The sequence below is a fragment of the Cordyceps javanica genome, chromosome 3, assembly GCF_051103115.1.
Source record: "Cordyceps javanica chromosome 3, complete sequence".
Taxonomy (NCBI): Eukaryota; Fungi; Ascomycota; class Sordariomycetes; order Hypocreales; family Cordycipitaceae; genus Cordyceps; species Cordyceps javanica.
Genome location: NC_139297.1, coordinates 463,932 through 734,352, shown reverse-complemented (window position 1 = coordinate 734,352; position 270,421 = coordinate 463,932). Strand labels below are relative to the sequence as shown.

At 53.0% G+C, this 270,421-nt stretch overlaps 78 protein-coding genes and 1 non-coding gene across 79 annotated transcripts; 40 read left to right on the top strand and 39 right to left on the bottom strand.

Annotated features, from left to right (window-relative positions):
* Positions 1-551: 551 nt before the first annotated feature.
* Positions 552-1,572, bottom strand: V2A60_004450 (mitochondrial carrier domain-containing protein; the record flags this gene model as incomplete). Its single annotated transcript, XM_083255769.1, has 2 exons — positions 552-1,387; positions 1,449-1,572. The coding sequence occupies 2 exons, from the start codon at positions 1,570-1,572 to the stop codon at positions 552-554; spliced, it is 960 nt and encodes a 319-aa protein (XP_083111895.1).
* A 459-nt stretch (positions 1,573-2,031) lies between these two features.
* V2A60_004449 lies at positions 2,032-2,112 on the top strand. Its single transcript has one exon. It is a non-coding gene; the product is annotated as a tRNA-Ser (tRNA).
* Positions 2,113-2,607: 495 nt separating this feature from the next.
* On the bottom strand, positions 2,608-3,018 carry V2A60_004448 (TOM7 family-domain-containing protein; the record flags this gene model as incomplete). The annotated part of the gene is made up of 5 exons (XM_083255768.1): positions 2,608-2,629; positions 2,693-2,729; positions 2,780-2,808; positions 2,873-2,919; positions 2,992-3,018. The coding sequence occupies 5 exons, from the start codon at positions 3,016-3,018 to the stop codon at positions 2,608-2,610; spliced, it is 162 nt and encodes a 53-aa protein (XP_083111894.1).
* A 353-nt stretch (positions 3,019-3,371) lies between these two features.
* V2A60_004447 (uncharacterized protein) lies at positions 3,372-4,662 on the top strand (the record flags this gene model as incomplete). The annotated part of the gene is made up of 2 exons (XM_083255767.1): positions 3,372-3,391; positions 3,471-4,662. The coding sequence occupies 2 exons, from the start codon at positions 3,372-3,374 to the stop codon at positions 4,660-4,662; spliced, it is 1,212 nt and encodes a 403-aa protein (XP_083111893.1).
* A 479-nt stretch (positions 4,663-5,141) lies between these two features.
* Positions 5,142-8,955, bottom strand: V2A60_004446 (uncharacterized protein; the record flags this gene model as incomplete). Its single annotated transcript, XM_083255766.1, has 2 exons — positions 5,142-6,066; positions 6,116-8,955. The coding sequence occupies 2 exons, from the start codon at positions 8,953-8,955 to the stop codon at positions 5,142-5,144; spliced, it is 3,765 nt and encodes a 1,254-aa protein (XP_083111892.1).
* Positions 8,956-10,181: 1,226 nt separating this feature from the next.
* V2A60_004445 (uncharacterized protein) lies at positions 10,182-13,853 on the bottom strand (the record flags this gene model as incomplete). Its single annotated transcript, XM_083255765.1, has 2 exons — positions 10,182-13,727; positions 13,779-13,853. The coding sequence occupies 2 exons, from the start codon at positions 13,851-13,853 to the stop codon at positions 10,182-10,184; spliced, it is 3,621 nt and encodes a 1,206-aa protein (XP_083111891.1).
* Positions 13,854-15,111: 1,258 nt separating this feature from the next.
* V2A60_004444 (kinase-like domain-containing protein) lies at positions 15,112-17,206 on the top strand (the record flags this gene model as incomplete). Its single annotated transcript, XM_083255764.1, has 4 exons — positions 15,112-15,163; positions 15,222-15,289; positions 15,353-15,520; positions 15,575-17,206. The coding sequence occupies 4 exons, from the start codon at positions 15,112-15,114 to the stop codon at positions 17,204-17,206; spliced, it is 1,920 nt and encodes a 639-aa protein (XP_083111890.1).
* Positions 17,207-17,944: 738 nt separating this feature from the next.
* V2A60_004443 (decapping nuclease) lies at positions 17,945-19,220 on the bottom strand (the record flags this gene model as incomplete). Its single annotated transcript, XM_083255763.1, has 3 exons — positions 17,945-18,120; positions 18,210-19,092; positions 19,149-19,220. 3 exons carry the CDS (start codon positions 19,218-19,220, stop codon positions 17,945-17,947), a joined length of 1,131 nt encoding a protein of 376 aa, XP_083111889.1.
* Positions 19,221-19,918: 698 nt separating this feature from the next.
* V2A60_004442 (uncharacterized protein) lies at positions 19,919-23,806 on the top strand (the record flags this gene model as incomplete). The annotated part of the gene is made up of 2 exons (XM_083255762.1): positions 19,919-20,101; positions 20,156-23,806. The coding sequence occupies 2 exons, from the start codon at positions 19,919-19,921 to the stop codon at positions 23,804-23,806; spliced, it is 3,834 nt and encodes a 1,277-aa protein (XP_083111888.1).
* Positions 23,807-24,579: 773 nt separating this feature from the next.
* Positions 24,580-25,572, bottom strand: V2A60_004441 (cytochrome c oxidase subunit VI; the record flags this gene model as incomplete). Its single annotated transcript, XM_083255761.1, has 4 exons — positions 24,580-24,698; positions 24,808-24,925; positions 24,991-25,036; positions 25,388-25,572. The coding sequence occupies 4 exons, from the start codon at positions 25,570-25,572 to the stop codon at positions 24,580-24,582; spliced, it is 468 nt and encodes a 155-aa protein (XP_083111887.1).
* Positions 25,573-27,588: 2,016 nt separating this feature from the next.
* Positions 27,589-28,748, top strand: V2A60_004440 (GNS1/SUR4 family-domain-containing protein; the record flags this gene model as incomplete). Its single annotated transcript, XM_083255760.1, has 3 exons — positions 27,589-27,996; positions 28,060-28,129; positions 28,198-28,748. 3 exons carry the CDS (start codon positions 27,589-27,591, stop codon positions 28,746-28,748), a joined length of 1,029 nt encoding a protein of 342 aa, XP_083111886.1.
* A 3,690-nt stretch (positions 28,749-32,438) lies between these two features.
* V2A60_004439 (uncharacterized protein) lies at positions 32,439-34,539 on the top strand (the record flags this gene model as incomplete). The annotated part of the gene is made up of 2 exons (XM_083255759.1): positions 32,439-32,752; positions 32,865-34,539. The coding sequence occupies 2 exons, from the start codon at positions 32,439-32,441 to the stop codon at positions 34,537-34,539; spliced, it is 1,989 nt and encodes a 662-aa protein (XP_083111885.1).
* Positions 34,540-35,921: 1,382 nt separating this feature from the next.
* V2A60_004438 (Clr5 domain-containing protein) lies at positions 35,922-38,496 on the bottom strand (the record flags this gene model as incomplete). Its single annotated transcript, XM_083255758.1, has 3 exons — positions 35,922-37,765; positions 37,877-38,088; positions 38,165-38,496. The coding sequence occupies 3 exons, from the start codon at positions 38,494-38,496 to the stop codon at positions 35,922-35,924; spliced, it is 2,388 nt and encodes a 795-aa protein (XP_083111884.1).
* A 3,686-nt stretch (positions 38,497-42,182) lies between these two features.
* V2A60_004437 (kinase-like domain-containing protein) lies at positions 42,183-43,289 on the top strand (the record flags this gene model as incomplete). Its single annotated transcript, XM_083255757.1, has 1 exon — positions 42,183-43,289. One exon carries the CDS (start codon positions 42,183-42,185, stop codon positions 43,287-43,289), a length of 1,107 nt encoding a protein of 368 aa, XP_083111883.1.
* Positions 43,290-43,902: 613 nt separating this feature from the next.
* On the bottom strand, positions 43,903-44,392 carry V2A60_004436 (uncharacterized protein; the record flags this gene model as incomplete). Its single annotated transcript, XM_083255756.1, has 2 exons — positions 43,903-43,984; positions 44,064-44,392. The coding sequence occupies 2 exons, from the start codon at positions 44,390-44,392 to the stop codon at positions 43,903-43,905; spliced, it is 411 nt and encodes a 136-aa protein (XP_083111882.1).
* A 1,523-nt stretch (positions 44,393-45,915) lies between these two features.
* On the top strand, positions 45,916-47,157 carry V2A60_004435 (saccharopine dehydrogenase (NAD+, L-lysine-forming); the record flags this gene model as incomplete). Its single annotated transcript, XM_083255755.1, has 3 exons — positions 45,916-45,973; positions 46,034-46,222; positions 46,292-47,157. The coding sequence occupies 3 exons, from the start codon at positions 45,916-45,918 to the stop codon at positions 47,155-47,157; spliced, it is 1,113 nt and encodes a 370-aa protein (XP_083111881.1).
* A 1,912-nt stretch (positions 47,158-49,069) lies between these two features.
* On the bottom strand, positions 49,070-51,066 carry V2A60_004434 (uncharacterized protein; the record flags this gene model as incomplete). The annotated part of the gene is made up of 5 exons (XM_083255754.1): positions 49,070-49,120; positions 49,172-49,285; positions 49,352-49,846; positions 49,906-50,127; positions 50,821-51,066. 5 exons carry the CDS (start codon positions 51,064-51,066, stop codon positions 49,070-49,072), a joined length of 1,128 nt encoding a protein of 375 aa, XP_083111880.1.
* A 7,981-nt stretch (positions 51,067-59,047) lies between these two features.
* Positions 59,048-60,178, top strand: V2A60_004433 (uncharacterized protein; the record flags this gene model as incomplete). The annotated part of the gene is made up of 1 exon (XM_083255753.1): positions 59,048-60,178. One exon carries the CDS (start codon positions 59,048-59,050, stop codon positions 60,176-60,178), a length of 1,131 nt encoding a protein of 376 aa, XP_083111879.1.
* Positions 60,179-67,372: 7,194 nt separating this feature from the next.
* Positions 67,373-69,770, top strand: V2A60_004432 (glycogen synthase; the record flags this gene model as incomplete). The annotated part of the gene is made up of 5 exons (XM_083255752.1): positions 67,373-67,454; positions 67,543-67,640; positions 67,693-67,968; positions 68,022-69,583; positions 69,656-69,770. 5 exons carry the CDS (start codon positions 67,373-67,375, stop codon positions 69,768-69,770), a joined length of 2,133 nt encoding a protein of 710 aa, XP_083111878.1.
* Positions 69,771-70,403: 633 nt separating this feature from the next.
* Positions 70,404-73,007, bottom strand: V2A60_004431 (ferric reductase like transmembrane component-domain-containing protein; the record flags this gene model as incomplete). Its single annotated transcript, XM_083255751.1, has 1 exon — positions 70,404-73,007. One exon carries the CDS (start codon positions 73,005-73,007, stop codon positions 70,404-70,406), a length of 2,604 nt encoding a protein of 867 aa, XP_083111877.1.
* A 2,740-nt stretch (positions 73,008-75,747) lies between these two features.
* V2A60_004430 (ribosomal protein S5 domain 2-type protein) lies at positions 75,748-76,758 on the top strand (the record flags this gene model as incomplete). Its single annotated transcript, XM_083255750.1, has 1 exon — positions 75,748-76,758. The coding sequence occupies one exon, from the start codon at positions 75,748-75,750 to the stop codon at positions 76,756-76,758; it is 1,011 nt and encodes a 336-aa protein (XP_083111876.1).
* Positions 76,759-77,269: 511 nt separating this feature from the next.
* Positions 77,270-79,077, top strand: V2A60_004429 (GTPase-activating protein MRS6; the record flags this gene model as incomplete). Its single annotated transcript, XM_083255749.1, has 3 exons — positions 77,270-77,343; positions 77,437-78,521; positions 78,722-79,077. The coding sequence occupies 3 exons, from the start codon at positions 77,270-77,272 to the stop codon at positions 79,075-79,077; spliced, it is 1,515 nt and encodes a 504-aa protein (XP_083111875.1).
* Positions 79,078-79,538: 461 nt separating this feature from the next.
* Positions 79,539-82,015, bottom strand: V2A60_004428 (Rec8 like protein-domain-containing protein; the record flags this gene model as incomplete). Its single annotated transcript, XM_083255748.1, has 4 exons — positions 79,539-81,285; positions 81,370-81,642; positions 81,696-81,715; positions 81,890-82,015. 4 exons carry the CDS (start codon positions 82,013-82,015, stop codon positions 79,539-79,541), a joined length of 2,166 nt encoding a protein of 721 aa, XP_083111874.1.
* A 739-nt stretch (positions 82,016-82,754) lies between these two features.
* On the top strand, positions 82,755-84,251 carry V2A60_004427 (pyridoxal phosphate-dependent transferase; the record flags this gene model as incomplete). The annotated part of the gene is made up of 5 exons (XM_083255747.1): positions 82,755-82,889; positions 82,973-83,014; positions 83,068-83,458; positions 83,512-84,172; positions 84,224-84,251. 5 exons carry the CDS (start codon positions 82,755-82,757, stop codon positions 84,249-84,251), a joined length of 1,257 nt encoding a protein of 418 aa, XP_083111873.1.
* Positions 84,252-84,604: 353 nt separating this feature from the next.
* Positions 84,605-86,824, bottom strand: V2A60_004426 (uncharacterized protein; the record flags this gene model as incomplete). Its single annotated transcript, XM_083255746.1, has 3 exons — positions 84,605-85,251; positions 86,025-86,259; positions 86,366-86,824. 3 exons carry the CDS (start codon positions 86,822-86,824, stop codon positions 84,605-84,607), a joined length of 1,341 nt encoding a protein of 446 aa, XP_083111872.1.
* Positions 86,825-87,295: 471 nt separating this feature from the next.
* Positions 87,296-87,945, top strand: V2A60_004425 (uncharacterized protein; the record flags this gene model as incomplete). The annotated part of the gene is made up of 2 exons (XM_083255745.1): positions 87,296-87,452; positions 87,566-87,945. The coding sequence occupies 2 exons, from the start codon at positions 87,296-87,298 to the stop codon at positions 87,943-87,945; spliced, it is 537 nt and encodes a 178-aa protein (XP_083111871.1).
* Positions 87,946-88,545: 600 nt separating this feature from the next.
* Positions 88,546-89,328, bottom strand: V2A60_004424 (uncharacterized protein; the record flags this gene model as incomplete). Its single annotated transcript, XM_083255744.1, has 1 exon — positions 88,546-89,328. The coding sequence occupies one exon, from the start codon at positions 89,326-89,328 to the stop codon at positions 88,546-88,548; it is 783 nt and encodes a 260-aa protein (XP_083111870.1).
* Positions 89,329-90,066: 738 nt separating this feature from the next.
* Positions 90,067-90,751, top strand: V2A60_004423 (uncharacterized protein; the record flags this gene model as incomplete). The annotated part of the gene is made up of 2 exons (XM_083255743.1): positions 90,067-90,205; positions 90,267-90,751. 2 exons carry the CDS (start codon positions 90,067-90,069, stop codon positions 90,749-90,751), a joined length of 624 nt encoding a protein of 207 aa, XP_083111869.1.
* Positions 90,752-90,990: 239 nt separating this feature from the next.
* On the bottom strand, positions 90,991-92,350 carry V2A60_004422 (tyrosinase family protein; the record flags this gene model as incomplete). Its single annotated transcript, XM_083255742.1, has 4 exons — positions 90,991-91,194; positions 91,321-91,919; positions 91,984-92,131; positions 92,192-92,350. The coding sequence occupies 4 exons, from the start codon at positions 92,348-92,350 to the stop codon at positions 90,991-90,993; spliced, it is 1,110 nt and encodes a 369-aa protein (XP_083111868.1).
* Positions 92,351-94,134: 1,784 nt separating this feature from the next.
* Positions 94,135-94,680, top strand: V2A60_004421 (GNAT family N-acetyltransferase; the record flags this gene model as incomplete). Its single annotated transcript, XM_083255741.1, has 1 exon — positions 94,135-94,680. One exon carries the CDS (start codon positions 94,135-94,137, stop codon positions 94,678-94,680), a length of 546 nt encoding a protein of 181 aa, XP_083111867.1.
* Positions 94,681-95,774: 1,094 nt separating this feature from the next.
* Positions 95,775-98,613, top strand: V2A60_004420 (fungal specific transcription factor domain-containing protein; the record flags this gene model as incomplete). The annotated part of the gene is made up of 4 exons (XM_083255740.1): positions 95,775-95,956; positions 96,062-96,154; positions 96,287-96,761; positions 96,814-98,613. The coding sequence occupies 4 exons, from the start codon at positions 95,775-95,777 to the stop codon at positions 98,611-98,613; spliced, it is 2,550 nt and encodes an 849-aa protein (XP_083111866.1).
* A 2,819-nt stretch (positions 98,614-101,432) lies between these two features.
* Positions 101,433-101,948, top strand: V2A60_004419 (uncharacterized protein; the record flags this gene model as incomplete). The annotated part of the gene is made up of 2 exons (XM_083255739.1): positions 101,433-101,588; positions 101,658-101,948. 2 exons carry the CDS (start codon positions 101,433-101,435, stop codon positions 101,946-101,948), a joined length of 447 nt encoding a protein of 148 aa, XP_083111865.1.
* Positions 101,949-102,061: 113 nt separating this feature from the next.
* V2A60_004418 (uncharacterized protein) lies at positions 102,062-102,907 on the bottom strand (the record flags this gene model as incomplete). The annotated part of the gene is made up of 1 exon (XM_083255738.1): positions 102,062-102,907. The coding sequence occupies one exon, from the start codon at positions 102,905-102,907 to the stop codon at positions 102,062-102,064; it is 846 nt and encodes a 281-aa protein (XP_083111864.1).
* Positions 102,908-104,319: 1,412 nt separating this feature from the next.
* Positions 104,320-104,616, top strand: V2A60_004417 (uncharacterized protein; the record flags this gene model as incomplete). The annotated part of the gene is made up of 1 exon (XM_083255737.1): positions 104,320-104,616. One exon carries the CDS (start codon positions 104,320-104,322, stop codon positions 104,614-104,616), a length of 297 nt encoding a protein of 98 aa, XP_083111863.1.
* Positions 104,617-109,268: 4,652 nt separating this feature from the next.
* Positions 109,269-109,808, bottom strand: V2A60_004416 (uncharacterized protein; the record flags this gene model as incomplete). Its single annotated transcript, XM_083255736.1, has 1 exon — positions 109,269-109,808. The coding sequence occupies one exon, from the start codon at positions 109,806-109,808 to the stop codon at positions 109,269-109,271; it is 540 nt and encodes a 179-aa protein (XP_083111862.1).
* A 1,390-nt stretch (positions 109,809-111,198) lies between these two features.
* On the top strand, positions 111,199-112,624 carry V2A60_004415 (uncharacterized protein; the record flags this gene model as incomplete). Its single annotated transcript, XM_083255735.1, has 2 exons — positions 111,199-111,705; positions 111,755-112,624. The coding sequence occupies 2 exons, from the start codon at positions 111,199-111,201 to the stop codon at positions 112,622-112,624; spliced, it is 1,377 nt and encodes a 458-aa protein (XP_083111861.1).
* Positions 112,625-113,812: 1,188 nt separating this feature from the next.
* On the bottom strand, positions 113,813-114,545 carry V2A60_004414 (sugar O-acetyltransferase; the record flags this gene model as incomplete). The annotated part of the gene is made up of 2 exons (XM_083255734.1): positions 113,813-114,287; positions 114,358-114,545. 2 exons carry the CDS (start codon positions 114,543-114,545, stop codon positions 113,813-113,815), a joined length of 663 nt encoding a protein of 220 aa, XP_083111860.1.
* Positions 114,546-115,092: 547 nt separating this feature from the next.
* On the top strand, positions 115,093-117,159 carry V2A60_004413 (uncharacterized protein; the record flags this gene model as incomplete). Its single annotated transcript, XM_083255733.1, has 1 exon — positions 115,093-117,159. One exon carries the CDS (start codon positions 115,093-115,095, stop codon positions 117,157-117,159), a length of 2,067 nt encoding a protein of 688 aa, XP_083111859.1.
* Positions 117,160-117,345: 186 nt separating this feature from the next.
* Positions 117,346-118,756, bottom strand: V2A60_004412 (uncharacterized protein; the record flags this gene model as incomplete). The annotated part of the gene is made up of 2 exons (XM_083255732.1): positions 117,346-117,377; positions 117,427-118,756. The coding sequence occupies 2 exons, from the start codon at positions 118,754-118,756 to the stop codon at positions 117,346-117,348; spliced, it is 1,362 nt and encodes a 453-aa protein (XP_083111858.1).
* Positions 118,757-118,855: 99 nt separating this feature from the next.
* On the bottom strand, positions 118,856-119,458 carry V2A60_004411 (uncharacterized protein; the record flags this gene model as incomplete). Its single annotated transcript, XM_083255731.1, has 1 exon — positions 118,856-119,458. One exon carries the CDS (start codon positions 119,456-119,458, stop codon positions 118,856-118,858), a length of 603 nt encoding a protein of 200 aa, XP_083111857.1.
* A 2,948-nt stretch (positions 119,459-122,406) lies between these two features.
* On the top strand, positions 122,407-123,679 carry V2A60_004410 (agmatinase; the record flags this gene model as incomplete). The annotated part of the gene is made up of 3 exons (XM_083255730.1): positions 122,407-122,532; positions 122,586-122,712; positions 122,760-123,679. The coding sequence occupies 3 exons, from the start codon at positions 122,407-122,409 to the stop codon at positions 123,677-123,679; spliced, it is 1,173 nt and encodes a 390-aa protein (XP_083111856.1).
* A 575-nt stretch (positions 123,680-124,254) lies between these two features.
* On the bottom strand, positions 124,255-125,597 carry V2A60_004409 (uncharacterized protein; the record flags this gene model as incomplete). The annotated part of the gene is made up of 2 exons (XM_083255729.1): positions 124,255-125,244; positions 125,313-125,597. The coding sequence occupies 2 exons, from the start codon at positions 125,595-125,597 to the stop codon at positions 124,255-124,257; spliced, it is 1,275 nt and encodes a 424-aa protein (XP_083111855.1).
* A 494-nt stretch (positions 125,598-126,091) lies between these two features.
* V2A60_004408 (uncharacterized protein) lies at positions 126,092-127,571 on the top strand (the record flags this gene model as incomplete). Its single annotated transcript, XM_083255728.1, has 3 exons — positions 126,092-126,306; positions 126,365-126,498; positions 126,568-127,571. The coding sequence occupies 3 exons, from the start codon at positions 126,092-126,094 to the stop codon at positions 127,569-127,571; spliced, it is 1,353 nt and encodes a 450-aa protein (XP_083111854.1).
* A 403-nt stretch (positions 127,572-127,974) lies between these two features.
* Positions 127,975-129,604, bottom strand: V2A60_004407 (uncharacterized protein; the record flags this gene model as incomplete). The annotated part of the gene is made up of 3 exons (XM_083255727.1): positions 127,975-129,149; positions 129,207-129,406; positions 129,459-129,604. 3 exons carry the CDS (start codon positions 129,602-129,604, stop codon positions 127,975-127,977), a joined length of 1,521 nt encoding a protein of 506 aa, XP_083111853.1.
* A 561-nt stretch (positions 129,605-130,165) lies between these two features.
* Positions 130,166-133,657, top strand: V2A60_004406 (uncharacterized protein; the record flags this gene model as incomplete). Its single annotated transcript, XM_083255726.1, has 1 exon — positions 130,166-133,657. One exon carries the CDS (start codon positions 130,166-130,168, stop codon positions 133,655-133,657), a length of 3,492 nt encoding a protein of 1,163 aa, XP_083111852.1.
* A 1,914-nt stretch (positions 133,658-135,571) lies between these two features.
* On the bottom strand, positions 135,572-138,572 carry V2A60_004405 (karyopherin beta; the record flags this gene model as incomplete). Its single annotated transcript, XM_083255725.1, has 6 exons — positions 135,572-135,758; positions 135,809-135,917; positions 135,972-136,215; positions 136,267-138,246; positions 138,341-138,399; positions 138,524-138,572. 6 exons carry the CDS (start codon positions 138,570-138,572, stop codon positions 135,572-135,574), a joined length of 2,628 nt encoding a protein of 875 aa, XP_083111851.1.
* A 2,611-nt stretch (positions 138,573-141,183) lies between these two features.
* Positions 141,184-142,047, top strand: V2A60_004404 (uncharacterized protein; the record flags this gene model as incomplete). Its single annotated transcript, XM_083255724.1, has 1 exon — positions 141,184-142,047. One exon carries the CDS (start codon positions 141,184-141,186, stop codon positions 142,045-142,047), a length of 864 nt encoding a protein of 287 aa, XP_083111850.1.
* Positions 142,048-142,875: 828 nt separating this feature from the next.
* V2A60_004403 (uncharacterized protein) lies at positions 142,876-143,553 on the bottom strand (the record flags this gene model as incomplete). Its single annotated transcript, XM_083255723.1, has 1 exon — positions 142,876-143,553. The coding sequence occupies one exon, from the start codon at positions 143,551-143,553 to the stop codon at positions 142,876-142,878; it is 678 nt and encodes a 225-aa protein (XP_083111849.1).
* Positions 143,554-148,180: 4,627 nt separating this feature from the next.
* Positions 148,181-149,051, bottom strand: V2A60_004402 (uncharacterized protein; the record flags this gene model as incomplete). Its single annotated transcript, XM_083255722.1, has 2 exons — positions 148,181-148,242; positions 148,298-149,051. The coding sequence occupies 2 exons, from the start codon at positions 149,049-149,051 to the stop codon at positions 148,181-148,183; spliced, it is 816 nt and encodes a 271-aa protein (XP_083111848.1).
* Positions 149,052-150,906: 1,855 nt separating this feature from the next.
* V2A60_004401 (uncharacterized protein) lies at positions 150,907-152,059 on the top strand (the record flags this gene model as incomplete). The annotated part of the gene is made up of 3 exons (XM_083255721.1): positions 150,907-151,244; positions 151,306-151,645; positions 151,700-152,059. The coding sequence occupies 3 exons, from the start codon at positions 150,907-150,909 to the stop codon at positions 152,057-152,059; spliced, it is 1,038 nt and encodes a 345-aa protein (XP_083111847.1).
* Positions 152,060-152,430: 371 nt separating this feature from the next.
* Positions 152,431-154,181, bottom strand: V2A60_004400 (RCC1 domain-containing protein; the record flags this gene model as incomplete). Its single annotated transcript, XM_083255720.1, has 3 exons — positions 152,431-153,312; positions 153,374-154,035; positions 154,106-154,181. 3 exons carry the CDS (start codon positions 154,179-154,181, stop codon positions 152,431-152,433), a joined length of 1,620 nt encoding a protein of 539 aa, XP_083111846.1.
* A 541-nt stretch (positions 154,182-154,722) lies between these two features.
* V2A60_004399 (uncharacterized protein) lies at positions 154,723-156,642 on the bottom strand (the record flags this gene model as incomplete). The annotated part of the gene is made up of 3 exons (XM_083255719.1): positions 154,723-154,959; positions 155,101-155,891; positions 156,030-156,642. 3 exons carry the CDS (start codon positions 156,640-156,642, stop codon positions 154,723-154,725), a joined length of 1,641 nt encoding a protein of 546 aa, XP_083111845.1.
* A 921-nt stretch (positions 156,643-157,563) lies between these two features.
* On the bottom strand, positions 157,564-159,918 carry V2A60_004398 (phosphofructokinase-domain-containing protein; the record flags this gene model as incomplete). Its single annotated transcript, XM_083255718.1, has 1 exon — positions 157,564-159,918. The coding sequence occupies one exon, from the start codon at positions 159,916-159,918 to the stop codon at positions 157,564-157,566; it is 2,355 nt and encodes a 784-aa protein (XP_083111844.1).
* Positions 159,919-161,490: 1,572 nt separating this feature from the next.
* V2A60_004397 (subunit 17 of mediator complex-domain-containing protein) lies at positions 161,491-163,623 on the top strand (the record flags this gene model as incomplete). Its single annotated transcript, XM_083255717.1, has 2 exons — positions 161,491-161,825; positions 161,898-163,623. The coding sequence occupies 2 exons, from the start codon at positions 161,491-161,493 to the stop codon at positions 163,621-163,623; spliced, it is 2,061 nt and encodes a 686-aa protein (XP_083111843.1).
* A 416-nt stretch (positions 163,624-164,039) lies between these two features.
* On the bottom strand, positions 164,040-167,890 carry V2A60_004396 (SNF2 family N-terminal domain-containing protein; the record flags this gene model as incomplete). Its single annotated transcript, XM_083255716.1, has 4 exons — positions 164,040-167,268; positions 167,316-167,541; positions 167,607-167,648; positions 167,722-167,890. The coding sequence occupies 4 exons, from the start codon at positions 167,888-167,890 to the stop codon at positions 164,040-164,042; spliced, it is 3,666 nt and encodes a 1,221-aa protein (XP_083111842.1).
* A 1,002-nt stretch (positions 167,891-168,892) lies between these two features.
* Positions 168,893-171,214, bottom strand: V2A60_004395 (alkaline-phosphatase-like protein; the record flags this gene model as incomplete). Its single annotated transcript, XM_083255715.1, has 2 exons — positions 168,893-169,317; positions 169,372-171,214. The coding sequence occupies 2 exons, from the start codon at positions 171,212-171,214 to the stop codon at positions 168,893-168,895; spliced, it is 2,268 nt and encodes a 755-aa protein (XP_083111841.1).
* Positions 171,215-172,263: 1,049 nt separating this feature from the next.
* V2A60_004394 (uncharacterized protein) lies at positions 172,264-173,585 on the bottom strand (the record flags this gene model as incomplete). Its single annotated transcript, XM_083255714.1, has 3 exons — positions 172,264-172,606; positions 172,713-172,935; positions 173,126-173,585. The coding sequence occupies 3 exons, from the start codon at positions 173,583-173,585 to the stop codon at positions 172,264-172,266; spliced, it is 1,026 nt and encodes a 341-aa protein (XP_083111840.1).
* Positions 173,586-176,074: 2,489 nt separating this feature from the next.
* On the bottom strand, positions 176,075-178,043 carry V2A60_004393 (glycosyl hydrolase family 76-domain-containing protein; the record flags this gene model as incomplete). The annotated part of the gene is made up of 4 exons (XM_083255713.1): positions 176,075-177,286; positions 177,360-177,712; positions 177,768-177,872; positions 177,929-178,043. The coding sequence occupies 4 exons, from the start codon at positions 178,041-178,043 to the stop codon at positions 176,075-176,077; spliced, it is 1,785 nt and encodes a 594-aa protein (XP_083111839.1).
* Positions 178,044-182,860: 4,817 nt separating this feature from the next.
* V2A60_004392 (synaptobrevin-domain-containing protein) lies at positions 182,861-183,820 on the top strand (the record flags this gene model as incomplete). The annotated part of the gene is made up of 3 exons (XM_083255712.1): positions 182,861-182,974; positions 183,510-183,738; positions 183,795-183,820. 3 exons carry the CDS (start codon positions 182,861-182,863, stop codon positions 183,818-183,820), a joined length of 369 nt encoding a protein of 122 aa, XP_083111838.1.
* Positions 183,821-187,713: 3,893 nt separating this feature from the next.
* On the top strand, positions 187,714-190,484 carry V2A60_004391 (bifunctional acetylglutamate kinase/N-acetyl-gamma-glutamyl-phosphate reductase; the record flags this gene model as incomplete). Its single annotated transcript, XM_083255711.1, has 2 exons — positions 187,714-190,357; positions 190,429-190,484. The coding sequence occupies 2 exons, from the start codon at positions 187,714-187,716 to the stop codon at positions 190,482-190,484; spliced, it is 2,700 nt and encodes an 899-aa protein (XP_083111837.1).
* Positions 190,485-191,559: 1,075 nt separating this feature from the next.
* Positions 191,560-193,498, top strand: V2A60_004390 (translation initiation factor eIF2 subunit beta; the record flags this gene model as incomplete). The annotated part of the gene is made up of 3 exons (XM_083255710.1): positions 191,560-191,571; positions 192,281-193,157; positions 193,329-193,498. The coding sequence occupies 3 exons, from the start codon at positions 191,560-191,562 to the stop codon at positions 193,496-193,498; spliced, it is 1,059 nt and encodes a 352-aa protein (XP_083111836.1).
* Positions 193,499-194,855: 1,357 nt separating this feature from the next.
* On the bottom strand, positions 194,856-199,084 carry V2A60_004389 (Nup133 N terminal like-domain-containing protein; the record flags this gene model as incomplete). Its single annotated transcript, XM_083255709.1, has 3 exons — positions 194,856-198,583; positions 198,633-198,702; positions 198,755-199,084. The coding sequence occupies 3 exons, from the start codon at positions 199,082-199,084 to the stop codon at positions 194,856-194,858; spliced, it is 4,128 nt and encodes a 1,375-aa protein (XP_083111835.1).
* Positions 199,085-200,085: 1,001 nt separating this feature from the next.
* Positions 200,086-202,026, top strand: V2A60_004388 (AFG1-like ATPase-domain-containing protein; the record flags this gene model as incomplete). The annotated part of the gene is made up of 1 exon (XM_083255708.1): positions 200,086-202,026. The coding sequence occupies one exon, from the start codon at positions 200,086-200,088 to the stop codon at positions 202,024-202,026; it is 1,941 nt and encodes a 646-aa protein (XP_083111834.1).
* A 252-nt stretch (positions 202,027-202,278) lies between these two features.
* V2A60_004387 (uncharacterized protein) lies at positions 202,279-203,089 on the bottom strand (the record flags this gene model as incomplete). Its single annotated transcript, XM_083255707.1, has 2 exons — positions 202,279-202,938; positions 203,039-203,089. The coding sequence occupies 2 exons, from the start codon at positions 203,087-203,089 to the stop codon at positions 202,279-202,281; spliced, it is 711 nt and encodes a 236-aa protein (XP_083111833.1).
* Positions 203,090-203,584: 495 nt separating this feature from the next.
* Positions 203,585-204,754, bottom strand: V2A60_004386 (ACP S-malonyltransferase; the record flags this gene model as incomplete). The annotated part of the gene is made up of 1 exon (XM_083255706.1): positions 203,585-204,754. The coding sequence occupies one exon, from the start codon at positions 204,752-204,754 to the stop codon at positions 203,585-203,587; it is 1,170 nt and encodes a 389-aa protein (XP_083111832.1).
* Positions 204,755-206,090: 1,336 nt separating this feature from the next.
* V2A60_004385 (Adaptor complexes medium subunit family-domain-containing protein) lies at positions 206,091-207,840 on the bottom strand (the record flags this gene model as incomplete). The annotated part of the gene is made up of 3 exons (XM_083255705.1): positions 206,091-207,261; positions 207,322-207,741; positions 207,797-207,840. 3 exons carry the CDS (start codon positions 207,838-207,840, stop codon positions 206,091-206,093), a joined length of 1,635 nt encoding a protein of 544 aa, XP_083111831.1.
* Positions 207,841-208,083: 243 nt separating this feature from the next.
* Positions 208,084-208,441, top strand: V2A60_004384 (uncharacterized protein; the record flags this gene model as incomplete). Its single annotated transcript, XM_083255704.1, has 2 exons — positions 208,084-208,192; positions 208,260-208,441. The coding sequence occupies 2 exons, from the start codon at positions 208,084-208,086 to the stop codon at positions 208,439-208,441; spliced, it is 291 nt and encodes a 96-aa protein (XP_083111830.1).
* Positions 208,442-209,079: 638 nt separating this feature from the next.
* V2A60_004383 (exosome non-catalytic core subunit RRP4) lies at positions 209,080-210,274 on the top strand (the record flags this gene model as incomplete). The annotated part of the gene is made up of 2 exons (XM_083255703.1): positions 209,080-209,306; positions 209,401-210,274. 2 exons carry the CDS (start codon positions 209,080-209,082, stop codon positions 210,272-210,274), a joined length of 1,101 nt encoding a protein of 366 aa, XP_083111829.1.
* Positions 210,275-210,720: 446 nt separating this feature from the next.
* Positions 210,721-212,378, bottom strand: V2A60_004382 (Aldehyde/histidinol dehydrogenase; the record flags this gene model as incomplete). Its single annotated transcript, XM_083255702.1, has 2 exons — positions 210,721-211,136; positions 211,208-212,378. 2 exons carry the CDS (start codon positions 212,376-212,378, stop codon positions 210,721-210,723), a joined length of 1,587 nt encoding a protein of 528 aa, XP_083111828.1.
* Positions 212,379-218,679: 6,301 nt separating this feature from the next.
* On the top strand, positions 218,680-219,716 carry V2A60_004381 (uncharacterized protein; the record flags this gene model as incomplete). Its single annotated transcript, XM_083255701.1, has 2 exons — positions 218,680-219,184; positions 219,313-219,716. 2 exons carry the CDS (start codon positions 218,680-218,682, stop codon positions 219,714-219,716), a joined length of 909 nt encoding a protein of 302 aa, XP_083111827.1.
* Positions 219,717-221,118: 1,402 nt separating this feature from the next.
* Positions 221,119-221,936, bottom strand: V2A60_004380 (uncharacterized protein; the record flags this gene model as incomplete). The annotated part of the gene is made up of 2 exons (XM_083255700.1): positions 221,119-221,658; positions 221,733-221,936. The coding sequence occupies 2 exons, from the start codon at positions 221,934-221,936 to the stop codon at positions 221,119-221,121; spliced, it is 744 nt and encodes a 247-aa protein (XP_083111826.1).
* A 2,894-nt stretch (positions 221,937-224,830) lies between these two features.
* Positions 224,831-226,569, top strand: V2A60_004379 (DNA primase subunit PRI2; the record flags this gene model as incomplete). Its single annotated transcript, XM_083255699.1, has 4 exons — positions 224,831-225,020; positions 225,101-225,654; positions 225,735-226,342; positions 226,407-226,569. 4 exons carry the CDS (start codon positions 224,831-224,833, stop codon positions 226,567-226,569), a joined length of 1,515 nt encoding a protein of 504 aa, XP_083111825.1.
* A 6,583-nt stretch (positions 226,570-233,152) lies between these two features.
* V2A60_004378 (uncharacterized protein) lies at positions 233,153-233,530 on the bottom strand (the record flags this gene model as incomplete). Its single annotated transcript, XM_083255698.1, has 1 exon — positions 233,153-233,530. The coding sequence occupies one exon, from the start codon at positions 233,528-233,530 to the stop codon at positions 233,153-233,155; it is 378 nt and encodes a 125-aa protein (XP_083111824.1).
* Positions 233,531-240,519: 6,989 nt separating this feature from the next.
* Positions 240,520-241,340, top strand: V2A60_004377 (uncharacterized protein; the record flags this gene model as incomplete). Its single annotated transcript, XM_083255697.1, has 2 exons — positions 240,520-240,574; positions 241,159-241,340. 2 exons carry the CDS (start codon positions 240,520-240,522, stop codon positions 241,338-241,340), a joined length of 237 nt encoding a protein of 78 aa, XP_083111823.1.
* A 7,411-nt stretch (positions 241,341-248,751) lies between these two features.
* V2A60_004376 (uncharacterized protein) lies at positions 248,752-250,410 on the top strand (the record flags this gene model as incomplete). The annotated part of the gene is made up of 1 exon (XM_083255696.1): positions 248,752-250,410. One exon carries the CDS (start codon positions 248,752-248,754, stop codon positions 250,408-250,410), a length of 1,659 nt encoding a protein of 552 aa, XP_083111822.1.
* Positions 250,411-252,172: 1,762 nt separating this feature from the next.
* Positions 252,173-255,502, top strand: V2A60_004375 (Zn(II)2Cys6 transcription factor; the record flags this gene model as incomplete). The annotated part of the gene is made up of 8 exons (XM_083255695.1): positions 252,173-252,248; positions 252,403-252,844; positions 252,931-253,560; positions 253,627-254,151; positions 254,205-254,343; positions 254,407-254,486; positions 254,542-254,615; positions 254,676-255,502. 8 exons carry the CDS (start codon positions 252,173-252,175, stop codon positions 255,500-255,502), a joined length of 2,793 nt encoding a protein of 930 aa, XP_083111821.1.
* A 737-nt stretch (positions 255,503-256,239) lies between these two features.
* On the top strand, positions 256,240-257,339 carry V2A60_004374 (uncharacterized protein; the record flags this gene model as incomplete). The annotated part of the gene is made up of 2 exons (XM_083255694.1): positions 256,240-256,479; positions 256,584-257,339. The coding sequence occupies 2 exons, from the start codon at positions 256,240-256,242 to the stop codon at positions 257,337-257,339; spliced, it is 996 nt and encodes a 331-aa protein (XP_083111820.1).
* A 259-nt stretch (positions 257,340-257,598) lies between these two features.
* On the bottom strand, positions 257,599-259,639 carry V2A60_004373 (3-oxoacid CoA-transferase; the record flags this gene model as incomplete). The annotated part of the gene is made up of 7 exons (XM_083255693.1): positions 257,599-257,733; positions 257,839-258,060; positions 258,147-258,264; positions 258,319-258,741; positions 258,799-258,985; positions 259,036-259,320; positions 259,375-259,639. 7 exons carry the CDS (start codon positions 259,637-259,639, stop codon positions 257,599-257,601), a joined length of 1,635 nt encoding a protein of 544 aa, XP_083111819.1.
* Positions 259,640-262,426: 2,787 nt separating this feature from the next.
* On the top strand, positions 262,427-264,358 carry V2A60_004372 (kinase-like domain-containing protein; the record flags this gene model as incomplete). The annotated part of the gene is made up of 1 exon (XM_083255692.1): positions 262,427-264,358. One exon carries the CDS (start codon positions 262,427-262,429, stop codon positions 264,356-264,358), a length of 1,932 nt encoding a protein of 643 aa, XP_083111818.1.
* Between the last annotated feature and the right edge of the window lie 6,063 nt (positions 264,359-270,421).

Genomic DNA, 270,421 nt, shown 5'->3' with positions numbered 1-270,421 from the left:
TGACACAAATTGAGAATTAACATATAACTCTGTGATTATACAATAATTCATTCGTTACTACCCAGTGCAACACCCCGAGCTCCCTGACTTGTAAAGTGAGTGGCACAAGAAACCACTTTGCTGTCGAGAGAGAAAACCGAAGAAACTCCCGTGCCATGTCAGAGAGCTGAAAGACAACGCTTTTGTTCTTTGCGAAAGCAGACTGACTGGAATTGAGTCTGGCGAGTGGTACCGTAACGAGTACCGAGGGATGAGACGCTGCCACCAAAATTTAGTGAAATAGGGGTGTTATGAATGCGAGAAGAATGTTATTAAACGCCGAGACTGCAGAGCTGTGTCTATGATTTCGTATAACGAACTAATATTTTACAATGCTTTTCACCTCTACCGATGCCGCATTTCCATGCTCATGATTGCTGTGTATGATGTCCAAGTTTGGAAGGGTATAAATCTGCGCCAGTTCAGTATCAAAACCTCGAAATGTTTCCCAGACTGCCCGCCATGATAATGCCATGATACCTCGCCCCTGTGGGCTCTCAGCTGTCCGCACATTACAAATGGTCTGCTACCCAGCGAGGCAGACGAAACTTGACGTTCTCGTAGACCAAAAACGTCACCCACGTCGCCGGCATGACACGCACCACGCCTGGCACCAAGCCCCTGTAGAAGCCTCGCAAGCCCTCCTCGCGCCAGATGCGCGCCATGACGCCGCTCGCGCCGCGGCCGAAGCGCTCGTCGGCCTGGTAGTTTTGCAGGCGGCTGCGCACCACCTGGTACGGATAGGTGACGGCGCCCGCGACGAGCTTGGCGCAGCTCGAGATGGCGACGGTGGCCTCGGGGCTCATGGGGGAGGTCTCGCTGGCCACGCCGCGCCGCCGCAGCCGGCGCCCGTAGTACGCGCGCTTGAGCGGCTCGTAGACGGCGAACTGCACGGCGCCGTGCGAGACGCCGACGAGCGAGACGCCGAGCCCGCGGTAGAAGCCCTGCAGGCCCTCGGTGCGCAAGATGGTGCGGGCGCCGGCCAGCATGGACGGGTACGCGCCGTGGGCGCCGTGATCCGAGGACAGCATGCGCGTCTTGAGCACCCATACGGGGTTGGTGAGGGCCGCGGTGGCCGCGCCGGCGAGGGCGCTGGCGACGAAGTAGTCGCCGGCCGAGGGGCGAGCGTCGTCCCCGTCGGCGCCGCCGCCATGGCGCTGCTGTGCGAGGAACCGCTCGAAACGCGACTTGAAGAAGAAGAACGAGGCCCAGCTGGTGGCGTTGCCGACGAGGTTCGGTGTTAGGCCCCGGTACAAGGAGGCAATCGGCCGCGGGTTCGCCGTGAGGGAGCGCAGCAGGCGGACGGTCGTGGGCGGCTTCGAGAGGGGATCGCTCACGCTGCGGTAGACTTGGGGGAGAAATTAGCTGACACACTTCTGCAATGGCCTGGGTAAGAAGGGCATTCGTACTCTGCATACGCGTCTTGACAATGTCGAGAGGATGCACAACCAAGGTCGCGATGGTGCCGGCGCTGAGGCCGGCGATGGACTCGACGACTGCGGGAGGAAGGCCCGCATAGCTAGAGTCGGACATGTACGGCCGAGCTTGCTCTCGATTTGCTGGAGATGAACTAGGGGAGAAAGCTCCTTGGCTTCAACTCATGGTGGAAATTGGGGGTATTATGAGACCAGCGTGGTGAGCGAAGGGGGAAAAGCGTTGCGCAAGGTATCGAAAGTCATAAATGTTGTAATAAATTTTTGGGGCGGCGCCATTGTCGGAGCTTTCGGCCGCGGCTGGATGCGGCTTCATCAGGACCACCACAACCCGTCAAAGCACCCAATAGCAAAAAGAAAAATGAGTCAACGCGACAGATTATGGGAAAGAAGAGTAGCATGCCACTCTATTCTGTCATGTTTCAAACTATGCAAGTCCAGAATAGCCTCAAGAGTCAATGGGGAATGACACGCCGACCTCAGATGACATGTCGCAAGGTTGCAAACGTGGAGACGAAGAGATCATATAGACAAATTAGTGGTAGTTGCTTATCAATAAGACACTTTGGCCGAGTGGTTAAGGCGGTGCCCTGCTAAGGCATTACGTTCGCGTGCGTAGGTTCGAATCCTGCAGGTGTCGTTTTTTGCTCCTTTTTTGCTCCTTTCTTGCTCCTTTTTTTGTTCCTTCCGTAAAAGATGGAACAACAACTAGACAATCGTCTTTTTTGCAAAGCTATCTTGCCGAATGACATATGCGCCTTCATCACCGCTGTTCTCAACGCATGCAATAGTTGAGCCAGTTGATAAGCGGTAGGCTACTCAATAGCCTGAGCTCGAAAAAAGGAACAGGTATGGGAATTTTCAATTATAGAATGTTGATACAGAACACAGAGGTGGCAACGCACCCTGGTTTTTTTACATGACGGATATCTCTTTTCTGTTGTAGAGACCTCACAAACATCCCAACGTCGGAAAATGCCCGATTTGATTGTGACCGTATTCTCCAACTCCAGGTCCTTTCTATCATCATTGCTTTTGTCGACGTCGTCAGGAAGCTTTTTGTTTGTTTTTGCGGTGTTGTGTAATATTATACAAGGGCAATGCTGCTGCGCATTACGGAAGCTCGATTCGTTGCTCAAGAGAGGGGAGAGATGAGACTGCGCGGCTGTTAGTCGTGTGTCGCAATAGAAGCGGCATATGCGCAAGGTTCTAGCTCGTACCGGATCAAAGAGGGCTTGGGGTCGCTGCGGGTGTAGCCTGTAATTGTCAGTCGGGCGTTCGTGCTGCCGTACGCGAGCCGATCGTACCAAGGTAGAGAATCAAGGGGAGGTAGCCACTGAAAGACATGTTAGCGACAAAATCAGATAGTTGATGAGGGAACGCAAGTGAGCGCAACATACTAGTGAACAGCGACGCGGGAAATATCGATGAGCTTGCCAATGCGCTCCTAAAGCAGGTAGAAAAGGGTTAGCTATCATGGCAGCTCGCAGCACCGCAATTTGCGGTTGTGGTAACAAACCTTGGACTCTTCAGACAGGGCGAACATCTTGGAGACTGTGTATCAAATGCCGAAAAAGACGAGAGATTAAAAATATCAGAGTCGAATCGGGCGGTGAGATGGGGGTCCGTTGAGACGTGGATGATGGATCTGCTGGAAATTTTGGCGTAGAGTGATGGCTCTACTTTTCTTGGGTCGGATCAACTCCGGCAGAACCTAGCACACTTATCTCAAGAGCTTCAACCTCGAAATTTGGATTCCCCCGATATCTGCTTTTATGATACCACCCAAACGGCAATTCACGACAATCACAACCTGCCTATATCTCAATCAGCCAGTCTTACAAACAGCAGTCCGTTACGTAGAGAGAGACGCCACTCCCTCCCAGGCGCAAAATCAAGATGGCGCAAAACAGGCACTGGTACGCCGTTCCCAGCAAACACGCCCACCACTCTCCTCCAACCCGCAAGCTAACCTCCCATCCCCGTCCTCTCTTCCAGGGAGCAAGACAAGGATGCCACCATCTACATGGGCAACATTGACGAGCGCGCCACGCCGGCCATGATGTACGAGATCATGCTGCAGATGGGCCCCATCCACAACATCCACATGCCGCGCGACCGCGTCACGCAGTCGCACCAGGGCTTCGGCTTCGTCGAGTTCCGCACGCCCTCGGACGCCGAGTACGCCGCCGCCGTCATGAACGGCATCAAGCTGTTCGGCAAGTCGCTGCGCGTCAACAAGGCCTCGGCCGACCGCCAGCGCGCCGCCACCGACATTGGCGCCGAGCTCTTCGTCGGCAGCCTCGACCCGGCCGCCGACGAGAAGATGCTCTACGACACCTTCTCGCGCTTCGGGCCGCTGCTCTCGCTGCCCAAGATTGCGCGCGACGACGCCGGCGCCTCCAGGGGCTTCGGCTTCATCAGCTTCGCCGACTTTGAGAGCGCCGACGCCGCCATCGAGAACCTCGGCGGCCAGTACCTCCTCGGCAACCAGGTCACGGTCCAGTACGCCTTCAAGAAGGACGGCAAGGGCGAGCGCCACGGCGACGAGGCCGAGAGGGAGCTCGCCGCACAGGCCAAGAAGCGCAACGTCGTCCCCGAGGCGCAGCCCGTGCCCGCCGCCTTCCTCAACCCCCCGCCCGCGTCGTCCGCGCCCCCCGTCGGGGCGCCCCCTCCCGCGGCGTCCGCGACGCCGCAGCCGCCCGCCGGTTTCGCTCCGCCTCCCAACATGCCGCCTGGGATGCACATGGGCGGGCCCCCGCCTCACATGGGCGCTCCTCCCGGGTTTGCGCCGCCGCCGCATTCGCACCAGCGCGGCCCTTCGCCGTACAATGCGCCTCCCGGCCAGGGACCGCCCCCTGCCGTCGGTGGCCGCGGCGGCGTTCCCCCGCCCGGCAGCATGCCTCTGCCTCCCGCACCGTCCGGGCTGCCCGCGCGTCCGCCCCAGAGCCAGGGCGGCTACACCAACCCTGCCGACTACCACCCCAACGGAGGCAGCTATCGCGGGAGCGGTGCCTCACCCGCGCCGCCACCCGGTTTCCCTGGTGCTCCGCAACAGCAGCAGCAGCCGCCGCAGCAGCAACCGCCTCCCGGATTCGGTGCGCCCGGTGGCGCCCCTGCTCCTCCGCCGGGATTCATGCCGCCCCCCGGCTTCCCACAGCAGCCTCCTCCGGGCTATCCCCGTCGATAGAGGGAAAGGAGCGATTCTACTTGAAGCGATACAACAGCTCGTTACCATAATACCAAGCAAGGGAGAACTCAACATCACGGCGTTCAAGCTTTTCGGATTAGTGGGCGAGGATCAGGCTTGCCCTTCATCATGCATAGGACAACGGGAGGCGTTTAGCGGCTGTTTTTGGAAACTGTAAAAGTGATATCAGAATTTGCTTATTTCGCCCATGTAGGGAATTTGTAACACAAATATGGAATAAAAAAAGGACTAATGTTTTCAAGGTATATAAATTTTGTCCCATCATCATCGTGCTATACAACTCTCTCTTTCCGTCTCGTCCTTCAAAAGTCCCACCGTATAAATTCTTGACACCAACACCTTGGAACGCCAGCGATGAATTCTTCCCCATGTGCTCCTCCAAAACATATGAAAACTAGCATGTAAATAGTACACAGATGCTGAAAGGAAATTTGGGGATTGCCACCTCTCTTCCCCACTCAACTTCGTCTGAACGCATTTCTCGCTTCCGTTGTCGCCTTTTCCCACTCCTGTCTAGACTCTTCCCTCTGGCCCTGCACGTCGTATGAGTGTGCCAGCATGCCGTCCGCGACACTCTGCCAGAGGACGTTACCGCTCCGCTGAGCTTGCTTAGCCGCAGCGCGTGCGCTCTTCAGTGCTTGGTCACCTATGACGTTTTCAAAGAAGCGGCTGCGCATGATGCATAAAGTGACAGCGGCGCCAATAATGTTGTTCGTAACCTTGGAGCCGCCCATGGCCGCTTGGATATGCTGCTTCTGCTGGTTCAACTGCTGCGGCGGGTCCGTGACCAGAGCGGCCATGACATTGTGCCACGCGGTGCGCAAGTCGATGTTCCAGTGGCTGTTACAAAGGGGCTGTAGTTGTTCAATCAGATCGACCGTGTCCTCGTCGTTACGACATGAGTCATGCTGCATGATCCAGAGCCGATTCAGTCCAGCCAACATCGCAACCTCCTGTTCGCCGACCTTTAGGCCGTGGCTTTTGCTGAGAGGCATCGTAAAGCTCTCGCCTTGAAACATTTCCAAAGCAGTTTGCAGCTCTCCCAGGCCCTGATGATAGACACCCGATAGGTAGAGCGCCAGTAACTTCAAAGTCGGCTGTGACTCATCTGATAGTAAATCTTCCAATCTATCGATGTGTCCCTTGACCGTCGCCCACCGGCAGTGAGTGGCCTCTAGCAGTCCAAGCATGACTGCTATATATGCCTGGCCCTCAGTCCGCCATTGCCGTTGTCTGATCGCCGTGTGTAGTGACACTGGTGGCCCGTATGGGATGCCAAAGGTTGATTCATCCCACGCCTCTAAGATTTTGGAGCCCTCGAGCCAGAAATCTGTTGATTTGGATGACGGTTTGTGCAGAGAAGAAAGCCCGCTAAACATGAATCTGAACCGTGTTAATGAAAGACGCCGAATAATGAATAGATATAACTCACATGAGGGACCGTAGCTCAATTTTAGTCATGAAAGTGATGACCAAATTGTCGGATTCTTCGGTACCGTTGCCGGGATCAATAATAGACGCCGTATCTTGGCCAACTATGTTAGAGCTGACTGCCTGCTTTTTGATCGGCACCATGAAATCTGCTTTGACATTGTTCCAATTCTCGCAGTCATCAATCTTTTTTTGTAGGTCTCGCAGCTTTGCAGCTGTGGCATCAGGGTTCTGGTGTTGTAAACTGGCGGCAAAGTCTAGGAGAAGTACCAGAATGTCCAGCTGCGTAATACGGATAGAGGGGTCGAATTGAAACTTGGCAGCCTGCGCAATGCAGCTTTGCACCTTCTCAATGCTACCTTCCTTGGCAGTCTTTAGCAGCGCAAGGCCCTCGAGGACAGAGGCAAAGATGCTGAGGGCATTATCGCCGCGCGTGGAAGCCACGTTCTGTATGGCTCGGATGTTTTCTAGGGCAGACGCATCGGAAGCACTGCCCATTTCCATATAGAAAGTGGCCTTGAGGAGGCGGAAAGCGTAATACCAGGGCACATGCTTGAAGGCCTCGCAATTCGAAATATGCCCATCAACAGCTTTAAGGGCTGCTTTGTGGTTCCTTTGAAAAAGAAGCTTCAGCATGGAGTATTGCATGCAGTACTTGAGATCCATCATGCGGTGTTTGTCGCACAGCGCGATGCCCTTAGTCAGAGCAGTCTCCGCCTCCATGATATTTTCTGTCTCTTCATGCAAAACAGTGGCATAGCGCAAACGGATTCGTGCCTCTTCCCGTGGTGCCAGGCGTGTGCTCTGTAACATGCCCTCAAAGCAGGACAGGCCCGTCGAGATGAGTCTTTGGTACTCTGTCACATCTTGTGGATCCAGAAACATGGCTACGTCGTGCGCCTGGGAGCGAGCCTTGCCAATGCATTCCTCCGCTACCGCTGCCATGATCGGGCCTGTATTGACCGGCCGCTGCTTGTGCTGTAATGAGGGGGAGCGCTTAGTTATGCTAGGCGAACGCGCTACTGAGGGAGATTTTGGCGGCGGAGGCTTTGGGCTTGATTTGAGCCAGGGTTTTGGTGGCTCTACCTTTGTTTCTTTCCGGGGTTTCGGCTTTGGCGGCTCAGGTTTCGGTTCCGAGATAGGTTCTTCCTTCACCGATGTGATGGGCCCTTGTTTGGTCCCCGGTACAGGCTCTGACTTCGGTTCTGGTTCTGGTTCCTTTTTTGGTTCCGGTGCGTTTGGCATTGGCGTATCCTTTTCCTCTGGTTCCAGGTCCTTCTTCGCTGGGAGGGGTTCAAGAAGGGGCTTCGAGAAACCCAGAGTCAGATCTCGAGGATCAATGCTCTGCAACTCCATTGGCGGTAATGGTGGAGGGGGGATATTTTGGATGTCCTGCAGATTGACAAAGTGAAATTGTTCTCCCTGCAATTGCTGTTCAATCTGTAATTCATCCTGCGCTGAGTCTTGAGTGATGCTGGCCAAAGTGTCGATGTTGTTCAGCTCATCAGGGATAGGTATAGGTTGGGATTGTGACACAGGTTCGGGATCGAGTTCTGGCTCGGGTTCGACTTCAGATTCGGGTTCAGGCTCAGGCTCAGGCTCAGGCTCAGGTTCAGGTTCAGGCTCGGGCTCGGCTTCAGGTTCGGGCTCCGGGGGCAAATACATTTGTTGCGGTTGTACATGTAACTGGTGATGTGATTGCGTTTGCTGCGGCAGTTGTTGTTGGACTTGGGGTTGTGGAGTCGTCGGTGTTTGCGGTGTCAGCGACTGCGGTTGTTTCTGTATCTGCTGATGGCTTATTATGTGCGGAGACTGCTGCAGTTGGGGTGATTGGACGATTTGCGGCGACTGCATATGCGGTGATTGCAGGTGCTGATGATACGGCTGCTGCGGTTGCGGTTGGTGGTATTGTTGGTGTTGGTGTTGCATCTGGCCCTGGTGGTGCGTCTGGGGAGTCAGAGGCGCTTGTCGCGGCGTCATCTGTCGTGGTTGTGGTGATGAGTGCGGAATGGGAGACTGGGAGATTCGTCGCTGGTACTCATGTATGTGTTGGGCCTGTATCGATGGCTGTCGGGAGCGGGGAGAAGGTCGCGACTGGTTGTGTAATTGCGGGGAGGCGATGGAACTGTTGTAGAGTTGAGGGGATGGTTGCTGCGCATGCTGCATCTGCTGAAGCTGCTGGAGGTGCTGTTGCTGCGAGCGCTGCTGCTGCATCACCGTGGACTGTAGTTGCGAGGGTGGCATCGCGTTTTGAACTGAGGGTGATTGGGATTGCCGCCAAACATCGTTTGATTGCGCGAATTGCCGCACATCATGCTGCTGCGGTGTTTGCTGCTGCTGCTGCTGCTGCTGCTGCTGCTGCTGCTGCTGCTGGGGATGCTGGTGATGCTGGGGAAAGCTTTGCTGGAAGGTGGCTTGGTACACGTTGCCACCGATCGCGCCACCCCCGCCAGCGCCGAACTGCTGCATCTGCGCGGCATGATGATGTTGCTGTTGTTGGTAGTGCTGTTGTTGCTGAAACTGATGATGGTTCTGTTGCGGCTGATGCTGCTGGCCGTACTGCCCCTGCTGCGGCTGGTAGAACTGAGCCTGGCCCATGCCGTTGGCGTACAAGCCGTTGGCGTTGTGGTGCGAGCCGTTTTGCTGGGCGAACTGATGCTGATGCTGATGCTGATGGTGTTGCTGTTGCTGCTGCATCTGGTGATGCTGGGCGTGATATTGCTGCGGCTGCTGATAGGCATATCCAGCCTGCTGGCCGGCCGCGCCTCCACCTCCGCCGGAATAGACGTCCCCTTGGCCAGGATAGCCCTGGCCGGGCGGGAGCGCGCCTTGGTATGTCATGATGACCGCAACATGAGCCGGGGAGGTTCAATTCGTCGGGCGACTCGGGTCGGACTGTCGTGGTACGCGCTCTCTCTTGTCTCGTCGCTTCAAGCCCCTGGCTGCATCGCTGTCGATCGCGGAAGACGGGGGGCGACGACACTCGACGACGACGGACGGGGGGGGGGAGTTGCCGCCGCAAAACGAGGAACACCCGAAGATCCTTTTTCCTTCTTTTTTGTCGCGTCGCTGAGGGCGGCCAGCGAGGAAATAATTTTAAGCCAGTTGGCTGCTTTCCGGTTCTCTGTCGCGCCGCGCCCCTTTTGTCGCTGGCTCGGGCTGTCGTTGGATTTTGTGGATGGGATTGGGCGAAAAGAAGTAGCACCGCTACGTAGTAGGATGGAGCGGAAAGGAATGAGGTGGCGCTCGCCGCTTGGCTCTTTGGGCATGTGCAGGTGCAGGTGCAGGGACGTGGTAGTGTCGCGGATTTTGGCACGGCAAAGGATGAAATAGGTTTCTTCTTAGCTACAACGCCCGCTGGTTCATCTATTCACCGAAACTTTTAACCGAATGTGTGTATTTTTTTTTTAAAAACCTTCCAGCCACGGGCAGCACATTCTGCGCCCGGTACAACGCGCAAGTCTCATCTTCACGCTTTGTTCGGCGGCCGCGTGACGGGGCTGTACCAAAAAATACATCGCGTCGTACATTGAATTGCCTGCAAAGCGCCGCCCATATTCTTTGCATTTGGTACATCTACGCCGCTAACCTCCACTATTTCATCTCAGGTGGCCCGCGATGCGAGTCAAGTGCTATAATAGAGTTTCATGCTGCCGACCCCAGCTGACTTCATTGGTCGCAGCATAAATGTACCACTCCAAGACATTACAACGTTAACTCGGTCTGAAAAGGACTGGCTGTCTCTGAAAATAAAGTAGGCATTAATAAAAACTTATTTCGTAACAAACCATACCGGCCCATACTCCGCAACTATTGTTACAAGATTCATCCAAAGCATTCTAAATACAAGCTTCATTCATCGCGTCTTCATCTCTTTTCAAAATTGCCGAGTACTTCATGACGAGCTTATTTCTTGGGGTATGTACCGCAACGCCGGGATGATGCAGGTCCTGTTCAACATGGCAAGAAAGGGAAAATGAAATGAAAATTAAAAAGAAAAGAAAAGAAAAGAAAACAGACGTGGATTTCAAGCAAAAGCCTCGTTGGATTTGTTTGTGCCTGCGTCCTCAGCCGACACAGTGCCATTCAGCAAACACACACCAACGAGCTGTTCGGTCGGCCAGGACAAGACCTCTCCAGATACCCGTCTCGGAGCATTTGATGATTGTCTCCCACGTGCCGCCATCGCTCATCTCGTCATCGTCGCGACCGGTAACCGTGATACCCTTACGGTCCTCCTTCCTCATGAGACGGAGAATCTTGCCGCCGGGCGTCTGGATGGCCAACTTGGCTGGCTTGTGGCCCGCCACTGTGCCGCTCGCCGAGCTGGGATTGGAGCCGTTGACACTAGATGCCGTCATGCTCATCGCTGAGCTTGGACGGGCAAAGGGGTTCGGGCTGGTTCGGCCAGGGTTCGAGGACGGCGTCAGGCTTGACTGGAATCCGCCGGGTGACAGGCATGGGTGCTGGCGAATGGCAAATACAAATGTGTTGTTGAGCGCCAGCCGCTGACACTGCGGCTGCACGATATAAATGTCGTTGCGTTGCGCGTGAGGCGTCGGGTGCCGCGTCACAAATTGATACGGGGGATTCTCCCCGGTATGGATGATGGGTAGCGCAAGGGCCAGCGGGTGTGGTACATCCTTGATGCTATGCATCAGTCCTCGTGTACCCGCGTATACTTTGAGCACACCTTGCCCCTCGTCACCAGGTAGCAGTGCTTTCACGGTATATCTTTTGACGCCTCCATACCACTCTGCCTGTGCCAATGCTTTCGTTTTGATCATATCACCGCTCTCAAACACATCTCCATCATGATCTTGTGAATAAGCGCGAGTTTCGACCTCCGCTACCACCTCAATGTCGGCCGGAACGTTCATCTTTAGGTGAACCATTTCCAAATTCTCGATCCTTGTCGATGAAGTATTGTAGTCGACCATCTCGACTCCATCTTTGAAGAAGGTCGGGCAGACACAGGGGAGGTTAAGTAGAATCTCATGCGCCACAGCCGGTACAATGTGTTGTTGTTCGTGATGCTCTGGCACATGTGTCCAGCAGAGTTCCGAAGGTCTGGTGAGGAACCACCAAGGTTCCGCCACATTGCTGTTCAGGGTCGAGTATTGGCCTCGTTTCGGGTTTGACGGGCTGGCCAGGCAACAATCCATCATGCGCCACTCGCTGTCCACAAGCACCGCATTCCACCAGTGATTTGGCCGTGGCATCATGGTGCCGTCCAATATCTCCCCAGGTGCCTTCAGATATCCTCGAACCACTTCACATGTAATGCCAACAGCCAAACACATTTCCATAACAAGCACTGCATACTCTTCCGAACAGCCGCGTCGGGATTGAATGACCTCGCGTGTATTGATCTCACCTTCGAAATCTTCTTCCCAGACAATCTTCTCGCTCACCCATGTAAAGATGGCACGCAGGCGCTGCACATCGCTGCGGTAGGGCCGGCAAACATAGGTCGTTGCTAACGAAATTGCCGTGGTCATGGGAGAGGCTTCGTTGATGAATCGAGAGTTCTTGTCCACTTGCGTCAGGTTGATAGATTGATAGTTGAGTGAGTCCAAAACGGGATTTCCATCTGCGGCTTCGTCGCCCTCAATGCTTTCGTAGAGCTCATCAACGGGGTTCAGAGCGGGGTGATCCTGAATCTGGCAACGGTCTCGTCGTTCTGCTCTCTCAATCTTACTCAGAGAGTTCGATCTATTAATATCACGCCGCACTTGCACCCAATCGATGGGGCCCGTGCTGACTCCCCGCGAAGCGTCCAGATTCGAACGCAATCCTGTCATACGGGCAGCCCCCATCGCTCCGCCGCCATAGGAGCGGTTGAAAGGAGACGCACTTCCGATTTCTTGGCCGGGCCCACCTGCGAGACTTCCGCGATTATTGGCTACGCCCGTTTTGGCGGATTCGAAAATCTTCTTGAAGATATTGCGTTTAGGAGCTTTTGGTTGCACCAATCCACCCAATCCTGCGGATGGGTCCTCGTAGACAGCTTGTGACATAGGTCTCGCAGCGGCACTCGCATTCGTAGCATGGCTGCTATGATATGAAACGCCCGTAAACGGCGAGTCTGGTCGTTCGTTATCAATATCCCGCACGGCCAAGGTGCTGTGGGCTCGGTGGTGGTGGTTTCTAGCCATGCTCCCCGCGCTCGTTGAGCTAAAGCCACTTGCCGATGCACCACTCCACAGTGTTCTACCACTGCTTTGGGTCGCATAGCTAGTATTACTCTGATTGCCGGAAGACGAATTCGTTGTATTTGTTTTTGTTGTGTACGTGCGCCCGATGGCGTCCTTGTTTCTCATATCATAGGCTGACTTTTGCGATTGCAATGCCCTTGCAGGCATAGGGCGGTCTCCGGCCGACGAGCTAGGTCGTGTATAATGCTGATTCTTGGGCGGCGGAGGCGGCGGTGGTGCATCAGATTCCACAACAGGCATACTGCTGCTGTGCTGGTGCATCTTCTGGAAGCGCTTCTCCATTCTTTCAACGTAGTTGCTAAGCTGTGGCAGTTCTTGTGCCTCGTTGTTTCGGCCACGCTTGTATCCATCGACCTGAGAAGATTCACCACTCCATGTCTCGTAACCCTCATCAGATTGAGCGATTCCCATTGAAGTGCGAGGTCTGCCAAGCTCAGGCTCATACGCGCGTGGCGCACGAGACTCTAGCCCAAATGACTCGGGAGCCCAGGGATCAGCCTCAACCTCTGGGGACTCCCCTGATCTGCTCCCGAGTCCTTCTAGCTCATCGAGCTGCTCCATAACACCATCCATGGCCTCTCGAAGCGGTGAGGGTGTCATCCCGTTGCTGCCACCAGGGGAATGCTCCACATATGAGCCGACTTGCCGTGGAGTGCTATACTGATCACCATGGCCATCATAGCGATTCTCGTGGTAAGAAGTGCTTGATGCGTGTCTTTGGAAGTCATCTGGTCCATGATACGAAACTTGCGATGCATGGCGTGACACTTGTGGAGGCTGTGGTTTGTAGGTGGTCGCTGAGCCTTGCCTAGAGAGAGTAAGCGGAGGCTCAACATCAGCAGAGCCAGCTCTTGCGACGTGTTTGTGTGGCGGTGGTGGCGGAGGGGGTGATTGCCGCTGGGTGTATGCATGCGCCGCAGCAGGCTCAGGTCTGCGGAACGAAGGAGCAGGCGATACTGTTCTGGGGTCGTAGGGTTTTATGCGTGGCGGTGAGGGAGTATGCTCCTGTCTGAGCGCCGTGGTGCCGCTCTTAGCCCTGGCTACAGCAGGTGACGAAATTGTTGCTTTGACGGGTGTCGCGGGCTTGGCGGCGGGCTCTTCTCGAAATGTGATGGGCGTCTTTGCGCTCGTGTAATGAGGAGCTTTGGCGTATGCTTCGAACGGGCGTCGGAAAGGTTTTGATCTTGACGGACTCGGGGCGATACTAGGTGGCACAGGGCTGACGGAGCGGTTCGCCGACGGTCGGAATTCTTCTGGTAGAACCTTGACAAAATTGGAGGGAAAGGAGCCGACAGTTCGGCGGTCACGATACAGACGTCCCGTCCACCATGAGCCATCGCCGGCGTTGAGACATTCGATCAAATCTCCTTCGATGAAGCCAAGATCGCGTTTCCCCTAGATATTCGTCAGCATCGGAGGAGCACGCACTGTCAGGACGGAACGGACCTCTCCCCCCCAAGAGTAAACAGCTCTACACCAGCAGGGAAACTGCGTGGGTAGGGGCGGCGGCGCTGGCACCATTGTAACAATGCTATGAATGTATGTCGTATGAATATTCGTGAGTAAGTTTATGATGGTTTGGCGGTTGAAGTTGAGCAAGGGGGGATAGACAATGCTGTATCACACGTCGTTTGCGGATATAGCAGCTCTACTGTCGGGCAGCTGTTGAAAAGGCGGTTCGTCACACAGTGGGTGTACACAGAGGCTCAACCAGGCATGTTGATCGAGAAATCCTCGTCGTCGCACAGGAGAAAACAGTATGGAATATTGAGGCAGTGATCAAGGATAGGAATGAACACCGACTGGCGCTGGTGGTAAGGAGAAGCTCATTTACTCCGGGATCCAGAATCGTCAGGCTCCAGTAATTGGCTGGCGGGACGAACCAACGGCGCCAAGTCAGGCGTTGACAATTGATTCAGACTGCCAAACAACAGAGGGGCAACGAGCTGTGTTGCCAGGGCGACGCAGTTGCTTGACGGTGCCGCAGCGCCTGGCAGAGAAGTCGCTCCACTATAAGCCCGCTAGGACAGCCAAGGAGGCCCCCGAAACGGCCCTAGAAACGGCGGTGCAGCAGCGCTCTTGCTCTGGGAGGTCCCCAAAGCCGCTAATTTCAGCCCTTGGCCAGTTCCTTTCTAGCGTACCATCTGCTGCAAGCTGGCCAGCCAGAACTGGAGTGTCGGCCGCCTAGCTCTGACGCGGGCGGTACCTGGTGACCTCACTGATGCGCACCACTGCATACCAGAGCCTCCTGTCACCTTATGTTACCAAGCGACTCCGACAAAGTGCAGAACCCAAAAAGGCATGCGTCGTACCTCTCATTCATCCAATATTTTAATCCGTTTTGTCAACACCACGTTTTACATCTCGCGATATCAAAAAATAAGAGAAAGTCGCCCTGCTCTGCCCTGGTCGTATCCCTTCCAAATTGAACCCCGCTGACGGACGTCACAGCTGTCCTAAAGCGGAAAACTGTAAACAAAGGCCCAAGCTTCACCCTTGCACCCTGTCCCGGACAACCATCACCCTGTGTGCTGGTCAGCCTAGATAACCATTGCGGTTCCCAAGGGCGCAACACAGCCTCTCCTGTCTTTTCTTTCCATCGACAGCCACTCTTTACTCCTTCTCGACGGTTGCTGCGCGCGCATCGATTTCCGGCCGCTCACCTCTCGATTTTTGCCGCCAAGCTCAACAGCCGTCGAGCGCCTCACCAGCGCCGTTGGCGTCTGTTGCCCGGGACAGCCTGAACAAGGTCAAGCGTTGACTACAAGCGCTGGCAAAAATGGCCGACGAAGGACTTGCAGAGCACTATCAGGTGTTGGAGGAGCTGGGCCGTAAGTTGACAATGGCAGCGAGTCACGCGAGCGATGCACGCTAACAATTCTTTTCTAGGCGGCAGTTTTGGTGTCGTATACAAAGGCATCGAAAAGGCAACCGGCGAGACTGTCGCCATCAAGCATGCAAGTTAAAACACCAAGCTAGACGTCACAGCTACCATAATACTAACCACGTGCGTGCTGTAGATTGACCTCGAGTCCAACGACGATGATATCCAGGATATTCAGGCTGAGATTGCTGTGTTGAGCACGTGCGCCAGCCCATACGTTACGCAATACAAAGGTTGCTTTCTGCGAGGGCACAAGCTATGGATAGTCATGGAATATCTTGGCGGCGGCTCCTGTTTGGACCTGGTGAGTATACCTTGCATGGACATGATGAGTGAACCGACTAACAGTGCGACACAGCTCAAACCCGCCAACTTTAGTGAGACACACATTGCCATCATTTGCCGAGAACTGCTGCTGGGCATTCAGTATCTGCACGATGAGGGGAAGATTCATAGAGATATCAAAGCTGCCAATGTTCTCCTCTCAGAGAGCGGCAAGGTCAAGCTCGCCGATTTCGGTGTTGCCGCACAACTCACCAATATCAAGTCACAGCGCAACACCTTTGTTGGTACGCCCTTCTGGATGGCCCCAGAGGTTATTCAGCAAGACGGTTATAGCTTCAAAGCAGACATTTGGTCGCTTGGCATCACAGCGATGGAAATGGCCAACGGTGAGCCGCCACTATGCCATATCCACCCTATGAAGGTTCTCTTCCACATTCCCAAAAATTCGGCCCCAAAGCTCGAGGGCAACTTTAGCAGGGACTTCAAAGACTTTGTCGCCCAGTGCCTGACCAAAGACTACGACCGCCGACCAACCGCCCGCGAACTTCTTCGCCACCGATTTATCAGGGCTGCCGGCAAAATTGAAGCTCTCCAGGAATTGGTCGCCGCGCGCCAGATGTGGGATGCTAATCAAAACCGCCAGAGGCACCCGATATACTACCAGGAGACGTTACAGACCATGTCACCCAAATGTGGTGATCAGGAATGGACCTTTGACACTGTCAAGTCCGTTGCCATTGCTCCTCCGAGAAGACAAACAATCAAGATCAGACGACCGTCGGCCATGCTCGGCGTCGACGAGGGTTTTCGCAAGCTGGACCTCAACGACGGTCCTCTTGGGCCTTCTTCTCCTGCTCCTGGTACCGTCCGAAAAGCGACCGCTCGACGAACCCCCTCGCTTGCGCAGGTCTCAGCGATGCACTCTGGTGGCTCTGTCAAGAGCAGTGTGCCTCCAAAGAAGCCCCTCCAGCCTGACATGTCGTTTGGAAATTCCGGTTCTACTATGAGACTCTTCCGTCGCGTTCCATCAGATAGCTCCACTGGAGGCCAAATTGGTCGCCCTACTTCGCCGGACGACGTTTTCTGCGACGAAAACCAACTGCCGTCAGCTACTGCTCCTGTCGTGCCGTTTGGAAAAGAAGCTGTCCTCGGTCGCCGGCTGTATACCAAGGCCATTGAACCCACTATGGCTGAGCTCCACGCTCAAACCTCTGCTATGCAGAAGCGGGAGGCGCTTGGCAAGGTCTCCGACGCCCTTGCCGCCCTTGATGCGATTGATCCTGAAGGTGCCTATCACCTCATGGCGAGCCTGATTACCTCCATGGCCAAAGACAACAAACTAGACGCCGCATTCCTTCGTCAAGCCAATGTCAAGGTGGTCCCCGACGACGGTACTCCGCAAGGCACAGTTGTGATTAAGAATAGCACGCCAGCGAGCAACGGCACCACAAACACAGCATGCAGTCCCACCAAACTTGTCCTAAGCTCCAACAATCCCCATCTCAGAAGCCATCGACGCCGTCAGGCCGACTCTCCTACTCCTTCCAAGCTCAACGAGAAGAGCTTCGAAAAGGAGAGGTCCATACTTGAAGAGAAATATCCTGGTGGGGAGGTCCGCCCGGGCATGGAGCACTGCAAACAGCTTGCTGATGTTTTGTATAATCGCTGGTCTGACGGGCTTCGTATCCGATGGCCTCAGGTTTGAGCATGAGGTAAGACTCAACGAAACAAACGAAAAACGGAAAAACGGAAAATCACAAAAAAGACACCTGGATATCATTTTCTTGCTTCGGCTAGCGATGTACCAACACCTCATAGCATCGTTTCCTCTTGCACTACAGAGGTAACCAAACTAGAACAGCGACGATGTTGATTGCTTTACCCATGTCATCAAGCGTCTTGTGGAGTCATTTCTTCTCTTTTATTCTTTTTCTTTTTTTTTCTTTTTTTTCTTTACCATGTCTTCTATCGAAGAATGTACGACTTGGATGTATGAGAATATGTACTATGGGACTTTTTTTTATTTTTTTTTCTTTTTTTTTGCATACCGAGCGGAGGAGTACAACTACCAGAGACTAGCCAGGTAGATTGAGGCGGAATATAACGAGGTCAGCACCGACAAAGGCGCGGGCAAAAGTCCATCATATACGAGAAAGGTCTGCGTTGAGGTTGAGACGGTGAGAATTGAGCCGTGTGGATATCTAAGCGATATCTCATCTTGAATTGACTTTTCTGGGGAGAATTTGCCGACTCTACTTGAACATTTGGCGTTTTGAAGGAAGAACTTTGGGATTTCCTTTTTTTAACCGTCTCGGCAGATAGATATATATATAGTGTACCACTCAGTGGTAAAGACTCGAATTGGTCAATTAATAAACATGATTACCAAATATAACAGTATCCAATGACGTTTCAGTATCGTGATGGCCGGACAATGGTACTCCTATCCAGGTTGGGTAGTTTCTGCTCCAAGCGACAGTTTGATGCGCCAATTTTTAAAGTCGTCGGACAGTATATCGCCATGACCAGTTTCCTCCACCTTGAACACCTCGATCATAGGTGACTTGGGCTGTCGCCTGATCCGCCAGACGCCTTCGTCATTGATGGTGTGCATGAGGACTGCTGAGCATTAGTAGCCGACTTTTGAATCGTCACTTCTATTCGGTCCTCGAAAAGCCAGAATAAAGGGAACACCCAGGTTCACTCACACTCTAAGAACGCCGCCGCAAAGTTGACGCACATGTCGGCGTTCCACGACGGGTTCGGCTTCCCGTTGACCGTCTCGGGGATGCGCTGCGTCTCAATCTCCTGCACGTCGAGGAGGATGCCGTCGCGCGAGCGGAAGCCGACAATGATCTTGGGCACGCCCAGGAGGAACGACTGGATCCAGTATTTCATGAGCTTGCGGTGAAAGTTCTCCACGTCGCCCGGGCCGCGGATCTCGGCGCTCGTCTTGAGCTCGACCCAGTTGATGGGGCTGCCCTTTTGCGCGGGTTTGGAGTCCCAGATGGCATCGACCTCGCCACCGAGGCACAGAATGGCCTTGCCGATGCCGGTACGCACGACAGAGCAGTACTGCGCCTTGTTGTTGACCACCTCGCTCTCGCGGTTCTCGATGAGTGCGCGCTCCGTGTCGCCCCACGGCGCGGGCATCGTCGCCAGCGTCTCGAACTTGTAGCCCCAAAACTGCATGACCTCTAGAGGTGGGCCATGCCTCCGGCGGTTCTGGCCCTCGTTGCGCCGGGAAGCCACCTTGTACGCGTTGTTCTCTTCGATGAAGATGCAGTCCTGGTACAGGGTGGCGTTCATCTCGAAGCCGTCCTGGTTGTCAAATGGCGTCGCCATGATCTTGGTCATCATGCCCCTCCATGTTACGAAGTGGGCGTCTATGCGCTTGCCGGTTTCCTTTTCGTGCGATACAATGGTTGTCAATAGGCTGTCCAGATGCTCGTCTTTGGAGTCGTCGAGCTTCTGAAAGGTGTCGAAGCCTCTGGAGAGGTCTGCGCCCAGCTGGGGTGTGTAGTACCACTTCATGGAAGAGTCCCCGATAGAGAACTCATGATTCTCGTTGTATGAGAAGCATGCGATTTCCTTGCAGCTTGCGATCAGCAACCCAGTCGCGTCTGCAGGTCGTTGACACTACTAACCTTGGGTCGCCGGACAGGTTGGCTTGCGCCGGCGAAGCGACCAATTGGCTGCACTGGAAACTGTGCAGACATAACCTATGAGATTTTTCTCATCAGGCAAAGACTGCGCAATTTTACTACATGAATGTACCAGTCACCGAGTTTGAAAGAGAGTTGGAGACGGGAAGTTTCAGTGACGCAAGGCCCACAGAAGAACTACCGTAGTTGCTCGCGGCGCAGTACCAACCCTATACCGCGGCAGCGGCACATTGTAAGATGCGATAACCTTCACCTGTCTGGCATTACGGAGTAAAATACCATGCAGATTTTTCGTTTCATATTCGAATTTCGAAATTACTCGTTTTCACAATCAAACAAATGTTGTGCAATAAAAGCTCGACCACATGAAGCAAACACTGCACCGTTTGCTTAGACGTCGCCGGGCGACTGGCTACGGCTCTCGTCCGGTATAAATAACGGCTAGAAGGCTCCCAACCTCTTGCCTAGGTAGTTTATTCCCTCGCTATTGCACATCGAATTTAAGAAAATAATCCATTGAATGACCCCCCTCCCTTTCTTCTACTGCTCTTTACCCTCAAATTTTGCAGTTGGTGACATGACCAGTCAGTAAAGTTGCCAAATGCAGCCACGTGATAGCGCTTCACCTCCGCGCCCACTAGGACTCTTTTGGCTCCCTTGCTTCCTGCATCCACGCTTCTGCATCGCGCCACAGCCCGTCTTATACCCAGCGTCCTTGGCTGCGCACAACGACGATAAAGGCCCTCAGCCTAATGCCAAGGTCAAAAAAGTCAACGCGCACCGGGAAGAACCCAGCAGAGCAGCCCGCCCCAACGGAGTGGTTCACCATCCGCCGAATCTTGGACGAGCGGCGCAGCGCAAACAGAGTCCAGTACCTTGTTGACTGGGAGGACGACACCACCACCGGCGCATCTTTCGAGCCTACGTGGGCTGAGGTAGGTTTTTGTTATGATGTGACATTCTGGTCTCTTGTACTGATGAGTCGTCAGAGTCGCGACGTAACTACCCTGGCCAAGACCGAGTGGAGGAAAAGAAAAGCGTCAAGCATCTCCAAACCACTGCCTGACGTGACATCGGAAGCCTCTGCCACCGTGAACAGCCAGGCCGACCAGTCCCCACGCCCTGCAAACTTTCGTCAGCTAGAGCGAGCGAGATCAAAAACACGCGCCAGATCCTCTTCCACTGCCTCTAGCATCGATGCTGGTCCCGCTAGGAAGCGTCTGCGATACAGTCCCAGTCCTTCCACAGAGCCAGTCCCTTCTATTGTCTCGGCGCCTTCTCCCAGCCCTACGACTGATGCACCTGAAACCCAGGCTCCAGCTGACGTTCCGACCGAACTCATCATTGGTATTTCCAACGCGCCAAACTTTGACCCCGCCGAATATCTGAGTGTCTGTGGATCGCAGTCCACCGCCTACCAGTCGCAATCCCTGAGTGAGCTCGAAGAGCAGGACCGGCGACTTGCGCTTTCTAGTCAAATAAGCCTGCGAACCGTTCCTGACTCTCAAGACTACTCTGGACTGTCGCTCTCTACTGCCTCTCAGCACAAGACTGCTGAGAGCGTTGTCTCGTCTCTTCCGAAGCCTTCCAACGCCGTGATTCCGGACTCGCTGGAACGAGAAGGGAATCGCATCACCGTAGCAAGCGACGCAGGAAACCCTCAAGAACACATTTCGGAATCTAGTATCCCGAGTGAATCGCAAACCAATCCTGCCATCACTTCCCACCAACAAGACGCAAAGGAGCCGTTATATTCCAACGCCCCTAGATTCAACAGTACCTCAAACAGTTCGAACCAGCCTTCAAACTCGCCACGAAACCCAATCAGCGGCTCCCCTCCAGCAAGCTTGATCGAGGCGCCTGGATTCCTTACCCAAGTAGAAATAGACGAACCAGCTACATTTCTGTCTAGCTCACCCCGTTGCGAACAATCACCGCCACTGCCGAGCCAGGCCACCACAAGTCCGGCTGCGCAGCTCCGACACCGAGCATCGCAAGACGCGCAGGTGGTTCGTAGTTTCTTCGATACCGTACTAGAGCAAGCCTACGACACCAACGATACCAGCGCTACCTTCGGGAAGCAGCCCGTCAGGGATTCACGCAATACCTCTGTTTTCAACCAACTATACATCGCCGAGTGTCACATTCAGCATCTCGCCAATATGGAAGACAGCATAAACGAAAACCTAGGCACCCAACGGTCTGCCGTGGATGAGCTGCACGAACTCTTTACAATAACCCCATCAAGTCATTCTCAGGCCCAACTCCCAGATGAAGGAAACGACCAACCCATCAGCACAGCAGATGGCGTCCCTGAGCGGGCCGAGGCACATAAGGAAGTGCAGATACACCCATCAGCGACGGCGGGTACCCTCGACCCGAGCCACTGGCACCCACCTTCTGTTGAAGCTGTGGACGAATCACACCCGTCTGTCTCAACTAGCGGGATCGCTTTCAATACGCAGCCGGAAACAAACGCGCAGATGCTAATGCCTATGCATACCCATGAAGAACTCCCCAACACCATTTCACCATCAGACATTCTAGAATCTGCTGACGGAACGCTCGATGCACATGCAAACCCAATGCTCGAGACGGGAGTTAGCCCGGCTGCCATCTTTGGGAGCTCTGCAGGACTTGTTACCGCAGGACAGCAGTCGCCAGGCTCACCATCTTCATCTGCGACTAGCGACGATCCCGTGCTGATGCAGCATACTATTACATTGCCGTTTCAAGCGAGTTTGCGACCGCAGTATGACGACATCCTGCTCGCACACAGAAAGCAGGTCAAAGAGTTTTCGGAAGTTTTTAGCAACGAAGAGTACGTTGAACCCGATGCCAATCTCGTAGCGCAGATTGATGATTTGTTTGTTGCTCTCCGCAACTTGTGCGATTACCCACAAGACATTATCGGAACATCACTCGAGAAACTGTCGCCGCATGAGCAGGTGAAATATTCCCGCGACGCCAATCCAAAATTTTGCTTCGTTTTTGAACTCTTACAAGGCATAGAGACGAACATTCGTGTTCTCATTGTTGCACAATCTGCCGAGCTTCTGCAGCTTTTAGCACATGTCGCGACCACCCTGGACATAGATTGTTCTGCCCGAGCGCTTGGATCATTTAGCAACAATTCAAACGACTCTGCGTGTACCGTAACACTAGCATTGCCAGATGAAAAGTTTGATATTGATGAGTTTGAGGTTGTCATTGGCTTCGATCACTCATTCGGTGGCTCGTCAGTAGCCCAAGCTTTGTCCCCGGAGGGACAAGCTGTACGTCCGCCAATGGTGCTCTCACTTGTCACTACCCATTCGATCGAGCACATTGACCGGCACTTGCCCGAAGAACTGGGGCCTCTGGAAAGACGGAATGCTCTACTGGCAAGTATTGTTAATGCCAGGAAGCTTACCAGCGACCCGGACCGTGGCTATCTGGAACCCCCAGAGATTGCGAACATGTTTTGCGACTTTCTCAACGGAGCCGTCGAGGGAGTGCTGTGGGAGCCTATTCCACTGCCCGAGGATGTTCTCGACGTCTACATGAGCTCACAGTCGCAGTCACAACAGCACACGATGGCTGAGACAGAAGGCAACCATAAGCGCAAACTTGATGACGACAATGAAGAAGGCGCAAAGAGGGCTCGTACGATTGTCAAGGAATCTACAATGAGCAAAGAAGAAGTGCCTCTACCTGACGATGTGCGCTGGCTTCTTGATTCTGCAGCAGCAGCGGGCCAAACGCTATACGGCTCGGGTGTAACTATTCAAGTTTCGTTGTCAGCACTGCAGGCAGTTGCTGAGAGGGTATCGGAGCTCGAGCGACGAGCTGCGGCAAGTGACATGGAAGCCCAATACAAGGGTGTTATTGAGAGCCTAGAGGCTCGCGTCAAGGATTTTGAGCGAACGTCGAGCAAAATCTATCAAGCATATCGCGCAGCAGTGGAGGAGCGAACCAAGTTTGAGAGGGAAAAGAAGAAAACAGACGCAGCACTCCAATCGACGCAAGAGACAGCTCAAAAAGAAAGCAAAAAGTTACAGGCCAAGATTGATGAGCTGGAAGCCACCGTTTCGCGACTGACGTCCAACAAAGAGGGCGAGGGAGAAAATCCGTTAGCAGCGTCTGAGAAACTGCTCAAGGAAGCTCAGGAAACGACCAAGAAGCTCGAGAAGCGTCTTGAGAATGCTACACAAGATGGTGAATACGCCAAGAACGCATACCAAGAAGCATCTAACGCGGCAACGATTCTGCAAACGGAGAACAAGGAGCTTAAGGAGCAGAACGCAAGACTGCTCGAGCGCAGCTCCGATAACGTAACGAGGATCCATGAAATTCAAAACGAGTCAATGGCCAAGGCATACCTCAAGCAGATGGAAGAGCTCAAGATTCAGTTGCGCGAGCGTGAGATGGAGCTGGATCGTGTACGAGAGGAACTGCGGCAGGCAAGAACACGGCGAGAGACGCGGCAGGCTAGCGTACCTCGAAGTCCTCGCATGGGTCTTATGAGCCCTCGCACGGGACGCCCATATGCGAACCCGGCGAGTCGAGGAACAAGCCCTACGGCCACGACAGAGGGGACCATGATCGGGGCGTTGCCAGCTGGAAATGGGAACGGACGGTGGAACCATCTGAGAGAATAATGATTAATATCGCATATTATAACAGGATTGATAGGGCGCAGGAGTCTGATAATTTATGAGTTGAGGTTGAGCGGCAGAGTTAGTTCCGCATTATGACAAATGGCTGGGGTTTCCCTACCCAACTTGACAAGGGTGGACATTTGCATCGAATGTGGCGTGTGTTGTTTTCCTCGTCGTCATTCAAGCAAAGCATGATGACATGGTAGTGCCTGAGAAAACAGCAACTTTGCCCGTAGTATTTGTGTCATCATCATCAGCGTGCTATTCGAATCCAAGTATTGACATGCCTGGTATGAAGATGGTACGAAAAAACGGACGTCATTTTTTTTCTCTCTCAAAACATCTCTTTTCTTGACAGCCGACTGGAAAAACGCCTGCGGGAAGGAGGATATTTGTGGCAGCTTCTGAAAGGTTGAAAAAGTTTCTATTTTTCTCTCTCCGCCCATGCTCTCCCGGCCGCAAGGAAAAAAAAAAGTACAATAAACAAGGAGACAAGAGACAAATAGTAAAATGAGTAAAGTTTCCTCGTTCCGCCCTGTGTGAACACATGCCCACACTTCCCCGTTCTAGTATCATATACAATTGGAGAGCTCTACGTCTCTCCAAGACTTGAAAAACCCGCATGCTCCGTCCTCTGCGGGAGGAATGAATATCGAGCCATTACATGTAGTCCTTCGTTTTTTTGCTGGTCCAGAATCTGGGCGAAGGCTTTTTTTCTTCTTTTCGTTATTTGGGTGTTGTTCGCTCGGAAAAAGTGGTTGGGTTTCTGTTTTTTATTTCTGCTCGGGGTAAAGGTCCTCCTTCAGAGGGATGCCGAGTTCCTCGCGGAGGGGCTTGAGCTCCTGGAGGTATTGTTCGTACTGGCCCTTGGAGTCGACCTTGGCCTTGATGCCTGTATTATCAGGTAGTTAGCATGTGGTTCGGGCTTGTGTCAGGATTGCGGCACAATGGTCAAGAATCTCAACAATTGTCTGCTGGAAATGAAATGCGTGTCGACGTACCCTCGAAGATGCGGACGGCAGTGGCAAAGTCGTTGACGCGGCGGGCGGCCTTGAGGGCGGCGGCAATGACGGAGGGCGAGGGGACGAGATCGTAGGCGAAAGCATTGTTCAGGTTGCGCTGCAAAAAATCAAGCTCGTTAGCATGCAATGGGCATCGACGTTTCATTAATGGATGGCAAGTACCTGAAGTTCGAAAACATCCTGGACACCGTCAAACTCCTTCTCGAACCTGAGGCACGCCGGCGTTAGTCAAAAATTCCGCAGTGCATGTAAGCTTTCGGTTCATCAATGGCCACCGCGCAGCAATCAATAATCATGGGATCCGGCGTCAATTGAATTCGAGCTTCAACATAGAGACAGAAGTATGCATCGCGAAACCAATTGAAGCAGGTGGGCGTGTTTTGTTGCGCCAGACATCATTCGGCAAAAATAACACGCCATCAGCTCCGAATTGCCGCGACGCAAGAACCCAAAGAATCCCCCCCACACTGTTCCGATTCCCATCCAAAAAAAATTGAATTGCCCGCCAGACGGACACGCAGAAGAAGAAAAATTCTCAAGGCAAAGGGGGAGGGCTCACCGGGCAGTAAACTCCTCAAACGTCTCCTCGGCGTGCTCGCTGCGGCGGGGGACCGAGGTGCTGAAGCTGGCGACGGCGGCGGAGCGAGCCATCAGGGGCGCGGCTACGACGGGACGGGCGACGGAGGCGCGGACAAAGGTCGCAGAGCCGCGGGCGGCGAGACGGAGGAAAGCAGCGGAAGGCATTGCGAGCTCGGAAGGGAGGGCGGGGAGGTGGTTTAGGATGGCGAGTGCTGTGAGGGCGTAGAGAAGGGTTGGGAAAAAAAGCTGGAGAAATTGTCGCTCAGTTAGCAAATTGGACACAAACGTGTGACTAGGTAGGAGGTGTTTTTTTGCGGCTAGCATGACTAAGCCGGGCAGGGAATGGGTGTCATGACTGTGCGAATTGGGCGACGGGACTGTATGAATGTGGTGGAATCCAGCTGGAGAGAGATACAGTGCGGAAGAGACACGATACTGTGGTGATGACCTACTGTTTGGGGGAGCTTGTCATTAGCCCGGTTCCAATTCGTCGCCGGGGTGCCAGGTGAGCTTCGCGGCTGGTCTGACTGGCTGCTGGCCGACCCGGGCGCTGGCCTAGAAAAAGCAGGCCACTTTGCAACAAGCATGGGTTCATTCCTTTTTGCGCGCAGCCGAGGAAGGGAGGGATCCAGTGAGCTTGCCGCGTCGAGTTGAACAAGACGCATTGGCAGCGACATATTTCGAGCTGTTCCGCTTTGTTTTGCCTACACTGTTTTTTTTCCCTCCAGTCAATCAATTCCAAGTTTTCCTTTTCTTTTTTTCCTCATCATTTTCATTTTCATTTTTATCTTGACATCACCCTTCAGCAATCAATTGCACGTGTCATCAACCCAGCCCAAACATTGTTAGCAAGACTCAACCGAGCCAACATCACGGCTCAAATAGCATACAAATATTGACTCCCGTCAATCTATACACTTATAGTCGTCTGAACAGCCGCCTCGTACTATAAACCTGCGCCGCACTAACAACTGGTGCGGCTCCCTACGTCACCGCAACCCATTGGGTGGTGACAGCCAGCGTCAGGACAGCACTGGGAAAATCCCTCCCGAGAGTCCCCGTTTTTCGGGCAGACCAGGCCAATGTTTGACACGCAAGATTGCGGGCTCCTCCCTTGATGAATACAACAGCCGTTCTCGACGACTCAAGCGAGCGCTGAAATTAACAGGACCGGCTGCGCCGGCTATCACGGTGGACTCGCGGGCTGCAAATTTCCAGCGCAGGCCCGTTTTCGACGCGGGCACGTGATCCGTACAGTGTCGTTGGCGGGCTGCCATTGGCTCTGAATATGCTAACCCCAGCGAATCACATGCTGGCGATGGATGAGATGCAACAGCCCGACAGAGGTGATGGATAAGTAGCTTAGTACCTGTAAGTGGGCACGGTTAACAGAGGCAGCGGGGGGTGTCATCCGTGATGAACCGCCAAAAAATCCCCCGTAGCCAGTACCTGAATCAGTGTTCTAGCACCCGAGGCTTGGACGGCAATCTGGTGCTAATTTTTTTTTAAAAAAAAAATCTAATCTTTTTTTTATTTTGTTAATTTAGCGAACAGAGGCCCGCCACACAGAGTAGTCGTCATAGGCAAAGAGGTATCTACTTACCTAGCCAACCTTGGCAAGCCAGAGGTACCTATTCACCCAAAGAAATAGGCAAAGATACCTTACAGGTAGCCTTGTCGGTTAGTATCTTTATTGATCCCAGCTCTCCGCACTCTTGCATGCATGCCAAATTTCCCCTTTTCGATGGGCCGCCCAATGCCACATCACAGGCGGCGCACTCCAACTTTTTTTTTTCTCCGCCGCTTCCCCCCTTTGGAAGAGCCCTTTTCCTCCCTCTTCCCTTTTCCCCCCTTCCTCCCCCATCCTAACCATCCATCCTTTTCCCTTCCTTCACTTGGGTTCGTACGGAACAGAAAAAAGAGTATTTTGGTGATTGGTCCGGTTACAATTTTTAATTTGTAACCGCTTGGCTTTCTTTCTTCTTCTTCTCGTCATTCCTTCCTCTACGATTTACGGCTACACAACTAGACTACCTCGCAAAGACTCGTCAGCCATCGTCGCGTCGCGTCTCCCCATAATCAACGCCCGACACGCAGTCCGCTTGTTCCTTTCTCGAGCTTTGGAAGAACAGCCCAACTCTTGACGGTCCCCCAAATCAATAATACAACACCACGCTCGCAATGGCTTCGATCCTCGAACATATACCTCTACCCACCGTGGACCGCCCCTTCGGCGTCCACCTGTGGCCCATCTTCGACAAGGCTTGGACCGCCGTCGTCGGCTACCCTGTCGCCGACTTTGAGTTCGTGCCCTTCGAGACGCCCATGTCGACCCTCAAGTCGACCTCCATCTTCATCGTCGTCTACTATGCCATCATCTTTGGTGGCCGCGCCCTCATGCGCAACCGCGAGCCGTTCCAGCTCAAGACGCTCTTCCTCATCCACAACTTCTACCTGACCGCCATCAGCGGTATTCTCCTGGCTCTCTTCATTGAGCAGCTCGTCCCCACGGTTGTCCGCGGCGGCGTCTTCCATGCCATCTGCGACCACTCTGGAGGCTGGACCCAACCTCTGGTGGTCCTCTACTACGTAAGTCGAACAGGGCGGCAACGGGTCCTCGGCACAGCCGGCTAACGTGTTTCTGCGCCGCAGTTGAACTACCTCACCAAGTACCTGGAGCTCCTCGACACCGTCTTCCTGTTCCTCAAGAAGAAGCCTCTCAGTGAGTCAGCTCGACGCGCCTCGGCATGCGCATGCTGTCATCCATACACTCTTGCTAACGGCATATAGCCTTCCTCCACTGCTACCACCACGGCGCCACTGCTCTTCTTTGCTACACCCAGCTCATCGGCTCGACGGCCGTCTCGTGGGTCCCCATCACCCTCAACCTGACAGTCCACGTTGTCATGTACTGGTACTACTTCCAGAGCGCCCGTGGCATCCGTATCTGGTGGAAGGAGTGGGTCACGCGCCTCCAGATCATCCAATTCATCATTGACCTCGGTTTCGTCTACTTTGCCTCGTACACGTACTTCACCTCGACTTACTTCCCCTTCATGCCTAACGCTGGCAGCTGTGCGGGCGAGGAGTTTGCCGCTTTCGCTGGCATCGGTATCCTGTCGTCGTACCTGGTGCTCTTCATCTCGTTCTACTTTGCCACGTACAAGAAGGGTAGCAAGTCGACCACGCGCAAGTCGCTGCGCCGCATGTCGCAGGCCCCTCTTCCCGACCCTCTGGCGGTCGCTGCTGCCACCAACGGACATGCCAACGGCAAAACGAACGGCGCTACCTCGACCGGGGCCAAGACCAACGGCACTGCCACCCGCTCCCGCAAGGCTTAGATCTCTTGACGAGTGGGTAGTCTGCCGCGCGTCAAGGAGGCGATTCTCTATCTTATAGATGGAGAGTAGTGTCTAGCTTGGAAGTCATCCTGCCTTGGTTGTGAAAATGGTCAAATCAGGTTGATGGTCCGAGCAAAGAATATGATGATTTTCTAATTTTGGACACGACGGTGGTGCTGAACATTTATCTTTTACAAAATATGAGACAGGAGTTGGGTGGTCAGGTCAATATCGCCAGGGCTTGGCGAGGTTAACAAATATTGGTAAACAATGTTTTAATGGAAACTTGAGAGGAAAAACAGAAGAACAAGAAGGAAACGCGACAAGATGATTCTTTTTTCGAAAGAAGAACAAAAAAAAAGCAAGAAAAAGAGGAGGGCCAAGGAGAGTGCGAGGGGGCCAAGAGGCGCTGATTACTACATTGTGTAATACTTTTTTTAGGACTTTCTGTGTACAATTCATCTACGCGGCGCCTTTTGGCCCTGGAGGGATGGTGGAGATGGACAGGCAAACTGAAAATGTAATTGATGGATTTCTGCATGCTTTGATGTGTCTTTGGGTGTGTGTGTGTGAGTTTGTGAGAGTGTGTTGGTTCAGGCCGGGCTGGTATAAGCCTGCATGACGAGGGCTACAGAGTATTAGTAGATCAGACGGAGATGGTGGCACAGGGGTGGGCATTCGGAAACAGATGGCCCGTAGCTCCGTCTGTGTATGTAGCCGTGAGGTGAGGTGAGGGGGCATAATCTTCCGTGTCGGCTATTTATGAAGGAAACATTATCAGAAACAAAACCACCCTCCTCACACCCCCGGGAGCAGGGATGACGGGATGGTACCAAGTCTCTGCGCTAGTCAGTGGGTGCTGCGAGCCTGTGACGGTGTTGCATGACGGCGTGTACCTTGACATGTGAGGTGTGTTTTATTATTGTGGTTATGAATGTGGTTTTGCCCGAGGTTGAGTAATTTCTAATGCACGTTTTGTTTATCAAGAAAGAAAAAGAAACAAGAAGAAAAAAAGAGAAGGGGAAAAGAAGAGGTCAGAGTATCAGGTCCTCGTATTCAAAGAGACTCCATACCTAAGTATCTTAGTAGTAGGGAAGAAGGCCCAACTCCCAAGTACCAGTAGTTGAGCGGCCACCTACTTGCCTTGCCTGCCTTGGTTTTACTTATTGTGGCCCGGGGGGAGGAGCCCTGTAAGCGTCGATCAGGGGACTTGGCCGCCAGATTATGCTTGCGCCAGATGGACCCCGTTGAGAAACAAGAATTGAAAAGAATAAAGGTGACAGAGTAGAATCTTGGAATGGGTGGCAGGCGTGACTTGCACATCTGGATTGAAATAATGATAGGAGGCTTGATATTTTTCCTATTTTTTTTTTATTTAGAAAAACATGTTGGCGTGAATGGCCGGCGCGTAGAAGAGACGAATACTGATAAAATGCCCGCGAACCTTGGACCCCGGGGGAGCCACTAACTACCTAGCTGCTAGGTTGTTATGGGCGGGCCCAGACGGCGCCACCCACAGTGGAGGGCAGACTCGAAAATGCTTAGCTCCAGGGGTAAAAAAAAAGTAGGCTATCATAAAGGTAAAATAAAAAAATTTACTGAATAATAATAATAGTGAGTCGCTTGCTTATGAGATGAGCGAAAAGGGCATATGCGTTGGTTGAGAGCCAAGTCAAGTCATTGAAAAGAGTGTTTTGAAAAGATGAAAAGGGGAGTGGAGGATGGAAAAAAGAAGGATTTTTTTTTCCAAAAGAGTAAATTGGTGAAACAATGAAGATAGAACTGAAAAGAGATAAATGAGGCGCATCTTACTCTATCCTCTCGTTCCTCTCATCCAGATGGTGGCAGTGTTTATTACCTGTTGCCTGCCCACACCCACTCAACTGCCCCCCCCCCAAACAAAAAGCCCAGAATAGCAACAAAACAGCTGGGAGATTGCGAGCGCCACGCGGCAGCCCCAAACGAGAAAGCAACACCAGAGCCAGAGCCAGAGGGAGGGTTTGAAGGCTCGCTCCATGGGAATGAATGGTAAGGGAGTGAGTGATTCGCAAATACTTTTTTTGCTACGTAGGTGGATGGATGTATTACTTACCAGTAGATGCAATGTGAGCATGCATGGCCTCCCCCCCCTTCCCTTGCAGGGCTGTTACCACGCCTCATACTTACCCCGAGGTAAGGCGCTTATACTCAGTACTTGGGTATCATGCTCAAATTTTGTACTACCTGGCCTGGTCCAGCCCAACCCAACCGAAAAATGGCCCGTCGTCATTGGGCCTCTCTTTATACTCGTCTCATTTTCCTTGGAAAGACGACGTCACTGACCCGGGGGGACTGCCCGCCCCCCGTGTCCAATCCTTTATATCTACATCTATCAAGCACAAGCCGGGGAAGGAAGCCTGGATGAGAAACTGTCTCGTTTTGAAGAATGAAAATAAAATAATATCCAGAAACCGTTTATAAGCACATCTAGGCCTCGTCATTGTCTCTCTCTCTTTTCCTATTTTGCCGCTACCGGTATATAGACGCTTTTTCCATTCTCCTCCTTCTTCAAACAGTATCGATTCACTCGACATTGTCAATTATCTCTCTCTCTCTCTCTCTCTTCCTTATTTCTTGCTCGTGTTTCCGGCCAAACACCTGTTTTCCGTTCCTTCCCCTTCCTCCTCCTTTTCTTCTTCTTCTCTCTCTCTCTCTCTCTCTCTCTCTTCACCCAAAATATCTCGTCATTGTTTCGTTTTTTTTTTCGTTTCCGTGTCACGGCGTGTCACCAATTTACAACTTGGATATAACCTACGCGAAACAAACATCCACCCCCGTTTCTTGGTCGACAGTATTATCCACACGGCCGGGGGGGCAAGGAAAAATAAATAAGAAACAAGAAAAGAACAGTCCTAAAACCCTCATCTTGTCCGAGTTTATGAAGCAATCCCCCCCTTTTTGGGCATTGTTTGCGCTTCCTCCAAGACCACCCCGCGCCCCCTCTATAACCCTGGTTTGGTATAACCGCGCCGCTACTACCATCCACCATCCTCCACCAACCACTACCAACTGGGCACCGCCACCCAACACCAGAAAACCCCCTCCCCAAGCAAGCAAAGACTCACTACAGATTATTGACTACGCCATAAACTCGCTCGATTCGTGCCACCCGTGGTGCCTCTTCCCTCTCTTTTTACTTTTTTTTTTTAATCTCTCTCCTTCCCACCCCGCATTCTCTTTTTCCCTTCATAATAAGCTCCTACTCTGCCCTGCCTCTCTTCCCTCCCTCATCTCACTCTCTCTTCTCGTCTCTCTCTTTTCCCTCTTCTTCCTCTCTCTCTCTCTCTCACGCCCTGTCCCGTCCATCCAGCACTCACACATCGATTGCACTCGAATAGACCGACCTTTCCCTCCCGACAGCAACGAACAGACGACCATCAAGACGCATTTCCTTGCCCACTCCAAACTCAGATACCCCATCCGCACCCTCAGCTTCATCAGCATCGCATCGGCGCAATCCGTCCAATCCATCCAATCCGTCCCACTCAACCCGCCAAGCGCCGGTCCGCTTTCTCCATCCCAACTCTCAACCTGATCTGCCACACAACGGCAAAAGGTCCCGGCTAGCCAGATACACGGTTTCTTGGCCGCCATTTACGCGCCCTCGCCGTCCTCGCAGCCAAGCCCTACTCAAAACCACCAGTCGCCATCATGAGGCTTCCCTTTCGCAAAAAGGAAAAAAAGACCAGCGTTCAGCTCAATGTTCCCGCCGAGTTTCGCCCCGCCGGCGCCGGCCTGCAGCCTCGATTCCCGCCCACCACAGAGTCCGCCTCCAGACTCGCCCGCCTCCCCCCCTCCGTCCTCCACCGTATCCTTACCTGCGTCTGCCCGCACGCCCGCGACGAGTCCTTTGAGACCTGCGAGGAAAGCGGCCGCGATGACAACTGCGTTCTCTGCGACCTGCGCGACCTGTCACACTGCGCCCAGGTCAGCCGTGCCTGGCGGGCCGTCGCCATTCAAGTTCTGTGAGTGCCCCGCGTCCTTGCGCGCATCAGGCCTGGCCAAGACGTGCTCGACCTGCCTGGCCTCTTTCGCCTAGCCCCTCGCCTTCCAGCAGCGCGCTAACATCCCCCAAAGCTACCACAGCATTCGTATCGAGCCCGTACACTACTGTAAGATGGAGGCCTGGCTGGCCGAGCGCCGCAAGAAGACGGGCCGCTTCGACCGCAACGGTGTTCCCGAAGATACTGCCCAGACCCGTCTCCGCCTCTTGCGCCGAACCGTCCGCGACGATCCCACCAGGATCGGCAAGCTGGTCCAGTATCTCAAGATACCCTACATGGTCCGCGAGTACTGCCACGTCGAGCTCGCCCAGACCATTGCCGTCCTGCCCGATCTGCACTACGTCGACCTCCCCGAGGGCATGTTCGCCGACGACCCTGCCTACGCCACCCTGCGCCTCGAGGTCCAGGCCCGCTGCCCCAAGTTGCGCAAGATGTCCTACGTCGCCGGTGCCGAGAGTAGCTTCGCCATGCTAGCCACGGGCCAGGTCTGGCCTCGCCTTCAGGTCCTCGAGCTGACCGGCCTCAACGTCGACCCCACCACTATGCGCAACGTTCTCGGCTGCCTGGTGAATCTGCGCGCTCTCAAAGTTAGCAAGACCGACAGTCTATCAGATGAAGTGTTACTCTCCACAGAGGGCCTTCCCAGCCTTCCTCCCATCGAGGAGCTCGTTCTCAAAGATACTCCGCGCGTCACCGCTGCCGGTCTAATCGAGTACCTCGCCTGGCTCGAGACACAGCAAGCGCTCAAGGTCCTGACACTCAAGGACACTGGCGTGCAGCCCTCCGACCTGGCCGACGTCCTGACCATGGCTACCTCATTGCGTACCCTGGCCCTGCAAACCAAAGTTTCCGAGCCTCTACACTACAATGCCGGCATTGCCCCGCTCTCGTCCCGGTCCCTGCGCACGCTGCGCTTTGAGCTCTCTGGACGCACCTCGTCGGCGCAGGACGCTAGCGCGGCCAACACATACTATACCTACGTCGCCAACTCGATCCTCTCCAGCAATCTGCCTCGGCTTCGTAGGCTCTTTGTCCACGACGAATCCTTCCCCGACAAGCTGCAGACCGCCATGCCCGCGCCGGGAGGCGCATTCAGCGGCGGCTCGCGCCACCATCACCAGAGCTCCTCCATGTCCTCGACCCGCGGTGTGCCGGCCTTGCGCATCTCACCGAGCGGCAGCCCCCCGGGCGGCAACGGCATGGCGAGCCCCAGGTACAACACTCCTATGGGCAGCCCCATGGCCAGCCCCCGTGCCGTTCCCCGGTCCCTCGCCAGCCTGTCCGCCAGCCCCGGCCAAGCCGCCCAAAACCGACTCAGCTCCAACAATCCGTTTGCGCCGCAGCAACCGCAAGCAGGAGGAGCATCCCGCGCCGCTCCCATCCAGACCCTCGAGATTTTTACCAAGAGCGACGAGGTTGGCCAGTGGAATTTTGCCCGCGTCGATGCCCACCACTCGATCTCGGCGTCCCCATCTCAGCGAGAGCAGCAGCAGCAGCAGCTTTCGACCGCCAACCGTCGCGAGAGCCAGTACGGCCTCGCGGCCGACGTCGAAGGCCAGGATTGGGATCACCGCGCCGCCCGCCGCAGTGTCATGGTCGGCAACGCCGCCGGCGGCTTCCTCACGCTTCCCGGGTCCGCGCCGTTTGCGCCCCCACCGGACCTGCCCCCGGTCACTCCGGGCTTCGCCAGCGACGACTACCGACCGCGCAGCAGCGGCAGCACGTCTCCCTCGCGTTTTCGCCGCTAAATAATCACATGGCCGTTGTTTTCGCCACTTTTTTCTTTTTCTTTTTGTTTTCATATCTTGCGAAGCATTTCATTTGAGCATATGGGAGAGACAACCAACTGTTTGGGGCCTATAGGAGTGAAAATTAAAAGTGCCATGTTTTACTGTTTTACTTTTAGTCATCTACATATATGCATGTATGTGTGTCTTGTATGCGAGATGCCTCTTTTTGGGGGGGGATGTGTCTCAGAGCAGGACGAAAGCCGTCTGCAAAATCCCCCAACAGCGTTGAATTCTTTCATTTTGGCAAAACAAGCATGGAAAGCAAGGGGGCAAGGATTGTCCAGATACCAACGGGATGCGTTGTCAAGGGAAAATATTGGTAAACTTGGGGGCATGGGCAGATGATAGGTGCTTTCCAGAGCGTGTCGAGGGGGAAGACGGACCCTCTAATGGCGGGGCTGGGCCAGAATCTCAGCTCAGAGTTTGATCATCGTATAATCACAGCGTGCATTATTTTCTCCTGATCAAAGTTAATGTGTGTGTGTGTGTGCGTGCGTGCGTGTGTATGTGTGGCCTGTGATGCTCGTGTCGTTGGAATCATGGCGTAAACAGTTGTTTTCCTTAGTCGGTCAAGAATGTAACAAAAAAAGTCGCAGTTGTAGTATTTCTGTCAATACTATACGGAGTACTTGGCTGCCTAAATGTCCTTGTAGATCAACAAAAAATGTCTTGAACCTTTGGCCATCAGTGCGAGCCGAAAAGAAGCAAGAGAGACTGATGCTCTCCTTGCTCATTTGAAAATATATATCTGCATATCTATGTTTGTGCAGAATTCTGTTGTTGGCGACGATTTCTGTTCCGTGATCATCATAATACATGCCGGCGTTGCTGCTGGGTGAATCTTACATGTGCAAAAAAACAAAAAAAAGAAAAGAAGAGAGGAGAAGGGGGGAAAGAAGAAAACAGAAGAGGCCGTGCCATCGGCCTCTCACCACTCCTGGTTTGCTGTCCGTCCGAAAGCCCAGAGCCGAATAATAAGCCCTTGCCCACAAGCATTATTATACCAAAACTCCCCCTGCAGGTGTCACTGCATCGCATCTGCAGGTGGCAGTGACACAACGCTGGCGCAGAAAATAGAAGAGGAATTAGAAAGGAAGAGACGAATAAAAAGAAGTAGGAGAAAGATGAGATAAGAGGAAGATAGAAAGGAAGAGACGAATAAAAAGAAGTAGGAGAAAGTAGGAGGAGGAAGGATAAAGTAGGAGGAAGAAGGATAAAGCAGGATAAAGTAGAAGAAATAAGGAGAAAATAGGAGAAAGTAGGAGGAAGAAGGAAGATGAAAGATAGCAGATAGAAGACAAGGGAGCCCCCCCCCCCCCCCCTTCCCGCCATCCTTCATCTTAGATATCCATAAAGTCCTGCACCTGGCTCTGTATGAGCTCAACCCGCGGGCCCATCTCCTGGAAGCTGTCCGCCGGGTACGCGACCGTGTTCCAGGGCTGCTCCAAGCGCGCTCCCGTCTGCCAGGCGGCGAGCTGGATGCTGGGGGCCGCGGGTGGCGGTGGCGGTGGCGGCGGCTGCGGCCGCGGGAGCAGCTCGAGGTAGGCGTCGGCGGTGTTGCCGTCGCGGTCGACCGCCGTGCGGCAGCAGCCCGCCCGTTGCCCGAGCCAGTCGGTGACGCGGCGGTCGCTGGCGGCCGTGGCGGTGGCCGCGGCCGCGGCCGCGATGAGCGGCGTCTCGCCGCGGTGATTGGCGGCGTTGATCATGTCGGCGCGCCTCGCCAGGAGCAGCTGCGCGAGCACCCTGCCGCCGCCGCCGCGGTCCCAGCCTCGGTGGTGCCGCACCACCTTGTGCAGCGCCGTGTCGCCGACCACGTCGGCGGCGTGCACGGACGCGCCGCCCTCGATGAGGACCAGGGCCACGCGGACCATGTCTTCTTCATCCGACGACGACGACGACGACGATAGCGACGACGTCGGCTTCGCGAGCACGTGCAGCGCCGTCTCGCCGCCAGTCGTCGTCGCCCTGTCGACCTCGGCCGCGCACCTGAGCAGCCGCTGCACCTCCCCGACGAGCAGCAGGCTCGCGGCCAGGTGCAGCGCCGTCGCGCCGCTCGGCGACGCGGCGCCGCCCGACTTTTCCGCCGCGGCCACCAGCACCGCGCCGATCGTCTCCGCGTTGGCCCCCTCGCCCCCCTCGCCTCCCTGCTCCTCCTCCGCCGGCACAGGCATCCGGGTGATTTGCCGAATCTCGGCCGCCTCGGCCATCAGCCCGTCGACGTCAAGCTCCGCGCCCGTGGCCGGGTCGAGCAGCGCGCGGAGCACGGCCGCTCTCCGGTACCGCAGCGCCGTCCACAGCACCGTCGTGCCCCTCCACGACAGCACCGTGCCCCTCCACAGCTCCGGCGTCAGCACCCCCGCGCGGTACATGAGTGCCATGCCGCGCGCGGTGCTGTCGCGGTCGCCGCCGTGCTGCACGTGCCGTTTGATGAACGTGTGCAGCGTCCATCGCGCCTGTGCCAGCAGGTTCGCATCCGCGTTGCTGCCGCCACCGTCAATGTCCAGCTGCACCCCGAGGCCGTGTAACAGGAGCAGGCAGAAAGTTTCGACCTGGTTCTTGTGCAACGCGGTGCACAGCAGATGTGGGTGCAGGCGCTGCGCGAACCTTACCCGCTGGCAGCGGCGCACAATGTGCCGCACGACGTGGTGCAGGTCGTGCTCGATGGCGAGACGCACGAGTTCCACGACATGGACGTTTGTCATGTCCAGATCTGCATCCATGCCGCCAAGTACTATCCCTACAGTCTCCTCGTTAATAGGTATAGGTATCTTCCACGGCAGAAAGTCGCAGAAGAGGCACTGGGAGACCACACGCCTCTCGCGCTCGCTGTCGCTCCAGCTTGTGATTAACTGCATCTGGTGTGACTCCGACCAATATCGCTGGGCATCCTCCGGACCGGGCGACTGAAGATGGGCCAGACTCTCCAGGTCAGCCGAGGTCAGCTTCAGCGCTTCTCTCCGTCCGTCGTTGAGAGCACTGCCGGGCAGCGACTGGTTCGCCGTGTTGGTGAGCGCAGTGCCCCCCATGTAGACATCGACGGTGCTCCCCCCCGTCGGCACCGATGATGGCCCAAACGTGCAGTTCGTCGTGGACGATGAACCGTAAAGATACTTCTCCCCTCCAGATGTGCTGTTAGCTTCCGGCCGGTCAGGGGTGCGGCATCGTATGTGATACGGCAACGGCTCTGTTGTGTCCTTGTTAGAAACGCTCACGAGGTCCCGTCGGCTCTCCGTAGCCTCCGACGTCGCCCATTAAGAATTTAAACGACGCAAGCCACATGACAAGATCGACTTACTAGAGCTTAAAGGTTCCGCCGTGGTGCGCTCGCTTCTCATGAACCTTTTGATCTTGTAGTCGGGCACCGACCGACCCCGAATCTCAAAGACAGACTTTCTGTTGAGAACCCTCTTGCGCCAGAGTCGATGCCGGATGATTATCCGCATATCCCTCGTGGCAATGTTTTTCTGGATCTTTTGCCTCTTAAAAAAGTTTCTGTACTGTTTTTTACTGGGGAATACAGAGTCAATGTTAGGAAAAGAGATAATCCAAGCAAGCCGTCCGGATCTGTGCCGTGTTTGCTTACGTTGCATGAAAGTTGTGCACCTCCCCCATGATCTTTATGACTTGCTCCAGTTTCTTCCTTTGATCCACGTACAGAGCCTCAATCGTGGCCCGGTGGCTCTCCCACTGTTCGGGCTGCGGCCGAGCCACGCCATCGTCGGCGCTGTGATGGGGCGGCCCAGAGGCGTCTGACGCCACCAGTTCCATGTGCTCTTCTGGAACATCTGGCTCCTCGAAAGTGGTCTCAAAAACGACATTGCGGTTGTCCGAGTGATATTGCGCCCACTCGGAGAGAAAATCGTCGTCGTCTGGAGGATGGGTGCCCAGGTAGAGCGACTGGTGCGGCTGGCTCATTACAATGTGCTTATGAGTATGTATGATTGATGAAATCTGTCAGGACTTTTCTTCTTCAGTATTACCAGTTGCTTCTTTTATTTATATTTGCAGGTCAAGCTTTCCAAAGCACTTGTCGGCGGGCCACCAGGGGGTTTATATTGATCTAACCACGATGCCCAAACCTGAATATGCAAGATTGGGCGAAGCCCAATCTTGCTTCTCCGCCCGTCAAACTTCCGACAAAACATCCCTGTCATTCTCAAAGGCGCCCTGCTTGGGCTTGGACGACTGCCACGTAGAGAAGGTGTATCTTAAAGGTGGCTTTGCTAGCGTCATGCATCTAGGTCACTGAGCTGTTGCAGTCCTGCATTAGCTCGTTACTTTGATTCCACTGGGACGGCCTTCCTTTGGGGAGTACCTCGTGGGATGTAGGTATTCCAATGACTTGTTCTAATCATCAGGAGAACCCGGCGCCTTTCAAAAATGCAAACAGTCTCTGGTCCTGCTAATATCATGGCCGGCGACCTCGGATGCCTTGGCCGACCACGTACCGACAAGGCATTGCTTGACAATTCCAACTTGCAGCAAGTACTGTTCATCAGGTCCCGCAAGGCCCTGTCGATAAGTTCGTTATGCATTGCAAGTTCGTTATGCATTGCATGTAACTATGTTCGGCTTCTTTGGGGTTTGCGGGGACGGTCTTTCTGTGGCCAGACTATGGCTCAGCCACGCAGGGGTGCTTTAAGACAGAGGATATGTCAGGCTGCAACTCCGTGTCCGAGTTGTCCAACGAGAGGTGCAATTTTTTTTTTTTCAGAGCTGCAGGCTGAATGAGCCTCTCTGCCATCAACCAATGGCCGCGTCCCGCAAAGTCGTGTCGCGGCGCGGAGCCCTCCGCCTGACAGCAGCCACGACATCACACATCCCAGTTACCTTGTTTTTTTTCGGGATGCAGCGGCTCCGGGAACCCGCACACGTTCGATCGTTCGTCTGCTTCGCTGTGCCATCTGGTCTAGACAAAACTTACTCGCCCACTCTAATCCCACTCCACCGCATGCGTGCGCGGCCCTGTCAAGTTTCCTACTTGGGCAGGCTCATTTTGACTTTCACTGACGATCTTGGTCTGGGTCGCATAATGGCCGGCTTCTTTGCTCTGGAATGCCGACATTCTGCTGGGCTACGATATCTGGCCCAAGCTTTTTCGACTGACGTGGCGCCGCTTGGCCCCGACGCACATCCTGCTGGATTACCGCGGCAAGTCTGCTTCTAGCACTCACAGTCCACCACTTTGATGGGCTTCCATCAAAACTAGAAATACCTATGAGCGAGAACTGCCTTCCCTGGGAAGATGAAGATGAAAAAATGCGCGGTTGCATGAAAACACCGTTTTGGGTTGCAGCGAATTATGGCAGGGCCACGAGAGAAGACGGCCGAGGTTTCTTCCTTGTTCTTTTTCCTTTTTTTCTGTTCGGCAGTGGTTCGTTGCACATAGAGTTCTACCCCTGTAAAGATTTTACACTTGCGTTTCACCGCTATTCCTGTGCAACATAGCTATACAGTTGTGGCTGCAGGTCGGGTAATCTCGATGTGATTTCCACGGCTATCGAAAATCTCCGCCGAGGAAACCGCACGTCTGCGCTGGTCATTGCCGTAAGCTCCCCGGACGGAATCCTGCGTTTCATTGTTCTTGATGTATGAAGAAATGTGCCGGAGGGACTTGGCCGCGACCTTGTTTGATCGAGGTCTCAGTGACAAAGAGCGCCACAGATGTCACGCCTGCTCGACGCACATCTTGCATAGTCAAGGCAGGGGTTGTAATGGTATGCATTTCTTCAGACGCCAGGCCTTCCGTATTTGAGAAATTTTCTACCGTAGTCGCTCGCAGCGCGGGGATTGCGCTAACCCAAATATTGCAAAAGTCCAATGCCGCACTGGACTTTTTCAATACTTGGGTTAGCGCTCGTTGACTGAGGATGTGTCACGTTGAAGGTAGGCTTGAGCATACCAATATAGAGAGATATACTCAATTACGTATATAAATTAGAGAAATATAATAAGATAATGGGATATAATTTGATTTCTTAAGCTATTGTATGAAAATTCCAATAAGGAGAAAGTAATACTCATTTATATACATAGGCCTTGGCTAATTTAATATATCCTTCCCTTATTATACCATCTCGATGTCGCGGCCTTCCCCTCCGGCACCCGCCCAGCCCCTACTAGCGTATCGCTGCTTTGCGCGCCAGCTATAAAGAACTCCCTCCTGCCCGTGTCGCCGGCTTGCCGTCCACGAGCAGCTGTCGCAACCCTCCAGCGCTGTTTTCTCGCCGAAATTTACCGTGTTACTTTGCTGGCGCTTCCTGGAGGCAGATTGCCGCAGGCAGTCTCTGTTTTGAGCTGCTTACAGAACTCCATCCTCGCCCTCGCAATTAGACGCCAGCCCTCGCCAATGAGACGCGGGCTTGACAACAGCGATGAAGGATTGAGAGCGTTCAGAAGGCTCGGAGGCCTCTGACATGGTTGACGATCAAATCTGTACCGGGACAAGCCCACCAGACAAGCCCACCAGACAAGACTGCCAACAATTCGAACGCAGGAGAGGATACATGTGACGAGCAGCCGCCCATGAGCCAGATGCCCCGACAGATCAAGAGGCCAAGGGCGTCATCGGTGAACCGCCATACCGAGCAGTCTGATGCGGATGGCCTGCGTAGTGCACCGGACGATCCGGAATACTACCCATCACCAAGGTATGAATCAGAAGACGATAAGTGACAGCCCATTTAGTGATGAAGAATAGGTATCCCGTAAGTGCTGCAAATTCTACGTCAAGTCGATCAAAATTAAATCGCGAGGTTAATAACGTAGTCATTCTATATCTGTGGGCCTAGACTAGGCATTAGAGTTAATCTCCGTAACCTAATTAAGAGGATTCGCTTGTACGGAGTAGTAGCGGAGCCGATAGATGTGGTGTTTGATAAATAGCTCCTGGGCCAGAAACCCATCCCGATCCATAAGATCATGACCGCAGCAGAACGCAAACCTGTGCTGTAATCGGCTATTCCGAACAATTTGTGCCATTTCTTCCTGGCCGTTTTCTTAAAACAGGGAACCAAAAAAAAGTAATTTTTGCCGTGGTAAAAATCTGCATCAGGCAACAACGCAACTGGCGAATTGAAAAGCATGTGGCAGCGCAAGCCCACTCCCCATCAACGATCCCTGCAACGATCCCTGCAACGTCACCACAGCTCTGTGCGCTCTCGAGTGCGTCGAAATTTTCAGAGGCGATTATCTTTGCCCATATGCCCCCTCCTGTCGAGGTTCGGGGTAACGTGTGGTTGACAGGAGCTTGGGACTTTAATAGTGCTTCCTTGGCCCACCAAAGCTCCTCCTCTAGCCGACCACGAAAATGTAGATGATACTCCTGTGGTTTGGCCTTTTCATATGCTAGAAACGTTATTATTAATCCTAATGCCCTAACAGCCCTTGTCGAGTTCTTGAGCTCTTTGCCTATTAAGAGTCCTTCGATACACCTCGTATAATATGGGAAAGGAGGTCTGAGGAGTGACCGCCTTGAATACATGGGTACTTGGTTTGCTTTTAGGCAACCATCTTGCATATTAAATGGGACCGCTCCGTGAATGCCTTCCCAACTCTCCTCTCAACTCATGCTGCTATCAAACAGAGCAACAGTAAAAACCATGGTCGATTTCCGCGATGAACCAGTGCCAGACGGGCTGTACTTTGTCAATGCACCAAATGCTCAAACTCGGCGCCAAGCAACAGCCGACTACCTAGCCAAGGCCAAGTTCCCCGAACTACGTCCTTCTACTGATGGAGTGGTCAAGGTGCTACGTCAAATAGCGCATCCATTCTCAGACGGGAGCATTATTAACCGAGAGACCTCTGTCCAAGAAGATCAGACGATTCGAAAATCTGTGCGACATGGCCGATCTGATCTCCTTGCAGAACGGCGGAACCTCGAGCTCATCGCAGAACAAACAAACGTACCAGTACCCCGTGTCTACGACTTCTATACGACGAGCGGATTCGAGCACCTTATCATGGAAAAGGTGCCCGGAGTCACACTCGAATATGCCTGGCCTAGCCTGTCCTCTCCGGAGAGGGAAGACTTGGCAGACCAGGTGGTTGGACTTATCGGCCAGTTTCGCCGTTTACAATCTCCCTCCATAAAAGCTGCCCTTTTAGACCGGCAGCCTCTTCGACCAGGCCTACGGGATAGCTTTGACTTCACTATGGAGCGAATAAAGGAATATACTTGGTGTGATGGCGCCGTAGACTATGTTCGGCTTAGGTGTGAGGCATTGCACGGCATGCCGAACGTGTTCACCCACGGTGACTTGGATTGGAGTAACATAATGGTTTTAGATAAGCAAGTTTCTGGTATTATTGACATGGAGACCAGTGGCTTCTTCCCTCCTTACTGGGAGTTGTTTTCTGTTAAGAGGATGGCTCACGGTCTACCAGAAGGGTCCTGGTTCCGCCTTCTGGAGGAGCGCTTGGCCGACGAGCACGGTTCTGAGTACGCTGGCATGTGGGAAGCGGAGAGGCTCATTCAAGCACTGAACCATCATTCACGGCGGGCTTTGACACCTGATGAGCGGTTCGCACATCGTTCAAATGGCTGGGCCGAAGTCAGCCGTATTCTTGGTGTGGATGTTGGCCCCGCCCCTCAAGTCACGTACGCGCCATGGTCCGAGAACCCTTGGTGGCTCGATTATTACCCTGAGAGAGAAGATGATGCAAGATCGAGCACTCCCAAACCGGACAAGGCCGCTAGGAGTTGAAGCGGGTCTCTTGAATATGAACGCAACTCTGCATGAGCCGACGGCTGAGGTCGAAATGGCCAGGAAGGGAGCCCTGGCAGAAAATCACGGCTGCCCACGTTTTGACAAATTTCCGCTACGGCTGCTGGTAGATGTCCACTGTGCGGACATGCACAAGCAGCGATAGCAATGCCAGATGCCCTTCCCCAGACACAGCAGCCTCCCCAGGTCAGCGCCTATCGAGGCCATCCGCCTTCGTAGCGTTAGCCTCAGCGCTATCCATCACTGCTCAAGGTGGAAGCCATAGGGAGACGGACGTTACTGATCTAGTTGAGCGGATGTTGGGTGGTGGCACGGGTAGTTGAGGGTAGTTGAATCGGATCCCATAGCAAGCCAGGTCGATAGCCCAGCATCGATTTCCAGGTAACAAGTCCTCGATGATTGATCGTGACTGCGCAACAGGCTGCCTGGCCAGTATTTCCAAACTCCCAAAGATCCCTCAAATGTGAACAGCACAAAGTTGGCTAGCTCCGGAAGGGGTTGTCGCACGTATTGAACGAACGAAGACATCTAAACGCTCCAAGAGTTCCTTTGCTGATGGCCCTTCCTCGCTGCATCTGCATCGGCAGATGGGCTAAAACTTTCCCCAGGCATACATGTTATCCGTGAACTGCCGCGCCTGCAGCAACCACGTATCAGGCAATCGGGACACGGTGCTATCACGAATTTCAGCGCTCTGCGTCCACAATAAAAAATCCCATCGGCCGCGCCTGAACTGGGTCACAGACAACGTACAGCGTTCCATCTGTTCCGCGGCGAACACGGTATATCTCGTGCGGCAGTTTGTTCATGTCTGGCTCTCTAATCGCGTGCACCTCCATGTCTAGCGTGACGTGGAACGAGGCTCTAGGATTGTTCTCCATGTACTCTTGACGCATCTCCACGTGCGGAAAGTGTCGTCCCAGAGGTCCGCATTCATCCATCCCTCTCCCGATTGCTTTCAAGTACGCCTCTATAGCATCGGTGTGGGAGCTGTCATCATCCTCAAATTCGTTGTATCGCAGACGCAAGATGACACGCTTCGGTTCACCGTCATTTACAGGTGCAGGGTCGTTGAGCGACATCGTTGAATCGAGTCTTCGGATGATGGCAACAATGACGGCCTGAGAATGGGTCCGTGAAGGTGCGATCGTTATCTTCCTATTAGCCCGGTTAAAGGTGGAGTATGCCTCCGCTGTTGCCGAGATATAACTAGGGTTAGTAATTAGTACGTACTAAAGTAGTTACTAAAAGTACTAAATTAGTTGCTAAGAATACTAAATTAGTTACTAAAAGTACTAAATTTCGTGGTACTGGCTTTCGCTTATTGTTGATGATCCTGTCAGTCGTTCCAAATACCAAGGGAGTATCCGTAGCCGTTCCGGAAATCGTTCCGGAAATCGTTACGGCTCCTACTTAACATCGACGCATGACGCAAATCAGGGGCCGATACATGGCAACGGCCATCGCATCTGAATCGCGAGCTCTACGGAGAGCCGACGCTATTAACCAGTCTCAACGGCGGCCACACACAACACATACTCCTCCCCATCAAGACATCTAGGTTCTGGGCTTCTCCAACCCTTGTCCATGTCAGACCAAAGCAAAGCGCCGCAACACCAGATACTACCAGTAGTCACAGACACGGACCACCACCCCAGAGAGGCTTGCCGCAGATGGCCCTAATCTTGTGTTATGATCGTGGGGGCCTCTACCCTTGAGGGGCGTGCCAGCAGGAGCTGAGGGAAGGGGGGCGTCGCTGTCGTCGTCGCGACCCCAACAACTGGCCCCGAAAATACGCAGGCACATCTTTTTGTAAACCCTTTGAACTCTCTTTTGCTTGTCAGGAGCAACAGCCAGTTGTTCCCTACTTCTCCCACCTTGAGTAGTAGAGGATCATTGGATTAATCAACTCCCCAGTTGCTAGAGTCTGTGTTGTGGCGTGCTTGACATGCTGTGCACTGATCTGGCTCTCCTTGCAACGTGCCTTGATGGAAGGAATGGTGATTGAATCGTTGGTTAAAAATCCGGAACCAGAATTGCCAGGGCTCTCTTGTTCTTGAAAATCATTTCACACCTAACAATGCCACAAAACTCCATAGCAGAAAAACTTGTAAGCGACAGATTCCCTGCTCAAGAACGCTTTCGGGCAAAAAGATAATGGCACTGTAGACTTCCCAAAAAATAATAGAGATACTCGCTAAATTGCACACCATCTATCGATTTAAATCGTACTGTGCGATTATCGTCGCGGTCAGTATGGAAGGTAACATCTAGGGTAGCTGGGACGCGGAAATAAACTCGCGATGTAGTCATCTCCGCCACATCACACCATCAGTGTTCATAATGGACAAATAAAGATCCCAATTCTTCTCTCACTATAGGATAGAGTCTCAGTATTCCAAAATCAAAGTCTTACGCTACATCTGCAGTGCTGTCTAGCTCTCAAGTAGCTACCGGCATCAGCACCGACTTGTCATCACGTGACATCGGTGGGAAGACCGAATGTACCGATGCCGGGATGCTGAGTCACTTACATCACTTACAAGCAAAGCTTTTCAATCGACATTCTCACGACTCGATCATTTCCACTCATCGCATCACCATCATGGCAACTGTCATTCACCTCAGATCCGAGACCAAGCCTTTCGAGAGGCGATCTCCTTGTATGTAGGCTCAAAATCGCCCACCCAGAAGCTCACAGCTGACAAAAACCGCCCTACTAGTGTCGCCTCAGACCGCCAAGGCTCTCATCGACGCCGGCTACGTCTTGCGCGTAGAAGAGTCGGCGGACCGCATCTACAAGGATGAAGAGTTCAAGGCCGTCGGCGCTGAGATGATCCCTGCCGGCTCATGGGTCAAGGCGCCCCTGGACCACATCATCCTGGGCTTGAAGGAGCTTCCCACGGACGGCTGTACGTGAACGAGGACCCTTGGCGGGGGAGGGGGGGTCGACCCGTCCCTTGACTAACACCGTTGACCAGCACCTCTGCCGCACAACTTTATTCACTTCCACCACTGCTTCAAGAAGCAGGACGGCTGGGCCACCGAGCTCGCGCGCTTCGCCAAGGGCAACGGCATCCTGTACGACCTCGAGTTCCTCGTCAACGACAAGGGCCAGCGAGTCGCCGCGTTCGGCTGGAGCGCGGGCTACGCCGGCACGGCGCTCGCCCTGTTGTCCTGGTCGCACCAGCTGCTGCACCCCGGCGTGCCGCAGCCTGCCGTCCCCGCGTTCGACTCGGCGGCCGACCTGATGGCGCTCGTCCGCTCGTCCATTGCCCAGGCCCTGCCGCTCAACAAGGGCGAGTACCCGCGCCTCATGATCATCGGCGCGCTGGGCCGGTGCGGCAACGGCGCCGCCGCCGCCTGCGACGCCGCCGGCGTCCCCGCGGCCTCCCTCGTCAAGTGGGATCTGCCCGAGACGGCCAAGGGCGGGCCCTTTGAGGAGATTACGGCCGCCGACATCCTCGTCAACTGCGTGTACCTGGGCGCGCACCGCGTCCCGCCCTTCACCACGCTCGAGACGCTGTCCACGCCCGACCGCCGCCTCCGCGTCATCTGCGACGTCAGCTGCGACCCCAACAGCGAGAACAACCCCATCCCCGTCTACGCCGGCTACAGCTCCTTTGACAGCCCCACGGTCGCGCCCTCGGGCGAGCTCGAGGGGCCCGAGCTGCGCATCATCGCCATCGACCACCTGCCCACCATGATTGCGCGCGAGGCCAGCGACGAGTACTCCGGCCTGCTCCTCCCCAGCCTCCTCGAGCTCAAGGACCGCCAAACGGCTGGCGTCTGGACACGGGCGGAAAAGACATTCCGAGACCGCGTGGCGGAGCTGCCGTCCGCCTGATAAGCACCCGAGACTTCGGGCATTGCCTCTGATGAGCGTAGCTACGAAAATAAAAGCATGATGAAATATAGAAGCACCATTGGCGCAGTACTATTCTGCTCACCACCCTCATTATTGTGATGTGTTTGCCGCCTACAAATTGAACAACTCTTCGACGCTGAGCTCCCTGTAGAAACGCAGTGGTCCTTGGCCACACAGCACTTGGTATGCAACGTCACAACACGCCGGACGCTCTTGACGAGTTCCAAGAAACCTTTATCGACATGACTTGGAGATAGTCGGAGATCACTCCCAAATTGACCACCCCATCTCCCCAGACCTGAATACATGTAAGTATTATTTCCGACTTCCGGGTAGTGTCTGAATTTACGAAAAGCCCATAAAAACCGGTGATTGTTGTACCATCGGCAATGTCGATTGTTTTCATCCGTAGGTTGTTTTCTTTGTCGCCATGGATTGTCGTTCTGCCAAAATTAGTGCTCACCTGCTCGAGCATGGGCTATATTAGCATATTCCTCGTTTCTGTAGAGGCTTTGAAATCTGTAGTTCTCGCTGTCAGGTACCGAATAATGCCATGACGGAGGTGATTTGGGAGATTGTTGTCCTCGTAGAACATGTAAGCCTACAGAAACAGATGGAGATTCGTTCACCCCCGGCCCCGTCAATAGGAGAGAAGACCGCCTCTTCCATCATCCTGCGGCCAGACCAGCTGAGTCGCTCAGAAGTAGAGTTTTCAGTTTCTGGAACATCGCAATCTCGTACACAAACTGCAAGCCATCTAGACGGTCGTCGAATGCCACCTGCACACCTTGAACGAGAGCTAGACTTTTGTCTTGTCGCCCGCCACATTTGATCCACGAGAGCGGCTGGTACATGGTAGACTCAGGGAAAGGAATTGGCATTGAGCATCAAGTTCTCAGGCGGTACTTCGGGATTTCGCATTGCTACATGACGCAAGCAAATGTCCCTGGCCGGTACACGTCATTTTCATCAGCTTTTTCGTAATGTATTGACAAAGCAGTAATCTTGTATCCCCATGGTAAAAGTCAGATAGTGAAACACGTTACCATTCTAGGAGAATTCGACTGACATCGACTGCAACGCGCACGCGATCAACTCTTTTGTCTGATATGAGGCGTTCAGATATTGGCACTTCTCCGGTACGTCCTACCCAAGAACATGTCTCTCTAGATGGACCAACAGCTTGCAGGGCCCGTACTCCTCTTGGGCCCATCGCCACCCGAAAGCCATGCAATGTCACGACATCGAACTGCAACGGAGAACTGTCTTTTCTTCTTCTCAGTGAATCTGAATCTTGTCGCATGGCAGAGCATAAGTAACCTGAGAATGTTTCCTCTCTGCCGTTACTGGTGATAATTCGAATGCCTGTGATACAGTGCCGAATGCTGGTATTGACCATTGCGATGCCAATAACGGATGGGGCCAGAGGGAATCTTCATCTCCATTGTTGTGGCCAAGCATGGCCGGAATTGACGCCAACTCTGCAGAAGATGCTGAGTTTTGCCAAGTATACATTGCTAGAGAGGGAAGTCCACTCTTCTGAGCCGCTAGTGCTGGCCTGATGAGTGTCAGTAGTTGTCGTGCTAAACTCCATACACGCCCGCCGATTTAAGAGCTCCAGGGATGATACTTGACTTCTCGAAAAGCGGTAAAGGCACAACAGTGCATTGATGCAGCTCGAAACTGCCCTCCTCTCGATCTGAACTCAAGACTGGTCATTTACAGGAGCAAACTCATTCCATGTGTATTGTATATAACTAGTGGAAGCTGCAGTTCCCTATGCTTGTATGCCTGACATCTTAACGCATCGGGTGGTGACCAAAGGTGTAGCATTTACAGCTGATCAGTTTATACCAGATAAACTCTCACAACATTCGAGCATAGCAAGGTCCTAAAGACGTTCCGAAATCACGCCGATATTAACCATGCCGCATTCCAGGTCCTGTACAGTATTAGTATAGGTAGCATATCTGAGTACACTCTAGTAACCCACAAAATGGCCGTACAGGCCAGTGATGGTTGTTCCAGAGGCAACCGTTATTTCGTGCATCTTCATCATCTCAGTTCGCTTGCCAATCTTTTTGATTCTTCCTTTATTAGTCGTAATCTATCGTTGGTGGCCATCGTGTCAGTATCTTGATCACTTGTTTCGAAGTGGCGATGAAATTCTTACAGCAAAATGCTCTGGATGCCCATGGCGCAAAAGCCCCGGGCGTGCATCATATTCAAGAGATGCGAGGCCTATAGAGAGCGAACAGATGCGCTCTCCGCGTGCGCCCTTAATGGAGAGCAGCGGCGCACTGAACGGCGGCTGGCGATCCTCGAAGTGGCCCAGTCTCACCGGGCTAGCGTCGCGGCACGTCTCGTCGGCAGTGTCATCGTATTCAAACTGCAAGCCCCGGAGGCCGTCGACGTGAGTATAGAGTAAGCCCCGCACAAAAGGGAGTTTATCGCCTCGATCACCGCCAAAAAGGATCCAGGAAAGGGGCTCGTAGACGGTGCTCGGAGTGTCGGAGCCGATGAAGGAGTCTTCATTGAGCAGCAAGTTCTCCGGGGGAATATCGGGGTACCATATTTCTGTATGCCTCAGAGATGCAGCCTGTGCAGCCATGTTTTCTCCTTCATCGGGCTGCTTCGCATGGACAGCTATCGCTGTGATCTTGTACCCCTGCCGAATTCATGTCAGAAAAGCAGCCGCTACGCATGAAGCGAGGACTTCTTACTTACGTCGAGTGTCACTCTTAGATTCGTGATTTGCCTGTTGACCACGAGACGCTCAGATATCGGCACTTCTTCCGTGCGACCTGCCCACCGGCTTGTATGCTGCTCGGGACCAACGAGTTGTAACGCTCTCAACCCGTTCCGGCCCATCGCCACTCTCAATCCGTGGAGAGCCACTACATCAAAGAACTGTTCGTTTTCCTCAAATAGATAGCCTGCGAATTCAGACTTTCCGGATTGGTCAATCAGTCGAATTCCGGTTACATAATCCCATACGCCAGTGTCAACTACGGCGATGCCGACCCTGACAGCTCCCGACGGCACTTTGATCTCAATGGTCGTGGTTGGATAACGCGGAATGTCTCGTATTATGCCCCCTCTCGAGGAGTCCCCCATCCTTACCATGCTACAAATCGAGTGCCATCCTTGCGGATCCAGGTCATCTGCTTGTGTTCCTGATATGTTACATATCAATGGTGGCTTTGTCAGAACCAGTAACCTCTGTGCCAAATGCCACACTCGCTCTCGATTCAGAATATCCGGGGCCGCAACTGATCGTCGGGTAAGGCGATAGAGGTTCACCAGTTTACCAAGGTTATTGTAGATGCTTTTATCACGAGCTTCGAATAAAAATCCCCTCTCGCCATCTGGAAGAAAGCGTGACTGCCAAAAGGCAATGATGGAAAATAGAGGTAGAAAAACTCGAGAGGCCAAACGAAGATTCAGAGCGTCGTTTGTGGGAAGCAGAAGGAGAATGATTTGACAGAGTTCCCATGGAAGGCGAGAAAAGCAGTCTGTACTGAATAACGGCCGACCCGGGTTCTTAAGACTTGGAGCTTTTGCCACAATACTGGATAGTGTGGCCCCAATCCCTGGTCCGTTGAAGGGGTTGGCGAGTGCTCCTAATATTACTCCGTTCACATCTGGGCCTGTAACTCGGAATTGCTCGAGCCAGGGGTAAAAGCCTTCTGGCCAATACCTGAACAGGCCTTCGTAGTTGTGACCCCAGCCCAGCCCATTGAGCCAGAGCAGGAATGGCAAGGACTCGCATACGCTGAGCAGACGCTCCAGCGAGAGGTCGCTGGCCCCAGGGAATCGCTGCAGAAGGTTCCAGCAGGCGTCGTGAAGAACAAAACCGTGAAGTCCGTGGACGGCAGGAGCCTTCATGACTGGAACTTTCAGCAAACCGTTTTCATCCTGCACTGCGTCCCATCGAAGAGCCGGGTCTTTTGGCACGCGCCATACTGGATCGCCGTCATATCGCGCAACGCCACTGACGAAAGTGCGGCCGTCGTTTCGATAGACTGGTCGTGTGAGTGCGAAGTGGAATGCGCAGACGGTGTACACTTACCTGTCCGATATTCATGGGTCCAACCTTCTAGATGAGAACTGGTGTAATCTTCAATACTCAAACCACACAGGAGGCAGCTGCATTTCGCAGGCATTGAAGTCGGTGTTTTGCAGGGCCTTGATGTCGTCGCTCAATCCCCCCACACTACCAAAGCAGGAAAACTAATCACCGGGGATGCTCTTTGGGGTATGATATAGTGCATTCAAAATTGGCATTGTGCCATCAAGAGCACGAGTTGGCAAGCCCGTTGGTTGTACAATGCCCCGTGATTGCGGGGCTGCTGCCTGTACTACATATTCACGGTCACTTCCAAGACGTGCAGTTTTGCCATGCTTCAAAATCTGTGCAAAAAATATTTCGACTTTTCTCGCACTTTTACTAGTGAGAATCATTCACACCCTAAGCCCAGAGGATTTTTACCAAGGCTGTTGCTTACCCCTTGTCGAGTATTGACGTCCAGACTGTATACCGGACCCCCATCTGACTGGAAGCCAGGGAAAAGGGAGGAAGCATTGCCACCTTGAAAAAAGAATGTGAGAGATCTTTTACGATGTCTCGGTTATGACATGAATTTGTGCAAAAGGGGTGACCGCGTCGCGCCTGGTGACTGGTTCTGTCCCTGTCACGAACCAGTCCTTTGGAGAAGTCACATTTGGAGCCAACGTCAAGACAGTACAACTGCGGTTACATTAGTGAGCCTTTGCGTGTTCTCTCCGCAATAAAGAAGGCTTGAGAATGTGGCCCAATTAGCGAGATGCTTGAGTGCCATCCTGAACCGACCCAGGCTACACGGCGTCACGAGCGAGACCTTTTTCTCTGCCAAACCTTCGCTGCGCCTTGTCTTTCGGTAAAAGAAACGAAAAAAGGGCGTGGCGGGCGCGCGTCAAGTTATGCAACGTGGATATATTGGTCGCGAAACTGAAAAAGAATGTCTTGGACCGTACCGATGGGTGAGCCACAAAGTCGCAGGTTAAAACAAAGGAAAAAGCCTGAATAGGGAAAAAAAAAAGCAGGCCCCCGGTCAAAGACCAAGACACGCCAGATCAGTCCAGGATTAGCTCGTTGCTTTGCGAGACAGGTTTTTAAGAATGGTTTCCCTTTTTTTTTTTTCTTTATTTCTTTCTTTCTGTGGATTGGCGTTTCTATTTGCATGGTTGTTGGTACATATGGGCGGTTAACAGTGAAGGGGACATGGACGGGCGGCTACAGATGTCTTTGCTCAACAGTCAACGAAGGCGACGCGAAAACGAAATAAAAAAGCACGGAAAAATGAGAATAAAAGAAGAGAAAAAACTTTCTCGATAAAGATGGAGTGGTGATGGCGTGACGCTTGTACAGCTTTACACGGACAGAGTAAAAGTGTAAGTATTAAAGTACGACGTGTCATGGCTCGACTCAGGGGAGGTCGTATTTGGCAGGAAGGCGTCAGGTTGGAATGATATTGGTACGACGAGCATTCCAGACTCGGCGCGTTGAGTGCAAGTACACAGTGCTGAAGTGGTTGGGGAATACATGCAGGCACAAAGGTCAAGGGAGAGCGAGAAGCTCTTGATCCTGTTTGAATAAAAAAACCGGAAAACCGCCCAACCTCATGATCGTCGCGTGGCGAAGAAACGAGTGGTTGCGGACTGTTAGTACGTTTGCCTGCTTGCATCGTCATGCACTATGCAGATGCATCAATGGTTGGCTGGGAAGAAGCCCGGGTGCAAAGTGATGTGGCTGGGAGGGGAGGAAGCCAGGGATGGCAAGAGCATTAGCCACAGAAGGCAAGCCACAGGTGCAGTACCTTGCTCGTCAAGGTCCACGTGCGGCTCGAGTGGAGAATTGGGGATCTCCCCTGGCGCTGTGGTGGGGGGTTCGAAAGCTGTGGCTGGTGCCCCCTCCATCAATCGTGGGGGACTAACTACTTAGCGAGAGGAAGGGCCAGTTGCTGTGGCTTGTGCGTGCAACTGGGGGAGGCCGCAAACGTGTCACGTGTGGCTTGACAGCCTTTTCCTCCCTCGCCGACCCAAAGGTATGACGCCATGGTCGGGGCGGCACTTGCAACACTGTGGCGCTAGCCTTTCGGGCGCTGCCTTTTTTTCTTTTTTTGGGTATTATTAGTAGTGGCCGATCAGGCATACTTTCTGACGCTGTCTGACTGTGTATACAGTACGAGGCTGGAAGGATGAGCAGTAGTTTCGAGTTGCAAAAAAAAAAGAGAAAAGAAGACCGGCATAATCCCCGCGTGAGAAATGCAAATCCCATCGTCATGTATTCCAAATTGAGAAGCAAAAAAATTGCCGATTATTTGGAAGAAAAAACGAAAAAAAGAAAAAAAAAAAGAAACAAGCCAAGCCTGGGAACGGGCAGAAACAGCGGCGAGCTTTGGCGCCCACGCTCACTGGATAGCACCTGTAACCCTTTCCGACATTTGCGACACCACACGCAACGATAGACTTACCTGCTAGTTAGTACTGGTGGTCGTGCACTGTGCGCTTGTTTTACAACTGGCAACACCGAGTGTATTAGACAAAGATGGTTGCTACATGCAGGAACACAGCACATTATGCCCTTTTTGTTCCCTTTTTTTTCTTTTTCTTTTCTCGCACTGATGAGTAGAGTGCAAGTGCACCACTCCAAGAACCAACGAGCCAAAGACAAAGTGAGCAAAGAAAAAAAAAAAGAAAGAAAAAAGGCCGCCGAGATGGTGGGCATTTTGAAATTACAGTCTGATAAGAAAAAAAAAGCGTAGTTTCTATAGCGACGCACATGGTAACTTTAGATCCGAGCGTCGAGGCCTCAATCTCTACTTCCTTACTGAGAAGGATTTGTTCGGACGAACTCTACACACGCCGAGTGACAGATATGGTTTCGTCCAGCTCCGCAAGTAGGCCCGTTCGGCTCCGTACTGATACGGAGTATCCGTACTTACATAGGCTGCCACAGCTTGGAGCCCAAATTCGCTGCCGCCCACGCGACGGCACTGCTGCGCAAGGGGGGGGGGGGGGGGGGGGTAGGGAGGGCTTAACGGTTGGCGCCCCCTTCTTCTCCCTCCTTCTAACCCGCCTCCTCTGTATTGCAACCGCCCTCTGACACAGCCGCCCTCTGACACGAAAAAAGAAAAAAGAAAAAAAGAAAAGACCCGCGCAAAGGGTTGCCGCTATATAGGAACAAAGGAAGAAGGAAAACTAAGAATCCCCCCCTCACGAAAAAAAAAAGCCAATGGAAAAAGGATGATCCAAAGGGATGCACGCACACTAAGAGCCAGCCAAGGGGGTAAAGTAAACGTGTGAAACCTGAGCTCCTGCAGGTGCAGAAACAGAAACTCGAGGCAAGGAAGAAGAAGAAGAACCATGATGGAGGAGCTTGCCACTCTGTAAAACAAAGTCTTGCACGTTGGCTGCAAAGGTACGGCCTCCGCCCTGTAAGAGCCTGATAACCATGATGGACGGATGGATGGAGAGTCGTCCTTGGTTCAGCCCTCGAGCCCGTCCTTTGTTTCAAGCCCGTCTCGCGCATACCAAAGCCCCAAGGTCAGCGGTTCTTATCAAGTAGTGTTCCTCTCTCTTTCTTTTTTTTCTTGGCCACTGTCCGATACGGAATTGGAAAAAAAAAAGAGAAAGTGGTCAGCAAATTTATTGGGGAAATAGTTGATAGGGTTACCGTTACAAGGACCTCTTTTTTTTTGTAGATGCTCATGGCGGGAACGTGACTGTCCCCCCTCCCTTTGCAAGCGGGATGATTCGAGTAGGGGTTCATGGGAAGGAGGGCGACAGAACCTGGCATTTATTAAGAAGCACACTGTGACAGTTACAATAATGGTGTATCCCGGTGGTGATGAGTGAGCCGCCGCCGACGCCGACGCTGCCCGCCCTGCCGCCACGACCTAGCTTGGAAAGGGCTCTGACTGGCTTCAAGAATACGATGCCGCGAATAGAAAATGGGCTACTTACCTACTTTACTTACGAGTAAGTTTGTACGGGTTTGCGCTAGTGAGAGGGAACGAATTTGTTTCCAAGAAATTTTTACTTTCTCTTCTTTGTCATGGAACTCGTTTTTTTTTCTTTGCATGGAACCATTTTGCATGCCTTATCGCAATGCACTGTGCGAACCATTCCGAGTTTCATCGCGACAATGAACCCGCAAGGCCCCCCCCTCCTCCAACAAGCACAACGAGTACGGGACAGCGCTGCCGACTCATATGTTCCTTTAATTCAATGCGCCCACTTGGCTCAGCTCTTATTGACTTGCGTTTTATTTTATCGTATTTCCTTTCCTTTTTAGCTTTCGTTCTTGTTTTTTTTTGCCTTCTATTCGAAACACTGAATCATATGTGCGATGCTAAGGAAAGACGGCGCTTGTGGGCTTATCACTCGTTAGTGATACTTGATGTGGATGCTGGGCACGAGATGTTCCAGTTGTTCCAAAGCTGTTCCTCCTTTCTGCTCGCCGAAAAAAGCAACCCCAAGTTCCCAGGGCGGCTGAAAACCTGTCTAGACTATAGTGTTGTAGAAATGCTCAATGAATCCAAGGGGGGAGTCGGGGGAAGATCTGAGGCAATTCGAGTCCACTCAATTACCGCGTACAAGGTAAGGTAAGGCAAGGCAAGGCAAGGCAAGGCAAGGCGGAAAGTGGACAGAGAAGACAGAGAAGAGACCAATACTTGGTACTAGCACTGTAGACCACAAGCAAGGTAGTATCGGCCGGTGTAGGAGGATTTTGGCTTCCGTCATGTACGGTTGTACCTGGCCTAGGCGAACTTTAGCGTCAGGGATCATATACTCAAGCCAGCGCAGAACGCCGCTCGGCGGCATTCCAGCTAAGAACTAGAGGAGTACGCGAGAGTCAGGCGAGCTGCTCATCGTGGCAGTGTACTCCGTTTATAGCATGAACAGAAACCAAGTGGACAGCGCAAATTTTTTTTCTTCTTACTTTTTTCGTCATGCAAGATGTAGGCGATTACCGGGAAACACGAGAACGGGTAGTAAGAGAAAAAAAAGTTCAAAAAAGGCGATAACTGACAACGTTGGGAAGCGCCTTGGTAGGCTGCTGCGCGGCGGGGGAGGGCGTTGAGCGAAGCCAGGCATACCTCCAATGAGAAGCGTGGACTGGTCCGCCATCGTGAAGAAGGTGCAGCGACGATCTCCCCACCCCTCTCTTTCGCTGACAAGCGTTTGCTTCCCGACGACTCTTTAGTAGTAGAGCTACCACCACGGATTTCTTCGCCCTTTGGTGTTGAGACTACTTAGTTACCGAGTAGTTAGTGTCGGCGTTGGACCCCCCCCTCCTCCTAGCCTCCTAGGTCAGGCGGGAACACGTTCAGCAGCAAGGGGGAGCTGTGACAGTTCTTGATTGGCAGGCTGGTGTGCCCCCAAGCCAAGGAGAGAGGGACAAGGAGGGGGAGTCGAGTCGATGGCTGCGTTCCATTGGTGAAGAGGCTTTGGTAACTATGACGCCCTTTGGCCAAGCTGATGGGAAGAGAGGGCGGGTAGAGAAGAGCACGAACGATGCCACTCAATCAAGAATAGCACGCTGACACACTGGGTACAAGGCAGAGATGCCCGGAGCACTTTACGGCTACCAGAAAATTGAGCGAAAAGAGGCGGTAAAGGGAAAACGTGTTGGCGGGTGGCGGCTTGGGAAAATCATGATTGTCGGAGCGAGTGGGTTTCGATGGCACGCTGCAATGTAGCATGGCAGTCCCATCTTGGAGTGGGCGTCCTGCCGGTTGTTGCTAGCATTGGCTGGATATAGGTAATATCCCTCTCTATATATTATATTCGAGGCATTCTTGTGTCGGCACGTTGCGGCGAGATCTTCTTGTCTGCATTGATTGGTGTGACACCAAAAGAGATTGAAAGAAAAGAGAGACATTGCTCGCTCGGTTGACGTGCCTTTACTGTTCCTCACGTGAATCATCCTCGATCTCGTTCATACAGGCTGAAAAGTGTGTGTGTGTGTGTGACGAGAGCATGTCGTAGATCCTATCCAGGCAACTCGCCGAAGCTTGGATGCAGGCACAGTAACGCCCATGAGAACAAGGCTGCGCTGAGATCTTGTTCCCAGAGTGGCCTTTTTTTCCAATAAAAAAAAACTACTGAAAAACTAAAAGGACCTCGTGCCCTGCAAGTAGCCCCTCCCCTTTCGATAGGATCGGAAAAGAAAGACTGTTGGAAAAAAAAAAGGAAGCATGGCCTGATCTGACAACGTCTGTTCTTTGCGGGGGAAAAAAGGAAAAATTAGCAGGATAAACTGCAACGGAGAATTTTCTTTTTTTCTTTTCAGTGAATCTAAATCTTGTCGCATGGCAAAAAAGCAAGCAAGTTCGTGTTTGAGGTCAACATTTTACTTTTTTTTATTTCTCTCCTTTTTTTTGCTTTTCCTCCCGCAGGTGGCTGTGGCTGCAACATGGCGCTTCAGCAGCGGCACCACTACGCCCTGGGGAAAACGGATTGATGGAGGAGGAGGAGGAGGAGGAGGAGGAGGCGAGGGCAGTTGAAACAGCGAGGCAGTTGCCAAAAAAAAAAGAGACGAATCATCTGGGGCAGCAAGAAGAGATATTTGGTGGCGTTGGTGATGAAGCAAGTCTGCGACGGGTAAAGCGACGGATTCGCTACAAGGAATGCTACCAGTATAGAGGTCTGTTGAGGTGTTGTCTGCTGTTACAGAGTCTGCGACAGATGAGTTGTTGTAAAGAAAAAAAGAAAAGATGAGATGATGGCCTTGTTGGCCCGAGTCTTGCTCGTTGGCAACATTGATTTGACCAGTCATGGGCAAAAGAGCAGCCACACTGTGGCAACTGGTGTTTGGTGATGGGTTGATGGGAGGCGAAGAGAGAACCCCCCCCTTGTTCTCTTGGCTGAGGTCCACAGCAATCACATCACTTGATTTTCTCTTTCCCATATTAATTAATCTGCTACTCAGTACTTACTTGGATTTTATTCCCAAGAGATACCAAAAAAAAAGAATAAAAAAAAATCCCCCCCACCACACCAATGCTCCCAAGCTCCCTAGCGCAACTCCTTGCTCTTCCCGACCAGGGTCCCCCTCTCTCTCTCTCTCTCTATCCATCCCCCCCCTACCGACCCAGAAAAAAAGTGCCCCGCAAGTACACAGTGCGTGGCCGTTTCTTTCTGGCACGGTTTCTTGCACCACCAAACCGCACCCGCACCGCATACCAGCCGGTGGGACTGCATATCTAACCAGCGCACCCAGCGTTGATATACAGCCCACCCCTCCAGTCTGCCTGCCTGCCTGCCACCTTTTTCCCAGCCCTCGATCTTTCGCGTCCTGGTATTTCTTCTCTTCAAACATTTTGCATTCCTCGCAAGGGCCCTCTCTTTTCATTTCTCTGCTTGGCAGGCTTCACTGCCTTGTTCTCTATTCAGACTTGCATTCCTTTCCTTCTCTCTTCCTTTCTCTCTCTCTCTCGTACTACTTACTACACGCCCTTTCTCTCGACCGTTCGACTCGCTCCTACCGCCCACAAACAAGAATACACCCCGAAATCAGCTCATTCGCCATTCTAAACAAGTCTCTTCGTCTCCAACCAGGACGAGGGTTGCTTACAGAGGGTCATAACATACGCAAACAAAGGGGGGACTTGGATCATTGACATACTCGACTTGTTCGCGTCTCGCCAGCGGCGCCTACCCGTTTACACCTGGATGTACCCGCATCACCTCCAGGTGTGCTAGGACCCGTCACACAATACACTTGTGTCTGGCTTCATCTCGACCACACTACACCATCGTCCGGCGGCACTAGTCTCGTTTAATCTTTTTTGTTCCCGCCGGCGAGCTCCTCAACGTCAACATGTCTCTCGTCGACCTACCACACCCTGCCACGCTCCCCGCCGCTTGCATTCCAGATCACCACACCGCGACGGAGCTCGACTCGACTTATAACTCGTCTACGTGCAGCTCACCTCGTCCTCACTCACTCTCCTTGTCCATTGAACAATCAACCACGTCCACCTCTACTTCCACCACCAACAGCCCCGTCATTGACGACAACGCCGACGACATGCTCACGACACACCAAAGCAAGAGCGAGTCCTGCGTGCCCGCCGCCGTCGACGCGCCGGCTCTACCCCAGAAGAGCGCCATGCGAGCCTCGAGACTCCTCGCCACGCTCCCGCAGAAGCTGCCCGAGGATCGCCTCGTCCTCACGCACGCCGCGCCTCACATCATATACCTCTCGTCCGAGGAGGATGGATCGTCCTCGGCTGACGACCTCTCTGACCTCGACTCGTTTGATTCGGACAGCGAGGAGTCGCTCGACGGCTACTCGGTCCAAGCCGAGTTTGCCCGTGCCGTGTCCGTCATTTTTTCTGGCAAGCCCTCGGTCGTCAACCTGAGCAGCCGCAGCTCCTCCCTCACCTCACTCCGTCGCCGCCCCTCGCATGACTCTGTGCTGCGCACCGCTTCGACGGAGCCCGCCCTCGGCCGCATGCGCTCTACATCTTCCAACGCGTCTTCCACCACGCACAGCCTCAACCACCCGCCCCGCTCCAGCAGCATGACGACGGAGCTGGAGAAGCGCCGCCCCAAGTTCCTACAGGTCGACCCCTTTGCCTCGAATAAGGACGACACGGAAAGCGTCAAGACACCCAGGACGCCCACCGCCATGTTCTCTCGCGCCTTTAGCAGCCTGGTCAAGAAGCGCAGCCGGCCTACTCTGAGCCCAGCCACCCGCGAGAACGACATTGTCCACATGGAGCAAGTCGGCGAAGAGTCGACGGAGCATTTGCCCGAGGACGAGTCTGCTTCGCCCACCTCGACATGTGCCAGTCCAGTCAAGTACCAAGACATCATGACCGCCGCCAAGAAGAATACTCAGCAGAGCGGACCTGAACCCACACCCGTGACGCCCACGTCCCCCAGCAGTGCAAAGAACGGCCTGCGTGGCTTCTCCCTGGGCAGACGGATGAGCATTCGCGCATAAGCGTTTGCTCTGAAATCACTATATGATAACGAGTCGTCCTTTTTCTGTGTTTCTTCATGGCGGTCATTTTTTTGCGGCGCTGGTTGGTATTTTCTTTCTTTATACTCTAATCGACATGATACTTTTTCTTTTCTTCATTGGCGTTCAGGGCACACAGGACAGGACAGTGCAGTGGGAACACGGGATATGAGCACGGATATGTGCAAGGTTTCGGATTTGAGCTACGGCTACGGGCTCTCGAAGGCGTTTATTTTTTATTTTATAATTCTTATGGCTTGGTTTTTTTTTGTCGGACAAGAATGACTACTGGGTAACAATGCCTCGAGACAGGCCAGGCGTTTTGTTCAGGTGACCCGGTTTGGGCGCCTACGAATTGGTAGATTCGAATTGACTCGCAGCCGCGACCTTTACTCTTTGACTTGGTTTTGTAAGACTTGTTTGTTTTCCCTTGTGCTGTACTTGGTGCATCCTATCTACTTGTACTGAGTGCATGCTATTCTTGGTACATGGCGTGTCGATTCTCCGTCACGCGGCTGTAGAAACGTGGTGGGTATATCGGCTAATCCGTGTGGCTTGCTTACCTCCTAACAATAGAACAGATCTCTCTGCCCCCCCTCCTCCCCCCCCCTTCCAGAACAGGAGAAGCGCAAAAAGAAGGAAAAAGGTAGAAAAGCTACTGCGCGTATTGTGTGTATGTGTGTGTGGGTGCGTGTGATTTCTCTTTACTCGCTCCCACCAGGGCATGATGGGAAAAAAAGCTTAATAGAAAGGACAGTATGCCCGATGACGTCTGCGGAGCCCTTGGCCAGCTGTGCAAGGAGGGGGGGGGGGTGGAGGTCAGCTTCTCGGCCGTAGTCGCGCTACAAGCGGTTTTGGAGAATTACATGTGCTTTGGAAGGAAAGAGGTTGAGAAAGAAAAACTGCTGAATTGGTAAATCCATCTCCTTGTCCATCTCCTTTTCTCTCTTGCGCTGCCTTTTTTTCTTTCTTTTTTCTTTTTTCTTGTGGTGTTGACGACAACCTTTTACTTATTAGTATACAGGCGGCCATGGGCGATTGCCAAGTGCAAAAAGCCCACATTACAAGGCTTGCCTATTTATCGGTACTCGACAATGTTTCTCTTGTTTCAGGAAAATCCAATCAAATATGATGTTCAAGTCGAGGCAAAACTGACGCAGAGCAACATTGTCGAGATGCAGACATCAAGTACAAAACACAGTGTGTAATTGTTAGGCATTCTCTCTTTTTTTTTCTTTTTTTTTTCTTAGTCGTGTCTGGTCGTTCCAAGTTATCGGCAACTGGTTTGGGTTTGGGCTGGTTGTAAGAATTCGTATTCATGCAGCCCTTTTTTTTTCAGCGGCCAACCTCCTGTCTGCCCAAGCTGCCCCCCCCCGTATATGCAAGCCCTCTTCTTTGATGGAGACACACACACACTTGGCATGATTTGGCGCGCGCGGCACGCATGCATGCATGATACGATGATGGGGGATTTTTGTCTCTCAAAAAAAAAATTGCTTGAGATTTAAAAAAAGGATCGACTTGATTTTCTTGCTTTTTCAGATGCAATACACACAATAACCTTTTTTTTTTCTTCAATTCGTTAGTACATGGACAAATTCGACTTGGTTCTCGTTGGGGACGAGGCAATGTGAACAAAAGAAAAAGCTTGAACCCCACACCTTTGATCCAGGAACCAAACTGTAAAGAAAAAAAAGGAAAAAAAGATGACAATGGGCTATGGATTACTCCGTACAGATTACGGAGTACACACTTGAGTATTCTTGTACGACGAAAGTGGAGAGAAAGGGCCAGTTTACCCGTAATCCATGGAAATGACCTCGAACAGCGGGCGCGAAACAAGCGCCCAGGTATTCCAAACGCAAAACAGCCGGTAGATGATGAGGTCATGAGAAATTTTCTTTTCAACTCTGCCGTCCGTCCGTCCGTCCCTCTCTCTCTATCTCTGTCTTTTCCGGCCTTGTTTCTTTTTGGTAGGTCTGTTCGCCCCGAGTTTACGCTCTGTATTTCCCACGTGCTTCGCCCCGTCAAAGCGCCGCCTTGGTGACGGCAACGGCGAGGCGGCGACGGCGGCGGCGGAGATCAACGGCACACGAAGAGGTCCGTGGTGTGTTCATCCTGCTTTAGCCCATCTGTCTGCCGGGCTGTCTTTTTTCTTTCCACTCTGAAAAAAAAAGAGTTTGGGTTCTCGCCTTGGCCTCTCTCTCACTCTCACGCACTCCATCACACACACACACTCTCTCTGTTGTCAAAACTCACCGGTTACACTGTGTACATGCAATGGAAAGGTGGTTCCGACCGATTTGGCCCTGCTCATCTTCTTTTTTGGTGATGTCATCCTTCTTTGACCCGTATTTCCTTCCTTCCTTCTTTTTTTTTTCTTTTGGTGCCGTTTCTTTCTTCCTTTCTTTCTTGTTACCCATGTTTGCTCGCGCGGCTAGGTAGCTATTTAGTCAGTGACCTGCCCCCCTTACTCGGCTAGTTGGCGTCGGTACGCCGAGGACACCCGGCCGGCGGCGGCCTTTCCCTTTTCGGTGCCGAGCGTTTGACGTTTTTTTCTTCTTTTTTTTCTTACGAGGAGCATGTGAGAAAGAGAAGAAGAAGGAATATGATTTTTGATCTTTTTATTTGGCAGCGTCTTGAGTTGGACCGAAAAAAAAAAGAACCTTGAGCGGGCGGTTCGCCCTTTGTTACATTGCACCACGTTACGTATTATTACCAAGTGCATTGCCGCTCTGTAACAGTCAAAAAAGAAAAAAAAGTAAAAAAAAAAAAAACGAGGATATAGAAAATAAGCAGACAACGTTATAGTCAAGCCCCCATGAAATGACAAGAATGACTTGCGCGCGCGGTCGCTGTACACAGTATACTCATGGAGCCTCTGTAGAAAGTCGCGCCCGACGCCTTTTGTCATTGCGTATCAGTATACGGTTATAGGAGATTGCCCGAGACGCTCCCCAAGTCAATCAATACGCGATCCCCTCGAGGAAGCTCTGGAATATTACCAGTATGTATCAGTAAACGGTGACAGGAGATTACCATGTCCAGAAACAATGTCTCAAGTCATTCATTGTACTCCGTATGGGTCCCTGCCAATAGCTGACTTGTTCTTCCATTACCCGGTTGAAACAACACATGGGCGAAAATGGGTTATTAAGCAGCAATTGTCTCATCAAGGAGAAAAAAAAAAGGTGGCGAGAGAAGACTCATGGAATGTCCTTCTTTTTACACGGTGCGCAGCTGTCATTACAAGTATTGGCCGACTTTCCATTTTTCTTGCTTGCGGTTCCCACATCCCTTCCTTCATCGTTATTGACCTCCTGGCATTTTATCACGAACAGGGACATGCTGATGCGTCAGGTTACTATACCATCCGTTCGGTCGTTGGGGACCCCCCCCCCGAACCATCCCAGGAATGGCATGTTATCAGGAACAACAGCCAACTGGCCAACGATGCGTTGCTGGGGTTGCTGTCACACACTCTCTCTCTTCCAACATGGATGAGTGTCAGCCGTGTCAGGCGTGGCGTCTGCTCAGCTGTACGAAATTTGTATAAAACAATACTGAGTACCACCGGACAAGGGACCCCCCCCTCTCCTTATTAACCGTCCTCACGAGCTACCCTTGCAAAAACGGGCGAGATTTTATGGGTTCTCTGCGAAATTACTGACCAGCACCCCTAGTCGACAACGAGATGGGCTTTTTTCCCAAAATGCGCCAAGCCCTGATCATGGGATTAGTTCGTCCTCCCTCCCCCCGGTCGCCCCCCCCTCTCGGCAGAGCAAGTCAATGATGTGCATGCGGATAGTCAGGGGTAACACAATTGAGCAACAATAACGCCCATGGGCTGGGCAGGGGAGGGGACGTTGGTTCCTGGGCGGCCAAACTGGTCTAGGTAATACTGGGTAAGGGGCCGTGCGGTGGCAGGTGGTTACCCTGCCACCTGGATTAGACCCCGGGGGCAAGTTGGAAGCCTCGTTATTAGTACGCTCTTCTTGTCACACAGTGTGATGCGGAAGAACGGTACCTGACCACTTTCTCGAGGAGCCGGGGCAGGGGCAGGAGGAAGATTGCAATCTTAGAACCCGGCATCGTGGCAACGTGGCTCTCTTGAACCTGGGGTTTTTTGGCGGTTTGATAACCTCTACTAATATTATGCTGGCCGGTGATGGTCTCTGCCCCTGTGCGGGGAAGAAAGAAAAGAAAAAAGATTACCAAACGCTGTCGATCAGGAAGATGCGAAAACAATGCCAGATGGGAATTGAAATCTTGTGCGTCCGCGGTGGAATTGGGAGTTGCTTCTCGGAGGGCTCTTTTGCGGACGCAGCCTTCTGTTGTCAGCCGTGCCTTTTTCTTTTTTTTTCTTTTCTTGCGCTCGTCACCGTGCAGAATTAGGGAGGCTGAGAGATTGCAGTTGCGGGGCGCCCGACGTCAAACGCCTACTGGAGGAGATGGCTGGTTGCACCAAACCCGTCATTACTGGTTAACAATCTTTGATTTTTATTTTATCCGATGCAGTGCAACGCCATGTGTATCCGATGCACGGCCGATGGGAAGGGGGGGAGTCATGCGGGCTTTCTCCTGGTCAAAAAAAAAAGCACACTGTGTTGGTGGCGGTCCCGGCGCCCGGGATGGAGGGGTGGGTGGATGGTCCGGGCAAAAACAGGTCGCTGATGGCTCGAACCGGGCTGAAAGTTGACTAGATAAAGTGTGCATGAATGAGACCAATACGCCCCAGGAGTTCTCGCCTGCTGATACGATGACCGCTGGTGTAAAAAAAAAAGGTAGAGAACAGTTCCAGCTGACTGTAAGTGGACGCGCGCGGGGGAGGCGAGAGAGAGGGACTGAACTGTGTTTCATGTCTGACACTGGCAGTGTTTGCGCTAGCCGATGATAAAACAAAAGTGTGATATGGGAACAAAAGTCGATGATGCGATTCGTTTTGTAGTATGTGTTCCTTCGGTGAGATTATTAAGTCATAGTGGTGTGAAGACGGATAATGGGCGCCCGCGCTCTCCGGAGAGAAGTGCCTGACCACATGATACGCCCGAGGGCGAGTTGTACTATTGATGACTTGTCTCTGGGACTGAGTTGACGGTGTCTTGGAGAGTCTAAGTATGTAATAAACACGATAAGACGAGATGGAGAAACAGGTGAGAGAGGGCATGGTAGTGAAAGTAGGTGATGGCCCTTCTATGATGGTTCAGCGCCTTGCTCGATATTCTGCATCGCCTTCGCACGGTGTTGGCCGAGTGTTGGTTTTTGATCGATCTGTGTAGCTGATAAGATACATGACCTGCCCGCGCTTTTGATTGGCTGGCCTAATAGTCATCGCAGGCTGGCGAAGAAAGCATGCCACATCCGAGAGGCAGATACAGACTACCTTGACTTGCAAAGATGCGCCCTGGGTTCGCGGCAACGCACAAACTCATGTGTGGCACGCCTCGAGATACGACCACGGAGAGTGAGGGCCTGGCTATAGGGGGGCTCCTAGGCCGTTGAAGAACGGGGTTTGTCTCTCTCAAAAGTCATCTTCTTTCTGGAATTACCACATTTCTCCGCCATCAGCCCGAGAAGGGCAATTACTTGTCTGCACGGTTGGCAAGGAACCAAAAGCCCTGGCCAAAGCAAAGTGTTCGACCTCGCCGAGAAGTGAAAAAAAAAAAAAAACACTACCCCCAGAATACGATATTCACTTTATTCATGTAGGCCACCAAGGTGCACGATGGAATCAAGGGAAACAATCTGTCGAGACGAAACCCCTCCAACCCCGATGCGCCGGAGCCGGGTCGGAGAAGCTGGCGCTAGGAGCACCGGGCGGGGGAGGCGGCCGCGTCCGGCGATCAGTCGTGCTTCGGGGGGATGACTGCCAGAGAAATGAGGGTATGATGGTAATGTGGTCAAGGCAGGAGTAGAGATCAGTGGATAGATGGCTGGTATTGAATGAAGAGCAGTTTTGTATTCAAACCGAAGAAGAACGAATTGGTGATTGGATGGCAGGAATCGAGGCTTGTTCTTGCTGTGCCGAAACTGGACAAGCGAGATTGAAGCTGAGAGGAAGCGAGAAGAATGTACCAAGTCAAGTAGCGCTTACTGCCATGGAAAAAGCAGAGATTCTCCCCGCAAAGTAAATACTTTGCCACGACCGTGACGAGACGATTGCTCGCCGCGCCTTGCTGCGCGAGACGGACGACGACGATGCTCCAGTAATAGCAACGGGGGAAAGATGACGAGAACTGCGGAGAAATGCAGAGCAAGTATTCGTACTCCGTACATTGACTAAATCAATCTACGGATTAGCTTCGGGCTTTCTATAGTTGCTATACTGCCTTGGGGGAAGTTGTCAAGGTAATCTACCAAGGTAGGCAGGTATTCAAAGACCAAGGACTGTAAGCTCAAAGTACAGATACAAGCAAAAACATCAGACCAGCAGCCAAGTCACGAGGTTTCTCGGGCAAGGTACTGAGCAAATGCCGTCTCCAAAAAGGTACCGGTACAACGAGCTGCAAAGCGCTAAAATACCCCAGACCCGCCCTCCAGGTCTCCGCTAAAAGTTGTAGCTTCCAGGCGCTGTGGTTCGCTGAATTGGGGGAGCTCGAACGTCATAAAGTGGTTCGTGGGCTGGTGGAGAGCTTCTCCCATTGGCTCGTCTTGCCCTCTTTTTTTTTTTTGCCTGCCACTTTGCTGCCAGCCTCCGTCCAGCTTCAACAAGCCCAGCCACGACAGCTACCCCCAGCACCGCGCCGTCGCCTCCCCCCCTCAATTCTCTACTGCGTTTGTCAAGCTCTCTGCTCTCTTTTCCCTCTTGTCCTTACTTCACATCAGGCCTGCAATCCTTTCTTTCCTTCCTTCTTTTTTTTTTGCCTCGTTCTGGTTTCCATTGTGTCTCATTGCCTAATCCGCCAATTGCTCCACCTGTTGCCGAGAAGCATTGTTCCGCATCCGCACATAGAGCTCCTCCTCCCACTGCAAAAGCCGGAACCAGAACACTTTTTGCGTCCCGTCAGCTTCCCCCTCATCTCGACTCGACTCCAACCCGCCGACCCGACCCGACACGAGACCGGACCGGCTTAGGCTTCGGCTTTCTCTCAACTTCGACCTCAAGCATCAGCTACGCAATCAACATATCGTACTCGAATAGCGCGCTCGTCGGCTTGCTCCCCTCATATCGTCGCCATGGCCTCCAAGGGTGACAAGCCAGCCCGTGACGTCAAGAACCACCTCCTCTTTGAGATCGCCACCGAGGTTGCTCACAGAGGTAACTGCTTCTCTCTCTCCCCCTCCCCAGTCTTCAGCGCCCGTCTGGCCCCGGCTGCCCTGCTAACCCTGCTTGCCTCGCTCCCTAGTCGGCGGCATCTACTCCGTCATCAAGTCAAAGGCTCCCGTCACCACCGCGGAGTATGGCGACCGCTATACCCTCCTCGGCCCCCTCAACCACCAATCGGTAAGACGCGGCCTCCAGATTGATCGTCGCGCGTCCGCTAACCCTGCCGCAGGCTGCTGTCGAGGTGGAAGAGATGGAGCCCAACACCCCCGAGCTCGCTGCCACCCTCCAGGCAATGAAGGACCGTGGCATTGGCTACATGTACGGCCGCTGGCTGATCGAGGGCGCGCCTCGCGTCCTGCTCTTCGACACCAAGACGGCCTACGGTTACTTGGACGAGTGGAAGGGCGATCTCTGGAACGTTGCCAGCATCCCCTCGCCACCCAACGACGACGAGACCAACGAAGCTATCGTCTTTGGCTATCTAGTAGCCTGGTTCCTCGGAGAGGTATGCTACTGCACTATCCTACCCACCAAAAATTGATTTGCTAACATGCCCAGTTTGTGTGCCACGAGAAATCCACGGCCGTCATTGCCCACTTCCACGAGTGGTTGGCCGGCGTCGCCCTGCCTCTGACCAAGAAGCGCCGCATCGATGTCACCACCATCTTCACTACCCACGCCACCCTTCTCGGCCGATACCTCTGCGCCGGCTCCGTAGACTTTTACAACAACCTTCAAAACTTTGACGTCGACGCCGAAGCCGGCAAGCGCGGCATCTATCATCGCTACTGCATCGAGCGTGCTGCCGCCCACTCGTGCGACGTTTTCACCACCGTCTCCCACATCACCGCTTTCGAGTCGGAGCATCTGCTCAAGCGCAAGCCTGACGGTGTCCTGCCCAACGGTCTCAACGTCACAAAATTCTCCGCCGTCCACGAGTTCCAGAACCTGCACCAAGTCTACAAGGAAAAGATTCACGACTTTGTCCGCGGACACTTTTACGGCCACTACGACTTCGAGCCCGATAACACCATCTACGTCTTCACTGCCGGCCGCTATGAGTTTAGAAACAAGGGTGTCGACATGTTCATTGAGTCGCTCGCCCGCCTCAACCATCGCCTCAAATCCGCCGGCAGCAAGATCACTGTCGTTGCCTTCATCATCATGCCCGCCAAGACCACCTCACTTACCGTCGAGGCCCTCAAGGGCCAGGCTGTCATCAAGTCGCTGCGCGACACCACGCACGTCATTGAGCAGAGCATCGGCCGCCGCATATTCGAGCGTTCACTCAAGTGGCACGAGGGAGATCCCATGCCCGACGAGAAGGAGCTCATCTCCAGCCAGGACCGCGTCCTTCTCCGTCGCCGTCTGTTCGCCATGAAGAGGCACGGTCTCCCCCCGATCGTCACCCATAACATGCTCAACGATCACGAGGACCCTGTACTCAACCAGATCCGCCGCGTGCAGCTATTCAACCATCCCACCGATCGCGTCAAGGTCGTCTTCCACCCCGAGTTCCTCAACTCGGCCAATCCTGTGCTGCCACTCGACTATGATGACTTTGTTCGCGGATGCCACCTCGGCGTCTTCGCGTCCTACTACGAGCCCTGGGGCTACACCCCCGCCGAGTGCACCGTCATGGGCGTCCCCAGCATCACCACCAACCTCTCGGGCTTTGGCTGCTACATGGAGGAGCTCATCGAGAACTCGAGCGACTATGGCATCTACATTGTCGACCGCCGCACAAAGGGCGTCGACGATTCGGTCAATGAGCTCACTGGCCACATGTTTGACTTTTGCGGCAAGTCGCGCCGCCAACGCATCAACCAGCGCAACCGCACCGAGCGCCTTTCCGACCTGCTCGATTGGAAGCGCATGGGAATGGAGTACGTCAAGGCTCGCCAGCTCGCGCTGCGCCGCGCCTACCCGGACTCCTTTGGCGCCGAGGAGGACGCTGAGGAGGACTACATCCCCGGCGTCGAGCAAAAGATTTCCCGCCCCTTTTCCGTACCAGGCTCTCCCAAGGACCGTGCGGGCATGATGACCCCGGGTGACTTTGCGAGCCTGCAAGAGGGCCGCGAAGGATTAAGCACCGAAGACTATGTCGCCTGGAAGCTACCGTACGTACCATTGCATATATGATTGTATTCATACGTTGAACTTGTACTGACCGTCTTTTCCCCCCCAAACAGTTCCGAGGAAGACCCCGACGAGTACCCTTTCCCCCTTACCCTACGTACCAAGCAGCCTTCCGGTACGGGTGCGCTCAGCCCCGCGGCGCCTGCGACCATCCAGGACAATGCCTAGTAGCATCAAAGACCAAATGAACGAGGAGCCATGACGAACGGATATCATCATGATGGACAACACGTTAGGGGGGCGCCATACGCCTTTGACAGGTAGAATCGGCGAATGGCTTGAATTGTATCATGACGGAGATTGGGGATGTTTTTTTTGTATGTCTTGTTTTTGTATCAGGTACTTTTTTTTTGGTTTACTTACTTTTGTATCAAATTAAGCGACATTGCATATCAAGCATGTTTCAATCAATTTTACAAAAAAAGAAAAAAAGAGGCCTTGCTCTCCGAGTTTATGCAACGTTCTCGCCCGAGCAAAGAGTCTTGGTGAGACCAAAAAAACAAGGCGCATGTTAATAATGGTTAGGTTTTGACGCATATATTCTTTTTTTTCTCGTGTCATAAAAGGAGTGGTATATATACTGAGATGAAAGACAAACAAAGCGGAAAAGGACTGTCCCACGCTTATTCTTCTTCCTTCTTTTTGGCAACATTCCCGTTCCAAGGGGAAAAAAACATCGAGGGGTAAATACAACGGGACAGAATATATACATGTACGTGAGATGGGAAGAAAAAAAAAGGTGGACAAGGGTCGAGCACCTCTTTTTATTCAAAAGTTGTTTTCCGTCTTTGGTAGAATGGTCTACAGGGCATAATTCTCCGTGTGCAGGAATATCTCCTCGAGCTCGTCGTCGCCCCAAATCTCGGCCTGCAGCTGGGCGACCGTGTTGGCGACGCCGACGCGCATGGCGGGCGGGCCGCAGACGAAGACGGCAGTGCGACGACCGAGTATGCCGCGACCGTCGGCGCCGCCCGTCGCCCACTGCCGCAGCATGTAGCCCAGCTCCGGCCGGCCGTACTCGAGGGACCAGCCGCCGTCAATCTCGTGCGGCACGGGAAACGCCGACCGCATCAGGTTCTTCTGGAACTCGGTCGGCGTCGCGGGGAAGCCAAAGTCGAACCCGGACGGTGGGCCAAACGTCGACGTCGGCCGCGGCGCGCCGGCCGCAGGCAGATTGCCGACGCGCAGGTGTGCGAGCTCCGGGGGGTGCACCGGTGGCGGGGCGGCCGCGCCCTCGAGATCCGCGCGGAGAGCGGCCGGTGCATAGTTGAAGTGCGGCGGATTCTCACGGTGCAGGGGCGGGAAGTGGAACTCTGTGTCTTTACTGGGCGGGAGGTGCTCGTCCTGGTCGGGCTTCTTGTCGATCGGGAAGCCGTTGGCGTTGAGCAGCCGCTGAGGCTCGTCGTGCTCGGGTGGCTGCTGCGCCGGGGGCGGCGCGGGGTGGTGATGGGGCGCGTGCGGCTGCAGGTATTTCTGTGGAGGGAGCGCGGTGATCTTGTCCTCGTTTTCAGCGCGCAGCTCCCTCTCGCGCTCCGGGTCGCCCTTGGCCTCGTCGTAGATGAGGGCCGAGTTGCGCTTCGAGGCCACACCCGCGACGAAGCCGTCGAGCTTGTTGTGCAGGAGGTGTGATAGCTGGCGCTTGTGCGAAGCCACCGCGCCACCGTTGATGGGCGCTGTCATCTCGGCGTTGGCAAAGTTGTAACGGTCGCGCACCGCCGAGGTGACGAAGAATTTGCACGTCACGCTCTCGGGCGGCGCCGACTCGCGGCACAGGCTCAGCTCGTCTCGGAACCACTGCATCGAGTCCATCTTTTTCATGGCCCACACAACGACCACCTTGCGCGTAATGGCCTTGCCATCGCGCATGCGTTTGATGAGGTTCAAGAGTTGTGACATGAGCGACGTGATGCCGCTGCCACCGGCAATCAGGATGCAGGTGTCAAAGGCAGCGAGGTCTCGCCGCATGCCACCATACGGTCCGTCCAAGAACGCGCGGTACGTGTGGAAGGGACCATTTTGCATCGCCGTGTCAAGGACTTTCTTTGTGAAGCCGGCATAAGGGCGGAAGACAAGAACACAGTCTCTGTAGTCTTCGCCGTACTCGGAGGGAAAATCCTCACTGCACAGGGAGGAGATTGTAAAGGGGTGATTCTCGAACACGGAAATGGCAGGCATACGCAGGTATACGTACTGGCCTGGCCGCCAGCGCATCTGCGTGGGAATTGTGACCTTGATACAGTTCTCGGCCATGAGCGTAACAGCAGCTTCATCACCAACCATAAAGGACAGCCGCCAGGGCCGCACCCAGTTGAGGCGAAAGAAGCGCATAATGTAGCAGATGAACCAGATGGCAAGGGTGGCATACAGATAACTCCAGGACATGAGGAAATTTTTCGTGTGCCAGAACAGCAGCCCTGTGTAGACAATGCCGGCGGGGATATGTAGAATCACAAACGTCTCATACGCGACTCTGCGAATCCAGGGCAGCGATGCTACGCAAAGCCAGATGAGAGGGACAATGCAGGCAATGCCCGTACCGTAGATGATTCCGGTGCCGTCGGGGAAGAGCTTGTAAAATACTTTCATCCCGTCATCTTTCCAGACGGGCTGAATATAAAATGGAATCATGTGAACGAGCGCCAGAAACAGGCAGAGGTAGCTGAGCCACCGGTGCATGACGTTGAGCCGTTCTGGACCGATACCAATGATAAGGGTCAACAGATTGGCCTTCATGCTGGTGGCAATGATCCAAGGTGTCAGGGCCACAGAGATCATGCCGGATCGGATGGCAAGTGGGGGAGAGCCGAACCGAATGCTTTGCCAGTACAGAGGCTGCGGCAGGAAACAATAGAGCGTGACGAACACGACTGCGATGAATGTGCATGCCAGAACGGCGAGTGATGAAAACGTGAAGCGATATTTGAAGATGACGATATCGGGGATGGGCCTGTAAAAGATCCATCGAAACAAAGCCAGCGTGTCGTTGATGATGCCAACCGAAGAAAAATGCGCTTTTGGCCGAAACTGTTTCTCGCCAGTATGGGGGCCTTCGGTGAAGAATTGCGTCCCTTGGCCGCTTCGAAGTGCAGAGAGATAGACCTCCGAATCGACATTGTACGTCGTTCTGTAATGGTTCTCCAACTCTTGCTTATAGATGGCCTGCCGGATCTTGTCTTGCCAAAAGTGCCATGCGCGCACGACAACGACGGCTAAAACGAGGGCGAGCGCAAAGAAGGTCCAACCCAGACCATATTTTCCCGATTTGGACCATGGGTCAACGACATTAGCCTGTACGAGGCCCGGCGGACTTGTTGGAGTGAGGGGTATATTGATTCGTTTCGACAGGCTGGCAAGCACATCTTGAACTGCATGAACGACGGAGCGACCTTGGTTAGATGGAGCCATTTCGACCAGCGACTTTGGCTCGGTTTATTTGGACCGATGCAGGAGCGGCACGTCTATTTGAGGAGTAGCCGGGCGTCGTTCGAGACTCGACGTTCTCGATTTGCGCCGGATGCTTTTGTTACTGCTTGGTGCAGCGCTCTACCTGAGCTGGTCCGCCTAGGGTTGTCATGTACTGCGACAGTTTGGGGGCTGGGTCCGGAGGGTAATCCGAGCAAAATTGATGGCGGGGAAGACAGCCTGGGACGGCCGCAAGACGAAGTCCGTCATGCAAAGACGTTCGGGTAGCAGAAGACCTGGTGGGACTCTGGGAATAAAAATGAAGGGCTAGCTACGATGAACGGGGTGTGGCTAGACAGAGAAATATATGAGAGTTTGGGCTTCAAGACCCTCAGAGACATGCTGGGGAGCGGAGGCAACGGGCATAGCAGAGGAGCTAGTAGATCGGATGCTAAGAGGATTACACTGGGGCGGGCCAACTAGGCCGGATGCTGGCTGCTGAGTTGCAAGGTAGCACTTTTTTGGTGAGGACACAATGTGACGAGGGCCCGGGGAGCGACATGAATGGCTCCGTCGAGAACGGTCGGACATGCATGGCCAACTGGCCGAGGCGACTCAGCGGCTGATAGCGCGTCGAGATTGGCTGAGAGGGGCGGAGCTAACGTGATGGATGGGTGTTGCTAGGCTGGACAAGTCCAGGGTTCCAGGGACTCTGCAGGGGGGCTGGCAAAGTGATCATCACACAGAGTAGCGGTGCGGAATGGTGAATGGCAGACGTCGCGATGGCAGAATGTGACGAGGCTTGCATGCTGCAGAAACTTAGTAGTCAGCGGGAATGGTGTGAAGGCCATGCCTATGCGGAATAGAGGCCTGTTGACTTGCAGGACGTTAAGGCGATTGTGTTGCTTGACTGTGACTAGCGACGTTGGATCGATCCTGGGGTCGCAAACACGAGGCGTATCTGATGAATAGTTTATGTCAACGTCGTCATGAAAAAGAGACAATGGCGCAGCGTCGTGATCTGAGTAGTCTATCCCCTATTGCTTCGATAGCATTGCGCCTGGAGCAACATGTCCGACTGAGTAAGTAGTTGATGACAGCGTCTGTGACGGAGATGTGAACACCTTACCTAGATGTGAACACTGCTATGTGCCCGTATCCGTACTCCGACTCCGTACAAGGTACTGGGTTCGTAGAGAGAGGGGTAAGAGGTCAATTCATTTATACGAGTGGAGAAATGAAATCCGGATGGCGGCACGAAATGAAGCAGCGGTTCGAAAGCAGCAGACAAGGCTGCGTAAAGTGATATATCGAGCCATTTGGTGATGTAAACGGATGTCGCCAACGGCATAGTGCTTCATAAACTGAGGGAGGGGAGAGAGATCCGGGACGCAGACGCCAGACAATCGGATGGTCAGAATATTGATGAAAATTGGGGGTGGCGGGAGCTAGAGCAAACGGGCGGCTATAGGGGCGCTATGATTGGCTCAAGGCGGCTGGGATGGTGGTTGGCCAGCTGCCAGCCAATTAGCGATCCACACGCTCCCTTTCCGCTGAAGCCAGGGTCGGGATAGGAGGAGGGTACATTTCGGAGACAGCATCCTCTCAACGTCTACACAAAGTAATGATTATCCATGGAAGGCAGTGGTGGCGTCAGCATTTGACTTGGACTATAAGACATTGACTTGGACCTTTTGTTTTTGTAACCAACACAGCGTTGCATTAGTGGCGTCGGTGCAGAGACTTGCTTGCCTGTTGCCTGTTTGAGTCTGCAGACAGGTCATGGCCTGTCTATATCACAAGCAGAAAAAAAAAATGAATAAGAAAAAAAATAATAGGTTGCAACATTAAGCCGCATATCCACAAGATATCATGGGAGAAAGCCTTGAAAGTTTTAGCAATTTGGCAGATTTATGCATCTCGGAGTTCCCGCCGGCACGGCGTATCACACTCGGAGTGCCCACTTAGCAATGCGCACCCAATTACCAAGTCTGTTGGCACAGAGTGTTCCCCCTCACTCACAAAAGGAAAGCGTGGAACAAATCGCGACGGTATACGGATAGATATTCTCCTTTTCAAAAACGAGAAAAAAAAAGTTCGCGATATAACTGGGGCTAGGTTTGCCGCAATACTTCGCTTATACATCCATGTAGTAACAACCGAACCCCAGAGAACGAGATGCTTCTTATACCTGGTTGTTTTTTCTCCATCACATCAGCAGACGCTTGCCCTCACTTTTATCGATGGATTCCAGAGACTCAAAAAACTAGAATATGAGCGTTCTATCTAACTTCGGGATAGCTTTTATGTATACTCAAGGGTTACTTTTGGCACTCAACGCCGAGTACTATTGAACTCGCCGATTATCTTCTCTACTGCAGTGCCTCAGAGGTCAAGCCCACGCCTTCGCTGCCAAACAATCGCATAAATCATACAAATTTTTTGACAAAATCACAATGGTGGGATTTCCAAATCGAATGCCAAAATTCGTGCCAAAATCAACTTCCAACGGACACAATACACAAATTGTTCTTTCGCCTGCGTCACTGCGATGTGCTCAGCTTTGGCCCCACCTAGCCCACCAGGCACTCCAGCGATACTTGAAGTTTTCTGCACAACGAAAGCGTGCCCGATTTTTAGACGGCATCCAATCCAGCTCCTACGTTTCACCCTGATTCGTATCCTCAAAGCTTCCGCGTTGCGTACTCTCTCGGAACTTTGTCATAATATTTAAGCGATAACGATGGCTGAGGCGGGCTTGTCGCGCGCCACCTTTGCGAAGCTTTCGCCGCACCCGTACCTGCTCGCCAATCTCGAGCCGTCCAACGAAGACATCCCCCCCGCGCGAAGCAATGGTCGGGCCCCAGACGAGGGCCGCAAGCCCGAGGTCAATCTATCCTCGCTTTCGCACGCCCATGGAAGCTCGCTGGTGCGAATTGGTGACACAACGGCCATCTGCGGCGTCCGCGGCGAGACGATCCTGACAACCAATATCCCCAACTACCGCGCTTCCAACTCCGAGTCGGAGCTGCGCGACTACGACTTACTCGTCCCCAATATTGAACTCGCTACCGGCTCCTCCCCTCAGAACCTGCCGGGCGGCCCGCCTTCGACGCTTGCTCAGACGCTTAGCACAAGAGTTTACTCATTACTACACAGCTCCAAGCTGCTCGATGCCGCCGACTTTCGCATATGGCACACACAAACGGCAAACCCGACGACCGATGATGAGGAAATGCGAGATGCCGACGGTGAAGTCGAAGATGAATTCAACGACGAGCGCCAAGTCATTGCCTACTGGGTGCTCTACATTGACATCTTCTTCATCTCCCTCGACGGAAACCAGTTGGACGCCGCCTGGGCTGCGACACTGGCCGCTCTGCGTGATACCAAACTACCGCGAGCAAGGTACGACCCGGATAGTGAACTAGTCGTCTGCTCTAGAAAGGACCCGAAACCATTGTCAATCAATGGCTTCCCCATTGCCTGCACAGCGGCCGTCTTCACTGGCAAGGAAACGGATCGCCCGACCGAAGGCAAGTATTGGGTGCTAGTCGACCCGGACACGTTGGAGGAGTCGCTCTGTGACGAGACGCTCACGGTGGTGGCGGATTGCAGTGGAGGAGCTACGAGTATACTGTCAATTTCAAAGCATGGCGGCACTGTGCTGACGCCGAAGCATCTGCGGTCGAAGCAGCTGCTTGGTTTTGTCGAGAACCGCTGGAAGGACTTCGCCGATGCCATGTCGGTCTAGGATAGCACCAATGGAAACTAGCATGATACCCAATCGGAATACCGTTTGTAATCCGGATTACCAACAACATTTCACAGAGTACGAGCTACAATGATGTGGCCGGCTGTATGGCCCCAGCAAAACACGTAGTTTGGCAGTAGAAATGTATCAACCATTCGAACCACCCTTTCAGACTTTATTCTAGGGCAGTAGATACCGGCCGACAGCTCACTCTACCACTCAATTCAAATAAGATCGCAGCGCCACGGGCCAGTGGCCGAAGACGCCGCGGAGGATAATTTGAGGCGAGCGGATAGAGAAGAAGAGAAAAATCAGACGCCAGTTCCCACTGCGCGCGACGAACTTTGTGCGCTGCCAGTCCAGCAGGGGGGGCCACTGGAGACTACAGCCTGAGGCACCGTCTCCACTTCACCGAGTGGCCTCGCATGCAGAATTTCTAGCCATTTTTTTTTTCCCACGTCGCTTTTTTCCTTCTTCCACCTCGCTTCATCACAGCTGGCCCTGCGCAAGCATGGAATCCCTCTCAGACACTGATTGGGATGTAGTTATCAGCGGCACGGGACTACAGCAGTCTCTCTTTGCCCTGTAAGCTTGGATTCCATCAAATAGGCGCATAGGTGTCTGCCATGGAGAACCCTTGAAAATTTTCTGACTGACGCCGTGTTGGAACGTCGAAAGAGCTCTCTCGCGATCAGGCAAGAACATCCTCCACGTCGACCCCGAGGGCTACTACGGAGAGAATGAGGCTGCCTTCAGTCTTCAGGAAGCGGATGCCTGGGCCGCCAAGCATGCGTCGCCCGACGCGACTGGGCTCTTCCGCGCCGCCGAGGTGACCAAGGCGGACGATGCGCCGTCACCACGAGCCTACAGCTTGGCCCTCGCGCCGCAGCTCATCCACGCCCGGTCCGAGCTTCTCAGTAAGCTCGTCTCCTCCAAGGCCTTTCGACAGATTGAGTTTCAGGCCGTCGGGTCATTCTTCATCTTCCAGTCTGCAGCCGTGGACTCGGGAGACGCGGCGACTCCAACGCTCGTCCGCATTCCGTCTACCAGAGAAGACGTGTTCTCGAGCACAGCGATACCCGTCCGAGCCAAGCGGTTGTTGATGAAGTTTCTCAAGTTTGTTCTTGATTATGAGTCGGAGCCACAGGCTGAGATTTGGAAGCCCCACGCTGACAAACCTCTTGCTGGGTTTCTGGGCTCCGAGTTCAAACTGGATGATACGCTGCAGTCTTACATAGTCACCCTGACCTTGAGCCTTGATGGAAACATTGCGGTTGAGGATGGACTGGTGGCCATCAACCGCCACCTGAGCTCCATGGGCGTGTTCGGCCCCGGCTTCGCCGCTGTTTACCCCAAATGGGGTGGCTTATCCGAGGTGTGTCAGGTCGGATGTCGGGCTGCAGCCGTCGGCGGTGCTGTGTACATGCTCGGCACAGGTATCACACATGTTGCGAAGTGTGAGGATGAGACTTCAAAGCTGAATGTTTCTCTCTCCAATGACATGGTTGTGAGAGCCAAGGCAGTGTTCCGGAGCTCAGAAAGCAGCCCCGAAGACGGTGTTTGTCTAACACGAACCACAGCTGTGATTGGGGCTGCTCTACAAAATTTATTCGAAGCGAGGGTAGAAGGGTCTCCAACCCCCTCTGCCGTCGTTGTGGCATTCCCCGCAGGCTCTGTGTCCGAAAGCAATGGGCATAGTTCAAACTATCCTATATATGCCATGGTGCACTCAAGCGATACGGGGGAATGCCCGCGCGGTCAATGTAAGTTGCAGACTATTTTCCCCCTTTTGCGTTGGCAAATTTCAGTGTCCGGATGAATACACCTTACGAATACTTATCTACATTGTCTGAATTACAATGACGATCAATCTTCTGACAACCTGATCGACACTCCATTTCACACATCTGTTTTTTTCTGCAATTATTGTTATTGGCGTTTATACTGACCACATTTGTGTCAGGTATCATCTATTTAAGCACCATTACCACGGCGTCATCCAAGGCTCTGTTAGAGTCGGCTCTATCATCTCTCCTGCATGCTACTGCTACCGAGGGACAAGCAGCCCCCGAGGTGCTATATAAGCTACAATACGAACAGAGGGGTGCAAAATTGGCCTCATTGGACGTTGGCGACGACGACATTGTAACGTTTGGCGCGCCAGTGCTGGACTTGGCCTTTCGCGATGCCACACTGGAGCCTGTGCGCCAGGCCTGGGAAAAACTCACTGGCCGCGCCGGGGAAGAAGCTACCGCCGAGTACCTCGTATTTGAGGACCGCGAGGGCGTCAATGACGACGAAGATGTATTTGACAGCTAGTCGATGTGCATGCCCGTAGTACATATGCACTAATGAATAAACGTAATGACATCAACATCTTTTCCTCCTGTGATAGGTTGCATATTGAATCACATTTGTATTTGCTCAGTAATATATGTAGCTAAATATTTGCGTCCTGTGTCGCGATATCAAAACCCAACGAAGATCCTTTCCCACCTGCCCGATGCGTCTTTTTTAAAAATCGATAGATGAGTGCTGCCAACCACCCCCCAACCCCAGAGAAACAGAGTAAAGAAAAGCGAGAAACCTTGTCACATATTTGCGTTGATGCGTCGAACCCATTTGGAGCTTCTGCTCTTGTTCGCCCCCATAAAAAAGAAGTCCCGAAAAATATCAACCGATCATGTCAGTATGAACGAGCCCCTTATCGCTTACAGCAAATGCATTCATAATGAAATTCAAAAATGGCACAAGAGAAAATTAACAACCCAGGACAATGATTAATCCTCTCTGCCCGGGGAGAGGTCGATCCCTATGTGAATAGGGCCAAACGGCTGCGTGCCCTGCGCGTTATTGTCCTGGCGGACGGAGAGGGCGCCTCGCGTGGCCAGTGCCAGGACGTGCAGGAAAGCCTGCGCCGCAATGGCGCCGTCGTGCTTCAGCGGATTTGCGATATGTTCAAAGTCGACCCAGCGACGGTCTCCCGCCTCCGGCTCCTCCGCCTGCTCGCCGTGCAGCACGGCGCGCTTGGCGGCGTAGTCGAGAAACGCCTGGCTGGCCCCGTCCAGGCCGGCGTACGCGGCATCGTCAAAGTCGAGCACAGGGTCCATGTCCATGGACGAGTCCAGCACCGAGAGGTCCAACGCCACCTGGGACGGCGTTGCCGGCGCGGCGGGGTCGCTGTGACGGTCGAGAGCCGCCAGTGGGAGGAGGTTAGTGCTCTTGTGCAGCAAGGGGCTCGGGGCTGCTGCCTTTTGCGCGCTGCCGGGGGCAGTCGCGCCGCCGCGGACGGACGAGCCTGGCGCGGCGGAGCCCGGCCGGCTCCAAGGCATGATGGAGGACGAGTGGTGGTCGTCCATTGGGGGCAGCGCGTCCATGCCCGTCTCGAAGTAGGAGTCGTGCTCGCTGTGGAGTCCGGATGGCGGCGGCGGCGGCAGCATCTCATCAAAGTGTTGGCCACGACCCGTTTCGGCGAGGTCGTCTGGTTCATGTCGGGGGCGGACGTGGCGCTGCTCGTCCGGCGCAGCGTCGTCTACAAACGCTTCGCTAGACTTGCGGCGGCGCGAGGAACGATGAGGCGTCTCGGGCTCGGGCTGACCAAAGGCGTCGGGATTGAGCTGCGAGAGGACGTTCCAGCCACTGAAGGCGGCGGCGAGGGGATGGTCCACGCCGTTCACCCGAGACGTGAGGCCCACGTTGGCGAGACCGTTGTGTAGAAGAAAAGCGAGTGCGTTCTTCTTGGCCTGTGCGGGTGTGGTGCTGTCTCGGGTCTTGGTGGCATCGGCCATGATGTCGACATAGTCATGCAGCCAATGCTTCTGCTCGCTGCGCGACAGGGCAATCTCTTCGTCGACCATGGAAACGTGCCTGGTGACTCTGCGGCGTTTTGCGGGCGCCACCACTTGCATGACTTCCAACGTGGTGATGGCGCGGTCCTCTCCGGAGACCACCACATGGTCGCTCGTCTTGGGGGCAGTTGGGGCTGGAAAGGCCTCCGCATCTGGGAGCACTTGCTCCTCACCCATCGCGAGAAAGTCATGCAGAGGCTGCAGCTCTTGCGCTCCAGCGACAGGCAGGGAGACGTTGGAGGGCGTGTCGCCGAAGAAGGGGGGCAGCTCCGGCTCCTCCTCGATAAACTCGACCAGGTTGCCGTCACCGTCAAAATTGAGGCCGATTTCCCCGATGGCGGCAAAATCATCCTCTTGCGTAGGGAGAAACTCTGGCCCGTCGTCCAAGCGGCCTATTTTCCCGTATGGGGAGCTGCTCTGACCGAGATGCGAGGGCAGCCTGTAACTTGCAGGCGAGTGCGACGACGGCGGCAGTTCAAGGTTGATGGGCGGCGTCTGTCGGGCGGCGGAACTTCGTCTGCTCGTGTAAGCCTGGAGGGGGGACATTTGCGAGAACTTTGTGGCAGAGCCTTGGCTGGGAATGGCGAGCCATTCAGCGTCGATGATGCTGAGATCCAGTGGCGGAAGCTGGCTCATGGGATCAAAGTTGGGGTCATCCTGCAGTGTGATGCTCACGCGCCTGAAGCGGAGGAACAGAGTTAACAGTTGGGTAAACGAGAATCGGCCGTCTGAATGCCGTGGCGACTTTGTTCACATGGCTTACTTGGTCTTGGTGTTTGGTAGATCGAGGTGACTTGACTTGATGGCACGAAAAAATGTCATCATGTCGCTCTGCGTCTTTTCGGTATCGGAAAGGAGATAGCCGCATTGGTCGGCAAAAATGCGAGAGACGCCGTATAGGAGATTGCCCTGTAGGCGTAGGGCCAGAGGCGCGCCGGGGTCGAGAATCTTGCCACAGGCGCGCGGAACGTTGACATCTTGGATCGCCTTCTTCGTGACGCGCTTCTGATGTGATTTTCCTACGGTGGCAACGAGCCTGGGGCGGTTATCAGCCGTGTAAGAGGAACGTGCTTCGTTGAGGATGCATACCAAATGGTGGAAACGCCATACTGCGTACTGGTTAAAACTGCACCGTGTCAGCTGAAAGTCGAGGATAGATGCCAAGACGGCGTAGATGGAAGCCTACTCTGATTACTATAGAACATTCTGGGGTAAGAATAAGAGACAACGAAAAACAAGAATAGGAAGGCTGGTGTATGTAGCCGTGCTCAAGGGGCTCGCACGACCTGATCGGACTTGAAGCTGCGGCGGCGTTTGAAGATGAAGACATCGCGACCCTCTGCAATAGTCCAGCGCCGTCTACGCGTTTCAAACGCGCCGTTTGCATTTGATTGACGGCCGTCTTGCATTGTTGCAGATTATCTGACTGCCAGCTGGCAGAACCGTTGGCCACATTGCCAGCGAGCGGCACGTACATTGTCAACCGTGGCAAGAGATGGAATGAGAGAAAAACGTCTCTTATACTTCATGTTGCTAAAGACATTTCTGCATTGTTATGTATATTACTATATCTACCGGCTCATCTGCCATTCGCCCTCCTTCCTTGCTGGAAATGCTTTTATATCCAGCCCCAGATACGCAGGGCTGCCCTCCATACTGGGTAGATGTCGAGCAAGCCTTCTTAACAGCATACCCATGAGATGTATTCAAATACTGGCACGAAGTACATGCAAAGCATTATATATTGTCACACCACTACCAACCAACCTTATTTTTGAAGGATTTCATCGTGGATTCGAGGTGGGTCACGCCAGGACATCACGGTGCTCAGTCTCGGTAATGGTCGGTCAACTGGTCTCGAGCTGCACCACATAGCCAGCTGTGGGCAGAGTATTCACGTATGGAAACCACAGTAAGACTCTTCTCCGTAGATACCATATCTCTAGGTTGCTTATTTCTCTCATATCTGCTCAACCAGCAAGCCGGGCTGCCCCTTGGCTGTGCGCAGTCTTATATCCTGGCACGGCGTCCTCCCCACTTCTGTCGGGCCCGTCGATCTACGAGTCAATTCACGGTCGACTCTTTTTCACAATGAACAACTCAGTCTACTCACTATTATCAGACGTGTCTATAAATATCAAAGTTACCATGACGGCCATAACTTCCACCAGAGCGCAGGCCACAGCCAAGTTCCTAAGTGCGCCTTGGATGTTCGCCACGAGACAGACATATGACAAAGATACGAACCCAGCCGGCGTGATCTCCTTTGCGTTAGCTGAGAATGTGAGTGAAAACGGTCACCGAGAAGACACTTGACGAACAACGTAAAAGCAAAGGGAGGGGTTTTCACTGAGAATTTCGTACAGAGATTGGTTGTGCCAGATATTCGAGACTTTGTGAACCGCAACGTGAGTCCCCTCATTAGTCGGTGTGCGACTTGCATCGTTAACAGCCGACTCAGGTCACGTTTGAGGTCAACGACTTCAACTATGGCACTACCGCCCGCTTTCCCAAAGCGCTGGCTGCGCACCTCACAGAGTATCTGCATCCGTGCCTCCCCATTGAGCCGGCGCATATTCGGTCGACCAGCTCGTGCACCGCGCTCCATGACATGCTGGCGTGGGCCGTGGCCGACCCCGGCGATGCAATCCTCCTCAACCGTCCCATCTATGGACGTTTCGAGCTGGACTTTACGAACCGCGAGCAGGTCAAGATTCTGTACGCGGACACGGACGCCGAAACGTGCCTGACTGTGGGCGCTATCCAAAAGTACGAGGAAGCCCTTGCCGATGCCGCGGCGTCGGGCACAAAGGTCAGGGCGATCCTCATCGTCAATCCCAACAACCCTCTCGGTACGTCTGATCCCAAATACCATGTCTCGCATTCGGACTACTCATGATTCAAGGCCAATGCTATCATCGAGACACTCTGGTCGAGCTCATGAAGCTGTGCCAGCGCCACCAGATTCATCTCATCAGTGACGAGGTTTACGCCTGCTCCGTCTTCGAGTCTGACGAGCCCGAGGCCGTGCCCTTCACGTCGATGCTCTCCATCGACCCCCGCGGGCTCATCGACGAGGACCTGCTGCACGTCGAGTACGGCTTCGCCAAAGACTTCGCCGCCGGCGGGATGAAGCTCGGCGCGCTCGTCACCCGCAGCCGGCCCGTGCTGCGCGCCCTCGACAACCTCATGCGCTTCCACACGCCGTCGGGCCCCGTGCTCAACATGGCCTGCGCGCTGCTCGAGGACCGCGCGTGGTGCCGCGCGTACATTGACGCGATGCGCAGCCGCACAAAGGCGGCCCACGCCCACGCCGCGGCGCAGCTGCGCGCCGCCGGGATACCCTTCCTGCCGGGCTCCAATGCGGGCTTCTTCGTCTGGATCGACCTCTCGGCGCACCTGCCGGCGAGCCTGGACGGCGAGGCCAATGCCGAGTTTGCGTTTACGAAAAAGGCGCTGGTGGCGGGCGTGTTTGTGCAGCCCAGAGAGGAGCATGCCAACAAGCCGGGCTGGTACAGGCTAGTCTATACCCAGGACCCTGAAATTGTCACGGAAGGCATCAGAAGGTAGGTCTTGATAAGCTTGATCTGTAACAGCACTTACTAATGACATCACAGACTCAAGAGCGTCATGAAGTCGACGTAAATCACTACAGTGGCGAACAAAACTTGCCAGTTCCCGGGGTGGATGCAACGCGTTTGACGGGCCAGATGGCGAGTTAAAATTTCGACGGCGCACCACCATATGAATTATATATGCCATATACATTATGAACATTATAGAGGAGATATACAATGGGTTTGAATAATGCTATCCTGACCTTCTCTTCTCAGTATTGCTGTCTGTTAGAACTGTCAATCGGGAGTTTTGGCGAATATGCCGTTGTGTTCGAGTCTATCTACCTAAAGCTGTCGGCTCATCTGACAGAGCAAATGATGTTTTACAAACAAACATAAAAGTAAAGCCATGAGCCGGGCTTGTAAATTCAATTCGCTCAATCAAATAAAATTGGCGACCCAGATATCCATGGCCTTGATGCCCTTCCGACCACCGTCGACAACCTTCACACTTGCCGCACATGCATCCCGCAACGCAGACACCGCCGTGCGCTTCCTCTCATCACTCACCAGCGTCTCCAAGTCGCTTTGGAAGTCGGAAGAAAGACAATTGCCAACTTCCCATTGTCCATTGAACAGCTCGTCTCCGCATTGTAGGCTAGTCTCGCTCTCTAGTTGCCACCCAGCGGCCATGGCCAGCTCGGTCAGCCGCTTCGGGCCCAGCACCGTGCGGACATTCCGATGCGAGATGCTACCCTCGGGACGATGACACTCCAATGCGGCCTGAGCGAGCGCAGCCAGCAAGTGAGGTTGGGCTGAGGGGTGCGAGGCTACCAATGACCACTCCGACAGGAGTAGGCGTTTGCTATGCTGCCTGATGGCACGAAATGTGGAAAGAATGAGCTCGGGGGAGAAGAAGTACCAGAGGCTGTAGGCGAGCACTGTCGCGTCAAAGGCCGTGTCGGTGGATGAGGAGGGGGTCAGGGACGAGAGGTAGTCTAAAGGGGACTGTTGCACCCAAGTGATCCGGCTCCCCAGCGGGCCTTGCGAGATGTGACCTTGAGCTTCCCCCAGTGTATGAGGGGCACCTGCAGGAGTGATTCGTTAGACAGCTTCTGCTTGCGACAGCAAAATGGAACAAGAGAGGTGAGAAGACCTACCATAGTCCAGAGCTGCGGGATCTACTGCAACCACCTTCCCCTGCTCACCTACAGCATTGGCAAGCACGGTGGTACAGTCGCCTTGGCCACATCCAAGTTCTAGCACCTTGGAACTGGAAGAGATACTCCAATGTTGGAGAAGCAGCTGGCGATGAGCGGTAAGGGACTTTTGTATATTAAAATGAGCTGGACTGTGTAAAGAGAGACGGGCGAGAGTCTCGGTCTCAAGTTGAGTAGACATGATGGAGTAGTAGCATGCACCAGACGGCTAGGGTGAGATTGCGCAACGAACGAATTTGTCTTGCAAGGTATGGATAGAATAATAAATGAGAGGATTACGGTATGTATAAAGTATATATACTCGAAACTTGTCTCACGGGCTAGTTATCTGCCAAAGGCATCGCACACTATATATCATGGGCTGAAGACCACCCGCGACCTTGCTCTGTCCCTTGTTTGACAGCATATGCAAGTACGACTGTTGATCAAAGGTCTATGGCGATCCTGGCCCGCTTATTACCGTGTTCTCAGAAGCTCAAAGCCAAGGATCGGTGATATATCAAGCTGCATGAAGCCCACATGACACGCCACCCGCTGGCACCGTAGTTCTACGACTAGATTATCCACCCCGCCTGGACAGGCAAACTCGCGAGTTGTGCTATTGGGCCTCTGTGTAAGGTCAAGAACGCCGAGCAGCTCACCACGCACCGGCAGTGACGAGTACGACAGAGTGTCGTAATCGAGCTCCTCTATACTAGAGGGGGTGTTTGCCGAGGTGGCCGAGGGGGCGATGAGCTGCCATATCTCGATTTCTGAAATGTCTCCCTTGGTCGTAAGATCTTTGGAGCGCACAGAAAGCTCGGGTGGCGCTCGCCAAGAGAGCAGGCAGGTATTCGCGCCATCGGAGGGAATGGGAAAGCGCATAATTGTGGAATCCTGCGGCTAGATTAGCAGTTGCAGACAACGTGGCTGGCATAGATACTGCATGGAGCACTGGCTGAGCGAGCAGACCGGGGCCAAAAAGTAAACATGAGAAACGCACCTCGACAGTGATATAGACCTGCATCCCCGGTCCCCACACGGCGCTCTTCATCTTCCGGCTCACCCGTGCGATTTTATCTGGCCAAGAGTATCGATAGACCGGGGAAGGGGGCATGAAATCCGCCACATGCTCCAACCCCACACCAGCGGCGCCGTGCGGGAGCGCAGCGAGGTCAGAGTCAGACAGCGGGTAGTCTCGGTACCTTGCTAGTGTGGCGGGAAGCAGAGCAATGTTCACCGCTGATAGGAGCGCCAGGGCGAAGGAGAAGTACAGGATGAGCCTGGGCAGCTGGGATGGCTTGGATGGCGCGAGACCGTCCAGGCCTTGGTGCGACGCGGCCGAGTGGTCTCCGTCGGAGGAGGCGCGGTTCTCGAAAGGCGTGCTGCAGCCATCGCCGTCGTCACGCAGCAAAAGCCGCTGATATTGCGAAGAGTCGGGCTTCTCCTTGAAAGGAGCCATGGCGACGAGGAGGTCGAAAGTGTATGGCAGAGTGAGCAGCGAGAGGATGGGGAGGGGGGCGCTCCTCTAGAGGTGAAAGCGAGTGAGATTATGTAGACTACTGGGCCGGTGTCAGTTCAGCTATACTGCACGGTCAGACAGTCTCCATACTCACGTTTGCCGTTTCGTTGCCTGCCGTTGTGCGTACAGGTAAGACATGGGACGGGGTTGCCACGTCGTATTCAGCGGCTGCGCAGATCGCCTGGTTTGATCGACTGCGCGATCGCCGGCCCGTAGTTTGAGATGCTAGCCCCCGAAGAGTGTGGGACTGTCGATCGCTCGTTATTTGTGCTTTTTCTTCATATAGCACCAACACTGACTGGTAGAGCAGGAGAGGCCCGGGAGAGAGACTTGAATCGTCTGGGCGTACCGAGTACTTCATCTTGCGCTCGCTCCACGCCGCCGCTTGGTTTTGGGCAGCAGTCGTCAACCATGGTCTCCCTCCTCGCCGCAGTCACCTTTCTGCTTGGCCCCTGGGCCCATGCCGCATTTGCCGCGCACGCCGGCTTCCACGTCCAGTTCCCGTGGATGACCCGCGGTCCAAACCCCAAGACTCGGCCAGAGCTAGACCGCTATAATCCCTTCTGCAGTATGTTGCACTCTCTTCTTGGGCCGGTAGCGTTGAATGACACAGAAAAGGGCAGATAATTCACAGTCCCCAGGAATACGCCCGCAGTTCCCGCAGTTTTCTGTCGTTCTCAGGCTATCCTGGAGACCTTGTGACGGCCTTGTACACCAAGCATAGGGTCCCAAGAAAAAGAGACGACTTTCAGCATCTCATCTTCAAGGATGTTCCAATCCAGCCGTCCGGGCAGCTCTGCGTAAACGTCACTATCCCGTTCGAGACCGTCCCTGGCGAGATTGGAGTCATGTACTTCGAGGCAAGCGATCCGAAAACGGGAACTGTGGAATACCATGTCAGTCTCTTCCTGCGGCCCATTTCACAGCTGAAACTGACTCAAAGACAGTGCTCTGACGTCAAGATGGTCAATTTGGGTATGGATGCACTGCCGGAAGATCATCTGGCCATGTGTGCGGCTAACAACGAAACCCTTATTCCGATGCCGGATGAGTACCTGTAAAGCCCACAAGTGTGGCTCGAAAGCTCGTCGGTCGTGGATATTGGCAGACATGGATTGGACGCGAGATTCTCTCGGCGCGGTATACACATTGGAGCTGGAATGAGTCAATCACATTGGTCTATTCTCTTTGGTTCATAGCAACAGCTACGCTTTTGATGCCAAATACAAATTATCCCGATAAAAAGATTCATCGTCAATTTACTCGCACATATACTGAAAGATATGGATACGTAGCCCTCAAGAAAAAAAACGAAGCAGCCTCGACCTACATGGAGAATCAAGACGAAGCATTGTTTCCAACAATGTCAATGATTCGCAGTCGTATCTTAGTCGTGGAGAGACTGAGCATAGTACACATGCACAGATTAGGCGCCCGAGATACTACTTCATTGGCTGTATTTATTCAATTTCGGTTTGATCTAATACAAATAGCAAGAGAATTCATTTCGAGACGTCATAACATTGATAGGTTGCAGCTCCCGCCGACCGAACGAATTACAGCAGTTTGGGAATTCTTCTCAATTTGAAAACCGGGACTTAGGACAACATCTTGGCTTCAGGTGTATCCCACTTCAGTCCATGGAGAAAAAATCCAGCTTCTCACTCTGCGGCCACGTCGTCGCCCAGGCGGTAGAAGTGTCGCTTCTCGACAGACTTGTCGTCACCAAGACGGTAAAAGTGTCTTTTTTCGACTGATTTGTCGTCGCCAAGGCGGTAAAAGTGTCTCTTCTCAGCGGCCACATCATCACCGAGACGGTAAAAATGTCTTTTCTCGACTGACTTGTCGTCACCAAGGCGGTAAAAGTGTCTTTTCTCCGCGGCCACATCATCACCAAGGCGGTAAAAGTGTCTTTTCTCGACTGACTTGTCGTCACCAAGGCGGTAGAAGTGTCGCTTCTCGGCACCATCACGCTTTTCGACATCATCGCCAAGACGGTAAAAGTGTCGCTTATCGACATCACGCTTCTCGACATCATCACCAAGGCGGTACCGGTGCCTCTTCTCGACGTCACGCTTCTCAACATCATCACCAAGGCGGTACCGGTGCCTCTTCTCGACATCACGCTTCTCGACGTCATCGCCAAGAAGGTAAAAGTGTCGCTTATCGACATCACGCTTCTCGACATCATCGCCAAGAAGGTAAAAATGTCGCTTCTCGACATCACGCTTCTCGACATCATCGCCGAGAAGGTAAAAGTGTCGCTTCTCGACATCATCACCGAGCCGGTAGAAGTGTCTTTTCTCGGTCGTGTCAGTCTCAGGGGCCCGGACCGCTGGCTGCTCGCCGCGGGCAGACAAATCGGCAGCGGGGACCGCCGCGGACTGGACTGGAAGGATAGTCAGGCCGAAGCTGGCAAAGCTGGCAAGAGTACTGAAGCGCATTTTGGTAGGCTTTTTTTTAATGGATGAGTAGATTGATGTTTTTCTTCTTGTTCAACCAAGTGTGTAGGAGATAGCTCTTCAGGGCCGTCAGGGACATTTATGTGTTCTTGTGATCTGGACTGCATCAAGTGTTCTTGATCCGTCTGAGCTGCGGGTTGCATCGCGGTCAAGATGTGGTATCTCAGATCCTCGCTGCATCTGGGCAATCAAAGAGAGGCCAAGAGGCCAAGACTCGTGCATGCATGTCTTGTGCATTTGAGTTTCTCCTACATGTCTTGGAGGTTCGCATACATGTCTCATGAGTTGTACTGCAGAGGGTGTGATCCGCTGCACAAAAGTTCCGAAATCGGTATCACACTTCAGCGTAGATATCAGGCCATTCAACGGGAAGCTGAAAGTGAGATGTAGTCGTTGATCGCGCCGATCAACGTTGAAGGAGTAACCGCTGCCGTCTATCTCTTGGCGATGGTCACACCAGTGTGATAGTATTGCGCAGGAGATTCTAGACTGAATTGCGTGTGCGTCGCGCCTCTGACGAGCTATTCGGATCGACAATTGATTGTCTCGGCAGCGGCTATCCTCTCCTCACCGCCCAGGAGCACCACGTTGTGACCACCGAGTGAGATTCAGGACGTCATCAACGGGCTCATCATTGTTTAACCCTCTCCCAGTGAACAGAAAATCATCGTCTCTTTCTCCTCGCCCCAACACACCAGCTCTGACTACCACTATGCCGGGATGTTTTCTAAATCGCTGACAGTCGAATCGCGCGGCGTTCGCCTCGGCCTTCTCGCAGCGCTCGGCGCATGCCTGGCCTTGAATTTAAGTGCTCTCGTCTTCTCCCTCCGCATCCTGATGCGCGGGACTCGGCGGTACAGTTAGTGTTGCTCTGCACTCCAGGATCCTGCCGTACTTGGACCAGGGCTAACATCGAGCAGGCTACCTCGCCGGCGACCATCCTCGGGAGCTCCCGCTCCGCGTCCGCACCATCCAGGTCGACTTTCACGACGACCCCGTCCACTACAAGCTCAAGGGCGCCAATGCCACGGCCGAGTGGAACGCGCTCCGGCCACCAGGCACCGGCTTCGTGTTCCTGGGCGAGGATCCCCAAGCATTCGACGTGTCAATGTGGCACCAGCTGCACTGCCTGAACCATATACGCGCCATGCTCGTCAACGGGGACGACGGATCCGACCACACGGAGCACTGCTTCCACTACCTGCGGCAGGGCATTCTCTGTGCCGCCGACACGACATTGGAGTGGGGGGCAACTACCAAGTTGGCAAATGGCGATACAGTTGCTTCGGGCGTGGGAACTACTCATACTTGTCGGGACTGGCATCAGGTGTATGATTGGATGGAGAACAATCACGAGCGGTGGACACCTGAAATGTCCAAGATGATTAAAGAGGCTGTAGGGTAGTATGTGTTTCTGTAAAGTGCATGAAGGAAAGATAAACACGTTTGTGTTCAATGTAATCCGAAATACAGTTCACTGCCATCTAGAGTGGATGAACTTCTATCGTGCGTGTCCGAACTCTCAAGATGCGGCAATGCAGCGTTTGCTTCACGTCACAAACTTCACGCGGCTCTACGTCGAACGACTGGGCCGAGGCGTGAGAACGAATTAACACCCACGGTTTCCATTCTGTCTAGCATCTGTCACGCCTCCTCTGCATATCGGTAACACAGCGGCCAGTTGGATGTATCCAGAACCATTCTCGGCGTTATGGGCGCACTCTGGACGTCAAACGGCATCCGATGATCCACGTGTGCTTCGGGATCGTATCGCGGATCGGTCATGTTGTGAGGCGTGAGGGGCATGCCAGAAAAGGCGCCAAAATTGGATGGGTGACGCCGTTGCCACTGCATAACTCAAGTTAGCAACATTATCATCCAGTGTCTCGTTCTGCGTCAGACAGGAGGGGGGGGGGGGCGGAGATGCACAGCCAAGGGGATGACATGGGGGGTTCGTGAGCGAACGGGACGCACCTCACTCCACAAGCGGTCCAGCTGTGCATGATGCAGCCAAAACAGCGGGTCATTGGGCGTAAAGCTGCTCGCCGTGTCGTCGCAGTCCTCCTCTGGCAGGGCTTTTGGGCAGTCTCCAGCAAAGTCGCCGCCAACAAAGTTGTGTATGCGGTTGTGCATCAGCTCCATGGCGTGCCGGAACCGGTAAAAGTCGCCTGTGGTGTGCTCGGTCGTGTTTTGCACAAACTCGGGCCCTATCGTGTTGTTAAGCGGCGTCTCGTGAGGCCACCAGCCGGTGAGCAGCGTCAGGTTTCTCCGCAGCGGATGTGGGATCGGCCAGGCCAGCTCAAAGCTGCTGCTGCTGCTGCTGCTGCTGCTGCTACTGCTCCCGCCGCCGCCGCCGCCGGACGGTGCAAAAGCGCCGGTGGTGACGGTGCAGTCGGTCGCTGGGGAGGAGTCGCAGTCGCCCGTCCCGCCGAGGCCGTGCTCCGGCGAGTCGTCAAAGACGGGAGAGCGGAACAGGTCTGCGTGATCGCGCGACCAGTCCCAGTACGGCGTCGGCCCTGTGTAGCCGCAATTGCGGCGCAGAGACGCATCGAACAGGTGCGTGAACCATCGGTCTTTGCCAGCGCTGTTAGAATGTGACGGCGGAGGACGGGCGAGCGATGGGCTGGTAAAACTCACGCCATGGCAAGAAGTAGGCGTTTCTGTGCGCGCTGTACACCACCGATGCATGCGAGTAGGAGAAATCGTCGTACAGACTCCTCTTGCCCTCAAGCACCGTCTGGTTCTTGGTCAAGGACAGCCGTTGGTGTCGTATACTAGCCAAGCACTGGTAGGCCTCATGAGTAAATGCGTGCTACCGGCGAGAGAGGGAAAAGAGGGGGCGCACCTTGACGGCTCCTATCCACGCAGATTTGTCATTATTCGTCAAGTTTCGCCATTCTCTGCGTATAAGCAGCTTCTTGCACTTCTGCGGCTGTTCCTCCCGCCTGTCAGTCGCGTAACAGAGGATGGCGAATAGAAGGAGGAGAAGAATTGAACGACTCATGGTTCCAATTCGGCCAGCGAACATTGAATAGTAAGCAGGCGGCAATCAGCGCAGTATGGGAGTCGAAAACTGGATACTCGGCTTGCGGTGCATGTGGAAAGAAGATGGTGGTGAAACCAGACAGCGTAGGCCTGCGAGTCTCTCTACTTGTAGCGCAGGCTGGCATCTGTCACATTGTAATTACCTGGCGCTACGATCTACCATATTATATAATTGTGCAGCGCCTTGCGGGGCACGATCTGCCACATCTACAGGCCTTGCCTAATTTTGGAATCCGGCTCTAAAAGGCTGCAATTGGTACGACTTTAAATCAAGGCGGACATGCATGCGGAACAAAGGTCACGGACAATATCAACTACAAAGGCACTTGCATATCGCGGTACTGAGACCTGAAAAGATGCACGTTGCAAGATGTCTCAAAAAAAAAAGAAAAAAGAAAAAAGAAAGCGAAGTCATGTTAACCCTCCAGTTTACGCTAAACGCCTCGACAATGGAGAATGCCTTGGGCAGCAGCAATTACGGGGGACCGAGTCGCCGGCGCCGCAGTTGAAGCTCGGTTGTCGCCGCAGACGCGGCAATGCAGTTCTGACGCGACATTCCAGCGAATCGGCATAAGTTGGCGGTGGCTTGGGCTCATCAGACTTTTGACATAGCTGGCACAAGGTTTCCTCTCTGGGTCTCTTCTGGTTGGAAATGTAACCGGTTGACTCTTCATGTCGCGTGATGCCCGCCACCGAACGCGTCACGCTACGAATTCGTCAAGTACGCCCAGAGCCGCAGGCAGGATCACAAGGGAAATCATATTACCAGAGACCTGACTTCAAATATCATATATTTTCTCTTCTTCTTCACGAGGGTGATTTAAGCTTGTGCGTGGTGCAACTGCAATGCATTGCATCCAGGATAGCAACGTCTATGTTTCTAATAGGAATGTGTCGATGATGCGTGTCATCCCAACTACAATGATTAAAAGTGCGTACCCATCTGTGCAGAAAAAAAAAACTGAGCAGCCTGATCATTGGCAATGGGCAGAGCCGTTCAGGGCAGTAGGGTCCCAGGCCGGGCAGTCCCGCCATTGACCATTGTTGTAGGCGGAGGGTGCCTTGACTACATCCTGGTGCGGAAATAGTTGGATCTTTGGATACCTACTGGTACTAATAAAGTAAAGCACTTTGTGTCTGAGACAATGCTTGAAAATCTAACGAAAAGGGTCTGGATCAAGTTTGGCATTTCTAAAAGCCAACTCGCCCGCAGAATGTAATGTTTTCGCCTATTCATCCGTCATGACCACGAGAGAGATCACTCGGACGGGTGGAAATAAATGGTACAGGTACTGTTGCCGTCTATATACGCACCTCCTTTGAGCTAGTTCAGGTCAGTCAGTCTTTTAGGCCGTTGAAAAAAAGTTCGGTTGTGCATCTCTCTGTTTAGTGTTGGGGGTGCTTCGCCTACAATTTCCTTCCTATCGTCCAAACATACTTGGACTATGCACCGCCCCCTTTCTATCCCGACAGTGAGGGAGAGAAGTTAGCATTGCTGCCAGGCGTAATAAAACAGCGAATTTGAATCAACTGTACTGACCAGAACGGATCATGTGAAAACTGCAAAGGAAATCCAAGCGGAGACTCTAGTCTCGGCGGCCGTGACTCACACATAACCTACAGCTTCTATCATACGACTCCAAATTGAACACAACTGTCAATTTTACAATTTGATTAGCGATTTTTTCCAACTTCAACCGCATGCAATAAGAAAACGGATACATTGCAAAACTATCTTGCGTCATGACCATCACTATTCGTTCCGAAACGGTTGACGATTGTCCCGCCATCCACGCCCTCACGAAAGCCGCGTTTCCCGACTCCACGGCAAGCGAGGCTGCCATCATCGACGACCTGCGCAGCGCGGGCGCCCTCACCGTCTCACTCGTCGCCGTCGACACGTCCGATCCTGCGGGCACTATCATTGGCCATGTCGCATTCTCCCCCGTCACCATCACGCCCGCGATCGAGACGGGGGTCTGGCTCGGTCTCGGCCCGATCAGCGTCACCCCTGGTCGGCAGCGCCAGGGCATCGGCCGCATGCTCATCCAGGACGGCCTGAGGCGCCTGGCGACTCTGGAGAGCGTGCAAGGCTGCGTGCTGCTCGGGAACCCGGAGCTATACAACAAGTTCGGGTTCGAGGCAGGCAGAGGCCTGGTGCTGGAAGGCGTGCCACCACGTTACTTTATGAGTGTCTCGCTGGATGGAGGCGAGTGCCCACAGGGTGTCGTCAAATTCCATGCCGCGTTCGATCAGTCGCTAAAGGATGCCAATACGAAGTCACATTAGGTCAAGTCGTGTGTACTATTCCATGAAAGCGCCACTTGCCATCCGCTACTTGTTTGTACGGCTCAATTGATCAGGGCAGATTTTTTGGTGCAGTAGAACCAACATTCCGAGTCAAGACAGGCCATGTAGCTATTTTTAAAATATAACGTGTGGTTGGTTTTTTTTTTAGAGAAAACTCCTGAATTGAGCCCCCCCCCCCCCTTTTCAGCTAACAATCACAAGTACGTAGGGATAATAAGCCAAAGTGAAGACGGCGACCGGCTCTCGCTCGTTAAGTAGCTCGCCATCGCTAGTGGTGCAGATCACGTGATGAACTTTTGTTGCGAGAGCCCTTGTCTGCGGGCGGGATTTATACAGGGTTGCAATTCCTGTCAAGGTTTTTGAGTTTTTGGAAAATGAGCAGGGCGGCCGCACTTTTGGGGAAAAAAGAAAACGTCATTTCGCACAGCCTTCCCCCCATTTCAACTTGCTTTTGTGTTTTTTATTTTTTCCTGCAGCCGCGCTATCGGGAAGATCTTGCTCAGCGCACGCCACACATCAGTGAAACGATCGAGCTGAAGCCTGAAGCCCATTCATTGCCTGCCGCCAGTGGCAGCGCCAAGGTCTGGTAGGTCCCCTACTTATTAAGTACCCTCTACCATAGAGGTAGGTACTTAGGTACCTGCTACGCAGTGAAGTCTCCAGCAGTCCAAAATACCTCTGCACCAAACTGCCCCTCAGAGGGTACCTGTGAACCCACCTGTGCAGGGTGCTGCTCACTGCCGGCGCCTTGTGCTCGGCAACTACTCCGTACCGTACCTAGGCAACTGCCTAACACCTAACTACGGAGTACGGAGTACCTCTACCGACCTACAGATTACAGATTACCTACTGCTGCTGCTGTACCAGTAAAGAACCCTCTCCGGCAGGCAACATCTCAGTGTGCCCCTCCCAACCACCAGCAAACAACACCAAGGGAACCACAGTCTAGCCTTGTTGATCGTTGGGCAGGTCAAGCATTGTTCACACGCTCATCTGTCTGGAGAGGCACCAGCAAAAGGGATCTGCGGGCGTTGAATCGTCTCGTCTCGGCGTCGGAGCCGTCGCCGCCCGTGATGGACCCCAACGTCAATGCATCATCCTACGCCAGCTCGGCCCTGGGTTCCACGGCTGCCTCGTCCGTTGCGTCCACCTCACCGGCCGCCCATGTCGCCGCCAGCCCGTCAACATCCACCGCGGCCCCTGCTCAGCCCGAAAAGCCCATCATAAAGCGAAGAGCCGCCATCGCTTGCCGCGCGTGAGTCCACTTGCCCGAAATCCACCCCCGTTGCCCGCCCGGGTCCCCTCGTCGTCTTCTTTTGCCGTGCTGGCGTGCTGATCAAACGTTGCCCGCACGCCCCAGCTGCCGTCGTCTGAGGAGGAAATGCGTCCATGACAAGGGCAAGCCGCCTTGCAAATCATGCCGGGAAAGCGGCCCCGAGTTCGCCCAGGAGTGGTAAGTCGCACTGGCCCGTCGTACCCGCGCAGTGGACACGGACATGGATGGACATGGATACAACATGACCGTGGCACGATATAGATGTACCATGAGAAATATCAGATGCTGATATGACCCCACCATCCACAGCGAATTCCCCTCTCGCGGCCAGCCCGACCTTGATCGTGACTACCGCCACCCTCGCACCAGAGCTGAGCGGCCCAAGGGCACCGCTGCCAAGGCAAAGCGCACAGAGGAGCCTCTTGCTGATTCGTGGGAGGGCTTACCTCCGCTCGACGAGCTCGTCGATGGTGTCAACCGCTTTACCCGCTTCTACTTCCAGCTTGGCTTCCTCCCCAAGAGGCAATACCCCGAAAAGCTTCGCATGAGCCCGCACTCGTGCAACTTGTTTCTCTTGCTGAGTATACTGAGCGTCTCTGCCCGTATGACCCCGGCTCTGTGCGCCCGGTATGGCACTGGCGTGAAAGCCGCCGAGTATTTCATGGAGCGTGCCTCCCGCATAGCACTCGAACGGGTATATGCCGAGCCTTCTCTCGAGCTGTGCCAGGCCTTTTATCTACTCAGCATTGCCCAGCACGGGAGCGGCTTGAGAAACAAAAGCTATGTTAGATGCACCCATTCGGTCTCGCGTAACTCACGAAACTGACATGACATAGATGAACATGGGTGTTGCTGTTCGCATGGCTACTCTCATGATGCTGCATCGGGAAGAGACGTACAAGCTGAACAATCCAACTCGAGAAGCAATCATGGTAGCAGAGTCGGCTCGTCGTACAATATGGATGCTCCACAGCCAAGACAACCTGCATTCCGGCCCAGTCTCGCCAGTGGCTCTGTCCGCTTCCGACATTACTACCCTTCTACCTTGTGACGAAGACGACTTTGCCAATGGTGTCCTGCCAGGTTCACGCGCTGCGTTGGCCGGGACCCAGCCCGCAAATGACAACCCCGCTCTCATCACTGATAAGAACCGATCTCTCTTTGCTACTCTCATGCAGATACACAACCTCTGGGGAACTGTAGGTCGTCGCGCTGTGTATGATATCCGCAGCTCGAATCCGTGGGATTCCAACAGTGAGTTTTCCAAGATGGCGAAAACCTTGAGCGACTGGGAAGCCTCTCTCCCGCCCAGTCATTTATTCAGCCACGAGCTGCTCCGACGATACAAGAATGTGGGAGAAGACTTGGCCTATCTCTGTGTCACCATGATGACGAGACTGTGCAACATTGTGCTTCGGCGCCCCTATCTTGTCGACTTGATCCAGCGCAAAGAGGCTCGACAGCAGGTCTTCTTTTCAACACTGTCACTGGAATTGTTTCGCAATGTCCGCTGGCTCTACCAACAAATTGAGGCCCAATTCACAGACCGCACACCCGACGAAAGCGTAGGCGCGCAAATCGCCTCTTTCTGCGTCTACAGCTGCGGCCTTTTTTCAACCTACCTATGTAAATATCCTGAAATCTGCCCTGACCCCTCCATTGCGGAAAAGGGACCCGCGATGCTCGAGAGAACAATCAGCATTCTCAATGAAAGTAAAGAAGTATGGCCTTTGGCTTCGCGCTGGGCCGAGTCCTTGGAGAACTTTTTCAAGAATCCCAAGTCGACGCTGCTTACAACAGAGGGGAGCATGGATGACGGCAAGGACCCTATCCCGCGGGCCATCAACCAATTGCCACCGCCCATCTCCAAGTCTGCCGAGTCTGTGGCTGCTGTAGCGGCCATGCCAGACAGAGCCCTTCCTGTACCTGGCACACAACCAGGTATCGTATCGGCGACGATGGGCGCACCTCGAAACGACCATATTCCAAGCTCAATGGCCCCCGGCGCTCACGGACAACTGCCAGCCAACACACACTACGCCAACCAAATACATCAGCCACATCCATCGCCGACACAACACCAACAGGCGCAAAACCGCTCCTATCTCAGTCATTACCAGACGAGCCAACCACCGCAACCGAGGCAAGACCTGCATACCGCACCGCTTCAATTTGGCAATCAGCATCACCAAAGCGCAGCACCAATCCTACGACCCGTGGTCGGTCCATCCAATAACAGCCCCGCGCCTCCACTTCACCAATTATCGAACGCTGCCGACTTGGCTCCGCGCTGGCCACTCACAGGCGTCCCAGAGCCATCGTCTGCCTCTGCCACCATGGGCCGCCGACCGCAGCAGCCTGACGGAGTGGGCATGCTGATTCCGGGCTTTGCCAACTTGCCCCTACAGGCGCAACAGCAGCACGGGTACATGGCCAACAGCCTCATGATGGGCCAGGATATCTCTGGCCTCTCTTCGCACCAGAATCTACTCCTGGACGGTTTTGAGAATGAGTTACTCTTTCAGTTTGACGGCGAGCACGACCCGCACATGAGCTTGCCATTCGACCAGTGGCAGCCAACCAACATTTACACGTACACCCCATACGATCAATTGATGGATACTACCAGCACCTAAGCGTGAGACTAACACTAAAGGCAACAGCTGTTGGAAATACGAGGTCCCGCTAGCAAAGCCGAGCCCGTTTGTTGTCGAAGATTTGCTTTATTTGGTTTCTTATATTTTCCTTTATCTCATCAAGTTTGCACATACACACATTGGCACGGAGTTGGGCGTCGTCGGGTTTCCCTCTTTTTTTTTTCTACTTCTTTCTTTCTAGTCTATAACGAGCATTCACCATACGCTAATACCGTACATCAATGAAAGACTATATATTCATTCCCATACACCTCTTTTTCTTTAACATTAAAAAACACCCTCCGTATGAGGGTCGTCGAGCTTGGTCTTTGGGAACGAACGGAAACCCGCCTTCAACCACCGACGTCTTAAGTGGGCGGAGAGAAGAGGCGGGGGGTGGAGGAGGGGTTCATGCGCTCACCGATAACCATGGCATCATAACAACGAACAACTCCCTCCCCTACGTCTGAGAATGCAGGAAAGCAGGGAACGTCTGTGTGTCACTGTCCTGAGGTCTATTTCTGGGGGGTTGGCGCACCCGTTTGTAGACGCGCCAGCTACCCTGGATGGGTACCTCCGCGGTTTGCCCACGGACACCTATCTTAGTAGTTATTACTTATACCGAGTGAGTATAACGCTAGGCGCTTATAAGAAGAAGAGGTAGAAAAAATATTTTTATACTTATTAAGAATGTTATAATAGCTTAAGTGGCCTAAAATTCTAGAAGAGTATTTCTTTTTTAGTTTTATAAGCTTTTTAGCTATATTTTTTATTTTTTTTTAATTCTTCTTTAGAGCTATTAAGTAACTAGTATTATATTATATTAATACATATACTAGTAGAGATAAAGATTTCTAAGGAACAATTTTATAATATTAAGTATTATACTAGTACTCTATAGACTTATAGTCTCTTTAAAAATATTTTATAATAATTCTATAGTTAAGTAAATAAATATTATTTAGTTATTTGAACTTTTCTATTATAAATTCTCTAAGTATATTTAAGCCTTTTCTAAGCCTTTATACTTATAACTTTCTATTATTACTTATTACCTTGTATATTCTAGTAATTATTAAAATAAATATTATTGAAATGAGAATTTATTTAGATAATAGTTCCTATAGCTATTAAAAATAAGAAATCTTTACTTAGAAGTATTTATTAACTTTAATTCAAGGATAATGGTAATCTTAAGCTAATAAATAACAATAATATATCTTAAATAGTATTTTAAAGGTCTTCTTCTATATATTAGCTTATAATAATACTATAGTATAAAGAATAATAATATAATCTCTTTGGGGCGAGAAAATGCGATTCTTATAATAGTAGAATATCTCGGTTGAAGGCGTTATTGGGTAGCCCGCAAGTGGGTGGCCGGCGTTATATTAGCTTGCTAGTATTTTTTAAAGATATGCAGGTGGCCGTGACATCGTCGTGCCGTCTAGCCGCGACCCCTCCAGAGCCCTCTTTTTAGTGTGTGATAGAAGATGGGGTTGAAGAGACGGGGGCAGCAAAAGTCGGGGCATGGCACCTATCTCCAATGTGTGGGGACGTACTGGGGAGTATCCGGGAAGACGGCGATGATTAAATCTTTACGAGTTGGATGAGCGTCTGCAGAGCAGGTGAACATATCCTCTATTAAGATACGCAGTTTCAACCCACGTATTGGACCACACACAGTTATTGTCGGTACATGTATCATGCAAAACAGTCCTCAGTCGTCGAGCAAAGAGGACTTAGTTCGCCGAAGCCTGCCTCATGGTCAAGAACCTCAACAGCCCCCAAAACTGCCTTTTTGATTCAGAATAGGTGGCAAGGGAAGGGGGGGGCTTTCCGGCGCTCGGCCAAGAACTCGGCCAAATCTGCAGCGTTTTCCAGATTTAGACATTGAAGACATCCTGTTAATCCAAAAAAAGCTCTTGATAGGTTGGAAATATAGTACGTTTACGCCAAATATGGGAACCATTGCCAAACATCATGCAGGAGTGCATTATGACAAGGCTGCTAGCACGGGCGGCTGTGATATAGCACATAGATTAACCATTCCTTATACGGTCGGCGACCAGGTAGCTATGTTTTATCTGCGTCTTTCTTCTCCGTGGGGTCTTCCCTCTCTTATGCGGCTTCTGGCCTATCCCGCGCCGCGCTGCGTGACGAAGCCGTCAGCGTTAATAATAAGGTGCCACCCTAGCTACATGACTACCCTAGCTACCCCGGAGCTAAATCAATTAAGCAGTAGGGCTCTGCCTCGAGCTCGGCGAGCGTCATAATTCGGAGTGTTCCTAGGTTCTAGCGCGCCTCCAGAAAGGAGCTATCTATCATAAGATTCGGAGGCGAAGAGGGTAGTAATAACTTCGTAGGGTTCCCTAACCTCTTATTAGTTAGAATACAATAATAGTAGATTATCTTCCTAAATGGTTCTGTCCTAAATTACAAAATTTATATGCTATATTACAGCCGCCGCCAGCACGCTTATGCAGAGCATTACATGCCGTAGCATTGTGGCCAGGCTGCCACCTGCTGAGCAATTCCTTTCAGGTCTCATGAAGCGCTGCGTTACGTGTGAGTATGGAAATCTCGCAACACTGTCCGTTTTCGCTCAGCCTCATTAGCCATCTGCAGTAACGTATCGTGTTCATGCTGAAGAGTTGAGTCTGCCAGAGGTGAGGGTAGATGTTGCAAAACTGCACCTAGACGACATGTATAAATAGTACGTTCAGAGTAATGTACTCGCCACTCTTTATACGAATCAACCCATTCTCATCCCATCATTACAATCAGCAAAGTAGTCAAAAAGGAGAACAAAAACAAAAATGCTTTCGCCCACAGTCACCTGCTTTTGCCTCATCTCGCTCGTCTCGGCCAGCGCAGTCCTACCTCGCGCCGCCTGCGGTGAAGGCTCGCAAAAGATTTGCTACGGCGTCGGCGGCGGACAGTCGCAGGACCTGGACCCCGAAGATGTGCAGTACGTTGCCGAGTACCTCCGGTTCTTGAATGACCAGAACCAGGGCCAGGACAAGTTCTGAACCATGCCCAAGGCCATTGACTGCGCCGAGTGGTCACTGCCAGTAGCCAATGCCGGCACGGTGCTCGCCCTCGCCAAGCACATCAACAACCGCGAGAAGTCTTCCATTCTCTACGAGGATCTCGCTGCCGCCATTGATGGAGGCAAAAATTCAGCGGACAAGGGGCAGAACGGAAAGAATGGCGGGCAGATGGGCGTCACGGCAAACACCAGCAATCCTCTTTACAATACGGACGAATATGATAAAAGCGGCGCGAAGCCTGATGGCATCATCATCAAGCTTGTCAAAGCCCCTTCTAGTTGAATGTTTCACAGTGCTTTGACAGATATGGAATTTTGGTGATTTGTGCCACGGCAGATTATCCGCCAGCAGATTAGACAAAATATAAAATGTTAATGATACGTATTCAAATGGTACTAAATACTCGTACCAATAGTGTACTGCTCATACTCGGCTTCCATTCCAAGACATACGTGCCCAAGCCAATAGTTTAGGCGCAGAAACTGCTTCGATGCATAGTGCTCACTCCATTCTTCGAACTTAATGACCCAGTCCGGTGCATTGAGAAAGGGATACCGCAATCGGAAAACAGTGCAGCGACCGCGATATTCCCAAGTATCGTGGCGGAAGAACATGGCTCGAATCTGCACCCAAAGCACGCGACGGGCGAGCAGGTCGGCCGCGGCAGGAGAGACGGCCCTGGCAGCCGCGTACACAAGACGCAGCCAAAGCGGCGTAGAGCATAGCTTAAAGTACACTTCGGCATCCTGCACCGCGCTGGCAATCAAGTGATCGAGCTGGCGCGCCTTTTCCGAGCCGGAAAGACGGATCTGCGCGGTCGTCGTGGCCGGCGCGTGCGAGTTGTGAAAACTTCGCCACGAATGTAGACGCTCGGGGGGCGCCTCTCCGGGCACGCCGCTGAGGAAGCCGTCAAGGTACCACCATCCGCTCAAAATGTAGAATTGTCTGCACATTTCTTGCGTGTGGTGGCATACGCGCGGGTACGACCAGAAGCTTCCAGCAGGGACCTCGACGATGACGGCATCCTTTTGAAACTCAAAGGTGACAAGGTTGGGAAGCTTGGACCCGCGGCTGCCGTCTGGAATGAAGAACCGCCTCAGATTCTCAAACCGGGTCTGGTGGCGCGTGTCTGTCCGGGCGACGCAGTTTGTAAACAGGGAATGGACGCCGTGAAGGCGGAAGAGCCGGTGGGCAGCCGTGAGAGCCGCCAGAAGCGTGGCGGCGTACCAGAGAAATGCCATGCTTTGGTTGATCACCAAGATTTTGAAGAGTATGCAAGTGGCCTTTGCAAAAGAGCACGATGATGCAGGAGTGCCATAGCTGAAAAGGGAGAATGAGAGTGCTGGAAGGATGGTTGCTTGTTAATAAGGAGATGAATGTCAAACTGCTACACGTGCCACGCACCCACCTTGTGTCACAACGAGGTGGGCTTGAGCATACTAGTGATAATTAATAGGCTTAAAGGCATAGCTAAAATAGAGAGACAAGATAGCATAATAAGATTAAATTACTATTTTTAAAAGATTATAAAAGAGAATTCTTATTAGACCTAGGAAGCTCGCTAGAAGTAACTAGCTAGAGCTAATAATAACTTATAGCTCGTTAATATTAATAGGCCTTTATTCTCTAACTGTATTAATAGTTAATAAGATTATAACTCTATAAATATATTACTTTATATAGTATATAGTTAATAGTAGTATATAGATAGTTAATTCTATTAATCTAGTAAAAATAAGAGAGTAATTTTAGATAATAATATTTCTTATAATAAGATTAGTCCCTCTCTTATAACTTCTTATGTTACTATATAATATATATATATATATTGAGTAGACTAGCGCTCAGTCACGTTTTCTAGTACTGATAATCTAGGTGTAACGGTGGCTTAAATCTAAGTCACAGATAGGTCTGTTTCTTAGGAAGTGAGTTAGGTTGAATAGCTACAGGGTAGCTAATGAGCAGTTCATAGTAGTATCGTAGGCTTGTAAGTCCGTTAAGAGATTAACTCTTAATAGTAGAACTATTACTTAGATTGATCAATAGAGATCTAGACTACCTAGCTATAGAAATACCTTCTCCTTAAGTACCCGTCTATCTCTCTATTGTAGGCTTGGATCGAAAGGCTCGACCTTTGATCCTCTAGATCCCATTCCTGGATCGATGGCTCGACGGCTCGAGTCCTCGATCCTGGGGAGGTCACGTGACCTCCGGTCCTTTCTGGGCGCTGGTGCGTTGAACCCTGGTCCGCCTTACTTAGCCCCGCGTGCATGCTGTAGTGTTCGTAATACAATACTCCTCCCCTAGTGGTCTTGCCCTCAAGGCCTTCAAAACGGGCCGTCTGGGTGGTAGGTAGCTTTTCCCTCCTGCATCATCATGGCCTATCATGTCTGCTAATCGCGTCACTAAGTAGAGATCGAAACCGCGTTCCCAAAAGTCCGAGTAGTGCGAGGCTTTATTATATTCCATTCTTTCCAATCCGTAGGCCATGGAAAAGGGTCCCTGTTCTTATTGTCAAAAGAAGGGCATTGCTTCCTGCTAACTCTCGTCTTCCGATTCTTCTCGCTGCGCTCAGTGCGTAATGGATCATCAGTCCCGCTGCGACGTGTAGGGCATTTCGCCAGCCTAGCTCCGCCGGATAGCCGATCACCATATGCGTTTTGAGCAAGAGCTTGAAATAGCCGAGGAGGAACGTCGTGCGATGGACGCCAAGATTGAGTGTCTTCGCAAACAAAAGAAATTGTGGTTCGAGAAAATGATGCGTGCGGTCGCGCGTGGTATCGACAACGTCGAAGAACTGGAGCGTGTGGAACGGGAGGAAGCGGAACAGCTTCAGAAGGCTATAGGGGTCCTTCCTACTCCTTCTGAGGATTTGGATCCCGCTCTAGTTCGTTCTTTGGATGCCGAGTTCGGTGTTGAGTCGTTAGATAATACTTATGCGATTGATTAGGATATGTTCCTTGGGAATAGAACTATTCAAGTAGAGTCGAGCAATTTATAAGGTTCTCAATTGGTTCCTAGGTATTTTCGGAGTTCGGGTATCCCTTCCATTTAACGAGATAATGACGATTTTTCATGTTTCCTCGTGCCCTGAGTATCTCCTTAACTTCGTATTCGTCCGTATTTTCTACCGTGATTCTCGTAGCGAGTGTAGAATCATCTAGTGCTTTCTCGAGTAGTGATATGTGAAAAATAGGATAGATTCTTATTCTATCGGGTAATAATAGTTTATAGTTAGTGTCTGATATTTTTCGTTTGATAAGGAATGGTCCGATTTTCTTCTAGTTAAGTTTGTTGCTAGGTCGTTTCGTTTTGATGTTTTTGTGGATAAGGTAAACTTTATCTCCCTCCTCTAGGATTAGCGCTGGCAATCTCTTTTTATCCGTATAATGTTTTATTCGATTTTGTAGAAATATCTATTCTTACTGCAAGTGTTTTTGTGTTTTTGTGTTTCAGTGATCGTTGCTGTATGTGCCACAGCTGCTGGCGCGTGCACACTGCGTGCCGCATGTGTTTCGATAACGGGGTCAAATCTATAGTTTGCCCTAAATAGTGATATCTTCATATTCTCGTTTTCTGAGCTATTGTAAGCCCATTGTGCAAGTGGTAGCCATTCTACCTAATTATCTTGTCGATAGTTGACATAGCTTCGTAGGTACTGTTTAAGAACTTGGTTTAAGATTTCCGTCTGTCTGTCTGACTATGGGTGGAATGCCATAGATAAGCCTTGCTTAATCTTCATTGTTTCTATTAGGCATTTCTAGAAGTTTGACGTAAACAATTTGTCTCGGTCTAATATAAGTCGTGTCGGTAGGCCATGCTATGCGATAACTGTCTTGAAGAACATATACGCTAGATCTCTCGTATTGCTAGATTCTATATAAGGAATATAGTAAGCGTATTTCGTGAGTTTATCTACTATGACCAGGATACTATCGTAAGTGACTCCTGTCATTAGTTCTTTGGATTTTGGTAGTTTGACGATAAAATCTATTGTGACTATTTGCTATGCTCTTTTAGGTGGTGGTATTGGCTGTAGTTCACCGTAAGGAGCGTGTCGTGCTGCTTTTGCTTTTTGGCAAATGTCGCATTTGTCCATAACTTGTTATACTATTTTTCTGCTTTCGGGAAAGTCGTATGATCTCCTTAGTCGACTAATTGTCTTCCCTACACCCTGATGTCTATATAACGGGTGTTCATGTATTTCTCTAATAAGTTGCTCTTGAAGTGTACTGGGGACGTACTGCCGTTCGTTGTACAAGAAGCTTCCTACTTCCTTGCGCAAGTGCGTTTTTGTCTCCCAATTGTCCAAGTAGTTGTTATTTTTGCTATGTGATGCAATTCGTTGCATCCATGTCTTATCTGGCTTTACCTGCCAGGTAATGTCAATTTCTCGGGTGCCTAGCATAAGGTTCCTATCCTTGGTAGCGCGTAACAAGGGTGCATTGTCCACTTGTTCTTCCGATTTTAAGTCCTCTCTTTGGCTAAGCGCGTCTGCTCTTCCGTTTTTGGATCCTTTACGGTATATAATCTTAAAATCATAATCCGTGAGGGTTTTATACTATCTAATTTACCTTTTATTTAGGTCTTTCGTGGTTAAAAACGATGTGAGGTTTTTATGATCGGTGTAGACTTTAATCTTATGTTTTACTCTTACGAGATAGTGTCTCTATTCCTTAAAGTACTGAATGATGGCTATGAGTTCTTTGTCGTGAATGCTATAGTTCAATTCAGGTCCGTGGAGTTTCTGTGAGAAGAAGGCAACTAGGTGCAATCTTCCTTCGTTATCTCGTTGTCCGAGCTGTCCGCCAAGGGCATAGTCCGAGGCGTCGGTTTCGACTTCATAAGGTCTCTCTGGATCAGGCGTTTTTATCATAGGTTCCTGTGTAACGAGTTCTTTGATTGTGGTGAAGGATTTCTCTTCTTTTTCTGTCCATTTGAACTCAACGTCCTTCTTGGTTAGGTTAGTAAGGGGTCGTGATATATCTCCGTATCCTTTTAGGAATTTCTAGTAAAAGTTTATGAATGTAGTAAATGCTCTTATGTCTCTGACGTTTGTCGGTGTTGGCTATTCCTTGATTGCTTTGATCTTGTCTTGATATATCTGTACCTCTCTATGGGTGACGATAAATCCCAGGAATTGTACGCTGCTCTAGTGGAACTTGCATTTAGCTACTTCTACTAGGAGTTTGTTATCTTGTAGGGTTCAAAGTACCTCGTGTATATGTTGCTTGTGCTCCTTAAGTGTGTTTGAGTAGATGAGGATATCGTCAAGGTAAACCATAATAAATACTCCAATTTGCTTGCATAAGATTGTGTCAATTATGGTCTGGAATGTCGCTGGTGTGTTGGTAAGTCCAAAGGGTATTACTAGGTATTCATAGTGTCCTTTGGTGGTTCTAAATGCTGTCATCTATTCGTGACCTTCCTTTATTCGTATGAGGTTATAGGCTCCTCTTAGGTCGAGTGTGGTGAAGTATTTTGCTTTTCTAACTTTGTCTCGTATTTCTACTGTGAGTGGTAACGGATATCGATTCTTGATTGTGATCTTGTTAAGTGGTCGATAGTCGATATATGGTCGTAACTTTCCGTTCTTCTTTGGTACCTATAGGACTGGGTGTCCTGCTGGGGACTCTGATAGTCTTATATATCCCTTTCGTAACATTTCCTCTAGATACTCCTCGAGTGCTGTGTCCTGCTCGGGGTTCTGGGGATATATCTTGTTGAACGTTAGTTCAGTACTGGGCTGGAGTTTGATCTTATGGTCCTAGCGTAAATGCTCTAGTAGTCCTGTTTCTAGCTCGTCGCTAAACAGCTTACTGTACTTTGAGTATTCCTCGGGAATCTCCGTTGTCTTAGCTTTTGACTCTCTGGTGATCACATATATTCCTAGAGGTCTGTCATGATTCGGTGAAGGTGCCTTTCTGCGGCCGCTCTTCCTGCCGTAATCGTATCTTAGTGTATCCTACTAAAGTTGGCCTGTTCTCTAGTTAACTCGGGGATTGCTCGCTCGTAACCAAGGTATCCCTAATATAACGTCGTGTTTTGAGATCTCCGTGATGTCTAAGGTAAGAGAGTGATTATGGCCTTGTATGGAGATAGGAAGTTGCGCGGTTTCCTGATCTACAACTCCGTGGCCGTACTTGACTGCTCCTCCTTCTACGGTCGTGAGTCGGTAGGGCTCGTTCTTTTTATTCTAAGGCAATCGTAATTTGTTAACGAGATTTGGCGAGATAAAATTTCCTTATGCTCTACTGTCTATCATTGCCTTGAGCTTGGTTCCTTTAATTAGGATATTAATCGTGAGGTGAGTAGCGTTATTGATGTTTGTGGCGCATAGGGACCGACTAGATCCCCGTTGAAGAGTTGGTCTTACTGGTAACGATGGCTGTCGTTTCCTGACTTCTTCTCTTCGGGTTTCCTCTAAATAGTGAGGAGAGTCATAGCTCCCTCTATTCTTTCTTCTTTGGAGCTTTGGCGATGGTTGGTTTGTCTGCTATTTCCGCTGATCGGGTTCGGGCTAGGCAAACGCCTTACGATCATACTATTTCCTCTATCCTCGTATCTTAAGGTTATGGCACGGATAGTATAAGCGTTTTTATCCTTAGCGAAGTATAATCCGTTGTTCCTTTCTAGGATAAGGAATTCCTACGTTCTCTACTAGATTGTCTAGTGTCTGAGTTCGTCTTCTTTGTAAGGGGCTTTACGAAGGGTCTGCTTAGGAAACCATCGGTAGTCGAGTTTCTTCTAGAGGTGTCGCACATAAGTGTAATATGGGCATGAAGCCTAGGAAATAGTCGAGTGATCGCGGTGAGTGGGACTGACTTCTGGATGCTTTAGACTAGCGCGTGGCGCGATGTAGGTACTCTCGTCTAACAGTGCCATAAGCATAGCTGGGTCTATCATATCGAATCTGGCTATCACCACTTGGTCGGGTCCTCCGTTTCCTTGTTGATTTTCTTTCGTAATAGTATAATACTCCTCTCCTGTCTTGAAGTTAGGAGTGGCTTCTTCCCCTTGATTCTCGTATGTGGGCTGAGTTCCGAATTCCTAGTCTCTATCTTCATCGGTAGTGTTGTCCACAGATGCGAGATCGTATTCACAGTCGTCTGGCGAATAGTAGACTTCGCTATTGGCTATGCTAATGTTTCGTATAGGTAGTTCCTTACTAGCTGCGCTAATGTTTCTTCCTTCTGCTACTGGCTTCTATGGTTTCTTCGGAGCTTTGTATTTGTTGGCCATGTGTCCTGGTTTCCCGCAATTATAGCATTTGAAGGTTTTCTTGTTTGCTGCGTCGAGTTCCATCGGGCCTGGGTGAAATCCGTAGGCCGTGGATCCTCCTCGTCGTCGCCCCGTGTTGGGTTGGTATCGTCGCGTAGGAGGTTTTGGGTTATATCGTCTTCCTCGCTTAAGTCGTCTTGCGTAAAGTCGGTTGTCTACCTTGATAACCTTCTCGACAAACTTATCGAAATCGTTAGGTCGATCGTCTTTCGCAATTTCATCTTTCACGTCTTCTCTAAGTCCGTCGTAGAAGAGTTCCATCTAGCTGTCATCATCCTAGTTAAGTCTAGTAGCGATGCGTCTGAACTCGCGTGCGTAGTGCTAAGCAGATCTAGTCTGCTTCAGGGCCTTCAACTTTCGGGTCGCGGTTCGTAGCTCGTCTAGGTCGCCAAAGGCTGTCTGCAGGACCTCCTCAAAGTTTTTGTACTTCTTGAAGATCCTGACGGTCTTATCGTCGGGGTCCTTATTATCTAGGTAGTCTCTGAGCGTAGGTTCCCACCATTCCATGGCTTTGCCTGTAAGAAGGTTTCTAATGTAGAGGATCTTCGTCGACTCCTTGTCGATAGATTCGTTCACCTTCAAATAGGCTTTAGCCTGGGTAAGGAAGGTACGGATATCTCCCCTAGTCCCATCGAAGGCGTCAGGCTTCGGGAACTTGGGTATTCCAGTAGCTCGCTTCTTTTCCTTATTTTGCATTTCCTCCAGCTGTCCGTAGAGGTAGTCTAGCTTACTATGGAGTTCTGCAACCTCTTTATCGGGTTCCGTCATGGGAACATCGGTAGGGTCCGTAACAGGCGCGCTGGTAGGTTGTCCGATAGGGGTCCCAACGGGATTGGTAGTTTTCTTACCAACGGTGGACATCGTGAAAGGTCTGACTGCTCGTGATTTAAGGGTAACTTACTGAACAGGATTGATCAAAATGTAACGGTGGCTTAAATCTAAGTCACAGATAGGTCTGTTTCTTAGGAAGTGAGTCAGGTTGAATAGCTACAGGGTAGCTAATAAGCAGTTCACAGTAGTATCGTAGGCTTGTAAGTCCGTTAAGAGATTAACTCTCAATAGTAGAACTATTGCTTAGATTGATCAATAGAGATCTAGACTACCTAGCTATGGAAATACCTTCTCCTTAAGTACCCGTCTATCTCTCTATTGTAGGCTTGGATCGAAAGGCTCGACCTTTGATCCTCTAGATCCCATTCCTGGATCGATGGCTCGACGGCTCGAGTCCTCGATCCTGGGGAGGTCACGTGACCTCCGGTCCTTTCTGGGCGCTGGTGCGTTGAACCCTGGTCCGCCTCACTCAGCCCCGCGTGCATGCTGTAGTGTTCGTAACACTAGGCTCCTTTTCCTTTCTTATATCTACACTTTATTCTCCCCCTCTATTATTAATAATCTCTCCCCTATAACTCCTTTTATTACGAAATACTACTTGCCTAATTTCTATATTAGAAGTATAAGAATAGAAATACTTTAACATCAAATATATTAAAGATGTATGATATCAAGGTGAAAGATACCCTCTTTTACGTGTGTGGTGGTGCATAGGGAAGGGAAAAGAGCGGCCATAGCACGTGTATTGCCATTTACCGCCGAGGCCGGCCCGGGGCCGCAGAAGGCGGCTCGTAGCGCTATGCAACGCAGGGCTTAGCGTAGTTAGTGGCGTAATTAGATTGCACTGTTGCAGAAGTAAACGGGACTTTTGAACGCAGCCTCGCCCAAGATAGGCCATAGGATGATATTGATGTTATGGGTTTGATGCTTCTCCGTCGTGGCGGTGCCATCATTTATGATGTGAGCTTGTTGCCGTCTAACACGCTGACTGTCAGCGGTTAGAGGAGCCTTTCGGTAATGGAGTAAGCCAGGTGATTCCACTTACTGATGTGGCTTCTTTAATTCATCTTATGCTTTCCTTTCCCGAAACCCATTTTATGGTATACCACGAGGAAAAAACTCATTTTGTAGCAAGGCTAGGTGATATGCATGTTAAATTACATAGCCAATGGGCTTTCCGTCAGAGCCTACTGGGGTATACGCCACAATACGAAGGAGTTATGCATGTTTCTCGGTGAAGCTAGGTTGTGTTGAATACGCGGATGGATGCGCTACCTAAAGCTGCTGCTAGCATCCTAGTGCATTGTTCTGTAACGTTTCATGCAGTTCGATGGTATATCGTGCGCTTGTTGCCTGACTCTGGCCACACAGAAGCAGCTGTGTCTTCGTCGGTAGCTACAAGGGAAGGCAGTTATATACCATGTCCAGCTCGGCTGCTCTACTTTCGAGCAAGGACGCAGAGTTCTCCTTTGACAAGTTTCATATTATTGTAGACATAATGATCTCAACCAAGCTGTTCTGCTCCCTTGTGGCGGCTTCGCTCTGCCTCCAAGGCTTATCGGAGCCTACCGATGAGCCTCCGTCAATGATGGATGCTGACTTTTACAAGCCAACAGAACAAGACATGGCAGAGCTTCATAAAAAGTTTATCAATTCGTTAAACAAGCCAACAGAGAGTCCTACACCCCCTCCTGCTCTCCCCAAGCTCCTTTACCTGGCAAACGCCAGCGCAAGCCACCTTTCACAGGCGAGGACGCTCGTCGATGAAGCGATTAAGCAGCAGGGAGAATACAACCTCTGGCGTATGGCTAACCCGAGACGCGGCTCTGGCCCCAGTGCAAGCCGGAAACGAACGGATGCTGGACAGCAACCGTCTCCGCCGCAGCTTACGCCTGAACTCATCACCGCCTTGAAGCTTGCCAACGATGTCGACACTCAGGACCTTTACAATAATGGTACTCTGCAACACTACCAAGACAATGCAAAAGCTCGAGCTCAAGGCCTGCGTCCTAATGGGTTACCCCCTCGGCAGCTGGAAGGACACGTGCGAAAGCGACCTCAAGAGCGCCGAAAGCATCATCGAGGGCGATGGCATTGACGATCTCATCTACGAAGTGCTCGACAAGATCTTTGCCAAGACAGAGTACCTGCACCGACGGTTCGTGGTGTACTGGACCGGCTATCCGCAGTTCTTTGCCGTCTCGGACAAAACCTGCGACAGCTCCTACTTTATCGAGGGCATCTGGGCCGGCAACTATCTCACGCTGCCGCTGCGCCTGCGGCTCAACGACCTATCCATCAAGCTTAACGAGAAGCTCCGCTACATCATCCGCCGCTACAACGGGGGCCGGCCCTACCCCCGGGCCAAGCTCGTCGACATTGACGCCCTGCCCAACATTTACAACGGGCACCGCTTCTGCGAGCCGGGCGTCAAGGAGACGCTCAAGTCCCACGAGGACCAGAACACCGTGGCGTTTTTCTACGACAACGGTTACGACGACATCCCCGACAGCAAGGAAGGCTTCAACCTGCCGGCACCGGATGATGACGCGCCAGGAGGCTGGTCCGTCAACGTGACCAGCTCGACGTGCAGCGAAGCCGTGGACCCAAACGAGCCCCTCGTGGCCATGATCTGCTCGTACGCAAAGGACATTGCCAACGGAACCATTGCCATTACCGAATTCCAGGGCTCCGGGGGCAGCGGGCCGGACCAGGCGGTTCGCAACTCGGATGGCTCCGTGACCATTATGGACTGGAGTACGCGGTTCGAGAAGATGTTTCATCCCAAGACGCGCGCCAATTGGCACATTGCACAGGCAGTGACTGATGCTCTTATCCTGAACTGATGGATTGTGTCCCCTCCAGAACAGTTTTTCTAGTATCTTTATTTTTCATGTCTTTATGTATTTGTGGTATTGTCTTGGAACACTCTTCACACAAGTGTCTGCCCGCCAGCTGCCCACCAATGGCAAGCATGAATTCCACAAGGGCGGAGGATACCACCGGCTCAAGTCGATTTGAAAAAGGGGGAAAAAGCAGCAAATGGCGGATTCCATCGTTTTGTCGCTAGGGCCGCGGGACTCAAGCAAAGACGTGCGCGCCACGAACAAGGTCGAACTGGTAGGGGTTGTGTATTGTATTGTATTGGATTGCATTAGTATTTAACGCTAGGAAAGCCTCGAAAAGAGAAAAAGGCGCTCGTAAGGGCTATAGTATATAGTGAAAATATTAAGAACTATAGTCTAATACTAATAAGAATTAATCTGGTCTATCACTTTCTTTCTAGGGATTACTTTCAATAACCTTTTGTAACGAACGGCTAGCCGGGTGCCTGCTGTGACTGCTCTACGCTAGATATACTGCTATTGCGCCTACATTGCATTGAATGCTAGAATTGCTTTCAATGCCCTGATCTTTTGCCCCGTGGCCTGCATAGGCGCGTTCGTCACACCTTTAAAGGATCTATTATCTTAATAATAGTTTAGTTCTTTAATTAATATTTATACTCTAATAAGGCTTTATAGCTTATATAATATTTTTATAAGCTTCTAAAATATAATATTTTTAAATATCTATTTCTTTATTAATAAAGCTACGAATAGAAAAGAAATATAAAAATATTAATTGATTATTTATTAAGATATATAAACATTTATTTTATTATATATATCTTTATAGGAAAATGAGTATCTAAAATATTATATTTTAATATAATATAAAGTAAATTACCAATTTAAGCACTTAAGTGCTAAAACGTAACTTTGCAAAAAATGGTTCTGATGGTGCACCGCACCTACTCTGCGGATCGCTTCTTGCGGACCCCAAAATGGTTTGTGGGAGGTAAGCCGTAGACTTCCACCACATAGCATAGTTTCTTAACCTGGGCAAATACAAGGCTACATTGAGACCATGGTTAAGTCACTAATTAATTAACTAGCAGAATGTTAACGAGCCAAAGAGGCAGACCTATCCGTCACTTATTTGAAAATACGCGCTGTTACACGTTAGGACAGGATTAGAACCAGACCTGTAGCTCACATGTCCATGTTAGTTTCAACCTTGCGTAGTATCTTGGCTGGGTTCCCAGCAGCAACATGAAATGCCGGCACGTCCCTGGTAACCACACTTCCAGCACCAATTGTGCATCCGCGACCTACCGTGACGCCTCCGAGAATGACGACGTTGGCTCCAATCCAGCAGTCCTCTCCCACAGTGATGGGCTTCTCGTACCACGGCCCCAGATCACCGTTCCGGATCAGAGGGTCGAGGTGATGGCTTCCACAGTAGAAGCCGCAATTTGGCCCGACCAGCGAGCGCGCCCCGATGGTGACGGGGACCGTGTCTTGGAATGTCGTATTCCAGTTCAGGAACGTCGACTCGCCCAGCCGAATATTGAACCCGACCTCTGCCCTGACCGGCGCCATTACGCAGGGTTCACGCTCCAACAGCGCCTCATCTTCTGCTTCCGTTGCCGCTGGCGTAGGCAAGCTCCTCTCGTCGAGCGTGAGTCTACTCACTCGCGTCAGAAAGTAAGTTGAAACACGGCCATTTCGACTCCGTTGGATCCAGACTGGCTTACTTGTTCCAAAGCTCCACCTGATGCCGTCGGGAATAGTTTCTGGAATCGTTGAAGGCATCGCAAGCAGCTGCGCATCTGGCCCTGGCAGCCACCAGCTCTGGCGTATTCCCATTGTAGCCATGCCCCTGCTGTGCTTTTCTCCACTCTACCGACTCGTGGAGCTTTTGTTTGAGAGTGCGTTCAGACATGATTGCGCCAGAGCTTCTCATGCCAGATTTATTCTTGATGGAATAGTGCGCGGCAGGCTGAAATAGCTTCAACCTCAGTGCCGCCACTCGGCTAGTTGCCGCTCCAAGATCCGGAGCAGTGGCAAAAGCATGCCCCGAAACCCGCGGGCTGCGTTTCGGCGGTACCCACTCAGCCCGCGCGGGTTTCGGGGCCAACTTGCAAGGAGGACAACTTGACTGCGCGGCACAGTCACGGCAGCCTTGCATGAGCTTACCGTACCAGTGAATACTGGTAATGGGTGTCGCGGGGCATACTGAGTACTGGTAGCTATCAGTACAAAGCACATTGAGTGGGCAGCAGTCAAAAAGAGCGGCCGTCTTTTACAGCTTTCTACAAAAATCGAGTCTGCTCTGGAGCTTTCGGATGCATCAAATTCACCGCGAGACTTCTCTTTCTTTACTTTGTGAATAATTAGTGTTCCTTTCTACGGAACACAAGTTAGGCATTCCGCTATTGCACAGCGCCGAGGGACCTCCCTGTCAATCTGTCATCCGAATCTGCCCCACCATGCCTCCCGTCGCTCGTGCCGCATCCAAAACGGAGAGCAAACATCCATTGGATTCGCTGTCATGTGATGAGATTCGAATCGCCAGCAACGCTGTCCGACTTGCTCGTAAGACGCCACTTTTTTTCAGAAACGTCTTCAATCTTGAGCCGCCCAAGATCGAACTTGTGCCGTTTCTAGAGGCAGAGCGAGCGGGATTCCCCAATCCGGACACCCCTCGACCTCCGCGTCGAGCTTGCGCACAGTACGATGTGATCGAGAATGATGGAAAGCGTTATTATATGGAGTCTACTATTGACCTCGCGACTGGCGAGGAGATTGCCACGCGGGTCCTGCAGAAACACCAACGCGCCGCGTTCACGGTGGACGAGTTCCAGGAATTTATTGACAGTACTCTCGCCAGCCCCGTCTTCCAGCGTGTCGTCAAGGATCTGGAGCTGCCCGTGGGCTGGGAGGTTGCCATTGATCCCTGGCCGTACGGAGGATCCGATGTTGGACCCGATTACACCGCGCGCCTGACGCAGCTGTTCTGTTTTGCGCGAGACATGACCAAGGGCAATGATGACGTGAATCACTACTCCTATCCTCTTCCCATCTGCGTCGTCATGGACACAATGACCAGGCAAGTCCTGCGTGTCGAGCGCATGGCCACTGGCGGGCATGACGATATCGACACCGACTTTGCCGTACATCACATTGAAGAAGGACACCCTCCCCCAAGGAAGCCTACGGAGCATCAGAGGTCTGCCGAATACGTGCCAGAAATGCTAGACAAGCCAGAGCGGACCGACTTCAAGCCGCTAGACGTTGTCCAGCCACAGGGAGCGTCATTCACCGTCACAGACAACGGTCTAGTCCAATGGCAGAAGTGGCGCTTCCGCATTTCCTTCACGCCACGCGAATGCGCCGTCCTACATGACATACACTACGACAACCGCAGCGTCGTACATAGGCTGTCGTTCAGTGAGTTGACGGTTCCCTACTGCGATCCCCGGCCGCCTCATCATCGCAAGCAGGCCTTTGATTTTGGAGACGCCGGCGCCGGCCACACGGCCAACAATCTCGGTCTGGGGTGCGACTGCCTGGGGGCCATCAAGTACCTGGATGCCGCTCTCGTGAGGGCCGACGGGGAGCCAAGCGTCGCCAAGAATGTTATCTGCATCCATGAGCAGGATGACGGCATCCTGTGGAAGCACACAAACATCATCACGGAGCGCGCAGTGGTCGTGCGAGATCGAAAGCTCGTCATCCAGTTCATCCTCACACTCGGTAACTACGAGTACATCTTCGCCTACCATCTGGACCTCGCGGGTGGCATCTACCTAGAGACGCGTCCCACGGGCATCATGTCGCCGGTGGCAATCGACGCCGGGAAGACGTCGCCGTATGGCACCATCGTCGGGCCCGGCGTGCTGGCGCAGAACCACCAGCACATATTTGTTGTGCGCATCGACGCCGCAATTGATGGACACGCCAACACGGTCACGGTCGAGGACTCGCTGCCCATGCCCATGGAGCCCACGCGCAACCCTTATGGCAACGGCTACTACGTGGAGAGCACAACGATCAAGACCTCGACGCATATTGACGCCGCGCCGATGCAGAACCGCGTTATTAAGATCAGCAACCCGTCCAAGAGGAACCCCGTGTCTGGCCGGCCCGTGGCTTACAAGTTTAGCCCGCCGGCTACGCAGCTGTTGCTCGCGGACCCCATGTCCGACATTGCGCGCCGCGCCAAGTACGCCAGGCACCACGTTTGGGTCACGCGGCATGCCGATTACGAGTACTGGGCGGGCGGCGAGTTCCCCAGCATGGCGCGCGAGGAGGAAGGGGGCTGTTTCGACGCCGCTGCGCGACAAGACAGCGTCGAAGACCAAGACGTCGTCGTCTGGGCCGTCTTTGGCTTCACGCACTCGCCGCGTGTCGAGGACTGGCCCGTGATGCCTGCCGAGCGCTTCACGCTGCACCTGCGACCGGTCGACTTTTTCGATGGGAATCCTGCTCTTGACGTCCCCAGCAAGAAGAACCTGGCGTCGGTCCTCGTGGATGGGAAGTGCGGCTTGGCCTGAACGCCGGCCCTGGCAAGTGACTAGTAGCATGCTAATAGAAGAACTACAGCCCAGTATTGGAATTGAGACTCCAAATAGAAATGTCTCGGCGTTTCTTTTTCGACTAAATCTTGACACCGTTTTATGCTTTCCTTCATTCTCCCCGTAGCCTCGCAATGCACATGTCCAACGAGCCAGTCGCTTCTCTCAACATTGTCCACCGCGCAGTCGCGAACCCACTACGAAGTATCATCAGCAAGCCCAGGCAGCCATTGCACCCTTGCCTACCGACCAGGTCATTGGGCGACTCTGCATTTACAAAAGACTGTAGGTACTTTTGCATGTCCCGCTTTTGCTCGGCTGTCGTCGTCAACGCGGGCGCCGACACCAGTGGGCCCTCAACAGCGAGCCCGTAACACCAGGCCACCAGCGACGCGACAAAGACTATCCACGACTGCCCGAGAACGAAATCATCGTGATCCAAGCATACACGTTCGCTATCCACACCATTCGTTGCAAGGAGGCACCCTGAAAGAACCTTGATGGCGTAAAAGGCTGCTTCCCGGCTCGCGGCTGCGGTGGCCCAGTGCCGTTTGATCCTGACAGAAACAGCCAAGCAATCCTCTGCGCTCAAGGTAGCGAAATGAGCAGCGCCGGAAAAGACGAGGCAGTCGGTGATGTCGATTCGTAGGGTGATGTGAGCCAGGCAGTGTAACGCATCGCGCAACTGGACGAGACTGTTCTCGCTGGCACTTTGCCCAGCCCTGTTGCCGTATTCCAGAGATGTACTCTGCTCGGGAAATGTATCAAAGTGTCGCTTCCAACTGTCAAAAGCGCGCATCAAAGCCGACTGTATGTTGTCGCTGCCGCGCGGCAACTGAGGCGTACCGAGAGAGCCAGGGCCTGGTTCATCATGTACCGATTGCGAGCTGACGCTGAGCAAGCCCGCCATGATGACGGCCCTTCCGAAAACAGTTGCACTTACCTTTTTGTCATCAATTGTATCTTTGAGGGCTTCAAGAAACAGTAGCGGTCTCGTCCCTTTCGCATGAATGCTAGATTGAACCCGGGCAAACTCGCTGGCGCTCGTCGCCGACCAGAGGGCCTCGTCACAGGGCATGGGCAACCGGAGGTCTTGCGCAGATATACCAGAAGCATGCCCAAACATTGCTGAGTGCGCCGAGTCTAGCATGAAGGCGGCAAGGACGACCCGTATCGAAACTTCCCGTTCTATCCATTTTGGCCAGGAATTGTGCGAGTCGGAATCTGCAGCTGTTGAGAGCTCGGCATTCAGTTCAGCATCTCCGTCCGCTCCCAAACTGGGGGTATAATGAAGCGGCGGATACATCTCCAACAGGGCGTTGCGACGCATTAGCGTGAGCGTGGTGTCGTGGTGTGAAACTGCTCTCTCGTGGAGAAAACGCGTGGAATACGTTTTTTCATATACCTCGATGAGTACGAGGGCTTGTAGTATCCAAGGCTTGGTCGGGCGATGGAAATCTTTGTCCATGAATATTTCACAGCGAAGATGCTCCATGATGAAATCTGCGAGCTCTGAAAGTGTGCGCGTTAATGCAGGACCATGAATGCGGTCCAAGATTGCCGAACCGATTGCCATCATGGCCAACATGAGCAAGTTTGGTGACCTGCCGGCGAGAAAGGTTGAGCAGTGCAGGATAGGCAGCTGCATGTGGAAGTGGTACCAGTACGACTGAATTTAAACCCGCATCATCTTGAGGCTGAGGACGTGATCGTCGTCCTCCAGGTTGCCCCCCAAAAAGGTGTTCTCGCAGCGTGCCTCTCTTGGGCTGGACGTAGCTTCAAATCGAGTTTTGATAAAACGTAACAACGCGTGACGCTTCCTCCCCGATAGCACTGCAGCGACGGTGTCGAGATGTTGCCCATTCATACAATTCATGAGGTGTTGCGCTATGCTACTCGTCGTTGGCGCTCCTCCAACAGCTTGTTCGAGTGCAACCCCGTCTTGAGAGGTGCCAACAACATCGAGTGAGCTTACTGTCTGAGATGGAGACAAGGTTCTAGGCACCGCTGGAAGGGACTCGGCAAATAACCAAGATATGAAGCCATCCTTGTCGGCGAAACGAGCGTGGTCGGATGGGCCAGTATCAGCTATCGAAGCAACCGAGGAGGAAAGTGACGGGAAGTCAATGGCAGTAGAGAATGCGGCTAAATCAGTTTCTGGCGCGAGAGAAGCTACTTCTGAAGTAAACACTTCCAGGCCTTGCGTCAGCGGAATTCTGTCCACGGATGCAGCTGCTGTAATAGAGGCCTCGGCAAAGTCGTCGAGCGACATTGGCATGATGGCATCGAAATCACAAAGTGGCAGGCACAACTCCGTACAACCGTTGGCCTCGGTGCGGTCGACAGCTAATGTGTCATTGTTCTGGGTAGGAGACGCATTTATGTGGCATGGGTCCAGAAGAGAGCTTGTCTGGAATTGAGGCGCAGACTCTGGGCGAGGGTTGGTGATACGGACTGCGGTTGGGTCTGTTTCTTGAACATGAGTGATGCCACCTGCATTGCCCTGCCCTTGAAGAAAACTAGAAGAGTCGCTCTGCCATGGTGACAAATCTTGCGAGCTCGAAGCTGAAACGGCAACTGTTGGCTGTGGTAGTGCAGCGACAGGCAGGCTCGACAAGCTCAACAATTGGTCTCTGTCTAGCTCTGCAGTCGAAACCTCCCCAACAAACAGAGTGTTGGTAGATAACTGTCCGATTCCAATCACCGGGCTGGTGTCCGTGTCTGTGAAATGGTCGCATCTGCCAAGTTTTACCCGCTGACAAGTGTGTCGTTCTCGGTGTCGAGCGAACAAGTCTCGCCGTACAAATGATCTGCGGCAGCCGCGAAAATCGCAAGGATATATTCGTTTCGGAAAGTCTGCGAGAAGCAAGTAGAATTAGAGAGGTAAAGTATTTTCTTGATTTGGTTTCCGCCTTGCTGGGTTGGTCGTTATCACTTAGAAAAAAGCTTACGATTCAACCGATGGCGGTACAGGTGACCGGCTCGAGAGTAACTTTTATGGCAGCCCGGAAAGCTACATCGAAATAAGTTACTGGCAGTCGCCCTGGTAGTATTACCCAATAGACTCGATGCACTCGTCACATGGCCGGCTTCACCAGTAGAGCTGGCTTGGAAGCCGAACAAAATACTTGAGCTTGGGTCTTGGGTCACAGCAGCCATGGCGGAAAAGTACACTTTCAAAAACCAGCGTCGCTAGTGCGATCCTTTGGTTGAATTTTTCTTTCTTCTGTTGACATATATAGATGTGATAAATATATACTGGTATGCAGTGGTACAGACAAGAGCGAGAGAAACGTTACACGTTTGGTTAAATATCAGGAATAAAAATAGTGATGGTGACAATTGTTTTGGTCTGTGGAGTACTTACTTTTAGCGCCGGCAGATAGCTATCAGGCGCCTGAGACTTTCTGGTTCGGCCGAATCCGGCTGTTATTTTCACCAATCTGCACCAAGTAACTATTGCTCTGCTGCGACAAATGAGCTCTTAGGAGACGCAGGAAGTAGACGATTTTATAACAAGGACCAATTTGTTAAGAAATAAAGCATTCGGTCTATTTACGATGGTCTCAATGTAGCCTTATATTTGCCCAGGTCTATGACAGTTATTATTTAAAGGATCCGGTGGGAACAACGCCGCCAATGAATTGCCTTGTTACAACAACTAGGCTTGCACTTTTAACTATTGCTCTTACAAGTATCAGTACGGAGTACAGTACTGGGTATAACCCTTTGGCGGGTTAGTCGTAGACGAGCCATCTACTCACGCACCCGCTACTCGCCAGATAGGTGCTACAGGGGTAGAGGCCAGATAGTGCGCTCTACATACAATACATAGAAAATACAATTATATTTAGTTTTTAAATATATAAAATATAAATTTACTTATTATAAAGAAAAGTATATAAAAACCCTCAAAATTTAGAATTATTTATTTTTAATTTTATATTAAAAGGCTAAATTTTTATATATTACTTAGAATTAATTATGAAATATCGAGAATATTTTTTATAATTACACACGTTATTAGCTTCTACGTTAGCTCTACTATTATTATATATTTTTTAAAGTTATTCTTAAATCAAATGTCTTTTTTTTAATAGAAGAGAATAACAAAGGGATTATTTAATTAAGTTTTTATATCTTAATATATACTTTAAGAACTAGCTAATTTAAGAAATACTAATAAAATATTTATTTTTAATTCTACTTAATATCAAAGCAAGTTAAAACTATGTTTAATAGCCTTAGTATAAGTATGATTTATTATATAAGTTAAAATACTAGTTAAATACGCTACTTCTAATACTAATCTACTATAATAAGGTGTCTTAAGAGTTACTGGTACAATAAGAGCCCTCGTAGCTACATCCGTCTGTGGTGGCATTTTGGCGGTGGTGGTGGAAGCAGGAGGGCTTTACGAGGTCAGAATTTCAGAACGGGTTCTTCCTATACTCAGTACAAATTTGGTAGGGATAGCCCCCTGTTCAATATTGCAGGGGTTTTACCCCTGCAAAGACACCATTTTCTGTTCCTTGGTCCGTACTGGTACCAGGTTTGGTTGCTACAAAATCAAAACTTGGTATTCAGTAGGTTACTCAGTACTGTACCAGACGACTTCATCTGTCAGCGAGATCCGCCCAACCAGTGCGTAAAGTGTTCCACTCCCATCTGAAATTCCCTGAAATTCATGGCTAAGTGGACACGACCATTCAATGGGAAAGTGGTGTATTTATGATGCAACGAGGCGATTTGTACGGAGTACTAGTATCAGTACTCGTGACAGGTGATAGGTGACAGGGTGTAATATATACGTTCGTCTCGCACCCAGTAATTGTAGAACTGCTATACCCAGTATACCAAAATACTTCACCAACTGGTGTGGTACCCACCTTTTGCCAGCGGACCGGTAACGCGACAGTAACAAAGCCTATTTAGTGGGCAGCAGCTAAAAAGAGCGGCCGTCTTTTCCACCTTGCTACCAGCACACATGGTTTGGTAGTAATGGAAACTTAATATTATAGACAGAGACGGGTGATTTGGTTGCCCACGCAAAGACGCGCGGGATACTTCGGTACTACGCCCCCTTCCTATTTCGGCCTGCGAATTCACCTTGCGTGGGTTCGCACAATTCACATAAGAGCTGGATAGATGCTGCTGCACTGATGAGTCAGTCTATACAGTATACATCATCAAATCTCTGAGCATTTCCTGTATGAGTCTGATAACATGGCGCCTTGGCCGATTTCAAACTGCATCTCGATATCTATTGTGCTGATTCTTGCTCTATTCAGCCATTTTTCAGCGGCGAGACATGATGCAGCTGATGATCTCCAGGAGAGATGGGGTTCTGATGTAGGGAACCATTCAATGGATAACTGCTGTCCAGGCTAACCAGTTTAACGCAGTGGGCTTTCTCAGGAATATCGACCTTCAATCATCTGCCGCATTCAAGATGTCTAGTCAACCGCTCGCAAGCATTCGACATTGGCATAGTTGGGGTTCCGTTCGACTCCCTGACGACATATCGATCAGGTAGAGCAGCCTCATATTTGTTGCAAGTCCATCGCTTACGATTTCAGGTGCGCGAGAAGGCCCCAAGGCCATTCGTTGGGCTTCTGGACGGCATCTATCTGGCCGCAGCTTCAATCCCAGTCTCGGATTCAACCCGTACGAGTCCTGGGCATCTGTCATTGACTGCGGCGACATTCCAGTAATGCCCAACGATGCCGTTTTGGCAATGGAGCAGATGGAGGACGGGCTTACTAGTTTACTCTCGCACCCAACGTCCGCAACAGATAGATGGGACCACCCCCGACTTGTTCTCCTCGGTGGTGACCATTCAATTGTGCTGCCCATGCTTCGAGCGCTCAACATTGTGCGAGGAGAGCCCGTGGCGCTTCTCCATTTCGATGCGCATATCGATACAATGGCTCCTGACTCCTATCCTCGAAGATCATGGAAATCCAAGGCGTCTGAGATTAATCATGGAACGGTTTTCTGGCACGCTGCTCAAGAGGGCCTTCTTCTCCCGGGCCATCTTGTCCACGCCGGTGTCCATGGTCGGATTTCGAGCATGCAAGATTTCCACAGCGACGACTCACTAGGCTTTGTACGTGTTAGCGTCCAAGATATGGATGAGGAAGGCCACGATAGTATCATCCACAAGATCTACGATACGATTGGGCCCGATGTGCCGGTGTATGTTAGCATCGACATTGATGTTCTTGACCCGGCCTTTGCGCCGGGGACTGGAGCTCCCGAAACGGGTGGCTGGACATCTCGCGAGCTCATCAGAATAATGAGTGTCTTGTCGGAGCTCGACGTCGTTGGTGTGGACATTGTCGAAGTTACGCCGGCCTATGACAGTGCTGGCGGCGATACAGCATTTGCAGCGGCAAACCTCGCATACGAAGCCATCTCGATGATGATTCTTCATGAAGAAGAGAAGAAAAATCGAGAGAGGTCACAAAATAGCAGAGACACGAAGACCGAGCTTTGACGGCGTTCATAGAATATGGAGTGGCGTCGACGAGCAGCCCGCGGTCTGCGACTTGGAGGCGGGAAATTGAAGCGGTTAACCTGTTGCTTCCACCATTGTCTCGGGTGGTGGAAGCCTGTGACGAAGGCAGCGATAGCCTTAAAACACTGGCTGAAACAAACCTTACGTGAGGAGACCTCAAACACCAATTCAGCGTACGTTTATCCGTAGGTAGATCAAGTCAAGAAGCATCAATCATTCAGTTAAAGTAGCGCACACCTCGTGATGATAAGCACCTGAAGAGAAACATTGCGCTTCCAACACTATGGATGAGACCTTGGAGCGCCAAGCATATAAATGCCATGAGAGCTATACTTGTTTTGTTTTCAATTACGCAATTATTTAAAAAAGAGAAAAAAATAATATATAGAACTGTTGTTTGAATCATTCGGCGGGTCATGACAACTAGAACTTTATAAGACTAGGGAAAAGCACCTCGACTTTGTCAAAACTCTCTGACAGTTACAGCCTACGTGCTTAGCTTCGCGATACAAAGATGTGTTCCCAGAAGTTTTCAGAAATAATCCAACAAGTTCTTATATAACCCTCGCTATCTCGCTGTTCAATGCGATACATTTCTCCATAATCTCAGCCTGGCCTTGCAGAGCTGCCTCGACCAACGGTGAGAAGCGGAGCGAGACGTCTTTTTGAAACAATAAACAGTAGGAACTGCCACCATAGTGAAAACTGCCAATTTCCTGTCCCTTTGAGACATGCTCTCCTTCGCATACCGTCGCGACGCAGCCCGACACGTCCGCCATCCCGATAGCGACAAATCCGACGTGGCCGATGCGGCCGTCATCAGCCTCGATGATGATCACCTCGCGCGTGGCGATGGAGCTGATCAGTTTCTGCGACGCGTCTGGTGCCTGCCGGTCTGGTGTCGGCTGTCCGTCTGCGTCCATCAGCTCGAACCCGTAAGCGGGATCGGCCGCAAAGTAGGTCCCGTCGACGTGAATAGACTTGACGACGGTGCCCGCCACAGGTGCGTGCCATCGGTGATAGTTGAGCAGCGAGAGCCATCCCTGGAGGACTGTGCCCCCCGCGAATCTCGTCGCCATTGTGTCGTCGTTCAGCATGGCCTCGAACGAATACGTGGTGCCTTTGAGCCGAAACTGCTGCCGCGTGCGTACACCTGTTGCGAGAGCAAACGGTAGCGACTCGCAAGGATTCACAATGACCGAGTCGTCCTCTGGGAGCGCTACCGGCCGCAGCCCGGGGCGGAAAACACGGGTGAAGAAGTCGTCCCATGATTTGAATCCGTATGCCGGGCGGGACGGGTCGCAGACAAAAGCTTCCTCGAATGAAGATACCTGGAAAGGCGCATTATGTGCAGTATTGACCGCACGGAGGAGTTCTTCCCTCGCCACTCGCGATAGCCAGCCACCATCTTCGTTGCGAAGAACATGCGTCGATTGTCCACTAGACAGCAGTGTACCCCATTCTTTCAATATGTCTCCGAGCATAGAATTCATGTCGCTACGGCTTAGAATTTGAGATCCTGTTCGAGTGTTCATGAGCCAAATCTGGATCCACGGTCAGCGTTTTTTTAAATCTCCTTGATGCTTTATTTTTCCCCCAAATATAAACTGACCAAGGCCTCATTGATTGGACAGCCAATCACGCAGTCCGAATGCGCAATAGACAGCCAGGATGGCACGGTTTTGAGACCGCGGTCGATGGCATGGACCAGCTCGACATGGTCTCGAACTCGCTTGAATCCGAAGCCGTCTGGCGCATCCTGAAATTCGGCAGGGATTTCCCGAAACGCCTTCTCAAACAAAAAAATCAACTCGGGATCGCTTTCAATCTTTAGTAGTAGATTTTGGACGACAGGTGCAAACCCTGTCGCTGACACTGGTAAAGCCTTCACTTCCATTTTGGCGAGCGTTTAGAGAGAAAGTGGCCAATCTGTGCGCTGCTGGCGCCTGCTAATCATCAGTATTTGTATAGGTTTGTAAAACAGGAGCAAAGTAAGCCGTAAATCGTTTCTGCTTATTCTCAAACTTTGAGCGGCACCAAAGTGTACCACTGCGTGGCATCTGCAAATGCCACACCGGCTCCGTAGCTACGAGGCCACCTAACCCGCGCGGGGTCCTCCACGTACTGAGTAGTAGGGTTTCGTTTCTCCGACTTCGATCCCGTTCTGTCAAAGTTGATTGAAAGGCCCCAAAGCTAATCCATTGGCCCCAGTCGAGTATTATAAGGCCCTCATCTACTACCTCGACTTGGGGCATTCGGACCACGCTGTAACATACCTGATCGCAGCTTTCTATATCCCATCAAATTCATTGCCTTTTCAGTTTATAGGCAACCAAAATCTCAGATCATAACTTACCTCAACGGCCTTTTACCTCTCCCCCAACTATCAAGATGGGTGCGACTAGCGATGCAGCGAATGACCGAGGCCGAAACGCAGATGGCCGGGCTGAAGACGATGGCACGCAATGGGTACCTTGCTCAGACGATGCACCTCGCGATGCAATCGACATGGGAGAAGTTCGATCCCATTTTCCTATTCTCAGCGGAACGACGGTGCCATTCAACAACGCGGCAGGAACTGTGGTGCTGAAAGAAGCTGTTGACGCGTAAGGTTTTGGAAACCCCCTCTCTTATACTGGGATACTCAGACAAAGTACTATACAGAGCGAGCAATCTCATGCATGCAATGCCAATCGACCATGGCGACGGAGATCCTCGAAGTAACGCCACGCAAGCAGAGTATGCAAGCATTGTGAAGCAGTGTGCGGACTTTGTCAACGCTGCGCCGTCCGAGATTGGTACGTCCATCAGGCGCCGCGTCTCCGCTGTCATTTTTTTCTCCCGACTCACACTCTTTCTCTGCAAAGTTTTCGGGCAATCGACAACTGCTTTGCTCAGGCTGCTCGGCCAGTCTCTACGGCCGTACCTCCAGCCTGATTCAGAAATGGTCTGCTCCACGCTATGCCATGAAGCCTCTGCCAGCGCGTGGATGCACCTCGCTCGGAGCCTGGGCATCACAATCAAATGGTGGACGCCGTCGCGAGACGAGGAGGAGGAGGAGGACAGTCCCTGCCTGACTCCGGCATCCCTCAAGCCTCTGCTGACCTCCAAGACGCGGCTGGTGACTTGCAACCATGTGTCGAACGTGGTTGGGACGATACACCCGATCCGGGAGCTGGCTGATCTCGTCCACACCATCCCTGGCTGTCTGATCGTTGTGGATGGGGTTGCCTGGACCCCGCACAGGCCGGTCAACGTCAAGTCGCTGGATGTGGACTTTTACTGCTTCAGCTGGTACAAGGTATTCGGCCCTCACCTTGCCCAGCTGTATGCGCACCGCCGCGCGCAGGAGCAGTGCATGAGTAGCATTAACCACTTCTGGTTTGAGCAATCCAGCCTCGACGCCAAAATGCACCTGGGAGCTGCGTGTTACGAGCTGGAAGTGATGTGTGCCCCCATTGCCCGGTATCTAGGAGGCCTTGGCTGGGATGCCATCATCGAGCAAGAAACGGTCCTGACCAAGGTTTTCCTGGATTATCTGCTGAGTCGTCCATCAGTCTATCGGGTTTTTGGTAAGCGCACGTCGGATCTCCTCCAACGCGTTTCTATTGTGATATTTGAAGTCCTTGGTCGTAAATCCAGCGATATTGTGATGCAAGTTCATGCCCGCGATCGCTTCCGGATTACTTGGGGAGACTGCTGGGCCCCCCGGCCGACAAATTACATTCTCCGACCACAAAGTGACGGCATCATTCGGGTTAGTTTTGTGCATTACAATATGGTGAGCGAAGTACAGGAACTATGTGAAGAATTAGAGCAGATTACCTCTACCAAGAATGGGGCTACCAAGATCATCAATGAGCATTCCTGAAGGAAGGATTGGACAGGGCGCAGTCGTTGTATTTCTTATCTTCAGGACCTTCAAACGTCTATATAATCAGACTCCGCTCATTCTACAAAATCTTGATCGTATAGGGTCTAGCCTAGCCACTCCGCTACCGTAGCTTCGCGTGCCAGCTTTTTACGCTTACACTTCAAATAGAAACTATTCCAACCTCTCGATATTGCTTAATACAGTCTAGTCCCAATGGAAGAGGCATTCTTTTAATTTTTAGATTTTTCTTTTGCCGCAGCATGCTAAAGTCTTCTTGACACAGTCTGCGAAACAGGTTGCTTTGGAGATAACCTGGTTCTGACTTGCGACACCATACGCACGTACCACGCACTTTTATCAAAACAACAAATATTGATGGAAAAAGTCTGAACGATCTTGTCTACAAGATTGTACCCAGATTGATGTGAATAGCCTTAACATGCGTGTACGCTTCCAAGCCTATCTCGCCAAGTTCACGGCCAATGCCACTCTGCTTTACGCCTCCAAAGGGGATGCGAGCATCACAGTCTTGGCTGCTGTTGATCCAAACCATACCTGCCTCAATCTCTGCCGACACGCGGTGGGCTCGCTCCAGATTTGCTGTGAACACAGAGGCACCAAGTCCATAGCTTGTGTCGTTGGCCTGGGTGATGGCATCCTCCTCGTTGTCGAAAGGGCAGACGATAGCAACCGGACCAAAAATCTCTTCTCGATAAATAGTCATGGATGGCTTGACATTGGTGAATACGGTAGGTTGAACAAAATATCCTTTGCCATTGATAGGACATGCTGAGCCTCCCATGAGCAGGTGAGCGCCCTCGGCCTTGCCTTGCTGGATGTAAGACATGACGCGATCAAACTGAGCCTTGGATACCTGTGGACCTTGAAAAGAGCTCTCGTTCCATTGATCCCCAACGATGGAAAATTCATTAATGACTTTCTCGAAGAGGGTCAGAAACGAGGGATAGATGTCTTTTTCGACGAGAATTCGGCTTGTCGAGGTGCAGATTTGGCCAGAATATGCCATGATTCCAATTTGAGCCCACTTCGCGGCTTGGCTCAGGTCCGCGTCGCGGAAGATGAGAAACGGCGACTTGCCGCCTGTCTCAAGGGTGATGTCCTTTAGTGTTTTGGATGCCAGTGACATGACGGTGCGAGCAGTCAGAGTCGACCCTGTAAAGGCAATCTTGTCCACCATTGGATGCTGCACAAGCGCAGCTCCAGCTTCACTGCCGCGTCCGTTTAGCAAGTTCACTACCCCAGGTGGAAAGCCTGCTTTCTGGATCAGCTGCGCGAGCAGAAGAATGCACAAGGGTGTTTGCTCTGCTCCCTTCAGGACTACCGTGTTCCCGCACGCAAGAGCAGGGCCGAGCTTCCAGCCGGCCATCATCAGCGGACTGTTCCAGGGAATGATTTGCCCAACAACTCCAACGGGTTGTCGAAGAGTGTACGCGAGCTTCTGCGGCGTCGGGCTGATGGTTTGCCCCCCTATTTTATCGGCCCAACCGCCGAAATATCGAATCGCATCGATGGCTCCCGTAACATCTTCCCCCAAGGCAGAGGTGTAAGGAAGACCTGAGGCATTAGTACGGCGATGGCCAGCGATCTTAATGGCCTTGCTGCAACACTCACCATTCTCCCATGACACGACAGACGCTAAAAGATGCTTTTGTTCCTCCATCAGATCGGCGAGCCTCAAAAGCAGCTTACCTCGCACGGCTCCAGAGAGTAGTTTCCAAGCCTCGCTCTTCAAGGCTCTCTTCGCGCTCGTCACCGCTCGGTGTACGTCCTCCGCGGTTGCCGCTTCGACGCTCGCAATCACCTTCTCAGTGCTAGATCAGCAGGTAAGCTTGAGCGCTGTCCGCGGGTATAGGAATCAAATACGCTGGATCTACTGCCGTGATTGGAGCTGATGCGGAAGCTGATACGAATTCGTTGTCTATAAACAGACCTAAAGGCTGCTGATAAGAATGACCGTTGGGAGTTGTGAGTCCCTGATGCAGAGACCCTGCCGTGCTTGTGCTGCTCATATTGCCTGAGACGAATCAAGCTTTGCAAGCAAGAGTTGTTGTCAAGGAAGTTCCAGTATGTTCAAGCCTGTGATGGACAAAAAAGCGATGTAGCCAAAGAGACTTAATGTAGTAAGAGAGAAAGCTCGGCGAACTTCACTTAGTCTTTGGGTCGGCCTTCAGCCCATTTCCCAGTAAGTTCCACTTAATAAAGGTTCAAACTCCGTCGAACCCGTCCCCATGTATCTTCTCGTGTGGGTTTATTTGCGAGGGTCGTACCCGCGCGGGTTCGACCCTCGCATGATTCGCGCCAGGGCTCTAATGCATCAGCAGACAATCTCATGCGCACAGAGTTCTAGCTCGTACTAAGACGCTATTGAAAACCTGCCAGCCAGATCGAGTTTCTACAAGACACTGCAAAGCCCTGCTAGCAACACGGCATCTGTTTCTGCCGCCACCGATGGACTTTCCTGATCCGTTGTACACTCATCACAGGCACTTCGATGCTTATAAGCACGACTTCTCGACCCTTGGAATTTCAATACTTTGCTAGTAAAACACTACTCTGCTCTGAGCTGCAAAATGCCCGCTCTCACGGAAGCTGACCTGGACCAGCTTTGGTCACTGAACGCCCGAATCCCTGAGACGGTCCCAGTCAGTGTGCATAAGCTGATTGCCCAGCGCGCCAGCACACAGGGGGATAGTCCCTGTGTGGTCTCGTGGGACGGGACGTATAGCTACAAGCAGCTAATGCAAATGGCTTCGAATCTAGCAGACTACTTGGATCGAAATGTCCAGCGAAAGCAGGGACAAGTGCTGCCTATATTGATGTGTAAATCAAGTTGGATGCCGGTAGCCATGCTTGGTGCGTTAATGGGTGGATGGGGGATAGCTCCGCTAGACATCAATCTTTCAGATACCAAAGTTGCCCAAATACTGGAACAGCTTGATCCGCCATGCATCCTCACAGCATCCGAGGTCGAGATCTCAACTAGTGTGGCCATACCAAGGCTTGGAGTCGATCGACTGGGACTCAGGAAGCAGCATCCATCCATCACCAAGCGCGTGGAAAAGGTCCCAAGCATAGACCTTGCGGCTGTTGTTTTTACCTCTGGTAGCACCGGGGCCCCGAAAGCCGTGATGCTTGACTCGAAATGTGTCGCAACATCCGCCGCCTGTGGCTCGCAGATCCTGCAGCTGGGCAAAGATTCTCGGGTGCTCCAGTTTTCTTCCTTTTCTTTTGACATTAGTCTGCATGAGATATTCATGACTCTGGCGGCGGGTGGCTGTCTATGCATTCCCTCGGAAGCGGAAAGACTCAACGATCCGGTCGCAGCAATCAACACAATGCAGGCAAATTTCATCTGCACAACACCATCCATCATGATGTCCATCTTTTCAGCTACTCTTTCTTCGACGCCAATCACGACAGTCGTCCTCACAGGTGAGGCGCTTACATCGAAAATCACGCCACTGTTTGATGCCAATGTCTGCCTGTACTGCTGGTATGGCGCCTCCGAATGTCCCATGGCCACACTTGCGCCGCTACGCAAAGAAACTTGGTTGCCGTCTCAGATAGACTACCGCCACCCCGGCAACTGTTGGGTTGTCAGTGCTGAAGATTGCAATCTTCTCTGTGTGTACGGCGAGGTGGGCGAATTATTGGTGGAGAGCCCCATGCTCATGTCGGGATACTTGAACTCAGTACAACAGACGGAAGCCGCCTTTTGCTTGAATCCAGAGTGGCTTTCTCGAGGCAGCGGTCGGATTTCCGGTCGTTCGGGCAAGCTCTACAGGACTGGGGATCTTGTTCGAATCAACCGCGATGGTACACTCGACTTTGTAGGGCGCAGAGACAGCATGGTCAAGATATATGGGAAACGTGTCGATCTGAACATGACAGAACTTTGCATCTGGGAGCATCTGCGGTCCGCACACCTGAAGCAGAGAAGTGAAAAGTTGGAGCTAGTCGTTGAGGCGGTCAACATCACCGATAATTTGAGCGTGGCATGTTTTGCGTCAGTCAGAGATGAGTCTGGTTCAAAAAAGGAAATCACCTCATCGCAAAAGCTATTGGTCAAGTCGATCGACCATATGACTGAAATTTATACTCCAGATTCCGCACTGCAGCATATACGGTCAGGGATAGACGCGGCTTTACGAGAAAAACTCTCCAATCACATGGTACCGACACTCTATTTCCAGCTGCCCAGCATGCCCCTCACTGCAACCGGAAAGATTGATCGGAAGCTCCTGCGTACTCTGTCTTCACAGATAACCCGCGATGATTTATCGCTTTGTCGAGCATCTTTGCCTGATAGTGTCCTCGAGCCGCAGAACGAACTAGAATTCGCGCTCCGGCGCCTTTGGGGAGGTATTCTTGGCATTGAGGCAAGCCGCATTGCTGTCACTACCAGTTTTCTCGAGTGTGGTGGCGATTCTCTCCTAGCCATGCGTCTATCCAAGGCTTTGTTGAAGGACTTTGGCTTGCCAGTCACTGTACCGCACCTTTTACGGCGAACAATGACGATTCACTACCTATCAGGGTTGCTACGGCAACCTGAAAAGGATGACAGAAACGAAAATCGACGGGCGGACGTTTCAGCCATCCTGAAAGGGTGGGTGGACAAGTTGAGTGCCTCGTCCATAACTCACCGCATCCCCAAAGCACCGGAGAAGCAAGGCGCCGCCTCTGTGTTGTTAACCGGATCCACTGGGTATTTGGGGACGTACATCTTGAAGGAGCTTCTTAGCAGTTGCCCATCCGGCAAGGTATTTCTCCTGGTACGGGCGGCAGATGTTGCGGCGGCAAAACTGCGCGTCCGCGAGGTCGCTGTCACGGTGGGGTGGTGGAAGGAAGAAATATTCGACCGCATCACGATTTGCGTGGGGGATCTGGCCAGACCACGATTCGATTTAGCTGACCAAGAATGGGAGCAAATATCTCACGTTGACATGATCATCCACAATGGCGCTGTTGTCAACTACGCTGCCGATTATGACGTCTTGGAGGCGACAAATGTCTACTCCACCTTCCAACTACTACAAGTCGTCCTTCAGTCTCGACGCATTGAGCATTTCGTTTTCATATCCGGTGGCACCAAACAAGCACGATGCCAGTCAGACGATGAGTACCTGCGGAAGCTCAACGATGCTGAAGGATACACTCAGTCGAAATACGTAGCGGAGCAGTTGACTCTAGCCGCCGGTCGACTTTACGGCAACGCCGTCGAGACCTTTTCGGGAGCTGTCTCTCCATCCAGTATTCTCCAAGCGAATCGCACATTTGCGGTAGTCAAGCCGGGATACATCATTGGCGATCAGGTAACAGGCATCTCCAACACTGACGACTTTATCTGGAGGCTTGTGGCCGGAGCTGTTCGCATGAATTCGTACCCATCCGACCCTCCGGATGCATGGCTGGATATTGCCGAGGTCACGCATGTGGCAAGACACATAGTCCATCGAGCCTATTTGCCAGTGATGAGTTCTCTCTCCGGACCTGTCTCGTCACTTTATATGCCAAACGGCAGCGAGTCTACCTCGGACGGTAGCGACCATGGCGACAGTCGTACGGCGCACTGTACACTGCTGTTTGACGATCTCGATCGTGGCATGACGGTGGAACGGTTCTGGTCCGCAGTCCAAGCTCAAACCCAACAACATCTCGAACCAAAGGAGCAGAGCGTGTGGATGGACAAGGCCCACGAACAAATCGAGCAAGACATGGATGGACATCCTCTGTCGAGTATCCTCCCATATGTGGGATCCAGCCTCGGCACTCCCTTTAGCAGATCGGTTCAGAATGGCAATTGCAGAACAATGTCTGCGCTGCATGCATCAGCCGAAGTTGAAGTGGCCGTGCGACGCTGTGTGCAGTACCTACAAGACATGGAGTTTATTACCCTTTCTCGGCAGAAAAAGCCAGAAGCCTCCGCTTCCGCTAGTGGGAAGCAGTTATACATGGAAGGCAGCGACGAGCATTTCGATCGTGGAAACTGGTCTACGGGGAAGACGGTTGATGGCGTTCCCCGGCGACCGAGTCGGCTAGCCCGATCAAAATTGGTATACTGAAGCGGTAGTAGTCTGTACAACGTGATGGGATGAAATGTAGCAAGTTAGCCAGAGCTCAGACCTGTGTATATCGATATACACCAAAGTCTGAGGCCTTGTATCGATCTCTACCTAGCAACATTATAGCAAGGTTAATCTTCAGATAAGTCCCGTCTATTCGAAGTAGTGCAGATGTTTGTGTTGCTGACCTCTTCTAGACCCAGCGTAGCAGTTCACCCTATCTAACGGCACGCTACCAGGCAGCGCCCTATTTACATGGCCATGGTTTTAACGAGTTCAGGAACCGGGAAAACTCACATGAGCTGCGCGCATGACACCATAGATGGACGCAACAGCTCTACCACGTCTGCAGACGGAGACTGTATGGGCCAGCATCCCGCTATGCTGGCTGCTAATCGGGGCAACGGCTGTGGGACGGTCGAGGGTCATGGACCTTGCCCTTCCCACAGCAAGTAAATCTGCCAGAACGTGCGGTAGAATAAGCAAGGGCCGCCAGGCCAGACCCCTATTATTCTTGGTGGAATCAAGAATGCAAAGACGCACATGAGGACCTTCGCATCACGCAAAAGTAAATCCAAAAACCAACGGGGTGAGAATGCACAGCGCGGCAGAGTCTTTTGCCAGCAGGGCCTTGAAAATGCCGGGCAAATTCTGCGGGCACAAACTATCGCGCCTGTGTTTCTAAAAGCCTTCTATACAACGACTTTGTTTTGTGTTTCGTTCTTCGCCAGAGCAGTATATTAATCAGAAAGGTATAGGCTAAAGTCATAATAAGAAATAATTTACCTAGTAGCTATATTTAGAGTACCTCTAGTAAGACGGATTAGGTAGGGTAGCTACTCTTGGTAGTGGCTACCCTACATGATGGCGCGGGAAAGCGAGTTAGAAAATGGATGCCAATACAGCGACACACGCAATACAAAACCTGGTGGCATTTCACGGTTTGTTGACGCAGCATCAAGAAAAAAAATGGCAGTTAAGGATTCTGTAGGCGTTTTAGAAGTGTGACTCTGCGACGATGAGATTCACTTGAATTCTCTAGTCTAGTAATGAAAATGACGAAACTACTAAACTGCTTCTGCTGCTGCTGCTGTTTCTTTGCTTCTTCCTACTTTGCCTTTGCTTGAATACTCGTCGTTGCTGGCCTAATAAGCAATGTTGTCCAGCAGAGAGACAAGAAACCGCGCACGCCTCACCGCCCGACCGAAACGAACAAAGTGTAGGTATATATATCCCTTCTTTTTTCGAGCTCATTGCGTGCTCTCTTGTCCTTCCACTAACCATCATCACCATCATCATCAACATCGGGATCAAATAGATAATAGAATAAGGGTGGAAGTTGCATGAAGATCTGTAAAACAATTAAAAGAGAAAAAAAAGACAAGCAACAAGTCTTTCTGTAAATCAACAACAATGATTAAGATAAGAAAAGAAAGAGAAGGGAAAAACAAGATACGGAAAATTGTCCAGCCGCCAGTACTCCCTAAAAAGCTCTTTTTTGATATCCTTCTCTACATGACTTTTGAAATTGGCTACCCGGTCAAAAATATTCAGCGGGCAGACATACATGAACCGTTTCTATTCCATCGAAAATGCGCGACTGTTGCACTTGAAACACAAATAAATAATCAATAAAAATGGGGGTGTGTGGTTTGGCAAATGAGAAAAGTTGGGGAAATTTGGGCTGTATTTTGGGGCAACAAAGAATGAAAATTCTAATGACATGATATGTGGTGAGATCAGATAGGGTGATGCGTCGTGACAAGGGGTATTGCTTCAAGGGAAATGGTGTGTTAAGGGATCTATATACACGTGAAAGGCGTGACGATCGTGGGCTATGCAGTGATGTGAATTGGGGAAGGGAAGGGGTAGGCCGTGGTGTTCTCGGCATCCGAAAGCGATTGTGATAGCAACCTAAGAGCTCATGACGTTCTGGCCACCAGCAAGTTGGCGTTTGACTTGTTCGCGAGCCCAGCGAGCAGTCTCGATCGTGCGAGGAGAAAAGTCGCGGTTCGTCTTGGTCTCCTTGATTAAGGCGGTAAGCCAGGCCTGGCGGAAAGCATCCACGAGTTCGCCATTGGGGTATGCGTCGGCAAGATCACTGTACAAGGTTAGTTTCGTGATCGTAACGAAAACATTTCGAATACTTACCCAATAACACCCATGCAGGAGCGGAGCAGACCCTCGCTCTTGGTAGAGTCACTAGCAATCACACCAAGAAGCTGGAAAATGGCGGGCACATATTGCTGGAGGGCTTGGGCTAGGAGAATGTAGTTAGCATGCTGCCAAATGAATGTTCGGCTCCTCAGCTTACTCTTGTTGCTCGACTTCATGGCGCCAATGATGCCACCCCATGCATCAGTGATACCCTCGCGAAGAGAAATGACGTAGTCAAACATCTCATAGGGGCCGTCGGGGGTGGCCGTAACGGTGGCTGCCTGCTCCAGGACCTGGGCAACCACAGATAGATACGTCTCGAAATGGCCGGTGATAGCGGCAGCAATATCGCCAAAGCACTGGAGAATGGCGGGCTTGAACTGATTGCCCAGGGTTTGGCTCTGTAGTGTGATTAGCGCGTGAATAGTTAGCAACGAACTGAAGATACGTACTCTCAGGTTGTTGAGGAGGTAGTTCATGAAGTTGTCGCAGAATGGCTGGCTCTGTTCGCCCAATGATCGAGTAATGTCACTGACCAGGCCGATAGCCATGGAGCAGAGACTTGCCTCTTCTTGGTTGCCAAGAGCATTGTAGAGGAAGGGGGCAAAAGCCTCCATGTACTTTACGAAGTCCTCTTCAATGGCAGTGGAGAGTGCGCTGATGACGGCGAAGACAGCCTCGGGAACGCTCGACTTGCCACCAACGGTGCTCAGGATCTGCAGGAGAGCCTGCATGATGCGGTCGCCCTGTGGAGCAATTTCCTTTTCGAGGCGAGCCACGATGGCCTGCAGGACAGTGCAGAGGCTGTTTTGCATCTCCTCGAGAGTAATCTTATCCTCGACACTGACAACCTGCTGTTGCAGGGGAACAGTTTCCTCGAGACGCTTGATGATGACGTCGGAGAGCGAAGCAACGGATTGCAGACTCTCACCGGCGGAATTTTGGACAAAGACGTTGAGGACTTCGTAAGCGGCCGTACGAACAGAGGTGTCCGCATCGGTGCGAGCAGTCATGTCGAGGAGCGAGCTGACAGCATTGTTGAAGTGGGGGGTGATGGCGTTGGCAGAGACACCGAAGTCGCCGGCGAAACGCTCGGCCAGGTTCATAAGAGCCCAGCAGCAAGAGGGCGCCATCTTGGCGCTGCTGAGAAGGCCTTTGAACAGAGACTCGATGAGGGTGGGGAGGTGCTGCTGGGGGTCAATAGCCTCCGAGCAGGCTTCGGTAACACGACCCAGAGCATAGGCGGTCGAGTCTCGAACCTGGAGGGACTGGTCGTCCATCATTGTGATAAGAATGGGGAGGGCTTGCTTGACAATGGGGTCGAGCACCTTCTCATCGGGACCTTCCATAATGGCACCAAAGGCAGAGACGGCAGCATCACGATTGTGCCAGTCCTCGGCGCGGAGGTTGGCCTCGACAAACTGCAGGACAGGGGCGATGATGGTAGCACCAACAGCCTGGGAGTATAGTTGCAGACACTGGTAGGCGGCTCTGGACAGGTTGTATTCGTCGTCGGTAGCGTCCTCGTCCTGCTTGGTCAGAAGCTGGAGAAGAACGGGAATGACCTCGGGAGCGGCAACGCGAGCAAAGTTGTAAAAGGGACGGGCCTGGTCGGAACTCTCAGCCTGGGCGTTGTCGTCCTCGATGGAAATCTCCTCCTCGCAAACAGTGCTCCAGAATTCGACAGCCAGCTTGGCCACGTCTTCGTCGTCAGACTTCATGCCGAGGATGGTGAGACCAAAGAGAGCCTTCTCCATGTAGAAGCGCATGTTTTCGTAGTAGAGGGCCATGATTCTATTAAGACAGCCAAAGGCGCCCTGCTGAATGCGGGAGTCGGTGGCCTGTGTGGCCTCGCAGACAACCTGCATGATGTAGTTTCGTTCGCCTTCATGCTTGAAGTTGTTGTGGACGAATTCTAGGGAGTCGCTGAGGGCGGTGATGGCAGCGAGTCGGACTTCTTGGTTGGTCTCCTCCTTGCGGGCGCCCTGGACGACGGCGGTGAGGATGGCATTGGAGTGTTGACCGAGAGAGAGGCGGAGGTCCTGATCTTGACTCTCGCAAATGTAACCGATGGTGGTGAGAGAGGCTTGTTTTTGGTGGTCGGCACCTTCGCTGATGTTCTTGACGAGAGCGGGCATGAGCTCGGCCCATTGGTTTCGGGGCAGCTCGATGGCGGCGATGGAAGAGATGACCTGGGCAGCGGCGTTGCCAGCCTGGGCGTTGGAGGAGGCGAGGGTCTGGAGGGTCAACTCCTTGACGCGGTTCTTGGTGTCATCGTCTGTTTGCTGGAGCCACTTGGCCTGAAGCTCCTGATGGCGGGCGAAATCTCTAGTTGTGAAGGCATTCTTGAGAGCGATACCGGCAGCGGCTCGGATGGAGCCCTGTGCCTGTTCGTTGGCGAGTTCCTGGACGAGGGTCGCGAGGTAGAGAGGCTGTCGAGAGCGGTGAGCATGTGACTGGGCAGGGGCGGCGTGCAGGACGCGCAGAGAGCGGTTGAGAGGGGTAGCTGGGAGGGCCGTTACTTACAAAGTTGCTCTCGGCAGCTTGGGTGAGCTGTTGCTCGGCCGCACTTCGCAACGCCGCATCTGTTTGAGGGCATGAGAGTTAGAAAAGGACGGGGTCGAATGATGAGCAAGACCAGGCCAGGCGTGATGGGGGCGATTCTGGCAGGGTGCATTTTGGAAATGGAGGGGGGGAACCACAACATACCAGGCGACAACGAGTTGGCGAGCACTTGGTTAATTTCTGCGCTCGACATGTTTGCAAGGCGTAGGGAATGTCGACATGCAAAGTTGAAAGGGGAGAAAAAGATCCTCTATTTCGGCAGACAGGCGAGGAGAGAAAGGAATGGATGGGAAAAGAGGGCAAGAGGAGAAAATGAAGGAAGCAGGAAAAAAAGAGTCGGGACGCCCAAAGCGGAATTGGGGGGTTGATGGTGCAGCACCAGCGGGAGAAGGGCTACGAGGATGGGCGGTAGAACCTGGGGGGGAGGCAAAGGCGCAGGGCCTGAGAAAGCGAAAGAGAGAGAGGTACATGGAAGCTCGTGGTAGTTTGCGGGGATCCACAGCCAAAAAAGATGACTGACACAGGTACCTCTGCGGAGGAGCGAGGCGCAGAGCCGTTGCGCTGCTGAGGCAGCCACTGCCAGGGCGCTGTGGGTTGGGTGTTTATAGGGGCTTTTCTACAGGGCGTGTGGCAAGCACCGTGACGAACGTATCAGGGCACCTGATTTTATTTGTTTAGGTTTTGATATGTGCATATGCATATACATATATGTCTATTTCTGCTCAGGAAGAAACTGAAAAGATGCATAACATTCTTATCCGAATAGGCGAACTCGACAAGTAATGTAAAGGGTCCCGTTCTCTGCGTTACCTACGTAGGTATCTACTTGTCCCCCGAGGCCGTTATGGGGCGTCGCGGAGGAAACGTTAACGAGCAATCACCAGGCAGCGATAGGACCAGAACTGGTGGAAATGAAGATGGCGACACTTGGCAGGTGGTAGAAAGAAGCAAACCTAGACTGCGAGGTTGTCTCAGAAGCCTCCTTAATTTTAGCGAGGCGAGCAATTGGGCGACATGTCGTAAGGCGATCCTGTCCAGCACCAAGGTAAGTAAGTAGGCAGCATGACCCAGTGTCAAAAGGTAGCGTACCAGTAGGTTAAGTAGTTGGTTAAGTAGGTACTTGTGCCACGCGCCCACCTGCCTTTGAGGCACTTAGTAAGTAAGTACTTACTTGGAAAGTGTTTTTAGGTAAGTAGGGCATTGACTGAGGCTGAGGCGAGGCAATTCCACCGCCTTCGATAGGTTGTCAGGGATGCGCTTTGCCTAAGTACTTACCCTCCCTGCCTTATCCAAGGTACCTTACAGCAGCTACTTAAGCAAGGTACCTACTCAGGTAGTTACTTACCTCGTACCGTAGGCAGGTACACAAGTACTAAGACACGGGTAAGTAAGGTTCTCCGTACCTCTGCAACAACCCCTCTGCAAGTAACGACTAACTTACTTACTTCAGTACTTATGTAAGTACTAAGTAAGTACCAGGATCGTCTTCGCCGCGCAGGGACTCTCGTCGACTGCAAAGCCTTGCCCAATGCCATCGTCATCTCGTGGAACCACGCGACGCTCTGCCGATTTGCTCTCTGCACGGTTGTTTGCATCTGCTTCGAGATCTACAATATCTACAATATCTACAAAATATGCCTGTAGATCGAGAATCGGCCATTGTTTGCGGAAAGACGTACAAGAAGAAGCAACAAAAAAAAAGAAAAAGAAGAAAGCCAACGATGATGATAAAAAATGATGATAGCAGCAGTAGTAAGTAAAGGCCATCCCCTTTTTTTATTGTTTTTTTTTTCTCTTCCCTTTCGGCCCGGACATTGCAAATTGTCAACAACAAATGATGAGGGGCATAGCGGGACCTCTCCGGGCAACCAAGACCGCCAGGATGCCTTGTCCGACATCCTCGCACTGTAACCCGTATGTACATCTCTCAACTCTTCTTTCGAGGCATGATAAAAAACTGCACAGTGAACTGCCGGCCAGCACCGCACCGTACCACACTGTTCCCGGGGTTCAAACCAAGGAAATCTTACTCAGTAAAACAAAAAGCGCGCTACTTAGCCGAGTTTGCCATTCACACTGTGCGCCACTTTGGGAGCACAGTGCCAGCCCCCAGTGCGGATTTTATCCACACGACTCCGTTGACTGTGCATGCATTAACTCTGCACTAGTGAGTCCCTGTTGCACCAATCGGCCTTGTGCCAATCTCTGCACATCTGCACAAGTCTATTTATACCTCCCTTACCTACCTATTTAAGCCACTCTGCTGCTACTTTGTTGATTTACATACTACATAATTTATACTCTTCAAGGGACTGCGTCCGCGTATCAATTAAAAGTGCCGTGAGACTATTCATGATAACTTGCTCAAACCATTAACATCAGGTTGATTGTCCCTGCCTCTGCCTTCAGTCTGTGGCAGTCATTCCAAGTCACTCGGAATCCCGCCAGCTCCTACCCAGGCCCTCTATTTGCGGGAAGCGTCAGAGAGCATCTATATTTTGTGTCATCGCCCACCACTCTCGCGAGTCTTTTGGCTTGAGATGGACCGAATCCATTCACTGCTGGAATGGGCCGTTCTTCAAGGCGTTCAGATCAGTGGCATTCGGCCCCAAGCGAAACCCAACTGTGGTATTGGAATGGTGGCGACCAAGAACCTCCAGGTACTGCTCGTAACTCTTTCTTATTGTAGAATCGCGTGGCTAATTCGGCAGCAGAAAGGCCACGTTCTGATGAGGGTACCTATCCGTGTCTTGCGCGGCTTGGACACGGTGTCGTCACCTATCCATGCCAGCTTACCTTCCAAAATGTCGATACACGGTCTCTTGGCCGCCGACTTCGTCCTCAACCCTCCCTCCAAAAACTGGCTCGAGGTGATCCCAACCATCTCCGAGTTCAATTCTATTCCGTTCTTCTGGCCTCGGGACGCCCAGGCATTGCTCCCCGGCGCCGCAAAACGCCTACTCGAGAAGCAGCAAAGCAGTTTCCGCCGAGATTTGGAGCAATTTCAGAACGCATATCCTCATGTCGCGTCAAAAGACTACATGCATGCCTGGTTCGTTGTCAGTACCAGGGCTTTCTATCAAGAGACCCCGCAGACACTCGCTTATCCTTGGCACGATCGCCTGGCGCTCTTGCCCGTGGCGGATCTATTCAACCACGCTGATACGGGGTGCGAAGTATCATACTATACCGATAGTTATACCATTCTCGCAGACCGAGATTATCTGAAAGGTGACGAGGTCTGTACTTCGTACGGCGAGCATTCCAACGATTTTCTGTTGGCCGAGTACGGTTTCTTATTGAAAGATAACCCTCACGATCGAATTGACCCCAATGATCTAGTTTCCCCGGAGATGAACACGCAAGAGATCATAATGCTCAGTCAAATGAGGACGCTAGCCAGTATGAGTCCGATTTTCTCACCCGCAAACGCGGACGAGATGGCGCCTCATGATAAGGATTGTTCTGAGGATATTTCCGGAGCATTTGATACTGAGCAACTGAAAAAGGTCTTGGCTAAATCCTTGGAGAATATTAAAAGGCACCATGACGACGTCTTGGCTTTGAGTGACGAAGATCAACAGTATCAAAGTCTTCTTCTGGAGCGTTGGACTCAGATAGACCAACTCGTACGAAAAGCCATTCAGCTGAGCAGCTCCAAACAGTAAGTCTCAGCGTAAGGAACCTATTAGATTATTCTGGAAAAGATCTTTCTTTTAAAAGAGATGCAGCAGCTTTTTCTAATTTTCGCTCCGTCGCTGGTCGAGCGTCGACCCGATCAAGCTCGTATTCACGGCTCTTGCTGCAGAAGCTGTGTGCATCCTACTCTGGTTCTCAGGCCACTTCCTGAACCAGGTACATCAAGGGTCTTTCAACCGAGTAAAGTCGATGTTTGCTGCCATTAGACATATTATGAAGGCGTGCTCGTGCGATGCCGGCCTCATATTCTCTAAAATTGAACAGACCGCGCGTAATGTAAACCCCAAATGCGATAGTTTAGCGGTTTTGGAAGATGTTAATTAATCTTTCCGTTGAGAATTCTCAGTACCAACACAACCAGGAAGCTAGGATACCTTAGCCAGACAAGGCTGTTGTTGACGTTACATTTTCCCGTGCTCGCAATCTTTCGAGTGTCCACGAAGAACATTGGCAAAGTCAAGACTGGGTGATTGGTACCTCGAGTTCGTAGTGTGCCAATCATGTGAATATGGAAGCTCAAAGTGCTGGGGCGAAACTGCCTTTGCTGCTGACGGCAACACGAGGGTCTGGCTTCTACACCCCCGACAAACCTGTGATGGAGGCTCACTTGGCCGCACGCTAGTTCCACGCAAGAACGGCCGTCACTCATCAAAAGTTGGGAAATACATGTTGAACCTACTGCCATCGGCCAATGGACGGGCTCTTTCAAGTGCTGCTCTGTTCTATTTGCGAAGAAAACTCCATACCCAAAACCCCTTCTACTGCTGACGACGTGACGCATCCCCCTTGTGCCACCTTCACCTGTATTCCAAATATCTCGAAGAGGACGGCTCGTAAGAAGAGGTCGACGAGTAGCGGTCGTCTACCGTGTACGGATGGTCGGAGCCTCGCCGCCGGCCCCATCCCCCCGCCTGGCTCGCACTCGGTATCGATCGCCTGCGTCCGCGCGAGTAACTCCTGGGCATGTCGTACTCGGGAGCGAACCGCGGCCCGACTTCATGGTACTCTTCAGCGTCCCATTCCTCACTGTCTCTCCGCTGGTCCCGACCTCTCTCCCAGGTCAGCATCCGTCTCGATCTCGGACCCTCGCCCAGCTGCATGCCGATCATCTCCGAGCTGCGGGGGGACCACTCCGTCTGCTGGCTGCCAAGATCGCCGTGACAGTACGGCGCGTCGCCGCGACGCCGACGCCGGCGCTCGCCCCAATGCTCCTCGTACCTCGATCTCGGCTCTGGCTCCGACAGCCTGTGCAGGGATCTCCGCCGCCGGTGTGGAATGTCCAGCCTCTGCAGTCGGCTGCACGGGCTCAGTCTTTGCGAATCATGAGGGTAGAACCGGCTTCCGCACCCGTATCTCTCGATATCGAGCTCAACGCATTCGTCGCAGAGGCTGTCTGTCGGTATGGGGCTCGTGTGCGTCTCGGAGCAGCAGTCGAGGTATTCCTCCCACTCGTCTGGGCCGTACCTGTCCGACATCTTGTCAAACGACATCAGATGCCCGCACGCGTGCCGGAGGCAGTCAACAAGAAGACTTCGATACATGATTAATTTCTGCCTAAACTCGGTAACCTGGAGTGTCAAAAAAAAGGTTTATAGCGGATTGTCGCTTCTGGCTGCTCAAGTGGTGCTTACCGTTGCTCAACAAAACGATTTGGGCCGTTGTGATTGATGTTCTTCTTACGAGGGACAGCTTCACACGGTACTGAACATCAGGCAAGGTCAGGTTTTTTATACTTTTTGACTTTGATAGTTGCTATCAATTCCGTCTTATATATGAGATGATGGTATAGCCAAGATACCGAGTAGCACATCAGTAGTGTCACTAATAATGAGGTGCCGCTGGCGTAACCGCTCGAGCTCCAGTATCACCAGGAGTTGACCCTTCAAATCACCCTTTGATCCTCATAGAAGGGCGCACCAATATACTGCTTTAGCTATGGAAGAGTGTTATTAGTGGTTCTTTATACGCTAGGGCAGTAGTCCCCTTTTTCGATCGAAGCTTTCTAAAAGCATATACAGATTCAAAATAATGCGATCTAGTGGAGCATAGAAACTAGTCAACGCCCCAGCCTTGACTTTGTCCGCCCGTCCGGCTCCATTCAGATGAACTCACAGCGCTGTCTTCCTATAATAATTGACCACGTGTGAAAGAGACGCATATTACGTAGATGGCGAGATAGACAAAGGTTCGGTCGACGACGGTGTCGCGGCAGATGGAGCTTCCGGAACCCTCTACCCCGACTCGCCGTCACCTTCTCTTTGTGCGCCAGCGCCTGAGTATCTGCGGCTAACTTTTCTATGTCAGCATCTGAAGAAAGAAGCATGCACAAAGAACTTGTGTGATCAAAAGGAAGGAGTGTATAGCTTTGTCTGTCTTTGTATAATGGAGAACAAATATTGCCACTACAGTTGTGTCCCTTCGATCTGAAGATAATCTTTATCTGCTTCCCTGCGTAGACATTCCAGGTAGTTCCAGGTGAGATTCGTTTCGAGAAAACGTCTCACCTTGTATCAACTAACGTATTGCAGTGTCAGGCGTCGCTTCAACAAGGCCCAGCAAAGCAGGAAAACACCCAGCTTCGGGGCGTGCAAGGCCCCGCCACCACGGATGAGCATGGGCGACTAAAAGCTACTCTATACTATTCTGGTCCTCTGAAAGGAGCTGTCTTAGCCTCTTCTGAGTTCAACTATGTCTGGCTTGTGGTGGACTATCTGGCACGTCGATGGGACAAGGGCCACCCATTTCCTTTGTCCTCCGTCCAGTCCCTCAGCTGGAAATTGACTGCACTCGACTGTAGTAGAACTTTATGAAGAATCTACATACGTGCTTTGACTGAATACGTGTCACATTGATGCTTGAAATGTCGGCGTGCGCTGTTCCCAGCGAGCCGCCCACGACCTTTGGTGTCGCAAGCTGAGGGGGGGGGGGGGGGGGGGGGGGGGGGGGGTGAACGCACATGGGAGCATCAAACAGAACAAACATGACCAAATACGACAGCAACTCAAAACGCTTTGACAATTATCAGGCTGGGGACTTTTGTGAAATTTTTAGATCTTTCATACATTCCTTATCTCCGTAACGTCAGTTAAGCCTGCGTGAGGGGGGAGTGAAGGAAGGTTGCTGCTGTTCTAGCACTGACCTGCTGGCGAAAAGCAACACATAGAGAAATAATTACGCGATTCTCGCTCTGATAGCTGAATGGATTAATACATACTCTCTATAAAAAGCAAGAAATCAATGCATGGGTTCGTGTTACTGTGTCAGGCTTGCGTTTCGGCAAAGATGTCGAGATCCGCCATGCCCTGTCAGCCAGACATTCTGGTCATTAGCATACACAAAGGGTAAAGCAATATTAAAGAACATTTATCGTTTTATTCAGGTTTTTAAGCTCCCATAAGTAAATAAAATCGACTACACTGCGCATGGTCACTTGACCTGTCTGCGAGCAGGTTGGCCGATTTATTACTGCCGGGAATGGCACTTGCCACGACGACAGCACCTTCTGCGATGTGTTCACAGAAGCGGCCGTCAATACTTTGAATGTATCGCTAATATCTTATTCGGACCACATCCTGGCGCCCCAGCTGCGTTCTCTAGTGTTTTTGCCCTTTTCATCGTTCGCCCTCCTGCTTCGCTGTCCATCATGCAACTTTTCTTGACCTATCAACTCAGGCCAGTCGTATCCAACACTGACTATAGCCCTGATTCATTCATTCATTTCTTTTTTCTTCTTGTTCTCAGAGCACTTTGGCTTCAACCTCGACCCAAAGACCTGCTTCTGTCTGGTCTCGCCGGCTTCTTTCATCACTGAACAAGACGGTAGGACTTTGCAAAGATACCTTCTTCCCCAATGATGAGAGACCCCTTGATGAGCCTGATGCGAAAGCTGACGATGATGATCCGAAAAGAAAAAGTCTGATCTGAGGAGAAAAGCGTGGAGCAGAGTCGGGAGTCTTTCCTAAGTTTCTCTCTGCACCTACCAGCTTTGGCTGACAAATAGAGAAAAAATAGGGTTCAAATGTTCCGATATCGATTAAGAAACTGATGACGCTACGGAAAGTGTATACTACTAGCCTTTCGCCGAAACGAAGACTTGTCGAGAAAGGGCCGGTCATAACTGGTTGGTAACATGACAGAGTAATGAAGGCTATTCAAGGTTCCTTGGTCAGTGAATAGAGAGTAAATCTGCAATAATCCCCCTGTCTTGCTGAAATATACTGTTTTTCTGGTTACAGTTGTCCATTTAGCAAAATTAAAGGGGAGTTGTGCTGCAAGAATGCTCGTCGCCACCAGTTGTCACTACTTAGAAGAGCGGCCCCCCGGGACGGGACGCCACCGCCACCACAGGCCGCCCAGCATCCTGTCCTGTAGATGCTAGAATTCGGATCAAGACACTTTGGCAATAAACTCTCTGGTTCATCAATATTCAATATCTATTTCGAAGTCGGTGCCAAAATAGCAACACAGAACTGGCCCCACAGATCATGTTGGCCATCCTCGGCCAACCTCTCTCACAACAAACGTGTAGATGGCATCACAAATACCGTCCATACTTACCACATGCAGAGAGGCATCACAGATCAAACCAAATTAATAACACGTAGTACCAAGCTGAAATAGTGTGCGATGGCGGGTGACCTACAAGACGAGGCGGCAAGGCAAGAAATCGTTGGGCTGGTACAGGCTAGAGCAGATGGATAGCGGACACTTTTGTCTCGTAGTATTCTGGACCCGGTTCGATTCAAACTTATTTTGCTTGATTTATGGAGAGCTGAGAGGCCCACCACAGATTTTCTCTGTATTGTGCAAGTGGCCGGAGACTCTACACACTGGTTTTGCTAGAGTCCGAAGTCGGTGGTGGCAGGGCATGGTCACTAAGGTCGTGAACAGGCGTGGTAGTAGACTCGTCGCAGTCGAATTCTGTATTCATATATATTCAGGATGTTCTAGGACAAGTTGTGGCGTGTTCTGATATTTTTTTGACAAAGTTTCACGTTCGTGTGTGAAGTTGATTGGCACCACCTATGTCATCTCACATCACTGGTCCTTTCAAACGAGCTGCACAATATTTTTTTATCAGGCAAGCCGTATTCTCTAGAAACTAGACGACTATCGGCCAAGTACAGCACATAGAGTACTGCATTAGCGCGAGGCAGTCTTCACTCTTTGGGCGGCTCAATATCTTTGGGGATCCGCCTCCATTGCAGCAGCCCCTTCAGGTCGTAATATGCGAGCCAGTCACCTGATTCCTTGCACGTATCGCACGGGTATCGTATATGAAAGACTGGGTAGTCATAGTCGTTTTCGGATCTCCGCCACTGATGGCCGCATCCCCAGTGGAATGTATGGGTTGTAGGCCGCCGCCTCACATAGTGGCACAGTTCAAGGCTGTAGGTTGTTCTACCTGGGTGCCCGCACAGGTATATACAGGGTTTCGGGATCTTCTCGCACATTCTGGATACTTTTTACCGTCTTTTGTGATTTATGACCATCTGCGGTAGGTCTTTGAAGGTGAGGGGAGGGGCAGGGGGGAAGGGTGGCACAGAGCGGCTCTGAATGGTCGGTTCGCAGGGATCGCTTGGACTGTGGCAGGCCCCAGGCAAAGACAGGAGACGGGTTGCTTCGATCAGAGGGTCTTTATAGAAAGGATGATCAAGAGTACAGCAGATGAAACAAGGGAGAGGGTATGTCAATCAGGACAACACACAGGTCTTCGTACCAGTCTCTCGGCGGCTAGCTGGTGTCGTCTCACCACCACTGCCCCCGACAGCCGATGTAATACGTGAGATAAGTATGAATGGGGGTGACATCGAAAGCCTCTGCTCTAAAAAAGTAGGGTCATGTGAGTCTTTCTTTTTGTTTCTGTAGTATGGTCGGTGAAAGCATTAAAAAAACATCTGTCACTAATATACATAATGATTCAAGTTTCTTCGGATTCGCACCTCCAAAATCCAATCCGCTCCTTTCTGCACTCCATCTTCCAAAGCAATATGTGCCCGTTGAGCTGTCCAAGGTGAGAAAATAATTAATTTGGCTCGACAGAAATGAATGCATCCATTGGCTACTGGTGAAGCCTGGGGGGGGTGGCAAACATACTCGCCACTAGTAGATATTCTTTCCTAAGAAGATTCCTCTGCCTGTATCCACGGCATTCATGAAGGAGTCTAAAGTAGAGTCAGCATTGCAACCACTTCATACCTCTCCGCCGTCACGACTTACTTCCTTTAATCTCGCGGCGTTCCTCATTGATCCTCGTGGCCGACTCCTGCCATATACTGCAGCACCACATCGCCACCAAGACGTCGACCTCCTTGCGTGGCAGCGCCTTCATCAATATGAGCCGGCGCTGCTGATCCGCCGCATCTTCAATCGCCACCGTCTCGTCGCCGACGACGGGGGCCGCCGCCGCCGCCGCCGCCGCAACCCACTGCGAGCGGTCGCCACTGCGACGGAGCTCAAACAGCGGCGCGGCGTCTTGGGCGAAGCGCACGCGGCTCGTCGTCGCCGACGCCGCCGGCACATGGACAGGCATCACGCGGAAGCCGCCGCCGCCACCCCCGTGGCTGCGGACCTTGGTCAGCCCAAAGTGGCCGAGCGTCCGGCGCGACGACTGGCTGTGAATGTAGTACTCGGGCGCGTCCGGGTCGGAAGGCGACCGGACGAAGAAGACGTTGGGCTGCTTGGTGCTGTGCCGGAGGTCGTAGAGGTGGCGACGGCGGCGCCTGACGGTCGGCGCGCCGTCCTCGGCGGGGGGCGCGCCAATGATCTGGTCCACCCGCTCGAGCTCTACCTTGTCGGTAGAGTTGCTGAGCGTGGCGACGGCGCGCGACAGCTCGTAGGCCGGCGGGGAGTCGGTCGTCTCCGTGTGGATGGACTGCCCGGCGAGGACGAAGATGGTCGGCTCGACTACCGGGTCGTCCCAGACGTCATCGTTAGGCTTGGCCTGGTACGGCGGCGGCACGTCATCTTTCATGGTATGAAAATGTTGCTTTCAGGGCAATATCGTTGAAGCTTGAAAAGTAGCCCTTTGCAATTGAGACGGCGCCATGGATTTGGCCAACTATTTAAGCCCTCGGCCTAGGCCGAGGGCCGGTGCCGTCACATCTCAACACACACAACACACACGCTGAGCAGGGCGAACAAGTCTTGGGTGAGATGCTTGCGGCGGCGCGGCACTTGGCAGGGCCTAGCTCTATGGGGCGGGCAACGAACTAATGAATACAAATTACAGGGATCAACGCTCAATGGGGAAGTCGTTGCTGTTAGGCACTCTATCGGAACCACTTGGTAATGGGGCCTCGGGCGGAAAGAGGCTTGCGCGAGTGAATATCGAGAACAACCCCAGCTACTCAGTACACAGCTAGACGGGAGCTGACGTACTCAGTAGTCACTTGCCCAATTTCCCGGACAATTGTTATAACAGGGCAAGCACCCGACGGCAGATGGATTGCAAATCCCGGTTGAGCTTCAAAACCCAATGCCCTGCGCAACCCGCACTCCAGTTGTAGCCATCGAAATGGCGCAAGCACAGAAACGGCTACGACCTTTCGCTAATGCAGACGCGGCGCTGGACGAACGTGCCGTACTTCATGCAAATTGTCGGGGCAAGCACTGCATCGATTCCAGCTCGCGCTCAATGGACACGAACCCGCTCGATGTGACGAGCTATTTGCACGTTTGCTTTTTCTTTTCGCGGCCATCGTTCTTTCGTAGCATTCAGTGCCGTAAAATTGTGAGACCCTGATTAACACCATGACTTCAGGGCGACTCGCTGCTGCACCTGTCCGCACCTCGCACCAAGAAAATGAGTGTAAATGTCAATGGAATGGCGCGCGGTTCTCGGGTGCAGGCTTGGAGATGAAGGAACCATGGTTCGTTGATCGTTGAGTGAATGAGAATTATTCAGAATCATTCCAATATTGTACAATCAACTTTTGTAAATAGACAGTGATGCCAAACCCGAGAGTTTGCTGGAGTCACCGAGATTGCAAAAGTAGGCTGTCATGTACTGATCATCATTTTGCTACCACTGTCCGCCAATATAGAATTATGAATGATGTCTTCGAAGCAGAAGATCAAAGGTTACACCCATCACTTCGAGTCTGGATGCAGGGTAGATGGCGTCAAAGAGTACATAGTGCTTTCCACGCAAAAGTGATGCACCAGCTTAATAGAAGATAATCGGTGAGCGATGGAATAACTTGTCTTGAATACAAGTCACTGCCTCCCACAACACGTCGTACAATTTCAGGCTACTATACAGAGATACCACAGGTGAAACACTGTCTTGTAGCATGCGTGTAGGGCTAAGGGTACCCCTTGGAGGTCTTTAGAGTTCGAGGACGGTGGTGCAGAACCGGCAAGAAATCTCAATCACAGTCTCTGTCTCTCCTCTGACTCATCGTACTCAGCGTGTATCAAGCCAACCGTCGAAAATTCTCCTTCACCTCAAGGTAAGGGGCTAATGAAGTTGATCAGCCCCTTGCCAAACCGCGTAATATTATCCCATCGAGTGTCAAGTCTTGTCAGACCGACACGGCCTATAGATTTTGCCATTCGCTCGCTCCGTGTTCTGATTTGCTGCCATTACTCTACTCAAAAGGGAACACAGGTCCCTCTACACAGCTCAGGTTGTGCACGGGTAAGCGCATACGGTGTTGGTAGCCGTGCCAACTGTGATTCACTGCTCCTGGCCCCGTGAAAACCTGGCAAAACGCGATTCTGCTTCTTGCATCGCAACTTGGCATGCTGCACATCTCTGGGTTCGCGAGCCTTCAGAATTCACGGCAAACGGCACTGCGTTTTGGCCCTTCACAAGGACAGTCCAGATGGCCTCTTCGAACGCATCACCACTACCACTGAACGAGCTGGTCAGATTGCATCGCAAAGCTGTCCAACACCCGTTCTTCTGGACCTCGGATCACCTTGGCTTGCTAGGGGGCCGCTTTGATGACTTGACCACGGTAGATGGGGAGTCGTCGCGAGAAGCGACCGCCGTGAGCGGCCCTGCAGCTCAATCAAGAGCGAACAAACCTCATGGCGCGTATCATGGCATGTGCAGAAAGAGGCAGGTCATCAGCCTCGAATGGTCTAGTTCGCCGATGAGGAAGCTCTATTTTATCAAGAAGCTGTTGGTGGGCGCGAAGCTTCCGTTCAGGATGAGCTGGTAGGCGTGCCCCCGTGAAACTTTTGGACATGGCTAAAAAAGGACAAAACACATTGCACAGTTCAGGGCCTGGGTTCTTCTACGCTGGAAAAATCGTCCATCAGGCGGCCTACGTCGCTCTCTACCCACACGACCGAGACGACCGGTCGGGTGGCACGGTGCCACCGTTGACTGGCTATGTTGATTACTCGGAAATTCAGCGCCGGCGCCGGCGCAAATGTATACAGCATAGTAACAGATTTTGCCTCTCTTCATATGATACGTCGGAAGACAAAATATCACGAGTAACCCCAAAGGATTGGTCCGAAGACCCGTATCTTGTCTGCATACTGCTCTCCATCGCGCAGCGACAAAGCACCATCAAGAGCAAGCATGACCAAGACAGTAACTCGACGTGCAGAGTAAGTCAGCCAAGTGCCATTTGCTCAGGTTTTCGAGCTAACTGATTGATCAAGGCATGTCTCCTGGTGACGACCGAGTCAGGCTCCAAGTTCATATACCTGTTTGAACTCTACGCCACGGCTGAGCTTTTGCAGAGCTTCAAAAAGCCACATCCAAAGAGTAAGTCGGCCACTTTCCCGGTCATCAAACGCACAAGGATTTCCTTTGAGCCTTGTGTCAGCTTCCGGTCGCGTATTATGGAGCTGCTGGGTGATCAGCCAAAAGGTACCTCGTCCGGCGCAGTCGTGTCGGTCGCGGGTAAACCAGAGCAAGCCGCAGACGGCGGCGTGGGGATCGACAAGGAGCGAAAGGATGAACATGATGTCTCGCCGCCGGAGAATACAATACAAGATAGCAAAATGGAAGAGAGTTGAAGGAGGGGGGGTGTTGGCGTTGCAAGCAGAGGTATGCTGCCATTCAGCTTTCCTACTTGCAGCTTTCCATGCCACAACATTGTATCTATAGATGATGTTGGGTTTGGGGGTGATCAAGTGTCGCAAAGCGAATTGCCGTAGGTGATTCCGCGAGTGTTTGGTTTTTGCCGTGTCTATCAATGCTTTCTTCATTCAATCAAAACAACAATGGTCTTTTCAGTTATATCCCGTGTACCCCTTGTACCATCAACAACGACACCGTTCTAAATGCAAAATTAGAGGTCTCTCGAGCCCACAGAGCATGGCAGCCGGGACCAGCCGTACAGCCCACACTCCCAAAACGCCTCCCACTCGGGGGGGAGGGGGGGATCTCAGCCCGCGTTTGCCGCTACGACAGAAAACTGCCCGCCGGCGCCGGCCCAGACGAGCGTCCTGCCCTCGACGTGCTTTCCCCCAATCTGCCGCGGCACCTCTGCGTCCTCGTCGGTGCCGAGGCCGAGCTGGCCCGAGGAGTTGAAGCCGGTGGCGAAGGCGCGGCCCTGCGCGGTGACGAAGATGGTGTGCTCCGTGCCGCACGCCACGTGCGACACGGCGGCGCCCAGGCCGGGCACGACGGTCGGCACGAGGCAGATGCGCGGCCGGCCACGCTCGTCGCACCGGACGTGGCGCGCGTCCGCGACCTGCTCGGCGGAGAGGCCGATGCCGATGCCGGTACCGGTGCCGAGGCCGAGGCCGAGCTGCCCGCCGTCGAGGCGGCCCCAGACCAGGCAGTCGCCGTCCGCCGTGAGCGCGGCCGAGTGGTGGGCGCCGCCGGCGAGCAGGGTGACGCCGCGACCGCAGAGGGCCGGGATCTTGACGGCGCGCGCGACAAAGGCCGCGTCGCCGCCCGCCGTGCTCGCGTCGCCGGCCTCGCCGTAGCCGTTGAGGCCCCAGCCCCAGACGTTGTCGCTCCGGTCCACGGCGAAGCAGTGGTACTCGCCGCAGGCGACGTACCGGGTCGTGCCGCGGCACGCGCGCACGACCTGCGGCCGGAGCGTGTCCTGGTGGCGGCCAAACACGCGCCGCAGGAACTGGTTCTGGCGCCCGCAGCCCCAGCCCCAGATGTAGCCCCGGGCGTCGAGGGCGAACGCGTGGTTGGCGCCGCAGGCGATTTGGGTAATCTTCTCCAGGCCCTGGACGAGCACCGGCGTCGCCTGCTTCTCCACCACGGCTCCGTCGGCAGAGTAGCCGAAAGAGTCGTTGCCTTCTGGATCCTATTCATGAGGTTAGGAAAAAGAACAGACTCGAAAACAATGTGCAAGGTACACAGCATACCCTGAATGTGCCCCAGCCATATACCAGCCCCGTGTTGGTGAGTGCAAAGCTGCAGCTGTCGCCAGCCGCGACACTAACGAAAACTGTTCCCGGAGCAAAGTGCTCTGGTGGAATCGCTGTAGGCGTTGACTCGAATGGGTTGAGCTCGCCGGCTTCGCTGTCCGATTCGTCATCCAAGTCTCGCAGGCCTCCATCCCACTCCGTCTTCCTCCCTAGGGCCATGTTGTCATTGACACCCCACGTCACGATCTGGTTGTCCACCGTCAACGCCACCGTGTGCATGCCGCCGCACGCGATATCGGTAACGTGCAGCGTCGACTTCTGGCCGGGGTCCAGGAAGGGGTTCTTCAGCGGCCGGGCCGTCTCGGTCCGCTTGGGGCCCAAGCCCAGCTCGCCGCTGTCGCCGCCACCAAACACAAACACGCTGACCGCCTCGTTCGCGCGCTGGTTGATCACGGCCGGCGAGTCTCTGCCCTTCTCGGCGCGGCTGGTCTTGGTTCTCTTCACCGGCCGCGGTTGCGGCGGCGCTGGCTTGGCGGCGGAGGCTCGACCCCTCCGAGCTTCACTAGGCGCCGGCTTTCTCTTCCGAGACGCAGGAGCAGGTGCGGGGGCCTCTGCGGGCACCTTTCCATTCCGTTTCACAGGTTTAGCCTTTGGCGTAGCTAATACATTATCAGAAAACAAAAGATGCATGTATGCGTAGGCAAGCGCGCGCGGGTGGTCAGTCTTTACCTTTTGTAGTGGCCGTGACCCTTTGTGGTGCAGTTTTCCGTGACGCAGAAACTGGGGCGCGACGTCGCGACTCCATGATAAATCAGTTGATCAGGACCGACGAAAAGAAGAAATATGAACCGCGATTTGCGCAAGTGAACGCCGGATGAATGTCTGCTTTTACAGACGCGTGAATCGCAAGGCTTTGGCGCGTGCCTGAGCTTTATATATTGGTTCAGACCCGGCGCACGTGCGGCTGCATTAAGAGCAACATGGGCCAGATTTTACACCAAGTCACACCGGCGCCTAAAAATTGGCAATGTAGGATGTATCGACATCTACGGGATCTGGTACATTAAATCATCATGCTGTGCGATTTTTGTGCTCTTTAAGGGGGGTTTTGTACACCAGCGCGGACCCGATTGGTCTCATCTCTCACACTTGGTCTCTTTTCTCCCAGATGGACGGCCAGACACGATGGTTCTCAGGGTGACAGAATCAGATAGAGTGCAACAGTAGTACAGTAATTCTCATTTATTTGATATGTAACAACAAAAAACTAGGGACATCATTTGTTTCCATGCTATGCGACGTTTCAACCCATGCAATCGTAAACCTCATACGTCGTCAAGTCAATCTCAGAAATAATAGCCCCCTCGCGGTCGCCTCTCGTCAATCGACACCTCCAGCTCCCGGAAGCGCTCGTCCAAGTAGCCCGACGACCGGCGTCGTCTCCGCTGGACCGGCCGGTGGTGGTGGTGGTGGTCACGATCAATCTCAATGTCGAGCTCAATCTCGCGCGACCTGTCCTGAGTCTTGCGACGGCGGGCGCGGCGGATATCCTCTGACAGGTCCATAAGCTCCGACACGGCATCCTAGGGTAATCAGCAGCGTTAGCAAAAAAAATCCCCCAAAAAAAAAGGAGAGCCCCGGTGCTGATTCCTCTTCTACTCTCTCTTCGTCCCATTCTTCATCCCCACTTTGCCTCGTCCGAGAGAGAGGTGGGTGTAACTTACCGACGGCAAAAACATCATAATGTAGAAGTAGTACTTTGACTCCTCAAACGGGTATCCCAAGCGCTCAATCGCCTCCCGCGAGACCAGGGTGCGCGACACCTCGGTCCACGTCTCCCGCGGCGCGACCACCTTTGGTCTGGACCTCGACCTGTGCCTGCGCCTGCGCTGCTCAATGTCAATCTCGGTGTCCCGGTCCACGACCGCGACGCTCAGCCGCCGTTCCCTGCTCTGGCTCTCGCGCGTCGCATTCTTGAGGATGGGCGCCGGGCTGAGCGCCACGCCGCCGCCGCCGCCGCCGCCGTCCGGGAGGAACTTGGTGCGGCGCTCGCCGCTGTACCGGCTCCAGGTGGTGTCGGTGCGCGCGCCGCCCGCGCCGTCCATGCGCACGCGCTCCGTCCCCGGGGGCACGTCCATCGTCTCCCAGTGGCGGGTGGCGCCGCCGCGCGCCTCGCCGACGCGGCCGCGGGAGTCGATGCGGTCCGCAATGTAGTCGCCCTCGGCGGCGACGGCGGCCGAGGAGGAGGAGGTGCGACCGCCAATCATGGAGCGTGCGCGCCGCGGGCGCCCGCTGTCGACGCGCAGGCGGGTGCTGCTGCTGTCGTCGTAGATGGCGACATCGTCGTCGTGGTAGTGATGGTGGCGGGAGCGGCTGCGCGACCGCGACCGCGTCGTCTTGCGGATGTCGACGTCGGTGTGGTGCTTGTCCAGGTGGATGTCAATGTCCGTCTCGCGGACGTCGTCGTGCGTACGGTGCCGCGGCAGCGGGCTGGGCTGTCGGGCTCGAATGACGCCTATTGCAACGATGCAAACATCTGCATCAGCCTCTGCCGCGCGCAAAGAACCTGTCCAGTTCTTCTTCTTCTTCTCCTTCTTCTTCTACCTTGCCCCTCAAACACATTCACCCAACATATAAAGAAAAAAAAACTTACCATGATCTATATCCGTGTAGTGCGTAATGACCTCGCGCTCAATCGTCGGGGCCTTGATGACCGGCGGCGGCGGCGGCGGCGACGGCGACGGCGAGCGCTCCGGCGAGCGGCCCCTCTCGCGCTCGACGATGCGGATGTGCTCGTGGTCGACCTCGGACACGGGCGACGGCGACCGCCGACGGACGACGTGCTCGACGAAGCGCACCGTCGGGCTCGGCGAGCGGACGCGCCGGCGGACGGGGCTCACGGTGCGCTCCGTCTCGACGATGCGCGTGCGGGAGCGCTCTCTCGCGGCCGGCGGCGGCGGCGACTCGCTGCGCACGCGCCGCACGATGCGCTCCTCGACGATGCGGGGCGGGGTCGGGCTGCGGCTGTGATGGTGGTGCCGGTCAAAGGACTCGACCTCGCGGCGGCGCAGCACCATGGGGCCCGGCTCGGCGCGCCGCCCGCCGTCGCGCAGGAACGCGGGCGTCCGGTCGCGGTGCTGGTCAATGTAGACGTCGTGCTCGCGGTCTCGCTCCATGACGCGGACCTGGTCGCCGCCTCCGCGACTGCGGGACGGCTGAGACATGTAGTCGGCCTCCTCAAAGTCTGTCGTTCTTCTGTACGACATTGTTTGCTTCTTTCCCTTGTTCTGAGGATTTATTTTTTTTCTTCGATTTTTCGCTCCTTTCCCACTTTGGTTGGCCCTCCTCTGCCTTGTCTCAGCTCTTCACGACGTAGTTAAAAAAAAATTTGCTCTTTGCTGGTGAGTCAAGCTCGGTGATCGACCAGAGTGAGTGACGTAACAGCGTTTTCCGTCCCGCGTCGGGCCGCTATCGCGGGGCTCGTAGCGGCAGTAACCTTTGCTGCGGATGACGATGAGAATTGTTGTCCGAGGAAAGGAGAGAAAGCAAAACTCAAAATGAAAAACGCAGCAGACGCTCTTGTCAAAATTCAAAGGGAAAAAAGGGGATTCGGGCCCTCACGCTCGCTGATAGGAAGAGGGAAAGCATAACAAAAGTGTGTGAGCGCTTAAACCAGGTGGAGTGGTCAGGCCTCGTTGCCCATATGGCCATGGGACGAGCGGCGTAGCAACAAAAGAGGCTGGGCTGGGCTTTGGAGCGGGCCGCCCGTCATGCACCTCGTGCATCAGCTGGGCCCCCAGCTGGACTCGCCGAGACCTGCCTTGGATGTGCTATAGTCTGGTCATTTCGAGTATTTCTACGGAGTAGGCCAGCCATCGAAAAAAGTATCCCTTATTGGCTTGATTCAGACCATGCTCCGTGTGCCAGCCCATCACATCATGCTCGACGATCACAGGCAAAACCGGGACATGGGTCGACGCTGCAGGGCAGCACCCATGGACTGTCCATTTATTTGCTACACGGTCGGGTGTCTTGGAAAGAAACAATTCCATTGTCAAATTTTATGCCAAACAGTAATAGGAAAAAACGTTTGTCCCAAAAACTCCCTTCCCAACAACGCGGCTAACCTTCTGCCATAACCCGTAACATCGTGAGCTCTCCATCCCTCTATCCGCCCGAAAGAACGTCTATGCAAGCCCACGCTTGACGTCTTTCGCCAGCAAGCCCTTTAGATTTGACTCTGGCCTGGCATGCTGCGGGCGGCCACCAAGGACGTCAACAATATCGCGCATCTTCAGCCACTCGGATTGCTTGGGACGCCGGTTTGGCCAGTCCGTCTCATTCTCTTCGAGTTCCTGCACGGGCGTAAACACCAGCTCTGACCCCTTGATGCCGATAACAGCGGTGCTCAGAGGATCGGTACTGCCCGCGGCAGACTTCTTCCCATAGCTCTGCAGATGTTCCATGCACTTGATAGCGTGGCGGACGGCTCGGCATCGGTCCATGGGGGATGGAACCCCGCCTTGCTGGACATGTCCGGGTATGCTCTCACGGCTTTCAAAGCGTCCGTGAGCCTCGTCGCGAATGATATTAGCAATCAACTTGGCATCATAAACACTGCTGGCCTTTTCGTTGATGAGAATCAGACGACCGGCGCGAGACTGGCCAGTGTCCTCGGCAAAGACCTTCTTAAGATGCCCAACGTCAATGTTGAGCATATCAAGGCTGATGCCTTCTTCCGGGATATAAACCGCCGAGGCACCCACTGCCAGGCCAGCGAGAGTAGCAATATAACCTGAGCGACCGCCCTGTGTCTCAATGACAAAGACACGGCGGCGTGTCGCAGAGGCCGACTGCTTAATCTTGTCACAATACTGCACAAGTTCATTCAGGCATGTATCTGATCCAAGCGAGTGCTCAGTTCCGGGAACATTGTTTGAGATGGTAGCCGGCAGCAGGACCATGGGTATGCGCAGCGAGGGGAACTTGTCGCGCGCAATGCGCAGCTGCGAGAGTGCATGGAAAGCTTCAAATCCACCAACGATAAAGAGGGCATCAAACTCATACTTTCCAATCAGATTGGCAATATGATCCATGCCGGATTCCGACGGCAGCTCTCGATTTGTGCCAATTTCAGAACCGCCTTTGCTGGCCCAGCCGTCAACCTCGAGCCAGTCAAACTCTCGGACAGCTCCAACAGGCTTGTCGTCATGGTGGCGCGCGAATCCAGCAAATCCGTTATGGATGGCAATGGGAGTGTGCCCTCTCGAGAAGCAGTAGGCGACGGCGGCACGAACAGCGGCGTTCATGCCTCCAGCGGGGGCACCAACATTGATAAATCCAATCCTCATGCGTTCCTTTTCGGCAAGCTTATGTTCGTCGGTCTTAACGTTGGTTGTGGTGAGGTAGGATTTGTACTGATCATAGAACTCAGTGTCGCGGAGAGACATGGCCTTGTCAAACTGCTTGTCTTCCACAGCTTTGGCCACAGACTTGGTTTCCTCAACAGCTTTCATGAGGGGCTTGCGAACAATTTTGTTCTCATTGATGGCAATGAAGCAGGTCTCGGTTTCGGGCGTAGCCTCGAGGACGGCCTTGACGGCTTCGACACCTTGCAGAGTGCCAAGCATGCGATCGTATGCCACAGCCGTGCCACCACGCTGCACATGGCCCAGCGTGGTGATTCGAGTGTCGAGAGCAAGGCCACCTTCTGACTTATCGGCTAGCAAGTCCTTGATTTGTTCGGGAGTAATCTTGTTCCCATTCTTGTCATTGGCGCCCTCAGCAACAATGACAATGGTCTTGCGCTTGCCATAGTCTCGATGTCTCTTGACTACAGCGCACATTTCTTCGTGCCAGCAGCTGCTGACTGGCCGCTCCGGGATAAATACAAAGTCAGCGCCCGTGGCGACACCGGCGAGTAGGGCCAGCCAACCGCAGTGGCGGCCCATGACCTCGATGACAAAGGCTCGGGAATGGGAGGACGCAGTAGCTTCGATGTAGTCGACCATTTCGCAAATTCTTGAGAGAGCCGAGTAGCAACCGATGGTGGCATCGGTGCCGGAAAGATCGTTGTCGATGGAGCCGACGAGGCCAACAATGTTGAGGTGCTTGTAGGGTTTGACCTGGTCGGCCGTCAGTTGGCCAGTTGAGACGAGCTCTTCGAGCAGAGACGGCCATTCATGGCGAAACTTGTCGGCACCTGTGAGGGAGCCATCACCACCACAGATGATGAGTGCGTCGATGCCGTTCAGCACCATGTTCTTGGCTGCCTTGACTCGGCCCGGTCTTTCGTAAAACGCCATGCAGCGGGCGGTGCCAATCAGCGTGCCTCCCTCGGATAGGTAGCCGCGGACCTCAGACCAGCCCATCTGGCGGATGAAATCGCCGCCTCGGACCAGGCCCTCGTAGCCTTCGTAGACGCAAAAGGCGTCGCAGTCCATGTGGATGGCGGTACGGACGACGGCGCGGACGACGGCGTTCATGCCCGGGGAGTCGCCCCCGGAGGTCATGACGGCGATTTTCTTTTTAGGGGCCTCCATTGCGGCGGCACGGGGATGGAGGGTTCAATGCTGATTGCGGTCGTAGGATTTAGGATGTCGAGTGTCGGATCGTGCGGGAGCAAGAAGCGCGGGCTACGTCAGGCCACCCAGGGAGCTGTAACTATAGTGAATAAGCCGCCAAGGAGGGCCCAGGCCTATGAATCGTTCAGCCACGAAGCACGTGGTTGTGGCGGCAATGGAGGTAGCAATTGGCTATGCTGCTATCTGATGAAGATGAAATGAAGATGAAATAAATCTCAGAGAAATAATGGCGTCGTGATGCAATCCAGGCGAGCAAAAAGGCCGGCAAGAAAAAGTCGCAGACTCGAGTCGTCCCAACGAGGGGCAGAGAGCTCTTATCGGTCCGGAAGCAGCTATCGCTATCTGAAGTCGAGCTCAGCAGTGCGGGGCTCCCGAGCTCGGTGCTATTTAACCATCTCTTAGTGGCTGTTGAGTGGTCTTACAGCAGTTCTGACAGCGCCAGCCCACTATGAACCACCTCTAATGCCTCACCCTACCCACAGCGCTCTTCGCCTACTCAGTACCACTCTGTACCTCCGCTGCCTACCTACTAACCTACACACACAACTAGGTGTAACCAACTAGGTGGTATTTTAATAATTAAGGTAGGTACGGATAGTTAGCGTCCGATAAGAGACTTTTTCGAGGGTCTCCGGATCTTGTCTATATTATGCCGTGATAAGTGGTTTGATACGATGATTCAACTACCCCGCCAAACCAGAAAACGTCATGTCGAAGCAAAGTGCGTCAAATCCGGTAATTAAACCATGTTTCCTACTTTGCTCTAAAACTTTGACATGGCAATATCCTGGAAAAAACGCCCTTGTAGCTATTTCTTAAACTCCTTGGCGGAGAAATTCGAGATGCCAGAGTTCTGCATCCTCGCTACTGTATGTGAGCAAAGCATGGCCTTGAAACTAGTTACCCTACACTTGTCTACCTTGGACTTCATTGAAAGGTTTTTCACGCCGCTTTGGAAGAGATTCTCAATTACGACGAATACACGTTCCGCGCATACCTTCCGTTGATCGGAAAGTGGTCTCAATAGGTGATTGGGTTGAGCTATTTTGTTCATAGACGGAACAGCGCAAGTTGTGTTTTACAGGGTTGATGTTGCAAAATCTCGACTCTCTGACACCGCAGAGGTAAGACACCAAATCTACAGCAATATTTGTTCCTCCAAGCAACCCTCTGTCGCCTTTTTTCCCCCAATAAGGCTTTACACCTGGATTTCTCAATCGATAGAGCCAAATTGGCGAGTTTTAAAACTTACTTGTTTTTCATATTGTGTTACGAACTGGCCTCGGTCACAAAAGATGATCCTCACGAACCAGCATCAAAGTGGGCCTTGTATGGCGCGCACAGCAGTTTCACGCAACATCGCAGGGCGTCACCTTGTCCCACTGGCCTCAGCATCTGCAACGAACACAGCAACCTCAGTGGCCAGCCGCCGGTTCAAGATCCCTGAGTGCACGCATTGTAAATCTTTCCCATCCAAGCTGCCGGTCCGTGTCCCCTCGTCCGCGGCAAGCGTTCCGAACACTGCGAGCCATGGCCACGGGCGACGGCCCTCCGCTATCCATGCGGCCCTTCCCCGTCGCCGACAAGAGCCCCAAGAATCTCGCCGACTTCATCGCCCGTGTCAACGCCCTGCCCGGGGGCTTTCGCGCCGTCACGGAGGCAGGCCTAGAGGGTGAGATTGACGTGCGCCCAGAGGTCGATGGCGAGGACGGTGCGCAGGATGTCGACATGACGGGCGGCCCCTTGAACAACAACGACGAGGACGATGACGGCGACAACGATAACGAAGGTGACAATGACGACGACGAAGACGACGACGCGAAGGACCCACAGGCCGCGCGCATGGAGGTGCTCAAGAATATTGAGTGAGTCCATTGGCCCTCCACCCCGTATGCAAGTCACACTGCATGCAGTCACAGTGGCTAACCTCGAGACAGCATCGCGAGCAACACGGCCATGCTCACGCTCGACTCGCTTTCGCTCCTCCTGTCGAAGCAGAACCCAACACAGGCGGGCCTCACGCTGAGCCCGCAGCTCCGCGAAATGGTCGGCATCGGCACCATGGGCGCGGACCGGCTCGACGACGCCAACACGACGCCCGCAAAGACGCAGGACCGCGAGGCCGTGGCCATTGGGTGGACGCTCATGGAGATTGACCGCACGCGCGACGCCGCCGAGGAGGCGACGGCGTTCCTGGCCGCCGAGATGGCCGCCGAGGGCCGCTACTGGGAGGGCGTCATGGCCGTGCGCCAGGCCGGCTGGTCCGTCTGCCGCGTCCCGCAGGAGCGCAGCACCAGCGGCGCCCTCGGCGTGCGCTTCGGCTTCTCCGAGGCCGCGCCCGACTTCCAGCGCAACGGCCTCGCGCCCCTGCGGCGCGCCGACGACGGCGTCGCCCGCCTCGACATTGGCCGCCTGGGCGGCACCCAGGAGCGCCTCGTCGTCACGTACGAGAGCGGCGGCAAGGTTGTCGGACGCGCCGCCCCGCGTGAGCTCGACGGCGGCAACGACGACGATGACGGCGACGGCGACGGCGATGGCAGCCTCGAGGCCCGCGTGCTCGGCGCCCGCAACACAATCTTCGCGCAGGAGCTCTGGCACGAGCTCACCCGCGAGGCGCGCTCTCTGGCGGCCTACGACGTGCGGACCGACGAGGAGAAGCGCCTCGTGTGTGCCGTCGACGCCGACTCGCGCATCATTGTCGAGCTGCTGCCCGTCGCCGCATGCCAGAGACAGCAGCAGCAGGCGCCGCCCGATGAGCAGGCGGAAGAGCTGCCGGACAACGCCACGGCCGAGGCCATCTCCCTCGCGCTGCATATCCTCCTCACGTACGCGCACCGCTGCAACGAGCTGATGCGCATCCGCCCGCTGCCGCCGCACGTCCCGCGCACGCGCGGCCAGCAAATCTACACGCTCCTGCGGCCCGTCGTCGCGCGCCTCATGTACGCCCGCAACGCGGCCGCCTGCACGCGGCTCGTCGGCGGCCTCGTGCGGTCGCTGCGCGCCGCCGGCGTCGCCGCCGCCGCCTTCACGCTGCGCACGCCGCAGCCGACCGTCGCCGACCTGGCCCCGGCGGGGACGCCCAACCAGCCGTCCGCGGCCGTCGGCCTCGTGCGCACCATGCTGCAGCCGACCGACTTCGCCCTCGACGTCGTGCTGCTGCCCGGCGTGGACTTCTCCGTCCGCGGCCGCACCTACCTCGTGCCCGTCACCGCGACGTACTACCACGTGCTGGCGCCCGCCGACGCCGCCCTCCACGCCCTCTGCGGCCCCTACGCCGACGGCTACCCCGACCTCGAGGCGCTGGCCGACTACCTGTCCGTGGCCGCCGCGCGCGCCCTCGCCGCCCACCACCTCGGCAGGCTCAGGGCCGCCGCCGGGGAGGAGGCGTGGGCGCTGGGCGTGCAGGGCACGCGCATCCGCCACACGCAGGACCTCGACAGGCCGCAGCTCGACTTTGCCGTCGCGCGGGGTGCCGGTGACGAGGCCGCGCTGCAGCTCACCGTCTCGCGCGTGCCCGGCGGCACGACTACGGCGGCGGGGGATGTTGCGGCACTGCCCCAGGCGGCGGCTCCCGGGCAGTCGTCGTGGACGTGGACTCCCAGCCCCGAAGACTCGGCAAAGGATACGCTGGAAGCTGTGGTGGACAGCGTCTTGAAGAAATGAGCCCGGAGAGCTGTTGAGATGATTCAAAATTCAGCAGCAAAAGCACACGGCGTCAAAAGAGGAGTTTACTGTATCAAATTCGGAAAATGGGAGTTTTCTTTCGCATTGTATCATCTATCATGTCTAGCTATAGAAAGAGCTAAAAATGGGAAAAAATATAATACCCTTCTATTATTCTTCCTACTGGTCCTTTGCAGAGAGGCCCAAAAGGCTCTCGCGGCCAATCTTGTTCATCAAAGCAACTCCAGGTGTGGGAAATCACCAGTACCAGCCAGTGCGTCGTCGTTCAGTCTTCTTTCCGCTTCCATCACAATTAAACAAAAAAAAATAATTAAATAGTGGCAACCTCTTCATCAAAAGGCAAGGTATCATGCGCCAGAGGAGTTGAGACCTCAAAGAAGACGCAGCAGCAAGAACTAGTCATCCCGTCTATTGAACAGAAACTTGAGCTCGCTGACGCCGAGCCTGCCAATCTTGGCGCTCTCGGCCTCGTCGAGGGCGGCCTCCACGATGGCCTGCTTCTTGTCTTTCAGTTCTACGATGCGGTCCTCAACCGTGTCCTTGGTCAGGATGCGAAAGACCTCGACCGGCCGGGTCTGGCCGATGCGGTAGGCGCGGTCGACGGCCTGCATCTCGATGTAGGGGTTCCAGAAGGGATCCATGATGATGACGCGCGTGGCGCGTGTGAGGTTGAGGCCAGCATTGCCAGCACGCAGCGAGACGAGCAGAACGGTCACGTCTCTGCGCGCCTCTGACTGAAAGGCCTTGGCCACGTGGTTGCGCTCCTCGCCCGACATGCCGCCGTCGTAGCGCCGCGGCTTGTTCTCGAACCCCGCATCTTCGAGTCCGACTTCGATGAGGTCGAGGAGGAGCGTCCACTGCGAAAACACAATCGACTTGCGGCCGTCCTTCTCGGCCTCTCTCAGCAAGCGGATGCATTCAGAGACCTTGGCCGAGGGGAGCCAGTTCTGTCGTAGATAGTCCATGTACTTTTTGTACGCCTTTTGGCTCTTGCGGGCTTCGATGCGAAGCTCTTTCAGCATCGATGGTTTAATATCTGTTTTGATAACTTTTTCCTTTTCTTTGCCCTTGGTCTTTTTATTTTTCTGCTTCTTCTTTTTCGTTGTGAGTTTGGTTCTTTTGAGCTTATTATCATCCGCTGATTGCACACGTTTGCCTAGCCTTATCATGGCTTTTCGTAGTTGCTCTTTTCCATCCTCATCTTCTTCGGGCTTGACCTTGGAGTTTGTAGACGAGCTTTCGGCCTCGGGTTCGTCCTTAATGTTGGCCACATCTGGCTTCGTATCCATAGCATCATCAGAGTCGCTGAAAAAATGGTCGTCGACAACGAAGCCAGAGAGATTACCCTTCTCATCCACAATATCACCATTATCGTCGATGCTTCTATCGCTAGTATCGGTCTCGTCGATAGCCTCCATATCGGATCCGTCTTCTGATCCGTCTTCTGATCCATCTTCTAATTCGTCCTCTAACTCGGCCTTGAGCGCCGAGGGCATGTGCACTTTCTGGAAAGCTTCCAAGGAAAAGCATTGTTTCGGGTTAAAAGGCCCACGGCAGACGGGACACTTGCATTTATCGCTGTCGTGGCCTTCTTGAATATTCATCGAGGCTGCATTGTCCACGATGCGGCTCAGACATTGACTACAGCTGTCGTGACCACAAGGAATGAAGAACTGGGGTGAAGGAACGGCATCATAACATATAGGACACTCGAACCCGTTGGCAGCCTTGATTCTCGCCACGATACTTGGATTCAGCTGTTTTACCAGAGCGAGAACCTCCTCCTCAGTCACCGGCGCCGCGTCAGTGACATCGAGATTGAGATGCGGGTGGCAACATGCCTGACGAAGTCGCAGCAGCAGCACGAGAATATTGGAATAATTTCTGCCAATGCTGCCATCGCGTAGGTACTTGCTGAACTGTACTTGCGCCTTGACTTCCAGCTGATTGTAATAATCACGCTCGTCTGGGGAAAGTTCCGCATATACAACCTGCTCAGTCTTGGTCGGCAGCGTTAGGATAGGTTTCCCATCCAACATCGAGTTCTTCTTTCGCCTGAGCATGATGGCTTTGAGAAGCGCCCGGAGCTTGGTCATAGCGACGCTTTTTTCATCTCCCTTTTTACCAAACAAAACTCCAAATTGCTGACGAAATCTATCCCAGGCGCAGTAAGGCCGAATGTGCAAAAAGGCAAGCAGCGAATACAGCTCCAGCACACCATTCATCATCGGGGTGCCAGTAAGACACCAGCGGTAGTTCGCTCGCAGGCGGTGACAAGCCTTGGCGGTTTGCGTCTCTTTGTTTTTGATGCACTGAGCTTCGTCAAGGATCACACGATGATACTTGGCCTTGGTGGGGTGTAGCAAAGGGAACTTGACCGCGGTTTCATTGTGTGTATAATCAGCACTTCTCCCAGCTTCAACATTCTGCTTCATGAATAGCTCCAGTCTCTTGAGTTCTGCAGCAATGGTACCATACGTAGTCAACACTACATCATACGTAAGAAGCTCATCTGTGGTGGCCTTCTTGCCATGGTAGACAAATACAGACATCTTATGGGCTGTTGATACCTTGCTGGAGATTTCATCTTCCCACTGCCGAATCAGGGACAGGGGACCAATGATGAGATTCGTCTTGGGCCGCGTCGTAGCACGTCTGGTTACCATCAATGCGAGCGCTGAGATTGTCTTGCCCAGGCCCATGTCGTCTGCCAGGATACCGCCCTTGTTTGAACCGTCTTCCATGGCTTGCATCCACTTGAGAGCGAGTTGCTGGTGATGGTAGATGTTCACTTTGAGGCCCTCGACTTTGTCTTGGCGCTCTCCAAGCGGGATTTCTTCATCAGGACGAATATTTGCTAGCAAGTCTTCCAGCTCCTTGTCGCTCATCTTCTCCTGGCTCTGAGTCAAGTCTAAAAAGTTTCGCATACGATCGGCCATCGGTGGATATCCGAACCCAGCCGCCGCAGAACTATACGAAAACGGGCTGCTGCGACTAATGACGTCCCTCATGGTAGGAACAGGTCCCACGCCGGGACCAGTGGGCCAAGTTGTAGATCCAAGAACATTGGTCGTAGATCCAAGAACATGGGGTGGTGGTCGGGCGGGTACCGGGCCGTACGGAGAGAATGGACTGAATTCGGAGCCGGGAAAGGCACCAGGCAAGGTGGGATGCGGTTGTGGTTGACTTGCTTGAAACATGGGCCGGCCCTGATGCCCGCCTTGAAGTTGCTGCAAACTCTGTAGTCTGTACCGCTCGCTCTCCTGTCTATAGCGGATAGCGGTGTCGGCGGATGGCGACAAATTTCCGCTGGGCCTCGCAGGAGTATTAGACGCAGGAGTAATAGACCTGCTCTCGTGGCCCGGGTACTCGACTTTCAGTCCTCTCGAGCCCTCGTCACGGAAGCCAGCGCTGGGGGCCCCGTTCGTTCGGGCGTTCAGCATCAGTCGCTGCAGCGGGTCGGACCGGGCATCTCGGCTCTCGTCGAGGGGACGCAGAGGCTGCTGAGATGCCTGCTGCCGATGGAGGCTTGCGGCCATCCCATGATCACGTTGTCTTTGGGCGGCCAGACTCTCCTGCCGCATCTGAGCGGCAATGTAGCCTGTGGCATCCGCAAGATCGTCACTAGAACATGTTAGATGGGTTTCATTAGAGAAGGCGAGTTTACTCACCCTGTAAGGTCAATAACCTCTAGATTATCCGAGTCGAGAATGTCGTCCATTGCGCGAGCGGAATCGCTGTCTGGGGCGCTCGTCATTGGTGTTGTCTTTTGTGATTTTGAACACAGGTCCGGGCCCGTAGGGCTGCCGCGATGTGCAAAGTCTCTCTTCCTCGTTGGCAGCTTGATGGGCGTGGTGGGCGGGCCGGCCAGAGTGTGAGATGTCCGCTCGCTTTGAACTGCACCGAGTACCTGTCAGTATATAAATAGCCCGCAAGAGCATCTGTACCACCCGGCGACTTACCACTTGGAGAAGCTATTGATTGGGAGCCGCGAGACGGGCTCTCTGTCGGAGCGTGAACTGTCAGCCGGCGAGCCAAATGAAACCCAAGTATGACAAGAAGAAACTGCACGCATACCCCCCACCTGTTGTAGCCTCTGCGTGAGCAGCTGAATTTCTCGTCTGGCGTTGATGCGCGCCCTCTTAGAGACCGCATCCTGCGCGCCCTCGAGCGAGGCCAGGATGGCCTTCTGGAAGCCAATCTCTTCCTGCAGTGTAATCACTTGCTGCGACCTCGGGTTGGCCATGCTGCCGAGCGCCGCATGTCGTGCACGGCGATCAACGCCGCACACGCCCAAAAAAAGTGTGTATAGGATGTGACGCGCACAGCGAAGAGAGCCCGACACAGAAAATGTTTCAAGAAAAAAAAGGCCGTGTATGATGCCTCTCGCGCCTAAAGAGGGGCAGGTTTTTGTCGAGGATTCGGAGGGCAAAGGGGACCGGAAACGAAAGGCGGTTTCGGAAATTCGGCCGCGCGGATGGTCTCAAGGAGGGGAGGTCGAGGCGGCTGGTGGCCTTTTTTTGAAAATTGTCAGGCGAAGCGTGAGGCAAGGTTTTTGTTGGGTGCAAGCGCCGCCGTGATGTAGCCACGGGGCGTTGGTGGCGGCGATGATGGCCTGGGGAGACGCGTTGGCGGCGAGATTCAATTAATTTTAGTGGAGACTTTGGTCGGTGGCCTGGATCTACATAAACTCAAAGTGAGGTCGTAGCAGTGTAGAGCAGTAATTTATAGGGCGATTGCGCGGTGGTTTTCTCTCGCAATTGTTACTCACGGCCTATTACATCACTGTGAACGGTGTTGCTTGAGCGGGCAGCCATTTGCCAATGTCTTGCCAGAAAAGCTTCATCGCGGTGTCGTACCCAGGCAACTACCGGCGGACGGCACAGCCGTGCGACTTCTTCTTCTCCTCTCCACTGGCAGCCTGCGAAAGGGAGCTTCATGCTGGCACCTGTTTCGCTTTTTTTTCTTCCTTTTGGCAACTGCTAAAGCCACGCCTTCACCAGTTATTCGCCTTGTTCTCAGATTGTGTGACACGTGCACAGCTCCTTTACTTGTACGGATTCACGCTGTGTGGATTAACTAAACAGAGTACTTCGCTGAGCTGGTCTATAGGACGAAAGAAACGGGAAGGAAAAACTAAAGGCTACTTTGAAAAAAGAAAATGCGACACCCAAAACTCCCATCAAATACACTGTACCGTGTCCTTTTCATGCTCAGAAAAGAGAATATTCCATCAGTTGATTTCGCCCTACTGTGGGCCACCGGTAATGTCATTCCAGACCTTGCCAATCCAGTCCCATGCATCCCCCACAGCACCCACAATCGAGCCCAAGAGACCAGGGTCTTGCTCATCGTCGGGTTCCTCACCGTCGTCTCCGCTGTCGGTTGCCGGCTGCTCGGTTGCCCCGGGTGGCGCTTCCGACGCCTCAGTCTCCTGAGCCGGTGTCGGAGACGGCAATGTCTCGGCCGTGCTGATGCTCGTGCTCGTCGGCTGCGTGCTTGTGGTGGATGATGGCGCTTCCGTGACGGCTTCCGTCGGGGCAGGGTCCTGTTCCTCCACTACCTCTTCTGTATGCGTGCCGATGGGTTTCAACGGCAGCCTCAGAGTGCCATTGTTTGGCTGGGGTGTGATGCCGACCGAGTCGCACAGCAGATTGTACAGCTCAATATTTTCTGGTCATCCTGTTAGTTCCACGACGCTATCATTGCTACCATGTGAGTACTCACGGAATGGTTCCATCCTACTGTTCGCAGGGTGTGGGAATGCAGGTCCTCTGGCGATGAAAATGGCCCTCATCAGCGGATGCTCGTGGTCGTAGCCGTGCAGACCACGCGGGTGGTACACCTCGTCATCGGCGGCCGTTGCAAGATCAAAATCGACCTTTTTGACAATAGCCCAGCCTGTTTTGGGCACAATCCAGAGTGGCGCGATGCGCTCGTTCTTGGCAAAGTGGTAGCGCTCAGGCATATCTACATCTCGCAGGTACACCTCGATGCTGGGGGTCGTCTTCTGTTTTTGCTTCAGGCCATCGTACAGTGATTGCGTATCTTCGGGGTTCTTGGGTCGCAGCCCCATCAGTGGCCAACCGTCTACGTGTTCAATTTTGCTCGTGTCGACCAAGTCCTCAAGCTGCAGCAGCCGCGTCCTATCCGTTGTAGCCATGCCATGATCCGACACGACCACGACATTGACAATGTGGGTAAGATTACGCGCCTCCAACCCCTGGAAGATCTTGTCCAGCATCGTATCCACAGCTTGGATCGTGGTGCGAATTTCGGTGCTGTTGGGACCGTACTTGTGTCCGTCGGCATCGACATCGGGCACGTAGGCGGCAATGAGTTGAGGACGCCAGCTCTCGGGTTTGACGGACTCGTCTTCCTTGCCGGGCATGTCCAAGAACTCCATGATTCTCGTGACTTTGTTATCAAGTTTCTCATTACCATTGTATGCATCCAAGACACTGGGTGCAATGTTGAGAATGCGAGCTTCGCTGCCAGGCCACATGTGGACGGCACTTCGTACGCCCTGCTTTTCCGCTGTGACCCAGAACGGCTCGCCTCCCCACCACTTGGGATCCAAGCTGCGCTCGGGATCGGTATAATAAAACTCGGCCTTGAGGTCGGGGTCCCAGAAGGTGTTGCCTACTACACCGTGTGCTTCGGGATAGAGGCCGGTTGCCAACGTGTAGTGGTTTGGGAACGTAACCGACGGAAACGACGGGAGCATGTATTTTGGCGAGATGCCTTCTTTCACGAAGGCGTTTAAGCGCGGTGTCAGCCCGCGGCTCAGAAAGTCGGCGCGAAAACCGTCCAAGCTGATGACCAATGTCGTCGGTCCAAACAGTGCCGTACCATTGCTGACGAATCGATCTTTAACAGCGGCACCTCCATGTCGATTTGCTTTGGTCAGTTTCCAGGCAACGAGCACGAGGATGGTGAAGCCAATCGCAATCAGCGCATGGATCAGAAGCCAACGCCTCCAGCTGCGTCGTCGCTGCACATGCTCCTGCGCCATCAACCCTAGATGCCGTCGATCCATCTCGTCGCTATCGTCTCGGTCGCTGCTATCGCCGGTGCTGCTGCCCTCCTTCATGCCGCCCTCCTCCATCTCGTACATGAGGCCCCCGTCCTCGCCGTGCTCGGCGCGCTCCATCAACGCCTCCCTTTTGCGCTGGCGGCGCGACCGTCGGCGCTTACGCTTCTCGGCGCGTAGGTCCTCGGTCGAGCTGGCGGCCGAGGACACGGACAGGGCCGACAGGCTGGGCCGGCGGAAAAGGTTGAGGGGGTTGGGCACGGCGAGGCCGGACCCGCGGCGCTCTCGCTCCTGCTTCCGGCGGGAGTCGGTGACGAGGCGGTCAATGTCGTCCTCCTCCACCAGGACGATGCGGTCGTGGGCGCGGAGTTCGCGGCTGTTGCGGGCGGCCTGCTGCAGCTGATCGTCGTCGCTGTCGGAATCTTGATCGCTACGCGAGTGCAGGGATGCGGCGTCGTCGTCGTACGCGACGGGCGACAGCAGCGAGCCCTCGCGCAGCCGCATCGGCGTGTCTGTGTTGAGCCGGTTCATGGACATGATGACTGATGTGCGCTTCGGGCGAGCTCAAAAGCCATGATGAAGAGATGAGATGATCATAGTCGGCGTTGGCAATCTTGGATAATAGTGTGGACATATGGGGGGCACGTACGGGCCGGTGGGTCACCCCTGTCTCGGCCTCGTTTCTACGTGGGCTTGCTGGGATGGACTACCAGTAGATAACCTTGATGACTTCCACAACCACGTAACTGAGTTTTACGCGATTCATTTTGAGCGAAGCAACATCTCCCTCACAGTCGTAAAAGTCAAATAAAACTATTTTAGGTACGGAGTAGGATAGGTATATTCAATGTCAAAGCATGTATTTTGATGCTGCTAACCGTTTTTTAATAATAATAAGAGTGCCGTTAGAATGTGGTACGGTTAACAATGGATTGCTTCAAATGAAAGATACCTGAAAAGGGCCTGCAGCGTGTAAAACTTTCGCCTCGTACCCAGTAGATAACCCTGGCGATTTCTGCGACAATATAACTGAGTTTTACGCGAGTCAGTTTGAGTACTGGTATGGCAACACCCTCCTCACAGTCGCATAAGTTGAATAAGTTTGTCTCCCAACTGTCATTGACCAGCATCCGAGCCAACCTTGCTGATAATACATTATTCAAAATGGTTGCCTACCAACGTACTGCTAACACTCAATCTACGAAAAATGTTACTGGGAGTCATCACTCATACAATATCAGCACGTTCTCAAAATCTGATTTAATTTTTGACTCGTAGACCTGGCGGTGTTTAGTTATATGGTTTAATAGATTTCTATTTGATACTCTAGCAAACTGTCGTAGCAAGGATATGTAGCAAAAGTGAATAGCAAAAGGAGTCGTAGCAAAGGTATTTACAGCAATATTCGTTGTAGTCAATACTGGTCGTAGCAATGGTATTTATAGCAATATTCGTTGTACTATTAGTCAATAGTGGAGGTACCAATGGCAGTCGTAGCAAGAGATGTACGGGGCAAATAATCACGATCGCAGGTCGTTTCCCGGCAAACCCACCCACCGATCTTCCCCTCGGCGCGGGAGTCTCTCTCAATCCTCGGCGTGGAGCGTCGAGTAGGGCAGCGTCCAGCCGGCAGCGGCCATGGACGTCAGCATGCTCTCGCTTTTGATGGACTCGAGGAAGAGGGTGCGGAAGCCGACGCCGGGCCCCGTCTGCGCGCGGCGCATGGCCGCCGCCGCGTCCGGCGAGTCGCCAGCTTCCGGGCCCAGTGCCGCGACGGCGGCCACGTAGGCGGCGCGGTCGAGCAGCATCGCCGCGCTCGGGGCCTCGGCCGAGTCCTTGTCGTCGGCCGAGTCGCTGCACCACAGTAAGGGCGGGAGCCGGGCCGCCTGCACAACCGGCACCATCTCGGCGGAACCCCAGTCAACGATTCTGGAAATTGAAAAACTTCTGTCAGCCCGTCCTTGCATGTATCAGGAGGGAGGTGTAGTGATGACAATGGGAGTGGGGAGGGAGAGGGGGGGGGAGGGATCCGTACGCTTCAATGATGAACTGATCGCCGCTGATGATGCTTCCCGCTCCGAGATTGCCATGCTCCATGGCAAACTGTCTGCTATCCTTCTCGTCACCGAGGACTTGCGGTAGCAGAGCCAATTGATCGAGCACGTCTTGCTCCACGAGTTCAGGAAGTTTGCCTTGCCGGATGCGCTGAAGGCGGCGCTGAATCTTTTCTTCAAAGTACTCGTACGCCGTCATTTCTCCTATAATGAAATGCGAACAAAAAAGAGCCATCAGTCTCTGAGCTGTGTTTTCTTTCTTGTCCATTGCTGTTTGCCTTTTCCTCTCTTCCCGTTTTCTCTCTCTCTCTCTCTCTCTCTTTTGTCTAATAACAAGGCGAGAAGAAAAAAAGCAGAGGCAAAGGAAAAAAAGACATCTGCAGCATTCACGTACTCGTCTCCAAGGTGCGTTGAATCAGCTGGAGCTGGATGCCCGCCAGGCGCGCCAGCAGGTTCCCCCTCGCCGGCTCGGGCGGCGACGCGTCGCTCCACCGCAGGCGGTCCTCGCCGGCAAAGTCGAGGACCAGGAACGGGTAGCGGATGGGGTTGTCAAAGGAGAGGCTGGCGCCGACGAGGCGCGTGGACCAGTGAAAGTCGACGGTGCCCAGCCGGTCGTACATGCGCCGCTCCGACTCGGCACGGTCCAGGATGGCCTGCGCCGCCTCCCCGTGGCGGGGGTGCTCGACGCGCAGGACGACGCTCGGCAGGTCCGAGAAGCTGACCCGGAAGACGCGGTAGTCGTCGTTGCCGTACTCGCCCTCAAAGGTGGCGTTGCAGCCGCCGCCGTCGAGGAAGGACAGGACGGCCTCGAGGACGGCCTCGGGCCGGAGATCCTGCTGGTGCATCAGGAACATCTTCTCGAGGAAGGGTCGTTTTTATTTACGTTGTTCTTTTTTTTTTTCTTTTTTTTTTCCAAACAACGAATATGTCGTGAGTTTAAACAGGATTTGCCGTAAGATGGAAACCGGGCAAATATCATACAAAAAAAAAAATAAAAGGGAAAAATTCTGCTCGTTGGTAGCAGTAAGTAGTCCACACGACTCTTTGTGATGTCAAATTGTGTTGTGTAACCAATTTGGCGTGCCAAATCAGGTAACGCCGTGTGTGGCTTGCTCCTGGGTTTGAGGAATAAACCTGGTTGGTTCCGCGCATCGTTGCATGCAGCGCTCATGACGATTCGATAAAGGCAAGCCCCGATGGCTGCAGGCTGCAGGGCATATATGCAAGTGAACAAACAATATGAGGAAGAGTCAGGAAGTAGTAGGTGACGGCGCCGGCGAACCATGTCCGGGGTCCGGACCACATATCCCACAAATGCCAGGATATGTATATATATAGCTCTACATGCACATTTACAAATACAAATGGCCCCTTACCCCCTTTCCCTCTTGCTATACACTTGTAGCCAGCCCAGCGTCTCTCAAAACATCATTGTCCGCCGTCGCCGTCAGATCCTTGTCCCTCAACCAACGCCCCTTGGCCGCGAACCATCCCTCCGTCTCCTCGACGCACCCATGAGGGGCCGTGATTCACATGCGTGCGCCCAAAAGGCGTCGACATTGTCGACCCTCACCTGATATAGCGTCTGGTAGGACCTCGCATTCGTCACCGCGAACCAGCGGCCCTCGCGCTAGACGCGCGCGAAAGTCGGCCGGTCCGCGGGGGCCTACCACAGACCGCGCGCAGCACGCGGTGGCGGACCAACGGCGGCGCGTCCTCGAGCCGCTTCTTTCACCAGCATGGTGCGCGCGGGCGCCGGTCCGGATCATGCCCACGGCCAAACTTTGGGCCGCTGCCAGGGTAGCATCAGCGGAAAAAAGCGACGCTACTTTCCAGGCAGAGCCCGTCGTTTGATGCCCATCAGCACGTCGTACCCGCCCCAGACCAACACCACCACCACCACCACCGACACCAAAACTTTGAAGCTGTCCTCCTTGTCTGTAGCTCCCAGCACAGAGAGACCCCCTAACTGCTGGATCCATCGGCAACACGTCCAGCAGCTCACCGAACTCATCCTAAGCCGGGGGCATCGTGAAAGCGTGGCGCAGTATCGGCAATGGCCGCGACACCCCGGCGGTCCGAAGCGGCCGGGTTCCTCCACTCCTCCCCAAATCTCTTCGCTCAGCATCGACGTCAACCCTGTGCGGCGTCGCATTCGCCCTCTTTTGGTGCTAGGGGATCCCGGCGATGCATCGGGTGGTCGCACGACAGGTTGCGACGACACGGTGCGTAGCAAAGACACGCAGGCGCGCTTGGCCCTTTTGCACGGCGTGCAAGACTTGCGGCGCGGCGGGGATGGTTTTTGTTCGGCTCTCCCCTGGAGCGTTGTTGGACATTTGCCGATTTTCTTCGCTTCTCATTGTAGAATGAAAATATGGGAATCAATGTGAGAAGAATGTAGAGAGAAAAGTGTCGCGCACAGGAGCCATCGTAAAGAAGGAACGGGGAGCGCAAGGCCGTACGAGAGGAACAGTAAGAGAGAGAGAGAGGTTGTTGCTATTTGTCGTGTACAACGGGTTTGCCGGGGCGTGTGTGTGTGTGTGTGTGGGGCGCGCCGGGCCGGACCTCCGCCCGTGAAAGAGACACGGCGAGCCGGATGCTAGCGCCGGGCACCGCACCAGGGTCTCCAAGGAGGCCCCTCTGGGCACGAGCTGCGTCAACTGAAAATTCGCCATTCAAAATAGTGATTGGCATGGACGCATAGTTTGACGTTCGATGGAACGAGCATCTCCGCATATATCAAGAGAGTACCAGTCGCCCTTGAATCACCACCAGCCTACACCCCACGCGGCGGGCCGAGTGCCTGCCCAGGGATGAGGTGGCGCCGGTTGTAGAGAGGCGGCCAGAGTCCTTGGCAGGCGCGCAGTACACGATGCGCAGGCTCGCGCGGTTTGTGGAAATGCAGGCTGTCAGGAGCTGGGGCATGCCGCTCGGCTCGTTTAACGCGTTTTGACAACGGGAAGCGGCGCTGGTTACGGATGCGTTTGGGCAAGCTCGGGAATGGGAGTGCGTAAAAGGTTGGTCTGGACAGCCCACAGTGGACAAAGTGAAAGAGGACTTTGGCATTGTCCTGTACAGGTTTCCTCTAATTTGTATATAATCTCAACGCTAAATGTGCAGTTTTTGTACAAGAAAGCACCGCTGCCACCAGAGGCTACCTCCAGATGAATACATGTCGCTATAAGCCCCGTTTATTTACCAGCATTTCAATGCATACCATATTTTACAATAAAAATGCATGTCACCATGCACAAAACGCCAAAGCGCCAAAGCCCAAGAAACAAGAACGCCAAAATGCAACGCAAGTAAGTCCACATGTCAGAGCGTGGAATGCAGTGATGCTTTACTTGTTCCAGTGCGTGTCGACCGGTTGAATGCGGTCAGCGTCGTCAGTCGTTACGGCCTGACCGACAGGCCCGGGACGCGCCACCGAATTTCGTGGCCATCCGATGGGCATGTTGGATTGTCGGCGGGTGCTATTGCTGCTGTTGCTTCGCACACGATTAACGGTCACAGGCATGTTCTCAATGGGCTTTTCGCTGATGCGAGAGCTGTGAGAGCTCCCGTTGTCGGTCGCAACTTGGCCGGTCTTCTCGTCCACCGGAGAGCGACGGCGACGGCCGGCTGCACCACCCAGAATGCCGGCTCCCGCCCCGGCTCCTGCAGCCGCTTCGCCTTTGACGGTAGACTTGAAGTTGGCGATTGAGTCCTTGACTTGATTCATCATTTTCTGGTCCGAAGTCTCGTCAAACAGGAGCCAGGCGATGGCGCCGGTAATGCCAGTCAAGATGGCCAGAGTGATGAATGCGGCGGCTGCTTTCATTGCCGAGGTCGGTGGGGAGAAGCTGGGGACAGGATCCTTTCTACCAATATCACCGGAGCCCGCATTCACATCGCCCTTGCTGGTGCCTCCCGTATCGGCCGTCAGCGGGGTTTTGCGGCTCTTTATGGAGGTGGATAGAAGAACTTCCAAGGCAGCCATCTGCTGACCGACACCGGTGGATCCGTCGTACTTGCCGTCGTTGTTTCCCCATTTCAGCCCACACATTCTGCCATTGCTACCTCCGACGCATTGGCTCACGGCAGCCTTTGCAGAAGCCCTGAGGTACGGAATTATGGTGTTGTAGGTATGAGGCGCCCACTGGGTGGCGGCGGCGAGCCATCGGGACAGGTAGGCCTTGAATGATTGCTGGTCAATGTTGCAGCGGTCAACGGGTTCGCAGGCCACCTCGGACATAATGTCCTTGTTGGTGCCGACGAAAAAGACTTGAGAGCCTTTGATGAGATTGTCGAGGCGCGATTTCCAGGCGCTGGATTCGGTGTGATTGTACATGGCGGCTGCACCAAGAATGAAGCCGCCGGCGTTGTAGGAGAACTGGTACGGGCTATATTCGGTACAGTTGTTGCCAATGGCAGCACCGTCGATGATGTAGTACGTTTCGTGGTTGATGAACCCCGTGGCCCACATCCAATCCCAAGTCTTTTCTGCCCAGTCAGCATAGGTTTGATTGCCGGTGTAGAGGGCCAGTCGAGCGCCGAGAGCGAAGAAGCAGGCCTGAGAAATTGAATTCTTGAAAGAAGAGTGTCAGCGGCGGACGTGTGAGATGCGTAAAGGAAAGAGTGCGCACCTTGTAATCGTAACCTTTGTTCCATTGGTAGATTTGCCAACGCAAACCTCCGCCACAGTCCTGCGTCTCCCATCGGGCGGCTTGCGTGTTGAAGACGGCCTGGGCGAGCTCGAGCCACTGGGGCTTGTCGGCTGGGGGATTAGGAAAGTTGTACTCGGCGGCGGACATGACGGCGAGGCCCCAGAAGCCTTGATCGTCGTTGCCTTCGGTCAGGGTCTGGTTGTTTGGCATGTAGTCTCTGTTGTTGCCGACCTGGAAGAGCAGGGCCTCGGAAATTAAGTCGTTATACCCATCGTCACCTGTGTAATACCAGTATTCAATGAGGGCGCCCATCATGGCACCGGCTTCCCACCCTGGTTGACTTGATTAACAGCAGGCCAGGCAAGCATGGTTTGGAGAGCAACGAACAGTAGTATGGCGGGGGGAGCAGGCCCGGTATGCCACCAGGTTTGTTGCCGTTGTAAAAAGAAAGCATGTCGTCGGCGATGCTCTTGGCGGTACTTTTTACGGATTCTGCAGGATTCATGGTCAGCGGCGGGCAAATATTGGGTGACGGGTGTCATGCGCACGTTGCGAGTTCAGGTCCAGGTTGTAGCCGGCGGCATCGACAAGGCGGCCAGCTACAAGCAGCGAAGCCGTGACCAGGCGACCCAGACAGGGTCCTCGAGATATGGACGCGAACATGTCGATCTCAGCAGCCAACACTTTATCGGACTGAGTTTGTGTGAATGTTTTGAAAAGAAGGAGGGAAACTCGGATTCAGAAAACGGGCGGAGGAAATGGGCCCATGGGTTGGAGAAGCGCAGCAGGTCGAGGCGAGTCAAGCAAGGGTGGAGGTCCCAAGTAAAGTCTGTAAAGCGGGTGGTGGGCGTGGCACGCAGTTGTGGTTGTGGTGGTTGTGGTGTATATGTCGTGAATTATTAGTGAGTATGGTTCTTGGGGGCGAAGAAGAAGACGGTTTCGGGAGGCGGGTGTTGAGGGAGAAAATGATGAAACATGGCTCTCGTCAAGGGATAATGGAGAGAAACAGCCAGAGAGAAGGAGGGAGTCGGAAAAGGATGGGAAAGATGGGAAAGAAGCAAAGCCGACGTCAGAGAAAGCAACCAGGCTTTGGGGGGGTACGAATAGGGTGTCGGTGGTTTTTGCCTGCAGGGCGTATCGGGTTAAGGTTAGGTGACCAAGTAAGGTACGGGTGTGGTGAGTGGTAGGCTGTGGCTACCTGTCTATGTACCTTGGCAGGCAGGCTGGCTGGCACATATTGTCCTCCGTAGGCTCGGGTTGTCCTCGCTGGCTGCCAGGCTGCTTCGAGGTAAGGCGGGTTCAAAGTGGGGATCGAGCCAGGAGTTGGCACCAGCCGGAAAACGGAAAGGCGCCGCTTGAAGCTAATAATAAGCAAGACCTGGCCAGCAGCCCCAGAGCACCTTTGTTGACTGATTCTGACGCAGGGCATACGAGGAGACCCAGAAATAAAGCTCCTCCGGGTAACTACTGGGTACGGATACTGTGTAGCGCCACGCCAGAGGTGGCAGGGGTCGCAGTGGTCGATCCGGGGGACGAGCTGGCTCGGTTGCCATGGCCAAAGTCGATGGATGTTAGCAGGGGCTGGGTGGGAGCTGGTGGTTTGGCGGTGGTTGGCGGGTAAAAGTAGCAGTAGCTAGCAAAATCATGGCTGGGTGATGAACAGGTGACTGCAGGGCGCGAGCTGTCAGCTGCTCTGGTAGGGAAAAGAAGGGAAAGAAGAGGGGCTAGCTGCAAGAAGACAAACTTGATCGAGGCGGTTCATATGGATGAATGCGTTGTCAAGTAAAGGTGCAGGCTCTGAACATATCATGGCCAAATGCAGCACACAATTCGCCCTTACTGGTATACTGTCTTGCTCAGGCTCTGGCTGCAACCAACCCGGGCTTCCAGTACTGTCGACCGCTGTCAAACACTGTGCCAAAGACGGCCCGACAGAGGGCGCGACACGCAGAGAGGGCCACTAAATAACCTACGAAAAGCCACCCAGCCACCCTGAAAAGTCGCCAAACGAGGCCTTTGCAGAGTGCCTCAATAAAGTGCCAAATGCAAAACTCATTGATCGGTACCAAGCAAGTACATTGGCGGTCAAGGCACATTGTTTTTACACTGAAAGCAAACATGAACCTGAAAAAGATCACAGAGTGAGTTGCGCAAGTGCCTGCCAGCCCGCAAACAGCCGCCGCTCAGCCATATCGAACCCACCCACTGTCGGGCTGTCGATTCGCCATCAGGCCATGACGAGGCCCCCAGGCAATACGAGCTGCGCTGCCATAAGTACACGCCAACCACACGACTGGGCTGCACTGCACTGCACTGCCACCAGCCAACAAATCAATTGAAAAAAGAAAGAGAGGTGGGTTTATACGAGCCTGTTTGGTTGGTGGTTGGTATGTGAAAAGGCTCCTGGATTTCCACTTGTTTATTTCTTTATTTCTTCATTTCTTTTTTCATGCGGGCCTATTTCAACTCGTGCAGGGAAAAAAAAAATCCCCTTTACTTACGGAGATGCAAATATCCCTCCTTTTGGAAATTGCATGCCTTTGACTGATTCATGCATCGCCCGGTAGGTGGGAGACGACGTCTGCTTGGTATAATCCGAAAGTAGATTGTCTCCTAACTAATTATAAGTACTTACTTAACAACAATGTTAAGAGGGATCTTGTTTGGCTTGCCAAGTATAACTACTTTGCTAAGTAAAAGAATGAATCACAGAACAAAAATAAAGACACTCAACCTCGTTTTTGGTTTCCCTTCTCTGACACCGAGCAGTCTCTACTTAACTTGGCCCATCCAGTAAGTAAGAATGGTCCTGAAACTCACACCCCGTATTCCTGCTCTCTGTCCCTGTCCAACAACCACGCGCCAGACTATACGGGTCTCGCAGTGCCGAGACGCACCAAACGTTTTGACACATTCATCTACTTACCAGTCTTTGCCCTCTGGGGGGGTTTTTTTTTTTTCTTCTTCCGACACAAAACGGATGCAACGCACCCTTTCCCCCCCTCCATCCGCTGGTCCACGCCCCCCTCCTAGGGGAACACGAGCATGCACGGCTTGTCCCCCGCACTTGTCGTGGCGCATTCTGCTGGTACAAAAGTAATACAAAGGTAAAAAAAAAGGTCAGACCTCGTCTCCCGCAAGACGAGCCTCGTGAACACCCCCCTTCCCTTCCCTTTTCATGGCCACAAGACGTCGTCAGCAACCCTTCCAAAACAGCCAGCCAGCTAATACATGACTTCTGTTGACGGATATTGATGTGTGGCCTTGGCTTACATGACGACCACTCATCACCATCTTTCTTCTACACACTCCTCTTGGCAAACCCTCTATCGGGCTTGCCCAGGCTTGGATTTTCTTTTTCTTGGTCTTCTTCATGCATCTTCTGGTTCTTCCCTTCTTCCACCTCTTCCCGAAACGATTTGCCTGAATGCGCAACCTGACCCCAAACCCGCCATGCTCTAACAACCAGCACAACCAAACCCTGTGCATGACAAAGGAACAGACATGTTCGCGCGCTCGGTGGTCTCTCCGACCATCCCCTGGTTTCAACGCCACCGCACACCCACGGAACAAGCGGGGGATGGGTGTTCCTGTATTCTTTCGGTCGCAACCCCATTCGCCTTTGTGTCTGTACTCAGTACTGGTAGACTGTCTGTCGGTATGTGCCCAGCAGCTCCCTTGCGTCCGGCAAACGTCCTACTGGTACGTGTAAGCGCCCGAGCATCGTGCCACCCGCCGTACGGGGAGCTACCCTGGTCAGTTCGGGCGGCATCCTGTCGATTTCTGTATGAATTATCCTACATGACTCTCACTGCATCGCCAAGTAGCCCAATCAGCCCATCTTGAAAACTACGGGGAAGAAAAAAGCAAAGAAAAGGAGGGGGAAGAAGAAGAGGAAAAAGTAGTCTCTACAACTGCGGAATATATCTGTCGGGCCTGTCTTTGTCGCCTTTGATCGGGATATGGCCACCCTATGTTCTTTTCGCCACTCTGTCCGTACTTTGCAGCAGTGGCATGTCCTGACCAAAACTCCTTGTCGAAAGAGCGGTGATACTTGCCCCAATACCCTGTCCGCCAGCACCTCGCCAGTAAACGACCCCGGGTATTCAGCCAAGCCCGATATGCACAATAGCCCGACAGGTGGACGTGGCTACTTATGCTTCCGACTGGACTGCATCCTCGGCGACAAACCCACGTACCCGGAGACGATCTCGTTGGCTTGGCCAGGTCTTTCCTTTCTCGGACGGCTCGCAGTCGACCCGACTGTCCCGCGTCAGTCATGTCGTACTGGTTCCATGATTGTACAAGTGTAAAATGACTATCAAAACTAATCATGCCTATATTGGGCACGTAACTAGTTGTTCCCGAGGAACAAGATGAAGAAGCAGTAGAAGCAGTAGAACACGAAGAATAAGAAGAACCAAAAGTGACTGCCGGGGATGGAGATTCCATCGTTACCAGACTCGACTCAAAATCCGCTCCGTCGGGAGCGTCGGTGAAACCTGGCGCGTACGCTATCATAGTGTGGACTGGCCAGCGCTGCCGGAGCGGTACGTCGCACCCGGCGCTTGTCAAGTTCAGACTTCAACATCAAGACTTGCCTGTGCCTGCCCACCACCCTGCCAATAAAACGAGCGTGAGATCGGCGTGGTATTATACGGATATGCAGGCACCAAAGCTGGGGCCGTCAAGGCCAGATTACAGATTCGCTCGACGCTATATTTAGAATAGCGCGTACCATGTCAGCCACTGCTGAGCCACACCACCCGCCACGAAGCTGAAGAGGAAAAGCCGTGGCAAGGTGGCTGGTGATTAGCTGTCTCAGGATCACGTGCTAACCTCTCAGTCCTCACTTCCGCCCCAGCCTCAGCGTTGCTCAGGGAACCTTGGGCGGCAAAAGGTTCTTGGACCGGCCTCTAATGCCAAGTCGCGAACAAGAAAGAAAGGGCAAAATTTACCTGTAGAGTAGATCAAGAAGAACAAGAACAAGAAAAAAAATTATAATAATGGGCTTTTTCTTATTGCATCTCTATAGCTTCGGTCGTCTTCCTACGGACACGAATCACTGGAAACGCGTGTTGCGGCATCTGTCGCAGGTACGTTTGGCACCGGCGCATACACTGAGCAGGCTGGGAGGGAAAAACCCCCTCATTTTACCCGGACAAAGTGCTCGGCGTGCCAGCCATAGCCAGCCCCCCAAAAGCCCGGCCGTCGTCAGCGCCACCCATACCATTTGCAGTGCCACGCTCAGCGATACCCACCTTGGAAGGGGGCCGCTGAGTCGTCACAGCACGCAAACCTCTACTGGACAACTTTCTCTTTCTCCGCCAACGAAACCCTTCATCGACAAGAACAGCGACGCAAATTTACACCACAACGGCATCTCCAACGACGTTTCCGCCACCAGTTCCTCGCGCATTGGGATACCCCGATTTTGATTCGAGCGCTTGCTTCTTTTTTTCACCGAAAGCCCGCCCATCATGCCTGAGCAAGAGCCCCCTTATGATCCCTATATCCCCAGCGGCGGCCAGGCGGCTGGTACGCAGCAGGCCGGCGGTGCCGGTGGCAATGCCAGAACGCAGGCTCTACAAGCTGTAAGTTGGCTGACTCTATACGAAAAGCATCATCACATTTCATTCTGTTCTACGAGCGACCGACTCTTTTTTTGGGGGGGGGGGGGGGGGGGGGGGGGGGGCCTTCTTTTGGGCGGTTCGTTGTGCTGGCGCGGATAAACCGGTTCTGCGGCAACGCTGGGGCGGCCTGACGAAACGGTCGTCAAAGCATCTTGATGCTGCGACAGCGCAAATGCGAAAAGAACATGCTCTCTGTGCCGAGCGACAATTCGACGGGCCGAAGCGCATTTTTCTTGGCCGTTGTGGCCCGCTCAAGCCGTTGCGAGACAAGAAGCTGGGGAGCATGACTGATTGCGTCACCCTCTGCAGCGTTTGGCCTATGCCTTGGTAGTAGGGCACTGGACTTCCAGACGTCTGCGCCAACGCAGCGCCAGCAACGGCGCCTGCAGCACCAGAAACCGCCCCGGAAGACGGCTAAAGAAGAGGTCGGCGTAGATTAAGCGATGAAAAGAGGGATGCTGTGATGACTCGGGGCGATTGCTAACCATGGCGACAGCAAATCGATGACACGGTCGGCGTGATGCGCGACAACATCAACAAGGTCTCGCAGCGTGGTGAGCGCCTGGATGCCCTGCAGGACAAGACAGACAACCTGGCCGCCTCGGCGCAGGGTTTCCGCCGCGGCGCCAACCGCGTACGCAAGCAGATGTGGTGGAAGGACATGAAAATGCGCATGTGCATTATCATCGGCATCATTATCCTGCTGGCCATTATCATCATTCCCAGTACGTCACGCCCCATTATCTGAACAATGCTTGCACCCTTACTTACCTATACACAGTCGCCGTCAAGACGTCCGGCCACTAAGCTTGGAACACAGCTTTCCGGGGCAAGGTGAAACGACTTGGGAAAGGCATGCGGTTTTTGTTTCTTTTTGGACGGTTTTGAATTTGAGCGGCGTGCCGGCTCTGCGCAGTCTAAAAGAATAAACAGCGAGACTGGCGGAAAGAACCTGGGTCATGCTGCCAAACAGGGTAATTTTGTTTTCTTGTTTCCTAGCATTGTGGAATTAATAATCAACCATGAAAACTTGAGTTGTTTGTTGGCAGTGCGCGGCCATGGCCTCGCGACATGCTGAGTGAGGTTGGGAAAGACTGGTCGGCGCTGCATGTATGACTGGAGACTAGGCGTTACCGCATTAATCGAGATGTATGTATGGTTCTTTTTTTTCTCTTCGAACAAGGGCAAAGAAAAAAAAGGGGGGAATTGCTTGTCGATTTTCCGTTTACCAGTGACTGCCAGGTGAGGGATTATGGGCTCCTCAGAGACGTGTATGCAGCCAAGCCGGACAAACGTCGGCCAGGGCTGAACAAGGTAGAGAGTCTAGAATGTAGAATGCATGATGATTTCTGTCTTTTTTTCTACATTCTCCACGTGGGCTTGTTTAACCCTAAGTTTCTTTAGCGGAACCAGATGTGAAAAAAAAAAATCAGAACTGCCGGTACAGGGTTGAGATAGACACAGAGAGGAGTGGCTCTGTTGCATCGATTTAGTTTATCAATCAGTAGAAAAGTTGCTGGAAACTGGGCCGGGTCCCCACACCGGTGGGCATGAGCTGACGAGACCGGGGCGGCTGAACAAGGCAACGACAGGCCAAGGTGAGGCTCTTTCTTATCTGATCTTGTTCTTGCTGCTGTTTTGCTGGTCCAAGGGGTGGTTTCAGTGGAGAGAGGTGTGGGATTGTGGAAACTACTAATCACGACAGCAAGACAAACAACAGCAGTAGCCCATGTCTGTAAGAGGCCTACGAATGGGGAGCGGCGGGGGCGACTGGGGTGTGTGTGAGGGTGTTGGTATGTTTTTTTGCGGCAATACGCACTTATGCGAGGTTTTCGGAACAGCAGGATAAGTAGATCGGTCGAGACAAGGTGTCAAGCAAAATTGTTGGGAAGAGTAAGAGAGTAAGAGAGAGAGAAGAGCGAAAGCAAGGATGAGGGCATGAGAGAGGAAGAAGGAACGAAGAAGAAGATTTGGGGCCAAAGAGTATCAAGAACAGAGATGGGGATGGAAAGGTTGACCCTAGGATGAGAGAGAGAGGGGTGGACCGGGGGAAGGGGAAGGAGAGAGGAGCGAGAGAAAGAAGGGAGCTGAGAGCACGGTTGGCGGTTCGGTTGGGTGAGGGATATTTCGAGTTTATGTGGTCAACATGTGCGTGTGCGTGGTGCGTGATTGTTTTGGATTCTGGATGCGTGAATTTCACATTGGGGCGAAGTAGAGTGTTGCAGTGAAGAAGTGAAGAGAGGACATTATTGCAAGTTTGTCAAGTCCGATTATTTTTTTCCCCTCCCAATCTTGTTTTAATTATTATATTCATTTTTCTTGTTTTGTTTCAGGAGCACATCCATCCATCCCATCCGGTAACGTCGTATTGCAGAAAAAGACGTACATGATCGTATGGGGTTGAGCCAACAAAAAAAAAGAGAAGAAAAAAGAGAAAAAAAAAAGAAAAAAAAAGAACAAAAGAGGGGGAATTGTTACGGATGACGCGAATGCCGCGTAATAAAACAAAGCATACTTGGAGAACAGAGCAACGGAACTGTCAAGTGTCAGGGCATGTCAGAGCATGCAAAAACTCGTTTAGGCTGTTGGCGTGCGTGGAAAGAAAAAAGAGGCAAGGCACCTAGCAAGTAGTACTGAGTAGTGCTGAGGTTGGGGCGGCGAACGGAAAGCCGGATCGTTTGGTGGGGAGGGGGGCCATGACGGAACGGCGACTTTTTTTATATATATTATATATTATATATATACATTTTCAGTATTTTATCAACATGTATGTGTATGAAAATGTGTATATGTATCTCAGTACTCTTTTTCTTCTTAATTCTTTATTTTCTTACCTGCAACCGGTAAAATGCATGTAATTTGGAGCGGCATATTTTGACCATATATCAGCTGCAGCAAGCAAGCGAGAAAATGACAGGCGGGGTGGGTGAGGGCGACCGGCGGATTTACCTGTTGAGCCTCGGCGATCGTCCAGGATGGAGCCCAAAGCGATGGAGGATGGGCTTGAAAATACATGACAGATTAAAAAAAAAGAAATGGTTAAAAAAAAAAGTAAACTAAATAAAAAAATTAAGTATTCAAATCGGCACATGATGAACGAATGAATGCGGTTTTTTTTTTTCCTTTGCATTTTCATTTCAGTTCATTTGATTTCCCCCCTTTACTTGGTTACGCAATGTGGCCATGGGCCCGTGTATCATCTCGGCTATCAAGGCACAAGTCCGCTATCGAATGGGTGGGATCGTGGCCGGGCTAGATGTGCCGAGTGAACCTATTTTTTTTTTTTTTGTTTCGAGACGTCTTTGCTTTGGTAACAAGCGGGTGAAGGCAAAAGAGAGGAAGAAAAGGAGAGAAGGAAAGAGAGAGAGGCTCTGTGCACTGGATACGGCGGCACGGCGAGATCGACATCTTGTATGGTGCCAACGTTACTAGTTACCCCAGTTGCCCAGGCACCACCGATGGCCGGTTGTGTGAGAGGCAAAGAGGGTAAGTTAGAGAGACGGAGGGGGGAAGACGGAGAAACAGAGAGTTGGCCCGCCTGCTCAGCCTGCCCTCTTTGATTAGCCCTCAACAGGTATCCGTGCCTGGGGGGGGCCAAGTAACCTAACAACATCCAAGATGGGTAATAATAATAAATCGAGGTAACAGAGAAAAGCTCCAAGTTGGGTGAGAGCCAAGAAGTGACGTACTGAAGGGCCCCGCGGAAGCAGGTACTTGCTGGGTATCCCCAAACGCCTCACACCGCCAGGCAATCTGGCAAGCATAAGCGGCGGCAATTAATTTTTTTTGTATAGTTTGACATTTGCACCTGGTAAGCAAGCTTCTTTTATTCGTTTTGGCTCTGATGCGATTTTTCATTTTACTTTGATTCTGGCCTTGCTCATCTCTTTATCCCATCCATCCATCTACTTGGTACTGAACTCTCACCACCACCCCTCCCAGCCAACGGGCATGCCCTGCCGTGGACAAATACATGCAAGCCTTGCAGCGGTTTCGGGGGCCGGTTCTGCGCTCCTCTGCCTGTGGCCCCACGCCTGCTAAGCCCACACTGGCCCCAATTCCCACTCTGTGACTCGCACCCACACCCGCTCTCGCTCTTCTCGAAAGACGGGACCGGGGTGGTCCCTCTCCAACCTAAAAAAAAAAAAGAACCACCCGGTCGCCGGCTCTTTGCTGCTGTTCCCCCTCGAACATAAGAAAAAAAATTCCCGGCTCTGAGCCATCCTCTCTCCTTCTCTCGTAAGAAAGAAAAAAAGAGGACAAGGTCATTCAATTGACCTGCTTCTTTCGGTTCAGCTGCCTTCGACCGCCTTTTTCTAGCCCTCTTGTGCTGTCTCTTTCTTTTAGCGCTCATCGCAAACAGTCGTTTGCTCTCTCTCTTGCACATCTCTACTCTCTTCTACTCTGAACCTACCTACCTACCTACCTAGGTGCTCCGGTACGACCACCACCGCACCACCACACCTCACATCTTTTCGACAAAAAGACAAAAGAAAAGCAACAACACCCGCCGAACCACATACAGTACTTGCTTCCATCCACGCCTGCTTTCGAATTCGAACGCCTTTCCTTTCCGCTGCCCGTCCACTTCTGTAGTTGGGGGGCTCGAAGAGGCACAACTTGAGGGACCGAAACGAGAGAGAAGAAGAAGAAGAAAAAAACAAAAGAAAGAAAAACCACACACACAAAATCCAGCCAACATGCTCTCCGCTACCTCGGTGGCCTTGCGCGCCGGTGCCAGACGAGCCGGTCCTCGGACTATCTCCGCTGCTGCTGCTGCCGCCGCCGCCGGCTCGCCTTTGACCAAGATACGATGCCCCAACCTCACCACCTACCGCGCCCTCTCCCAGTCCCGCGCCGCGGCCGCCCCTCCCACCCGCGACCGCACCCGCGAGATTGTCGCCCAGACCGTCTCCAGCATCGGCTCCAAGCGCGAGGGCCAGCAGTACCTCAAGCTCTTCACCTCGGTCTCGTCCCAAAAGTTTGCCGTCATCAAGGTCGGCGGCGCCATCCTCACAGACTACCTCGACGAGCTCTGCCGCTCCATGCTCTTCCTCTACGAGCTCGGCCTCTACCCCGTCATCGTCCACGGCGCCGGCCCCCAGCTCAACCGCCTGCTCGAGGAGGCCGGCGTCGAGCCCCAGTTCGAGGAGGGCATCCGCGTCACCGACGCCAAGACCCTCGGCGTCGCCCGCAAGCTCTTCCTCGAGGAGAACCTCAAGCTCATTGACCGCCTCGACGAGCTCGGCGTCGCCACCCGCTCCATCTCGGGCGTCTTCATGGCCGACTACCTCGACAAGGACAAGTGGCAGTACGTCGGCAAGATTAAAAAGATCAACAAGGAGGCCATTGAAAAGTCCATCGAGGCCGGCTACATCCCCGTCCTGACCTCCATGGCCGAGTCCGACGACGGCCGCCTGCTCAACGTCAACGCCGACGTCGCCGCCGCCGAGCTTGCTCGCGCTCTCGAGCCCCTCAAGGTCGTCTACCTCTCCGAAAAGGGCGGTCTGTTTGACGGCGAGGGCGACAAGATCTCCCACATCAACCTCGACGAGGAGTTTGACCACCTGATGGCCCAGCCCTGGTGCCGCTACGGCACCCGCCTCAAGATCAAGGAGATCAAGGACCTGCTCGACACCCTGCCCCGCACCTCGAGTGTGGCCATCATCCACCCCAGCGACCTGCAAAAGGAGCTCTTCACCGACTCTGGCGCAGGTACCATGATCCGCCGCGGTGACAAGATCCAAAAGGCCAGCTCCGTTTCCGAATTTGAGGACATTGATAAGATCAAGGCCACTCTCATCCGGGACCGCGAGGGCCTCGACTCCGAGGCCACCGTCGACCGCTTCGTCGACTTCCTCAAGGAGAACCCGTTCAAGGCATACTTTGACGACGCTCTGCAGTGCCTCGCCATCGTCGTCCCCGCCGGCGAGGGTCGCACCCTGCCCACCCTCGCCACCCTCAACATCACCAAGTCGGGCTGGCTGACCAACGTCGCCGAGAACGTCTTTGCCGCCGTCAAGAAGGAGCACCCGCAGCTGGTCTGGACCGTCAACGAAAATGACGAGAACCTGACCTGGTTCTTTGAAAAGGCCGACGGCAGCTTCAGCCACAACGGCAGCGTCCTCTTCTACTACGGCTGCGACCTCCGCTCCCCGGCCCTCTCTCCTGTCTACGACGAGTTCGTCTCCCACGGCCGCGCCATGCTCGGTGACACCAACCTCGAGTCCCGTCTGCGCCGCGCCGCGCAGACCGCCAGCGAGAACCTGAACCGCTCCCACGTCGCCCAGCAGGCGCGCGGTTACTCCACCTCCCGCGTCATCGGCCCCAGGACCCCCAGTATGTCACCCATGCAGCAGCAGCGCCGCGGCTATACCACCAACACCAACCCCAACCCCCCTCTGGGCAAGAAGAATGCCACCAACTCGGTCCCGGCGCGCGTGGCCCTCATCGGCGCCCGCGGCTACACCGGGCAGGCCCTCATCGATCTCCTCAACGCCCACCCCAACATGGACCTGCGCCACGTCTCGTCCCGCGAGCTGGCCGGCCAGGCGCTGCAGGGATACGACAAGCGCAAAATCATCTACGAGAACCTCTCCGCCGAGGACTGCGGCAAGCTGGAGAAGGAGGGCAAGATTGACTGCTGGGTCATGGCGCTCCCCAACGGCGTCTGCAAGCCCTTTGTGGACGCCATTGACGCTGCGAGCAGCGGCCGACCGGCCAACGACAAGAGCGTCATCATCGACCTGTCGGCCGATTACCGCTTCGACAGCAAGTGGACCTACGGCCTGCCGGAGCTGGTGCGCCGCTCGGAGATCTCGCAGGCCAAGCGCATCGCCAACCCGGGCTGCTACGCCACGGCGGGCCAGGTCGGCATCTCCCCCATCCTGGAGCACCTGGGCGGGCAGCCCACCCTTTTCGGCGTCTCGGGCTACTCGGGGGCGGGCACCAAGCCGAGTCCTAAGAACGACATCAACGAGCTCCGCGACAACCTGATGCCGTACAGCCTGACGGGCCACATTCACGAGCGCGAGATGAGCAGCCAGCTTGGCACGCCCGTGTCGTTTATCCCGCACGTCGCCTCGTGGTTCCGCGGCATCCACCACACCATTAACATTCCCCTCAACAAGACGATGACGTCGCGCGACATTCGCCAGATTTACCAGGACCGGTACGCCGGCGAGAAGCTTATCAAGGTGGTTGGCGAGGCGCCTCTGGTGCGCAGCATCATGAACAAGCACGGTGTCGAGGTCGGCGGTTTTGCCGTGGACAGCACGGGCAAGCGCGTGGTTGTGTGCGCGAGCATTGACAACCTCCTCAAGGGTGCCGCTACTCAATGTCTTCGTACGTCTTGCCTTTCTTGTCTTGTTGGTTTATTGCATGAATTCTGAAGCTAATTTGTTTTTTTAACACAGAAAATATGAACTTGGCCCTGGGCTATGCCGAGTTTGAAGGCATCCCCACCATGTAAATGACTTGGGCAGACCAAGACACACACACACACACACACACATACACAAAGAAAAAAAGAAGGAAAAAGAAACATGATTTTTCGAAAAGAGAAAGGATCTTTACAATAGAGAATAACAGAGCCTTGAGCGAATTATTTATTTTATCGCGTGCTGCGAGAGGTTTACGATGTGTGGAGGAGGGGTGGAAAGTAGAGATCCCCGTAGAGATGAGGGGGGGGGGGGGGGCTTTTTTTTGGGCTATTCAATCTTTGTTGCTTCATTTTGGTTTTATATGTTTTGGGTTTTGGGGATTCTTGTCGTTCCAAGTCGTAAAGACTTGTTTTTGAGATGGAAGGAAGAAAATACATAAAATTCAAGATGTAAACATTTACGTACCAAGCTTTTTCTTTCTTCGTTTATCACCCATATAAGGTTGGTGATGAATTTTTCGTTTGATAGATGACCGTGATCTTTTCCTTTCCTTTCTTTTCTTTTACCACGTAATTTTGATGAAAGGATTGATCGTTTGACAGACAACTATCCGTACGGAGTACCGGTTTACATATGCAAGTACGAACTCTGTTACATGTCTATATCAAGATACAAAGTCACGTGCTAGGAAACGTGACTCTCTTTGGGCACCGCCATGACGTCTTGTTGTAATAGTAGTTTGTTTTGGGCCTTGGCTTGCTGACGGCGCTCGTCGGCTAACTAATAATTGAAAAAAAAACCCCGACAATAGTTATAGTTTTAAGGAGCGAGGCATAGTCATCAAATAAAAAACTAAAAAACAAGAGCACTTACAACATCTCTCTCATTCCCCATCTAACCAAGCCTGACGCGAAAAATTAAAAAGGCCAAAGGAAAAACAAAAAAGACAGTTCTGGATTTTACACCAACTCTTTTCTTTCTGAACACTTTGGGAGCCGCAAAAGAAAAAAAGAAAGAAAAAAGCTGGATATTCGACAAGACAAGAAAAAAAAAAACTCACCCGGATAAAAACAACGGCAACAACTTCTCCCCTCTCGGACCGAGAAATACATCTTCTTTCAAAACGGGAATATCCGCCTCTAGCCACCGACATTTGGAGAAATCATGGCGAGTGAGGTGAGTTTTGTTTATCCCTTCTTGTTATTGCGAATCTTGTCCGTTTCTCTCCCTCGTTTCTCCGGGCACCGTTGGGCTCTCTTGCTCTCTCCCCCTCCCTGTCCCCCGCCGCCGTGCCGTACCGTACCGTGCCTCCTCCCCTTTTCGCACCCTGACAGCTTTGGGGGCCTCTCTCCAACGTGGAGGGCAGCCCTCTTTCTTTTATACATGTTCCGGGGCTATTGCCGCGGCGGGCGGGCGTTTGCTGCAGTGGCTTTTGCGCCTGTTTTTTTCTCTGCTGCCCCTCCCTACCTCTACCAAGACATATATTACCCCACCACTAGCTACAAGAGCTGGACGGCGCTAGCGCAGCGATTGGTACTGGTAGTGGTGGGTGGCGGTCGCCCGCACAAGACATGCACACACACACGCACAAACCGAACCAAACCTCCCACCAAATCTTTGCTTGCTGGCCACCCGCGTCCGTTTTCTGAGTCACACTACCCAAAACGCCCAAAACCCACCAAATTTCTCCTCCCCTACCTACTACCCTTCCCCCTCCACCCCCATCCCATCGATCCAAACGAAACCACATCGCGAAAACAATCTTTTATTCTCCCTTCCTCCCACTCCGTCTCCGTTCCAATTCTATTCCCATTCTTTGTCTTCTTCCCTCGATCCGGCTCGCACGAAACCTCGGACGTCTAACCCGGCCTCTTTTTTCCACCAGCCCCCCTCCGCCGCCGAGCGCAAACCTCGCAAGTCAGTCGCCTTTACCGACGAGCAGCTAGTCGTCGACGCCGACGGATCCGTCAAGATGGTCACCGCCGCCGACGAGCCCCCCAAGGACTCGGCCCAGTCCCACGCCGCCCGTACGCCGCCGCTCTCTGCCGCTCTTGGATCCTTTCATGCTGATGTTGATGCCGCTCAAGCTACCGCGACCGCCGCTAACGATGCCGCCGCCGCCGCCGCGGACGATACCGGTCTCGACCTGTCCCTCCTCAAGAAGAAGAAGAAGAAGTCGTCCAAGCCCAAGGACGAGGACGGCGCCGAAGGCGGCGCCGATGCCGGTGAGGATGGCGGCCTGGACCTCTCGATGAAGAAGAAGAAGAAGAAGAAGGCCAAGGAGTCCACCGAGGACGACGACTTCGCCGCCAAGCTCAAGGAGCTCGAGGTCAAGGAGGAGGAGGACGCTGCCGCCGCCGCCGCCGCCGGGGGAGACGACCAGCCCGACGCCGCCGACGCCGCCGGCGACATGGAGGCCGGCACCGGCATCTGGTCCCACGACGAGACGCGCGCCATCAACTACCCGCTCCTCCTCAGCCGCTTCTTCACCCTCCTCCAGCAAAAGAACCCGGACCACGCCCTCAGCGGCACCAAGACGTACAAGATCCCCCCGCCCCAGTGCATGCGCGAGGGCAACCGCAAGACCGTCTTTGCCAACATTGCCGAAATCTGCCGCCGCATGAAGCGTTCCGAGGAGCATTTGACGTCGTACCTCTTTGCCGAACTTGGCACCATTGGCTCCGTCGACGGCAGCCGCCGTCTCGTCATCAAGGGCCGCTGGACCCCCGCACAGCTCGAGACTGTCTTGCGAAAATACATTAGTACGTTCTTCTCGGGATAAGAATCGTTTCTACTCTTTCCCCCCTCCCTTCTCCCCCGCGCGCGTCACTTCCAAAGCTTCATAGGACAAAAGCACCCTCTCTCTCTCATCTTGTCATCTCGACCCCCATTGCGTTTGGCAGAAGCCCACGTTGAACTGACATTCTTTCTAGTCGAATACGTCACCTGCAAGACCTGCAAGTCCCCCGATACCGAGCTCAACAAGGGCGAGAACCGCCTGTACTTTGTCACCTGCAACAACTGCGGCTCTCGTCGCTCCGTCACCGCCATCAAGACTGGTTTCTCCGCCCAGGTCGGCAAGAGAAAGAAGATGCAGGGTTAAGCGTAGATTTGCTCTGGGGAGTTGGGGGAGAGAGACGAAAGAACTACCATGCTGCTTTTGTTTTCTTTGGGAGTTTCATCTCTCCAGTCATGGCCTCTCGTTTCTCTTTTCCTTTGCTCTCTCATTATTTGGCAGAAATGTATCTGCACATGACCAATCCCCTACCATGTGGCTTTTTTTCTGCAACCACAGTTTGTTTATATCCTGGGCCGCACTGTTGTTGGAATACAGGTCCCGTACATGGGCTTCCTCTCCCAATGTAGAGGGCTATAGGAGGACGCTGGGGATGAATGGGGAAAACAAAATTATGGGCATCTTTGAGCAACCATGATGTTGAAATTGGGAAAGAAGAAGGAGAAGACAAGAAGAATCTACGAGGACGAGGCAAGCGTTTAAAAAAAATCAAAAAGGATGGCGAGAACAGAGACAGCAAAGTACGTGGCTGGGAACATGTTCGAGGAGAGGCTTTGAAGAAGAAGAAAAAAATTCATCGAAAGAAGGGCCGGCCTCGTAGGCCATGTATATAACGCTGCAATGAGAACAACATTAAACCACAAACACACACATACACACAAAGACAAACATATGTGCAAGAAAAAGAGTCTCGCAGTGAAGGGGAAAGAAAACAGGAGTCGGGGGGGGAGGAGAGAAAAACTACGAAACTCGGCCAATATCTCGCCATGAAGACAATATAATACGAGATAAAGTTGAAGACGAGATGTGAACGACAAATCACAGTGTGCAAAAAAAAGTAAATGCCGACATGACTAGAAAGGAAAACAAAAGTAGCGTAGTATGCCTATGTGTAAAAAGATGTATATCGCTAGTTAATGTGTCCTTGTCCGTCTCTCTCTCTCTCTCCTTTACCACCGCCGCCGCCGCCGCCGCCGCCACCCCCTTCTCTCATGGTGTTTGCGTTGCGAGTGCTCAAGGCACCAAAAGACAGAAAAGGGCAAGACAGAGAGCGAGAGAGAGAGAGCGAGAGAGAGCATCAGAAAAGGACAAAAAGAGAGACCGTTTTTTTGAACAAAAGTAAACAAGGAAAACCAAAGGAACCAAACCAGTCCCTGTTACTCCCCCCCCCTTAAGGTTATCCAGAACCATTGATTTTTTGTTGTTGGTGCGTGAGTGCAACAAAACGAAAAACATGACAGGAAAAGCACCAAAACACACACACGCACGCACACGGAAAAGGAAAAGGAAAGAGAATAACCCAAAAGACCCAAAATAATTCTCTGTTTCTGACCATCATCCTCTCTTTGGTGTAGTTGTTGACCCGCAACCTTCTTTCGGTTTCGTGGTCGAAAAAAACAAAGAAAAAGAAAGCAAATACTATGTATACATTATCATTCGCAATTTAAAAACTGCCCGGGATATGCCCATTCATAATCTCGTCTACCGCCATCTCCTCTGCAGCAACAGGTTCCTGCTGCTGCGCGGCGGTGACATCGTCCGCCTGCTGCTGCTGCACCTCGGCCTGCGCTTGCGCCAGGCATGTGCGCAGCCAGTCGGCTAGACGGTGCTTGTCGACGTTTTGCTTCAATGATTTGTCCTCCCACCGCATGACCTCGAGCTGCTTGGACTGAAACTCCGCGCCCAGATCGCGGAAGCGACGGTCGAGGCTCTCAGTAAAGGCCCCGAGTGCCTCCTGTGGGTTCATGGGGCGGAAGGGGTCGCGCTCGTCCTGGTAGCGCACGCAGTCGGCGAGGACGGCGTACAGTTCAGTGTCCGCCAGCTGTGCCACTACCTCACGATCATGCTTTAGCTGCGTGTCATTTATATGAGCCCAATCGTCGCGAACAAACAACCGCCGCCAGATAAGTCGCTTAGCCTCCTTAACCTCATCGGCGTGGCAGCTGCTCTCCGCTACCTTGAGAGCCATCCAGAATGGATGCGCAATCTCAGCTTGCTGCTCGGGCTTGAGGGCGACGAGGGTAAGAAGGTCGATGAGAGTCATGGCGTCCAGGGCTTCATGTTTGAGCAGTCGCTCCATACCGTCCTCAAAGAGCTGCAGCAGAGCTTTTTGCCGACGAGGAATGTTGGTGCTATGCGCCTCCATGGCAAAGTTGAGAGCGGCAGCTTCGTCCACGGCATCGTAGGTGCTGGTAAAGATTTGATTGTAGAGCTCATCCTGAATCTTAAGCGTGATAAGCTCCCTGTCTACCCTGGCCAGCTGACTCTCGTGATGCGCCTCGTTGACTGTCACCTTTAAGCCGTTGGGCTGCTCCTGCTTCTCTTCGGCTTCAGCCAGCAGCGCAAGCTTGCCGAGGCTGAGTTCAACCCGCTTATTCCACGCCTGTTGCTCCTTGGTAAGTGCCAGGCTGACTAGTGTGTCGGCGGCATGATCGACGTCCTTTTCCTGCTCGATATCATTGATCCAGGAAATACGCGCCAGCTCTGGTCTGCTGCGCAAGAACTGAGTCTTGAATCCGAGTGTTTCCAGGTCAAATTCAAGAACCGCCTCAACGCCGTGCTTCTCGAGCAAGAATTCGTATACGGGAAAAGCAAAGTCTTTGCCATATCGGCCAAATCGATCTTCAAGCTGCGTCTTTTTGGCTTCGCGGAGTGTCTTTACTTTTTTTACTTCGGTGGACGGCAACGTCGGTTGGGCCAGCTGTTGCTCAAGAGCTTCGATATGGTCCAGTAGAATGACAGCTAGGCCGTGTAGAGACTGATGCTTCTCAGCAAGTAGTGCGCCTTCTTCCCATTTTCCAGCTCTAGCAAGGAAGACCGGCTTCTCGAATCGGTCGGCAGCGTAGACCTTGGCGAAGCTCTGGGCAAATGTTTTGTGATCTGGAGTAGTGGCTCCCCAGCGAGCATATTCGAGTACTGAGGTCAGAGCTGCGTCTGTCAGGGAAGGAAGCTCGTCAAAGATCTTTGCCAAGATTGCCGAGTCAGGCTTGTCGCCCCCCTGCGTCTTCTCCGCCGCGAGCGACTGGTGCTTCTTGTGCCATTGATCAGACAAGTCGAGGAGACGTTTCGCGTTGTTTGCGATATAGTGGCAACCCGTCCACGGCTCTGGCATGCCCTCAAAGCTATCCAAGAGAATTCCGAGACTCATTTTTTCCTCACCAAGGCCGTACAGCTCCAGATTTTCTTTCCGGAATTCCAGAGCGCCAAAGTGAGTAACGACATTTACTTGAATGGCTTCGTTGATCATGACAGTAATTTTGGCATCGTCAAGTAGACGATCTTTATACAACGTCTTGATAACTTCGTAGGCCCAGGCCACGAAAAGCTCTAGCCGGAATATGTCGTTGATAAACCAATGACGGATGGTATCGACTTGGCCCGTGGCAGCTACTGGATTTGACTTTTGATCCTCATGAATAAACTCCACAATGGATCCGATTAGGCTCTTCTTATCATCAGCTGGTCGCGAAGTGGTGAATGCCTCGTGGCGCTTCCACAACAACGCAGCAACGTGCATCTTTTCAGCATTGTAGAGCAGACTCCATCGTGTTTTCTTGTCGATGTCGGCTCCAATGGACTGGAGATGTCGCATCAAGCGCTCCAATGCGCCAGAGCGCTCTCGAAGGTTGTCCTCCAGAGAAGCAGGCAATGCCGGCATATATGTTGTTGTGGAGCTGAGAATCTCGTGGCTGACCTCGAGTGCAGCCTCGGAGAGCTCTTTGCCTGTAAATGAAGTCTCTCGTCTTCCATCAAAGACGAGCGGGCTTCCCTTCCTGGAGCCGAAAAACACAGTCTGCTCGAGTTTGCTCTTGGCTGATACCTGAGGGGCTTGCTCACTGGCAAACTTATCGATGTCGGTGGTGATGACGCGGATGGCACCCGCACCGCGGACCATTAGTAATACGGCCGGATTCCTCGTTGTCCTTTGGCGGAAGATACGGTTGTCTTCCTGTGTTGCCGATGGCATTTCTTCGAAGCCCGATCCAATGATTTCGTGGAGGTCATCCTCACGAAAGTCGATGACATCTTCGAATGAAGGCGGTAGGATGTGGTTGTCGGATTGGAGTTGAGAGTCCGGGGATTCGGGAGGAAGTGCGACAGAGGCCATAACGGTAGCTCTCTCGAAGACGATGAATGCAACTAATGCAGGTCGGGGGAGGTAAAGTCGTGGTGAGGAGGTTGCTTCACCAGCAGCTCGTGGTAAAGGTGTGGAATATGAGGTGATTGGGCGTGTCACGCCAATTTTGCACGAGTTTGGTTTGAGAATGACTTCGACGAGCGAATAGCGCGCGACGCTCTTGCGAGTCAGAGACACGAGAAGAAGCAGGTGTTGAACAGAAGCGTCGTCTGTGGCCATTGCATCACTGAGCCTACTCATGTCAAGGTACTTGTGCTCCAGACCCTTGGGGACAAAGGTAAAGTCAAGAGCTTCCAAGGAATCTGGTGAAAAGTCCTTCGTGTATGGGTCTGCCTCGTAGAGAGCGGAGTATAGGGAGTCGCGCATCTCCGCTTCGCCAATGTGCTCATTATGACCGCCGCGATGGATCTTCCAAGCCTGAAGCTTGCCTTTGGTGGTGAGCGCAACAATATTACGTTCGCCGACACGCGCTGATCGATCGGCGCGCACGGCAGCAATTTCGCCACGCAACGACAGGTTAGAGAAAGCATGTCGAATGCTGCCGAAGATGCCACTGCCGGAGCTGGCGAGATTCGAACGAAGAAATTGCACAGAGATGGCTGGTCGACCGTGATTGTCGCGAACGCTCAAATAGGCCAGACGACCCGAGTTGAAAGTGATGATAAAGCCAGCAGACTCGGCGTTTGTGATTGAGATGACCTTTTCGCCATGTGACATGCCAGAAATATTGTGCTCGACTCCGGATCGATCCTTCCTTATGAAGGCGAATGTGGCGGCGCTAGAGATTGATTCCCAAAAGACGACCTTGCCGCTGCTGGCGGTAACAACGACCAGTCCAGGTTCTGTCGAGGATGCTGATGGGGAGACGAAGCATCCGACGGGTAGAGGATCGCTAGATCTACCTGGCGTCGGCAGTGTAAATGTGAAGGTTTCGGGGGATTGCGACGTCGAGTTGTAAGGCCAAACTAGGGCGTTTGTCTGTGTGAGGGTCAGAGCATATCCGAACGAGGACGAGACGTCGGCGTGTTGCTTCACTAGGAAACCATTAGCATACGAGATCGCGAGCTTGGAGCCAGCACTTACGACCCCAATCCGAGCGAATCCTATCCGGAATGGCAGGTAGCTTGCTAACCACGTAGGCATTGGTGCTGGTCTGCAACACAATTAGAGAATGTTGCAGGAGGATGAAAATTTTGCCGACTTACCAAGACGACGCTGCCGTCTCCTTTCGACGCAGCTCTCTCGGCGTGTTTGGACTTTTTGGCGCGGACGTGCAAGTCTTTTCGCGGCACAGGATTGATGTTTTCGAGGCCAGCATCGTCAACAGGCTCGATTGGGGGGCGCTTCTCGACGACTGGAGCTTCAACCGGGTGCGGCTGCGCGTCTGGGTTGACAAAGGTCTGCTCCGAGAGAGGCACCCGTTGGCGCTTCGCCTTCGGTTGCGGCACGAGGCTTTCCTGGGACTTGGGACGCTGGCGACGGCGTGAACGGGTCGCTGTCGCCGGGCCACCCTCAGTAACGGCGGTGGAAAACATTTCGGGGCGCCGAGAGAAAATCGCAGCGCGCAACGGCCAGTCGAGCGGTACAGGGCGCGGGAATTGATAAAAACAGGTCAAGACTAGATAAATAACGATAGAACACGATGCATTTCGGAAATGAAAGCAGCCTGGAGCGAAGAGAGGTCTGCGAGGGGATGGGCGGATTTGTTGATGCTAGTCTATGGAAGGTCAAGGCCAAGCTTATTGGCGGTCGACGAAAAACAAATGGCAGAATAACGTGAGCTGGTGCTACGTCTGCCGTGTGGGTGCGCTGGCGGTGCGCTGGCGCCCAATGGAGCAGCCAGGTAAGTACGTACCTTGATTTGTTAGGCAGCCTGGCGGCTTGACCGGGAGTACGTACCGCCTGCCCCAGATCTGGTGGGGATGTCTGTAAGTGATAAGTACTCGGAGCATCTGTACTTTGGAGGTTGAGATATTCGATTTGTTGAGCCACAGAGATGTTTCTCTCGAAAATGAAAATAGATATCAATCAGTTTTTCTTTTCTCACATGGTTCTTTGATCAAGCACGACGAGGCTATCTCACAAAGAATTTGTCCTGCTGCGCACTCTCATCTTGTAGAAGAACACAGTCCGTAGTAGCAAGCAATCGTCCATACTTGGATGCTCTTGGAAACTCGGCGACTGACTTGGTGTGGCTGGTGCCCACTCGCGACCTACCGTGGCACCTAACAAGCTGCCCAGCAATTCAGGTGCCAACTAATTATGTCGATAAATTAAATGTAAGCTGCAGTGTAGCCTCAACCAACGCCGTTCATCCTGAGACGCGTCACCCATGCACCCACTCAATCACTCTATCGCTCCGTCATGCCGTCCACGCCTCCCCGAGAGACGCCACATCTAGCACCCAATTGGGTTTAGCGGGCATTTCCGGCTAGAACCTCGTCCATCCTCCATCACCGAGCTGCCGACCCTACCAGTCGCCGCTCGCTTTCTTGTTGGTTATGGGAGGAGCCTCTTTTTTCGCTCCCCCGCTACTATGAGGCGCTTCTCTACGGCCGTCACTATTACAGATCCTCTGGTTAAGTACCAGAGCCTGCTGTCCGCTGGCGTCTACTCTCCAGACCAGGCCCAGCATCGTCTGGCCCGGCACCTACATAAGGTCTATCTCCGCATCAAGGATTACTCACCACAAATAGAGTACAAGCAGCGTCTATCGCAAGCTGCGCGCTTAACCGAATCGCAGAAGCCGGACGAGGGATCAGAAAATATCCTCGCCGTGCCCAGTCACGCGATATGGCGCAACCCACTCTTCAAACACCTCATCCCCAATGCTGAGACGCGGGACAGCGTGGCCTTGACGCGCGTATTGCAGAGCCACGAGCTTGCGATAGAGATTGATTCGCCAAAGGGTCTTTTTCTCTCTGGGGAAGTGGGCACCGGCAAATCAATGTTGCTCGATCTGCTCGCCGATGGGCTTCCCCACGAGCGCAAAAAGCGTTGGCACTTCAACACATTTATGTTATATACATTTGCGCAATTGGAGAAGTATCGTTCCGCAAACCAGCAAAGCATGTCAAAGCGCCGCAATGATGAACATTCGCTGTTGTGGATGGCCAAAAAGCTAGTCGACGAGTCGCCCATCCTCTTCTTGGACGAATTTCAGCTTCCTGATCGCGCGGCCAGTAAAATTCTTAGTCATTTATTCATTGCATTCTTTCAGCTCGGCGGGGTGTTGATCGCTTCGTCAAACAGAGTGCCGGAGGATCTGGAAAAGGCTACGGGAGTCGACTACACGAACGCGCCACGCCTGGGCATCATGCGCAAAATCTTTGGAGGCGGCCGCGCTGGCAGCGAGCTGTATGGCCAAGGCAGCGATTTCTCGAAATTGCTAGAGGTGCTCAAGGCTCGATGCGACTTTTGGGAAATGGGGGGCGTTCAAGATTGGCGGCGACGTGAGGACACTGGGCTCCAACTCGACGAGGCAGCGGAGAGCTCCGGTGACACAATCGGGCCAGCCGCCGCGAAGGCCGATGATGCCCCCAAGTCCACTGACAGGCCGCCAAGTTACTTTATAAGTGGTCAAGACGATGGGAACTGGCCAGTTTATGTAAAAGAAAAGGCATTTGGTGATGGCCTTGGCGGGAACTGGACATCAGAAACGATTATTGTATTTGGCCGCAAGGTGGTCATTCCACAGCACCATGAGGGCACTGTCCTCTGGGACTTTGAGCAGCTGGTCGGCACGTTTGGGCCAGCAGATTATATTACTATGGCATCCTCGTTCCACACATTTATCATTGACAAGGTTCCCGCACTGTCAATCTTACAAAAGAACGAGGCACGCCGCTTCATCACATTTCTAGACGCCCTGTACGAAGCCCGGTGCAAGCTCGTCGTCCGCGCCGAGCGCCCGCCGGATCACCTCTTCTTTCCCGAGACAAACAAGGCAGCCGGCACAGAAGACAAGGGGTCTGCAGAGGGCGGCGAGCAAGTCGAAGAAGGCGACGCCACCTACTCGGAAACCATTGCCGAGGTGTACCAGGACCAGATGTCGCCGTTCCGTCCCAACGTCTCCTACTACGACACCAAGAGCGCCACGTCCCAGTACGACCCGGACCAGGACTCGGACTTTGTCCTGGAACGGGAGCAGCGGCCGAAGACGGTCAACTTTGCCAACAGCGGGGCGTTTACGGGCGAGGACGAGCGCTTCGCATACAAGCGCGCCGCCTCGCGCCTCTGGGAGCTCTGCAGCGCGCGCTGGCACGCCCGCACGGGTCCCTGGTGGCAGCCGCTGCCGCTGGAAGCGAGACACTGGGAGGGCGGCGCGGCGTCGCAGCCGCTGGGCGAGCGAGCGTTGGTCGGCAAGGAGGCCACAGGCGAGAGCATGGGTGCGAGTGTGGACGTTGACGAAGTGGCGGGTCTCTCACGATACAGGATAGAGCATATAAAGCAGGGCGGCAACCCGGAGCACAACTAGACGGTGCCATTTTTGGCGTATTCATTTTGGAAAGATACTTGGATTGTAAAAGAAAATGTGTATATTTTAGTATATATGAGCGGATGGTCCAAGATTCTGAGACCATGCTCAGCAAACGTGACAAAAACGCTCCTCTGAAATCTCCCAACGCCAACAGCCATGATGCTCAAATCAAGACAAAAGGAAAGAACAAACAATAAAATAGGGACATTCCCATAGAACCCCACCCGCGCACCTTTGTTTTTCCTTCCTTCACAGGCTTGTCACGCCCGGCGTCCACGACTCGCCTATGCGCCTCATCGTGTCCGCAAACCTCTTGCTCGTGATCTTGGTCCCGCCTCGGCCCCCCGGCGGCGTGTGCGCGTCGGGTTCGTAAAAGGGGTTCTGCAGGAGCCTGACGTAGGCGTTTTGCATGGCCTTGAAGACGGGTTTCAGCTCCGCGTCGCGCAGCCCGGCCCCGCCGCCGCCGCCAGCCGGATTCATCGTCATCGTCGTCGTCGTCGTCGTCGTCGTGGCAGTCGAGTGGGAAGCCGACGAGGAGCCAGCAGCAGCAGCCGCCGCCGCTGCTGCTCCTCCTGACCGCAGGACGGTACCGTCGACGCGGCGCCCGCGCATGTCGACGACGCAGACGAGACGCACGCCCGTGTTGGTCTCGAAGCCGTAGGCGGCGAGGCGGTCGTCGACGGCGTGAAGCAGGCCCGCGTCGCCCGTGAGGCTGAGGCCCGGGCCGTGGCCGTGGCTGCCGCCGCCGCCGGCCGCGGCGTTGGCGGCGGCGCTGTGCTTGGCGCGCAGCTCAAAGACGTCGACGGTGGAGGAGAGCAGCAGGGAGAACTCGAGGGGCGTGCGGATCGGGGCGAGGGTGTTGGTGGCGGTGTCGTGCGAGGGGAACGTGGACATGTGAAGCGGGTTGTTCTGCCGGGGGGGGGAGCGGGAGGTCAAGATTCTTGTGGTCAGCCAAGATTGGGTTCCCTAGAGATGGTAAAAAAAAAAAGAGGTTAAAGGGGGTGCTCACATTGCGGCCGATGACGCCTAGGCAGGCAATGGAGGGTATCGCCGTCGTCATGGCTTGCTGGCTCACGCGGGGAGACTGGGGGTCTGCGAGGTTGTGTGAGACGCAACAGCTCTGGGAGAGCTTGGGTGGAAGGGGGCCCTTGTAGTGGTGGCGGGGGCGCCACCAACCGACTTTTGGAGCTTGGGGAACGGCAGGGAAGGGACGGAGTATAAGACATATGCCAACGTCGTATCAATCTCGATGCGTGTGCACCAATTACGGAAACATCGCTTCTTTTGCAGAGTCCAAATCAGATTGATATTCATATTATGTACAGACTTCTTCAAATCTGGATTTGGCGCCGGCGCATGTCACGCAGCCCTGTTAAATCATTATGCCTCCCCGGGGAGAGACCCTCCCAATCGATAACCATATGCTAGAACCAACATGTCGCCGCTTCCCATGCCCATGGAAAAACGGCAGTTGAAAAAAAAATACAAATATGCCCGCTAAATACAAATTATTGGTTGATGTTGTGACCCTTTTTCGGCAAAAGGCTACATGTTCTCAGCCGTCGTCTTCCCAGTCCTCATCGTCGATGATGTAGGCAGTCTCCTCGAGGCCGCGAATCACCTCCTCGACCTCGAGCGGGTCGGTAATGGCCCATACGCCGCCGCCCTTGACCATGTCCTTGCCACGCATGCCGACCTCCTTGCCGACGAGGTTGCGGCCGACCTTGCCCGGGCCGATGCCGACCCAGCGGCGGATCTTCTCTTCCCTGTCGAGGTAGCGGATGCTGTCCCACCAGCGGACCGTCTCGAGGCAGCCGCGGGCCAGCAGCTCCTTGAGCTCGGCCTTGCTGCGAAAGGGCCGGGCGGTGACGTTGCTGACGGCCTCGATGGTTCCGGGCCAGGTGATGATGTCGTCGCCCTCGCGGCCGGGGACGCGGCTGCTGCCGTTGAGCATGCTGCGCATGACGCTGACGGCGGGCTTCATGATGGGGCTGTGGAAGGGGCTGTCGCTGGCGAGGCGCACGGCGCGCGGGTCGTGGCCGTGGAACTGGCGGACGTGGGCGATGAGGGTGCGGATGCGCTCGATGCTGCCGCTCAGCACGATCTGGTTCTTGCTGTTGATGTTGGCGATGAGCACCTGCTCGATCGGCGGCACGTCCAGCTCGCTGCTGGTGCTGCCACTCCCACTATTTCCGTCCTTGGCCTCGCTGCCGTACGCGCTCGAGTGCCCGACAAAGTCGTGCACGGCTTCAATGAGCCCGGGGAGGTGGTCGGGCTCGGTGATCATGGCGACCATGCCGTACTCGCCGCCGTACTCGGCGACGGCCTGCTGCGTGGCCCGCGACATGGCGGCGGCGCGCTCGCGCACCAGGTACAGGCTGTCGGGGAAGCTGAGGTAGCCGCCGGCGACGAGGGCGGCAAACTCGCCGAGGGAGTGGCCCAACGCCACGTCAAAGTGATCGGCGACGCGAAAATGAAACTCTTTTTCGAGGATACGCAGGATGATTATTGAGGTGGCCATGATGGCAGGTTGCGAGTTGGTCGTTTGCGTGAGGACCTTGGAGGGTCCGTTTTGTATAATGTCGGAGAGCTTGTAGCCGGCGTAGTGGTCCATCTCCTCCATGATTTGAGCCGTGGTCGCGGGGAAGGCCTCGATCCATGGCGTGAGCATGCCGACTTTTTGAACGCCCTGGCCTGTTTGCGCGTAGTGGTTAGCCTGAGCCATGCCATGCCAAAGGGCGGTGGTGACTGTGACTCAAATCTCACATCGCGCGCCGGCGCCGCAACCGGGGCGGCAGACGGCGGCAGACGGCGTGGAAGAAGTGCAGTAGACAAACAGCGAGGCGCATACCTGGAAAGAATATGGCCGTCCTTGCCCTAGACATGGGCCCGGAGCTCCATTGCCGTCGCAGGACCGTGGTGGGCGGCGCATGCGACAGCTCCCGACGGAGCGCCGAGGCAGCGAACCTGTGGTGCATCACGAAAGAGGGCCAAGGCGAAGCTTGGTGGGTATGGGGGATGAGCGGTACTCTTATAAGAATGACAGTCTCATTTCCACGTCTGACCTTGCAGGGTGCTTCGTGAGCATGTGAGAGGGAGAAGGAAAAGGAGCGGCTCTCGGAAAAACAAAAGGGTAAAGGATAGGCCCGAGAGCACAAGTGAGGGTTTGATTTGCGTTACGTTTGACAACGAGCAGCTCAGGTCTCGTCGGCTCTGAGTAAAAAAACAGCGGGGTCACGGGTGCGAGAGAGAAATGACGCCTGGCTGCATGAGCCACAATTTGCTGGGGACGCCGCCATGGCCCATGGGGGAGGCACCTTAGTACCCACTAGGTACCTAACTATGCACCTGTTGTATGAGTATCCGTAGGTACCTACTTACCTACCTAGGTATCTAGACACTGGTAAGGCAGTGGGGTGTAAGTACTTAGGTGACCAGTGGAAATACAGAGGTTGTTTCGAATTGTCATCTGCTGCTTCAGTGGACCAAGTACTCAGTAGGTGAAGCAGTTGGAACAGTGCCAAGTGAGTTCTGGAAATCACAGAGCAATCCTCTATATCAGGATATACCGATATACCAATATACCGATAGATTGAAATTCCACACTGCACCTCTCCTCTAGACACGCAACGTAAGATCTCCCAATTCATACTGAGCCTGAGCCTCGAAGCGCCCCCTTCAACGCACAACCATCCACCGTTGGCCTCCTCAGCCAATCGCCACTCTTCCGGCGGCCCCGACGGATTCGCTACTGGGTCCGTTGCAACATTCTTATTCTCCCATCATAAGCATACTACTAATAAGTGAGATGCCAAGCAGTAGGCTTACACACTAGCCTCGATCTTTAGAATCTGAATTCTTCTTTCTTTTCCTGGACCTGTGCTAATGAACGCCCACCCCCATTCAGGCCTTTGGCCGTTTCTTCGTCCCATGTCTCATGTCTATAGGTTCATCATTTGTCCGCGTGCCCCCCTCCCCGGCAGAGTCCTTCAATGTGTCGAGCCTGTACTAATAGCTCATCATAATCACACAACGATTCGCCCGCCGCCTGTCTTCCTCCTCTAGCATCGCAGCTCCACGCCGCCTTTGCTCACCGTCAGGTACTTGACCCCCTTGTACGGCTTGACCCCCTCGCCCAGGCCCCTGCTTTTCCGCGTGTCCAGCACGATGCTGTCCACTTTTAGCCCGCTCGCCAGCCAGCCCTTGACGGAGAAGTTGACCGATGCAGAGCTGGGCATTAGAATCTTATTTTGCGCCGCTTTTTGTGCATCTTGCTCATCGCTACCGCCCTCTCTCGCCTTGCCACTGCCGCTCCCTTGCGCAACCTTGGCCACGGGCACGCTCTGGTACGGCTCATTGTATGAGTAGTCTTGTCCGAACCCAAACCCACTGGGATCGAACGCGTCCTCTTGCTGCTCGTTGCTCAAAGTCCCCACCACCGTGCTGCGCAGCCCAAAATGCGACGTCGGTCCGCTCAGTTCTTTGGCCGGGATGTGCCACTCTAGTACTCTCGGCCCGGGGTTGAAGCTCGCGTCGCCCCTGCTTGGCCGTATGTCGGAAAGATTTCTTACATCGGCAGGTAAAGGGATCGTGACCATGAGATCGTCGAGCAACGGGGAGGCTGGCGTGCCCGGGTGTGGCGATCCTAGGCGTCCAGGGACGCCTCCTCGCCCCAGCTGACTCGATGATGATGACCCTGGAGTCCCAAATATTTTGTTCACCTGTAGTCGCACCTCAAATTCTGAACCAGTCGGCCCCAGACCAGTCTTCATCTCCAAATTCACTGGCAGCTTGAGGGAGCTGCTACTCAGGTTGCCAGACTTGCCGCTTGTAAAAGGCAGCAGATCGACTTCGTAGCCCGCCAGAATAAAGCGGCCATCTGGTGGAATAAAGCTCAGCTCGCCGGGTCTTTCCTTCCACCTATTTAATCTGACGCAAGGATGGAACACAGGTAGCTCCATAAAGTTTCCCAGGTTGTGTTTACCAGACGGGCTAGTGAGGTTAACCGTGATGTCTGGTACTCCAGACACTTTGGCTGTGAAAGCAATCGTCCCGTTTGCGAATGCCGCCAATGGTCTTCCCGACGGCGCGAGAGTGACTGACAATGTCTCCACGACATCGGCGTACATTTCGTTTGAGGTATGTCGTACGTTCGCTCGCCGCCATGGTAACGCTGTCGTTGCCGTCGGTAGTATCGAAGGTGTGTTTGAGGAAGAATTGGACTGCAATTTTCTGCAGCATGTCAGTTAATTGCCACCCAGATACAAGATGCTGCGAGCACGAGCGTCATACCCAGGCAGATTGATGCTCCCTAACAACTTATCCACCCAGCCTTCTACTTCGACCACCTCCCGCAGCGCATTGGGCTCTGTTGTGCTTATATTTCCGGCATCACACATCTCCGTCAGGAGCTGCGCAACAATATCATAGTTGTTTTCGATCTTGACCGCCAACAATGGCGCGCCCACAAAGTCCTCAAAGGCATCGATGATCCGGTGCAGGAACTCGAGCACCAGCAGCGGCTCAATCTCGCTCGACGATGTCGCTAGGAAGAGCAGGTTGCCGTGCGTCAGGCTAAAGACGAGTGTCGGCGGATTTGTGTTGGCAAGATATATCAGGTTTGGGCGCGGAGCCGGGTACTCGAGGTAGAGGGGCAGCAGGTGAGCGGCGGACAACGGCCGCCCAGCGTATGCGTGGGACAGAATAGGACTTCTGAGTGTGGATGTTAGAGGGAAGCGTTCTGATTTTCGAGACAAATGTGTAATACCTGTTATCATCAAAGATGTGCACGGCCTCTATGACGCCGCTCATCGTAGCTATCCGCTCTGCGCCTCTCCAAAATAATCACTGTGCGAACTCGTTGAAGCCGACATGAGGCTCACTGCCCCACACGCGACACCAAATGACGGAAGCTCTGTGGAAGCTTGCTGCTGACTAACATTTTCAGGAACTGACATGAGCTGTGACAAGACTTCTCCTTCGAACTGCAGAAGCGAAACAAGAGCAAGAAATATACAATCGTTTTCAGCGCGTAGCTCCCATACTGTATCCAGAATGGCCGGCGACAAAATTCCCTCGATCCACCAGCTGGAGAAGCCTGAAAACGTCCACGAGATGCTGCGCAAGGACAGGCAGGAAGACTGTCTATCCTGCAAAGTCGTTGGTATGACACGCGCCCGGCTGAAAAATTGAGTAGCGAGAGACCAATACTTACAGCGAGGCTGAAATAGGAAGCGGTGCATTTTTTGGCCTCGCGGGCTATAGTTACTTCTCCGGCATGTCGCAGCTTGAGCGACAGCGCAAGGCAATTCTCCAGAGCAAGTCCATGTTTGGCATGCGCAGCCGGAGGGCCGGCATTGTTGGAATATCGCTTGGCCTAGCGTACATGGGATTTTGGAGAGCCTTCTTCTAGCCGGCACGATGTTCACGATAGCCCGACTACTGGTGCAGCGGCTCGAAGCGGACACGAGAGACAGGCGATGCAACGCTGAGAGAAGCGAGGCAGGACACACACTTTATGTATTTATACTGTATTATAGGCCCATCTAGCTATGCCACTTAATCATGATACCCAATTCCCGAGCCCGTCGACGGCACACCCAACAGCCAGCATTCCGACCTGGCAGCACAACTCAACGCAGTTGGACTAAGCTAGAGATCGTTTCCACAAACTTGGAGAGGAATTGGAAGCCTACGTTCGAAACATACGGCTTCGATGAGGTGCTGAATCAACATGCGTCTCAAAAATTTGTACGGTCGTGAGCTCGACCTGAGTGCTGCAAGCTTGGTTGGTGGAGCTGTTACAGTGAACTCTCTCAGCACCAGCAAAAATCTGTGCCCCACACTCAACTTCGCTCTCAAGGTGATTTCAATCATTGACTTGCCACTCACAAGATACAACTGGATTTCAAAGTACAAGCTCTCAAAATTACTCCATATACTATCTGCGGACCAATTCTTCCGCCGTAGAAGAAATACCGGCAGGAGACCGCCCTGACGGGTTCTCAACGCCCCCAAGCGCTCATCAGAAGCCAACGTATCACCCGAAAAATGCCCATCACAATCCTGCGTCCGCAGCCCGCGGCGGCGCAACAACGGCCTACGGCAGACGTCGACTCAGACTATGATTCTTCAGACTCGGACGGAGGCGCCGACGTACAGGGAGATGTGCGGATGCGCGTAGCCAAGCGCCAACGGACGATGGTGGACGACGACGTGGAGGCGGATGAGATTCTCACACCGGGCAGCATCATCACGTCAAACCCACAATGGATGCGGTACGCTCTTTACTCCTCGGGGGCCTCCCCCCCCCCCCCCCCCTTCCTTCACTTCCACAACTCAAAAGAAAAAAGTCTAATGTAATTCAAACAGCGGCCACGGCACCTACGTCCCCAACGGGTCCACCTCCATCACCTCGTCCCTCGCCGGCACGCTCACCAAGACCAACAAGCTCCTCTCGGTGCGGCCGCTGCGCGCGCGCTACACGCCCGAGATTGGCGACCTGGTCGTGGGCCGCATCGTCGAGGTGCAGGCGAAGCGGTGGCGCGTCGACGTCGCGGCGTCGCAGCTCGCGATCCTGCAAATCTCGGCCATCAACCTGCCCGGCGGCATCCTGCGCAAGCGCACCGAGACGGACGAGCTGCAGATCCGCAGCTTCTTCGCCGAGGGCGACCTGGTCGTCGCCGAGGTGCAGCAGCTGCACCAGGACGGCGCGGCGAGCCTGCACACGCGCTCCCTCAAGTACGGCAAGCTGCGCAACGGCGTCTTTGTCAGCGTCAGCGGCACCGGCGGCGGCGCGGGCGTCGTCCGCGCCAAGCGCCAGGTGTGGACCATGGAGCCGGCGGCCGCCGCCGGGGGCGCGGGCGCGGGCGCGGGCGCCGGGGCAGCCGCCGCGGCACACAAGATGGACGTCCTGCTCGGCGTCAACGGCTACATCTGGATCAGCCGCCACGTGGAGAGCGACACGGCGGCCGAGGCCGCGGGCGTGAACCGCATGGAGGAGTCGGTCAGCAGCAGGGTCTACTCGAGCCAAAACGACGACATTGACGTGGCGACGATGCGCGAGATTGCGCGCGTCCGCAGCGTCATCCTCGCGCTCGTCGAGAACGGCCTGCGCGTGGAGGAGGACACGGTGACGAGGGGGTACCACGAGGCCGTGGAGCTCGGCAGGGAGACGGCAGACGATGACTTGTACCTGGGCGGCGAGCGAGGGCGGCGGTTCGCAGCTGTCATGGCTGGTGTGTAGATGACCAAAGGGGTCTAGGGGAAGCGGCTCTACATTGGAATCACGAAGATGGTTGCATCGCGGTCTGTTACCATGTTTGAAACATGTCAAGATGGCTTCGCAAATTGCAATCATTCTCAACACTTTAAACCAAATACACTCAATACGAACACACAAGAAACCTAGATACATTCATATAATAGCACATTTCGAGCTCTAAAAGTACCAGCATGTTGATTCTCCTTGCTGGTGTCCTGACCAAGAAACATCATCCCCTGCGGGGGAAAGACATGGGTTATGGGATATCACACTTCCGACAGGCTTCCGTGGGGCTGGTTACACCGTATCTGCCCCCCCCCCCCCCCCCCCCTGTCATATGAGGAAAGCAACGCCCTCGAGCCTGCTCACTCATCTCGTTTTGGTCGCCGCGGAGAGAAGTCTCTATATTTTACTCTTTGGGGGCGGGCCTAGAGTTTGGCCAGTCTCAGTTGAACAAGATACGCGACAACGGGCATCAGGATGGCCCACCTTAAGATGCTGCTCTTCTTGCTGCGGCCGCCGAGCGTGAAGACGAGGCGGAGCCAGTAGAAGAGGCCCCTCTTGGGGTTGCCGTCGCGGTCAAAGTTGGGCTTGAGCGAGGTGAGGGCCTGGGTGCGGGCCAGCTCGCGCATGTCGTACGGCATGTAGCGCAGCTTGAGCAGCAGGTCGGCCCAGGCGGGCACCTTGCAGATGATGCGCTCGTGGCTAAAGGCCTTGAAGGAGAAGGCGCCGTGGTAGTTGCCCTGGCCGGAGGAGCCGACGCCGCCGATGGGCGTCTGGTTCATGGCGGCGTGCCAGAAGCCGTCGTTGATGGTGGCGCCGCCAGAGGTGACGTTGAGAAGAACTAACAGTGCAATGTGAGCGCCGGTGCTTTTGGTTTTTTTTTTTTTTTACACAATGGCGGTGACAACTTACCTTTTTCGTTTTCGGCGTCGGAGCCAAAAGTGGTCAGAGAGAGGGGGGTGGGATCGACCTTGTTGGCAATGTCAATGGCCTCGTCGAGAGTGTCATAGGGCAGGATCGACCAGATGGGGCCGAAGCTCTCCTCAACCATCATGCTGTCGTCGATGCTGTCGACGAGCACGGCCGTGGGCTCCATGATGAGCTTGTCCTCCCACATGTTGCCGCCCATGACGATCTTGCCCTTGGTGTTGTCGAGCATACGCTTGAGGCGGTTAAAGTGGTTAATGTTGACGATGCGTGACCAGTCGGGGCTCTTGTCGGCACCGTTGGGCATGAACTTGGCGTGGAGCTTGTTGATCTCGGCGATGAACTCGTCCAGCACGGGGCGCTCAATCAGGACGTAGTTGTGCGAGAGGCACACCTGGCCGGCGTTGAACGTCTTTTGCCACATGAGACGCCTGGCGGCCAGCTTGACGTCGGCGTTCCTGGTGACAAAGGACGGGTTCTGGCCGCCGAGCTCGAGGATGTAGGGGGTCAGGGTCTCGGCGGCCTTCTTGGCGATGATGGTGCCGACGCCCTTGCCGCCGGTGAAGACGATCTTGTCAAACTTGTGCTCCATGATGTGCTTGGTCTCGTCGACGTTGCCGTTGACGCAGATGTAGCAGTCCGGGTCGAGGTACTCGTCAAAGATCTTCTTGAGGACCATGGCCGAGTGCGGGGAGAGCTCCGAGGGCTTGAGGATGACGGTGTTGCCGGCGGCGATGGCGCCGATGACGGGCGCCAGGTTGAGCTGGAAGGGGTAGTTGAAGGCGCCGATGATGAGGATGGTGCCGTAGGGCTCGCTGCGCATCTTGGGTCCGAGGGCCCAGTACTGGAAGGGTATGTCGTCGACCGACCTGTCCTTGGACCACTTGTGGACGTTGTTGGCGACGTAGACGGCCTCGTTCTTGACCCAGTCAATCTCGGAGAGCTGAGCCTCGAACTTGCACTTGCTGAGGTCCTTCATCAGGGCCTCCTCGATGAGGGCGGCGTTGTCGGCGACGCCCCAGTAGAGCTTGCGGATCTGCTGAACGCGAAAGTCGACATCCTTGGTCTTGTTCGTTCGGAACGTCTTGCGCACGGTGTCGATGCTCGCCGTGATTTCGTCGAGGCCTGTAGGCTTGTACGCGGGGATGACACCCATGATGGTGGTGGCGGCGGCGGCGGCGTGGGACGAGGCTTGGCAGATGGAGGAGGAGGAGGAGTGTCTGATGGTGGTGATGATGGCGGTGGTGGTTGCGCGACTCGGCACGTGGACGCGAGCGATGCCGGGCAGTCGTAGTTGCCGGCAAAGTAGCGACAGCAAGGGAATCTTTTCTTGGCGAGCTTCAGAGTCAAAAAGCTCTGAAAGTTATAACAGTAATCAAGGATGAGCAGCTATCCAAGGACTAATCAATCTCAGCTGCGGGGGAGAGCTACAGCTATGTATGGAACACGATTGGTGGTATTCTCTCTGGGGAGCGTTGCAGCGGGAAGCGGAGGGGGAGCCCGTGCCCGCCGTGACAGATTGAGCCGAGGCCGACGGAGCTGCTTTTTTTTACTGGGGGTTCGTCTCCGCATCGGGCGGGCCGCCCTGCTCCTCGCCAATATTATAAGTACCATGAAACTAAAATAATGGCGGCTGGTCGGCATGTTGACAGGACGAGCCAGGCTTTGCGAGGCTGGGCTAAAGTCTTTGTCAAATTGATGTCTTCCTGAGGATCGGGCCTATGATTGATTCAATGGCGTCGCTGTGAGATGGACCACGTACCACTGGGTCAAAAGTGTCTTTCAAGACCTGCATATTATCGAGTGTTCCATCACATGCAAATGGGCACCTCCTTGCAGCTAGGTACATATGATACAGTAACTAGCCACTACCCGTACTGTGTATCCGTACAGCCTCGTATGGATACGCCACCCCTGGCAACGATGGCCCGCGTCGGGATCCCAAAGTCCGCAAGTAGGTGTGCTTCTCTGTAAAATTGCTTCATGCGCTCTCGAGATGTTTATATGAAATCTTAATGAAACCATGCCTTTGGCATCTGAACACTCGGTAGCGCTCATACTGGCATGTTGGAGGCAGTAGTAGCACAGTGGCTTTGTACATACAGTGACTTACCGAGCATCACTAGAAACTTTATTTTAAGCTCCAACTGGACGTCAGTCTCAACAAACTCTCAAACGTCAACCTTGTACACGACTAGAATCAATCCCTATCCGAATCGGTGTTGCCGAGCGCGGCATGTCGAGACAGGGCTGGCTGCCGCAGCTACCGCCTCATCCTTGGCGACAGGCCGATCATCTCAACCTTCAGCGCCGCTGGGCTACTGGTAGTCTCAGGAGCAGCGACAGGGGGCTCTCAGCCCCGTCGCTGTCAGCTTTATAGCTACCACTGACTAGAAACGCCTTGTTGCTGCCTACCCTGTACACCGACTTTCGGTCCCGACAGCCATGAACAGAGGGCTCTGGAGTCTATATGAACTCACCATGCAGCCAATCAACTCTCCATGTTAAAACCCACCGGTAGGAAAAGTAGCATCTTCATAAAATGTTGGTGCAAGGAACCCCCAGCCTATCTTCTGGACCCTCTGATGCGGCTGGGCACCGCGTCGCGGTGCAGGCTCTGGGGTAGGTGCAACACTTCGAGTTTTGTGAGCATGTACGAGATACTCGTAGAATGAGACTAAAAATCAAGTCAAAATAAGATTTAATAATTGTTCTACGATTATTTGACCATAGACCAGCCTGTCACATCATGGCCGAAGAGTTCGTTTAAACTCGTCGGCGCTGCCCAACTCGATCTAGTATCAGGGTGGCGCTCGCCAGGCGCAAACCAATTACACATTTAAACTTGCTAAGAAGAAATCAGCCAGAAAACGTTTTGTCATGGACTCTTTCTAGTTCATTATGGGGTACTATTGCTGAGCTGCTATTCTATGCCTCCCGCTCACCTATATATACCAGACTGCTTCCTGTAGTGTCGACTCGACCGGATCATCATTTCAAAGTCCTACAACTCTTTAACAGCCTATCCACCATGAAAGTCGCCCTTGTTGCTCTCCTGAGCATCGCATCCCTCGTCGTATCCAATCCAGTCGTCATCTCTACTGTAAGCACTACCCGTCCTGTCTTCAGCTGGCCAATCACGGTAGCTAACAAGCCCTACGCAGGCCATGCAGGTTGAGGCCCGTGACTGTGTGTGCCCACCTCATGTTGCATGTGGCTGTGCCAACTAAGTTGATGGAAGAGAGTCTGTAGACTTGAGGACAACTTAATGAGTAACCCATCTATGCGCTGCCTTGTAGCATTCATTGTCTTGTATTTCGATGCATGTACGAGGCGCAGATAAGACAAGACGGATGCTCGTAAGAGTACTGTTCGCGATATATTAAACCTTTCAACTGATTGACCGAGGCCGCGGAGGTAGACCAGTCCTTTTATGTAAGAGTTAGGAATGCAATCTTTGCTGTCAATCATCTTGGCAAGCAAAGTGCCCGTATGAGCCACAGTACCGAGCCCATCATTTCAGATTGGATCGTTTGTGGCCCTTCCGTAGAGAAGCATGGAACTAAAAAAGGCCCATGTAGCTCACCGTATAAGTGAAATATCCAGAGAGAAAAGTCGCGTCGTGTTTCTCATATTTGAACTCTCTAGTAGAGACAACGCTAGATGCCGCTGTTGGGCGCACGGTTGCGAGAGCGGACAATATTGCTTTCTCATTCTAGACCTTCAAGAGCCCAAACAAGCAAATGAAACAATAGATGAGATCGGGTTCTACAGTGAGAGAAAGAAGACTTGTATTGGCAGACTCGGTGCATCTTCGCAATGCCCATACGATTCGCAAGCCTCTCGCAGGCCTACGAGGTTGAGGTTGAGCAAACGCGGCTGACTTGACCAGAACCAGCGAGATGGAGAACAAAGTCTCCAATAACGAGCACTGGAAGAAATACTGGCTTCAATCGCAGTCGAAGACGCCGCAGCCTGAGCCAGTTGAGGACCTGGTTTGGACAAACCACGAAGCCACACAGTTGATGGCACCTCGAGAAGAATTGTCATTGATTGTACTGTACAATCTCAGCGCTGTGGCGTAGCTATAGCTCCGACACGATATGCCAGTATAACAGTATTGCATGGAAAACTCCCGGGAAAAATTTCGTACTTTTACACGCGGATGCGCGGAGCAGTTGGCTTCGCAAGCCCGCGGCCGCGTGGATCGAAGGACTATCATCACTGCAACAATGCTCTGCCTGTTCTACAAAGTTGATAGGAGCATGGGCTTTACCTTTGGCAGCCTAGGTCGTTGCAGCTCGGAGAAAATTCGCGAGTTTTTGTTTCAAGCCTTTCTACTCGGCTTTTGACACGTAACCCAACATAGCTGGGGCTAAGAACTCTGACACTCTACACTGAAGGCCTACCGTTCAATTACGCCACTGGAAAAATGCGGCAATCATGTACTGCCCCCGACCAATACAAAATTGGCAAGCAATGGGATCGCATCTCATGAAGCCCTCATTGCTCAGCGTCCCTCTGCACTGGAATGCACCCTTCGGGACTGCCGCAGCTGAGACTGGCTCCCTCCCCATGTCGCACTGTGAAAAAATATTCACGGATAGGACGCAAGCGCGACCCTCGAAGAAAAACATGCTATTTTTAGTGTGCAGTGTCTACTTCTACATAGCTGAGCTCGCCTACGCAGTGTCTCAGATCGTGGCATGCCAGTCCGGTGTCGGCCAACGCCGAAACCATCACAACCCGCCCGACTAATCCGGACCTCTGTAAATGCGTATGGATAAATACCCGGCCTATTCTTTCGCGTTTGTGAGCATTGAAATAAAGAGCACAAATCGACATTGAGAATATCCGCCAAGGTCAGCAATTCTCTCGCCGCGCCTGTCCAGTACTCAACCACAACTCCTCAACATCGTCACGCAACGCAAAAAGCCACCATGTCTCTCATGATACGCATCCCTAGTCGGAACACCAATCATCGTGCAGCACAGCACTCGGCAACTGGCTATTCACCCTTGTCGGAATCGGAAAACTGGCCGTCTCAGCAGGAAGGGCAGATGCATGCGAAAAGCAGCCCTCGCTACCCATCATCAGCTTCGTCGTCGGCCTGTACACAAAGCGACGGACATTCACTGCGACAGCAACTCCATGCTCTGACTCGCCACCTACGGAGAAGGCGCCCCGACTCTTTGCCGGCACGTCGAAACTCCAGCTCTAGCCAGCTGCCAAAAAGCTCCAGCCTGGGCCGACTGTCGATAATGAGCAAATTCTCGAAACTTGCCAACACGCTCAATTGAAATTCAACACGGCGACAAGGACAGGGTCCCGATCGTCGCATCGTACTCGATGCGCCACGCTTCATATCGATGGCCCCCCCGACGATAACAAGATGTAAAAAAAATAATACCGACGTCACTGGCACATGCAGCGATAGCATCTCTGAGGTGTCTCCACACGGGAAAAAGAAGCGGTGGCAAATGAAAGTGTCGGCGCGGCGCCAAGGCGATTCAACAAAATCGTCGGCTACACTCTGCATCCATCGAACCTTTTTTCGAAGATTTTTTCTTCTCCCTCTGCTGAGAATGCACTAACATGTGCCCATTTCTACCCGCACGTGTTCCTGCAGATCGCAGAATCAGGACAAAGTGGCGCAACGCGAGCCTCTGTCACATGCTTGACTATTATCAGATGAGCGCTCTGCCAATGTAGTCAGTGGGATAAGCCACACCAATAATTCTCCATCTAGGCATTTTGTACCGATCCAAACTTTTTAGGTGCTTGGTACGTATTTATCGATGCAGTTAGAGTCTGTTCATAGACGCCGCATTGGGAAACCGGGCGTCAGAGTTGGCCAATGTCATGCAATGGCAAAATTTAAAAAAAAAGAGGTCTCTTTACAAACGGCTTATTAGCATCGCATCCTGGTGTCTGTAAGATTTATGATGTGCGCCATTTTCCAATTTGGTTTCGCAGGGATATCAGAGCTACGCAGCCAGGATAGTGGGCGTATCGGCTATATGATCCTGGACGAGTCAGAGCTACAATGCAACGTGCATGCGAAACAAATTCAAGAGCGACAAAATCCGACTCGGTCGCCGCCGGATTATCCAGGGACAAAGAGCACATGCTACCCAATAGGATCCTGTTCCTGTTCTCAACGGCCGTCCGTACGTTGAGTGTGGACCAGGGCCGTGCAACACTCGCTCTGTGGCGAGAGCGGCTTTACTGAGTATTAGATGGTAATGGCGCCACAATGCTTATTTTTAGCCGGCAGGGCCCTTCACACTGCAGCGGATTCCGCAGTTTTTACTCCGAAGCGCAATAGGATTTGATCAGGATTAGATAGCTAATATCAGCGTGAAACTACGGGACAGCGCGAGTAATGTATGCAACCAGCGTGTCAAACCTTCCGATATCGTTGCAAGTAGCTTCGTGTGTGCAGCTCCTATCAGAAAGGTTGATGAGGCACGGCGGCGGCTGGCCTCCTCCAGCAAGCTAATTACGCCATTCGTTCCGGTATCGTGGCTTGCAGGGCTTGTCTGATAAGCGGCAGCCGGGCGTTAACTCGAGATGCGATCCAGCGCGAACAACATTTACATGATAGTATCATTTCGAAACACTCCAGCTTGCTGATTTCTGATCTCGGTCGGGATATCCGAATGTTACGAAACAACAGCCGTTGGAGAGAGTTTGGATGGGCAAATTCTGTACCTGTGAGCACATGATACATTTCAGGACTTGACGGGAAACCTGTGACCCACCAACTTTCCCAGAAAGGCTGGGCACGGGCTGACCTCGAGCCCCGAAAAAGTAAAAGAGAGTTGAGGTTTGCCTGAAGTTTGCCCTATCGCGCTAGCCCTGAGTTGGTAGGGGGGGAAGGCCTATTGTGCTCTAATAAGTTCAGTACTGATAATGAAGCACGACTCTGGCATGTGATGGCCCCAGCCAGAGCTCCAGCAAACAGGGTCTGACTTTGTTGAGAGCAAGCAAGCAAAGCTCCATCCTGGGTCGGGCTAGTCATGGGCTCCCTGGGCCGTCTGGGTACCCGGCGGAGCGCGGCCCTGACCTCGTGCAACCCCCGGTACGCTTCAAAGCCTTGCTCGCCGCCATAAAAACAATGAACCGGGACGGGGACGGCGGGCTGACCACTGCTCCGAAGCACTTTTTGGCTGGCGGCGGTTCGAGTCGGGTGACTGAGCTGTTGTTGTCACATAATGTGATTTGAGATATATAGCCCTGTTCGGGCCCGCCCATCATGTCGAGGATGTCCTTGGATATTTGTCTTGTTTATATGTATACAACTACACAGAGATTCAACATAATCTACAAGTAACACCATACTTATACACACTCCCAAAGGCTACCCGTCTGCACATCGTTGCTACTAGTCCGCGCCACATCGGTACTATTACCACCACCACCCACCAACCAACCAACCCCCCCTTACAGCAGCCATGTCTATAAGCCGAACAGCACTGCTCGCCGTCGTCGTCGCACTGGCTCGGCTCGCCGGCGCGGTCGACCTCAACGATCCGCTGGATGGCTGTCCCGACGCCGTGCGCGCCATTGCCGAGAACAAGAACGTCTTCAACTCGACGGGCGAGACGTCCTTCAGGCTGCAGCCGGGCCAGCCCGACGACTGGTACCTCGCCCTGACGTTCCGGGACGAGCGCGAGCAAAACGCCCTCTACGGCAGCTCCCAGAACCGCCAGACGCTCGGCGTCATCGTCAGCGTCCCCGAGAGCCTCCCCGGGAGCGACGCCGGCAAGCAGACGAGCCTGTGCGTCTACCGCCTCGCGCAGCAGGACGCCGCCGCCAACAACGAGCAGGCCTCGTGCTCCGGCGTCGTCAGCGACGAGTGCATCAAGGCCCTGAACAGCGTCCCGGCCCCGAGCGACGGCTCCTCCTGCCCCGTGCCCGACATCTCGGGCGCCTGCGGCGACGCCAAGCTTGTCGGATGTAAGTAGCCCCCCAAGTCGGGCAAGCACAAGCCTGACCGTAGCAAAGCAAAGCAAAGCAAAGCAAAGCAAAGCAAAGCAAAGCAAAGCAGAGCAAAAAACAATGCTAACGAGACCGGCGAAAAATAGCAACCACCACCCCTCTCGTCTTTAACAACACGCTTTGCTCTACAAATGCCACCATCCCCGGCTCTGATGCGATCCCGGACGGCTACCAGAGCTACGTCACGTTTGCCTCTGGGCAGCTCAACAGGAGCGACGACAGCAGGTCGTCGTACACGGTCTACAACGAGCACATTGTGCGCCCCGCGCCCATCCTCATCACGGCCAAGTTTGGCGGCCTGGCCAACTCGACCACGGCCAGCAGCACCCAGTCCAAGCTCCTGTGCCTGTCCCCGAGCAAGGTCGTCAAGGGCAGCCGCACGGCGGTCGTCAACTCTGGCGGCGCCGCCGCAGCTGCAGCCAATCTCGGCGCCGCCAAGCCGGTGCTCCTCATGGCCGTCTTGTCCAGCGTGCTAGCACTGGCACTGTAACAAAAAAGCTCAACGTTGTGCTTGAGAGATTTCGGGACAAACAGGAGTTTGGGGGTTGTTTCATTAATGCCATGCTACGACTACGATACCATAAGACAGCCAGCATACATGTTTTTTGTTTTACTTTTTTTGTTAATACCAACACCCCAACGGAGCAGCCATGGCGGCCGCACGCTGTAGATTGCAACATAATAATGCCAGATTAATTTTGCGCAAAAAAGTTTTCAAGTGGAGTTTTTTTTTTTTTTTTTTTTCCAAATCCCGTGCCGGGACCGCCGATTATTGCACTTGCATTCAATGATTCAAGTCGACAGGAATAAATGTAAAATGCCAGTTGCTGGCGGCTAATTGCCTCGGTTATACTGGTACGCTCAGCACAAGGCCAGGGACGAAAGTGGGCTCGGAGAGAATCTTTGCGATTACACGACGGGCTTTAATATGGGCCTGGAGAGTCAGTATTGGCCAAACGAATAATTGAGCAGATCAGACGAAACGTCAACGAAGATAAGGAGGGAGAGATTTCACGGCATCGTTTGCATGTGATGCGAAAAAAAAAAAAAACTGGGCGACCACACAGCCCAGTAGTGACAATTTGCGCGTACGAGAGAAATCGTCCGGTACAATCGCAAGGAGATTTACTTTACAGATCGTTATGACCGGGTTTCCTGTGTTATTACTGAGGCTCCACAGCGACCCTACCTTTTCCCTGCGACCGGGCTGTCCGCTTGTTAGTTGGCAGGCCGTCTCCTGTTGAGTGATACCCGAGGCCACCACCACCACCACCACCACCACCACCGATGCGCGTTGGGCGGCGATGATGATGATGATGATGATGATGACAGCGGTCGCTTCAAAAAGTCCGTGCCGACGGATGCTCCGGCTAGAAGTTTTTTGCCCCGACATCATCTGGCCGGTGTCGCCAGCCCTGGTTGACCCCTCGTTGTCTCCACGGCGGCCGATTCGCCCAACACGGCGCAATCGCCCGTTTAGAGATTTCCGGATTGGATCGGCACAGGTACGAAGCGCAACGCAGTAGATAACCTATTAAGCAGCGACGTCGGGACGTAGGACAGTCAGTGTACTTACTTGGCTGAACAAGCAAGTAGGGCCAACATCCCTTTCACAGTGTGATGAAGCCCTGTGAGAGAATGGGCACTGGCAATGGCCAAAGCTACTGGCCGGTTTGACAAGTTCCCCGTACCCAGCACCGCAGAATGCCCCTCCTCCCCCCTCACGCTGAGCCCTGTCAATGTCTTGCAGGGGGGGGCATATGAGCGGAGCGTATCTGAGCTGTTGGCCGTTGACTTTCGTGGATACCTTGGGAGGTTTAGAGCTGTACCGACAACGCAACCAGAGGAGGCAACCAGAGATATTCTTGTCAATGTGCATGTATTTTTGTTAATTACTGCTTTTCTGGTATGTCCGGATTCACCACTCGCAACACCTGGTTCGACTCTGACGAGGTATCCTCTAAACTTCCTATACTGTTGCGGCACAGATTCTTGTTCTGTCCAAAGGCCTCCATCCGCGAGTCCTCTGACGCGCTTGTGTTATCTCTCCTGATGGTCGTGGTCCCCATCGGGCCAAAGTAACCCCCTTCGTCCTCTAGCACCACACCCCGCCTCCCATTGTTGTTATGAGCGCCATCATCGTCGTCGCTGTATCTCCTTCGCCGCCAAAGCATGAGCGCTGCCATGCCCAGAAACACACCGGCTGCGGACCCGCCGACAGCGATGCCCGCAATTGCGCCCTGCTTCAGGCCGCCGGAGCCGCCGTTTCCTTCCGGCGCTGCGAGGGGCGTGTTGCTGCTGGACGCGGCGACGGTTGATACCGCCGCCGTACCCGTCACCGTCACTGTCTGGAAAGTCACGGGTCCTCCCTCTACTTTTGACGGCGATGCTTGCACCGTCTTGATGATTGTTTGAGAGCCTTGACTGTTTGTCTATTATGTACCGTTAGTTGAAAGCTTTCAAGACCCGTGGCGTGCCCCCGCGATCGGGACGAAAAGCTGCATACCTGAGTGACTGTGACAATTTGTGGTGAAGGTGATGAAGGCTGCTCTGATGGGTTTGAGGAATAGGATGATTCAGAGCTGGATAATGATGATGATGGCGGTTGTTGTTCTTGTTGTTGTGATGAAGAGGCTGATGACGACGATGCAGCCGAGATTTTGCTCTTGTCCAGTAAAACGTAGGAATACTGGCCATCACCACCGCACATTTCCGACGGATAACCGGGACAGGGTTTGTTGCAACTGCCGCCATCTGTCGTCGAGCTCGGCGTGGCGTTACTGCACCAACACTTGTCATATTGAACAACGGCGTATGCAGACTGCCCCTTGCAGCTATTAACACACGCTGATCGAGTTTGGTAAATGCTGGAGTCTGTCATTCAGAGGCACGTTAGCCGATTTGAAATTCTATCCGCTGCCCACGAGGCAATTTCGGGAAGCACGCACTTGCTCCGGAAGAAGCTGTGTTGGTTGTCGAGCAAAGCATCGACTGTGCTGCCGCCTCCAGCGCCATCAGTGGCAGAAGCCACGTCAAGTACGCGGTGCAGACCATGACTGTTGATGGTTGCCGCAATTATCCGTGTTGTTGTTGTAATAGATATATGATGTCGCAACGTTGTCGATTGTACCGCAGGAACAATTCCGTACCCCCAAGAAGAAGAAGAGGCAAAACCCGAGAAATCCAAACAGCCGACGCGTGCTCGGGCGCAACCTCGAGATAAAGGGGAAAAACCTCTCACACACCAGACTCTAGTCTCGATTGCAACACATAGCTGAACCTGTCTGGGTGGGCGAACCAAGTGGGCAGGCTAGACCACATAGGTAGAGTATTAAGGTTTTGCGTCGAACGATCCGACGCTCCCCCCCCACGGACAGATAGAGCGAGCCTTGGAAGCGAGGGCAGGAGACTGAGCAACACTGATGGGAATGGATAAGAATAGTGTAGATCCACCGAGCGCGTCCACCGGTGGTTCGGGCAGCATCTTCGCCGAGCAAATAGCGCTGAGCGAGTGTCTTGTCTCAGGCTTCCCACACAGACACATGCCCGTTTGTGGCATGTAGCACTCTGTTGACAAGATTTATTGCCCAACACGGGAGTTTGTTTAGCTGTCCATGGTATAACCGTGTGCTGGCCCCTGCCGTTATTGTTTACAACTTCTCCAAGCCTGCGAAACATCCGTGAAGAAGGAAGCCTCTTCGTTCACGGAGCAGAAATCGCATTATATTCTGACAACTAACACCAGGATCCGCAGCGCGCTGATTGGCTCAACGGCCATCTCAGGGCAGACTTTATTAGTCTGTTCGAAGCAAAAGGGCAAGTGGCAAAAGCAGTTAACTTTTGCGTGTACCCGTCCAACAATGGGGCATTCTGTGCTTTCTGGGATTCCCCAGGTGGCTCTATGCATGATTTCGGAAAAAAAAGAGGCAAAGACTAGAGCAAGGCTGCAACCAGCATTCCGGCAGCCTTTGATGGTGGCTGGCGATGAGTTTATAGCAATAGCAACCAGCCCTCCTCTCTGGCCAGAATGCCGGCAAGACACTACTGAGTACGGAGTACAATCGGCAAATGGGGGGTGTCTTGCAATTTTCGACCAATCAAGCCAGAGGGGGCATGCGAGAAGCTGGCCGGAGCATAGTTTCCTGTAGATAGTGGTCTGTACTTGGCAGTTTAGCATGGCGTTGGACAATCAAGCCACGATCGCCGGATCAGGCTAAAAGTCAAGCACCGCCTGTTACGACATTGCATGGTCGCGCGGAAAGAGTTGAAGCTTTCCACTGGTGACATTGTTTTTGAAGACGGCGCTGGCGGAGGTCGATTCGAAATGGCACTTCTGTCTCGGCCGATAAACTGGCCGTGGGGGTTACTAGGGTAACTCGACTGGAATGTGCGACTCCCTCCTAGTCTTCAGGATCAGATGGATCATGTTTAATGCCGTGAATATGGTTTTTTTTCCTCAGAGATTGTTGTTTGTGATTATCTCCTTCATAGCTCTCCTGTCCATTACTTGAAATGCAACGTACTGACACGACCTGCCGAAAACATCGCAGAGATAACAAGGAAGTTGCTGTCTGGGCTGCGCCGTTTTCATCATGTCATTTAGTGTTTCCATCTCACCGGAAACAATGCCATTGCCGGGTTCATCCTTCATGGTCGCGTTATATTTAGTCTTCCTCTCGGCACACACGGACTGATGCGCGGGGCACACCACAACTTGGCGTGCGATTGGCGATATTGATAGCCCGCCAGTCAGGATGTTGGATTTGTGCCTGTTCTATTTTGATATTGAACATCTCTGGAGATGGTGTTCTCCGGAAATGTACACATTAGCGGAGCAAAGTCACGGCCCTGGAGAAGGGGAGAAGAGAAAACAGGCCATATTGGGCGAGCGATCAACTTGACCCTCTTGGAGTCTTGTGCCAATTGGCCACTGAGTAAAAGCTCCGGACGCAGTCGTCTCTGCAATGATGCTGATACATGATAGGTATACCAATGAGCCCCAGGAAGAAACTGCAAGGTTTGAAATGGGAAAATGCATTCGATGTATTCGAATTCGGCTCATTTTTGCCCTGCAGTCCTTCATGGGTTAAGAACCAGAAGCTGCAACAGGCTAGAATACAGCCAATTGATGTAAATTGCCCCTCTTCTTACGGAGAGAGTCTTTTGATAACTCGTGTGCCGGGGCAGCACAAAGCGTGCGAGTGAGGAAGCCCCCCGTGAGAGAGGCGCGGTTGGCTTGTCAGGCGAGTATCGTTGGGTCGATGGTGTCAACTTACGCGCAACGCATAGCGAAATATTGAACAACAACGTAGTGCCGTTGAATGAAGCGTCATTTCGCCTGGCAATTTTGAAGTGGGAACGCGCAGCTTTGTGTATGTACATGGCGGCGGGCAGTCACGTAAGGCTGTTTTTGGTGGCGCCACAAGCAGCCATGCCACACTAAAGTGGCGTCGCCCTTAACGCGTCAAGTCGCGTCTCCCACAAAGGGCTCTGGCCAATCCCCATCTCCATAATCATCTTGTCCATCTCGCTCATTGTCCGCCCTGTTCAACAACAGTTCACGCCTGTTTGTACATACGGCGCAGGAGCTCACATTTGACCACCATGCTGCGACAAGACTTTAACCGCATCGACCCTAAGCGGCGTACTGTCATCGATCACCGACGCAAGCAATTCGCGACAGCCCAGTACAAGGAAGCCGAGTACAAGTATCGCCTCAATTTCTATGCAGACCCTCCGACGGCAGACATCACTCTCGAGCAATTCGAGCAATGGGCCATCGACCGTCTCCGCGGTACGTCGCTCTCTATCAACTCTCATTACTTGCCGCGGGCGCAGCGAGGATCAAGACCTAGAACTAACTCGATGGTGCAGTTCTCGCCGAACTTGAAATGTCCTCGCTTCGCAACAGGTCACCCGACGAGACCGCCTCGCACATGAAGCCCATTCTCGAAAAATACCTGCCGCTCAACTCCAACTCGTCGTCATCGACCAAGCTCGCGGCGCAGCGCCAAAAGGACCACTACAGCCACTTTATCCTGCGGCTGGCCTTTTCGTCGACCGAGGACCTGCGCCGCCGCTTCACGCGTGTCGAGACGATGCTTTTCCGCCTCCGATTCGCCAGCGATGACCTCTCCGAACGCTCGGCCTTTGTGTCCGGCCTCGACTTTGACTGGTGGCACCCCGTGTCCGACGAGGAGCGGCGCGAGTACGCCGCTGAGCTGGCGGCGATGACGAGCACCAACCGCAAGAACGGCGGCAGCAGCAGCGAGGAGGATGGCTGGTTCCGTGTCGACTGGGAGCGTGTGCCGGACCTGGTCGAGAGTCGTCGCGTGTTTCTCAAGGCTGGCAAGGCATTTGTCCCTGTGCGAGAGCAGGCGAGCATGGTGATTGCCGAGTTTTCGACGAGACTAGAGAAGCAGTTGGCAGTATGTTTACCCGAAACTGTTGCAGGCAGCCTGCAACGGCAGACATGCCGGTTTATCGGAAGCATCACTAACCACCACAGCTCACCGCCCGCGCACTTCCACGCCTCGACGAAGACGACCGCCTGACGCCCATTCTCAACCACTTGTCGAAGAACTTTGCCGCGCCCGACGCGGCCTACCTGTCCAACACGGCGGCGCCCGACGGCGCCGTGATATCGGCTGCCAACATTGACAGCCTGTCGCAGCACTTCCCGGCGTGCATGTCGCACCTGCACCGAACGCTGCGGCGGGATGCGCACCTCAAGCACTACGGGCGGCTGCAGTACTCGCTCTTCCTCAAGGGCATCGGGCTGAACCTGGAGGAGGCGCTCGCGTTCTGGCGCGGCAGCTTCCACAAGATCACGGACGACACCTTCAACAAGGAGTACCGGTACAACGTGCGTCACGCGTACGGCGACGTCGGGGGCGACTCGAACCGCCGCGGCGGAGGCTACAGCCCCTTTAGCTGCCAAAAGATCCTGACCGAGCACCCGCCGGGCCCCAGCGAGGCGCACGGCTGCCCGTACCGCCACTTTAACCTGGAGAACCTGACGGCCCTGGTGCAGTCGATGGGCGTCAACGACCGCGGCGTGCTGCAAGGCGTCAAGGAAGACAAGGACACGCAAAAGTACCACATGGCATGCAACCGGTAAGGATTGACTTGCTACCCCTACCCAATAAAGGGAAAACGAGAGACTGACTCGAGAGCGCAGCGTGTTTGAGCATCTGCACAAGCAGGAAATCAAAAAGGCCAAGGACGAGGGCATCATGACGGCCAACCAGCTCGAGACCATTGTGCACCCCAACGAGTACTTTAAACGCAGCTACCTGCTGAAGAACTTGGGGAAGGAGTCTGACGCCAAGATGGAGGGGTGACGTGTGTGTGTGTGTGTGTGTATCTGTCTGTACATGGTTTGAACGCGTCTATGATTTTTTTCGGTTCATATGAATATGGAGTTTGCTGGCGTTGGATATGGCATCTTGCATTTTGTCTGGGAGGGCATGGTAATTATCATAGTAGTGTAGGGCATGCCGATGGTCTGGAAATATATATGCTCTTACAAGACTGCTTTGTTCCTCCTCTACTCAGTGTTTTTTTCTCTGTCCCACTACAAGCACATGTTTGCGTGCGTTTCTTCGACGCAGTTTGGGCACCAGAATTTCCGGTCAAGTACGACAGCACGTCTCCAGCAAGTCGACCATGGGAACTTGGCCACGCACAGATGGAGATGTAATCTCCCGCCTCTTTCAATGGGGGGGAGTCGACGCCATCGTTTTGTCTGCAAAGGTGTCTCCTCTCTGCCAAGTTTGTGGTCGTCGTTTGCCTACAGTCTCCGATTTTTTTTTAAAGACGAAAACACAACACACTGAGCAGCATGTCGTTGGAGGCGCGCCCGTCTCATTCTTTGCTGACGTCTTATCGAGGCTATCCTTGTTCCCCCATGTATGCACCACCTCTTCTTCTCGACATACTGAGAAGTTCTGAGCGTCTCATCGGGCAAGAAAAAAAAAGCCACCGTCCTGCACGGTGACGAAATGTAGTCCGATCCATCTCTTCAACTGCTGCCCTCTCTGCTTCTATCCGGTCAGGTTTTTTTTTTCTGGTCTGAGTGAATGAGACGACGACAAGCTATTTTTAAGGTTATAGGGCTGGGCGAATGACAACAAATGAGGATACGACGGTGGAATCGATTCACTAGCAACTTTTTTTTTGGGGGGGTTTTTTCTCTTTTTGGTTCTATTCATATCAGTTGGTTATTTTGTTGATTGTTGTACTTGCCGAGGCTGCGCTGCATTGCCTCTTTGGGAGATGTAGTGCGAGACTATTGTCCCATGTACAGGAGTATTCTGTATAAACACTCTTCACCAACACATCTCTGACCCTCAGCAGCCAGCCGTCTTTCCGCTGCTTTTTTTCTTCCTTGCCTTTTTTTTTTGTATGATCGTGCAAGTTTTGCGCTACTGGTGGTTTTCTCCATTGCTGTCTCTGCCCTCATCCCACCTTGGCAGCTTCCATTGGGTGTGGCTGTAGCAAGCCAGATGTAGCCGCCATAGAAAGAGACCATTGCTTTTTTCTTTTTACACCTCCGATGGAGAGAAGAAAAAGCAGAAGAAGGATAAAGTAGTTTCGTTGCATCGTATGTTTCTTTCGTCTCAGACGTTTCCCTCTTTGCCCAGCCCCCTTTCTTTTTCTTTTTCTTCTTTCCTCTTTTCTGTTCTCTGCCCGGTTTCGGCTGCAAAGGCATCCGGACGGCCCGTAGACGCGCGACGATTTGACACATGGCCAAGCCTCGTAGGAGAAAGAGAGGAGGGGGGGTTACGGTGTGGCATCGTCTCAAGATGCAAAACAACTAGAGACACGGGCCAGCTACGTGGAGGGATTTTTTAACCTTATTGATTTTATTTTCTTTGCTACATTGGCATCTTGATTCTTCCCCCTTTCCTACCCGTACCAACTTGAACCGTGATACCAGCCCCCCCCCCCCCCCCCCCCCCCCCAAAAAAAAAAAAAGAGTAGAAACAGCGCATGTTTTGGGCTTGGTGAAGTGAGACGTTGGAAGGAAAAAAGAAAAAGAAAAAAAAAGTCTTTGTTGGTCAAAGCTCTCCTGTAATGTACACCCCCCCCTCTCGAATGGAAAGCTTTGGTCAAGGCAGACACAAAAAGAAGAGGAAAAGAAAGAAAAGAAAGGTCAGAGAATTGTTACACGTGCCGCCCAAAAGAAACCTGGCCGGAAACGAGACAAGAACAAGAAATGATGCAGGGGTTTTCTTTTATCGAGTTTCGCATCATTGACACTTGCAGAGAGAGGTTGCATTATCGATTCGGCGGGCGGCGCGCGCGCACGCACGATGCGACGCACGCGAGCGGCAAGGCTGGACCGGTTCTACCGACGGCGGCGTTCGGCTGGCTTTCCGGATGTGCGCTCCCAACACAGTTGCATGGGCAGATGATCTGCGCTGCTAAATTACACCATTGTCGTGCAAGTATCAACTGTGATTTCGGGGATATTTACAAGTCGATATTGGATATTTCCAGTCTATACCTTTTCCTGTCTGCCACCTTGCTTTTTTCTTTCCTTCTTCCTTTCTTTCTACTTTACTCTTTTTCTCTCTTTCTTTTCTTTTTTTCCTTTTTTTCCTTTCTCCTTTTCCTCCTTCTCTATTGGTTTATTTTCCTAACCTCGGCTGTCTTGTAAAACTGCCCGTCGCCAAAGGGGCCGTGCAACCCCCGTCCCTCTCCCCCCGGCGCGGGTCCGATGGCAGGCGAATTGTTGCTCATCACAGACGCTGCGATCGAAGCTCTTGCGCAGGCATCGCAACTCGGGTCGGTAGTTTTTTTTTTTTTTTGTGGATTGCGGATCTGTTGGAAAATCGATAGTACCTGGCTTGGCCGGGCCAGACGGGCAAGCAGCAGGCAGGCCGGAGGGGGGAGGGGGTTGGGTTTCCCCTGGTCGCCCTTTTTTTGATCCTCCGGGCCTGGAACGTTTGGTTCGTCAACGATGGGATGTGATTAGTCGGGCGGTATTGCGGTCTTTGTGCTTCCGAAGAAGCCGGGAGATGCGTCTACACAGCCCACCATCACCACTCCATGTGTAATATCACTGTTCTCGTTTGCCAAGACGCATTTTTTTAAAAGAAATATAATAAAATAATTAATTAATTATCCATGTTCCATCTTTTTGGCATCTTCTTTCCCGGTTCCGTGAGATGCAAGGACAGGTGTGTGTCCGCTTCTCCCGCTTCTCCCGCTTCCCTCTCCATCTCCGGACTTTCCACGGACATTTTGGGACTGGTTAAATGTCGAACCACTAGGCTGGCACTAGGCTGCAAACCGCGTCAGCGGCGGGAATAAGACAAGAGAAGAGGAGAGAGAGAAAAAGGATAAAGTGCGAAAAGAGAAATTAAGAAAAGGCTGATGCCTTGCCTTGTTTTTCCTGTAGGCCGAGACGGCGCAGAGAGGCGTAATGCTAGCGACGAGGCTTACATGCATACGCAGCCCTAATAAAGGGTAGGCTGTAAACTCTCTAGGCTGGGCGTTTTGGCTTGGCTTTAAGAATGTCTCCGAGCGTGGGCGTGTCTTTGTTTTTTTCGAATTAAATTTGCCCTCGTCTTTTCATCTCGATTCTGACAACGGCATACAATGATTTTTTTTTTAAAAAAAAAAAGTCCGCTATCTCGGCCCCTCCTTTCGTCTCTTGGCAGATGGACAGATGGATGGTGGAATGAGGGAGAAAAGAAGAAGAAAAAAAAGAGGATAGTTCCATCTACAGACTAGCGCAGAATAGAACAATAAACGGCCCTTTTCTGTTCTTGGACCTCTTTCTCTTTTTTTTTTCCTTTTTTTAACGGATATTCAGTCTCCCTTCCCCGCTCTCGCTTGTGGCTGTCCAGGGCGGCGGGCTGGGCTGGGCTGGGCTGTAAGTCGACCTGGGTTTATTAGTGACGAAAATAGCAACATTGGCCCAGTTGGGCTTTTTCTCTCTTTTTTTTTCTGGGCCTACCTAACTCCCCTGGTCGTGTCGTGTGATTTTTTGCTTCTATTCTCGACCTAAACTGACCGAGTTTGCAGTAAGAAAAAAAAAGAGAACAGAGAGAGGAATGAGGCTTGGAAGCGAGCTTGCGTGTGTGTGTGTGTGTCTGCTTACTGGTATAAAACCCCCGTCTCACGGAACCCGGCAGCACGGACACAACAGACAAACGCACGTACGTACTTGGCATTTTTCGCGCAGGCACAGCCTCGTTCATCAGGCCACTCCTACCAATGCCCAGTCCAATACGAGTGTTTCGAGTGAGTCAGCGTGGGTTGACTGCATTGGGTATCTGATTCGAGCCAAGACAGAAGAGAAAGTTTCCCAATGTTTTAGAGACAAGAACTCTCTTTTTTCTTCTTTCCTGTGCATAAAAAAAAAGAATATCGCATAGTGAATGAAAGCTGACTCGATGCATTTCCTTGGCAGATGGGGACACTGTAACTCATCGTTCTAGAAGAATCTCACAATCTCTTTTCACACACAAAGGTGTATCGCTCCTTTTTCTTTGGATGTGGTCATTGTAATCATGATAACGACTGTCATCACTTTTTGTAGCGTCTCACTTTTTTTTCATTTCTCTTCTCCTTCTTTTCTCACCGCCTACCCCATTTTCTTTTATTCCTGTTTATATTACTCTTCTTTTTTTCTCTCTCTATAAAATTCTTATACAGCCCATGTGGCTTGACATGAAAAGTCATGGCCACCTGGGTTGGCTGGCCTCACTTTACGCCCTTGGCTTTTCTTTGTTTCAGCTTCTGTAACGGGGGGGGGGGGCAGCGTCCTTGACAGCCAGCCCGAATATGCATAACTTTGAAAAGAGAATCCAAGCGCAGACACGCATAGAAGAAGAGAAAACAAAAAGTACGCAAGGACCAAGGGTATTGTTTTCGTTTTTTTTTATAAAAAAAAAAAGCTTCTTTTTCAAGTGCGCGGACAGACCTGCCCTTTGACGAGTCGTCCCAAGCCCATTTAGGGACAGGATTTCTTCTTCTTCTTCTTTTTTTTCTCCTTTTGTTGCTTTGGTTACAAAGCTTCCCACTTAACAAGAACAAGTTATAGCAACTCTATAGATAAGACGTATAAGAGAAAAAAAAAAGAAAAAAGAGGTCGACCAAAGGTGCGGTTCTAGAACCAACAAGAGGTGTACATATGCGGCGTACTAACAAGACAAAGAAACAACAAAATCAGGCGATGCGCACATGTCAGCCCACGAGGCGACAGAAAGGCCCAGGACGACGCCTCTTTTCCCCGGCACAGGGGGGAAAGGGAGGGGAGGCTTGTCATGATTCAACTTGTCGGGAATAAAATTTCCAAATCTTTCCTATTGCTTTTTTTTGTTTCTTCTTCTAATCTTGACACAAACATAAAGTAATGGCGTGTTTTTTTTTTTATAAAAAAAAAGAAGCAAAAAAGAAAGAAAGAGAGGCTACTTGGAGTAATCGGTAGGTACCCGAGAGCAAATGAATCTCGTGTAACCCAGGCTGCCAAAAATTGATCAAGCCCATGTCTCGGACTTTTGCTCCACTGGCATACCTAGCTGACTGTACGTAGATTATTCATACAATTTTCATTCTTTTACTCCGTACATTATTTTATATCCGTAAATCCGGACGTACATGCGCATGGAATACTGGTAATATGGGCGGCGCGCCCGCTGCCACATTCATGTCCCGAGGTGGAAATGAACATGCAAGAGTTGAAATGAGATTGAAAAAAAAAAGGCATCTCCCCCTACTAAAAAAAAAAAGAATAAAAAGAAAAGACATTGCCGAAAGATTAAAAAACTCATAGAAGTAACGATTGGAAATAAAAAGTAATAAAAAAAAGCGAATGGTATTGCTGGCTATGCGCCGATTGGTATCTCTCAAGTCTATATCGCTAATAAAAAGGCATCAAGAAGAAGAAAAAAAGAAGAGAAAAAAAGAAGTTTGGCATGTACCAAATAGAAGAATAAGACACTGAAAAAAATGTTGCCGAGACATGTTTTACAAAACTGTCCGAGTCAAGAAGAAACAAGTGTCAAGAAGAAACAAAAGATTCCCCAACGCGCAGCGTTAAAAAGAATAAAACAATGTCAGAAAAAAAATGCAAGCAAGCAAGGTACCGGCCGAATGATCCATGTTTCATTTCTCGTGTATGCAGGCGTGAGCGCATAACGAGTACTCACTCGCATGCGCCGTTGCGTCGACAGGGGGGGGATGCTGGCGACATGGACGGCGTCTCATTGGGTCATCTGCTCTGCAGCAAGGGTGGTGCCGTGAACCACGTCATGATGCATTGGTGGGCGTGCCGAGTAGAGATGCTGGCGCGCATCGCGCAACAAGGCAAAAAAAGTTGTCCATCGTTTGTCCTTGTCAATCATGTCTCGGGTGGAAAACGTTTCAACAGAATATTGGTTTCCGTTCGTTTTGGATGGTTCTGACTGGGCCGCCAGGGCACCTTGCGTGAGGGTTGCATGCCAGTTGAGACAGGGGGGGCAGGCTGCATGTCGATCAGTTGCCTGGGGTGGCAAAATATTCAGAGAGCAGAAAAGCAGACATCAGCGTCAAAAAAAGAGGTCGTGAGAATTCTTGATCCGGTGATGGCGACATGGAGTCGAGCAAAGAGACTTGCGTCGGGGCGTTGTATGAGGGAGACGGCAGAGATGCAAACTGTTGGTGTGCTGGTTCAACCATGCACACATGGTATGGATGCGAGGGTATGATTCGTCTTGCGCACTGATGCTAGGCGCGGCAGACTTGTCGTGTTGAAAAAAAAAAGCTTGGTATGCTGCATCATCAGATTTATGATGGAAAAGACGTGGCCGCACCCAGGGTCGTATACGGTGCAGGCGTGTGATGCGGTTCCGTGGACGGAAACAATGGCGCGAGCTGGCGGGCGGACAGGGATGGATAGATAGATATGATGGATGGACGGATGACGGGGATTTATTTGTAGCCGACCGTCTTGGCGCAGCGCTCGCAGTAGTAGAGGTTGTGAGAGATGCGAACCATGCCGGCGGTGGCAATGTCGTCGGTGGTGGTGGTCTCGACGGCGCGAGCACAGCGCATGCAGCGGAGGACCTGGACCGAGGCGACGGGAGGGTGTCCGGACGAGTCCATGGTGAAGGCGGCGGCGGTGGTGGTGGATGAGGCGGACGAGGCAGAGTCCGAGTCGCAGGCAGAGGACGAGGTGGTCGAGGAGGAGCAAGAGGACGAGGACGAGGATGAGGATGCGGATGGTCTACCGTACGAGGCGGAGCTGTCTCCCGATGGCATGATGAGGGAGAGGCGAGGAAGGGAAGCGTGGTTGGCGAACTCGGGCATGTGGACTATTTTGTAGTCGTCGGGCTGGTCGAGGTCTTATGCGTGTGTGTGAGATGGCTTTTTGCTGGGACTTGACAAGGCCGAAACTGGATGCACTTTATCCTGCGCTTGACTGTGGGTTGAGGAAGCACGGGCGTTTTTTTTTCTCGTCACCCTCTTCTCTTGGATGTAAAGGATGGTGCAGAATAATAATAATAAAAAAAAACGGTTTCAAAACTTCCCAAGAATGATGACAAGTTTATCAGCGGGTTGTGTGCCACGTCGGAGAGACACGCACGAGTGGGCGAGAAAAAGGGTCCCCGAAAAAAAAAAAGAGCTTCGAAACAGTGATGGAGTGCTCGGATCAGCTATATTGGGCTGCTCAGCACTGACTCGAGTTGCACCTCTCTCTCTTTTGATGTTCCTTGTCTGATGCGGAAATAGGCAGGTATGCGCGTGCGAGAAGCGGGACAACGGAACCGAGGCGCTCGACGATAAGGGGTCGTCGTCGTCGTCGTCCTTGGTGGATGAAGGTTGTTAAAAACCAAGATTTCGTTGGCTTGGTCTGTATTTTTTTGGTCCAGGTTCTTCTGTGTGGGAAAGGGACCAGGGGCGTGTAAGAGATATATAGTACTGCAGAAAATTAAAAAAAAAAAGGGTTGAGGAGAGACAAGGCAGTTGAAAGCTCGAACCACTTTGGGCTGGAACAAGAAAAAAAGGATGAGCAAGGGTTACCGATGTATGGATGTGCGTGGCCTTGATTCTCTCTTTTTTGCTTGCAAGGGTACGGAAGATGATAATATGATCTGGCAGAAATGCGGACAAGGATGGTAGGAAAAAGGTGGGAGGGGGACAAGGAAAGAAATAGGTAAAAAAAAGAAAAGGAAAAAAAAAGTCAATGAGAAAGGGGACAAAGTAAAAGTGTACGGAGCACAAGTGAGTATGGAGTAACTGAGTAGACAGCTAAAGAGCGAGGATCAAGACGAGGAATAAGATTGCAAGGGGGGGCGTGTGGCTTTTGGGATGGGAAGGGAAGGAGAGGAGGGGTGGGTGGAGGGGGTGTCTTTTTTTTTTTTTTTTTTTTTTTTTTTTTAACAATCCGGCTTCTTTTTTTTTTCTCCCCTTCTTTTTTCTTTGGGTTGAAGCACCAAAGCCAAGCAAAGCATGGCTCGTCTGCCCCCCCCCCTTCTCCCCTAAGCCACCCCAAAAATGCCCCAACTGGGCCTAGAATAGCCTGGATACCCTCCACCTGGTCCGTTTACTCAGCCTGCGATACTTGATACAGTGCATTGAAGCAAGGCCTCTGAGCAGGTGTCAAAGCATGTGCATGTATGTCCCAGGGGCGCTGCCAATGCTAGCCCACGATGGCCCTTTTAATTGCCCCGTCATGCGTACCTGTCTAGATTTTCTTTGTTTCTTTTTCAACACTTTTTTTTTACTTCTCTCTCGTAGCTTTCAACAATTGTGCTCAACATATTGTAACAGACATGGCCTAGACGACCATGTTTCTGCCAATTTGCCAACTCTATTCTGATTTGTTTTAAAACACACACATGCACACAAAAGGGAGAAAAAAGACTTTCCCTTGTCTTCCATTCTCTTCTCTTCCTTCCCCTCATCATCCAAACCATTTCTTTTTCTTTTCTCGTAGTCGCCGTGATATCCATCATGTCATGGACGACGGTGCATGGGCTTGGGCGGCCCACACACCCGGGAGCCCATCGGCGCTGCCCGCCGCGACTAACGAAATAAGTAGCTGTGACGCGGTGGGAGGAGCTGCCAAGCCCTTTTTTTTATCAGCAAGTTGGACTTGTTTAGTTACTGGTGCAGTGACGGTAAGTAGCAGTGGTAGACTGTATCAGTAGTATCAGTTACTTGTCCGGCCCCGGTCCCTGCCCCCTCTGCCCATCCATTATGAGCAGGGTACCCAATACGATGCCCAGCATCCGTATAGAAGTGCCTGGATGAAGCTCCGAACAACTGAGTAATTCCCATGGGGCGCCAGCCAGCCAGCTGTGTGGGCGCTGTGACTCGAACTCGGCCGGCATGACCGCCCCCGGGCCCCTCAAAAGCAGACAGACAGGCAGACGTCTGGCATCCAGGCGGCCTAGCAGTCAAGCATTGATGATGGATGACCTGCAGGCTGCAGCTTGCCCAATACCAACCGCAGTCTTTGAGATTCGGTGAAAAAACAATGACCGCCCCTCTGCTTTTTTTATGCATGCCATGGCTGCCCATATCTGACGATCCCGTTCACTTTGGTCGTGTTTCTATTATTTTTCTATTTCTATTTTTATTTCTTCTTCTTCTGTCGCCTTTGTTTTCTCGGACCGTTTTCTGCCTGGGACCCGGCTGACTGGGTAATAATCCAGCCTGCGCCCCATAACAGCCTATGCTACTGTTAAGAAACACAGCAGGGCAGAGCCGCATGGCCAAACGCCCTACAATCTAACTTGCCTGATTCAGTCCAGTCCAGTCCAGTCAGTAAGCCAGCCAGCCACCAGCCAGTCAGTCAGTCAGTCAGTCAACTCGGTCAGTTGGCATTCACACGCTATCAGCCATCAGTCGTGCACCACAGTGTGGGTGGGTAATAAACGGGCTCAATCAGGGCATATAATACTTGCAGCAGCAAACCCTCTTGAATCAACAGAAATAAGTATCCCATGCCACCGCCATCGAACGCGTGGCACACTCGGTTTCTCTGGTCTTAAAAAAGAAAACGACAGTTGTCAAACATGAGCATTCTAAATTAAAACAAAAGGATACTGCAAAAATAAATTGCCCTACCCTGCCCTTTTTGCGCTGCCCCCCCCCCCTAGTTTACCTCCTTCACGCCTCACTTTGCTTTCGCGTCCTGCATCACCTTGTCGTCGTCGTCGTCGTCGTCGTCGTCGCCTGTCGCCTGTCGCTTGACCAATGCGGCCTAGCATGGCATACCATGGCATGGCATCTTTCAATTTTTTGCCTGCCCCCATGTCTTTCTCTCTCTCTGCACTACATGTACACCCCATCACGGCCGAGAGACGGACATGTGCAGGCAATATTGGCCAAGCAGCCAAGCTAGCAAGGCCTCTTCTTATTATTTAGTGCGAGAGCGAGGGAGCGGCCCCGTTCAAACCGGGACTTTGCTGGCCCCGTATGTAGCGCTAGAGATGCGCCGGCCATCGATCCCCAGTACCGCCCATCTGCCTATTCAAGCACTTTGGCCAAGCTCTAATCTGTGAGATGCACTCCAGACTCCCTCTCCCTCTTTCTGAAGGGGGGGAAGAGGGCAGCCGTACCCGTAAGCGTTGCGCATGACTAACTTGCGAACCGCCCAAGAAATCCAACCCGTCACATTACGGAATCGGAATCGTGAATTTTGCTACGATATCTGATGCTCCCCCATCTCGATGCCTTTTTTTTGGTGCATCGGAAGAGAGGAAAAAGAGAGATGAAAAAAGCATGTGCCAAAAAAAACCCCCCATATCATCACACCCTGACACGAAAGAAAAAAAAACGTTCTAGACAAATGGGGGGCCATGAGAGATCACGATGTCTTTTATCGGTTATTATACTTGGTTTTGCAGTTCTGTAGTTGTAAACCCGCCTGGACCAATAACTCGCAAATACCAACTCTTGCAGTTGCGGCGTTTGCCTCTTTCGCTTCTTCTTCATCTTCATCTTCATCTTCTTTATCTTCTGTTTTTTATCTTCTTCTTTTATCTTCTTTTTTTTATCTTCTTCTCTATCTTGACCACCCACTAGACCAAAAGCCTAAACAAGGCTCGCACTCCCAAAAGAGGAAAAAGAATGCCTTCGGAAAGCTACTTGGATGACTTCTCTTTTAAGGTTTGAGCCAAGGGAATAACGCAAGCCACGACACAGCTCACCATGGGTTCGTTGGAAAAACTCCATACCAGACGGGACACGTCCGTGATCAGCACGGCTTGCCTATTTGGGTAGTCCTGAAAGCCAAACCATCTTCGTCGCAAGTCCCTTTGGTTTCGTTTTTTTTTTCTTTTTTTTTCGACCTTTCATTTGTTTGATCCTTCTTTTCAGTTACACTTGGCTTTACTTGATTCCTTTTTTTTTATAGAAAATTGGCCTTGGCTGCTACTGCATGGTGTTTGAAACGTTGGCCAAAGTAGCATCAGTCTCGTCTTCTTTTTCTTCTTCTTATTCTTCTTCTCGCGCTTTCTCTCTCACAAGAAAGAAAAGGCTCTTTGGCTGTGCTAGTATACTCTGTGTATTACCCCAAAACTACAGACTACGGAGCAGACCGGGAGAAGACGAAAAAAGAAAAAAGAGAAAAAAAAAACTGGCATCACCATTGTCTTACCCTTTTCTTCCAGGGGCAGCCGGACCCAAGACACGCACATGCCTGCCTGCGCGCCCGCCGTACGTCGTGAATCACCATCGTTGTTGTTCAAATCAGTCATCGGAGACTGGGAATTACTTTACCCACAACTGCCCGATGCGCCCTTGAAACGGCTCGCCTTGCATCGGTGGCACATTCTTTTTTTCAAACCACATCTCGTTGCCAAGACACCTTCTTCCCCCTTTTTTTTTTCTTGTTACGCATTCGGGATTTTTTTTTTCAATCTCTTCTCCGACAACACAAAGGCCACGTCGATTGTATCTAGAGAAGTCTTTTTCCTTTTTTTTTTTTTTTTTTTTTTTTTTTTTTTTGGGTAGCAACATGTGCACAGTAGAAATCCGTGGTGTAATGTACATGCACGAGCAGAGCATGCGTCTCTTGCACCTGTAAAGAAACCCCCCAACCCCCCCTTCCTCCGAGACAGAATAAAAGAAAGAGACAGTTAGGGCCATCTAGACAATTTGGCAGTCAAAGAGGCAAGCATGCATACTTGCCATATCGAGATGGTCTCGCGGGGGTGGCGAGGGAGGCTGGCTGACTGGCTGACTGGCTGACTGGGCCTTTTTTTTTTTGTTACCGCCGACGCCGCGCCGAAAACCAACCCCCCCCCTTCTGGTATGCACCAGCACGCCTTTCACGCTTTGCATTCTCACCGCGATTTTGGTTTTTGTCACGAGAAAAGGAAAAAAAGGCAAAGTTGTTGAGTACATCACTTTCGTCTTGATTGACTACATCTATGCGGTTTTTTTTTAAACTTTGACCTTGTATTTAGTTCCCGGAATGAAAGGGGCCAACGTCTCTTCAACATGGCCGTCTCAACTAAAACCGGACGAAAGTTGCCAGCGGCAACGTCCATCTGAGCTCGAACCACGCACGTAACCCGTTTCGTTTTTTATTCTTTCTAGTGTAGAAAGTACTTACTCTGTATGGATAGAAAAAGTCAGCATACAACCCTGTCTGTCTCTCTCGCCCCCCCCCCTCTCTCTATTTTGTTCTTGACATGTTCTTTTTAGCACGGCGTCCATCCGGTCTGGAACGAAACTTGATCCCATCTCCGCAAATCGCTCCTGGGAAAGATTTGACCCAATTTTAATCATCATTGCCGCTCTTGTTGTCCTTTTTTTTAGGGGCAAGTTACTTTGATTGTTATTTAGTATCCGTACATCATTTCAATGTCTTTTCATTTATTCTGCTCGTGTAACAAGGTGGGCAACCCAGGGGTGGCTTATTTACGAACATTGGGCATCAACGTGCAAGAAAGTGGCCCCGAGCCGCTGATGAAAAAAAAAATAATGAAAGAAAAATTAATAATAAATAAAAGGCCGTTTTGACAGGTTCGTCAAGGAATGTATGTGAAACGCGCCACGCCCATCACACTTGTTACGTACCACCCACCCACCCGACCAAAAAAAAAACCTATATCACAATTACTTTAATATCGCGCAAGGCATCTGTCCACCTTCCTCCTTTCCGAGTACGTGGTGCCTAATATTTTTTTTATCTTGTTTGGCAGCGGAGCTACGAACAAGGTCTAGAATCTCGGCACACCCCGGCCAGCGATTGTTTTTTTTTTCAACTCCCCACACAACTTTTGGTCGCTCCAAAACCGGAGGGCAACAGCACGGGTAATTACAGTACTGGGGGGGGCAAGGGGGGAGAGGAGGAACACAGCAAGTTGAAGCAGTCGTCGCATTTGTGTGCATGGCATGCGCAAAGGGTGGATGGATGGATAATAAGCAGCATGGCGTCGATCGCACAGCCGAGTCCCGCATGGATGCATATGCCGACGAACCCCCTTCTGGACGGTGTGGATGATTTTTTTGTGGTCAGCAAAGGACGTTTGTTATTGGAGGCCTGCCGTGTAATGTTGCTACTGAGTACCTGATAGGTTTGCTTGCTGCCTTGAATGAGGGTGGCGCCATGCATACCGAGTATGGGAAACTGACGACTTTCCCATATTACGAGGCACCGGTTTTGTTTTTATTAAGATGAAATGAGCAAAGTCGAAACACTCTCCCACCAGTGTGCGCCCGCCACCGCGTTTCTGATATACAATAGAGATTTTTCTTCATCATCTGCTTCGTATAGAGATCGACTATCCTATAGTAGGCACGCGCTGCTGCAAGGTACAACTGGGGAAGGGGAGGCCACAAAAAAAAAGGGTTCCTTGGACAGGATCAGATCATGTTCAGTGGCGAAGCGCTGTCCAAAAGCAAAAAAGAAAAAAAGAAAAAAAAAGTCTGGGCAGGCAGTCGGCCAGTCTAATTGAAGGGGGTTCGTGGGGGTGGACTAAACTATCCCTCATCCATATTTAACCTCCCTCCTCCAATGATCATCCCAACCACAATGGGAAAGAGAGTGGCAACCATCAAGTGGTGATCGAGTGGCTAGTCTTGTACTCTGTATGGAGAGGTGTTGTTGGAGCTGAATGGTGGAGATGTGTACATGTGTGTGTGTGCCGATTTTGGGGTAGCTGTGCGCTTTTGCCTTTCTGCCCTTGTGCCGTTTCGACCTGTTGACAAGCTTCAAGAGTGTTCCAGCAGTGTTGATCCAATACTTACACACCATGAACAAGTACCGCCTGCTCCGCGGATGCTGCCTAGTGCCAAAAGAGCGTTTTTTCCTTGTTGCTCATACCACAACCGTCAACATGGTGAACATGGAGAGCAACGACGACGACGACCACCATATCCCGGTTTGGTTTGGTTTCTGCTACATTGCTACATGATCTACTATGTACACCAAATTGGGCTCATTGACCAAAAATAGTCGCTCTCTTTTGTGGTAATCTCTCGCAGTGGCATTTCGAGACCTCCTGTAATATTCGGTAGACCCTTTTCATGCCTTGCAATTAGCAAGTCAGGCAGCCAGCCACCCTTTCAGTATTGACTGGGACCTCCGTTCCAAACTGGGCCGGCCTCGAGTGAAAACGGAGTCGCCTTTTTTCCCCCCCTATCAGTACCTCTTCAAACTTGGGCAGAGATGAGGTGGAGAAATGGGGGGGGGGAGCATCGTCCAAGACGGCTCGGAAGAGCGAAAGTCAAGGAGAAATCGTGTGACAAAAAAGAGGGCTACTTTTCGCCCGGGCTTGACCTGCTTGGGGCTTTTTCCGTACAAAGTACGTGTCCATAAAAAAACAAGGTTCATTACGGGGAGGGGAGGGGGGCTGGCCTTTTGGGACGCTCCGTTTCGCCCGACCGATTCCTTGACTTTTTTTGGCCTGCACTAACAGGACAGCTAGCAAGTCTAGAGCTGGATAGTTAAGGGGGGGTTAAAGTTCTGGGCCTAGACGGGTCTTCCGTTTTGGATCCGCGAAGCCCGTTGCCTAGAACGGATGGCAAGGTGAGGGGCGGCAGCGACGGCGACGGCGGCGACGGCGGCGGCGGCGGCGGCGGCGGCGGCGACGGCGGCGGCGGCGGCGGCGGCGGCGGCGATGCATCTGTCGAGGTGGCGTCTGCCTGGGCTGATTGATGAATGGGGGGTTGTCGAATGGCTGAATGGTTTCTGGCTGTCGCTGTTTCTTGGAGCCAAGCTGACCACAGCATGCACAGAGAGAGAGACGCCATGCACCCATCTCTCGCAGCGGCCTCCCGAGGGTCCCGAGTTGGGGGGGGGGGGGGGGCTTCTTCGCTGACTTGCCAACTTGGGGATATGCGGACGGACGCCTTGGCTTGGCTTTGCAAGGGCTTGGGCCGTTGTTTCGCTGCAAAACACACATGCACGATTTTTTTTGCTTGCGCCCTCTCCAACGACCCCAGCCCTGTTGATGTTGTGTGGCGCGCGCCGCCGCAACAATACTCTTGCGAGTAATTGTGATCAAGGGTTTGAGGTTGCACGAGAGAAAACAAGATTACGGCAAGTAAAAAAAAAAAATATAAAAAATTTGCTGTTGGGTTCGTTGGGCATCATTTGTGGGCAAATGTTGTTGTTCTAGAACCCAACAAACAACACAGGCCATTTTGAGAAAGCAAAACAAAAAAGGAAATTCATTCAACAAGGCAAAGAAACACAAAACAAGAAAATAATAATAACTGTTGGTGATTAAGATTTTCTCCCGCCTGTCTGTTTCCGTGGCTACATTTTTCGGGGACGTGGCGGATGAGCGGGATGCATGCATAATTTGGGCAGCTATTGGTTCGTTGAATTTAGGTGTAGAAAATCAACAACAAAGCCTCTCTGAAAGCCTCTGAAAGCCTCGAACACCGTCTCCCCTTGTTCAAGTCGAGAAAGCACAGGGCTTACAAGTATGAGTCAGAGAAGGGGGCGGAAAACAAGATTGTCAACGCCTAAAAACTGCCCCCCTTTCCAATCTTCTTTTTCCTTTGCCATGCAGACCGTCTCTCTTCTGAGTGATTATACGTAGTGTTGTAATGCGTTTGAGTGCTGCCTGATGACTCTTATAAGTTATTCTTGTCCAATTGTTTTACACAATCATGGACTGGTAAGAGCAGGGGGGGGACAAGACTCAAATGCGATAACACCGGTGAGCGCTGCCCCAAGCTCCTTGCAGCCAGCCAGCCAGCCACTTAACATCAAGAAGAAAAAGAAAAAAAAACAAAGACGGCATGCAAGGTCAAGGCCCCCCCGGCGTCGGCTCCGGTCTATTGTGCTATTCCCGCGGCGCGCCGACTGGCGGGCGGAGGAAGGGGAACCCCCCCCCCCCCCCCCCCCCCGAGCCTTGCCAGCACTTGTACGTGCATACTTGCACTGGCACTAAAAGACGGCAGTTCGGGGCGTTGCAAGCCGCCCTTGGTATTTGGATGGCAGCCTGGACGCTGGACAAGTTAAACTAACTGGCGGCTGGCTGGCTGGCTGATGACTAGTCTGGCCGCCGTTTCCGATTTCACCGAGCGAATGCCCGCCGATAGGAGGGGAGGGGGGGAGAGCGGCCAAGCGGCCTTTTGCTCCGGACGAGAGACGGTGATTTCTAAGAGAGGCCCGTCTAGACCTTTTGGGGGGGAAGGGATGTGGTGGTTCTAACTTCTGGTGCGCCTGCCTTGGGCTGGCATCATGGGGAGGACTTGTGTATGTATGTATGTATGCATGTGGTAGTCGGGATCGTGCTGCCCGTTGAAATGAAAAAAGCAGGGGAAAAAAAAAAGACTTTCCGCCCAGCGATTTCCTACCGGCTCAGTAGAGACAACGGTAGAGGGAGATTGAGAAGAGATACCCAGTAGATAGATGGAGCTGTCTAGAACTCTAGAATGGCCTGTTTGACACACACACAGACACAGGAAGGAAAAAAAAAAAGCCACCAGAGACCAGGTGCACATGGACTTCCGGTTTCGGGAGAAATGGGGGGTGTGGTAAGACTTGAATTATTATTACTCTGTTTTTATTATTTTTCCTCGTTTTCTTTTTATTTTATCGTGGTGAATCCTGTTCAGATTGCCCGTAGCGGTGACAAGCCCAGGCACAAAAGGGCGCACGCACATTGCCAGGAAAAGAAATAGTAGCAATAATAATAATAGCAAAAAGGAGACGAACACAAAAAACGGCGCCAACGCGAGACATGCAGAAGAGACCAGCGAGCCTCACATCAAACTAGTTGGCCCTCGCTTGTATTACTTCGCTGCTTGGGTTCTTTCGGTGACGGGACTCACCGTGGTCGGCCGCCGTACCGAAACACGAGCCAGCCTTGTCACCCAACTCCCCGCCTTGCAAAAAAATCCCTAACCCTATGGGGGGACCAATTGCGTGGAATCAATTATTATCTTTTTTTTATTGCCTGGCCTCTTCCTCTCCCACCGCCATGTACCGGTACTGATAGGAGGAGGTTGCGGAGGGGGGGGGCAAGGCAAAAGAGAGCGAAAACAACATATTTCTGTCTTCTGTATCCGTAATCCGTATACACGCACTCGTTGCCGGGAGCCTAGGCCCGGGAGGGCCAAGTGTTTTTTCAACGCAGTTCGGTCCTTTCCGGTCGAGGCCCGGATGCCAAGACCTCTATTCTTTTGCTGCGGCTTTTCCCTCCCCTCTCCTCTCTCCGTCTTGTCGGGGGGAGGGTTTGGGGGCGTGCGAGAGCCCATGCACATGTCTGCATGCGTGTGCGTGTATAAAGTGTGTTTTTATGAATGCAAATGGTGTTGTACTATTAGTACGCTGAAAGAAAAGCACAAGGACAAAGACCTACACGAGAGACTGCTTATTTGGACACGGGGTGGTTTGCCGTAAACGTGAGTTGCTGGAATTTGCGCGCAAGTACCGCGTACTCGATTAGAATAGAACCAAGAGCATCAGCATCGGCATCATCAGCCCATTCCGAGTAATAATACTCTTTTGTTTATAGCCGCTCATCAATGCTGCTGCGGTGGCCTGCTTCGGCGTCGTATTTCCAAGCTCGTACGCTTGCCGTATTGATCCCTGTCTACGGGAGCACTGAGCAGTTTATTATAATTATTATTTTCCCTATTCAAGGTGTCGCCTACTTGCCTGCTTTGAGGGGCGTCATCTTCCCGAGGAGGCAGGATACGACATGACCGTCCCGGTGAACGGTGCCCTGGATCATGCACTGAGATGTAACGAGGTTGTTGCTCTGACCTTTTTGTCGTGAAACTGACGATGCGTATTGGGCGGTCGGGGTACGGGGTCTTGGACTGTGCGATATAGCACAAGCCAGCGCGATGACTGCTGGTCGAGGTGAAAAGAACGCATTCCCTTCAGCACCGAAAGGCTTGCCCTGCACATGATGCTGGCCACGTTGGATGTAGGGCAAAGCAGCATATCAGCCCTTCAACTTCCAAATCGCTTCCACTTGGTTGAAGAGCTGAGAAAACCTCGCAAGACTAGTACCATGGCGGCTGTAGAAACTGTCATCTGGCATCAACATCATCGACGCGTCCGGCCACTGTTGATTGGAAGATTCGATAGAGGCTCAATGTTCGGTACCGTGTAACTCTCTGTGAATCGGTGGGCTCAATTCATCGATGACCATCGCAGCGTTCTTACCTCTGAAGTAGTGTCAGCTTCACCACGTCGTTTGCAGTGCGGGCGATTGTCTGGGGCCTTTGCAACTTGCGGCCGTGTCTTACAGGAGGGCCGTGATGGTATGCATCCCCTCCCTCACTTGACATGGTCGCCACGCTGCAGCACCGGTGCCTGTCATTGAGTGACCACGGTTGCGATGCTGGCACCCGGACTGCGTCCAACGTCAAGCTCCGGGTCAGTCACACCGTTAGAACGCGAGCCGAGCACTACATGCGGGCCGAGTGCTTCATTGGGAGCGAAATACCTCCGTTGCTCGCCCTCCATGATGCTGCCCCAGTCAGCATTGAATAGGCATTTCGTGGTGATGGTGTGAGTCCTTATGGTGACCTGCTCTTGATTGGGGCCTGCGTTATCCTGGCCAAATCAAGAACTGGCCGATCGAAGTGATGGCTGGAAGGAGATGATGAAAATTGTCGCGGGCAGTCGGATAGGTAACACTGGTAGAAGAGATGCTCGACTGTTAAAAAGCAGAGAAACCGCAGAATCTTTTGCACTACAATGCCAAGGCATCGAACAATTTGCCCTGGCATCATGACACAATGGTGTCCGGATCCAGCGTCCTGATCGAGGTTCCAACTACTTTTCAACCTCGTTTGAGATATCTTGCCACGGATTTCTTGTCCGGTTCCTCGCGTTGCTGTCATGGACCTTGGCATCGTCCAGAAACCAAGCTGACCGAGTCAACGCGGACTCCCATCCGAGCCGAAGCCGCTGAATAGCGCATCCTGTTTGCGATCGCGGTTTGGAATGGTCACCAGCATTCTCGGTAAAGTCGCGATTTGCATTGTGTGGACGGAGAACGACAGTGCCTAGATGGTACTATGACTTGAATCTAGAGCAGGTGGCGTAGATGTTGGTGTCGAAGAATGCATTTTCCGGGCGGAATTGAAATCCCGAGATACCCAAGTCTGCAGAAGCAGGTGACGGGCAACCAATCCGCGTGGGACAGGTCCAGAAAGTCAAAAGGCTAAAAGTTATAGTCAAGACGAAGAAAGGCGTATCTTGGTTTGTGTCGCTGCGACAGAAGGGTTTGAACACCCCGACATGTATATCAAGCTTGCCCCCGTAAGGTAAGACTTTGCTCTACTATACTGGCCGTTTTGGTTGTCGAGGACCCTACTCATCTCTGTGTTGATTGACATCCCACTCGCAAAACCTGCAGATGATGATCACATTGGACTACCAATGCCGAGCTGTGGCAGAGTGTAATGAACCTCGACGCCGCTTTTGCTCCGTGACGAGTCTTTGGCATCGCGGAGGCCGCACATCGCGAAGACCAAGAAATGGCACCATGTCTAAGGCCGGCCGAGTCACTTCACGAGCCCGCTCAGTGTTCTTTGTCCGCAGGAGATGGGACTATCATTCTTGATCGCATAGAGTTGAGCATGACATCATAAGACGTGAACCAGTATGCACCTGCAATGTGAGTTGGGTGGATGATGACTTCGGGGACGAGTTTTATCGAGATGACCAACGATATGTACAACGAGGCTGTTGATTGTCTTGGCAGCTTGTTTGCCGTTTTAGAAGACCACTCTTGAGGAGTGACTCGGGTTTACCACGGGAATCTAATACTTTGTTCATATTGGAAGCGGTTTTCGAAGCTTGTTACGCAGTCTAGGGTCTGCAAAGAGATTTGTACGTGTGGCTTTTCGCATGGTTTCCTTGGCTCCTCCGTACTATTGATATGTGGCTATGTAGCATGGATCTTTCGGAAAAGACTTGCACTTGTAGTACTTGAAAAGTATCTAGAAGAAGTTTTACTGTTTGGTCTGGATCACCAAAACTATTCATCAATCAAACGATAGAAGCTGACGCGAGTTTCGGTAACTATTACCACCTCTGTGTTCTTCTCTGAAGCGATGGCTGATGTGCTCTTCGCTTCCTGAGTTTATAATGCGGTGCGGACGCGCCGTAAGTCCTGGCCCGAGAGCTGCCAAGTCCAACTTGACGCGTGCCCTTTGGTGATAACACCTTCGCCCTTGTACCGTTGTGCCATCGCTGATGCCCAAAATCCGAGCACTTCGTCCAAAATTGATGAGAGCACAGGCGTTGGCCGCCCACATACCGCGAGGTTTGCACTTTCGCTTTGTCGTTGGGGAGATTAACCACTGCCGTCGTATCCCACTCTCCAGGGCCCCTGCCAGCCATTCGCCGTCAGGTTCTGCATAGTATGTCACGGGGGAAAGGTATAGTGTGGCCAGCGGGAACTGTGCTCCGCTTGCACGCGAAATCCTTAATTTTGTACCCGTTCGGCCTCCACCCTGATGCTGGGCCGCGTTTGTAAGACGACACTTTCCAATGTCACATCGCGCCTGTCTGCTTTGGAGAAACTGACTGCGGCTACAGTGACGAGTGTCAACCCGGCGGAGAGGACGCCATGTCCGGTCCTCGTAGGTTGCCCGCCCACAAGTCAGCGGCCGACTCTTGCCGACAGCTCTGCCGCGCGTCCAGAGTCCCAGCCAATGCTTGCATGAGCTAATGACCACTCGCGCTACCCAAGAGGTGCGTGAGAGTTGGAGAGTGGCTCATCAAGGCCCGCGTCAAGGCTTCACTCTCGGTAAGAGGTGGAGACAAAGATCAATGAAAAACGAGAGATACTCTTGTAGGACTAATGGGCGCGTCATTGAATACCACCACAGCCGCAGAGGCCGAGAACCATTAGCAGCCGCTGACTAGTGAAGCTCCGGAGCTTATTAGGCTAATCTGTACAAACAACGTGGACCCTTCTATAAGGATATTGCATATTCCAGCCTCCGATATTCTGATTTTCGAGACCAGACTAGAGCCCATTGTTGTCTTCAAAGAAGGACCAGTTGTTCTCTGCGCGGTGTATGCTGCTGCTGTTGCAGCAATGATAGATCACGATGCCTGTAGGGCACGTTCTCGGCCTGAATCAATCCGAAGCTTTGCGCTTCCTCAAAAGTCAAAATTCAGCAAAATTTCATAAGCGACTGACATTCTGGAACGTCGCACGTTTCTTGGTTCTACGGGGACTGGCGATATATCCAAGGTATATTCGTCCAATAATTCACAAAGCGGATGTCATAACGCGCCGGACGCAACGCGATATCAATAGTACAGGGGATCGGACCTGGATTCAAATTGTCTAAAAAAATGACGCATTCCTCCATCCGTATATCAGGACTAGATTTTTCGGAAGAAACAGACATTAATGTGCCCGATTTTCTGGAAGAGTACCCGTCAGGACCAACATGTTTGGGTGCGGCACAACCACAGAGCCATGAACCATGGAGCTCCTGTCCCCTCGCGCTATATTGAAGGCTCATAATAACTCTAATTCGAAGCTGAATTCATCGCCAACATGCCCATTTCTCTGGCCAGCCACCGATTTCGCCCCATTTAATCGCAGTAGCGAGTAAAGGCAATATAAGCTTTTGCAGATAAAGTCTAGACCGCATGGATGCTGCTGGGACAGTTTTGAACTGCCAGGATACATTTTCTTTTAGATTGTGTATGGCATGCTTTTGAGGTGTTGTTAAATCTGGCGGTGTTGTGGCTTGAACAAAGTTGGCCCTACCAAGGCAAGGCGAAGCATTAGCGGCATCTATAAGAAATGGACGGCTGGGATGATGTTTTGTGTTTTACTTATTAATCAGCTATAGTATCTTATCCGTGCATATAGAAACGAATGATATAAAGTAGCTGTTGGGCCAACTTGTCACTGCAATTGGTAGCGACCCAACTCCCGACCATGTTGATTTCCGAGGTTCTGGAAGTGCAGTAACGGTACACGGAGCTGTAATGCAATGATATGTAGGTTCTCTTGACTGCTGAAAAGTACAAGAGCTCATATTTTCTTTGGATATAGGTCTTGTTTCATCTTGCATAATTATTCGACTCTCTTGCCGCAAGGCGGCACACTTACGCCAAGATGAAGGTCAACGAAGATGTAGTAGATTCCTTGATCAAACTGACCACACGTCCTGAAGGTGATACCACTTTAACTGACGGTTCACACGCGGTCTTGACTGTTGTGGGCTTCATCGCAATGAGACTAATAAAAACCTTTGAGCTTCTGGAGGTTAACGCTAGCTGGGCGATGGCAATGTTTGTGCTGGCAGCCATCGCGATGGCGATTAACGTTACCTTGACATCGACGAAAAACGTATGGAAACAAGTCCGCCCGCATGTGTTGAGGCTTATCGGTCAAGAAATCCAGCGGTATCACGTGGAGAGTCTCGAAAGCATGCGCGAGGGGCTTGCGCAGAATATGGAGATCTTTCAAAAGGTCACGAAACAATTCAACACGGCGTCAGACGGTGATAAAGAAAAAATGAAGGAACTTGTCAGGCTCCATCATAACGCGTTGTTGATGTTTCTTCGAGCTTCCATGCCTCAGTTTCAGATGGAAGCGTACGCTGTTGCGGCGCTTCCTGAATGGGCAATGGCAGCCAATATACACATTGTGATGCTCGCCACGGGTATCAGATTTGGAAAAGAATGGGGCTACACACATGATTTCATTGAGGGTATCATCAGGCCCGAGTTCGTTGCAAAGACAGGTCTTGGCACCAAGATTCGTGCGGTCCCCAAGTTACCGGGTACCTCCGTTGCCGCCCTGACTTCCTCAAACTCGTCCACGATGGTCCGAAAACGTGCCGGGGACAAGATGCAGATGGGGCTCCTCGCCGATGCCATCGCCAAGGGCGAGGCTGAGAGCTGGCCCGCAAAACTGCTCGAGACTTGGAAAGATGCCTATTCTGCTCTCAGTGCGCCGCGTCACGAGGTTGCTCGTGGAACTGACGCCCCGGACTATTTGACCTACGCACAAGATACCTACGAGCGCGGTCGTGCAAAGGTTGTACCACACCCGCCAGACAGATTGAAGCCTATCCCCGCGAAAGCGAAAGGCCTTGCGGACGCAAGTGAACTGCGAGCGCTGGCGGACTATGACTCCATCATGATCATGCACGTGCTGTCACCAATGGAAATCTGGCCCTATTCTACGGGTGAGTTCGAGGTCCCCCAAAGCGTCTACGAGAGGATGGACCGCGAAATCTTTGCCGGCCCGTATGGGCGCTGGGGCGACACGCCGTGGAGCAGGAAGAGACTGCCTCCCGTGACGCCGCGTGGCGAAAACATCACCTCGATCCGCGTGTGCTTCGACGAAAGCGTCACCTGTCTCCAGGAGAAGATTGGCGACCGTTGGGGCCCACTGGAAGGATCGGAGAGGTCGGCCTATGAGCACCGGCTTGATCTAGCCCCGGACGAGTTCGTCAGGGACATCGACCTGACGTACGGCCTACACCTCGGCTCCTTGGCCTTGACGTCTGACAGGGCGACGTATGGGCCGTTTGGAACTTTGAATGGTACCATGTGGGATCATGGTGGTGCCTACGAAGACTTCCCTTCGCTTTCTGTGAATCGCACCGGCTACGGTCTGTCGAGCATTCACTTGACCAAAGCAGGGAACGACCAGGCTGCTGAGGGCATCTTCTTCGGTTTTCGACCGTTGCACTTTGCTTCGGACACGTATGTCCCCACCACGAATGCGTCTTATGATATTACGTCTCTTGGAGGTTTTGTTTAGGCGATCCTGGGTAATGTTATCGAGTGCAGTCCCTCGACAGATTGGAGGGCCTGCAGCGCCGCCATCGCCAGTCAGATTCAGCTCATGGACTTGACAGGCGGCGCGATGCTTCTCGTGAGCCATGCTTTATAAATGCTGGCTTCTCGGCGCTTTGGAACGTCCCGACACAGTCGTCAAACATGGGACATCTGAAGATGCGCTATAAATGAGGCGGAGATGGAAACACCGCGTCTGGAGGAGCGCGGGTTTTCCTGTTTTCGATCTTCGGACTTTGACCCGGTCGGGTCTTGTTTTCTTTTTGTTACGCTGCTTTCTATGATGGCTATTAGGTCATTGGTGAAACCACCAGCAGCAGTTTTCCTTTCCCATTTTCGTGCTTCGACAAGGTTTGATGGGCTTGTCGTTGAGCCATAATACCCAGTTTCCTTATGTTAATCCACTTCGATAATGTATAATGAACAGGGACGGCTGATCTGGTGCTTGGTTTTGGCAGATTCATCTAGATGAGGGGCATTTGTTCGGCAGTCTGTGTCTTGGATGTCGAAGTGGCAGAGGGCTCGGTGGACGCGTCCTTGAGTGACGCCTCGAGCAGCTTTTCTCGACTTTTCCTCTAGTTTAACTTCCTCAATATATTGGACACGTCATTGAAATATTTCCTCGGTACAATTTCCTTGTAGATCTACCCTCACTAGCGGATCTAAATTGTGCAAACAGCCTGGTGATCCAGGTTGAGGCGCTAGACATTCACCGCAGTGGCTTGATCTTGATCCCTGGTGCTCTTTTTGGTGCGACGTAGTTTAGTACTATACAGTTTGAACGACTCGGTCTAGTCTTCGATGCCCGAGTATGCGCGGTCCATGACGTGAATAAGATGGCCTACACACGAATCGTGCTAGTCTACGGAGTACCTGGCAGCTATGTAGTTATCGCAACGCAGCGGCCAACACCCTCTTGAGCAGCGCTGTCGAATTGATGATGATCACGCTTGTTCTTTTCATTGACCAAACAGACTTCAGTTCTCTCGCATGGCTGGTTGGCTGAGCGCTTCAACGACAACGCCTTCAAATACACCATGCATGACCCTGATAAGACGGGCTGCTCGGCAAGCGACGCGACATTAGGCCGTCTGCCCAACCACGGTTTGTCCGTGTACGACAAGCTTTTGAAATTTTCCCTAGACGTGCCGTGACCTCGCATGGGCATGCTCGTATCGAAGTACCAAGCATAGGAGCGGTACCACCCCTGTAATATACCTCAAGACAGTATACATCTCCTTTCTGTCGGGTATTCTCTGCTAGGCTCGGTGTTACGAGCGGTAGTTTCAATTGGTTTCAATTCAAAAGAAGAGGAAGAAAAAAAACTCCCGTCAATAAAATTCGCCAAGCTTGACAAGTGCACAGCGTAACCGTCATGGTCGCCGTCCCTAACCTGTCAATTATAGTTCTTGGTATCTATATTTCCTACCGAGGATTTGGAGTCCAAATGAGGTATATCAGATAGCCACGTACTGGTCAAAGATCCGCAGGCGTTCAAAGTATGAAAATAATCGCGGACTTGGAATAGCATCTGAGCTTGCAGGCCTACCCTGCATCTGTCGGGCCTACCCTGCATGCCTGCGTCTCTGCTGGGCATGTCACTCGGTGGGTGGTGCGTGGCTAAGCTTGATTGGATCGCTACACATTATCGTATCAATCATGCGCCCAAAGGCAATAAGACAAAGGCGCCACTGGTTGCAATTTTTCCGTCCGAAAAGAAAGTTCCCATGTCCCTCCTACGTACTGGTAGCCTGCGGATGACGCCGCGCGCTTGGTCGGCGGCGAGACCGGACGCCACCAATGGTATGCCGAGCGTGTTTGCACTACCAGTCTACCAGTAGCCACTCGGCAAACTGGCAACTGCTACAGTAAACGTCGCACCAAGCAGTTTGTTGGTCAACTAGCCACGCCAGCAAAAAGTACGGCCGAGCAAACTCATCAACCTCGCGGCACGCAGGCCGCTGCGCATCTCCGGCGACTGTGACGCTGTTCTTTTCGTACGTACCCGTTGCCGGCTCGTCCTCCGCTGGCGATGGGTATGCGTCTGCTGCCAGGAGCAGCCAAACACTTTACGTTCCGAATTGCCGCCCCCCAGCGACGAGAGTGGCGGCACCGCAACAGCGCACGCAACGCAGCGCGCACTGCGCCATCAAGAACGGCGCTACACGTATTGACCATAATCGCCTGTACTCATCACGGAAAGAGAAATTCGCGCTCGTCATGGGCAGCGCCTCACCGCCCAAGCCGGGGCTCAAACAGGCAGCTTGCCTGGTCTGCCGGAGAGGCAAGATTAAGTGCGAATACCTGCCTGACCAGGGCCGCTGTCGCCGCTGTCTTCAGCTAGACAGCGAGTGCGTCAGGCCTGACTATCACGCCGGACGACAGCGTGGCATCAAAAAGTAAGCTATGGGACCGCAGGCGATGAGTCTAACCTTGGTGTCACCCGCGCCGCGCACAACCTGCTAACCCCTGGCCCCCCCCATAGCAAGAGGGTTGGTATAGACAAGGCCATCTATCAAGTGCAGCAGGCGGCCAGACGCGCTGGTCAGGGCGGCAACGGAAGCAAGGCGGATGCGGCCGTGCTGGCCCGGCTACGTGAAATCCTGTGTGAGGTGGAAAGCGGGGCCAATGGCATCTCACCCAGCAACGACTCGCATCAATCAGCTGGTGTTGACGACTCTATGAGTGAAGGGGATGACGAGGATGGTGAAAACCCCGACGTTCATGGCGAGGACGAGGATGATGATGTGTCTGGAACTGCGGCAGGAGGCAGTCACCACGATGGCAGCATGAGCGCCAGCGCCGGCGCGAGAGATGTAGAAATTGATCAGGGCACGGGCTATCAAAGACCGCCAGGCGAGAGCCTAGCCGTCGACGATGCAGAGAACCCTCTGCAGCTGCTGGCCAGAGCATCCTACTTTACGCCGTCGGCCGAGGAGCGTGGCAAAAGACTGCCGCAAAAGTCGAGGCAAGACGCTACCGCAGCCAGTGATAATAGCGCCTCCGAACACGCCAAGCTCAACAATTTCTTTTCCATTACTCGTTCAGACTTGGACATTGGTGACGACATTGACCCCATTTCCCTCGGTCTCGTAGAGGAGGACGAGGCCGAAATGCTATTCACTTAGTAGGTACCCTTTCCGTGTCGCGACTCGCCTAGACCGCTCTAATTGGAAATTAGCTTCCATGAAAAGCTTGCACATACGCGTTGGGGTCTCGACCCCGATCTTTACACCGTCTCGTTCACACGCACGCGCTCCGCGTTCCTCACCACCACGCTCATGGCTTGCGCCGCCCTCTTCGTCCCCACGGCCGGCAGCCTGTCCAAGCGTCTCTCCAACCACGTCAAGACGCTGGCGCAACACGTCATCACACGGCGTCACCGCTCCGTCGAGATCGTTCTAGCCTTTGTCGTCAACATTCCGTGGATCTTTCCTGGCCAGCGCAGTACTGACGATGAGACATGCTGGTACATCTCCATGGCTGCCACCATCGCCATCGACTTGCTCATGCATAAGACGCTTGTGTCGAAGCGAGTTCTAGACACGGGAATCGGGCTGACACTAGCGCGCGGTGAGTGTCTCGACACCAGCACAGCGCTGGAGATTGACGGCTACGAGGGCGTAGAGCCGTGGTCCGAACGCGGCATGATTCTGTTGCGGTCGCGAGAGCGGTGCTGGATTTCGTTGTACGTAGTTGAGCGAGGGTAAGTACTGCAATCAGGGACTGACGAATGTACCGCGGCTAATGCTCATGTAGAATGGGCCTCGCTCGTGGACGACCTTTCATGGTTCCCGTAACGCGGCTAATTAAAGACTGTGATGATTGGCATAAATCGACTATTGCCGCGTCTCAGGACGGACATGCAGTTTCCATGGCTGTGATGCGTAGAGACTTGGTAAGATAAAACAAAAAAAAAAAACTCCACCCTGTCTGATGGATAGCAGCTAACCTCAACAAGGATGTGCTCTTTAATAATGTTCGTTCTCTTTGTGACGGCTCGCAGAACGCCAGTAGCGATGGCTCATTGATAGCACGGTCGTATGTTCTTTGAGCAATTAAAAACGCAGCGAGATTCGGAACTGACCGCATGTAGCATACAAGACGCTATCGAGCGTTTCTTCGCACAGTGGCATTCGAAATGGGACTTGTCTATTGGTGTCGGACCAGGTATGCGCCATCAGGCGTAGCAATGACGACACAAACAACCAATTCTAACATGTTTTACAGATCGACGGCTTCCGCCGTATGTCGAGATCCTCGTCAGTCACACGCGCCTGTCGACGTATGGAGGCGTGATTAACCACCCAACGGCACCCATCGAGGTGCGACGCTTCTTCCGCACGGCAGGCCTCTCATCAGCCCTCAACGTCATGCGCGCCGCCATCCAGGGCGAGTCGCTGCTGCAGTCCATGCCCAACAATACCACCATCATGATTTGCTTCGCCGCCTGCTTCGCGCTGACGCTCAGCGCGTACACGACGGACAGCTCGGCGCTCGCCCCTAGCATCCGCAAGCTCATTGTCGAGGCGGCCGGCGTGCTGGAGCGCCTCGGCACCATCACGAAACACCGCAACGGCTTGTCCGTTCTGTACGGCAAGTACCTGCGTCAGATTGTCCGCAAGGCCCTCACAACCAGGAAGGCGGCAGGCAACGACTTTGCAGACTCGGCCATGGCCGCGCGCAGCAACGATTCACTGTACGCAATGAACCCGGCGGCGACAACGACGACGACGACGACGACGGCGATGACGACTGCGCCGGCGCTCATGCCACCCGTCGCCATGCCATCGCAGCAGCAGCCGGAGCTGATGCACTCGCAGCAGCTGCAGCAACACCAGCACGCGCACCCCCGGCAGCAACAGCCGCCGCAGACGCAGATGGCGGGCCAGCAGATACTGTGGCCAGAGACGCTGCAGTTCTCGGCCATGTCGGGCGATCAAATCACCCACGTGCTGAACCAGCCGGGCAACGGGTTCGAGCCGTCATTTGGTGGGCTCTCGTGGCAGGACATGAACAACTTTGACTGGCTTCCTTTTCCGGAGTTTGGCATGTAACTGATAGAAAGGATAAGAAGGAGGTTAGGGTGCATTTTTGTGTGTTGTTTTTTTTTCTTTTTCTTTCGGTAAGTAGTGGCGCAACATCTTACGGCCCTGAAATTTTTCCCTTTGTTCTGGGTGGCAGGCATCAAGTTTACATTAGGAATAGTGGGAATGGCGCTCCTTTTCTGGAAGCTGCGGGCGTGTTAAATGTATCTTGTAATTTGAATTTGAGCGGACTTTCTTCTTCGTCTTTTTCTTATAAGGTTTCCTCGTGGCACTGCTGCCATGTATCTGGTACGTGACAGCTTGAATTGAGCGACCAACAAGCAGACATGGATCCATTCACGATGAAGGTCTGCATAGTCTGCGGCGATTTGAGAAGGATGGTTTCAAAAAAAAAAAAAAACGTCTTGATCTAGTTTCCCCACCGTTTCCATCCTGTAGACTCATCCTCTTGCCTGCGCAGACCTCACTCATACTTTCGCCGCCCGTTGTCGTCATCGGAACGGCCTCCAAAAGTAAGCGCCGCCCCGCGGGATCATGCCGAGGGAATCCCCCCCCCCAAGTCGCCCGGCCCGGATCTAGCTTCACCATCAATTCCTAGTTCAGATAAATAATCCGACGACATTGACCTTTGGCCGGGCGCGAATCGGGTTTAAAAAAAACAGATCGCTCAGTGAATTAAATAGGGGATCCAATTCGTTGGACCGCCTCCCCTCTCCTTCCTCCTTCCCACCCCCCGTCTCTCGCCAATGTCGAAGACGAGGAACCGATCGCGCGACACCGACACTCACGCAGCCGACGACGACGACGACGCCAACGACGACGGCATGGCCACGAAACTCTCGCCCGCGCTCAAGGCGCTCATCAACGCACCGGCGGCAAGGCCCGGGCCGTGCCCGGCACCCAGCCAGATCCGTGACGTCTACGCGCGGATCGCGCAGGACGCGGCCGCACGCAAACTCGGCCAGCGCCCTTGGGTTGTTCTCTCGGTATGATTTGGGGAAAACTCTCGGCCCCCCCCTTCCCTTACCTTCCCTTCCCAGTCCCAGTCCCATTCTGTTCTAATCGCATTTGTCCTCGTTTGCTCAATAAGGCCGCCGCGACTTTTACACTCAACTGTCCCGACGCTCTACCCGCACTTCACGATGTCGCCTCGTCCTCGTCCTCGTCCGCGTCCGCGTCCGCGTCGCCCGTCGCCGCCGCCGAGCTGATTCGTGAGGTCGGGCTCAAGTGCATCTCGTTCAACGGCATCCCGCGCACCATCAACTGCCTCAACGCCTTCCACGCCGCGCTGCCCGCGTCGGTGACGTCGCGGCTGCGCACGACGCCGACGCGCACGCCCGAGGCGGCCACCCTCGACGACACGGCGGCGCGGGGCCGCGCCCTCTGGGACTCGGTGTACGCGCCGTTCGAGGCCAAGCTGGTGGACAAGCTGGCGCGGGCGCACCCGGACCTGCCGGTGCACATTCTGCACAGCCACTACGCCGCGCTGCTGGCCGACCCCCCGTCACCGTCACCGTCACCGCCACCGTCATCCCCCGACGAAGCCGCCGCTTTGCCTCCGAACCGCCTCGGGAGGGTCATGACGAGCGTCGTGGCCGTCGCGTGCCTGCGCGCGCAGACGGGCGTCGGCCCGCAGGTGCTGTCGCACGTGTTCGGCCTGCGCAAGGCGCTTCGCGACGGCACCTACGAGCAGGACGGCATGGCGGGCGACGAGCTCGCGGCCGCGCGGTGGCTGGCGGGCGACGAGGGCGGCGAGTGGCTCCTGCGGTCGGTGGACGACATCTCCGCGGCGCTGGGCGGGAGCAACTTTGCTGCTGCTGCCCAGCCGAGGGAGTCGAAGCTGTAAGCGGAGGGGAGGGGGGAAGGTTGCGAGGAGTGTCGCCCCAGATCGTTTCGCTGGCTTGGCTTGCTCGAGAAATGTACAAATGATGCTAGAATGATTACACGCTTGTATAGAAAATAGACCTGTTTCGTTTCAAAAAATGATGTTGCCAATTTTGTCTAGTTTCTGCGGTCTATGAATGTGCAAGTTATGGAAAAACAAAAAAAAAACAAAAAATCAAAAAGATCAAAAATCAAAAAGAAATCAACACAGTGTACGAGATTTATTCCATCTTCTTCAAGTCGGACGACACTGTAAATTTGGCATCCGTCTTGCTCTCGACCTCGTCGATGGTTACCCCAGGCGCCAGCTCTGTCAACGTAAGACCGCCCTTCTTGCGGTCAACCTGGAACACACACTGCAAAAGGGAAAAAAAGAAGCAGAGTTAGCTCACATTGCGTATTGTCCGCGAAGCCCATTTAGCGTCGAGGGCCGCGAAAAAAAAAACTAAAAAAATACTCACGAGATCGGTAATGATGGTGCTGACGACGCGCGCGCCGGTGAGCGGCAGGCTGCAGTCTTGCACGATTTTGGGGGTCCCGTCCTTGGCGACATGCTCGGTCGCAACGACAATCTTGGTGTTGTCCGGATTGGCGACGAGGTCCATGGCGCCGCCCATGCCCTTGAAGATCTTGCCCGGGATCATGTAGTTGGCGAGGTCGCCCGAGGCGCTCACCTGCAAGGCCTGGATGGTGGGTTTTCTGTCAGCGCGTCGTCATGGAGAGTGGTTAGGAGGGAGGATGGGGGCAAGGAGATGGTCACGCAACGTACGCCGAGAATCGAAACATCAACGTGGCCGCCCCGGATCATGGCAAACGACTCGGAAGAGTCAAAGCACGAAGCGCCGGGCACCATGGTGACGGTTTCCTTGCCAGCGTTCACAACATCGCTGCGGGACGAGTTAGTCGGCATGCATGCAGCAGAGGTGGCGGCAACGACGTACGCATCGACCTGGTCTTTCGTGGGATAGGGTCCCATACCGAGCATTCCGTTTTCGCTCTGCAGCCAGACGGTACGCCCCTTCGGGATGTAGTTTGCTGCAAGCGTAGGGATGCCCACGCCCAGGTTCACGTAGAACCCTTCCTGAAGCTCCTGAGAGGCGCGCTTTCCAATGCGCTCGCGTCGGATCTGGTGTCCGCCCTGATTGCTGGACGCCTTGTCGCCGTTTGCTTCCGTCTCTGGCTCTCGCACCTTGAGAATCTCAATCTTCTTGTCTGCTGTCGCGGGAACGACGCGGTCGACAAAGATGCCGGGAAGGTCAATCTCGTCGGGGCCAATCTCGCCAATCTCGACAATGTTCTCGGCCTCGACAATAGTCAGCTTGGCGGCCTTGGCCATGAGCACGCCGTACGCCTTGGTGGTGTAGCTGTAGGAGCAAAGTTAGATTCTGGCAGTGTGAGAGATCTTGACGGGAGAGTTTCACCGGAAAACGCAGTTGCCCGCCTTGTCTGCTTTGTAGGCTCTCAGGATGGCCACGTCGCCAGGAAGTGAAGTCTCCATGAGAAAAGTCTTGCCGCCAAAGTCGCGTGTCTCGCGCTTGGTGCCTCGCTCGACAGTCTTGCCACCGGGTCCGAGTCGGATCGGAATCTCACCATCCTGTACAAGAGTATCTGTCTGATTCAGAAACGTAGTTTCTCAAGAGGCAAATAACGCAACTTACGGGCACCGGTAGGAGTAAAGAATGCCGGGATACCAGCACCAGCAGCCCTGATGCGTTCGGCCAGCGAGCCTTGAGGGCAGAGCTCAACGGCAATGTCACCATTCAGATAGCCCTTCTCCAATGTCTTATTATTTCCAAGATATGATAATGTAAGTTTTTTTATCTGACCGTTGCTGATAAGCAGTGACAAGCCACCCTTGCCTTCGATGCCAGCGTTGTTGGATACGGCGGACAGAGAGTGCAGCGAGTCCTTGCCTCTTCGGTGCAGCGCTTCAATGATTGTCTCTATAGACCTACTCGTCAGGGTGAGCCATCACGTCAAAAAGCAATAGCACATACCGGCAACGCCGCACAGCCCAAACCCGGCGCTGAGAACCGTCGCGCCGCTCTTCACATCTGCAACGGCATGATCTGCGCTGTCCCAAAGCTTTGAATAGGGAGCGGGTTTTTTTTGTGAAAATAGGGATGCCGTGGTGACAAAGGTTCGGCTCCGATATGTCCGAGGATGTGTATTAAGGACAGCTACTCTCGTCGCTGGGCGAAGAAGCGCAACGGGCGAGTGTAAGTTGATGCGCGCGGCAATCGGCCTTAGTGCTGACGCCATGTTGTAATGCAGTTGGACAAATGTACGATTGAGTTGAGCGTCTTAAAACAATTCAGTGAAGTACTAAGTAAGGAGAATAATGTGCCAGCTGATAAATGATTGGAGAAGTGGCCAAAGTTTTGAATGTTTCCACTTGTACGAAATGAGCCCGCTCTCGCAGCTCCATGACAGCGGAGTCTATTCTGGGACCGGCGGCAGTTGGTCATGACGTTGTGACTCTCGGCCCGCCGGGGCGCAAAAATAGTCGCCGGCTACTAATCCGGGAGGGTCGGAGGTTTATCGCGACGGCGTCTTGGGACGGGATGCGGAACGGTGGAGACCATGGCAACAAAGAGTCCTCTCCGTAACAGGCGTACTGGTTTACGGCAATGACGGCAATGACGGCCAAGAGGCCGCTCGGTGGTGACGGGCGTTTATAACGTGGCTTCGGCGGGAAGCCCGGCGGCCGTGGTGTGGCTGGGTGCGGGCGCCGGCATATGCGCTTATCGGATCATGAGTGCGTCGGGAAGCAGAGCGGTGTCCAGAAGCCTCGACATGCAATGAGGCGCATCTAGGCAGAGGCGATGCTCCGAGTCTTGGGCAGCGTGTCCTCGGCATCCTGCCGTAGTCGGCCAACACTCGGGCCACTTGGGAGTCAGTCATGCTACTACGGTGATGCAAGCGTCTAGAGACTGTGAGGGATCAACGATACGTGCTTAAAAACAGATATAGGCCGCACATTGACTCGAGCAAGCTTTGCAGCAAGGTAGAATGAATGTGCCAAGCATCAGATCTGATGACAGGATTGCAATGTTGGGCTGTGCTACGCAAGCGGGCCCCGAGGAGACGGTAGGGCCATCTTATTCGGCTATCTAGCGATTCAAATCTGAGGCTGAAAACAATGCTTGATGGAGGCGGCAGTTTCAAGGGTGATTGACTGTTTGTTTGGGCCAGCGCCGCCATGGGTCATGGCGCGTACGAAGCAAACGGCTACCAGGGCCAGGGGTGACGGCCACGGAGGGCGCTGGGTGGAGGGTCTGGTAGAAAAAGGGTCGATGACGACACGAATGTGTTTGTTGGTCGTGTCGACGAGTTAGAGTGTGCACACAGAGATGACTTTTGGGAACCGGAACAATGGCAGCGAGTGATGCTGGCCACGATGCGGATGGATGATCTGGGGTTGGTCGCTATAATTAGCGATAGCAGGGAAGAAGTCCCGGGAGGCCTGAAGTGGTTAGTGTCGGAGGGGCGAGCGTTGGTCTGTTTGTTGAGCCCTGTAGAGCTGGGCCTCGGGGGCATGGGGGTTGTCCCAAGGCCCACTGTAGCCGCTGGAAGGATCACACTGCAGGCGGCCTGTCGTCACCAGCTTTGGGCATGATCGGGGGCTGGGGTCACGGCGCGGCACAGGGGGCCCGTCCACTGTAAGACAGACATCTTGACACCGACGATCCCCTTTGAGGACGGGGTAAGGCGCAAAGGCGGTTAGAAAAGTCATGAGAAGCAGATTGATTAATGAAACAAAAGCTGGACTGAAAAAAGCTCAGGTCAAATAAGGAGCAGAGCAGCGACTCGAAAGAAGAAAATTGAGACAAAAGACGCGCCATGTGTTCTGCATTGGAACGTAACATCTGACGCCTGGTTCCAGCGCTAAAATAAAGTGCCTATCTAGGAGGTAGGTAGATGGTAGACAGCCTTAGGTGGTAGATAGTAGGAGCCTACAAGTAGGAGGCCTGTAGGTCCCAAGCCGGAGGAGTCACATGTTTTGTAAGTCACTTTTGAGACGTGGCTGCATTGGAGATGGGTGAATCTCATTTTAATTTTTAACCGTCTCATTCGCACAGCATTACTGATAGATTTTAGAGTCAGGCCAGACTGCATTAAATCATGACTGTTAGAGTTTGTACTCGGTGCATCGCGCAGTCGCCGGAGCTTGCCTAGAGCGTGTGGCGCCTCCAATTCTATTCTGTTTGTACCTGTAATGTACCGATCTTGCCACACTTGATACTTTGTTTAGCGCTGAGATGGCCGACATACTGCCCCAAGTACATGTGAGATACCAGAACTCTGCCCTACAGAGAGTGTGGAGTCGTTAACCTGGCGGAATCTATCCAGTAATTATCCAGAACGCCAGGGAAGGTCCTAGGGAAGGTCCTTCCTTCTCACCTACTAACTGAGCAACCCCCCCAGGCAGCCGAGCAGGCCAACCCCCCCCGTCAACCTTGCTTCTAAACTTCTTTTTCATCTATCAATATCCTCCGCCGCGACGACGCTCGTCGTTGTCGTTCCTCGCCCACGCGCCGTTGCCCTTTGTCAATTTGAATTCTCGCTGCTCCTTTCCACACCGCCGACGTTCATCGCCTTCGGAACGACCCGCGAAAAAAATTCCAGCCGCCGCCCGTCGTCTTGATCATCACCGTATCCCGTACGTCGCAAAGCCCGTCTCGGTTCCTCCCCATTCCCAGCGCTTCCCGGCATACCTCTCGCCGCCCGCTGTCTTGCCTTTGTCATATACTGTCCCTGAAAAAAAACCCCCAAAAAGCAAAAGAATAACGTTGCGTTTGGCATTCTCTTTCAATCCCGTCATGTCTTGCTAATATCCTCCATCTTACCAGCTGTCGCGCGCCACTACCACAGCTTCACGGCACACAGGTCCCCCGGCTTCGCCAAGCTATGACATACCTCTCGACACCATCAGAGCCTCTCAATGCTAAATCGAATGGCCACCGTCTTCGCCATGGACAGCCAGCCCCCAATGTCTCTCAGCAACCCTCAATGTTGCTAGATGCACCTCAATCCGTACCTATTCCTATGTCTCGACACCCGCATTTGGCACCACCCTCGCCCTCGCAAATGAACACCTCCACGATCGATCGCGCCGTCTCGCCCTCACGGGCCCATAGAGATTCGCCGGAGGGGTCGGTCAATGCTCTCAGGATTTCTACCGACGGTCTCTCGACCTCGCCCGGCGTTTCATCCTTTCCTAGCTACCGCGACCTCATGATCCCAAACACCCGCAACCTTTCACCCAAGCGAAATCCTTTAAACAGAACCACTTCTGCCAATTCTGTCCAGCTTGCGCGAACGCCCAGTCTCAAAGCTGCCCTGACAGGTGCTATTGCTTCATCCAATGGCTCCAACAGCAATCTCTCGAGCCCAGTCATCAATGCCATGGGCGACGTCACCCCGTTGCCCAGCCCCCTCATGTCAACTGACTCTCCCGGGCCTTGGAAGCGTCTTAGTTTTACTTCAGCCTCTCCTCCCTCGTGCCGAAGCAAACTTGACACTGGTGGTCAAGCAACCTCTCCTACCTCATCCAGTCTCGGCCCCCAGCTCAATTCTACCTCCCCCAAGCGCAGGCCCTACATCAACCAACAGCAAGATTCGACGCCGCAGCCAACACCAACCGCAGCCCGAAAACTACACCACACAAGAAATCGTAGCGTGAGCGAGTACGTACCTGATTCTATATCAATTCAGAAGCGCCCCGTTGTCGTCTCAGGCACGCATGCAAGAAGAGACGGCGCCGAGCACAACGACGCGGGACTGCGACGGGAGTCTCACCTGGCCGAGTCGCGCGGACTTACTCCCACAATCACCAAGCCTCCCACACCACCTCCTAGTGCTTCGTCCAAGGACTCCTTGGACAGCCCAGTCAAGGTGCAGGATCCGTCGTTTGAGTATTTCAAGGCACGGAGCCGCAGTGATCATAAGAATCGTCGCTGGAGATCTGTCGGCTTCCTGGGTCGCGGCACCTTTAGTCGAGTCATGCTCGCAACCAGTCAGATCACTCCCGATGGCGACGGCCCAGAGATGCTGGCAGGCACGCCGTCCGGATGCCGTCTAGAGCGGAAGACCCTCGTCGCCGTCAAGGTGTGCGAGCATGGCCCCAGAGGCGGTGCAAGCGAGGATCGTGTTGAGATGAGCCTCAAGCGTGAGCTGGAAATTATGCAGGCCATTCATCATCCATCGCTTCTTGACCTCAAAGCTTGGAGCATTGAGCCCACACGTGCAATTCTCGTCATGAGCTTTTGTCCTGGTGGTGATCTCTTTGATGTCACCACGTCACACCGCAAGAGCTTGACATCGTCCTTGATGGGCCGCATCATGGCAGAACTCGTCTCTGCCGTTCAGTATCTCCACCAGCAGAACATTGTTCATCGTGATATCAAGCTAGAAAATGTTCTTGTCAACCTTCGTCCTGCTGACCTCACCAGCCCGACCACCGACTGGTCGACATATCCATATTCCGTCATTGCTCTCGCAGATTTCGGTCTTTCTCGTCGTATAAAGCCAGGCGAACAGCTTGAAACACGATGCGGCTCGGACGATTACGCTGCGCCCGAAGTTATCATGGGACAGCAGTACGATGGACGAGCCACTGATGCCTGGTCCCTGGGCGTTCTGCTGTACGCGTTGCTCGAAGCCCGCCTTCCCTTTGATCCCCATCCTGGCATGAGTGACGCTCACCGTATGCGCAGTCGCACTAGCCATCGTATCGCGCGTGTGGAGTGGCGTTGGATCGAGTATGCCGGTGACGATGGAGACCACGAAAGTGACGAGGCCAAGTTTGAGCGAAGCGGCTTCCTCGGCGCCATGCACATTGTGGAAGGCCTACTACGACGAGCTCGAAACCGCTGGACCCTAGACCAGGTGCAAGCCGAGCCCTGGGTTGCCAATACGCTCTGCGTCCATGGAGGTATTCGCTTCAGAGAAGAGGATGCAGGCGAGGAAGTTTCATGACACGGCACCATTGCCACCAACACACACACTCAACAATCACTCAGGCAACCAGGTCGTTTGACTGACACTCGAGGCTTTCCCTCGTCCCTCATTTGTCTTTGATGACTTGCCATCATGTTGCCACGACTGGTCAGCACTGTTTTTGTTCAACATCCTTTTTCTTCTCTTTATTTTTTAGACTTATGATTCCCACATGTACCATTACTCTTTCATTCGCTGACTTTTTTTTCTTTCTTCGCACCCGATATTCAAACATGTATTTTTACTTTTAACTTCAATGTCTCTCTTTTCTCTTCTAGCTCTCGAGCTTTCGCGTTTTGGATTGTCGAATCTATGGTGGCCAGATTGGGCCTTTTGTCCTTTTCTTTCTCCCCCCCCCTAAAAGCATTGGGGGAGGGGTCATGCTTCTTTTGCTTCTTTTTTTTTTTCACCGCTCCCCCCTTTCGTCTTATCGTCGCCTTTTCTTTAATGCAGAAAGCGCGTCATCAAGAAGTAAAAGACAAACCAGGGCGAAGGAGGGAACTTGTTGAGATAAACGGCGAAAAAGACATGCATGGGATACGAGGAGAGTGTGATGCTACGAGAGGGGCGGCAAGGGCATGGGCTAGAAGTCGAAATCATTATAGATTAATACATGGTCCCGCATGGGCACGCATGCTATCATTCTCTTTCTTTCGTATTCATCTTTGACCGGACGGAGGCGTGAGAACACATTGTTGTCAGAGTTAGATGTTGAGGACTGAGAAATTCTACGCCCGTCGTGAGAGTTGGGTGAGAGTCTTTGAATATTTCACAGCCCAACCACCGCAAGACTCTGCTCACCGCACACGAGAACCTTCCACCTTTGTCCCGTCTTCTCTTTGTGCTAAGGCCCGACCCTTGGTCTCATCTACCAACTAGCGTGAAGTAAGTAGGACGATGCACACGTAACAGAAGGGGACGCATGTAAAACCAAAAAGTGACAGCAGGGGGGGCAAAGAAGGAAGGGAAAAAAAGGAAGAATAAAAAGGGAACAGGTTCGTGTTTCGTTTCAGCACTTGTATCGGCCAACTTACAACTAATGGGTAGTCGGTTCTTTTTTTTTCCTTGTCCTTGCCGATATCCGACGGCGACGCATCCCCCCCCCCCTCCCCCGCTTCCCCCTTGGTTTTTTAATATTTAGAAAGCATAGCCGTCCTTTTTTTTTTGGCCGTATTTCTCTACTGTCTGTTGTTTCCTCTCTTCTTGACGTTTTTTTTTATCCCCATAGAGGACAATGGGACAAGGAAAGGATAAGGGCAGGACGGGAGGGGAGGAGAGCGGAGGGGGGGAAAACATGCCGTCTATAGGCCGCGAGACATACTTACTTGGCAGACTGTTTTATGTCTCGGTGTGGCTTTTTCTTGTGATATATATTTAAAAAAAAAAGAAAAAACGACAAAAGGTGTGCTAACAGACGTCGGAATCCCCTTTTTCCCCTTTCGTAATGAACCTTGTTCCTTGTACCTTGTTCCTCATTAACGTAGGGCCAAGTATTAATAAGGAGATACAAAGGATGGTCGCTTTGGCAAGGCGCAAAACACAGCTTGTTAGTCCTGACTCGACGTCGTAACCAAGCAAGTACTGCCCCCCCCCCTCCTTGTTGGTGCGTTGGGTGGCCGCTTTGGGTGAAATGCGTGGCGCAGCAGCCATTTCCATTACATACTACGAAACTGAGCTACGCGTTGAAGACTCGGATCCTCGAGAAACGTCCGGCATGTCGCGCTCAGTGAGGGGATGGGTGTGGCCTACAGTTACAAGAGGGCTTGTCGACGCCGCCAGATTACCGTCGTTTGGCGGGCCTTTTTTTTGTAGGGGGATGGAAGGAGAGGAAAAAAAAAAACACCGAGCTTTGCCATCTGTACCCCAGACATACAAAAATCATCAATCGTCTGTCCGTTTCAAACCCCATGGGGAATGTACGCCTCCCGCGAGGGTACGAGGCGGGGAAGAGGAGGAAAAGGGGGGGGGGGGGCATATCATGTTCGCAACCTTTGACCATAACGCGGGGAGAAAGGAAGCCATTACGTTCACTCCTTTCAGCAAAAGGCTGTAAATCCCCGTGTTAGCCGACGTCAAGCGAAGATTTGTGCTTCCCCTTGGTTCCGCTGCCGCGTCACACACTTTCCTGGCTCCTCCCTCCGCCTTCCCGCCCCCCGGCTCCCGCCTCTTTCGGCGGCGGCGCGCCCAAATTTGTGATTCGTTTTAGTCATGTTTTATCAGCACCATGGCGCCACCGAACAAAGGGGAAAAAAGGAAAAACGGAAAAAAAAGGTATGACGGAACGCGTAGAAACAAAATGCGGCGACAGTTGGCGCCCCGAGCCTGAAACCATGCCGCGTGATGCTTGCGACGGTCGCAATCGTTCGCCCTCCCTGTTACGCCAGCCACTATTGATACCTACTTCTCAGCGTTGCTACTCATCCCGGGTGCTGGCCCTCTTCCCTCTCCGCTGGGGCAGAGAAACACGTCGGACAGGGTGAGAGCAGGGTTGGGGGAGAAGACGACGGCGAAGCGCTTCTGCGCCCGCATGCCAGCCAGATGCGTGCGTGTGCGTCCGCCACACCTTGTAGTTGGAAATGCCCTCGCAATGCTGGGCTCCCCGGTGCGGCAGCCGCCGTTCAGCCCTGGACAGTTTCGGTGTGTGACCTGCATTAATCTCATCGGAGCAGCACAAAACAAGAATAAAACAAATGTGGTTCTGCTTGCTGCTCGCCAATGTCGCTGCATGTGAGAAGCGGCGCGGCCCCGCCGTCAAAGTCCAGGCAGAAGAGGAAGAAGAGGAAGCTGGCTCAATGTGCGTTTTCCACCTCTGCCGTTCCCATCTCTCTCTCTCTCTCTCCTTACCTCTGCCTATCAGTAGAACTGTGTTGGCAGCTTCGGGCCGCTGTTTGCTGTACTCCCGCATGTGCCCTCTTCAATAGTCAAAATAGGAAGCTGCTTCGGCTGTTATCACAGGGGTAGGGATACATGGAGTTGTCGACGACTCTGCCGCTCCGCCAAACGAGCAAGGGGGGCATGGGGGGGAGACCCTCGAGGGACAAACCTGCAACGGGTGCGGTCGAGGCCGGTCATCTCTTGTCAGGACTCCCTGGCCGCATGAATAACATCTTTTACCCGTCTTGCCCGTCCGTCCTCGTAAAGATGGACTTGGCAGCATAACAGAGCGGCCAAGCCTTGCCTGCGATGGCCGCTGGCCGCGGCGATCGTCCCTTCCCCGCTTCCGTAGTTTCGTCCCTGCTATTTCGAGCAAAGAGCTTGAATGCCAAGTACCAGTAGTTGGTTACCGGTCGAAGCTCCAGTACTGAGTACTTGGTTTTGGTGTTTATAAGTTAAGGGGGGCTTCACGAGAATGCGAGAGTTTTTAACCAGTGCCAACAAGCTTTGGAAAGAAAGGTCTCTTTGGCGAGGCTGCAAAGCTTTTTCCGGGCCCGCCCTCCCATTCCGACGCCGCAATGCTACCTTTTTCTGTCTAGCGGCGCGAGTTGTGGCGTCAACCCTGGCCTTGCTCTGCGATGGCTCGCACTGGCGGTAATTGTTGCCCATGCGAGTCGTGTGTGTGTGTGCAATTTCGCGCTGCTGCGAAACCAGGAGTCGTCGAGTACTTATTGTACCGCCACTAATAGGTATACATGGGCATATAATATAAACGCATGTTACGTTCACTTCCAGTGCGCATGGCCGTCTGATGCACCGGAGGACTGATACTGACGCCTGCCATTGAAATTGCGCCGCTCTCTGAACAATGCTGAACCGATAATATGAGTTCCTCCGCGTCTGGTCATGCATGTCACCGGAACGGACATTTGTAGAAAAAATTTTCTTTTTCCTCGACGACGGGCGCGCCCGCCAGCTTCACATGCCTTCTCCACCACTGACCGGTATCCGGAAAGTTGAAATGGGCCCTTATCGTAAAAGTAGTGGAGTGCGCGTCAGAATCCAGATGACGAGATTGACTTGGCAAAGTATCTTTGCTTCGCGCTCGTTTCCCACTTACCGGTAATGTGGTTGGTCGTTGCTCCGTGTCGCCGCGGCTTCACAGACGCTGGCGAGTTGATTTCACCATCCATCGACATTCGCATGGCATTTCTCGTTCAAGACAAGTGAGCTGCCCAGTCCAGTCTCACACAGAAAACCTTATTGGAGGGTCCCTTGTAATTTTCCCCGCACCCGCAGTCTCGCTGCTACTGTGCTACTGAGTACTCCGTACAGGCGAGGCCGACGCTTACTCGACCGTTGAACTAGAGAGCGGCACGGGCAAAGCCTCGGCGTGCGTCGCACTGTAAGTACTGGTAGGTCGAAACAGCCCGTTGGCCGTCCGATCAATTCATCCCAACACAAAGACATCAACACGCCGTGGCTTTCTGCCACATGGCCGGGTAATTCAACTGATTGGAGCCTGCACTCCGCCAAAGCCATGCCCAAGGAGGCGTTGCTGTTGAGACACCATCTAACACTGGGCGCAAGACATTCTTTCGGCGCTATTCATAGACATGCAAGTCTCGCCCTGTCCGGCTCATGCTGCCAGCAAGAGCGCATCTGGCTTGCTGCGCCCATTATTATGCCTGCCTGCCCCCGTGCGTCAGTGATTCCCCGTTGTCGGAACTGGCAAGGCTCAGAACGACGACAAGGACCCAGGCTGGGGGGGGGGGAGATGACAGGACATTGGCGACGCCAATGCCCTCCCTCTCTACCAATCTGTCCCCCGCCCATTAATTCGTCCCCCGCCGACCTGTGGGTGATGACTGACGGGCTTGCTTCCTCTCGCATATGGGGCGGCGCCACAACACCGAAGCGGCGGCGTCCAGCACACTCAACACATAATCGGGGGGGCACTCATGGCCGCCATTTCCTTTCCTCATTGCGTTTTTATTTTCAGTTCTCTTCGTAAATAGTCTGGCTTCGTCCTTCTGTCGGCCTGAGTCGCGCATCTTTCCCGCCCCACCCTCGCGGCCAGCTTTCCCCCTTGACCGCGCACACTTTCGTCGTGGCGGTGGCATCAGCCCAGGTAGGGTGCTCCCGAACGCCTCTTGAGGGCAGGCAGGCAGGCAGGCTGGCTGGCAGGGTGTGTGTGCTTGTGCGTGTGTGTATCCATCCCGTACTGGTTTGGACCGTAGCCCTCCTGTCGCCTGCTGCCCCGTCCAGCCAATGGCGGGAGCCCAGAGGAGGGGAACGACCAAAGCCCAGTGATGCACAAGACGAACAACGCCGCCCGCAGCAAAGACTTGCCCATGCCCACAATACTAGGCCGTGTCCGCTTCAGCTTGCAGTGTACCCACAGGACCGGTGCCCGCTCTGCAGTCCCCCAGGATCTTAAATCTTGTCCGGGTTCAGGGTCGAACAGGTCTGGCTCTGGCTCTCTGGGTGTCATGCGACAGACGAGGAAAGAGGTCGCGGCTCGCAGGTTGGGCGGTCGCAACGTTTCGGCCCATCGTTTGGGAAGGGGGGAAACGGCCAGTCTTGTCATGATGAGCGCGGCGCGCGTCGGGCCCTCCGGTCGCAGGCTGCTGATGCTACCACTCACTCCCTCTCTTGGTCCTTGTTTGGATGGTGGCGCTCCCTGGCTCCTCGCACCAAGTTTGTCCGTCTGTAGCAACTAGCAACCGGCGACGCCACGCCACAGCACACCACCCCCATCCCAGGCCGTCCATCCACTAGAACGCGCCAAAGGATGGCTTCTCGAAGTGGTGGTGGACCGGTGGTGACAAGGTTGCAAGGCTCCTGAGGTCCCTGCTCAGCCAGATGGCCAGCTCTGCTCTCCCCCGGAGGTCTTGTATGCGGGATCGAGCCAGGGGGCCAGTATCAGCGTCCTTTGATTGGCGCCGTCCGCTCGTCTGTGGTGGCTTGCGTCTTCTCACCTTCTCTTTCAGGCCGATGGTGGCATTTGCCTCACATGCTGTCCGGCCCCTAGTCGTCCTTCTCACGCAATGGCTGGCAGCCCTACTCCATTTCCCCCAGTCTGATGGCGTTCTCTTCATTACTGCTCTCTCTGTTAGTGTTAGCACTGTAATCGCTGTTCCCCCAGCTCGCCTCAGGTTACATCCC